The 277,795-nt window shown below is 41.7% G+C and overlaps 1 protein-coding gene across 2 annotated transcripts; it reads right to left on the minus strand.

The window, feature by feature from the left end:
- Positions 1-4,410: 4,410 nt before the first annotated feature.
- LOC126088518 (sentrin-specific protease 1-like) lies at positions 4,411-200,362 on the minus strand. 2 transcript variants are annotated; one of them, XM_049906670.1, is made up of 16 exons: positions 199,751-200,362; positions 199,521-199,645; positions 173,819-173,913; positions 163,002-163,054; positions 162,607-162,699; positions 162,079-162,268; positions 118,341-118,498; positions 79,681-79,772; positions 77,313-77,458; positions 76,344-76,461; positions 74,666-74,891; positions 74,464-74,586; positions 74,223-74,360; positions 55,912-56,049; positions 27,516-27,602; positions 4,411-4,918 (listed from the first exon to the last, which is right to left on the minus strand). In XM_049906670.1, the coding sequence occupies exons 2-16, from the start codon at positions 199,577-199,579 to the stop codon at positions 4,757-4,759; spliced, it is 1,878 nt and encodes a 625-aa protein (XP_049762627.1). In that variant the 5' UTR covers positions 199,580-199,645; positions 199,751-200,362; the 3' UTR covers positions 4,411-4,756. The 2 variants fall into 2 exon arrangements, with proteins under 2 accessions (XP_049762627.1, XP_049762626.1); XM_049906669.1 differs by lacking the exon at positions 199,521-199,645 and having other exon boundaries at positions 199,751-200,359.
- Between the last annotated feature and the right edge of the window lie 77,433 nt (positions 200,363-277,795).

Here is a 277,795-nt window from a genome sequence, read left to right on the forward strand (position 1 = left end):
GTTTTAAGTTCATTTTTGGGAATGTCCACCAGGTCTCTGCAAGTCACATCATCTTTGCTGTAGTTTAAAGTGGTGTGGAGTTCATTTGCAATGGCATATTCTCCACGGCTTTTGGATTTCGGCAGGTTTGTCGCTTGTTGAGAACTTGAGGTTTCAGCCATCAATCGCTTGACTGATTTTAAGGTGCGAGCAATCCCCTTTAAGCCTTTTTCAAAATAGAAAGGTGAAATTTTTTCAAAGTTACTCTCTTACCTCTCAACTATTAAAAACAATTCTGATTGCCAGTACATGTTATGTTATTAGAGGCAAAAGTTTTGGAATAATTCTGGAGTTGGAGAACTGGCTACACAAACCCTCTTGTTCAATTGGGTTTTGGGTTTAGTACCATTCTGCTGGGAGGGGAAAGAGAAAACTTCCGTGGTTCCATGTCAGTCTCATGAGTAGTTGGTGAAATAAAGGTCCACATTCAAAAGGGAAGTGATTGTGGGTGAAGCTATAGTTGCTCATGGTGACCAGGAGTGAGGTTGTATGTGTCAGCCACATGTTTGTGAGATGTGCTTGTGTGAATACGTGTCAGCTTTCTACTTTGATGAAGCACTTAGTCTGAAAGCTGAATATTCTAGCATTCTTTTTCACTACCGTCATTTATGTAAAGACAGACACGTTTTAATTACAATTTCCAAACTTTGGAGATCTGTAACTCTCTTCACAATTGTCATATACCTCGCAAACTGGTAGTTTTCCGTCTCTATCTTGATCACTGAATGCACCAAATTTGAAAGAAATCTGGATGGTTCAGGTTAAGCAGTGTATTTAATTCTCAAAGAACATTGTGCCAGACACTGTCCCCCCTCCCCCAAACGTGTTTCAGCACATCCTTTACTATCTTCAGTAGGTTTTATTTTTATTTTTTTCTGAAACTTATTATATCAACATCTTGTGTAGGTTATATGGATTTCAGCTTAAACCTACTTACAAGTACAAAGGAGCACAAATGAAGCATACAATTTTATGTTAGTTTACATATACAGCTAAAGACATGTTACAGAATTAAAGCATTACATGATGTACATTTATCACATGCTGAAAATTAGGTCTAGTGTGGTGTTACTTACCACTCCAGAGGAGTGATTTGTACGAGGGCGAGTCAAATGAAAACCTTAAATTTGTATTAACAAATCGAAATTTTGTGCCGTAATCCTGTAAGTTGGTAAGCATCCTACGAACAGCGTGCAGAATGGCCTGTAGGTGGCAGCATAGTGCAGATGCACACAAACCGTCGCAGTATCAGTATAAAGATGGCCGCCCCACTTGCGACTTGCACCAGGGAAGAACAGCGTTCAGTTATTCGGTTTTTGCATAGTGAAACCTATTGAAATTCATCGACGAATGAAGGTTCAGTACGGTGATGCATGTTTGTCACAGCAGTAAGTTTATGAATGGAGTAGGGAATTCGTAAATGGTGTGACTTCAGTGAAAGATGCTCCTCGTCCAGGTCAGGTACGAGTTGTGACTCCACATAACATTGCAGCAGTTGAAGCCATAGTGAAGGAAAACTGCCGAGTGACACTGAATGACATTGCAGCATGTTTACATATTAGTCATGGGTAGCACACCACATTGTGCATGATGTGCTCGTTTCACAAAGTGTCTGCAAGATGGGTGCCACGGCAGCTGACTCCTGAAATAAGACAACGTGTTGATGCTTGTGAAGAACTTCTTCGGCGCTTTGAACGAGAAGGTGATGGCTTCCTTGCAAGAATCATTACTGGGGACGAAACCTGGGTTCACTTCCACCAACCGGAAATGAAGAGAGCAAGCAAGGAATGGTGCCATTCCTCATCACCAAAACCAAAGAAGTTTCGAACAGAACCATCGGCAGGGAAGGTTATGCTGACACTCTTTCGGAACGAAAAAGGCGTCATTTTGGAGCATTACATGCCTAGAGGGACCACTGTCACCAGTGAATCATACACAGATCTCCTAAAAAATCATCTATGGCCTGCAATCAAATCAAAGCGATGTGGACTGCTGTCAGCAGGTGTCCTTTTGCAACGTGACAATGCAAGGCCCCACACTGCCTTTACAACAGTTGCAACAACCACAGACCTGCATTTTGAGTGTCTTCCTCATCCACCATACTCATGTTATAGCATGCTGATAACATTCCTCTCATTTGTAACGCCTTGCTTCTTGTCATTCTACTTGCTGTTTTGCAGCACCATTTGTTGCCATCAACAGTTAAAATATCTTGCCTCTATTACAGGGGTAGGACAAAAATATGAAACACCATGAGTAATACACGCTTGAACATAAATGCAGTCACCAGCCAAGCTTGTAGGTGGCACTATCATATTTTGCAAAAGTACCCATGCAACGTCCTCCATACGTTGCAACTGTGAGCCATGGTCAGAACATGCTCTTCGTAATTGCGAGCACATTATGTCAGAGCTAAGTCCATTCGAATGCAGGCAAATTGTTGGTGCTTGTGTGGTGGGAGCTTCCGTAACCAAGGAAGATCATATCGAAGATTTATACTGCATACAGAGAAAGTGGAAACATCTGCTAAATCATAAAGCACACAAAGGTGTGTGTTGAAAGATTGAGATAACTGTGACAGACAGACATTGAAGAGGATTGTGATGAAAAACAAGATGATGGTAGCAGTGAAAGTCACTGCAGAGCTGAATGTAGCATTCGCAAACCCTGTCAGCACCAAACCAAAGCGAAGGGCGGAGCTACATTAACAGGTACTTGTGAGGTGAGCTGCAATTCCAAAATCACTCATCAGTGACGCAAATGCCTGTAACAGGGCAATATGGTGCTCGGGCTATAAAACCTGGGCTTTGCAGCAATACAAGACAATCATCTGGTCACATGGCCCTTATTTCATACTGCTTCCATCTTCTGGCCAAGTTTATGTCCCAAGAGGTGGGGGACAGTGATGACTTGGGCAGCCATATTGTGGTATTCCACAGACCTCTTGGTTACTCTGCAAGGTCGCTTTACTGCCAAGGATTAGTGATGACCATTTTGGCTGATCAGGCCCATCCCATGGTACGATGTTTGTTGCCCAAAGGTAATGCTGAGGTAAAAGATGACAAGGCCCCTATTCACACATCTCCCATCATCCATGACTAGTTTTGAGAGCATGAGTAGAAATCTCAGTATTATTGAGCCTTAGTGGTCTTCTTTGGTGAGAAGGGTGCATGACTGCCATCATCATTACCTAAGCTTGCCACTGTTTTGCAGGAATTAATGGTATAAGATTCCCCTGAAACCCATACAGAACGTGTATTTATTCATTCCGAGATGACTGGAAGTTGTTTTAAATGTCAGCGGGTTTCCTACACCATATTAGTCACGGTGACGTGTTTTGTTTATGGCGTTAGCAACCTCTGTACGTTGGAAATTTTCCAACCCAACACTGTATAATAGTCAAATTCAATGGACACTCGAGACACACAACCCACAAAACAACCAAAGAAAATCTAGCTCCATTAGCAAGTTCATCATAACACGACAGTTTCAAGAATGGGTTGAATGGTTCATATGGTGCAAGAGACTGCCTTCGTGCAGTAATGAACAGGTACAGCTGTCAGTGGTTCAACCCTCAATAACCACTTGTGATTGCCCTGTTGTGAAAGGTATGAATAAGGCACCACAATAATATCATCTGTACCACTATACCATCTTGGTCAGTGTCCATATTGGTGTCACTGTTGGTTGGCATACAAAACATTATATTCTTCCCCACCCATCAAAATTTGTATAGACCCCCCCCCCCCCCACACACACACACACACACACACACATCACATCTATGTTGCTTTCCCCTGTTGACATAATAGGTGATATAACCAAAAAGCAAAGATGAAAGTAAGATGGTTGGTAAATTTATGTAGAAGTCTACATGTAACGTACCAATACAACATTGTGATTACATATTTTTAAAGCAAATCCCATGAATTCTTGATTTACTGCTGCTCCAACCTCTCGTGCAAAAATATGAGAAAAATACAACAGAAAGTAGTACTATATGCACACATTTTGATAATTTTCCATTTCAATTTGTGAACAGAACAACTAAAATGCACCAAATAGCCTTTCTCCATTCAAGTTACTTACAGTATATTTCCTATTAAATGATCAGCTCAACAAACAGTGAGTCATGTACAGTATAGCACATCTGCAGCATTTGCACATTTTTGGAAATGGAAATGTAGGCATATTATTACAGACAGAAATATAAAGAAATTTTATTAATTCATTTCATAAAGTCAGGAATAATTCTCTGGATACATATGGCTCAATTACAATATCACATTCAGTCCGATATCTGGCATGTAAAAAGTTTCGGCAAGCATTGTCATGACAGACTTAATGGTGGAGCTCATCCGAAAATACCAATGAAAAATAAAGCTCTTTATTGTTCCACACATTAATTACAGTTAATGTCCATTAACCATGATGGGATTTTAAGAAATAATACAAAAAGTTCCCATCTATGCACAACAAAGCTCATGAATTTTCTTTATCATTAAGAAAAAGTGAGGAATGGAAAAAAAAAATAAAACATTAGGCTCAGGTTCATAAACTGTCTGTTCTTCAGTTTACTTGTCTGCTTAGCCTGCAAAAAATGAGTCACAATACGCACAAACACAAATAAATTAATTTAATTACCCTATCAGTCAGAAAATTTGTGAAGCTTGTGTGAAATGCACTGTCAATATATCACGCAATAGATCTATTAGTATCACATCATTAATTCCTTGGAAAGTATTTCATACACCATTTTACGTCTGAAGTATGGCATGTCCTTCTGAGAAAACCGGAATGCTGCATTACGGCATATAAATTCAGCATATGTACACGAGAAGACACCACAGTCACTGCCATTCATCTGTTGTGGTATTCTCTGAAAAAGTTGAATGAAGATTGTTGAATATAATTACAAAGCAAGCAATCTCACAAAACATCAGTTATTCCTAAAGGAATAAAAGAGAAAAAAAAGAAACGTAATTTCTACAAATATTACCTTACATTTATTCACTTGTCTTGCATTTTTCAAATTAAGCATTTAAAAGGTAACAAATTACTATGTCATCAGGCATCCATTCGACAGTCAAATCAATCTTTGTTACATTCATTTGTGATGGAACAATAAGCAGGGAATGGAAAAGATCCTAAACGAATTTTCGCCCTGCAGTGGAATGTGCACTGATTTGAAATTTCCTGGCAGATTGAAACTGTCCATGCCAAACCTGGACTTGAACCTGGAAACTTTGTCCTTTGTGAGCAAGTGCTCCACTGAGTGAACTATTGAAGCATGACTCACGAACTGCCCAAATGGCTTTACTTCTGCCAGTGTACCTCTCCTAAATTGCAATCTTTACAGAAGTTCTCCTGTACACTGTGCAGTAGTAGCATTCTTCTAGGAGCATTGATGGGTATCAGTGTGACATGGGAAGAACAACCATAAAGCAGTCGCTGTCACATAAATCATCATGCATCTTCCCACACATAATGGGAGATAGCGGGGTCTACACACTGACAGAAAATAGCCAAGGCTCCATATGCCGGGGTAAAATTAGTTGGAGACTCTACTTTGTGTATTTAAAGATTAAAATCAACAAGTACTTGGCCAACAGATTGCCTCGCTAACAACTTTTTAAACTGCCCTATAATGGGTAGCGGGAATTAAAATCTACCACCAAGAATGTGGTGGTGGAAGTAACTGAAACATTACACCAATCATCTTTGTGTGTGTGTGTGTGTGTGTGTGTGTGTGTGTGTGTGTGTGTGTGTGTGTGTGTGTGTGTGTGTGTGTGCACGCACGCGCATGTCTTCTTCCTTTAGAAGCAAATAATATTACACAGTGTACAATTTGTGAGTGTCTGTATACTTACAGCTGCCACTTCCGGTGAATCACTGGATCGTATCTGTTCCAACCAATGGCTTCCCAGAGTCGGCTTGATTTTTAAAATATGCTTTTTAATAGCTGACAACAGGCAAGTAGTCTCTTGGGAATCAGGTGTCCTGCAAGACTATTCCAACTACTCGGTGCAGTGCAGTGTTAGAGGTTTAAGTTCAGTGAGGTAAAAAACTATTGCAATTCCACTGAATTGTTGCTGTATACGTTTTCTGGTTTTGTATGTGTGTGTGTGTGGGGGGGGGGGGGGGGATGGAACTCGTGGAAATTTATGTCATAATCCAATGTGATACTAATACCACCTTTGTGAGTAATTGTCAAAATGTTCAAATTTTGTTATGTGACAATGGGTGATCCAAAGTGAAAGGCATTAACAGCTCAGTCTCTCCCTTTGGTTTCTTCTAACTTTTCTCTTCCTTATTTCTCTTGTGGCATTTTAGTACCATTATTATATTTGTTTTTATTTATTTATTGTTTTTATTCCTTCAACCACTGACTGTCAGTGGGGTGTGGAGCCATGAAGGTTTGTGGGTTGTGTCTGGGGGTGAAAGTAAGCCTTTCCTAACAGGGATTATTCATGGAGGATACTGTTCTGTTCAGTGAAGGAAGGCCAAGCTCCTTGAGGTAAATGCAGAAAAGATAGTAGTGGATAAAAGCCCTTCTTTGACAGGTACATTTTGGAAGGAATAGGGGCCTAATGGTGCTGTAGGGAGTACATTAGTTGCCGCTTACACCAATTTTTTTGCTCTCCATACACTATGACATCATCACATTTTATGACCTGTTATCAGGCCCTTTCAGGTGATACATCACTTCCTTCTTAATGCTGCTCTGTGCACTGTCATCTTCTCTTCCACACATTATTCTAAGACTTTTTATAAGCCCCTCTGTCTTTCTTATAAATATATGTAAAATTCAATTTATTTTGTTTCTGTTTGCTCTGTCATTCTTCTCAGTTCCTCTTCATTTTTCACCCGATTTATCAAACTAACTTTTCCCTGTCCTTGCCATGGCCATATCTCAAAACACTGCAGCATGCAGGAGGAGACTCCACACAAAACGCTTGATCAGTCTTTTCCTCAAATCTTCATCTACATTGCTGCAGAAAACTCTCCGTTACTTACAAAATGTGTCTTTCACCAATGTTATCTAGGTTTGAATTACTGTGCTGCACTTCCAATCAGTTTCTATCCTGCTTCCTGGGTATTTGAACTCTGCACATTTCCTAATGTTTCTCCATTTGTCATTATCTTTGCCTTTTTTATCCCTCCTAGTGCCATTACTTTTGTATCGACTTCTATTCCACAGCTCTTTATTTTATCTTCAATTATCTCCATTATTTCCTGAAATTCTTTTTGTAACCTACATTTATATGATTACTCTGCCATTCACACTGAAGTGCCTGGGAGAGGATTCTTTCAACTGCATTCAAACTGTTTCTCTGCCATTCCAATCTCTAACAGTGCATGGGAAAAAATGAACACTTAAGTCATTCTGTATGAATGCTGATTTCTCTTATTTTATTACAATGTTCACATCTCTCTATGTAAGTCAGCAACAATAAAATACTTTCATATTCAGAGGAGAAAGATGATGATTGATATTTCATGAGAAGATCTTGCCACAATGAAAAAAAGATTTTGTTTTAATGACTGCCACTTCAACTCACTTCTGCAGTATTCTTTCCCATATTTCAAGATGATACGAAACAAGCTGCCCTTCCTTCGACTTTCTCAATGTCCCTTGTCAAGCCTATCTGATAAGGCTCCCATAACACACACCACTACTCCAACAGAGGACAGACAAGCAGATGGGATGTGCGAGAAAAATAATGAGACTGATTTTTTATCTACCAAAGTTCTTATTTTTTGCAAACAATAATACTTTCCCCTTCAAATGAGGGACCCTCATTACCTATACACCAGAATAGTCTTTGTTCCCAGTCTTGGTAGCGGCGCTAAAAGGCTTCAACTGGTAGGGTCTTTGATATGTTGATTACACACTTTTGAAACTCTCCAGGGTCCCAAAATTATGTCCTTTTTGACATTTTTCAAGTTGGGAAAAGAAAAAAAGGTACAAGGACTTGGATAATGTGACTGGGGGTGGGGAGTGAGGGTGGGGAGTGGAACAGCAGGAATGCCTTTAGAGGTCAAAAATTCCAAGATGGAAGTGGCCACATGACATGTGGTGTTGCCGTCTTGTCTGCAATGTGCGATTTCACTTGATTCGTCCTTTTCTTGAGCCTTTCAAGGACACCTTTGTACTACAATTAGTTCACAGTTCATCCTGAAAGAACAATTGCACAAGATCATGCACATGTTCAATGTTTTCGTCAGTCCAAGGTCTCCACAAGCAAGCTTAATTTTCAACATATTGTCTGCTTTCTAAAGACGATTTGTACCAGCAAAAAATTGTGCTCTTCATACGGAATGTTGTCCACATTCCTGCTTCAACTTTTGAAAGGTCACACTCACAAATTCTCCAAGTTTTGTATTAAACTTGATGGCATAACATTGCTCTAAATTCCACTGTTCCATTTTCATACCACAGAACAACAGCTGATGGTACCCTTAAAAACCATGTGATGGCTGTACAGAACTGAAACTCTGACTTAACATCTGGAAGGCATGAAAACACCTGTCTACACAAATAGAACAACACAATGATGCCAGATCGCATCAGTGTTGTCAGTCTCATTAATTTTCTCACAAACGTCATAGTGTAGGCTACTCTCCTTAATAGACCTGTTGCATCTACTAGTGTTCAGCCAATAAAACAGTGTTTGGTTTGCATTTCACACAGTATTACTTGTGAGACCATTCCATTTTAAGTTGTTCGTAACTGTAATTCCTAGGTATTTAGTTGAATTGACAACCTTTACATTTGTATGATATACCATGTAACTGAAATTTAATGAATTTCTTTTCCTACTTATGTGGATGACCTTCACTTTCATTATTCAGAGACAACTGACATTTTTCTTATCATACAGGTATTTTGTCTAAATTGTTTTGGAATTGGTTTTGATTGTCTCATGATTTTACTATAAGGTAAATGACAACATTACCTGGAAACAATCTAAGAGGGCTGCTCAGACTGTGTGCTACATCATTCATATAGAATAGGAACAGTAGAGGATCTGTAACACAGCACTGAGAAATGCCGGATAACACTTCACTTTCACTCCATAATTTTTCGCCGATTACTACATACTGTGACCTTCCAGACAGGGAATTAAGAATCCAGTTAAATAACTGAAATGATATAATCCATAGGCACACAATTTGATTAGAAGTCACTCATGAGGAATGGTGTCAAAAACCTTCTCGGAATCTAGGAACACTGCATCAATCTAGAAACACTGCATCAATCTAGAAACACTGCATCAATCTAGAAACACTGCATCAATCTAGAAACACTGCATCAATCTAGAAACACTGCATCAATCTAGAAACACTGCATCAATCTAGAAACACTGCATCAATCTAGAAACACTGCATCAATCTAGAAACACTGCATCAATCTAGAAACACTGCATCAATCTAGAAACACTGCATCAATCTAGAAACACTGCATCAATCTAGAAACACTGCATCAATCTAGAAACACTGCATCAATCTAGAAACACTGCATCAATCTAGAAACACTGCATCAATCTAGAAACACTGCATCAATCTAGAAACACTGCATCAATCTAGAAACACTGCATCAATCTAGAAACACTGCATCAATCTAGAAACACTGCATCAATCTAGAAACACTGCATCAATCTAGAAACACTGAATCAACCTAGAAACACTGAATCAATTTGAGATTCCCTGCCAATAGCAGTCATTACTTCATGTGAATGAAGAGCTAGTTGACTCTCACAAGGAGGATATTTTCTGAATTCGTGCTGCATGTCAACATACTGTTCTCTTTAAGGTAATTCATGATGTTCAAACACAGTATATAATCCATAATCCTGCCGCAAATCGATGTCAGTGATATGGGTCTTTAATTCATAGGATCACTCTCACTTCCTTCTTTGAGTACTGGGGTGACCTGTGCAACATCCCAGTCTTTTGGTACGGATTTTTCCTCAAGTGAGTGGTTGTACATGATTGCTAAGTATGGGGTATACTATCTGGGCTAGAAGACTTGCCTTTATTAAGTGATTTAAGCTTATTCACTACACTGTGGATATTTACTTCTCAATTACTCACGTTGGCAGCTGTTCTTGATACAATTTCTGGAATATTTATTTCGTCTTCTTTGGTGAAAGAATTACAGAAAATTAAGTTTAATAACTGCACTTTAGTGATACAGTCATTGGTAATATCACCATTTGTATTGCACACTGAAGGTACTGATTGCGTCCAGCTCTTTGTGTACTTGGCTTATGACCAGAATCTCTCTGGATTTTTTCCTCAGATTTGGAGACAGAGTTTCATTGCAGTAGTTATTAAAAGAACCTCACACTGAAGGCTGTGCTAAGTTTCAGAAGCTTCAGTGAAACATCATCACAAATCTTGGAAATTTTGCATTCTTTTAAATTTGGCATGTTTTGTACACCACGGGGGACCAGTATTATCTCTTATTAAGGGGAGTTGGAACGCTCTATCCCAACAACGTTAAATTTAGTGACTTGGCTTCCCTGTATTTCAGGAACCACTGTAGCCATTGACATGAAACTTTTACCGGACATTAAACTGTATGTTCTGAAACTACTGAACTATAATATTTACATTTCAGCCACTGATTTACGGTAATACACTTTTTTCATTACATGGTTAAAATGTTGTGTACTTTTTTGTACGTATCCTAAATAATTTTAATTGTAAATAATATTATGTTCTTCTTTTAGTTCAGAAGACTGAGGATATGTATGTTATTACTCCCTGAAAATTTGAATACTCTACTCAAAGTGGTTCCTGAGATTTATGAAAAAATGCAATAGAAAATGTAAATTTTCAGGAACGGCTTCTTTTTTAAAGTTTCAAAAGACTGCAACTCACTTAATATAAGCTTAATTTTTTATTTTTAGTCACTCAGAAGCACCCTGCAGTATACTGTATACCATCTTCTTTATCTTTTTCCAAGTTTTTTCTTTTTCCTGGAATCCTTAAGAGCCCAACTGTGCTGCATACTCTGCTTTATCAATGCAAACCTTGTCCATCCATTCAAGTTCTCTGATGCAGTTTGCTCCAGGATTAATTCCCATATGCTGTAGAACTTTCACCCTACCAATGCTGCCATCAATAAAAGCAATAGCAGCATCACTGACCCCCCCCCCTCCCCCCACACACATATTAGTGTCTTCATTTCAACAAAAACATTTTTTGGTAAGCGAGTCCATATAAGATTACTGGACGACTCATTGGGATTTTAAGTCTGACCATGCAGACACTTCTTCAGAAATTCCAGATTTGCCAGGTCTCTGTAAATAGGTTTCATAATATCCATGACTGCTGCCTGCTGGGATGGAATGTTTATGGCTGTATGAACTGTTTGAGTACTGGGCATTGCGGTAATTGCACCATGAATCAGGTCCAGGAGGGCACAGGTGGTGTAGTGGTTTTTTATCAGTTGACAGTCTGTGGAAGCTTAGCAGTTAAGCTTTACCAGGTAGCCACTGCTATGCGTCAGGCGCTCCGTCCGTATTTATATGGGTACCCTTCCTTTTTCACATGCTTTGTCTGGTTTGAATCAATTGCTTATTTTGCTTTGATCTGATAAGTGCTATTATCTTTGTTATAGGTGTTTACATCACTCTAAGCTGAAAATGCATTATTTTACTGTGTCATGCATTGTTTGTCGCACGCTACTGCCGCTTACAATTAAAAGAGAGAGAGAGAGGAATCGTCTCATTAGTGAAACAATAGCAAGAGACTGCTATTTGTTGTTACTTACACTGCTGCTTTCTTTGATAATGATCAACAAGAACCAAATAATAGACTGCATATGATAGAAGATGTTCTGAACGAGATTTTAGCAAAAAATTTTTCTCCATTTGAAAATCTTCACAGCTGCCTCTTTAGTACAATACATTCTGCACAGAAATTAGAGTCATCTTAGATTTAAAAATCTAGTCAGTTGCCATGCTTCATTCATTTCTGACTGTATCACTATTCAGCACAAGAATAATACGAATATAAACATGACATGATATGTATATTGTTCTGCATTTGCTGTTGTCTCACTCTAGTTTCATAGTTTATTACGCAGACAAGATTTAAATGAGATAGCAGCAAACACGAAAGAATACATGGCATGAAGTTTAAATTCGTATTATTCTTATGGTGAAGAGATTACTGCATGTGATTCACGATTCATAAAAGTTCCTATTAGCAACCTTCTCTTGTCACAAGTAGGAAAAAATTCAGAATGTAGAGTTGGCCATATTGACATACATCCCAAACAGTCTTGGCAGTCAGATTTTCGTAATATGTTTTTAGTGATGAGTTCAAATGCAGAGTGTGTTGTTATTGTCTTTAGTCCGTAGATTCGTTTGATGCAGCTCTACACACTTTTCTATCCTGTGCAATGCAGAGTAGCAACACTTATAAAATAAGAATGAAAATAACTTAGAAATTAAATGCTGAAATTAAAAACAAAATTTTATTAGGTTTTAATTTATCTTATACAAAATGTTTAAAATATCTGTCATGATTCTGAATCAATATTACTCAATTCTTTGTTGCTCATTTCTCCATACAGAGTATCGTCCTCCGTACAAGATAGTGCATTGGATATCAAACATTTTTTAAATGCTTGTTGCACAGTCTGATTTGGAACACGCTTCCATGCATCATAAATCCATTGAGACACTTGCGACAAACTTGCGCGTTTTACACATCCTGTTGGTGTCAGTTGCCTCTCCCTTTTCAAAAGCCAGTCTGTGTACATGCATTTAAGCTTGTCCTTAAATGGTTTATTCAAACAGACATCAAGTGGTTGCAGAACTGACGTCATCCCGTCTCGAATTACTGCCAAGTCCGTTTTGCTTTCCTCTAATTTTCATTTTACTGCAGGTGTTGTATGGCCTGCGTAAGCATCTAATACCAACAGACTGTATAAACCAAGCACTGCGCCAGGACGACAATTCCACACACGCCCAATCCATTCCAGCACCATGTCCTCCGAAAACCACCCAGTTTCGTTGGCTCCTACAATTACAGTTTTTAGAAACACTTCCAATTTCGGTAAAGTCTCTCGCTTGAAAACTAAGAATGGGGGTAATTCATGTCCAACTGCTGTGCAAGCAAGCATGACGGACATCTGCTGTTTTTCACCCCCTGATGTAGGAACACTATGTCTTTCTTTCCTTTGGTGTCAACCGTGTAATTTGACGGCATGTCAAAATATATGGGAGTTTGGTCAGCATTTCCTATCTGACCAAGAAGGTATTGCTTTTCTGTGGGCCGCCTAATTATCAAGCGCCGAAATTCCATAAGTTTTTCTTCATAATTTTTCGGCAGCTTCTGTGCAACTGAAGTTCGCCTCCGAAGTGAAAAACCCCAGCGCTTCATAAACAGATCACTCCAGCTGCGACTAGCAGTAAAATTTTCAATTTTTTGCTCTCTAGCAATTTCATGTGTGTTAATTTTTAAAAGTTCGGCGTTCACAGGCATGAATTTCTGACACCGTTCCTTAATAAATTCATTTAAAATCACATCTAGTGCATGATATCGGCCACACTTTGGCCTACTAAATGCTTTCCTGCTAATTGAACATTTAGTCCCATATCGCAAACCTGCAGTACGATTAGAACTTTGTTCCACAAAAGAAATACTCTCCTCTTGAATTTGGCACTATAATGAAAGTACTTCACAAAATTCCATGAAGCAGTACGTGCTGCTACGTGAAATCTTAATGAACCCCAGCGCATCAACTAGTGCAACAATCCTACAGCCTTGTCAACTGTTGGTATTTTTGTGTAAAGAAATTTATTTTTATTGCTACGAATATTTGAAAGGCTGCTACATTCGAAGATGAACAATATGGAATTTTTATTTATTTCGTTGAATAATGTATGAAAATGTTCGGGGCGGAGGAAAAAAGCTCGTCTTCTACATAAAATACTTCCATGTGAGTTTATAAGTGACATATATATCATTTTAACGAAAATTGCAAATTTTATAATGAGATAAAAATCCAAAAAGATGAACAAAATTTTTTTTCCGTTCTAAGTCCCCTTAATATATGTGGCAAATATCTCTCGACTGCCATTGACACTATTTCTTCGCATTCAAGCCACACCTGTTCTATGCTTACATAGTTAATTTGAAAGGACTGGAGACTGTCTCTTAGGGAAGAGCCAACTGAATTTTTATCTGCTTTTTAAAATACATATATTTTGCATTCACTTTTGGTGGATTTGGATGTTGCGGTGGTCAGCCTTGCTACAATGGCCTTATCATCACTAATCCTTGTATCCGTCAAGATGTTCCCTATTTGCTCAAAATTATTTGTTGCTTAGAGGTCAAGTATGTTTTCGAACCATTTACATGTTGAATGGGCTCCTGAACTAACAGTTCAAAATAATTTTTGAAAAAAGCATTTTGTACAATTTCTGACGATGTTGTATACTGGCTATGAACATGTATTTTTGTCAACATATTGACGGTAGATTGAAGTCACCATCAATTATAACTATATGAGCTGAGTACCTATTTTAGATGTTTTCTGTCCAGAAACTGAATCGTCTGAATCCAGTGGGTCGGTAAAAGGAACCAATTATTAATTTATTTCAGTTGTCAAGTATAACCTCTTCCCATACTAACTCGCAGGAACTATCTATTTCAATTTCACTGCAAGATAAACTACTACTAACAACAACTAAGACCTTGTCACCAACTATATTTAATCTAGCCTTTCTGAACAATGTCAGGTCCTTTGTAAAAATTTCAGCTGAATTTTCTTGCACCTTTAGCCAGTTTTTGGTTAACAGTTTGAGCTCCAGTGCTTTCTATTAGCGCTTGGAGCCCTGGTTCTTTCCTGACACAACCATGGACATTTAAACTACAGTACTACCCTCTTCCTGTGTTAATCTGCAACCTGTAAAACTGAAGCCATTTCTGTACTTTCCCAAGACCCTATAAACTAGAAAACTGCCTACTTCATCCATACAGCCTCCACTATCTGTGCAGCTGCCTCCTGTGTATTGCAGATCACTGACCTACTAAGCTTAAGCCAAAACCACCCTACCTTATAGCTTAAATTGAGAAATCTGCAACCTACATGGTCAAAGAACTGTTTGAGACTCTAATTCAAACGCTTCACTTGGCTCTGCACCAAAGGCCCACAGCGGGTCGTGTCGTCAATGATACAGATGGCGAACTCTGCCTTCATCTTGCAACCAAGATTGGCAGTATTTACCACTTCAGCTATACTCTATTCATCATAAGAATAAACCTGATGTAAACAAACACAAACGCGATGACTGGTCAGAAGTCATAGCACTTGTACACTAGTGTTGTTAAGCTCTTGGAAGCAGGTCCTACTTACGTACTAGATATCTTATTACTAAGTTAAGTAAAATGAAACTTTAAGATATTCTAATGTATTAACAGCCACCAACAGTTTTTTAATCATGCTTTATTTCAAAAATTTTGTACAGTCACAGTCTCTGTACTGTTGTGCTCTGACTATTGCACTGTTAATATGCAGTATGAAAATGGCTGGGGCTGCATCCTGCTCCATAGTGAATCATGCATATGGAACACGGCTAAAAAGTGCTGAGAAATAGAATGTTCTTAATGTTTTTCATACATTTACAGAAAAATGAGCTTTGATGTTTTCTGAGGGATTGTATCTGATACAATTGAAATGCAAATACATATTGTTGGGTTGTTTGGGGGAAGAGACCAAACAGTGTGGTCATCGGTCTCATTGGATTAGGGAAGGACAGTGAAGGAAGTTGACCGTGCCCTTTCAAAGGAACTATCCCGGCATTTGCCAGGAGCAATTTATAGGGAAATCACGGAAAACCTAAATCAGAATGGCCAGATGTGGGATTGAACCATCGTCCTCCGGAATGCAAGTCCAGCAAATACATATTGGATGTAAAGTGAACTTAGTAGCGTAGTAAATTTGTGATCTAGTGCAGTTCCTGGATCACTTGGTTGAAGTCTCGCCATAGTCATTCCCCCTGTTCAATTTGAAATACCTACATCTTGTAATCGTAAAATTCATCATCATAGTAGTAGAAGGTAATCTAGTGCAGTTCATGTATCACTGGTTCAGGTCTTGCCTTGGTCATTCTTTTTCTTTTTTGTTCAATTTGAAATACTTACATCTCGTAATTGTAAAATTTATAACCATCTTTCCATGAATGATGCATGTGTTCTTGTTTCTAATTACATACTGCACACAAAATACCTCTTTTCATTTCAAATATAAAGTCTTAATTGCCAGTTTTTATGAATTATTGTTAATAAAGGTTGCTCAAATTAAGAAAACATAACAATTTAATTTTTTATGACAAAAATGAAAAACCAAATACTCATTATTTGGACTAGGTACATTGTTTTATACCACAGATGCAGTCTCGCATGAACCAGAGTGATAAGTGTCGTACAAACATAAAAACCAATCAATTTCAAAGTGCCGAACACTCATACAAATGCTGCATTTGCCTCTGTACTATTACAATATAAACCCAAGAGAGCTGATCTGAAGCCAAGTTAGGGGATTTGTCACAAGAAATAACAAGGCTGTTAAGCTGCCAGATGTACTGGAACTAACGCATGGAGCTTTTTCACACGCCACTGCCTACCGCTGGTGGGATATAGAATGGCAAGTCATAAAACAAGAGGAGGAAACGCAGCACCTGAGTGGCTTCAGGGATTCTGTTGTTGATCAACTTGTTAGCAACATAGCAGATGACAGTTCCCGTACTGAAATTTATTTCTCAGATTTGGATAAAGAAGGAGCTAAGAGATTACCAGACGACTGACTGTGGTTAATACCTTCAGATTTCAACAATACTGTGAAATCCCTACAGTGTGCTTTTGCACGATACGTGGCTTGCTCAGAAAAATAACCCTGTGTTTAAGTTAGGAATTTTCATCACTCTTGTTTGTAAATAAATTACCATGTTAGGTGAGAATGATAGCATTTTATGCTTTCCGTCTGGTCACCTAAGAATTGTGCGATAGTGCTTGAGTTTTGTCGAATATTATTTCATTCTTTTTAAAAATTAAATTCCATTCAAAGCTACATAGTTTCCCTGCTCGTCTCTTTATGTCTGAACTGCAACTGCTCACATCTTAGCAGGTTAGTTGGAACAGCTGGGTGGTCAGTGCTGCCCAAGTTAAATGTGCCGGTAAAGCTTGACATGAGACACAACCTGCAGTTGGCAGCACACAGTATTCAAGGCATCCGGAAGCACTGATTCCACAACAGGAATGACTCCTCCCAGTATGTATCCTGAATGTGTAATGAATTTCTTCTCCTCCTTGACAGCCAAGTCTCTAAGGGGCCACTTTATGCACCTGACATCAGAGCTCCCAACTACCAGTAATTGCACCCTCTGTGAATGCCCTGATCTAGCAGACTGAGAAACTTCCTCTGGAACAAGGGAAGCAACTGCATCTACTTCAGGATCTTTCGTTAGCCACAGATAGCACCTGAAACCTGGTCATCAGACGAACTGGGGAATCCTTCCAGTTTTCCTATCAGACAGACTCACCCTCAGACGTAACTACAAACCTTGGAGAAAAACTCAGTTTACTAGTATGTTTGTTCCCCAATTATGTTGTTATCATCCAACAATCAACTGGGATAATTACAGTTTTTTGAATGGTGGGTGAGGCAATACTGCCCTCTGAGTCAATACTTAATACTTAGAAGGAGAGACAGCATTGGTCGTATTTTTTGTTTTATTAACCGCAAAATCGATTTTCGGTCACTTAGTGACCATCCTCAGTGCTGTAATATAAAATTTAAATTGGTAGGCACTGATGTCAACAAGCTTAGAGCGATCACTTGGTGATTTAAATTGTATATTACAGCACTGAGGATGGTCACTAAGTGACCAAAAATCGATTTTGCGGTTAATAAAACAAAAAAATACAACCAATGCTGTCTCTCCTTCTAACAAGGGAACCTCCCCATCGCACCCCCCTCAGATTTAGTTATAAGTTGGCACAGTGGATAGGCCTTGAAAAACTAAACACAGATCAATCGAGAAAACAGGAAGAAGTTGTGTGGAACTATGAAAAATATAAGCAAAATATACAAACTGAGTAGTCCATGTGCAAGATAGGCAACATGAGGGACTGTGTAGGCTCAGGAGCGCCATAGTCCCGTGGTTAGCGTGAGCAGTTGCGGAACGAGAGGTCCTTGGATCAAGTCTTCCCTCGAGTAAAAATTTTAAATTTTTTATTTTCAGACTATTATCTGTTCGTGATCGTGTGTCAATTATCGAAGTTCAGGCACTCACACATAATCAACTTCGCTCTCCTAAATTCCAGGACATGTTCAGATTTGCTTGGACATATGCAGGATTTGACGGTCTACACACGGAAAAATTTGAAAACGTTAAAACATATGTTTTGACAGAGCACAGGGAAAACTGTGCGACTGTGAAACTGTTGCATTCATTTTTTGCAGTTTATGTGACAAACTCTTACGTTTTCATCACTTTTTGGGAGTGATTATCACATCCACAAGAAAACCTAAATCGGGCAAGGTAGAAGAATCTTTCTACCCATTCACCAAGGTGGGTCGACAACATATTCCTGTCATGTACGCATATGCCGTCACCAGTGTCGTATAGAATATATCAGACGTGTTTTCCTGTGGAGGAATCAGTTGACCTATGACCTTGCGATCAAATGTTTTCGGTTCCCATTGGGGAGGCACGTCCTTTCGTCTACTAATCGCACGGTTTTGCGGTGCGGTCGCAAAACAGACACTAAACGTATTGCAGTGAACAGAGACGTCAATGAACGAACGGACAGATCATAACTTCGCGAAAATAAAGAAAGTAAATTTTTCACTCGAGGGAAAACTTAAACCAAGAACCTCCCCTTCCGCAGCTGCTCGCGCTAACCACGGGACCACGGCGCTCCTGAGCTTACTCTGTCCTCAGATGTTGCCTATCTTGCGATTGGACTACTCAGTTTGTACATTTTGCTTATTTTTTTCATACTTCCGCACAACTTCTTCCTGTTTTCTCGATTGATCTGTGTTCAGTTTTTCAAGGCCTATCCACTGTGCCAACTTATAACTAAATCTGAGGGGGGTGCAATGGGGAGGTTCCCTTGTAAGTATATCCATTATCTGGTCGTGGTGCACAGGACACTCCATGGAGTAGCCAATCAATACTTAATACCTTTTCTGGAAACTGCCTGTAACAAGCAATTCAAAACTCATTCATGATGGAAATGCATTGGCTCTAATATCAACAAACAGACCTTACTTATTTAATAATGCCCACAATGAAACTGACATCCATGACCATGAGATTGTTGCAGCAACAATGATTGCCAAACATGAAGGGAAACTGAAACAAGTAGAAATATTTATTCATCCAGCAAATTAGATAAACATGGGGTTGTATCATACCTCAACAAGGAACTTTAAACATTTAGTTCTGTGCAGGAACATGTAGGCTATCAGTGGCATCTTACAGGGAGAGGGCAGAAATCATGAAAAAAAAAAAAAAAATCAAATTTTTTTATTTGCTTATTTGAAAGTAAATATGACTGAGATTATTGTCCCAAATTTCTTCTTTGAAATTTGAAATACAAATGGTATAAAACAAATTAAAACCCTAAGCAGTGTAACGCACTATGCCCATTTTTCGAGGTACCCAGTGGAGGAAAAATTTTCTTGCTCAATTTTGCCTGTGAACTTGGAAAAATAGCTTTGGAAGGCTGTGGAGCCATTTTGTGTTCTAAGCAGTGTGGTATAGAAGGCTGTGAAGCTCTGTTAATAAGTTTTGTGCTGTTTAGTGGAATTTGAGTGAAGTTGGATTTATTGTGTCATTCTTTGTGCATGGTTGAACATATTGATTGTTTTTTACAATGCCTAGGCCTGGTAAAGTACCTAAAAAGTATAGTAAGTTCCATATTGCGAATATAAAGCAAAAAACTTACGTCAAGTTTAGGGTTCCGCCTGCAGATGCAAACATGAGCTTATCCATCTAAACTAAAACTTGGCAAAACCATTGTGTCAGAAGAAACAAATCATGACAGAAATACAGGTTTCAGAATTGTGGCCCTGGAATTGGTGGCAGAGGCACTTAGAAGATTTCAAAGTTAGGCAAAGGTTACATAGCTAAAGTAATTAGGGTATTCGATGACACCCGCATATCCCTCTCAATGGTTTAGCTGTCATACTGGGGCTTGGATGGACACGGACACACACACACACACACACACACACACACACACACAGAGAGAGAGAGAGGAGGGGAATAATGTGGAAATGCATATCTGGTAATATGCGAGCCACATCATGCGAACTTCCCTGCACAGTCTGTCGTACTGAGCAAAAGCATTGAAAAGTGGAGGGTCAAACCTATTAACAAGGAACATATTTGATTAGCCAGAAATAGTGATAAGATTCAAACTATAAAGGTGGAAGAATGACTACAATTAGTATTGCTGGACAAGCTCATTTTCTATCAAAGAAGCCACCATGGTTTACAGGTTGGAGGAGAAGGATTGAGAGACAGAGAAGAGAGTGAGGAAAGTGGCACAGGTAAGAAGAAATGCTTTAACAGCTCACTGCCCTGTGCTCGCCATGCAACTGATAATGAAAGAAGAGTGTGTGGTTCTACGAACTGAGAGTATCATGTCTCTGATAGTAGGTTTCAGTTAATGTTTTTCATCTGATGGTACGTATTCTAAGTTTGACTGTATGTCTACATCACTTTAACAAATGATTTGTATATTGCTGAAGTCTGTGCATAATTAAATCAAAAGTATCTCAGTTTATTTGTGTGTAAGTTAATTGTTCATATTTTGCTCTGTACAACCCTGCTTCTCTTTTTATTGTATTCTCTAATTTAGGTTTTATTTCAATATGTTATTACTAGTTGCTACCCACTGCTTTGTTCGCATATCAATAGTTTCATTACAGTGTGTGATAGAGAGTAAGCAAGATAGCAATTTTACAATACGTCTGTGTATATAGTGGTGTTGAAACAAACATGTATAAACAGTATGAAGTGCGAGTATGTAGGTACATAATGAACGTGTTTCTATTACTTTGCTGTAGGTAGATTCTGAAAGGCATGCATAACGCACTCAAGAGCCAAAGAAACTGGTACACCTGCCCAATATTGTTTAGGGCCCCAGCGAGCACGCACAAGTGCGCAACACGACGTGGCATGGACTCAACCAATGTCTGACATAGTGCTGGAGGGAAAGGACACCATGAATCCTGCAGGTCTGGCCATAAACCCGTAAGAGTACAATGGGGTGGAGATCTCTTCTGAACAGCATGTTGCAAGGCATTCCAGATACGCTCAATAACGTTCATATTTGAGGAGTATGTTTAAACTCAGAAGAGTGTTCCTGGAGCCACTCTGTACAATTCTGGACGTGCAGGGTGTTGCACTGTCCTGCTGGAATTGGCCAAGTCCATCGGAATGCAAAGTGGATATGAATGGATGCAAGTGATCAGACAAGATGCTTGTGTGTATGTCACCTGTCAGAGTCGTACCTAGATTTATCAGGTATCCCGTATCAGTCCAACTGCAGATGCCCACACCACTACAAAGCCTCCACCAGCTTGAAGAGTCCCCTGCTGACATGCACGGATTCATGAGGTTGTCTCCATACTGGTACACGTCCATCCGCTCAATACAATTAGAAATGAGGCTCATCTGACCAGGCAACATGTTTCCAGTTATCAACAGTCCAATGTCAGAGTCGATGGCCCCAGGTAAGGCATAAAGCTTTGTGCCACACAGTCATCAAGCATACACGAGTTGGCCTTTGGTTCCAAAAGCCCATATCAATGATCTTTTGTTGAATAGTTCACACACTGACACTTGTATGATGGCCCAGCATTGAAATCCGCACGAATCTGTGCTAGGCTTGCACTTCTGTCACATTGAATGATCCTCTTCAGCCTTCGTTGGTCCTGTTCTTGCAGAATCCTTTTCTGGCCACAGCGATGTCTGAGATTTGATGTTTTTCCGGATTCCTGATATCCAAGGCACACTTGTGAAATGGTCATACAGGAAAATCCACACTTCATCACTACCTCAGAGAAGCTATGTCCCATGGCATGTGCGCCAATTGTAACACCACAATCAAACTACCACATTCAAACTCACTTAAATCTTGATAACCTGCCATTGTAGCAGCAATAACTGAGCTAACAACTGCACTAGACACTACTTGTCTTATATAGGTGTTGCCAACGGCAGTGCCTTATTCTGCCCGTATCTCTGTATTTGAATACCCATGCCCATACCAGTTTCTTTGGTGCTTCAGTGTATTTTCTAATTATATTTAAAAATGTCTTGATTCCTTACATTTGTGCAGAAGTAGATTTTTTAGGGATTTCACTGGCTCACCTTGAACCGGATGTGAGATTTTGTCACCAGAGCAACACGTACGAACTGTTTCTTCCTTTTATTGATTCACCCCCCTATGAAGACAAATTTATGAGTAACATGGTTGGTTAATAGATCATAATCGAATGCAGCCTCACCAAAAGCCTCTCACGTTCCGCATCTAAAGGTACAACTTTCTGTTTGTTGTTGTTGTTGTTGTTGTTGTTGTTGTTGTTGTGGTCTTCAGTCCTGAGACTGGTTTGATGCAGCTCTCCATGCTACTCTATCCTGTGCAAGCTTCTTCATCTCCCAGTACCTACTGCAACCTACATCCTTCTGTATCTGTTTAGTGTATTCATCTCTTGGTCTCCCTCTACGATTTTTACCCTCCACGCTGCCCACCAATACTAAATTGGTGATCCCTTGATGCCTCAGAACATGTCCTACCAACCGATCCCTTCTTCTGGTCAAGTTGTGCCACAAACTTCTCTTCTCCCCAATCCTATTCAATACTTCCTCATTAGTTATGTGATCTACCCATCTAATCTTCAGCATTCTTCTATAGCACCACATTTCGAAAGCTTCTATTCTCTTCTTGTCCAAACTATTTATCATCCATGTTTCACTTCCATACATGGCTACACTGCATACAAATACTCTCAGAAACGACTTCCTGACACTTAAATCAATACTCGATGTTAACAAATTTCTCTTCTTCAGAAACGCTTTCCTTGCCATTGCCAGTCTACATTGTATATCCGCTCTACTTCGACCATCATCAGTTATTTTGCTCCCCAAGTAGCAAAACTGCTTGACTACTTTAAGCGTCTCATTTCCTAATCTCATACCCTCAGCATCACCCGACTTAATTCGACTACATTCCATTATCCTTGTTTTGCTTTTGTTGATGTTCATCTTATATCCTCCTTTCAAGACACTATCCATTCCATTCAACTGCTCTTCCAAGTCCTTTGCTGTCTCTGACAGAATTACATTGTCATCGGCGAACCTCAAAGTTTTTATTTCCTCTCCATGGATTTTAATACCTATTCAGAATTTTTCTTTTGTTTCCTTCACTGCTTGCTCAATGTACAGATTGACATCGGGGATAGGCTACAGCCCTGTCTCACTCCCTTCCCAACAGCTGTTTCCCTTTCATGTCCCTCGCCTCTTATAACTGCCATCTGGTTTCTGTACAAATTGTAAATAGCTTTTCGCTCCCTGTATTTTACCCCTGCCACCTTCAGAATTTGAAAGAGAGTATTCCAGTCAACATTGTCAAAAGCTTTCTCTAAGTCTACAAATGCTAGGAATGTAGGTTTGTCTTTCCTTAATCTAGCTTCTAAGATAAGTCATAGGGTCAGTATTGCCTCACGTGTTCCAATATTTCTACGGAATCCAAACTGATCTTCCCCAAGGTCGGCTTCTACTAGTTTTTCCATTCGTCTGTAAAGAATTCGTGTTAGTATTTTGCAGCTGTGACTTATTAAACTGATAGTTCGGTAATTTTCACATCTGTCAACACCTGCTTTCTTTGGGATTGGAATTATTATATTCTTCTTGAAGTCTGAGGGTATTTCGCCTGTCTCACACATCTTGCTTCACCAGATGGTAGAGTTTTGTCAGGACTGGCTCTCCCAAGGCTGTCAGTAGTTCTAATGGAATGTTGTCCACTCCCGGAGCTTTTTTGCGACTCAGGTCTTTCAGTGCTCTGTCAAACTCTTCACACAGTATCATATCTCCCATTTCATCTTCATCTACATCCTCTTCCATTTCCATAACATTGTCCTCAAGAACATCGCCCTTGTATAGACCCTCTATATACTCCTTCCACCTTTCTGCTTTCCCTTCTTTGCTTAGAACTGTTTGTTGTACAGCGTTTAAATGATGCCACTGTTGAGAGTCTTCAAGTGTCTTGGAAGCTGTACAAGGCGCGTGATGCTCAGCATCCAAAATGCGATGGGCTTGTGACTGTTCTAATGTCTCCGTAGCTCTTAAGGCCACCAGACATTCTGCAGCCAGTTCTGGTAGACATGAGATTGCTCCGAGGTTTGTTGGATTTTAGTAAGCTAGTATCGTTTGCATGCCACTCACATATACCATAGCGAAAAATGTTAATAATATTCAAAAATGAATTGAACACATTGAATAGGCTTTGTATTGATTACGTCTAATCATATTATGTGGAACCCGTCAACCAATAAAAGCATTTTCACAACTATGATAGAGTTCAAAAGTAAAAGAGCAAATAATTTTTTCAAAGAGCAAATATTTTCCCTTAATTTGCATAATATTCTTCAAGTCAATAAAATATCTTTTATTAAACAGTTTGTAAAGTAGCCCATTTCTTCATCAGGGCTTCAGCTATCTCACTCCAAATTTCATAAATATCGGTTCAGTGATTTAGTTGTGAAAACGTAACAGACAAGAGTTACTTCCACATTGATAATATTAGTGTAAAAGAATGGACTGGCAGGGCTTAAACACCTTGAAAATTGAAGAAGCATTGTATTCTAGCAGTTAAACATGGCTGTAATCACATATCAGTAAAATGAAATTAAATGTGTGTATAACTTAGGTGGCCAGGAGGCCTGGTTGAGAAGCTCGGGAGCTTAGTCCAAGTCTTTCCACTTCAATGATTTGCATGTCAACGATAAAATGATGATGAAGACAACGTACACGTCCAGACATGAGCAGACAAAAAAAATTACCCAAGTAGGAATAGAACCCAGATACCCACGATCAAAAAACAGCAACACTAACCACATGATCACAAGCTACTCTCACCAATTTCAACGCAACACAGAAGTTATAACAGACATGTGATGCTCAGTGGCTAAAATGTGACTTGTGACTGATGTTAGTATGGAAGTATGGATTAAATACATAGAGGACATAACAAGCATTGTATTCATTACATTGAAACAATGTGTGTAGGATCTGTCAAACAATAAAAGCATTTTCACAAATATGATAAAGTCAAAGAGTAAATAGCTTTTTCAAAGAGTAATTATTGTTCCATATTTTGCATTATGTTCTTGAAGTTGGTAAATACAGTGAGCTACACACTTTCTAAAGTAGCCGGCATTCTTCCTCAGCTTTCAAGCTATCTCCAAACCAAATTTTATCGAAATCAGTTCACAAGTTTAGTCGCGAAAATGTAATACACAGAGTTACTTTTGCACTTTTGATATTAGTATGGATTGGCTTCTTTTGTTTTGACCTAAATAATTACTGCATTGTATCCACAATTAATTCCCTTATTTCTGTTAATTTTAGATCATTTTTGATGTGATGTTACTATGAATATTAACCCCTGCGTAAACATCACAGGGAGAACTTCACTAAGCTCATCACAAGCCTGAGGCTCCACCTTGCAGGATATATATATATATAAAACACACACACACACACACACACACACACACACACACACACAGGACCTATCTAGTTCCAGATGGTAGCACCATGTACAGTGCAGAAGTGGCAAATGTATAGCATTTGTACATCAGAGGTGCAGCTACAAAAGAGAGGTAACATCACATTAGGTATGGCCTAATTTAAAACTGATAGAAGGTATAAAATGCCCAATGACAGGCCCTGACAACATCCTGCGTGGTCAACCATGCTCATAACTCATGCGTCAGTGGCTCAAGTCAAATTATTGGAATTCAATCACTAGCTGGTGTGGGTCCGATCAATGAGAAGATGCAAGAATGGAGACTTTGGTATGGACATACTGTATGGGCTTTGTCCAGTGCAATCATCAGCTTAGCCCATTTTCTCACCATTGAAGACAAGGAACAGCATCGTATAGTTAAATGCAGACTCATATCAAGAGACCTAAATCCACGAGAAGCATTAGATTATAATAAACGACATGCACTGACTCAATAAGAAGACCCCATTCCAACAGAAAGGTGATAATGAAGAAGAAGAAGGAGAAGGAAAAGACACATTATGGTAAGATTTAGTTCACTTTTCCGTTGATTTTCATTTGGATCTGTATTCTCTATTTTAATCTGCTGTCATGCACTGATGCTTTTCTTAAAACTCACAACTATCCCGTAAGGTGGGATTGTGTCTAACATAAGACAGAAAGAAAACAAACAACAGACATGCCCGTAAACATAATTAATCTTATTTAATCCTCGAGTGAGCGTGCTATTTTTCATAACACGAGCAGGTGTGTGCGTGCGTGCGTACACACACACACACACACACACACACACACACACACACACACACACACCACTGTCTTTATGTTAGCAAGGTAAATGTATGTTTGATCTATGTTTCATGAAACAACAATAAAATAAACTTACATTATATGAGCTGAACAACTGTTTAATTAAACAGTAATAAAATAAAGTTTTCATTGTATCACTATGTTGGCACGTACAAGTGTAACCCCACAGTAATGACCCACTTGAAGCATTGAACAGTGCAGCTTCATCACATCCGTGCCAACACTTACTCAATTACTCATTATCTCTTAGGTAACTGCCTTCGTGGGACTGTTAGCTCAGAATATGGATCATTTTCTTGCTTAGTTTGGAAGTTCTTTCTCACCTAGATCACCGTTCAGTTAATATTGCTACTGCTTACTTGGACATGTGACAACACAACTTATTACTGTGTTAACTGAAGCAATAATGAAGGAATAGGTTCAGACTTTTAACTGTAAAGCAACAACGGAATGGTACAAGACAATGTTATTTGTGACTGGCACACTTTATATACAGGTGTGTCTGCTTGAGAGTTAATGAAGAATTCACCAACTATTTGCTGGAGAGCTGGAAAATACTGAAGGATGCACTATTCAAGGATCAATGAGGACATCAAAGACACAGTGTGCAATGTAAGTGAAACACGACACAAAGGCCATACATTCTAGTCCCAGTCTGTCAGGAAATTTCACTATTTTAAATTGGTTCAACAATGACAATAGTATCTTACAGTGTGGTTACAGATTATGTAGGTCTACTCATACTGTTCCATATGAGCTCTGTATTTTACAAAACAGACAATTTTGTCACCAGTAATATACTTTGTATGAAATTATCAAAAATGGTAAAATACCTTCACATTTTCAGTCTTCCAGCCATCATAATTGAACTTTTGCTGCTTTTTATCCATCTTTTCACTGCCCAAGTAGTTCCACAACAACTGCAAAAAATTAACATTCTTTTACTTGGATGAAATTCATTATGTAACAGTACAAATATGTTAATCTGCCATCTTAATTTCCTAGTTTTAAATTTCTAATTTTGTCCTCTGCAGAGAACAGGATCAATATGAACTTGTGTTAACTACACATTTAGGAAAATCTGTTACATGAAATAAAAAATTTACAGTACTTTGGTTTGCATAAGGAGTTAACAATGTAGGAATAAGGAGGTGACAATGAAACACTGCAACTAACCTCCAGAGGTATTTTGAAGATGTATTTTATTATATTATTGTCATGTTAACAAAAATAAACCACACAACACACTAAATGCATCTTAAATTCTAAGGTCAATCACACTCTCCAACTTCATTAGTCCAATCACTGCAGAAGTATCTAAACACCATTCTACGCAAAAGAAATCAATTTATGTGACAACCTATTACATATTCCCATGTATCTCCTATGGCTGTTATCACTTGCATACTACTACAACCTGGTACCATACAAGTAAATGTTTGTTGCCATCAGTTTAACAAAAATACACAATGAGCTGGACATGTTTAAACATTACAGCTATAAGTTATTATATTCATGTAATATATGTAACAGTGGTACTAAACTTTCTCTCCAAATCCAGTGGTGAATTCTTTAGGAAGTGTAACTGAAGTAAAATAACTACCACTTGTCAGCTATTTGGATGCAGTATTTACAGTTTCCATTTTGACAGATTTCAAATCTGTGTGTAAATGTAACACATTTGAACTTTCTGCCAACTAAACACATTAATTTAATGAAGTCTACGTTCAAGCGCACATCATGGGGCAATGCATTTCATCCCACCACTGAAACAAATTTGTTATATGTCTTCAGTACTTCTTGCTTGAACCACAAGATTCATTTTTCCCCACCCTCTTCCACATAAACATGGACAAACACTACCAAGAGAATAAGTCTCAGCTGAAACAGGTGGAGCCATTCATACTAAGTAGAGAACAATGTAGTGCACTGAATCTACATTCCAAATTGTGTGTGTGTGTGTGTGTGTGTGTGTGTGTGTGTGGAGGGGAGGGGGGGGGTGTTGCATCTAACGTTATATCATGTCAACAGAGTGACAGATGATGAACGACAGTCATGATAGTTGAAATCGTATAATAGTTAAATATTTAAGAATAGAAAGTTGTATGTGGGTTATTGTCTTCTATTTTGCATGTGACACTTATATGGACAGACACTGCATGTCTTCAAGGTGGGACAGCGATCGCAGTATTAGCACAAGCTGGGGTACCTGCATGGGGTTTGTGTAACTTTTGAAGGTTTGGAGTAGCTTGGTATGTCACTGAATAAGGAACATGCCATGACAATCTCTGTCAAAAATGTCAGTAGTCAAACGTATGATCTCTGTAACTTCTCAAACTGTACATACGAGCGATGTTTTCTTGTTTTTAGACAATGTAATACTGTAAGTGATTTTGTTGAGGTGCATTATAAGTATTTCTTAACTGAACCAGTACACTGTACTCCTTTTAATGTGTTAATAGTTGGAAAACTTGATCTGCTTATGATATCAGTACAACAGCAGTGGTAGCGAAATCAATCAAGCTGTGCCAACATGGTCCAAGAAGAAAGTTTACAAGGTGGGTTCCATAAGTAATGTGACTAAACTCATAAAAAATCATTTATTGAACATATTCATACAATCATTAAAAGATTTTCAAGATAGCACCCTCCTTTGTCGATTCACTTCTGAAGAGGATGTTTCCAGACCTGGGAGGCCTTTCTGGAATGTGCTTTAGAGCCAATGTTACATGAGCCTGGATGTTTTCAGTCATGTCCCAAGCTTTTCCTTTAAGGTCTCCTACAAGCAAGGAAACAAAAGAAGTCTGGGGAGCCAGATCACACAGTAGGGGGGACGAGGAACAATGGAATGTCGGTCTTGGCACACTGTTGTCATGAAGTTTCTACTTATTATGTTGCTTTGGCAACATGTGACTCTCCTTTTCAGTCTTTTAAACACTTCCATGTACAAAGCTTCATTTATAGTGGTCCCGGTACATATGAATTCATGTGGACAGTGCCACTGACTTCAACGAAATTAGATAGTGCTGATCATGCCCTTTGTGAGGATCGTACATCCTCCTACATCAAAATATTTGTCATTCCTTGTAACATTCAATCAAAAAATTATTGATCTTTTCCATTGCCGAAGATTCATTGGAGCTATCACTGGTTTAGCCAATGCCAGAATTTCAGAGTAATCATTGCCCACTGACAATGCCTTGGGTAGTTTGAGATGGTTGTTGCTTGGCACAAGCATTTAGCATGGCAGTAATTAGTCAGCAGTCTGTGGTCAAGTCCAATTGAAGAGATGGTTGTTGCTTGGCACAAGCATTTAGCATGGTGGTAATTAGTCAGCAGTCTGTAGTCAAGTCCAATTGAATTCAAAGTCCACGCTGGGTGTACTTGCTAATTAGGTTTGCTTTATGGTTTCAGTGCGAAATAATCAATGTCATATGGTGGCATGCAGAATATTGCTCAACTGGGTGTATTCAAAAGTGTTTGTTGTGGGTAATGTTTTTAGTAATAAATCATACAGTTCATGACCTACTAACAATGACTATTTTTAGTGAGCCCATCATTATCCACTTCCTCAAACCAACAGCAATTGAAATAAATATGCAGTTAAATTCCTGGAGTGGAGAGCAGCAGCATCATCATAGTACAGGAGGTTCCACATCCTGGAGGACCTCCTCACTACGGATCAATTGGAATGAAAGTAAATCTAATCTAATCTAATCTAATCTAATCTAATCAGAGCACCAGATGGTCTTGTTATATATGGCGACAGTGACAGGATGTCTCATCCTATTAAAATCTTCGGATCTGGAGACAGACTGCCAGCATCAATGTATGGCGAGTGAATTTGGAATTTTCGGTTCTTCAATCAACACTGGACAGGAAGGAGGATCAAACAATGAAATGTTACTCTGATTATAAACTTGATGTGCAATATACATTTGAATAATGATGACTACTCGAATTGAGAATGGTGATGTCATTAATGAGAGGACAATATTAATCAGGACAGTGTTGGTATGAATTTCATTAATGAATGGAACTAATAGCAGAACTCAAAGTGTAGATGTAGCGGGAAATGAAAATCCAAATTTGAACATGAACTTTGAAGCAAGTGAGGTAGTGATAGGTAACAATCATGTTGATGCTGTAGGAATCAAGGATGTGTTAGTGAAATTTTTACTAAAATTACAGAGAGAACTAGATGATAAGTGGGATTTGAAAGAAATAACTTAATAATAATCAAAAATTGATTGAGGATTTCAACAAAGAACAAGGACATTAACAAAAAACTTGACAATAATTAACAAAATCTGAAGGAAAAAAAACTATCAGCATAGTCCAACACTGAAAATATACGATGGACCAAAAGGTAGTGGACATTCTTAAGGAGATGCAGGTTCAGTTCAATAAATATGCAATGGAATGTATAAAACTGCTCAGTGTGCAACAGTTTGAGTGTGTGTGCAAGATCGTGACACATTGTCGACAGATGAATAAAAAATGTGGCTGAAATACAGATCCAAGTAAACACAACATGAAATTGTGAACAAGCCCTGCTGGATAGTACAGTAACGAGGTTGTTCATGCTAAAAATGGGTGCAAGTAGTATCACATGTGCAATAACAATATTCTGATTTAGAATCAAAAGTGCAGGACTGGGAAGAAACAATGAAGTATGGAAAAATATGCACTTGCAGGTTGGTGCAAAATGTTATCTGAGAAAATTAGAAATGCTAATGCAACGAAAACATAGAGCAGGTCACTGTACAAATATCATTGTTGATAGCGTGCTTGGGCACAGGCAATTTAAGGAATTTTACCTGTACAAACAATTACATCCAATGGATTTCATGAAATAATTTTAACATATTTCACAAGAATTCAGAATGAGCCTGAAAAGACATATTTATGAACAGCACATGAGTGCAGGAGCTAGAGCACTGGGAAACCAAGTGTCCAATCAGTACACAACATTTGCAGACTTCGAAACTGCATTTCTCCACACAAAAGAAACAATGCAGTGCCGAAGAGAAATTATTTTTAATGCGCAATTACAACAGCCATGCAGGATCAATGCATAGCTTTTCTCAAAAACACTGGGAACAAAGTACTTATTTGGATGATCCCCATCAGCAACAATGATTTCATTATAATGATTATAAAGCATTTACTGTGGAAAGTAAGTAAACAGTTAGCCTCACAGACATTCGATGATTTCTATGAGCAGTTTGAGTTGTTGATCGTTTAGAGGAGACTGAAAATGAAGGAATACCTGATGAACTGGAACAAAATACAAGACACAGCAATCAACATTTTCGGCGATGCTACACAATGTAGCAAGATAATTTTTGGTGCCCACCAGGGAATTTGAAAATCTGTAACACGGTAGTAGACTACAGTATAATGATGCACAGAGGTGAAAACTCGTGAATTATATACTCAATGATGATCAGATTTGAAATGACGAGAGGAGGAAACTGATAGTGATAAATGGAACCAGTAGGTTGCTCAAGATGGAACCAGTAGGTGGATCAAGATATAAAATTTTGGGATCATTCAACAAACTGGGATACAGATGACAGACACCCACAAAATTAGTGACTGCTCGTAAGCTAAAATGAATGCAGACGAGACTCACTCTGGAACATGCGAACAGTTTAATAGATCAGATCTGAGAATTCAAATGGTTAGATATGATACTGAAGACATTAAGGCTAAACTAATGAGGGAAAATCTGCACACTATAGATGATGCTTTGAGTAATTGAACTTGGCGCAAATGGCCATACAACTGCAGCAGTTGTGGCTTCTGGATGTGAAGCTACAGAGATCTCCAAGAATTTATATGAACAGCTTTGTGAAATAGAAGGGGCACACATACTTCCAGTAAATACTCAGCATGTTGTCACCACAAATGATCACAGAGCCCATGCTGTTACTGGGCAGGCACTCATTAGATATAAGGTTTTAGATGGGATTGGACTGATGGGGCTAACGGGTCATCAGGTCATCAGTCCCTCCATGATGTACGTGTCAAGCCAGGAAGGGCCCTCAGAGAGGAAGGACATAGAAGACAAATCCTGAGGAACCCAACTGTAAACAAGAACCAATAATACCACAACACAGAAGCAGTCGAGTGAGGAAGCAGAACGAAGATGAAAGTTGGTGAGTTGAAAGCAGCTGGAGGCACCCAGGCCATGTTACGCAGTGGGAGTTGCATCAACTGCAACTGACCATTACGATCAGAAAACTAGCAACACAGACAAATATTTAAGATCTCAGGAAAGAAAATAACAATGGTGACACAATAAACCAACAACAGATGTAAAAGAACAAGAAGAATTAAAAAGTTGGGAATGGTAGGAGTTAGGCTGGATCTCCAAGCAAGGGCAGCCATGGGCTCCGTGGGTCAGAGCAGGTGACAAGAGCACCCCTCCAATCCCTCCAGCAACCAATGAGGCCAATGTGTCCTACCTCACAAAGAGGAGTAAAAACCACCTTCATGGGTAACACACAAAACCAGATCGGCTGCTTTGGTGTCATCTGCTAGCGAAGGAGGCAGCATGTCAACAAGTTTAATGCTTAGCTACTATGGATGTTGACAGGAACACAATTACTATGGAGAGGTCTCTCAGACTGCCTTTTTATTTTTTATGTATCAAACGATTGTTTTGGCGAATATATATTTTCATGACTTCCAGTTGTTTGTTACACTTCTTGGAAACAAACTTTATGGAAATTCGGATTTTTTAAACAATGCAGAATTTAAAATGCTTTGAAAACCAAAATACAGCAAATTTTGTAGTTTGTTTTATTTTATGTATTAGTAAAATAACAGCAAATAGTTACCCCTCACTCACTCACAGATTACAGGGAGATAGTATTACACATTTGCATCATAACAGTATGGAAACAACACATTTCAGTTATGACAAACCAGCTTTGAGTTTACTACCCATTGTTTCAGCCTTAAAGCTATTTTCTCACTCCATGATTCTATCAAGGGAGAAATTTTGCAAATTTTTTATTTTAAAAATCAAGAAGAAAGTAATTACCCTATGTATACCTCTGAGGCCATGAGTCAACTTTTAATTGCTTTCAGCTCACATGCATTTCAAGCAGACGCTCCTACAATTCTCCAACCAAATCAGCGCAGCACACAGTTGACAGGGGTATCTTGTTTTCCACTTCAAACAAGGACAACAAAAGGCTGATGTTTTTCATTTTTCAAAAAATTAGTTCTGTATTTGAGGCTCATATCTCCAAAATATTAAGTTTTTCAGAGACTTTTCGGAATCTGTTGTAGTCCAGGCAGCTGCAAGGCAATGTTGAGTTGTCTTGATCTTATGTCAGCGGCTTCTGTTTTCTCCATCAAAAACTAGGTTGGTTGGTTTGTGGGATTAAAGGGACCAGACTGCTACGGTCATCGGTCCCTCATTTTTCTGTTCTTACCAAAGAAGTACGGTTCTCCACAATCATCACCTGTCACATCTTCTTCACTTTCAGTTTCCTTCTCCGAACTAGGGTTGTGGTCAGCAAACACTGAAAATCAGGTTCATTATCACTGTTATCACAGTCTTAATCTGAGAATTCACTGAAGTGTTCCTGAACACTCACATCTGTCTTGCACAGAAAACACTGCATAGAAGGTCTAGCTTTCCTCACCATGGAAAAACAGTAACGTTCAACGAAAACACGACTTGCAAACACTATGATGTGTCTGAGAGACCTCTCAAGACCCAAAAATATAAAACAAACTGCAACCACAATGCCAGGCTTTTGGCACATGTAGCCTGCCATCCAATAGGAAGGTACACAGAAGAGTCTACTGCACCTCACAGTGGTGTGTGAAGTATCAAAAGACAAAAAATTCATGCATAGTAGTTAAGGGTCAAGGTTTTGCCTAGTAGTATGTGGGTCATATCAGACACACACTGCACTGACAGTGAGTTAGATCCTTATTTTGTAGGATGTGGCCATGGGTCAGCAAGTATGGCCAATGAAAAATTGACAGAATGGTAGATTCCCTGCGAGAAGTGAGAAACGGAAGACTGCCACATGGATTTCATCAACTTTATTGCTCGCAGTTTGTTCGAAGAAACTAAGGCACATGAGTGTGCTCCACACCTCCAACAGTTGATTGTACAGAGTTAAGCAAAATTCCGATTCCTGTAAACCATATTCCAACGGCGACATCCTGGTACCCAACTCGGCCACCTGGTAAGTAAGTTAATTCCCTGGGATTCAAACAAAGATGACCAACCATTCAGTTTCAGGAAGGACACAGAGGAGATCCTGGAAAATCATGACCAGTGGGTGTTGGGGATCACAAGGTTGATAGCCTAGGCTACTTAAGAAGACACTGCTGATTAAGAATGTCCTGTGGATGCAAAAACAAACATGACTGATGGCTTGTGCAATGACCACCAATTCTCCAGTGAATATAGTGCATCTGTTTGGCAGGGTGCATTGTTCACTATGTGTAGGCAAAACTGGTTTGCCCACTGATCACAGAGCTGTCAGTGTATACCACTTTCAAACCCGGAAATTTGTGGAGGACAGCCAGGAACAGGCGGAGAAAAACCATGGGGTCAACACTGTCCTTCGGTCCAAAGGATGGGTTGAGACAGGTCCAAAGATGGGATACGCACCACAGAGGCATAGACGATTGCTCTCTAATAAAAGGCGACAGTAAAAGAAGTTGGAGTTCAGAGCAGAAACATTGTTTGTAAACTGCAGTTATAACTCATGTCCTAGGATAATGTTGCGGGAGGTGGTTGTCCCTAGCAGGAATAAGGACACGGTAGTTCCAATGCTTAGACAAGCAGCGAAGGTATCTTGCATATCTGAGCATCATTTATTGGCACCTGATCTGTAATGGAGAGACCTGAGTCTCCGCCAGTAGACTGTTCACAGAGCTGGTATGAATGGCACCTGTCACAAGTCAGAGCCCACAATGATGTACTAGAGGTAGCATGTGCAATACTGAAGGCGATGCCGAGCTATATGACAGACTTCCACAATCAAGATAGTACAAGATCAGAGCCTCATAAAGCTGCAGAAGTGTAGAGTTATCTGCACACCAGCTGGTGTTAAAACGTCAACCAGGCAACAAATAACAATCCGAGAAAGTGTAAGAGTCCACCACATTGAGTAACTGGCCGTCAGTGATGAGTTCGGATTGTGGATGGACAGTACGAAGGCAACAAGCGTCAGCATACAGGCAGTGTGACACTGTATGTCCCACAGCTACTGCTAGCCATTAGGAAAAGAGGGACACTCAACTGGCAGCCCTGCAGGACCTCATTCTCTTCTCTGTCAAGGGGGAGGCCGGGGAGGAGGGGGGGGGGGGGGGGGGGGGCAGAAGGGGGGTGTACTGATGGAAGTATAAACGTAAACCTGGAAAGTACAGTCTGACAAGAAGTTCCAGACAAAAATCAGGAACAGGATCCCAAGAACCACACATATAGGGTAACGAGGGTGTGATGACTCATTGGTGTCATAAGACTTTTGCAAGTCAACAAAGACAGGTGTTGACACTGGGCAAAAGCTGACCAGTTGGCAAATGTCGGACAGACCAAACTGTCATCAATAGAAAGGCCTTTGCAAAAAAACGCCCTACGATGGAACCAAAATACCCCCAGGCTAAAGGTACCAACAATGCCACCAGCTCAACATACATGGTTTCAGTGCTTGGACAATCAAGCTATCTTGCCATTCAGATGGGAACTCACCCTGGTTTCAGACAGAGAATTATATGGCTTTAGATCAGGAGTGCTCAACCTTTTTAGGCTCAAGCTCTACTATATGCAATTTAGTTCACTTAGAGATCTACTGACTTAGAAATTCATAAAGATTTATGCACAAACCACCACCATAGCCAAAATTAACCATTTTAATTACACCAAATAAATAAAAGGTAATTTTATCTCCATCAGACATTGTAGGCCTACTACTCAATTTTAAAGATATTATACATGTGGAGAAAAAAAAGAAATTAAAATATACACCATCACAAATGCAGAAAAAATTTAGTGAGGTACTTGGCTTTGCATATCACTGACAAGTTCATCATAATCTGGTGAATAATTTATCAGTGTCAAACTTAACACAGCCTGAAAGATGAGGATCAGTCAGTTTATTCCTACACCTAGATTTCACTATGTTCATGTTGAAAACACTGTCTTCCATAAGTAAGCTGATCCCAAAAATGATAATATGCTGTCACTTTTACAACATTAGGGTAGGTTTTTACATTCATTTCCAAAAGTTATGTTTATTGTATTTTGACTAAGTATTTTACCAGGTACACCTGCGTCGGACTGGTGTGTATAGAGGCACTGACCCTTTGCCCAAACCTGCAAAGGAGGGGTACGTGATCCAACGTAATAACATACCATTCCCAGCATTCTTGCTGCTGTCTTTTATTAGGTTGTGGACCCAGACACAGGGCCATTTACAAGCAATGAGGTTCTCCATCGATCGATGTCTCTTTTGTCACTGGAGAGCCTTCCTGTGATATGTAATTGACACAGATCTTTCTGAAGTCCACCGTGGTTCCATCTTCTGACAGAGGATGCAGAGGAACAGGGGACCACTAAATCTGCTGCTGATAAAAAGGCTGCAGTTATGCTCTGGACAACCACATCGATGCATCAATAAGGAGGAATGCTACAGTCACGACCTCAATATGGTGGAGTGCTAAGACTGACAGCCTCAATAGATGGACTGCTGTGTGCAACAGTAGAGGCAAAGGTATCTCAGTCAGCACTGTTGAGAGCCCATCAGGTGGACTGTCCAATATATAGAGAGTAGAGATCAGAAACGGAGAAAGTACAAGCCTCATGTTCGGGTCTCCAGAAAACGAGGCACCACTGTTCCACCAGTGCTAACAGGCTTCCTTTCTTTCATGCTATAGATCTGCATCACATGCCCGAAAACTGTGGCGCACAGCCACTTCATACCTGTTGACTCATCCTCTCTTACTGAAGCCTGCAGGAGTGTAAGTACAGTTCTGACTTAATGTAAGTGCAGAAGATGAGTACCTGATCTTGGTACTGTACAGGGGTGCTGACAAGGCACAATGATCGACCTTTGGATCAAATGTCCTTTAATGAAGCTGTGTTATATGAGAGTGTGAAGAAGAGTAAGACGAAAATTAATTGATCCAAGTATACAATTGCAAATGTGTTCTATTAGAGAAAGAGTGAAAACTGGAATAAGTTTCACACTGAAGTCCACACTTCAGACGAAATACATATAAGTTTCATTCAAAAATTAAATTTAAAAAAAAATGACTGTAATCTTGTTCGCTCGACCTCCACCAAGAGAAAATATCTGCTGCATCAAACAAAAACAGGCTACAGAGCAGTGTCACCGTTACATCCCTGCGACAAGAAAGTGTACTATTTCTTTGGTCATGGCAACTTGTGTTTATATGCTAAGAATGAGTTACGTAGTTTATCATTCATATCTGTAATTTCTTTTAATAATTAATCACCATTTAGAGAATGCAGTTCATCCTGATGTCATGTTTTCTTGTACTATTGTTACAAGACTTTGTAACACTTCGAAAGTGTGTATATGTTAAAGTGATTCTTGGAGGCATTCTCTGAATAGATATGAAAAGTTTACAGCAGTCTTTGAACAAGTTTTATCTATATACATGTATGTACCAACAGAACAATATTCACTTATAACCCATCAGCCATTATATTGGTATAGAAGTTACCACATCCATTTAAGTAGGTCAAACATTTTGTGACTTTACAACTTGCACTTGAGAATGGCTGTCAAGCTGAAATCATGATTGTGTGAAATAAATGAATAGTAATTACAGTTTAATGGCACAAACTTCTTTCAAATCAGTTGTGTATGTAGTGAGAATGCCATGAGTCCATGATTATAGGTCCAAACTCATGTACTCTCTCTCCTTTCGAACGAGCCGTGTCCACTTATACCTGACAACTGACTCAGGCGACAAGTGGGCAGCATTAGAGACTCACGAGTAGAGTCTATGGGAAGACAGAGGTGGCAAGTTTGGAGATGATATCACAGAATTTAGGAGTTCGTTTCCGATTTCTAATGGAGAGAAGAAGACTAAAGCTGCAAAGCAAAAGATCAATGGCTGAATGATATTCATGTTATGTGGAGGTGCCGGTATTCTAAAGACAGGATTGAGCTCTGTGAGCAGAGTTTTGATAACTTTGCCACAGTCAGTGGTCATTGTATCACCACACAAATGGTTGTGGGCACTGAAGTCACCCAAAATGGAAAAGAATGGGAGATGTGTGTGTGGGTGGGAGGGCAGAGAAATCTATGCGGACTAGGCAATCTGAGACACTTCATCATCAAGAGGAAGATAGAGAGAGGAAAATCCAGACATCTTTACAAGAACAGCCACAGCCTCCAAAATCGTATAGAGTGGCACATGTTTGCTGCAGACAAAGTTGAGAATGTAAGTGGGAACTCCAGCCAGTGGCATGTGAGAGTCGGCTTGATTCTTAAAATAGCTGCAATAGCCATGGAGGGTAGGGGTTTGCAAAGCAGGGAACGAAGTTTCTTGGAGGGCAATGCATAAAGCATGGGAAATGCATAAGAGATGTCATAGCTCAGCCAGATGGCGCAAAAAAAATTTCAACAGTTCCATTGGAGAATCACACTATCAGTATCCTGTGAGGCTGAGAAAGGACCAATGAGGCAGGTCATGCCCAAGGGTCAATTGCTGCAACCGGTTGCGAGGATACGGCATCAATACACACTGGTTCTGAATAAGGTCATGTGATGGGATCCAGTACCACAGGTGCCACTGGGAACTACTCCTCAGCTACAGATGCAGAATCTGTTGGTTTCACCAGTGTGTGTGGGGGAGGGGGGGGGGGGGGGGGGGCACCAGAACCTCCTAACGAGGTATCCTTTTTGTCCCTCTTCTGCTTGGACGATTACAGTGTTCATGAAGGCTTGTCAGCCCTAGTTTAAGTTATAGAAGAGAAGCACTAAACAATCTGTGGCTCCTTCAGCCAATGACTGGTATCTAACGGCAGATCAGAAGAGTCCCGGGATGGGAGGTGACCTAAGGGATCTCTTCCTCGTGAGGGACGCTGGAGCAGAGAGTTGCTTCTTCAGGTGGGGGTTGGGGATCGACATCCCCATCGGTTGGGAAGTTGATGCTCTCAAAGGGGGTGTGGGGGAAACAGTAGGATGGCCCACAACCACCAAAGGAGCAGGTGTATTCAACTGGCCCCAGGGCCTGATATAGAAGACACAAAGGGCAAGGGCACTGCTGCTGGAGAGGACGTCATTGACATTGCCACAGCAAACATCACTTTCATATGGACACCGATGCAAATGATCATATTTCTTCTTAGTCTGAGCCGATCGGGGGTCTTGTATTGTTACATTTCCTTTCCTCTTTGAAACGTGGTGCAGTCTGATGAACGGGGGAATGGTGCTCCCAGCAGATGACGCAGACGGGGGGAGGGGCACAAGGAGTGTACTTAAGCAACTGACATGCACAATCCCTACAGATAGGGTAAAATAAGGAAATTTACACAAATGCCATCAATTTGAAGCTCTACTACAGAGGGGGAACAAACGGTTTCACAACACACTGATACATCATCACCTTGACCTTTTCAAGCAATGAGTCACCTTCAAAGTCCAAGATGAAAGCCTGAGTATCACACCTATTGTTCTTTGGTTCCTACTGAACATGGCACACAAAAAGCACACACCATTGGTCTAAATAGGCATGTAACTCATCATTGATCTGTAAAAAGGAGTATTAGTGTTGTTATGTTGTTTCCCCATGAGTGATTGTGTAACAATTAATTTTGTTAAAAATCCAAGTGGATGATGATACCTGTACCACACTGAGGCTGTTATGGGGGTGATAGTTATGGGAATGTCATCCAGCTTGTCACAGTGAGCAGCAACCACAGTCTTAATCAGTACTGAACCACATTTCATTTTCCAACCTGCTGCTGCCTCCCCAAACTGGTCTTCAAGGCGTTCAACAAAGTGTACCAGTTTTGTGGTAAAAAAGGAATCCTGTTCATCATAGAGCAAACTAAGTACTGTGAGGACTATTTCTTCCTGTGTCTCTTAGCACTACTCTCCTCCAGCAGTTTACAGTAGCCAGGAAAGGAACCACTGTGGGGTGATCTCTCTTTCCACACTGTAATAGTTCTTTCCTTCTGAAGAGATTGCTGGGGCCATGTGGCCAGCAGCAGATGAAAGTTTGAGCTGCTTCATCTCCTCACCATCCACCTTGGTGTCACCCACTCCAAACTGTCACTCTCCTATGGGTGCCACCCAGCCATAGCCTGTTGCCTGAAGTTGCCAGGCCTCAGCCACCATGGGCACATACTCCTTGGCATAGTTTCTAGCTCGGGTAAGTGCAATCACCACACTGCAAGGGGCCTACCATGCACATACTTGACCCCTCCACACACACACACACACACACACACACACACACACACACACACACAGGATGGCTACCTTGTTGTTGGTGTTGGGTTTTGGATGTAATACTTTTGCTAGAAAGAAAAGGTGAAAAGATACAAAGGCACAAAAGGTTAATATAGACCACACTGGGTGAGCTTCCCTGCACAATCTGCACTTCTGTAAAATTTGAACGAGGGGTGATAAGCCAAGCCCAACAATGGGGACTATATACTGAAGAGTGAAAATTTCTTAAAAGTGCTAGAAAGAAGAAAAATGAGTGTCCAAAAACATAAAGCAAATCCAAGCATAATCAGCACTAAGCAGACCATCCAATGGAAAGGCAGGGGGAGGGGACAGACTTGTAGCATGGAAAGGAAAGCAGAGCTGCAAGGGCCAGGCTTCATGGCTAAGCACATACTCACGAAAGAGACTTCAGAAAGATACTCCGATATGACTGTGTTGATATAGATTCTTTGACTGTGGCACGTATTTTTGGTAATGATTGGCTGCAAGAAAGAAGCTGTACGATTTATATTGCAAGATGATGTGTAAGTATTTGTGGTGAGACTGGTGAACTGGAAGTTAATTTAGTCTAATTCAGAAAAAAAGAAGTAGGGTCTGTAGGGTTACGAATTAGATTTATCAAGAAGAAGATAAATGACGGAATCAAAGCACTAATACATATGAAGGACAATGTGTCCATAGTAGGAGAGAAAGAAATTCATGAAGTCAAAAATTCAGGAAAAATCGATATGTTGAGTAATTTGCCCACATTGTTTCAGGAAGAACTTATTTTATACATGCCAAAGTATTTTCAAGTAAATCTGGACTGATGAAGGGACTCCAAGGCAAATTATGGTGCAATTGCAAGAACTGTTCAAAATGATATTGCACTGGATGCTGCTAGCTAGAAGAGAAGCTGTAGAGAAGGTGATAAAACAAATGACAGAAAATGATATAATTGAGAGGTCATATATTGAATACTGAAATCTGATAAACCTAGTAATTAAAAAGGATGGGCCAGTCAGATTTGTTTTGGATGCTTGGGTTATCAATCATGTCACTCTGCCTCAGCAGGATCAGTTCAAAAATACAGAAGAAATTTTGCAGAAGTTTGGTGCTGCTTGTTACCTTAGAAGTTTAGATATGGCAAGTAGTCATTAACAGCACCAGCTGGAGGAAGGTAGTCAAAGATTCACCACATTCTTGCACAATGACATTTATTACCGCTTCAATTCTGTTCAATTTAAATGTTTCATCAGCAGCATTTGTTCGAGCTTTGAACGAGATTCTTGAGGATGAACTTTTACACTACATACTTGTGTATGTTGTGTTTTGATAGTGTCTGCATCATGGTCAGAGCATTAGACACAAAAGACAACACACTTAGATTGGTTGGAGTCACATTCTATCTGTAAAAATCTGAATTTGCAAGGAAGGCAATACCTTTCTTGAGACATATCATCTCTCAAGCAGGAATTAAGCCAGATTCAAAGAAACTGGAAGCAGTTCAAAATTTTCAGGTACCAACTTGTAAAAAATAACTTCAACCATTTTTCTGTTTGTGTGGATACTATTGGCATTTGACTTGATACCCATAGAAAATGGTCAGTCATTATCAAGTTCTATTTTGTCAGTATGGGTAAATAAATACGCTATGAGCAAGCGAGAGATATTCACAATTGTTTGGGGCTTCCACGGGTTCCATTTGGATGGCGCACTTTCACATGGAGCGATCATAAGGCATTTCCTTCCTCCAATGTAAATTAACACGCAGTTGTCTTGTTAGGTGGGTCCTCTCCTTTCAAGAATTCCATTTTGAGATACAATTAATGCCGGGTGAAACGAATGTGGTACCTCACGCTTTGTCATGTCTTCAGCAACACTTAAAAATGATGTTTGCCTCAAGACCTCGCATGTAAAGAAGGTCAAGATTAATTTTATGAGGGTAGAGGATGGAGAGGCAAAACTTGCAGATTTCTACATAATATCAAAGCAGAGATGAAGTAGATGAGACGCTAAAAATGATCAAAACAATGCATCAGCATGAGGCTGAGAGTAAAATTCAGAAATATTAATTAATTTATATAGATGTTTTATACCACAGAACAGTCTTACACTCAGGATCCTGGAGGCTTTGCACACCACAACATAATATCCAAGATCTGATTAAATACATCCAGACTAGTTTCCACATTTTCGTCAAAAGAAATGTTTACAACTTCAGAAACAAGTCATCTTTGATCTTTAATAAAATGTCTCAGCAAGTATGAAAGATTATACTTGTGGGAATTTCTTGCTAATCTTGGTAGTGGTGGAATTATTTTCAAAATTTGTTCACTTCTTTCTGCTGAGAAAAAGTAACAACAAAGTATAATTACAAAACTGAAAGATGACTATTTTCTAAATACCAGTGGATCACAAATTATCCTGTTGGATAATGGCCCACAATTTGTTCTGCATTATGGAACTCATTCACTGAAGAGGAAAATATGCAACAGAGGAAAATATGTAACATTGCCACATCTATGTACCAACCAGCACCCAATCCAGCTAAGCGTAAAATGCAAGAAAATAACTCCAAACGTAATGTGGAAAGAAACATGTGAAATGGATTAATAAGTTGTCCAATCTTGAAGCTGTGATGAATAGTTTCTCTCGTGATACTACTGGTCTGCAACCCTCTACAGTTTTACATAGCAAAAAAGATGACAATGTTTTCAACGAGATTATTAATTTTCCATCACAAACTGAATTAACCACCAAAGAGAGATAGAAAATAGTCTTGAAGCAGATGATGAAGATGGCAGTAGTGAGGAAATTAATACACAACTGTTCAGTGAGACCCATTGCTTACAAATGCATAGGTTATGGACTGATACAACCACATTTCATTTCAACCTTCAGTGGCAATGGACAAAATTATAAAATTTCTGCATTATTTGCTGGGTCCATTTAGAATTCGGAAGGTAGTGTACCCAAATTCTGTTGAATTAGCAAAACTTAATGACAAAAAATATTTTGGACTTCATCATGAGGAGAACATAAAGTAGTAATATCATCATCATCATCATCATCATCATCATCATCTGGAAGAGAATGAAAATTAATAGTGCTGTAATATTGTTCTTGCATTACGATGTGATAGACTGGCTGAGTATATTTCCCAACAATTTAGTATAAGGAACTGGTTAAGCATGCTGTCTGTGATTCGTTTAACAAATTATAACTAATAGTGAAGTAATGTATAACCATATTTTGGGTGTGTGTGAAAATTGTTTCTTAGGAATGGCAATATGTGGTAGGCTGCATGATGGTGTACTTAAAGCTAAGTCACGATAATGTTTGAAGCTAACTTACATATGACTGATTATTTTTCGATGCAGTGGTGAAAGTCTTGTTTCAGCGTGATATTGCTGTCTGCTCTCTCTCACTGTTTTCACTAGGTCCTGGCATATGACACTGTCATCATGACGTCATAAATGCAGAAAAGTGATTCATGGAAGCAGTACTATGTCGCAAAATGTAAGACCAACAGCTGGTTAGCTTTCCACCGACCAGCACTCTAGTCCATGATCCCCAATCCGGCATCGCACTATAGCACACTGTACAAATCATCTCCCCATAGCAGGTACGAAGAGAGCTGTGTGTTTACCAACTGAGCCATGATGAACATATCAACAATGCAACTGTTCAATTTTGTTTGACAAATTTACAGTGTCAGTCAGTTGCTTTACAAAGCAGAGTACCCATGACGTCAATGAGCAAGTACAATAAAATAGTGCAATGTAAAATGTGTACACCTGGATATTTCAATTTTTAATGTATTTATGTAATCACACATGCACACTACATGCCACAAAACTAGTTCTGCTCCTTCTATTTTCTTTTTCCATCTCAGACTCTTAAAAGTAACATTTGTTATATTTAACTTGAGATGTTAGTATATTTTATATATTCATTTTATTGATGATGTTATTACTTCAGTTCTTTTAGCATGCAAGAAATAAATATTTGTATGCCGTAAAAAAAAAAAAAAAGAAGAAGCGTTGGTTAAAATTTGTTAATCCTAATGGAGCTGGCCCAATGAGAGATGAATAAAATAGAATAAGATATTCTGATTATCATTTTTCTGTAAAAATCATTTAATTGTGATTAGTTAATAGTTCTTTAGTTAATATATACGTTTCAGTAATTTGCTAACTACCTTTCTTCAAAGTCAGAGTATAAATTTGTTTTTTGTACAGAAATAGTTAGAGATTGTGTGCTATCTACATGCTGATTATGTAATGATGAATGTCATGATAATTACTGCTGTTCTTTGTCAGGGACACCTACTGCAAATGAACACTGTATGAGAAATTATGGAAGTAACATCCTCTATACCTATGCTTTAAAACTATATTTTCATGTGATCAGATTCATTAACTGTAAGTTTTTTAGGTTAGATGGCCTTGGGCAAGTACAGAAAGGGCAACAGCCTCAACGTGTGCAGGGCAAAGTCAGGACATGCGGGGACCAAGCAGCAATCGGTATTGTAATTGTAAACTGTCGAAGCTGCGTTGGAAAAGTACCGGAACTTCAAGTGCTGATAGAAAGCACCGAAGCTGAAATCGTTATAGGTACAGAAAGCTGGCTGAAGCCAGAGATAAATTCTGCCGAAATTTTTACAAAGGTACAGACGGTGTTTAGAAAGGATAGATTGCATGCAACCAGTGGTGGAGTGTTCGTCACTGTTAGTAGTAGTTTATCCTGTAGTGAAGTAGAAGTGGATAGTTCCTGTGGATTATTATGGGTGGAGGTTACACTCAACAACCGAGCTAGGTTAATAATTGGCTCCTTTTACCGACCTCCCGACTCAGCAGCATTAGTGGCAGAACAACTGAGAGAAAATTTGGAATACATTTCACATAAATTTTCTCAGCATGTTATAGTCTTAGGTGGAGATTTCAATTTACCAGATATAGACTGGGACACTCAGATGTTTAGGACGGGTGGTAGGGACAGAGCATCGAGTGACATTATACTGAGTGCACTATCCGAAAATCACCTCGAGCAATTAAACAGAGAACTGACTCGTGGAGATAACATCTTGGACCTACTGATAACAAACAGACCCGAACTTTTCGACTCTGTAAGCGCAGAACAGGGAATCAGTGATCATAAGGCCGTTGCAGCATCCCTGAATATGGAAGTAAATAGGAATATAAAAAAAGGGAGGAAGGTTTATCTGTTTAGCAAGAGTAATAGAAGGCAGATTTCAGACTACCTAACAGATCAAAACGAAAATTTCTGTTCCGACACTGACAATGTTGAGTGTTTATGGAAAAAGTTCAAGGCAATCGTAAAATGCGTTTTAGACAGGTACGTGCCGAGTAAAACTGTGAGGGACGGGAAAAACCCACCGTGGTACAACAACAAAGTTAGGAAACTACTGCGAAAGCAAAGAGAGCTTTACTGCAAGTTTAAACACAGCCAAAACCTCTCAGACAAACACAAGCTAAACGATGTCAAAGTTAGCGTACGGAGGGCTATGCGTGAAGCGTTCAGTGACATCGAAAGTAAAATTCTATGGACCGACTTGACAGAAAATCCTAGGAAGTTCTGGTCTTACGTTAAATCAGTAAGTGGATCGAAACAGCATATCCAGACACTCCGGGATGATGAAGGCATTGAAACAGAGGATGACACGCGTAAAGCTGAAATACTGAACACCTTTTTCCAAAGCTGTTTCACAGAGGAAGACCGCACTGCAGTTCCTTCTCTAAATCCTCGCACAAACGAAAAAATGGCTGACATCGAAATAAGTGTCCAAGGAATAGAAAAGCAACTGGAATCACGCAACAGAGGAAAGTCCACTGGACCTGACAGGATACCAATTCGATTCTACACAGAGTACGCGAAAGAACTTGCCCCCTTCTAACAGCCGTGTACCGCAAGTCTCTAGAGGAACGGAAGGTTCCAAATGATTGGAAAAGAGCACAGGTAGTTCCAGTCTTCAAGGGTCGTCGAGCAGATGCGCAAAACTATAGACCTATATCTCTGACGTCGATCTGTTGTAGAATTTTAGAACATGTTTTTTTGCTCGAGTATCATGTCGTTTTTGGAAACCCAGAATCTACTCTGTAGGAATCAACATGGATTCCGGAAACAGCGATCGTGTGAGACCCAACTCGCTTTATTTGTTCATGAGACCCAGAAAATATTAGATACAGGCTCCCAGGTAGATGCTATTTTTCTTTTTTTTTTTTTTTTTTTTTTTTCTGTGGTTTTAGGGCGCACAACTTCAATGGTCATTAGCGCCCTGACTACTCTAAAAATGCACCGCGAGCCACAAGTTGACAACAACAACTAAAAGGAAAAACACAATAAAAGACAGACTGACAGGCATAGGATTAAAAAACTTCATCAAATGTCCTTAGCGAGGTGTGTCAAATTGATAAAACAAAGAACACGAGCAGCTGCTCGTGGGTCATCCGCTAAAATGTCATCGAAAGTATTAGGCAGGTTAAGATCGAGGCGCAGTTGGTTAAAATCGGGACAGGACATTAAAATGTGTCTAACCGTCAGCAAGTGCCCACATGGGCAGAACGGCGCCGGCGCAGCCGTCAGCAGATGGCGATGGCTGAACCGGCAGTGTCCAATCCTTAACCTTGCTAAAACGACCTCCTCCCGCCGAGAAGGGCGTGAGGAGGACGTCCAAGCCACGGGAAGAGGTTTTAAGGCCCGAAGCTTGTTGTCGGTAAGTGCAGCCCAATCGGCATGCCACAGCGACACAACGCGCCGACAAATGACCCTGCTAAAATCGGACGAAGGGACACAACAAGAAGCTGTCCGAGGCTGGAGGACCGCAGCCTTGGCCGCGGCATCTGCAGCTTCGTTCCCAGGGATACCGACATGGCCAGGAACCCACATAAAGCTAACTGGCGGACTGACGTCCACCAGCCGCTGAAGAGAGCGTTGGATCCGGTGTACGAAAGGGTGAACCGGGTACGGATCACTGAGGCTCTGGATGGCGCTCAGGGAATCTGAGCAGATGACATAAGCAGAATGTCGGTGGCGGCAGATGTAAAGAACAGCCTGGTAGAGGGCAAAGAGCTCAGCTGTGAAGACCGAACAATGATCATGGAGCCGGTATTGGAAACTTTGTGCCCCGACTATAAAGGAACACCCGACCCCGTCATTGGTCTTAGAGCCATCTGTATAAATGAAAGTCATGTTGATGAACTTCGAACGAAGTTCCAAAAAACGGGAGTGGTAGACTGAACTGGGGGTGACCTCTTTTGGGAGCGAGCTGAGGTCAAGGTGAACGCGGACCTGAGCCTGTAGCCAAGGTGGCGTGTGGCTCTCGCCCACTCGAAAGGTTGCAGGGAGTGAAAAATGAAGGTGTTGAAGGAGGCGACGAAAGCGAACTCCAGGGGGTAGCAGGGCAGAGACATACAACCCGTATTGACGGTCGAGAGAGTCGTCAAAAAAGGAAGGATAAGACGGATGGTCGGGCATTGACAGTAGCCGACAGGCATACCGACAAAGCAGTATATCGCGCCGGTAAGTGAGCGGCAATTCGCCAGCGTCAGCATGAAGACTCTCTACGGGACTGGTATAAAATGCTCCGATCGCAAGTCGTAAACCCCGATGTTGTATGGAGTTGAGGCGGCGTAAGATGGATGGCCGTGCAGAGGAGTATACGAAGCTCCCATAATCCAGCTTGGAGCGGACGATCGACCGATATAGACGAAGTAGGACGGTTCGATCCGCTCCCCACGACATACCACTGAGAACACGGAGGACATTTAAAGAACGGGTACAACGGGCGGCCAAATATGACACATGTGGAGACCAGCTAAGTTTCCTGTCAAAGGTAAGGCCTAAAAATTTGGTTGTCTCCACGATTGGGAGAGCAACGGGACCAAGTCGTAAGGACGGTGGGAGAAACTCTTTGTAGCGCCAGAAGTTAATACAGACCGTCTTCTCGGCAGAAAAACGGAAGCCATTGGCGACACTCCAGGAGTAAAGACGGTCAAGAGAACGCTGAAGACAGCGCTCCAGGACACGTGTACGCTGCGCGCTGCAATAGATGGTAAAATCGTCCACAAAAAGGGAGCCTGATACATCAGCTGGGAGGCAATCCATTATTGGATTGATCGCGATGGCGAACAGAGCGACGCTCAAAACTGAGCCCTGTGGCACCCCATTCTCCTGGCGAAAGGTGTCGGACAGGACAGAACCCACACGTACCCTGAACTGTCGATCCATCAAAAAGGAACGAATAAAAAGAGGGAGGCGACCGCGAAGGCCCCATGTATGCATGGTGCGGAGAATGCCCGCCCTCCAACAGGTGTCGTAAGCCTTCTCCAAATCAAAGAACACAGCCGCGGTCGGGCGCTTCCGCAAGAAGTTATTCATAATGAAGGTCGACAAGGTAACCAGATGGTCAACAGCAGAGCGGCGCCTACGAAATCCACATTGTACATTTGTAAGTAGGCGTCGAGACTCAAGCAGCCAAACCAATCGAGAGTTAACCATTCGCTCCATCACTTTACAGACACAGCTGGTAAGTGAGATAGGTCGATAACTGGAAGGCAAGTGCTTGTCCTTCCCCGGCTTAGGAATCGGGACAACAATAGACTCGCGCCAGCATGCGGGAACATGTCCCTCAATCCAGATGCGATTGTATGTACGAAGAAGAAAACCTTTACCCGCAGGAGAAAGGTTCTTCAGCATCTGAATATGAATAGAATCAGGCCCTGGAGCGGAGGACCGTGATCGGCCAAGTGCGGTTTCGAGTTCCCGCATGGTGAATGGGGCATTATAACTTTCACAATTCGAGGAGCAAAAGTCAGGTGGCCTAGCCTCCTCTGCCTGTTTGCGGGGGAGGAAGGCAGGGTGGTAATGAGCGGAGCTCGAAACCTCGGCGAAAAAGCGGCCGAAGGCATTGGAGACAGCCTCAGGGGCCACAAGGACTTCATTCGCGACCTTCAAGCCAGAAACTGGGGAGTGGACCTTAGTGCCAGATAGCCGGCGCAGGCTACCCCAGACAACAGAAGAAGGAGTAAAACTGTTGAAGGTGCTTGTGAAAGCAGCCCAGCTGGCTTTCTTGCTTTCGTTAATAATACGACGACACTGAGCACGTAATCGTTTATAATTAATACAATTCGCCACTGTAGGGTGGCGTTTAAAGGTGCGTAAAGCACGTCGACGAGCACGTAAAGCGTCTCTACATGCTGCGGTCCACCAGGGGACCGGTACGCGACGTGGAGAAGAAGTAGGGTGAGGGATGGAATATTCAGCAGCAGCGAGAATGACTTCCGTGAGGTGTGCGACCTGACGATCGCAGCTTGTGAAGGTTTGATCCTGAAAGGTCGCCCTGGAAGAAAAGAGCCCCCAGTCTGCCTTGGAGATGGTCCAACTAGAGGAGCACGGAGAGGGAGTATGCTGCAGGAGATGGATAACACACGGGAAGTGGTCGCTCGAATAGGTATCAGCAAGTGCATACCACTCAAACCGGCGTGCAAGTTGGGGAGTACATATAGAGAGGTCTAAATGGGAATAGGTATGAGAGGTGTCCGAAAGAAAAGTAGGGGCGCCAGTATTAAGGCAGACAAGATTGAGCTGGTTGAAAAGGTCTGCTAACAAGGAGCCCCTCGGGCAGGAGGCTGGAGAACCCCAAAGGGGATGGTGGGCATTGAAGTCTCCAGTTAACAAAAACGGTGCAGGTAGCTGAGCAATAAGGTGCATCATGTCTGCCCTGGTAACGGCAGATGACGAGGGAGTGTAAACGGTACAAAAGGAAAACGTAAAAGTGGGGAGAGTAATGCGGATGGCGACTGCCTGCAGGCCGGTGTGCAATGTGATGGGATCGTAGTAAATATCATCCCGGACCAGCAACATAACCCCTCCATGAGCTGGGATTCCTACCATAGGGGGTAGGTCAAAACGCACAGAGGTGTAGTGTGCCAAGGCAATGTGATCGCATGGGCGCAGCTTCGTTTCCTGGAGGGCTACGACGAGCGGACGATGCAAGCGGAGCAGCAACTTCAAGTCCTCTCGGTTGGAGCGAATGCTGCGAATATTCCAGTGAATAAGTGCCATCGTAAGAAAAGGAAGATGAGAGAAGGGGTCACCTCGAAGGCCGCTTAGGGCCTGGCTTCGAGCGAGCACTGCCGCCGCTATCAGTAGGCGGACAGTCATCGTCCATGGGGTCTATAGGGTCATCGGCCATCTCGGGAGGATGGCCGGGAGGGGGAGCTTCCTCCGCCGGTGAACGGCCAGATGTACGGCTACCGGCGGTGCGGCCAGGCGAAACGGATGACGGCCTGGGGCGGCAACCGCTGGGTGGCGCAGGAGAAGAGATGCGCCGTGGCGGAGAAGGAGAACTGTGCTTCCTATGCGCCTTTTTGGAAGGACGTTTGGTGGAAGTATCGGTCGAAGGCTGGGAGGTCGAGGGACGGAGGAAGTCTGCACGGGATGGTTCCTTCTTGAAGGACCGTGCATCTGACTTCGGTGTCTTCGACTTAGCAGAAGCTGAGGAAGTGGCTGGTGTCTATGGTGTGATGGGAGGAAGAGGAGACGTCGACCGCGCGATCTTAGCACTGGCCGAACGGACGACCGTGGTGCTGAAGGTCAGATCGCATGTCTGGGTTGCGACCTCCCGGGTAGTCCGAGGAGAGGCGAGGACAGTACTATATTTCCCCGCTGGGAGCAGCGTGGGCTTCCTACTAGCCAATAGCTTGCGAGCAGCCGAGGTGGACACTTTCTCTTTGACACGAATTTCTTGGATGCAACGTTCGTCCTTATAGACAGGACAGTCGCGGGAGGATGCGGCATGGTCACCCTGACAGTTCACACAATGAGGAGACGGAGGTGGACAGTCACCCTCATGGGCATCCCTGCCACAAGTGACACATTTAGCCGCATTGGAACAAGACTGTCGAGTGTGATTGAAACGCTGACACTGGTAGCAGCGCGTAGGTGTCGGGACATAGGGGCGAACAGAAATAACCTCGTAGCCCGCCTTGATGCGCGATGGCAGCTTAACACTATCGAAGGTCAAGAAGAGTGTCCGGGTCGGTACAAGGTCGTTGTTGACCTTTTTCATGACCCGATGGACAGCCGTCACGCCCTGCTCAGCGAGGAAAGATTGAAGCTCCTCGTCAGTCAATCCGTCGAGGGAGCTAGTATACACTACACCACGAGACGAATTCAAAGTTCGGTGGGCCTCCACCCGGACAGGGAACGTGTACAGGAGGGTGGCCCGAAGCAGTTTTTGTGCCTGAAAGGCATTCTCAGTTTCTAGTAATAAGGTGCCGTTACGCAACCTGGTACACGATTTGACAGATCCGGCTATGGCATCAACGCCCTTCTGAATAACAAAAGGGTTGACAGAGGAAAAATCCTTTCCGTCCTCAGTGCGAGAAACTACGAGGAACTGTGGGGCAGGCGGTAGTACTTTTGTCACTGTTGGCTGGTCACGTTTCCGTTTTTGGGTCGAAGTCGAAAGCGATGGAGTAGAATCCATTGCGGAGGAATCCCCCATGATTGCCAGCGTCTCCGATGGCGCGCTCCTTCCTTGTGGGGACCCTCTCAGAGGGCACTCCCGCCTTAGGTGAATGTTTACACCTCAGGTCACACCTCCCGAGAAACAGACGGAGGGACCAATCGGCATGGTCAGAAGGTATCAGCTCAGGCAATCACCCCTCCCCGGGCCTGGCCTTTACCAGGGGGTACGCGCGTGCCTTACATGTCTACCCAGGGCGGGGACTTACGCGTTACCCCGTCACCGGCTACGCGTGCGAACGCGTGGGTCGGCCTTCAGACACGCACAGGGAGGAAGGAAGAAGAGGAAAAAGAAGAGAGAGGGAGAAAGAGGACAGACTGTCTCAAACGCCGAGGCGGAGACCAGAGAAGGCAAGGAGAAGAAGGCAATGAGGAAGCAAGGAGAAGAAGGCAATGAGAAGGCAAGGAGAAAAAGGCAATGAGAAGGCAAGGAGAAAAAGGCAATGAGAAGGCAAGGAGAAAAAGGCAATGAGAAGGCAAGGAGAAAAAGGCAATGAGAAGGCAAGGAGAAAAAGGCAATGAGAAGGCAAGGAGAAAAAGGCAATGAGAAGGCAAGGAGAAAAAGGCAATGAGAAGGCAAGGAGAAAAAGGCAATGAGAAGGCAAGGAGAAGTCAAGGGAAAGAGTAAGGAAGACAGTGAGGTGGAGAAGAGCAAAGAAAGGGACCAACAAAAGGAAGGAAGAAACGAGAAGTTTAAAACCAAAAAGACCACGATTATAGGTCGTGAAACCGTCCGTCTCCGGACGCAGGCGCTAACTACCCCCGTGAGGGGGATGGACTCCTTTTAGTCGCCTCTTACGACAGGCAGGAATACCTCGGGCCTATTCTAATCCCCGGACCCGCAGGGGGGGCTATTTTTCTTGACTTCCAGAAGTCGTTCGATACAGTTCCGCACTGTCGCCTGATAAACAAAGTAAGAGCCTACGGAATATCAGACCAGCTGTGTGGCTGGATTGAAGAGTTTTTAGCAAACAGAACACAGCATGTTGTTATTAATGGAGAGACGTCTACAGATGTTAAAGTAACCTCTGGCGTGCCACAGGGGAGTGTTATGGGACCATTGCTTTTCACAATATATATAAATGACCTAGTAGATAGTGTCGGAAGTTCCATGCGGCTTTTCGCGGATGATGCTGTAATATACAGAGAAGTTGCAGCATTAGAAAATTGTAGCGAAATGCAGGAGGATCTGCAGCGGATAGGCACTTGGTGCAGGGAGTGGCAACTGAGCCTTAACATAGACAAATGTAATGTATTGCGAATACATAGAAAGAAGGATCCTTTATTGTATGATTATATGATAGCCGAACAAACACTGGTAGCAGTTACTTCTGTAAAATATCTGGGAGTATGCGTGCGGTACCAGGTTGAGATTCATTGGGAGAGTCCTTAGAAAATGTAGTCCATCAACAAAGGAGGTGGCTTACAAAACACTCGTTCGACCTATACTTGAGTATTGCGCATCAGTGTGGGATCCGTGCCAGATCGGGTTGACGGAGGAGATATAGAAGATCCAAAGAAGAGAGGCGCGTTTCGTCACAGGGTTATTTGGTAACCGTGATAGCGTTACGGAGATGTTTAACAAACTCAAGTGGCAGACTCTGCAAGAGAGGCGCTCTGCATCGCGGTGTAGCTTGCTCGCCAGGTTTCGAGGGGGTGCGTTTCTGGATGAGGTATCGAATATATTGCTTCCCCCTACTTATACCTCCCGAGGAGATCACGAATGTAAAATTAGAGAGATTAGAGCGCGCACGGAGGCTTCCAGACAGTCGTTCTTCCCGCGAACAATACGCGACTGGAACAGGAAAGGGAGGTAATGACAATGGCACGTAAAGTGCCCTCTGCCACACGCCGTTGGGTGGCTTGCAGAGTATAAATGTAGATGTAGTTGAAGTCATTGTCAATTTACCATTATCTATTCTGTGTTTACTAGGCATTGGGGTACTTCTTGACTGATTAATTTCACATTCAAAGTTTATGTTGTCATAAACTTCCAGGCAAAATTTATTTTTTGAAATCTGGAGATACATGAGGATCCTATATCCTCCCATGTCAGTGTTCTGGGTAGTGTGCAACAGTTGTTGCTTGATGCGAGCATTTAGCATAGCACCCGTTGATAGTGTTGAGTTGAGTTGAGATGAAGTACGTACCGGTCTTGGTCAGACGTACTTGCTAGTTCGCTTTGATATGATTATTTGGGCCACATTTAGTTTGCTTTGAGGTTTCAGTGTCTCAATCAATGTCGTATAGTGGCATGTCGAATATTGTTAAACTGAGTGTTTTTAAAGTGTGCCAAATGGGCAATGTTTTCAGCAATAAGTCACTTAGTTCATAATCTGTTAACAATAACTGTTCTTAATCAAGCCCATTATTATCCACTTCCTCAAAGCATCACCAATTAAAATAAATGTATCATTAACGTCTCGGGGTGCAGAGAGGCAGCATTTTCGTAATGTAGCACACCAGAGAGTCATATTATAACTCCATCAAGCACGACTTCCTGGGACAGGACAGTGCTAGGGTGTGTCACTCTGAATGCTGCCTTTTTGTCTCCAGTTTGTATTCATCCACCTTGGCGTTCATTGGTGACTTCCTCTAGGCCCTTCTTGAATAAGTTGTGCCATCGAAGAACTAGTGAAGGAACTACTCACAACAGCCTGCTGAATGAACTCGAACATTTCAATAGCAGACTTCCCAAGTTTAACACAAAATTTGATGACATGGAATGATCAATCATGCCACATTCTGTTACCTCTCCACGTTACATAATCTCAAAATGGGGTTCACGGGAATGCACATCCTGATTATCAGGCAGCTTGAAGGTGACCGAGACTGGGTACAATTTGAAGCTAACACCCACCTCCACCTAACTCAGCAGGTTACAACGTCTTGCAATTCATTTTTGCATCAGGAAAAAATTCATCACATTGCTTATGGAACCCACCTTGTATTTAAAAGGTCCAGCAGTTCAGAACTCCAACATAACAACAAATCTGAATATGAGCATATACATATATTTAAAGCTAAAATAGCAGTGTTTTTCTGAGGAAGAGAGTCAATCCCTTGCTCCTTCACTCCAACAAATTCTGTTAGAGAGAGAATGGAGAATGATTTGTAGTCTTGTGCACAATTTTAATCTTTTCTTACATGTTTAATGAATTGTCAAGATTCTTGCATTTCGTAAAAATAAAAACCAAGAAAGTAAGAAACAAATGGAGTGACTTACCTGCAAACAAACATCATTGTTGCCACCCATACTATCATAATAACATATCATCTTTTTCTTGAAGTTTATTGCAGCCATGCACCAATGCACACCAAGATGAACAGGAATTATAATTACGTCATTGGCAAACACATCCACCTGGAAATATGTGTGCTTGTAAATGGCTTTGTTTACAAAGAGAACACTGCAATTTATTTCAAACAAAGAAAAAAAATTAAAGTAAGCACCGAAAGTATTATTACGAAATGAGACTCTTACCCTATTAGTATATAGTTTAATTGAGCTCTTAATATTAAAACTTTAAGCTTTATAAAATGTTTAGCAATTTTATATATAAAACAACTTCTAAATACGTTCTAAATTTTCTGGAGTACCTTTCAAGGAACTACCCTTGTCATGTTAAAGATGGGGGAGGGACAGGGACTGAAAAAGGACATGTGTATTTAAAACTCTTTCCTTGCAAACATACCATGACTTATCTCCTAAGTTCTGCATATCTACTGGTGCAAAAATTGTAACCTATATACACACAGATTGCAAATACCCTTACAGTGGTTCAAATGATTAATGCCTACACATGAGACTCAAAGACAAATGTTGCTTCTTTCTCATTACGAATATTTCTGCAATATGTGGATCTGGATGCTGCATATTGAAATGGAGTCATTTAATGTATTCTTCAGCATTTGTCAGGTTTTTTCTTTGGTGATTTGCAAATCTTTTAATTTAGCACCAGAAGTCATTTTTCTGGCAGTGAGAAAAAGCAATGTTGTAAAAATAATCTCTCTTCGTAGCTTACTGAAGAATCAGTTTTTACAGAAATAAATGTCTACACCGTAACTTAACATTGCCTTCACCATCATCTTCACACACCATCATTTAACACAATGAATTTCTTCATTTTAAAACTTAAAAGGAGCTTCATACTTACCTTCATAATGTTATTGTAAATAACAGTTTCAATCAGTTACAAACACACACACACACACACACACACACACACACACACACACACACACACAAAATTTTCTACTCATATGGATTGTAGGTAGCCCAGATTTCCATTGACAGTGCAATGACACTTTACTGAGGGGGAAATAGTGAAGGGATCTTTGAACTTGGATAATTATTACACAACATGGAACTCTCTCCATTATTAATGAAATTACCTCTTTCAAATTAATACATTTAATAGTGTAAGTAATGTAGAAGTAAATAAACATCAGGTCTAATATTTGCATGAGATACTTTAATTCTCTAATAGTTGAGGACACTGACAATACTTCTCAGAATATACATATCATACTACTGCAACTGACACAATCCAGCCTTGATATCTTTAACTCAAACTCATAACAGCAATATATTTAGTCCATGTGAGAAATGCAAAATATGAGATGTTTGACCTATGTAAAAGCTTAACTTTTCTTTCCACATACCCAAGTTTTGGTATTTAGCACTATGAAGCTTTAAAGATTTCTGCCATTTCAACTGCCAAGAAAAAAAAGTCAATAATTAAGCTGCAAAACTAAATGTGGAGCACAGTACTCATAGTAACTCACAAATTTATTGCTGTTTTTTTAAAGAAAATTTGTAGTAAAATAGGTGATACAGAAATTTTCCAACAATCTCAGAGAAACGACAGACATCACAAGAGGATCTTTCTGCGCACACACACACACACACACACACACACACACACACACAAACAAAATCCTTTCATTTATTTGGTGAAAATTTCTAAGAAATGTAACATTAGCAGAACATTTAAGCCACAATTTTTGTTTCTCAGGGCATCTCCTTGGGGATATGTATCCCTGATGGAGGTGGACTTTACGAGAGAGATGCCAGAGTTTGGCAGTGGCAATTTACTCAGATAGACAGCTGGTTGGAAGTCATACTTACACAAAAGGCTAAACACACAACAGCTAATATATGAAATGGCCACCTTCACAGGTAGGCTTGCCTCCGATAGGATAAGATATGGCTGCAACCAGGGTAGGGATAGCACAGTCTGTGATCAAAAAGTAACGGCAATTTTTGTTTTTCCTAAATTATCTTGATTTATTCATCAACATCAACTTTGTCCCCTTCAAAGTAATTCTCCTCAGACATAATACACTTGTGCCAGTGCTTTTTCCGATTTGGAAGCACTTCTGGATCTCACTTTTTTTTACAGTGTTCAGTTCATTCGGCAATTCTGTTTTCATCTCATCAATGGTGGCAAAGCGACGTCATTTCATGGTTCTATTCAGCCTTGGCAATAGAAAGACACAGGGGGCATGTCCAGAAAATACAGTGGCTGTGGCAACATAATGATTTTCTTTTTTGTCAAAAAATCACGAACAAGTAATGAGGTGCGAGTGGGAGGAGTATCGTGATACAATTTCCACAAGTGGTTCTCCCACAATTCTGGTTGTTTTCTTTGAATTGCTTCTCAAAAACTGCACATAACTTCCAAGTAGTATTCCTTACTGACCGTACAACGAAAAGGCAGGAACTCATGATGCAACTGTAACTGAAGAAAACAGTGAGAAGAACTTTCACATGATTGAACTTGTGAATTTATTTATGTCTTGAATCTTCAGGCAGTTTCCATTGGGACGACTGGGCCTTGGTTTCGACATCATACATGCATACCCATGTTTTGTCACCTTTTACAACCTTCTTTAGAAGCTCTGGATCGTTATCGACTTTGTTCAGCAATTCCTGAATGGTGTCTATGAGATATTGTTTTTGGTCAAATTTCAAATATTTCAGAACAAATTTTGCTGCTACATTTTTCATAATTAAAAAAAAATTTAAATAGGTTGGAATGAGCCAAAGGATATGCTGACATCACCACCAACCTCTCTGATGGTGATTGTCCTGAACCATTTTCTTTCCTTCTTCCACTTAGTCATCAGTAACTGATGTGCTAGGGTGTCCAGGGTGGTTATCACCAGTACAACATTATCAACTAAAACAGTAATAGGTCTAATAATGACTAAGAAAATAGAAATGCAGATAAGCTGCTACAAACAGCATAGTGAATGCTTTATTGTAGCTAAGGTAGGCTTGAAGCCAACATCCCACAGTGGTACACATTTGTGTGTTAAATAGTTATGCAGGCAATTAAGAGTTAGAAAGAATATGTGGTAATATGAAGGATACTCCACACATAGTTAAAGGGATAAAAATTTAATTGTGATGCATGATGAACTCGGTAGTAGGAAAAGAAAGACAAGGAAACATATTAGGAAAACATGGACTGCAGGTAACAGATGAAAGAGGACTCATAAAATTTTGCACAGGGGATAATCTGATCATCTCTCTCACTTGGTTCAAGAATGAAGAAAGAAGCTTGTATACATACCACTGAAACGTTTCACATTGATTACATAATGGTGATTTTGGAACCACAATTTAAACTGTAAGACATTTCCTGGGGCAGATGTAGACTCTTAACATAATTTACTGGTTATGAACTGCAGATTAGAACTGAAGAAATTTAGAAACAGTAGAAAATTAAGGAGACAGGATTTGGATAAGTTGAAACAAGGTTGCTGTGAGTTTCAGTGGGAGCATTAGGCAACACTGGAATGAAACAAGAGGGAGCGGAAGGTAAAAGAAGATGGATCAGTAGCTTGTGTATAGTTTGTACAAAGTGTAGATTATTGGAATGCATTTCTGGAGACAAATTACTGTTCATGAAGGTTTTGTTAGTATTATTGTGTCCTTTTTCTGATTAGTTATATTGGAAACTTGGAAATGTTTCTTGGTAATTTAGTGCTGCTAAGACTTGTTTTTAAAACTTTTGTGACAACAGCCAGGATACTGTTTCCTAGTATGAATTGGTATCGCCTGGAGTACAGAGGATGGCGGATTCTTGCAACCTCGATGTAAGTGGAATGTTCAGTGTGATTATGATGTTCATCTAAGTTTATATTTTGGTACATTTAGTGGGAATCATTGCTGACTGAAGAAAGATTTATTCGATATTTGGGAAAAGTTGTATTTAGTTTCTGAGTATTGTTTGTTTTGATATTGTAGTACACTGGGGGTTTGTATTTTTTTGTTTCATGCTGTATCTGAGATATAATTGTTCATATTTACGAATGCCGTACAATAATCTGTATAGCATTGAAGAGATTTTAGTAACTGAATGAGTTTTGTGCAGTTCCAGCCCAGAATAATCCAAACTGTCATAGGGACATGTGAAATATAGTTGCCGTACAATAATCTGTATAGCATTGAAGAGATTTTAGTAACTGAATGAGTTTTGTGCAGTTCCAGCCCAGAATAATCCAAACTGTCATAGGGACATGTGAAATATAGTTGTTCGTAGGAGGGAGTGAAAGAGGGAGGAGTGGAACATTCTTGTATCACACACTTCTTTTCAGGAGGCAGATCTACATTGGGCATATTCGGCAGACTATTTGGTGGTAGTTGTTATCGCAAATCTGTACAAGCAAATTTGTTCTTAGGGTGCAGAACATTTGGAGAGGGTAGTGGTACATTAATAAAGAATAAACCTTGTGACATTTCAAGGTCAATTTTTTGGCTTCCAGCAACACTGACATGGGCTAATTCTGAAATTGGTACATACACCTGCCAGATAAATCTTTGGACATACTACCTGCTCAGAACCTGACCTTCCTAAAAAATACTTTGAATCCCAACCTACTCAGTTCACTGGACAAGTTTATAGCAGCGCAAATTGGGTGTATAAGTGCAGAGCAAATGTTTCATCATGTATAGCATATCACAGTACATACCAGCACAAAATCATTGTGATAGACCCCTCAACTTCAAGTACTATCTTGCTTCTGGTTCTTATTTGTGCAGTCTACAGCTTTCTATGGCAGAAAAGCTTCCACCTTCCTGAACTCCTTTATCAACCAAATGAGCCACTACTAGAGAGAATACAGTCATTAAGTACAGCAGCCATCAGACACTGAACTGGACTGGTTGGATGAGAAGCGAAGATAAATCCAAAAAATTATGTAATGTTTCAGTGATTTAAAGATTCACCAGTTGTGATACAGCAGACCAAATCTTCTGAAGGGAGGAGGCTGTTGCACCAGCACTTTTCCCTAGAAGACCTCAAAACCTATAACAAGGCAGGCCACATACTGCCTTCAAAATTCTGCTGGCAGGACCACGTTATTGCTGAGGTGACAAGCTACCTGCCTGTCACAATGAAGCACTAGGTTACCTCACGCCAGTACCTAGGCCTCTCTACGGGAGAGATGCCTTGTCAGAAAAGGACCAGGACTAGCCAGTATAAATAACAGCTGCTGCTGCCATACATTATCTGTCATCAACTGCTGCCTACAACAAGAACATTCCCGCACACAATGTGATCGACCAGCCTCACCTACAAATGTCTGCTGCCACTGCTAGTTGGTGGTCTAAAATAGATCAATCCTAGAACTGATGCTGCCGCGTTTCAAACCAGTGCCACACACGCTGGGCCTTCCTTCAGGCTGACATCAACTTGCACTTGGCTTCTTCGAAAACACTCTGGTTCACAGCCCATGTCTTGGTGCCTTTCACACTTTACCTACTGCAGACCACCAACATCTTCATCGAGCGTTCGGGTTCAGGGCACCACACATCTTGCGTCTATCCGGCTGACTGGCACTATGGCCCATGTTCACCAGGGCCTCTCACTGCCGGACGGCATATCTCATGCAGAGCCAGCTGTGTTGTAGCAACAAACTACAACACATGGCAACTGCACTGCTGAGTGTAGCTGCTACTGCCACCACATGCTGCCTCATGGTTTCTGGGGTAGTCACTTCTGCACGGGATCGACACCACCCACAGCAGTTTCATGAATTCTGCTGAATAAAATATGTTGTCATTACCACTGTTCTTATCTATGAGAGCTGAGGAAATGCTTCTTCATATCTACTGCCCAGCCAACTGTTCTGAAAGAACATCCCCATGGTTTACGGAAAAAGAAGGTAGGCCATTCCCAGCTCCCGAACAAAAAAATTCCCAGATGTCCTTGTACGCCTTGACATTACTTTGAGGACTCTCGTGGCTGTGCATTCCACAGTACACGGAAGTTGTGGTGCGCATTTCGGGTGAACAATGAGCATGGGTCACTGTAATTAGACTGCAGTAAAATGCATTAATATTGCTCAAATTACAACGAACATTATTTATTATGATTCTCCCAAAGATGAGCACGTGCAATGTGAATGAATAGTTCAATGAAAATGCATGCACAAATTGAATATGAAAACTGCATGTTTGTGTTCAGTTCATATTCAGTCCAAAGATCATGAACGAGATTTCATAAATGAACTTTTAGGGCTACATCCAAGAAAGAAGATACAACCCACTGCAATCCCCATCGTAAACATTCCAAACTGCAATGGTGAAGAAATTACAGAAAGCAGAGATGCAAGTGAAAAGATAAGAAGTCAATGCATAAATAACCATCATAATAGTTGTAACTCAGAAATCACCTTAAAATAAATTAATTCATAAAACTTAAAAGTTTTTTCATGCTGTATCTGCACTGGATTACTATATGAAAGGGAATGACCCATTATATTCTGTATGAAATAAATTATGTTGCTCAGGCTTATTAGTTTTTGCTCCCATGTACTGTAGCATCATTTCTCATGGAATTATCCAGAATGTTTTTTCCGTATTCTCAAGATGTTTTAACTATTTCAGTGTAAGACTATAGTACAACTTGTGACTGTAACAATAACAGCGTAAGTTACAGTGGCTGCATAACTTAGCTGATAAGATTGGTACCTGACATGATAAAGGTTGCGATTTCGAAACCTATCTACTACTTGATATTTTATGTTTAAATTTTGCTGAAGTAAGTTATTGCGGCAAATTAAGTCACTGAAACCACTTTTTGTATTATTTATTTGGTTAATAACGAGAAATTAATGTAGTTGTATGGTACTCTGTAAATAATTCCAGTAATAATAAAAGCAAATTCATCCCTTAGAGAAGTCGTGCACTACACTGTGAAACAAGAAGTTTGCAAAAACATGCTTTAATGATTTTGGAACAATTTTGCTCATGGGCTCAGTGAAATAGTGAGTAAGCATTCAGATATTAAGGAACTAATGACTGAAACTGAACTTTTAATAGGAATAAATACACAGAAGCAGCACCAGATACATGTGATATAGTCTTATGGAGTACAAGAAATGCTCTTTGCCGTGTTCTTTCATTAAAGCAGACAAAAAGGTCATCTGACACAAAATAAAAAAGTCAAATTACACAGCAATAAGAGCAATGTTCTGCTAAAATGTTTTACACTGCCACAAATACAATGTCTGCAACAAAAGCAAATGGGTAAAGTGGAACTCAGAGGACACTGCCAACGCATCAACTTCAAGAGTTCCATCGCATACCATTGAGTTCCATCGCATACCATTCTCTGCACAAGCGAAAAATACCTTTGCTGCGTAGGGCAATACTTCAAAATTTAAATACAAACCACGCACTCTCGAAGATATCCTGTGTTTACTGAAGTTAAATAAAATACTCTTAATATCTAAGAGAGACTAGCTGTTTTGAAATTTTGTGAAATGAATGTAGATGTTCGCGTATGTTGCAATTTGTCAGAGGACATATTAGTTGGTTCACATTCCAGCATTCAAGTTTGCATGATCACTAAGTTGTGCAAACAGGAGAAACAACCAGTTTAGTATGACTTCAACATAATTATGATTAGCATTTTGCTACAGAGTATCATTACAGCAGTTCAGAAACTGGTAATAAATGATGTAGCTGTCACATGTAATACAGTTGGGAAAAATGTAAAAGTTTGGAAAGAATTGTGCATCAATACAGATAAAACATTTCATAAATCCAGGAGACAAAACCAGAAATGCACGGGTTTTGTTTAATGTACCCCTTCTCAAAGTTACTGAGGAAAAATTTCATTATGCTACCTAAAGGGTCCAAAATAACTAAGGCAGCTATATCAGAACTATTTAAACATACAAAAGTGACTCAACAATAACACACCACATTAGCGAAGTTCACTTACACTCAAGGACATTGAAACCAATTTTATTGAACAAATTAATTATGTCTTTGACGTCTTGAACTCTATATTTCCAAAAGATGAATGTTCATGTGAATTTTGAATGAATCTCACAATTCAGGACAATACTCTAAAGAAATTCCTAGACATCTGTTAAAATCTCCATTTTATCTTTTTGAAAGCTTGAAAAGGATGAAGGTCAGCTATTTCCAGATCAGATCGAGATTGCCTGGAATTTTTTTCTGGGGTATGCCATTTGAAGTAAGGAACGCCACATGTCTCCTTATAGTGATGGGTAATGCAAGTGATGTTTCTTTCTCTGAAAACAAGCCAGTTACTGAAGAATCAAATGCAGAATCTTCTCAGTGAGATACTGATTCAAATTCTGCACCCCTAAGCTACATTACCATTATGCTCTGTGTTTGTTGCTGAATTGCCAGTTTGAAAGATCCCAGAAAAGAATCACCAATTTGAAAGATCCCAGAAATTGTGAATGTTGAAGTAAATGTATTAACAGATGTGATAACAGTGTGCGATGACTCAGTAATCTCTGATGTTCTTACAGATGCGGTGAAATACATCGCAGAGTATATTGCATTTAAGTGCCAAAAGATTGGTAAATCATAAAGTTTTCCAGCAGCAAAAATTGAAGCCGTTGAAGAAAAATTTGCCACTTGTCATGGAAATGCATTATGCAAAAAAAATGTGGAGTCTGTGTGCTCTATTTTGAAAGAAAAGTTTTCTGGTTTATTACACAGCTATTGTTCTTTATGTAAGAACAAGAAAATTTATAAGGATTAGGCATATGGATCAAGAAGCAAAGTTGGAAGCCATGAAGAAATGTGCCACAAGGAGGAAGTGGCTATGGATTGTTTTTTTTTTTTTTTTTTGTATGGTAAACAGGAACAGAAATCTGGAACAGGCTGCATTAAAATCTTCTTCTTTATTAAATGAGTGAGTTATTTTTCACCTTAATTATCGACTATTTTGTCCTAACGTGTAATACATCTGTCATGCCATTTGATTTAATTTCTCCAACTGTGTACTGAACCAAATTAAAAGCAAAATGAACAAATAACATGTCACTGCGTCCGTGATGTAGTGCATTTGCAGTACAATCCCACTGCTGTGCTATGTTATGTAGCCTCACCCCAACGTCACACGGCTCCAGCCAACAGCAAGCATTTTAGCCAGAATGACACCCCACCCCCTCCTCCTCCTCCTCCAGAATTCCCAATATTTTATGATGTCAAAATGCTTGGATCATCCTGGCACCATAACAACATTCATACCAATGAATGATACTCTCAAATGAAAACCAGAAAACAAGTTCTCATAGAGGAGAGCACAAATATTGTGCAGATTTGTTACTTTATTTGCATGTGGAAAACTGTGCTGAGGGACAACATATTTTCCCCGTGAAATGGAGTCCCTGTGCAGACACAAATGTAGAAGCTCCTAGTATCACTCACACTTTGGACAAGTGCAAGGTGCTCGGAGAATATACAACTTTGACAATAGTTACATTGTTTACTCAAGCAAATGAAATGTCAATCTATCATTCTTTGGATATATTTGTAAGGAGCAGTTTCATGTTGGATGTTCTGATTTAACAGAATTTGATGTTACCCAGTGGAAGTTGTATATGTTGATGGACAATATAAGGTGTACATAAAGTCCGGGAACACTTTCAATTATTTACTGCACATGAACTAATCATTGTACAGATGCCATACATACTGCATTCTGAAGACAAACTCTGAAAGTTTTTTTTACAAACCGTGAGTGACCCAGCAGATGTCAATACGGTAACTGAATTCTTGCCATACCCGTCCCAGCACGGCATCGTCAATTGTGGCAGTAGTTTCCTGTACTCTCTCCCAGAGCTCTGCTACATCACGTGGTAGAGGCAGTACATACACCAGATCTTTAATGTGTCCCCTCAGAAAAAAAGTCACATGGGGGTGAGATCTAGTGATATGGGAGGCCATTTCATGGAACAGCTGTCCCCTTCTGTAGCACGGCTGACCCATCAATGCAGCAGCTTCCGGCTTAGGTACCCATGAACTTCATGATGAAAATCAGGTTGAGCCCCATCCTGCTGAAAGAAGAACGGAGAGTCCGATTGCAGCCACTGCTGCTACATGCCCAAGAAGGAATATCCAGTGACAGTGCTCTCAGCAAAGAAGAATGGCCTGTACAGTTTTTGACATGACAAGGCACATAAAACATTTACCTTTGGGGAATCACGCTCAAATTCAGCGTATTCATGTGGATGCTTTGTACCCAAGATTTGACAATTATGCCTATTCACTTTCCCATTAGTGCGAAAAGTGGTTTCGTCGTTAAAATCCCCATCCTCATACAATTTTTGCAACTGTGAACAAAACTCAAAATGCTTGTCTTTGTCATCGTCACTGAGCTTCTGCACTAGCTCAAATTTGGTTTCATAGGCAGCTTCTGTTACAGGACTTTCCACACTGTCACTGGAGCCATTTAGAGTTCGCAGGATGCACGACGCACCGATTTCTTTGGACTCCTTATGAATGTCTCTTGTACGCGCTCCAAATTCACTTCACTCACACTGGACGTCCGCTTCTCTTTCCTGGGACAAGCAACCCGTCATAACAAATTTGTTGTACCAGTGGTAAATGGCCTTCCTTGTTGGTAGCTTCTTACCGTACTTGGTTCTAAACATCCATTGAACAGCTGTAGCAAACTTTTTTTGGTCAAAATCCAATACTCAGAAAGCCCACTCCGCACCAGAGCTCGCCATGTTTGCGACTAGCACTGGCTATCGCCACATTACCAAACTACGCTGTGGCAGTATACATGAAGAAAAAAAAAAAAAAAACTTTCAGGGTTTCTCTTCAAAATGACATCTGTATATCTGTACAATGTTTGGTTCTTGTGCAATAAATAACTGAAAAGTGTTCCTGGACTTTATGTACACCATGTATGTGGATTCTGTATACGAAAGGTGTTCAGATACAACAACAATAGAAATTCCTGAATGGAATAACTCACTCTCTCTCTCTCTCTCTCTCTCTCTCTCTCTCTCTCTCTCTTTCTCTATCTGTTGTGTATGTGTGCACACACACACAAAAACCACACAGACACGCAAATGCACATGCCTAGCCACAGGCATATATGTCTGTGTGGTTGTCTGTGTGAATAGTTTGTACTACCATTAGAGAGCAAAAACTCTAAACCTATTACAAATGGCTTTCTGCTACTTGTTTCTATGCACTACAAATCAGCCAGCTAAAGATGTTCATACATTATTCAAGAAAAATAGCTGCAGCGATATTACATTTTCTTAGAGCAATAATCAAGCAAGGGGAAGACAAAGTCTTTCATTTTCACATCCAAGGCCACAGTTGAGTAACTAAAGAGTAAAGGAGAACTATATTAAATCTTCATCGAATAAATCACATCCAACCAAAACAAGAGACTACTGGGAAGGTAGCAGGGATACAATACAGAGGGCAAAAGGCTATTTACAACTTATGCAGAAACTAGACGACAGTTATACGAGTTGACGGCACGAAAGGGAAACAATAGTCGAGAAGAGAGAGAGAGAGAGAGAGAGAGAGAGAGAGAGAGAGAGAGAGAGAAGTATGTAGCCTATCGCCGTTGTTATTAAATCTGCACACTGAGCAGGCAGTACAGGAAACCGAAGAAAAATTTGAAGTAGGAAATAAAGTTCACGGAGAAGAAATAAAAACTTTGAGGTTTGTCGATGACATTGTATTTCTGTTACAGACAGCAAAGCACTTGGAAGAGCAGCTGAATGGAATGGACAGTTTCTTGACAGTATGATATAAGATGAATATCAACAAAAGCAGAACAAGGATAATGGGATGTTCCAGAATTAAATCAGGGGATTCTGATGGAATCAGATTATCAAATGACACACAAAGTAGTAGATGAGTTTATGTAGAGTGGAAATAGTAAGAAAAGTATTTCTCAAAAGGATGAATTTGTTAACATCAAATAGAAATTTACATGTTAGAACATACCTTCTGAAGGTATTTCTATAAACCATAGCCTTGTATACGAGTGAAACATGGATAATAAGTTCACACAAGAAGAGGTTAGAAGCTCTTAAAATGTGGTGCTACAGAAGAATGTTGAAAATTAGATGAGTGATTGAATAACAGCTATATCTAACTAGGGAATAAAGAAATGTATAGCATAATTTCACTAAAGCAAGAGATAAGTCGATAGGACACATCCTAAGGCATCAAGGAATTATCAGTTTGCTAATGAAAGAAAATGGAAGGACGAGTGCAGGAGGGGAGAGGGGTAAAAACTGTCGTGGGAGACCAGGGCTTGAAAACAGAAAGCAGGCTAAAATGCATGTAGGTTGCAGTAGCTATGCAGAGATGAAAATTCTTGCAAAGTAGAGCATAGCATGAAGAGCTCCAGTAAACCAGTCTTTGGACCGAAGAACACAATCACAACAAAGGTCTAAGCGCGTGGCAGGGAATTGCTCATCATTGCAGGTAGCCAGAATGGGAGAATTTTTAGAGTGGAAGAGATGGCAGCTATAAAATTGGAAGTACTCTTGATGGTTAGTGGGCTCAACAAGGACAAATGTTTTTATGGAGCTGGATGTCAAAGCCCAGGAAGGTGGCATGGTGGCCGAGGATGATGAGGTGAAGCAGCTGTGAGAGAAGACACCGAGGCTGTGGAGAAATGAGGATGAGAGGGTCTTGGCCCTGGCTATAAGTCATGAAGATATCACTATGAAAGTGTCCTCGTTTCTCCATAGCCTCAGCACCTTCTTCACTGTCAAGAGAGACCTTATTGCACCACCAGATTCCTGCTTACGATTATCCAAATAATTTTCAGGTGGAAGTGAGACAACATGCTGAACACACTGCTTCCGATTATAGGCCACCTCAGGGAATCTTTCACGCTTTACAGGAAGACACTCAGTTTGGTTGAAATAAGTTGACCAGTTTTGTTTTCTGGTTGTTTATAGTGGAAACAATCTTTAATACAGCAGTCGTCCATGATCTTAAACAAACAAGAACCTTGATGAGTAATATGGAAGGAGTGGTCGCAGGGCAAAACGCTCTTCCTCCTCCTTGCAGCACCGGTGGCCAACATCCGTTTTCTGCATGTCTGTGAAAGCGAAACTGACAAATGGTCATAGGACTTGCAATTTCTTCTGGTGTTGTGAGACTCATTCTCAAACCCCGTGATGGGCCAGGATTACTCTCTTCACTCATTTCAATATAAGAAAAGAAAACAGAAGAGGAACACACAATGCAAAGTAAAGCAAAGTGCAGCTACTGCACAAATGCTTGCTGAGATTGGCAGCAACGTAAACGAGGCACTTCAGACCAGACCTCTACTGGTACACAGCCATAGTTTGACACTTCTACCACCTAAAACTGCCAGATTAAAGTGTCTGCATTGTACTAACTTTAACTTGCTGACAAACACACATATTTCTTTGTTGTAAGTAGCTAGGACTCACAGCCGAGTCCTGCATTGCCATACAAGGTCTCTCTCTTACAGAGGCCATTCAACTAACCACAGTTAACATGGTACCACAGCAAAACTTACGAGAGCACTGATATGTTGTTGCATTTGGGCACAGGTTTGTTCTTATGCACATGTTATATGGTAGATCAAAAAAAAAAGTACACACACTTAGATGAAAATAAGCTTATGTAGTGTTAAAAGTATTACAATGACTCAAAGTGAAACAATTACAAGTGTTCAAACAGCAAACCACCTACCTCCACACACTTCTGAGCATTATAGCACAAATTCAAGGTCACATATTCCAGAGTAGTTGGAGGAATTGCTTGACAAACTGTATGAATTTCATGGCACAGTTCTGCTAGTCTGCATGGGTTCCTGCTGTACATTATGTTCTTGAAGGTGCCTCAAAAGTAAAAATTGTGGCATCAATTTGGGAGAACGTGGGGTACTTTATGGGACTCCTCCAACCAGTCTAACACATGATGCATTATTATACAGATAGGTATACAATATCATTATGGAAGTGGCATGGAAGAAAAAAAGGTTCATCACAAAAAAAGCACAAATGGATGTTAAAATTAATAGGCCCAGTCTTCCAGGTAACTCCTGCCAGTAATTGTACCTTCGAGAAAGAAAGGTCCAATCAATTTCCTTGAGGATAACCTGCATTAGACATTAAGTCTTGGAGCAATGGCTGCTCACGTGACAAACATGTGGATGTCACAAGTACATACGATTATGCCTGTCTACTGTACCATTTAATTTAGACTGTACCTCATCAGCCCACACCACTTTGGAAACAAAATTAGCATCATATTCAATTTGTGCAAGAAACCATCCACTACACCGATTTCTGCTGTCTTTGTTGTCCTCACTCAACACATAACAACTGTGGAATTTTAACTTTCCACTTTACTCTGCGCAAAATACAACTTAACATTTTCTCTACTCATGCGTGTTTCATGTGCAAACTACTGTGCTGATTTTTGTGGTGAGCATGTGAATGCACCCAACACCTGAGCTGAAGGCTCTCCACCTGTTGCTTTGTGTGGCTAGCCTGATATTCCTTTACGCATATCCGTAATTTTTCTTGCAGTTTCAAAGTCATCGTAAGACTGAGCAACGCTTACACATGTTGGTGGTTCAGTTCCATATTCTGCCTCCAATGTCATTGCATTTCACTGATGTTCTCATAACTTCTAATACCAATTGAGAATGTTTTTTCACTACTTGAATGTCATTTGTGTTTGCACCATGACTTCACTTCGTACACTGACATTGGCGCATCACAGCACTACCGCCATCTTTGCTCAACCACTGTACTACACATTCAACCCACATCCACAGTGATTTCAATGTATACAGTTTGTATAGGCAGCTTTAAAGTGTGTACACCTTTATTTAGATCTACTCTATACTTCAAAACTGGGCTTCGTCAGATGTTGTGCAATACTACTAATCATGAATCGGTAACTTTTTGAGATTTATACACACATCAAAAAAAGTTTTGCATCACCCTGGTTCCCAGAACTCCTGAAGATGGATGATGTTGACTGTGGATATTGTATCACAGACACAGTCCCTTTGACTGTCCAGAAATGTCACTAAACCAGCTCAAAGATGCCAACAAACAGCCATGCATGAGCAGAGCCTGTTAGACAGAGGGATCTGACAGCCGATCAGTTCCAGTCATTCCACCAGGAAGGAGGTACATGGCTCGTGTTGTCTGTAGTTCAACCATGCCTAGACGGTCAATACTGCAGTTCGATTGTGTCTGCATTGTTAGTCTGTGTCAGGAAGGGCTCTCAACAAGGGAAGTGTCCAGGCATCAAAGCGATGTTGTTCGAACATGGAGGAGATACAGAGAGACAGGAACTATTAATGACATGCCTCGCTCAGGCCGCCCACGGGCTACTACTGCTACGGATTATGCTCAGAAGATCCCTGACAGCAATGCCACCATGTTGAATAATGTTTTTCGTGCAGTCACAGGACGTCATGTTATGACTCAAACTGTGCACAATAGGCTGCATGATGCGCAGCTTCACTCCCGATGTCCATGGCGAGATCCATCTTTGCAGCCATGACACCATCCAGTGCGGTGCAGATAGGCCCAACAACATGCCGAACGGACTGCTCAGGACTGGCATCACGTTCTCTTCAGCGTTGATTGTAGCATATGTCTTCAACCAGATGATCAACGGAGATGTACTTGAAGGCAACCCGGTCAGGCTGAAAGCCTTAGACACACTGTCCAGTGAGTACAGCAAGGTGGAGGTTCCATGATGTTTTGGGGTGGCATTATGTGGGGCCAATGTACGTCGCTGATGGTCGTGGAAGACGCCGTTAACAGCTGTACGAAATATGAATGCCATCCTCCGACCTATAGTGCAACCATATCAGCAGCATGTTAGTGAGGCACTCATGTTCATGGATGACAATTCGTGCCCCCCATCGTGCACATCTTGTGAATGACTTCCTTCAAGATAATGACACTGGTCAACTAGAGTGGCCAGCATGTTCTCCAGACATGAACCCTATCAAACATGCCTGGGATAAATTGAAAAGAGCTGTTTACGGATGACGTGACCCACCAACCACTCTGAGGGATCTACGCCGAATCGCTGTTGAGGAGTAAGACAATCTGGGCTAACAGTGCCTTGATGAACTTGTGGATAGTATGCCACGACAAACACAGGCATGCATCAATGCAAGAGGATGTGCTACTGGATATTAGAGGTACTGGTGTGTACAGCAATCTGGACCACCTCCTCTGAAAGTCTCGCTGTATGGTGGTACAACATGCAATGTGTGGTTTTCTTGAGCACTAAAAAGGGCAAAAATTATGTTTACGTTGATCTCTATTCCAGTTTTTTGTACTGGTTCTAAAACTCTCGGAACCGAGGTGATGCAAAACTTTTTTTGAGGTGTGTATGGAAAAAAAAAGTTATTTCACACAATATTCAATAAAATAGTTTGTCTAGATAAAATACACTCTGAAACAATGTTTATTAAGTAAATTTCCATTTTGAGGAAAATTTCCCCACCTGTATTCACATTTAGCACAAATACGAGTTTTTCAAGCCACTAATAATTATGTACAAGGGGGTCTCAAAAGAAAGTTTATATCTGAAAAGCTCCCTGTGCATGTACAACAAATCAGAGCAGAGTGGGGGTACATTTATTGCTTGCTTGGCATTTAGGAATTCAGTCAATAGGGAGCACTTCTCAGGAGAGGAACGCGCATTCTACATGCAAGAATTTTACAAAACTGGTCATTCAGCAATTGTAGCATGCAGGAAATTTTGCAGTGATCATGGGTTGCATAATGTAAATAATGCTCAAAGTCTTCCCCAGGAATGGACCAAAAAGTTTGAGAAGACCAGTTCAACACTGACCTAGGTCATCAAGAATGGGTGAATCAGAAGAGCATAAATTTGTCTGTTCACATTACCTCTCCATTTGTAAGCATGCAAGGTCTTTAAATGTGAATACACCATCACTGCAAATAATTCTGCAAAAGGACCTTAAACTGCACTCTTACAAAATAAAGCTGGTGCAAGACTTAAAGTCTCAGGATGCCAGACATAGGCTGCAGTTTGTTAATGATGTGAATGAATGTGCTTCATTTATCACCATCTTGTTTTCTGACGAGTCTCATTTTCACCTGAACAGTAACATCAATAAGCAAAACTGCTGCTACTGTATTGCAACAAATTCTAAACAGAAGCACAACAAACCCCTTCATTTGCCAAAAGCTACTGTATGGACTGCGAGGTCTATTCAAGGGATAATAGGCCCATATTTTTTCGAGGGAGAGAGTGATCTTGCCGTTACAATGAATTTGGAATATTATGTGACAATGTTAATGACTTTTTGGAGCCTGAATTGGAAAACTTCCTGTTTATTACCAAAGAACACTGGTTCACTGAGAGAGACAAGCCACAGCACACATGTCTAACACTTGTATACTGCAAGTTTATGAAATTTCCCCAGGCAGGAGGAGGAGGAGATTAGTGTTTAAGGTCCCGACGAGAACGAGGTCATGAGAGACAGAGTGCAAGCTCGGGTGAGGGAAGGATGGGTAAGGAAATCGGTCGTGCCCTTGCAAAGGAACCATCCCGGCCAGAAGTGATTTAGGGAAATCACAGAAAACCTAAATCAGGATGGCCGGAGACGGGATTGAACCGTCGTCCTCACAAATGCAAGTCCAGTGTGCTAACCACTGCGCCACCTCGCTCGGTCTTTCCCCAGGCAAATTGACCTCCAAAGGGTGACACAACTGGCACCCATGCAGTCCAGATTGGAGCCCCATGGATTTTTTATATGGGATATGTGAAATCTAGAGTGTATGTCAATCATCCAACTTCTCTTGACAAGTGAAAGAAAGGATCCTTAGCAAAGCGGCAGCCATCCAATGCCTACATGCTGAGCCAAATAGCAAAATTTTGTTCGTCGTTTAAATGAGTGCTGTGCTCATGCTAGATTGAATTTAAATGACATAATTTTTAATAAGTAAATTCTTAAACTGTATATTTCAATAATAAATGAAGATCGCGTCGACAGACTTCAACGTCCACTTATTTTGAAATGTCAAATATAATTTTTTTTTAGGTACCCTGTACAAAGAAGTGCAAGTAAGCTTTTCATCATTTCTCATATTTTTGTGTATAATAGCTGTATCTCTTCCTTCAATTTTTTCAAGTTTACTTTAAACCAAATCAGATTGCTATAAAATGAAATTATATTAAAAATAGTTGGAAAATTTTAAATGTAGTACAGTATAACAGTTTACCTTTCTTGTCCATCTTTTCACAGCAGAATAGCCACTTGACTGCAACCTTGGATAAAAGAATGTGTTGAAAGCATATACTGGTTGATATTTATTCTTCTTTCCTCTTTCAATAAGCAAGTTCATATAAAAATTGATAACCTAGAACAGCAAAAAGGTTGTATTTCTACTCACAATTTCATTTCTACAATCTTCTAAATAAGTTTCTGCCTTCAAAAACTAGGTGTAGGTTACTGATTCTTACCTCATCATTAAGCCAATTTGTACCTGCAAGAGTACAAATATCATGCCTCGTTATTTTCAGACTGAAAGCTTCCACAAGAACTTCAGACTGTGGTTCAGGTCTTAGAGCGGAGGCTACTCTTCTCTGTGTGAAAAAGGTAATGAGTCAATACAAAATTATAGCCATCTTTAACATTGTACATAAGACTGCTTCTAAAAAATACCTCAATTTCCGGAGTCAGTTTAGGAAGGGCTGCTTCTTCTTCCTCTTCTTCAACAATGACCTCATCTTCTAAAATTGCTTCAGTTATTTTCATGTGATTACGAATTCGTTCTTCAAGAATATCAGCATATAACTGTTTATTTCTCTTTCGATATAATTCAGCTTTGATTCTCTCCTCCTCCGCCCTTCTTTCACGTTCTTTAGCAACATAGTCAAACAGCTCACTCCTGGAATGTAGAGTAATATTGTAACAAAAGTGTTGTATTCCAAGCAACAGTGTGAGTATTAAAGAGGCTATAATGATTTCTGTCTGAACTATACTAAGCAATGCCTCTTTAAATGTGTGCGTTTCCATTTTATATGAAAAATGCTCTTTCCTGTAATACACTGCATTACCTAACACGGAATCCTGTCCTGCAGCAAGGTAAGCAGGCAGGATGATAGGTCCTGAGCTAGAAAAACCACACAGTGTGCTGTGTGGATGGTCCCACTGAAGTACTTGTGTTTAAAGCAGCTTATTGTTCTCCCTACAATATCCTGCTTACCTCTCTACACATGCAGCATCCAGCACAAATGCACCATTATTTTAGGTAACACACTTATGGCTGATGTTCCATAAATGTTAACCAGTCTAGCTGAATTTCACAGATATATTTTTAAAAGCACATTTGTCGTGAGCTCCACCAAAAGCTCCAGTTACCTCTACAACTTCATGTAAAATGCATGGCACTACTGCCTTTGACTAATTTATATTATTACAAGTATGACAAACTTCTGAAACACACAAAATACTTACATAGCATCCTGTGTAATTTTTGTGACTAATTTAACCCTTTCACAGTCCTGGGCATACCTGTATGCCTGGCAAGCAGAATGCCCAGATGTCTATGGGCATCCATATACACCCCGCAGGTGGAATACCCAGACAGCTAAAGGCATTCATTTATGCCAGGCAGATAGGAAGGCAATGCCAGGCAGGTAGGAAGGCCTGAAGGGGAAGGCATTCATCTAACAGAAAGGGAGGGGGGGGGGGGGGGGGCACTAGTTTTAAATGTTGTTATCGGAAATTGCAACCACTGTGACCATACAGACTGATACTGATTTTATAAAGAGTATTATTGAACAGTGGTTTACGCCCATTGAAAGGTGTAATTAGTCTACATGGGCCATAGCCTGCAGCGGGCTTCAGTTGAGTCAGCCACCCATCATGCATGCCCACAATATGCTCACCCCTGTCAGGTGGCTGGGCAGGAAGGACACTCGGTCCTCGTAGCCCCGAAAGGGTTATGTCTCTTTCATATCATCTTATTGTGTCAAGGTCAAGGCAGAGAATGTGTGTGCATGGAGAAGGGGAGGGGAGGTGGGAGGGGGGAGGGGGAGGAGAGGGAGGGACAGGGGTGGGAGGGAAAGAGTGGGGGAGAGGGGGAGGGGAAGGAGAGGGAGGGACGGGGGAGGGAGGGACAGGGGAGAGAGGGGTAGGGAGGATGGGGAGAGAGGGGAGGGAGGGGAGAGGGGAGGGGAGAGGGGAGGGGAGAGGGGAGGGGAGAGGGGAGGGGAGAGGGGAGGGGGAGAGGGGGAGGAGAGGGGGAGAGGAGAGGGGGAGGAGAGGGGGAGAGGGAGAGAGAGAGAGAGAGAGAGAGAGAGAGAGAGAGAGAGAGAGAGAGAGAGAGAGAACTTACTCTGCAGATATCCAGTTGGTGCAGAATAGTTGACTTTTAAAGGGATTAAAAACCTTTCCATAGCTCTCCTTCTTCGACTGAGAAGTTTTCTCCTCTATGATTTCAAGGTCTTCGTTACCTGCAATGATGACATAACATAATTATTCTGGACACAAACTATAAAGCATAACACCTTCCTAGTTATCAGAGGAGTATCCACTAATTATAAACAAAAATATTAAACAAAATTTCCTGGCAGATTAAAACTGTGTGCCGGACCAAGAGTCAAACTCGGGACCGTTGCCTACCATCTGAGCTACCCAAGCACAACTCACGCCCCATCCTCACAGCTTTACTTCTGCCAGTACCTCGTCTCCTACCTTCCAAACTTCACAGAAGCTCTCCTCTGAACCTTGCAGAACTAGCACTCCTGGAAGAAAGGATATTGCAGAGACATGGCTTAGCCACAACCTGGGGGGATGTTTCCAGAATGAGGTTTGCAGGAGAGTTTCTGTGAAGTCTGGAAGGTGGGAGACAAGGTACTGGCAGAAATAAAGCTGTGAGGACCGAGTTTGAGTCTCAGTCCAGCACACTGTTTTAATCTGCCAGGAAGTTTCATATCAGCGTACACTCTGCTGCAGATTAAAAATCTCATTCTAAAAATATTAAATATAAACTATTACACAAATCAAATTTATCAAAATTATTATAGAGCCTGCAGAACTCTCAGAAAGGAGACACTCATTCAAGATTAGTAACACATTTAATAACTAAGCTGTAGCCCTTAAGACCACAAATATTTTAAGCGATTTCACTTAGTACTCTGATGACAATACGTGGGAAATTTTAATAAGCCTGCCCAACATACAGGTTATTGGAACTTATCATTCATTCAAATTTCCAAATCTAAAAATTTAGCTCAGGTGAAAAAAAGATGTACTTAAATTCACATGTATATACTGAATACCTACATACAATGTGCACAATTACCTAGCTTCTTAGCATCTGTGTCTCTGTCTTTGCTAGTCTTTTCACCTTCAGTACCATCTTCCGTAAGATCGATAATATCTACTACAGATTTACTTTTGGATAACCCTTCATTTGTCATTTTATCACTAGCTGTTTTTCTTGGTGAACTGAAACATCACATATAAAAAAGCTGTTAAATAAACTCAATAAAGCATTAGTCATTCACTTTTCATATTTGTTTACTTATTTCTATTACAAAAAACAGTTAGCCACAACTTCAAAAGAAGAATTTTCGATCTATTTGTGTTGATTCATCACTTGTGCAGAACTTCTATGAACTAAAACAGAGCGTAAATAAAAAGTGACAAAATTTTATTAATCTTATAGCTAGCATTGTTTGGACAGGTTATTTAATGAAGGAAAACGGAAAGAACAAATAAACTGTTAGTATATGTGTCACAATTCGAGAACCAGTGTGAAAGAAGGTATTCTTCAAGCACATGAAAGGTAGTACCACTCCCACTTGCTTAAGTGATATTTTCCCTACACTTTTTCACATATTCAGAAAAACATCTATGCATCAATTATATGCAAAATTTATAACACTCATCTTTACATAGATTGATGGGCAGGCAAGTGACAAACAGATTACGATGTAGTACTAGAAAACTTGTGAATTAGCTTATAAGTTTTTTTTGTATCGGTAGAATGATTACAAAAGAAAAAAAAATATGTGTAGAATGATTACAAAAGAAAAAATACTAACACATATACCTGCCTCTGTGACCAAGGTCACTAATGCACACTTGTGCCTTGGCGCTTGACCCTGGAGTAAGGCGGTTCGTAACCTTGTGGTCAAAAAAATTTTCACTGCCAGTATTTTGCCAGCACGGGGAGGAGAGGTGGTCAGTTCTTGATCATCAGACTCTGTGTCAATGTCCCGTTTTAAATACCAAACCTCTCCGCAATGCCTCATGAAGATAAGGCATGTAAGACTGTTGATGGCAATCCGTCTGTCAAATGGGGATGTTAAGCTTGGCAGCCCTCTTGGTGATATTCGCGTGGAATAAGGCTACATGCGGGCACTGGGTTTGACTCTCTCTCTTCTCTCATCGTCATCATCATCCAACGCACCCAACCACACACACACACACACACACACACACACACACACACACACACACACACACACACACACACACACAGAGAGAGAGAGAGAGAGAGAACACATACATGTAGTATCACAAAAATTTTTAATGGAGCATGTTGCAAATAATCAAACAAATGAATACATGTAACAGCCAAAAACTTTTTCTTCTTTGTACTACAGTACTGACTCTTTGCATGCCTTATCTTGATGTTCTAACATCTGTTATTGTGGCATTTTACCAGTTTCAGTGCTTCCTTCACATTCCTTTAGTGTATCCACATCTCTTTTGAAATTGCTGTTTGGTTTAGCTTATGCTTTTGTTTCCTGTCTTTTCCACTCCCAAAACATCTTCAACATCTGACCTCTATAGCTTCCCTCTGTCGGACTGTTAAAGAGTCCTTTGCTATTTCCTGGCTTTCCTAAACTCTGTCTCCCTGTGTTTTGTATCCCCCCCCCCACCAGCCATATGGTCTTCTGTACCTAGGATGGCATTTTTCCATGTCATGATGATGATCTTGCATTTCTTAGTGTACTCCCAGATCCTCCTGGACTATCAGCTGTAGCTCATTCCCATCAAACTTTTCCTTATTTCCTCTGTTAATTCAATGACTTCTTGTACAGTTCCTGATTTATCCTTTTATTCCAAATGTCATGTCCCTTTCTATGGTGCAATATTTTAAAACATACTATTATTTGGTCTTTTCCCCAGGTTCATGTTGATTTAGGAAGGATGAAAGCTTTTGAAGCTATGTGAACAGAAAGATTTTGATTCTAGTTTGATTTGCTTTCAGACAGAACTATCCAAGTAGATAAACAAAACAGAACTCACACCAGATTTACTTTACCCTGCAAATCTTTAAATACTTATATCATTCTACGATATTGAATAGCACCATTCACCTCAATTTCCTGAGGACAGATGTTGATTTACAATAGAAAAACTCAGTTGTGTAACACACCACAGTCAGTCTGAGCTATCAGTGACTGCTAATTGGCAGAGAGATCATCATAACAGTACTGGATATCTCGGTAACAATTCTGTGACTGGGACGCAAGCCGAATGCTTTAAACCACGACTGACTTGCTTATTAAGAAACATTTCCTTTCACGTCTAAGGAGAACAATAGGCCACTAACAACAACAACAACAACAAATCAACAAGAAACCACAAGGGTAGTTTTATAAACATAGCTTATAAATGAAGTTTTAACTGATTCACAGAACAGATTCTATACATACCTTTCTGCACAGCTGCCAAAGAAGTATGGGGATGAAGAACATTGTTGTTTCAAAAGTTGAGAGTACTGCATTTTTTCATCAAGACGTATACTCTGAAAAATTAAGCCATAAGGTGTTATGCAATGAAGCAAAAGCTTGGAGGAAAAAAAAGGAGAACAGCAACAATACTGCAATGACCCTGAAAATGGGATGTCCCATAACCACATTTGAAGTCTTAATTCTATGACTGGAAGGTACAAACAACCTACAGATTGATAACGAGACAATAAATATATTATAAATGACATCAGGTTTACACAAACCATTATTTTAAATTAGCCACATAATAATGAATATAGCATCAATGACGACCAGTTGCATAAGTACCACTTTAACATGTTTTTTGAAAATATAATTGATTTTGTTGTTACCTTATATATCCATAATTTTCCCAATAAAACTTTGTCATTGTATAGGGACCAATTTTATAATCATCACTCACTGGATGTCAATTTTGACCCGACTTCTGAAACTTAACTCTGTTCATCAGTCTATTGTTTGGGTAACAGTAAACTTGGATACACTGAGTGAGGTTCATTCTTGATCTAAATTGGCATAAAATATGGTTCACAACAATGCTAAAATACAATCGACATGTTTATCACATTTTGACCACAGATGTTACTCACACATCATAGATGATGATGATGATGATGATGATGATGATGATGACGTCCCATACTCTGAGGAGCGTAGGGGACGATGCAGGAGACCTGCACCGGCGACTAGGCAAGGTCCTAGCAAAGGTGGTAGTTTGAGACTGCCTTCCTCTGAGCGTAATGTGGATGAATGATGATGATGAAGACGACACAACACCCAGTCATCTTGAGGAAGGGAAAATCCCTGACCCGCCAGGAATCGAACCCGGGACCTTGTGCGTGGGAAGCGAGAACGATACCGCAAGACCACGAACTAGATACACTGTATTTATTAACAAAGATATTGTGCTTTACGGATGGAGAAAAGTAAGCACAAAAAGGCACACTCCGAAAACTTCTTCACAACTGAAAAAGATTTATACCACTGGAAACTGTACTGAGTCAGTATTAAGACAGCAAACAAAGAGCTGCTATGCTCAAGAAATAAAAGCTATGGAACTTTAGAATCTTTGTATTTCACCTTTATGTACTTACATGGGCTGTGTAAAGTGGAGCAAAAATACTGTCAAACTTATCAAGCTTCTAATGGATAAAACTGAAAGTGATAATTTCATCAAGCCTACTTCTACAGAAAGTGGACAGAAGCTAGTTGCAGCCCTCAAGCTACAGTTTATTCCTCTTTCCAATCCATACAATAATGATGACAAAATTTCATCCTGAAGTTGCATCTATTGGTTTGCAAAAACTTCAATAAACTCATGTTAATTTTTGGAAAAGAATTTTTGGCATGAAAGGTTGTTTATTATAATATTCACTGTGTTCTTGTTCATTTCTACTTCTACTGGTACAGATTTAAGTAACACTAAAGGTTGCAGTTCTTCTGCAAGTCTGTACATAAAGAGGTGATTCTAACTTCAAATAAAAATCTCGTCATCCTCATTGAGGACAACGAAAAAGAGAATCTTTACGTTCAACTGATAGGACCGATAGTGTAACTGAACTGTGACAGTGATAAACTGTGTGTTTTGAATTAAACACAAGCTCTAATTACAGAGGGATGCGAAGGGGGAGAGGGAGGGGGGGGTGACAGAGGGAGTGGTGGGGGGGGGGAGGAGGGGGAGCGGGGGCGACAGAGAGAGGGAGCGGGGGCGGGGGCGACAGAGAGATGGAGCGGGGGCGAGAGAGATGGAGCGGGGGCGAGAGAGATGGAGCGGGGGCGAGAGAGATGGAGCGGGGGCGAGAGAGATGGAGCGGGGGCGAGAGAGATGGAGCGGGGGCGAGAGAGATGGAGCCGGGGCGAGAGAGATGGAGCCGGGGCGAGAGAGATGGAGCCGGGGCGAGAGAGATGGAGCCGGGGCGAGAGAGATGGAGCGGGGGGGGAGAGAGGGATTGGGGGGAGGGGGGATTGAGGAGAGGCAGAGGGGGGTGGGGAGAAGAGAGTGGAGTGACTGGGGGCAGGAAGAGGGAGGGAGGGAGCGGGGACAGAGGGAAAGAGGAGGGGTGCCATGAACACCATACCAAAATTCCACACCTGTGGCGTGTGAGTGTCAGTTTGTAGTGGGAGCATTTAAAGTTCACCATTTTAAGTTTTTCTTGAATACGTCTACAACCATTACTTCTAGCAAAAATGTTTCTCATTTCAAAACGAAACTAAATTAAATTTTCTACAAACATTGCCTTATTCATTTTTTCTCTGGGACTAATAATTTCCATATTACTGGGGATGGAAAAATCACAGATTTTAAAAATAATGTTTTAATGGTTTAATAACAATGATTACTGTTAAAGTTAGTGGTGTGTCGTACATTGACAATTTAATTACATGTACATTATTAAGCTTAAGGCTGTTGGAGGCCAACAAGGGCATTCCAAGATAGGAAATCAAAGACACAATGCAGCTTTAACAATGCAATTTTGAACATGTTTTCTGAAAATAGTCTTTAGCAGTGGGTTTAGCAGCCTACATGCAATGGAAATACCTTAGACCTTGTCCCTACAAAGAGACTGGACCTTACCAGGTAGGAGATTGGGTTTAGTGATCATGTCACAACAGCGACTGTGGTTATGAAAGTTAATAAATCAGTAGAGAGGACTAAGTGAGTGTTTCTGTTCAAAAGACCTGACAAACAGTTGGTAGTATCTTACTTAAACAATGAATTGACACATCAATTACTTCCATTACGATTGTCATAGAGAAATTAGGGGCAAAGTTTAAACAGATTATAAATCATGGTCTGGAGAGCTATGTGCCTAGCAAGTGGATTAAGGATACAAAAGAATGACCATGGTTTGACTACAAAATTTGGTAAATGCTGAGGAAGCAAAGGTCTGTTGGACTCTCAGTTCAAAAAAGAATGCACAAATGATGACTTACGAAGGTTAGCAGAGACTTGCATCTGTGTGAAAAGACAAATGTGTGAAGCAAACAACAATTACCATGGTCATAGTGTAGTAAAAGATATGGCTGAGAAACTGAAAAAATTGTGGTTCCATGTAAAATCATTAAGTGGGTCTAAGGCTGACAGAGGGAGCTGAGGGGGGTGTCACAGAGGGAGCTGAGGGGGGTGTCACAGAGGGAGCTGAGGGGGGTGTCACAGAGGGAGCTGAGGGGGGTGTCACAGAGGGAGCTGAGGGGGGTGTCACAGAGGGAGCTGAGGGGGGTGTCACAGAGGGAGCTGAGGGGGGTGTCACAGAGGGAGCTGAGGGGGGTGTCACAGAGGGAGCGCGGGGGGTGTCACAGAGGGAGCGCGGGGGGTGTCACAGAGGGAGCGCGGGGGGTGTCACAGAGGGAGCGCGGGGGGTGTCACAGAGGGAGCGCGGGGGGTGTCACAGAGGGAGCGCGGGGGTGGCAGAGGGAGCGCGGGGGTGGCAGAGGGAGAGCGGGGGTGGCAGAGGGAGCGCGGGGGTGGCAGAGGGAGAGCGGGGGTGGCAGAGGGAGAGCGGGGGTGGCAGAGGGAGAGCGGGGGCGGCAGAGGGAGCAGGGGTGGCAGTTGAAGATAGCAAGACAAAAGACAAAGTTTAAATTTCGTGTTTAAGAAATCGTTCACACAGTACAATTGTACAAACATACCATTGTTTGAGCATCAAACAGACTCTCATACAAATGACACTGTAACAAGCATCCCTGCCATAGAGAAACAACTGAAAGAATTGAAAACAAATAAATTGCCAGGTCTGCATGGCACCACAAGTTGGTTTTACAAAGAGTACTCTATGGCACTGGCTCCTTATGTAGCTGGAATTTATCACAAAGTCCCAAGTGACTGGTGACTCCTGTATATAAGGACGGTAAAAGAACAGACCCAAAAAATTATAGACCAATATCCTTTACATCAGTTTGTTGCAGAATTCTTGAACAATCTTCAAGTTTGAATACAATAAATTTCCTTGAGGCCAAGAAGCTTATGTCAATGAATCAACGTGATTTTAGAAAGAGTTGCTCATACAAAACTCAGCTTGTCCTTTTCTCACATGATATACTGAATGAAGGGCAACAGGCAGATTCCATATTTCTGGATTTCCAAAAAACATTTGAGAGAGTGCCCCACTGTAGACTTGTAATGTCCCCACAGAAAATACCCTCTACTACGCACCAATTAATCACCTTCAATCAAACCATCCACATTCATTCACTTTGGAAAAGTATCTGATTTGATTTTCTCGTAATATATGGGGTGACAGCTCGACGACGCCAAAGTATTTTCTAGTGCGTTTATTCTGTTAATGAAGGTACGAGAATATGGAAGAGGTGCCCATAGATGTGTGTGGCTCAAAGACTTCTGAAGTAATAGAATCCAATGCCTTGTCCTTGATGGCAAATGTTCATCAGAGACAAGGGCATTATCAGGACTGCCTTTCTAGTTGGTGTGATGGATGGTGGCTGGCTCTAAATCTAGAAAAATGTAAGTTAATGCAGATGATTAGGAAAAACAAACCCATAATGTTTAGATACTGCATTAGTAGTGAACTGCTTGACACAGTCACATCATTTAAATATCTGGATATAACATTGCAAACATATATGAAAGGGAATGAGCATGTGAGGATTGTGGTAGGGAAGGCAAATGGTCTATTTTGGTTTAATGACAGAATTTTGGGAAAGTGTGGTTCATTTGTAAAGGGGACAGCATATACGATGCTGGTGCGAACTATTCTTGAGTACTGTTCGAGTGTTTGGGATCTGCACCAGATCATTTTAAAGGAAGATGTTGTAACATTTAAAAGGCGGGTTTCTAGGTCGTTATCAGCAGTTTTGAATAATGTGCAAGTATTGCGAAGATGCTTTGGGAGCTCAAATGAGAATTCCTGCAAGGAAGCCAACATTCTTTTCATGGAACAATACTGAGAAAATTTAAAGCAGCAGAATTTGAAGCCGATTGCAGAATGATTCTACTCGCGCCAAAAGACATTTCATATTGAAGACCACAAAGATACATTACAAGAAATTAGGACTCATACGGAGGCAGGTAGACAGTCATCTTTCCCTCGCTCTATTTGTGAGTGGAACATCAAAGGAAATGACTAGTAGTGGTACAGGGTACTCTCTGCCACACCTTGTACAGTGTCTTGTAGAGTTTGCATGTAGATATAGCTGCAGAACAAGCAAAAATGGTAGCTTTTAGGTGAACCAGAGGTAAACAGTAACAGTAGAGACCTGTGAAATGCAGATGCTCTAGCCAGCTGTCCCAGTGGAGAAGTTTCACATCAGAGAATTAACTGGTATCTCCACCCACCACCTGGACACTGCTTTAAAGTACCACAGTAGAAGATAGTAACAAAAAGGCACGTCTTAGCAGAGGCAGCAAGCATGATATTTGCCCCTGAGAACTGCGACATCAGTGGGGTACACAGGTTAGAGCACTACAACGGTAGTCCCCACTCATGCAGGGCCCCTTGGTGGGGCCAAGTGCCAAACACTATTGTTGCTAGCCATACGATGTAGGGCAGTGATGTTTAGGATTCAGCTGAATGCTGTTGCTACGAAACTGGGAGTTTGTTAAAATCCAGAAACATCCCTATTTACAGAGTAGCAGAACAGGAGGAATCTGAAAAAGGTTGGCCAGAGATGCCCTGCAGTTGCAGAATGAATTGTGAGATTGGCGAAGCCTGGAAAGTGCTAATAGACTGGAGGGTTGACTATAGGAAGGAAAAACAGTGTGCCAGCACAATCCTTTAAAAATTCATGTTTTTGTATTCAGACAGAGTTATCACTCAGATCGTTGTGGCGCCAATTCTATGTCAGTAATTGCCAGCTTCTGGTAAGCTCTGAAAAGCCTGTTTTTCTCACTCAAAGTGTTATTGTTCTTCAGAATGCTGCTAGTGATTCTTATTTCTCTTAGCTCTCACATCATGGACTCTGACGCTAACTTATGTTGTGCAGCCAGTTGCATCCTTTGCTTTTTCTAATGTTCAGAATTAGCCGTCAGTGTGGCAGCTGAGCTGATTGCAAACAAATAGTGTTAATCATAGAGTCTCCTGCTGCAAGCATCCTATTGAGTCTCAAAATCTGTGCCTCTCATAGATGCCTTATGACTGTTTGGCACTGAGCCACTTAATCAACCTATCTTCGCTGTAAGTTTGTCTTTCTGCATTTGCTCCTAACAACTCGGAAATTGCAGACTGTCCTGTAACCCTGTCTTCCCTCTAGCCTGTGTTAGGACACAACAATGGGTTAAGAACATTTTATATTTAATGTGTGTATCACTTAGAAGTGCGGTACAGCTGTATTGAGTGAAAAATTGTGTCCTGGGGGTGAAACAGGGTGGAGGGGCGGTTAGATGCGTGAGGAATGGTAGGTCATCAGAAGCCATCATGCATTTCCATCGATTATAGGCCTACAAGCTGAAGATGGAGTAGTGATTCCCTGCTCCATCTACCCCACTACATCACAAGCAGCAGCAACAGGGTGTCTGACAAAGTTATACTGATCCTCTGCAGCACGCCTTATGAATCACTGGCAATGCAGTGCGCAGACATGCCCAGGTCGTGTTCAGTTTCCATCAAGTCTTTTACACTGCATGGAATACAGATACGAGTTCCTAACAATACTAATGCAAGAAATGCATATAGACACACTATGTAAATGTCTGCTTACTGTTCTACACTGGCAGAAGGGAAATTTATTCTTGTTATTCCATACAGCATCTGTAGTGTTCTTTCAGGTAAAGTAACCTCCCCCCACTACAAACGGTGCTCACTTTCATTTTGCAGAGAGACTGTACCTCCTCAGCATTTCCTGTGCAGTCCTCTTATATGAGTAAACACAATAAGTTCACCGAGCTCACATTTATATAGTTGGGCTGTTTTCAGATTATTACACGAGTACTTATTTGTAATTGGTAAGTGAGGTATGTAAAATTTGTTCCTATTAACAAAATATGTAAGTATGAAATTGTTAGTGACCTTAATAGTGTTAGTGGGAAAGCGACTGGATAGGTAAACGTGGCCCCTTGCTGCTGTCTATCGTCGACAGCATATTGTACAGTGGTGTACCTATTTAGTAGTCAGTTGGTGGTAAATTTATCACCAGATAGTTCCTGCACTTCTCTCACCATTAATTCTGTTACTACTAGACTGCAAAAACCTCTTCCATTAAGAAATTGCTGGCATTTTTAGAGTGGACTGCACTGAGTGCAGACACTATTCACAGCCAGTTCCCATTAGATCACTGAAGTTGAGCACCATCAGGTGTGGCCGGTACTTGCATGGGTTCCCGTCTGTGCCCGGCACATGCTATTGACAGTTTTTCCTATGCCTTTACAGCAGAATGGACAGGAGGAACACCTGAAGTCTCTGATCACCAGTCTTTGGGACAATGTCCTGGATTCAATTCACCTTCTGCTCTGAGTGTCATGAAGTGAGGGCATGCAACACTGTTGATGTTGATCCATGTCAGATGGAGATATATAGCTCGGCTGTAATGTCTGAAATTCCATAACTCCTAAGTGAGGGAGATAATTTATGCCTGTGGGCCTCATGAGATGTTGGGAGAGCTGACGCTGAGGTGATGCATTTGACACTCCTCGTGCTGTGAAAAGTATTCCAGACAATGGTAGTGGAAAATACATACTGCTAAGAAGTTGGGACAGGCTCTTCAATGTTGTAAATAGCTGACAGCTTCAGCTGTTGAAGTTTTTTTTTTTTTTCCCATAACAGCTTGCGAAACAACTGCACATACGTAATCATTTAGCCCATTACTTGCCAAGATTTACTTATTTTATTTTTTTACATTAACATTACACCCTGAGTGATAGATGAACGGTGCTTTAAAAAACTTCAGTACATTAGTATAAAAACTACAGGCCATCCCATTTTTGCGACATACACAAAATTAGTTACCAAAATGCACAATATTATTGTCAATGTAGAAAACTATAAGAAACATCGTGAACAAAATAAAAACACTGCTTGATGTATTGTTGAGAGTGTATTCAGTATGAAATGAAACAGAACACTTGTTATATTCACCAACATTGCACCTATCATACATTTTTGCCGTTTTCTTCTTGAGTTATCCACATCCCTCCTGTGTATTATTTGGCACAATTAAGTAGTTGCCTGGATCTAATTTTCTACATCTACATCTACATGGATACTCTGCAAATCACATTTAAGTGCCTGGCAGAGGGTTCATCGAACCACCTTCACAATTCTCTATTATTCCAATCTCGTATAGCGCGTGGAAAGAATGAACACCTATATCTTTTCGTACAAGCTCGGATTTCCCTTATTTTATCTGCTCCCTATGTAAGTCGGTGTCAACAAAATATTATCATATTCGGAGGAGAAAGTTGGTGATTTGAATTTCGTGAGAAGATTCCATCACAATGAAAAATGCCTCTCTTTTAACGATGTCCATCCCAAATCCTATATCATTTCTGTGACACTCTCTCCCATATTTCGCAATAATATAAAACGGGCTGCCTTTCTTTGAACTTTTTCGATGTACTCCGTCAGTCCTAACTGGTAAGGATCCCACACCGCGCAGCAGTATTCTAAAGGAGGATGGACAAGTGTAGTGTCGGTAGTCTCCTTAGTACGTCTGTTACATTTTCTAAGTATCCTGCCAATAAAATGCAGTCTTTGGTTAGCCTTCCCCCACAACATTTTCTGTGTGTTCCTTTCAATTTAAGTTGTTCGTAATTGTAATACCTAGGTATTTAGTTGAATTTACAGCTTTTAGATTAGACTGATTAATCGAAGTTTAACGAGATCCTTTTAGCACTCGTGGATGACCTCACACTTTTTGTTATTTAAGGTCAACTGCCACTTTTTGCACCATTCTGAAATTTCTTCTAAATCGTTTTGCAGTTTGTTTTGATCTTCTGATGACTTTATTAGTCGATAAACGACAACGTCATCTGCAAACAACCGAAGACAGCTGCTCAGATTGTCTCCCAAATTGTTTATATAGATAAGGAACAGCAAAGGGCCTATAACACTCCCTTGGGGAACGCCAGAAATAACTTCTGTTTTACTCGATGACTTTCCATCAATTACTACGAACTGTGACCTCTCTGACAGGAAATCACAGATCCAGTCACATAACTGAGACGATATTCCATAAGCACGCAATTTCACTACAAGCCGCTTGTGTGGTACAGTGTCAAAAGCCTTCTGGAAATCCAGAAATACGGAATCGATCTGAAATCCCTCATCAATAGCACTCAACAGTTCATGTGAATAAAGAGCTAGTTGTGTTTCACAAGAACGATGTTCTCTAAACCCATGTTGACTGTGTGCCAATAGACCGTTTTCTTCAAGGTAATTCTCTATGTTCGAACACAATATATGTTCTAAAATCCTGCTGCATATCGACGTTACGATATGGGCCTGTAATTTAGTGGATTACTCCTACTACCTTTCTTGGATATTGGTGTGGCCTTTGCAACTTTCCAGTCTTTGGGTACGGATCTTTCGTAGAGCGAACAGTTGTATATTATTGTTAAGTATGGAGCTAATGCATCAGCATACTCCGAAAGGAACCTAATTGGTATACAGTCTGGACCAGAAGACTTGCTTTTATTAAGTGATTTAAGTTGCTTCACTACTCCGAGGATATTTACTTCTACGTTACTCATGTTGGCAGCTGTTCTCGATTCGAATTCTGGGATATTTACTTCGTCTTCTTTTGTGAAGGCGTTTCGGAAGGCTGAGTTTAGTAACTCTGCTTCGGCAGCACTGTCTTCGATAGTATCTGCATTACTATCGTGCAGAGAAGGCATTGATTGTTTCTTGCTGCTAACATACTTCACATACAACCAGAATCTCTTTGGATTTTCTGCCAGGTTTCGACACAAAGTTTCGTTGTGGAAACTGTTATAGGCATCTCGCATTATTGTCCGCACTAAATTTCGAGCTTCTGTAAAAGATTGCCAATCTTGGGGATTTTGCATCTGTTCTGTTCTGTTCTGTTGCTGCTGTTGTTTCTGCAACAGTGTTCTAACCCGTTTTGTGTACCAAGGAGGCTCAATTGCTTCCAATATTATTTCTCTGAATTTAATTCACATCTGGTCTACACTTATATTATTAATTTGGAATGAGTGGAGATTGTCCCTCAGGAAGGCGTCAAGTGAATTTTTGTCTGCTTTTTTGAATAGGTCTATTTTTTGAGGATTTGGGGATTACAATATTCAATCTTGCTACGACAGCCCTGTGTTCACTAATCCCTGAATTAGTTTTGATGCTCATTATTAACTCAGGATTATTTGTTGCTAAGAGGTCGAGTGTGTTTTCACAACCGTTTACTTTTCGCGTGGACTCATGAACTAACTGCTCGAAATAATTTTCAGAGAATGTGTTCAGCACAAATTCGGATGATATTTTATGTGTACCTCCGGAATTAAACATGTATTTTCGCCAACATACTGAGGGTAAATTAAAGTCACCACCAACTATTATCGTATGAGTCGGGTACGTGTTTGAAATCAAACTCAAGTTTTCTTTGAACCTTTCAGCAACTGTATCATTTGAATTGGGAGGTTGGTAAAAGGATCCAATTATTATTTTATTCTGGTTGCCAACAACGACCTCTGCCCATACTAACTCACAGGAAGTATCTACTTCAATTTCTCGACAAGTTAAACTACTTCTGACAGCAACAAACACGCCACCGCCAACAGTGTTTAGCCTACCCTTTCAGACCACCGTTAGGTTCTTCAACATCTGTGCCCATCTGTCCTCCCATCAGTTTGCTTCCTTGTGGTCTCTGCATTTTGGTGTTGATCCTGCTTTCTTTGAATGATACATTACTACTCTCCTTCAGACATTCGAAAATTAGTGCTTCTCAATAGGGTTAACAATTCGATAAGCACGCCATGTATTTACCATGCATATATTAATCACCTGAGTGAATAATGGCCCTGCAACTTCTTTGATCTTGTCCTCAGCCTATAAAGTGATATCTGCTTGACCAGCAGATCAATGCCATCCATATGGGATTGCGTTCCACCCATATGGGATTGCGTTCTTGAACTAGATGTGGCACTGTAACAGACATTTCCTGCTCCTTTGCCTGTGAGTTAGTTTTAGCACAGCTCAAAGGACTATTAGTACTGTAACTTGTGGCTACACATACTGTTTTGTCATCCCTCCATTCTACTGCCAGAACTTAATCCCCTTTGATGAACATATAGTCTTAGAATCCTTGTTCATTTTCTTTTGTCATCTTCTTTTTCATCATTAACCAAGAGGCATGCATTACTTCGCATCTCTGTTCCAGTAGATTTCATTTTCCTCTTCCCTAAATGCAATGAGGGTGTGAACACTGGTGAAAAGTTGTAAGAAAATGCTTGATTCAGATACTCTGATTCTGGAATCGTGCAGATTAGCTCATTTACTATCCTGGCATGTAACAGCTCCATTTGCTGTCTGCCTTGCCATAGTATGGAGAAAAATTTCACAGAAAGCCATGGGAACTCTCTAAGACACCAAATTTCCCATCAGAAACATCTTAGCTGAATGTTTGCCATAATTATGTATCATCATTTAATCGCTTGAGAGTTGTTATTGAAATATGCCAAGTTTACCAAATTCCTTCTTCAGTATTTCAAAGCACAACCTTAGTTTGTACATCTTGTCACTTCTGTCTATTTTGGTGCTACTAGTCAGGTGAACGAATTTCTTTGTTTCCCAAAACATATTTCTTTGCATGGACGTGAAGAGTGAAGGAACAACAACATCTGGAGCCTGTTCTCGGTACAACTTTCTTAGGTAAGCTTACAATACCAACTCAGTAGTAGTAGATGTTAATGAGAAAGGATTTTAGTTGTTCTTCGGCGAGAAGAAAATTTATATTGTTCTTTTGGCAAGTATAGAATTTGCTTTGTTCTATAATAGCACTCAACAGTTCCTCAGAAAAATTTCCTTTCACACCAGGGCACTGTCTTTGATAAGACATTCTACAACAGAATCTTCATTGCTATTACATGATTCATTAGTTTTATATATGATGGTGTAATATCACTTACAACTGTGTTTATTGCAGATAATGCACCACTTTCCACTCCATGTCCTAATGGTTTTCTTTGCACAGCTTCTGGAGGTAAATCAGTAACATTAGCTTCAGCCCTGCTGGTTGCAACTTCTTAAGCGCCTGCTACATCTTGTACAAAACAGCCATTGCTCAATGCATTTTCTTCGATGTCTCTTTCTGTTATTTCATCTGCACTGGGTGAAATAATCACCAATTCTAAGTCATCAGCTTCATCTTCACCCACTTCATAGTTCTACAGTTCTGCTAGAATATCTTCACTGTTAAGGCTATTTGACACATTTTTATCCTATTGGACCCGTAAAATGTGGAAGGGAATATTTTACTCTACTACCTAACCCTGGAGAAAATCTCACATAATGTCAAGAAAGATCTCAACAACGTAAATAGTAATTTTTGTGTGTATAAGATATGTATACTGTAACACAGCACATCAACAAGGGGTGATAATGTAACATGCCACTGTCCCATTATTGGGACCCACAAAATAAACTGATATTGCACTTGCTTCAGTATATCTGAAATATACTGCCTTACATGGACATCCACATGTTCATAACAAACACACGAGAGAACTAAATCACAATTCATTGTAGTATGGAAGCTGCCAGCAGGCATACAGTGCAGCCAAGTGTGAAGACAGAAAATGGACAAATTAAGTCCTTTCCCAAAATACACCAATTAAAAAGAAATTCTTTAGAATTATCAGGCCATATTGCAATCAGTCAAAATTTTAGGTACAACCATCAAAACTATAAGTTTCACTGCTTATATAGAAATAATATTTGCACCCCAAAAAAGGAATAATGGTAGATACTGGGTTGGTAAATGAAAATAAACCCACCATGTAAACATTATCTCCATAAGTAATTTTGTCTACTCACATAAGAGAACTGGGCAGGAAAGTATAGTCGGTCTGTAACCCATAAAAGCAAGCAGCACTCATGGCGAGGAAGGTAGCCTACCCAGAAGAACACTACACCTACCGTACAGCACGGCTAAGAGTCCATTTTCCCTCTGGCAATGCTGAACAGTGAGCAGAGATTTATCTGATTCTGTCCATATATGATCCTTGCATTAGTATTATTAGTAACTCATATTTGTATTCCCCCCCCATGAACCATGGACCTTGCCGTTGGTGGGGAGGCTTGCGTGCCTCAGCGATACAGATGGCCGTACCGTAGGTACAACCACAACGGAGGGTATCTGTTGAGAAGCCAGACAAACGTGTGGTTCCTGAAGAGGGGCAGCAGCTTTTTCAGTAGTTGCAAGGGCAACAGTCTGGATGACTGACTGATCTGGCCTTGTAACAATAACCAAAACGGCATTGCTGTGCTGGTACTGCGAACGGCTGAAAGCAAGGGGAAAATACGGTCGTAATTTTTCCCGAGGGCATGCAGCTTTACTGTATGATTAAATGATGATGGCGTCCTCTTGGATAAAATATTCCGGAGGTAAAATAGTCCCCCATTCGGATCTCCGGGCGGGGACTACTCAAGAGGATGTCGTTATCAGAAGAAAGAAAACTGCCATCCTACGGATCGGAGCGTGGAATGTCAGATCCCTTAATCGGGCAGGTAGGTTAAAAAATTTAGAAAGGGAAATGGATAGGTTAAAGTTAGATATAGTGGGAATTAGTGAAGTTCGGTGGCAGGAGGAACAAGACTTCTGGTCAGGTGACTACAGGGTTATAAACACAAAGTCAAATAGGGGTAATGCAGGAGTAGGTTTAATAATCAATAGGAAAATAGAAATGCGGGTAAGCTACTACAAACAGCATAGTGAACGCATTATCGTGGCCAAGATAGACACGAAGCCCACGCCTACTACAGTAGTACAAGTTTATATGCCAACTACCTCTGCAGATGACGAAGAAATTGAAGAAATGTATGATGATATAAAAGAAATTATTCAGATAGTGAAGGGAGACGAAAATTTAATAGTCATGGGTGACTGGAATTCGAGTGTAGGAAAAGAGAGAGAAGGAAACGTAGTAGGTGAATATGGATTGGGGCTAAGAAATGAAAGAGGAAGCCGCCTGGTAGAATTTTGCACACAGCACAACTTAATTATAGCTAACACTTGGTTTAAGAATCATGATAGAAGGTTGTATACATGGAAGCACCCTGGAGGTACTAAAAGGTATCAGATAGATTATATAATGGTAAGACAGAGATTTAGGAACCAGGTTTTAAATTGTAAGACATTTCCAGGGGCAGATGTGGACTCTGACCACAATCTATTGGTTATGACCTGTAGATTAAAACTGAAGAAACTGCAAAAAGGTGGGAATTTAAGGAGATGGGACCTGGATAAAGTGAAAGAACCAGAGGCTGTACAGAGTTTCAGGGAGAGCATAAGGGAACAATTGACAGGAATGGGGGAAAGGGGAACAATTGACAGGAATGGGGGAAAGAAATACAGTAGAAGAAGAATGGGTAGCTTTGAGGGATGAAGTAGTGAAGGCAGCAGAGGATCAAGTAGGTAAAAAGATCAGGGCTAGTAGAAATCCTTGGGTAACAGAAGAAATATTGAATTTACTTGATGAAAGGAGAAAATATAAAAATGCAGTTAATGAAGCAGGCAAAAAGGAATACAAACGTCTCAAAAATGAGATCGACTGGAAGTGCAAAATGGCTAAGCAGGGATGGCTAGAGGACAAATGTAAGGATGTAGAGGCTTATCTCACTAGGGGTAAGATAGATACTGCCTACAGGAAAATTAAAGAGACCTTTGGAGATAAGAGAATCACTTGCATGAACATCAAGAGCTCAGATGGAAACCCAGTTCTAAGCAAAGAAGGGAAAGCAGAAAGGTGGAAAGAGTATATAGAGGGTCTATACAAGGGCGATGTACTTGAGGACAATGTTATGGAAATGGAAGAGGATGTAGCTGATGATGAAATGGGAGATACGATACTGCGTGAAGAGTTTGACAGAGCACTGAAAGACCTGAGTCGAAACAAGGCCCCCGGAGTAGACAACATTCCATTGGAACTACTGACAGCCTTGGGAGAACCAGTCCTGACAAAACTCTACCATCTGGTGAGCAAGATGTATGAAACAGGCGAAATACCCTCAGACTTCAAGAAGAATATAATAATTCCAATCCCAAAGAAAGCAGGTGTTGACAGATGTGAAAATTACCGAACAATCAGTTTAATAAGCCACAGCTGCAAAATACTAACATGAATTCTTTACAGACGAATGGAAAAACTACTATAAGCCGACCTCGGGGAAGATCAGTTTGGATTCCGTAGAAATACTGGAACACGTGAGGCAATACTGACCTTACGACTTATCTTAGAAGAAAGATTAAGGAAAGGCAAACCTACGTTTCTAGCATTTGTAGACTTAGAGAAAGCTTTTGACAATGTTGACTGGAATACTCTCTTTCAAATTCTAAAGGTGGCAGGGGTAAAATACAGGGAGCGAAAGGCTATTTACAATTTGTACAGAAACCAGATGGCAGTTATAAGAGTCAAGGGACATGAAAGGGAAGCAGTGGTTGGGAATGGAGTGAGACAGGGTTGTAGCCTCTCCCCGATGTTATTCAATCTGTATATTGAGCAAGCAGTAAAGGAAACAAAAGAAAAATTCGGTGTAGGTATTAAAATCCATGGAGAAGAAATAAAAACTTTGAGGTTCGCCGATGACATTGTAATTCTGTCAGAGACAGCAAAGGACTTGGAAGAGCAGTTGAACGGAATGGATGGTGTCTTGAAGGGAGGATATAAGATGAACATCAACAAAAGCAAAACGAGGATAATGGAATGTAGTCGAATTAAGTCGGGTGATGTTGAGGGTATTAGATTAGGAAATGAGACACTAAAAGTAGTAAAGGAGTTTTGCTATTTGGGGAGCAAAATAACTGATGATGTTCCAAGTAGAGAGGATATAAAATGTAGACTGGCAATGGCAAGGAAAGCGTTTCTGAAGAAGAGAAATTTGTTAACATCGAGTATAGATTTAAGTGTCAGGAAGTCATTTCTGAAAGTATTTGTATGGAGTGTAGCCATGTATGGAAGTGAAACATGGACGATAAATAGTTTGGACAAGAAGCTTTCGAAATGTGGTGCTACAGAAGAATGCTGAAGATTAGATGGGTAGATCACATAACTAATGAGGAAGTATTGAATAGGATTGGGGAGAAGAGAAGTTTGTGGCACAACTTGACCAGAAGAAGGGATCGGTTGGTAGGACATGTTCTGAGGCATCAAGGGATCACCAATTTAGTATTGGTGGGCAGCGTGGAGGGTAAAAATCGTAGGGGGAGACCAAGAGATGAATACACTAAGCAGATTCAGAAGGATGTAGGTTGCAGTAGGTACTGGGAGATGAAGAAGCTTGCACAGGATAGAGTAGCATGGAGAGCTGCATCAAACCAGTCTCAGGACTGAAGACCACAACAACAACAACAACATTTGTATTCCACTAGTGTTCATGCACTTTTTGGGTAATAAACACGCCCTGGCATGGCTGCCCACTCTGTTGCCACTGATTCGTAAGGCAAAACGCAGAAGGTCAGTATAACTTCGTTAAAACACCATGTAGATCTTCTTGTGATGTGGTGGGCTAGATGGAGTGGTGAATCCCCTGCTCCCTCTTCAGTCTGTAGACCTGGGATGAAGGAAACTATATGGCCACATTCTGGCAACCTACCTATCTCATGCTTCTACCCCTAACCCACTCTCCTCCTCTTCTTCTTTTCCCATTGTGTTGTGCTCCAACTGAAAGAATTTTGGCCCTCACTGACCAACACCTTGTACCAATTACCCGAAATCTAACCTCCCATGCAAAAAATACCAACCACGTCCTTCACCCACTCTCCTTTACCTCCTGGATCCTTACTCATCACTGTTGATGCCACTTCTGTACACACCAACCTTAGCCTTCCTACTACTGAACACTATCTCACCCAACATCCAAACCCACCACCCAATTCCTCATACACCTTACTAATTTTACCTAATACACATCTACTACTCCTTTGAAGGAACGGCATACAAACACATCTATGGCACAGCATGGGCACCCACATGGCACCCTCCTATGCCAGTCTGTTTGTGGTGTCACCACCAGACACCACACTTGCTAGGTGGTAGGCTTTAAATCGGCCGCAGTCCGTTAGTATACGTCGGACCCGCGTGTCGCCACTATCAGTGACTGCAGACTGAGCGCCGCCACACGGCAGGTCTAGAGACACTTCCTAGCACTCGCCCAGTTGTACAGCCGACTTTGCTAGCGATGGTCCACTGACAAATTACGCTCTCATTTGCCGAGACGATAGTTAGCATAGCCTTCAGCTACGTCATTTGCTACGACCTAGCAAGGCGCCATTACCAGTTACTATTGATGCTGTAAAACATGTACCGTCAAGAGCGATGTTCACCAATTATGGATTAAAGTTAAGTATTCCAAGAGCTACGACCTTTTTTGCTGAAGTCTAACTTCCTTAACCGTTCCAGACCTCATGCCAGCCTGCGTGAGCTTAAACGCGTGCCTTTCTGCTTCCTGTCATAGTGGATTGGCTGTCTAGCCAATCCACATCAGTTGGCGACGAGCCCAATTCGCGTTCGTAACTATACTGCTCTGATTTACTTGTGTAATGGCTTCGCCACAATCTCCAGATGTACTGTCCGAATTTTATCGCTTACAGAACCAGCCGACGCAGGCCTTACTGGGTGCCCTTGGACAGCTCGTCCAGGGTCAACGTGCAATGCAAAACGATGCGGCAGCCGCCGCTCCACCGCTACCGCAGCCACAACACGCAGTTGCACCAACTTTTCGTCCTTTTGATGCTGGACGGAGTGGTCACGCCAATTTGGATTCCATCTCGCCGCCTACAGAATTCAAGGTAATGAGCGGCAGCCTTATCTCCTTTCGTCTGTCGGCGTCCAAACGTACTGTGTGATAGTCAAATTGTTTCCCCGACGCGACGTAGCAACTCTGTCCTACGAAGAAATTTTGTCTGCATTAGATGCATATTTCAAAGAATCAGTCAATGTAGTTGCCAAACGTTATACCTTCTTTCGTACGAAACATACGACAGGTCAGACTAATCGGGAGTGGGTTGCAACCTTGCAAGGCCTTACTAGGGATTGTGCTTTTGAGTGTCAATGTGGACTCCCTTATTCAGATACAATGGTACGCGATGCAATTGCACAGAACATTTCTGATGTTCGTATAAGGGAACAGATTTTGAAACTAGTCAATCCCTCCCTTCAACAAGCGATGGACATATTGGATCGGCAGGACACACTTGACTTTGCTCAGGAATCATTTGAAACTTCGCCACCGGTGTGTCAGGTTAACCGGCCCGCTGTGCGAGCTGCACGGAACTGTAAACAGTCCTCGCGCCCGGCACGCCAAAGCCGCCTGGCTCTCAGCCACGTGTCCTGCGCCGGCATGCAAATGCAATGAAATCATGCCCGCGGTGTGCTACTAGACATTCGCATGAGAATTGCCCGTCACGCCACGCTATTTGCTTTTTCTGTAACAAAAAAGGCCATGTTCAAAGTGTTTGCCAGAAAAAGCTCCGAACGGAAGCTCAAAACCATTCCAGGCCCTTTGCTTCGCGCCGGAATCGGAATCGAACCAAGGCTACTCAGGCTCACGACGCTTCGCCCATGGAAATTCATATAGTTCATGCCACTCCGCCCAGTGTTACTCTCTCTCACAGTGACTGTGTTCGTCCCACAAAAAGTGTGCGTCGACATCGCAGGAATTCCCGTCAAGTCGCAAGTGATTCTGTACCAGTGTCAGTTCACGTTGCACGAGACAGTCGCTCTTGTCGTCAGCAGGACAATAAACTTTTTGTGGACTTGGACATTAACGGCAAAGTGATACCGTTCCAGCTCGATACCGGAGCTGCAGTTTCACTGATCAATCAAGACTCGTACAAACAGCTGGGCACACCTCCGTTGCATGCCGCAAATGTTAAGTTAAGTAGTTATTCACGACAAGCGATCCCTGTGTTAGGACAGTGCAGCCTTCTTGCAACATACAAGGGACAAACAAATCTTGTGTCATTTTACGTCCTTCGTTCTTCTTCTGCAGTGAACTTGATTGGTTTCGATTTATTTCAGTTGTTTAACTTGTCTATAGTAAATCAGGTCCTATCAGTGATTTGCCATATCTGGGACATGTACTCAATGCCCAAGGCATACATCCCAGTCCCGAGCGCTTCCGTGCCATATAAGACTTGCCAGTGTTTCTCGTCTATGTGACGAATTTGCAGACATTTTTGCACCGGGCCTCGGTTGCGCTAAGAACTATAACGCACATTTGGAACTGAAAGTAAACGCGCAACCGAAATTTTTCAGAGCGCGCAATGTTCACCACGCATTGCGTGATGAGGTCGCAAGAACATTACACGATTTGGAATCCCAAGGTGTAATTGAATGTGTGCAGGCTTCTCTCTGGGCATCACCCTTAGTAATTTTGCAAAAACCTTCCGGAAAATTGAGACTTTGTGTGGACTTCAAGGCAACAGTGAATCCACAACTAGTGACTGCAACTTTTCCTTTACCCCGCCCGGAAGATCTTTTTGACAAACTGTGCCCGGGTAAATATTTTTCGAAGTTGGACCTAGCAGATGCGTACTTGCAAATAGCGGTGGACGAAGAATCCCAGTGTCTTTTGGTGGTTAACACGCATCTTGGTTTGTATCGATTCAAACGACCTCGATTCGGGTGTGCATCCGCCCCTGCATTGTTTCAGCAATATCTACAAACTGTTTGTGCGTCAGTCCCTACTGCAGCAAACTATCTGGACGATATTGTGATCTCCGGAAAGACGGAAGAACATTTAGCCAATCTCAGAACATTATTTCAGGTCTTGCGACAAAATGGTCTTCGCTTGCGGAAGGACAAATGTGTGTTTTTTGCTCGTGATTTACCATATTTGGGACATGTACTCAATGCCCAAGGCATACATCCCAGTCCCGAGCACTTCCGTGCCATACAAGACTTGCCTTCGCCACAGAATTTGAAGCAGCTACAGGGTGTGCTGGGAAAAATTAATTATTATCATCGCTATGTGCGCCGTGCCTCTTCCATTTCAGCTCCGCTTCATCGCTTACGCCTTTCGCCAGTTGAAATCGGCGTTGCTTTCCAATACTTGCCTTATGCCATTCGATCCCCGGAAGCCTCTTTTGTTGATGGTGGATGCATTGGATTTCGGGATCGGTGCTATGCTTGCGCACAAAGATGGTTCGCACGATCGCCCTATTGCCTTTGCGTCCAAATTGCTCTCGTCTGCGCAACGAAATTATTCACAGATCGAGAAAGAAGCAGTGGCTCTCATATTTGGTGTTACAAAGTTTCATGATTTCTTGTATGGTCGTCACTTTACCATCATCACAGACCACAAACCTTTGACATCGCTATTTCATCCGACCAAGCCTGTACCTCCACGTACAGCGCAGAAATTCATTCGCTGGTCTATTTTCCTCTCGCAGTACCGCTACGATATCTTGTATCGGTCCGCTGCTAAGCACGGAAACGCCGATGCGTTGTCCCGTTTGCCTGTTGCTGAGGATAGAGCATTCGATTCCTCCGAACTTGCTTGCATGTTCATTGATTCGGAAACCGATGACGTGGTCGAATCGTTTCCGATTGATTTTCGTCGTGTAGCTACAGCCACAGCTGCCGACCCCGTCCTTGCTACCGTTCTGCGTTTCGTTGCTAATCAATGGCCCTTGTCAAAGTCACGGATCGGGGATCCGTTGGTTCGCCGATTTTTTGCTCACAAAGAGAGACTTTTTGTACGACGTGCTGTTTTGCTGTTGCGTTCTGATAATGATCAATCCAGGGTCGTGGTCCCACGTTCGTTACAGTCCTCTGTCTTACGGCTTCTCCACCAAGGACATTGGGGTATAGTGAGAACGAAACAACTTGCTCGTCAGCACTGTACTTGGTTCAGAATCGATGCAGCGATTACGAATATGTGCTCTTCTTGCATGGTGTGTGCCGAACAACACTCAGCACCACCGCGGACATTCTTTGCATGACCTAAAGCCACTTCCCCTTGGCAATGCTTACACATCGATTTTGCCGGTCCATTCTGGAATGCTCGATGGTTGGTTGTGGTAGATTCTTTCAGTAATTTTACTTTTGTTGTCCGGATGTCTTCCACGATGTCATCTGCCACCATCCAAGCGTTATCCGCTATCTTTTGCATTGAAGGTCTTCCACAGACTATTGTTTCCGACAATGGCCCACAATTCATGTCCGCAGAATTTCAGTCATTCTGCAAGGCCAATGGTATTCAACATCTGACGTCCGCGCCGTTTTCGCCACAGTCAAACGGTGCCGCTGAGCGTTTGGTCAGGACTTTCAAGTTGAAGTTGAAACAGTCGCATTCTCGGGAGGACGTATTATTGCTCTTTTTGTCCTCGTATCACTCGCAGCCCCGCGATGGTCGCTCGCCGGCTGAGTTGCTTCACGGTCGCCCTCATCAAACCTTGATGTCTTTGCTACATCCGCCGCATCAGGTTCCTGTGCAGCGGCAGCCACCTGCTTTTGCTCCAGGCGACGTTGTCTATTACTGCAACTATCGAGGTTCACGGCGTTGGCTCGAAGGGTGCATTCTTCGCTGCCTCGGCCGCGCGATGTATCTGGTTTTGGGGGCCTCTGGTGAGGTGCGTCGGCATCTCCATCAGCTGCGCCTCTGTCGTCGCACGGGATCTGCCGCTCCCCGCCTGCTTTCAGCAACGGTGCCGTCCGGTCAGCGCCCTGGGGACCCATCTACTGGCTCGCCTCAGCTCCAGGTGTTACCGATGCTGCCTTCCATTTTGCTCCATGGCGACACGCCGCCACCGCCGCCGCCGCCGCCTGTTCTCCTGCCGGAGACGCCCGCAGTGGATGCGTCGCTGCAACCGCCGGGCGCCTAGCTGGGTCACACGCCGCCGATCGCTTCCCGTGACCAGTTGTCCTCCGCCATGGAAATCTTGCCTGCTCCGAACCATATGTCGTCTTCGCCCGTCGGGTTCCCCGGCCCGATGGAGGTCGACCCTTCGGCCCCTCCTGTCTCTCTAAGGGCGCATATTCCGCTTGTTGGCGTGCACCCTGAAGCAGGTTTTCAGGCGTTTCCTAACTCCCCTCGGGCCGAATGGCAGGGTGCGGGTGGCACAGCCTCGCCTGTTGTTAGGCTCCCCACCTCGTCGCATACGCCAACATGGGGTCCTCTCCACGGCGGGCGGAAGCCTTATACCACAACCGTCCGCCGATTTGCAACGGCAAACATGATTTTCTAGCCCCTGATGTGTTGACTGCCCTGAACAACATGCATGATGCAGTAATATCGGCCTGCTTTATCAACCTGTTTTACGAGAGGTACACATGCCAATGGGCATGGCTAGGGGATGGTAGAGATGGATAGAAGAGGGGATACATTGATACACTATATGATCAGAAGTATCCAAACACCCCCAAAACATACGTTTTTCATATTAGGAACATTGTGCTGCCACCTACTGCAAAGTACCCTATATCAGCGACCTCAGTAGTCATTAGAAATTGAGAGAGAGCAGAAAGGGATGCTCCACGGAACTCACAGACTTCGAACATGGTCAGGTGATTGGGTGTCTGTTTCATACATCTGTACGCGGGATCTCCTCACCCCTAAACATCCCTAGGTCCACTGCTCCCGATGTGATAGTGAAGTGGAAACACGAAGGGACACGTACAGCTCAAAAGCGTACAGGCAGACCTCGTCTGTTGACTGACAGAGACCACCGACAGCTGAAGAGGGTTATAATGTGTAATAAGCAGACATTGATCCAGACCCTCACACAAGAATTCTAAACGGTATCAGGATCCACTGCAAGTACTATGACAGTTAAGTGGAAAAATGCTGTGTGGAGTGATCAATCACGGTACACAATGTGGCGATCCAATGACAGGGTGTGGGTATGGCGAATGCCCAGTGAATGTCATCTGTCAGCATGTGTAGTGCCCACAGTAAAATTAGGGGGTAGTGGTGTTATGGTGCGGTCGTGTTTTCCATGGAGTGAACTTGTACCACTTGTTGTTTTGCGTGGTACTATCACAGCCCAGACCTACATTAATGTTTTAAGCACCTTCTTGCTTCCCACTGTTGAAGAGCAATTTAGGGAGGGGATTGCATCTTTCAACACAATCAAGCACCTGTTCATAATTCACGGCCTGTGGCGGAGTGGTTACACGACAATAACAACCCTGTAATGGACTGGCCTGTACAGAGTCCTGACCTGAACCCTACAGAACACCTTTGGGATGTTTTGGAACACCAAATCCATGCCGAGGCCTCATCGACCGACATCCTCAGTGCAGCACTCCATGAAGAATGGGTATCCATTCCCCAAGAAACCTTCTAGCACCCGACTGAATGTATGCCAGCAGGAGTAGAATCTGTCATCCAAGGCCAACCGTGGGCCTACACCACATTGAATTCCAGCATTATCGATGAAGAGCGCCACAACTTTTAAGTCATTTTCAGGCAGGTGTCTGGATACTTTTGATCACATAGTGTAGAAAGGGGACAGGAGCAAGGGGGGGGGGGGGGGGGGGGTAGTAGGGTGTACACTGAGGGGGCACTGCCACGCCACGAGAGGCGATACGGGGGGTGGCGGCAGGAGGAGTAGGTAGACAAAGAGAGGGGAAAGAAAAGAAGATGGAGAGAGAGAAGGGAAGGAGATGTGCACATTCAGGGAAGAGGAAATGGACCAAGGGGAGCTGGAGGAGGAGACGGGGGAATATATGCATCAAACATATACATGGGTGACGCAGTGGGGAGAAGGCTAGTTCTATTCTAAGATAAATCTCAAACCTCTGCTATGCTAAGAAATTGCCACATTTTTCTCTCATCCACCTACAGCAACTGCACATACCATTTTCAGTCAATAGCTGATTTCAATGTAATCATCTTGCTAATCATATCGAGAACTTAGTTCTATTTATACAGGCCTTCAATTCTCTTTCAGAGCTTACTCTTTGTTCTACTTCATGAAACATTCCTGCTTCTGTACACAAAATTTTGAGCTTTTTAGTTTTCTTCCTACATATTTGAAAGCATCCACTTCTTTATTAATTTTTCCATTTTAATGTACCGCATTTTACTAAGACACCATGGACTATAAGATTCACCTTAAGTTTTAAGCAATTTCTATAAAAAATAACATTTTTACAATTTTTACTACACTACTGGCCATTAAAATTGCTACACCAAGAAGAAATGCAGATGATAAATGGGTATTCATTGGACAAGTATATTATACTAGAACTGACATGTGATTACATTTTCACGCAATTTGGGTGCATAGATCCTGAGAAATCAGTACCCAGAACAACCATCTCTGGCCGTAATAACGGCCTTGATATGCCTGGGCATTGAGTCAAACAGAGCTTGGATGGCGTGTACAGGTACAGCTGCCCATGCAGCTTCAACACGATACCACAGAGATCATCAAGAGTAGTGACTGGCATATTGAGACGAGCCAGTTGCTCGGCCACCATTGACCAGACGTTTTCAATTGGTGAGAGATCTAGAGAATGTGTTGGCCAGGGCAGCAGTCTAACATTTTCTGTATCCAGGAAGGCCCGTACAGGACCTGCAACATGGGGTCGAGCATTATCCTGCTGAAATGTAGGGTTTCACAGGGATCGAATGAAGGTAGAGCCACGGGTCGTAACACATCTGAAATGTGACGTCCACTGTTCAAAGTGTGTCAATGCGAACACGAGGTGACCGAAACGTGTAACCAATGGCACCCCATACCATCACGCAGGGTGATACGCCAGTATGGCGATGACGAATACACGCTTCCAATATGCGTTCACCGTGATGTCACCAAACACGGATGCGAACATCATGATGCTGTAAACAGAACCTGGATTCATCCGAAAAAATGATGTTTTGCCATTCGTGCACCCAGGTTCGTCGTTAAGTACATCATCACAGGCGCTCCTGTCTGTCATGCAGTGTCAAGTGTAACCGCAGCCATGGTCTCCGAGCTGATAGTCCATGCTATTGATGCAGATGGTTGTTGTCTTGCAAACGTCCCCATCTGTTGACTCAGGGATCGAGACGTGGCTGCACGATCCGTTACAGCCATGTGGATAAGATGCCTGTCATCTCGACAGCTAGAGATACAAAGCCGTTGGGATCCAGCACGGCGTTCCGTATTACCCTCCTGAACCCACCGATTCCACATTCTGCTAACAGTCATTGGATCTCTACCAACGTGAGCAGTAATGTCGCAATACAATAAACAGCAATCGCGATAGGCTACAATCCGACCTTTATCAAAGTCGAAAACATGATGGTACGCATTTCTCCGCCTTACACGAGGCATCACAACAACGTTTCACCAGACAACACCGGTCAACTGCTGTTTGTGTATGAGAAATCGGTTGGAAACTTTCCTCATGTCAGCATGTTGTAGGTGTCGCCATTGGCGCCAACCTTGTGTGAATGCTCTGAAAAGCTGATCATTTGCATATGACAGCATCTTCTTCCTGTCAGTTAAATTTCGTGTCTGTAGCACGTCATCTTCGTGGTGTAGCAATTTTAATGGCCAGTAGTGTATTAAGTCATAAAACCAGACAAAAAACCAGTCTTAGTTCATAAAACTGAACTGACCTTCAAAATCTCTGAAAATCATCATCATCTAGCTTTTGCCATTTTGAAACTTCCTGGCAGATTAAAACTGTGTGCCCGACCGAGACTCGAACTCGGGACCTTTGCCTTTCGCGGGCAAGTGCTCTACCAACTGAGCCATTTTGCTTTCAATCCTGTATTTGCACATTTAGTCTTCCTATCTTTTTTATTCCAGTTCTTCTTTACTAGCCCCCCAATCGCCAATGGTTTTTTTCTGTTGGTGGAGGGCTGAAATGCTGAAATGCAATTCAGCTGCTCTGTTTCCATGTTGTTCTGCATATGCTATTACTTTCAATTTATAGCCCATGTCATATGAATACCTGTAATTTTTTTGATTCAAAACTAGCTACCAACAAAAATATTGTACTATTACTGATAATACAAATCGCTTTCAATTCAAGTTCACTGGCACCATAGACTGCAATGATGCACAGACTGCAATGATTCATCACAGGCTAGATAGCGTTCTGGGTTTGTGATGGTGGGGGGGGAGGGGGGGAGGCAGTGTTAGCAAGCTTGAGAATCCCCGCAACCCACATTCGTCACATTGGTGCACTGCTCTTACCAGTTGAATCCAATGTTGCCAAATAGAGAGAGGTTTCCCGTGACACTGAATATATGGCCATTTTTAATGGAAATTTTAAATCAAACACTTGACTTTTTTTTCCTTAATTTCAAGTATAAAATGCACCTGAATTTTGGTGGCAATTTTTCAAAGACAAAAGTCTGTTGTATAGTCCATAAAATATGGTACATCATACATTTTTTCTGCTCATTTTTGTTACCTTACTTTCTTGTTAAGCTTATTTCGATGCTTTTTTCTTCACTTCCTCTCTGTCAGCTACTTCATTGTCTGCCCCAGGTAGCTGAGTGGTCAGCGCGACAGAATGTCAATCCTACGGGCCCGGGTTTGAGGGTTCGATTCTCGGCTGGGTCGGTGATTTTCTCTGCTCAGGGACTGGGTGTTGTGTTGTTCTAATCATCGTCATTTGATCCCCATCGACGCACAAGTCACCGAAATGGCGTCAAATCAAAAGACTTGAACCTGGTGAACTGTCTGCCTGACAGGAGGCCCTAGTCACACGACATTTATTTAGCTATTTCGTTGTTCTTAAAATTACTGCTCTATTTCTTTCCAAATCACCCCATTATCTGGATATGCTATGATTTATATCATCTGCTGCTGACCCTTGGCTCACTTTCCTCATTATATTGTCCATAAATATACTGGAGAGCACTGGCTAAACTACACTTCCTTGTCGAACCCCTCTACCTTTTCTAAACCACTCTCATTATTTGCCACCGATTATAGCACAATTCGGGCATTTGTTACAAATCTTTCTGACTGTAAGTTGCATTCCTTTTGACATATCCAGTCTATTCAGACCTTGCCATCTCTCTTCCCTTCTAATAATGTTATAAGCCTTTCTTATGCCACTACAATGTCTTTCACAAACTCCCATTTCTTTTCTATTACCTTCCTCGTTGTAAATATGGTATCTATAGTTGATCTCTAGGTCAAAATCATTGCTGCTTTTCTCTTAGATGTGGTCCGATCTTGTTCCTGATTTATTGTAAAATTATCTTTTCATAACTCTCCATGTACATGGTACATAATGTTATTACTTTGTAGTTCTCACCAAGAGCCTTGTTACCCTTCTTAAAAACACATGCTATAACTGCCTCTGTACAATCATCAGAAATTTCTTCATATGTCTATAATCCCCTTCATTGTTCAATACCGCCAGCTACTGAATCCTGATGGGCACTGTGGTTTTGATCATTTCCACTGTGTTGTCATCTACTCCAGGAGCTTCGCCATTTTAATTTCTCAAACAGCTTTCTCTACATCCAACATCTAAAGATCTACTCTTTCTATTTCCTCTGTAATGATGGTATTTATTTTGTCTCCCTTTATTGGGTTGTGTGTACTTGTTTCATCCTGTTCTTTGTACAGATTTTGCAAGCATCCTTTCCACATTTTCAAACCTTCTTACACCCTGATAATTAAAATTACTGCACAGCCACCTGCAATAACAAACCCATGTAAAAATGCTGTAACCTGACAACAAAAAGTCGAGGTGAGAACAATTCTTTTGTTACCAATTGGGATGTATCGTATGAAAGACCACTGAGATACCATTACATTTTGAACATCTACTACTGTTGCCCTGTAAAACCTTGCTATATACAATATATCATCCAGTAAGTGAGGCATGTGCAAATTTAACTTTCCTTTCATAAAACCCACACTCACTCACACACTCCCTCCCTCAGCTTCCATAAAAACAGCATATACTCCAGGTCTGGCCCAACAGCATTGTGCAGGTGCTAGTACTCCACCTGTGCTACAGCCTAGAATTCTAAACATAACAGTGAAAGGTGCTCAGGGATGAGGAGGAAAAGGAAAACTGCAGCTACTTGTTACAGCAGGACAGTCACCTAGTCACACACCAAGCAATTTGCAAGAAATACCAGTTATGTTATATTACATGTAAGTAATGAACCATGAACAATGGACCTTGCCGTTGGTGGGGAGGCTTGCGTGCCTCAGCGATACAGATAGCCATACCGTAGGTGCAACCACAACGGAGGGGTATCTGTTGAGAGGCCAGACAAATGTGTGGTTCCTGAAGAGGGGCAGCAACCTTTTCAGTAGTTGCAGGGGCAACAGTCTGGATGATTGACTGATCTGGCCTTGTAACACTAACCAAAACGGCCTTGCTGTGCTGGTACTGCGAATGGCTGAAAGCAAGGGGAAATACGGCTGTAATTTTTCCCGAAGGCATGCAGCTTTACTGTATGGTTAAATGATGATGGCGTCCTCTTGGGTAAAATATTCCGGAGGTAAAATAGTCCCCCGTTCGGATCTCCGGGCGGGGACTACTCAGGAGGACATCGTTATCAGGAGAAAGAAAACTGGTGTTCTACGAATCGGAGCGTGGAATGTCAGATCCCTTAATCGGGCAGGTAGGTTAGAAAATTTAAAAAGAGAAATGGATAGGTTAAAGTTAGATATAATTGGAATTAGTAAAGTTCGGTGGCAGGAGGAACAAAACTTATGGTCAGGTGACTACAGGGTTATAAACACAAAGTCAAATAGGGGTAATGCAGGAGTAGGTTTAATAATGAATAGGAAAATAGGAATGCTGGTAAGCTACTACAAACAGCATAGTGAACGCATTATTGTGGCCAAGATAGACACGAAGCCCACACCTACTACAGTAGTACAAGTTTATATGCCTACTACCTCTGCAGATGACGAAGAAATTGAAGAAATGTATGATGAAATAAAAGAAATTATTCAGATAGTGAAGGGAGACAAAAATTTAATAGTCATGGGTGACTGGAATTCGTTAGTAGGAAAAGGGAGAGAAGGAAACGTAGTAGGTGAATATGGATTGGGGCTAAGAAATGAAAGAGGAAGCCGCCTGGTAGAATTTTGCACAGAGCACAACTTAATCATAGATAACACTTGGTTCAAGAATCATAAAAGAAGGCTGTATACATGGAAGAAGCCAGGAGATACTGACAGGTTTCAGATAGACTATATAATGGTAAGTCAGAGATTTAGGAACCAGGTTTTAAATTGTAAGACATTTGCAGGGGCAGATGTGGACTCTGACCACAATCTATTGGTTATGACCTGTAGATTAAAACTGAAGAAACTGCAAAAAGGTGGGAATTTAAGGAGATGGGACCTGGATAAACTGACTAAACCAGAGGTTGTACAGAGTTTCAGGGAGACCGTAAGGGAAAAATTCACAGGAATGGGGGAAAGAAATACAGTAGAAGAAGAATGGGTAGCTTTGAGGGATGAAGTAGTGAAGGCAGCAGAGGATAAAGTAGGTAAAAAGACGAGGGCTAATAGAAATCCTTGGGTAACAGAAGAAATATTGAACTTAATTGATGAGAGGAGGAAATATAAAAATGCAGTAAATGAAGCAGGCAAAAAGGAATACAAACGTCTGAAAAATGAGATTGACAGGAAGTGCAAAATGGCTAACCAGGGATGGCTAGAGGACAAATGTAAAGATGTAGAGGCTTGTCTCACCAGGGAAAGATAGATACTGCCTACAGGAAAATTAAAGAGACCTTTGGAGAAAAGAGAACCACTTGTATGAATATCAAGAGCTCAGATGGAAACCCAGTTCTAAGCAAAGAAGAGAAAGCAGAAAGATGGAAGGAGTATATAGAGGGTCTATACAAGGGCGATGTACTTGAGGGCAATATTGTGGAAATGGAAGAGGATGTAGATGAAGATGAAATGGGAGACATGATATTGCGTGAAGAGTTTGACAGAGCACTGAAAGACCTGAATCGAAACAAGGCCCCAGCAGTAGACAACATTCCATTGGAACTACTGACGGCCTCGGGAGACCAGTCCTGACAAAACTCTACCATCTGGTGAGCAAGATGTATGCGACAGGCGAAATACCCTCAGACTTCAAGAAGAATATAATAATTCCAATCCCAAAGAAAGCAGGTGTTGACAGATGTGAAAATTACCGAACTATCAGTTTAATAAGTCAGGGCTGCAAAATACTAACGCGAATTCTTTACAGACGTATGGAAAAGCTAGTAGAAGCTGACCTCGAGGAAGATCAGTTTGGATTCCGTAGAAATATTGGAACACGTGAGGCAATATTGACTCTACGACTTATCCTAGAAGCTAGATTAAGGAAAGGCAAACCTAGCATTTGTAGACTTAGAGAAAGCTTTTGACAATGTTGACTGGAATACTCTCTTTCAAATTCTGAAGGTGGCAGGGGTAAAATACAGGGAGCGAAAGGCTATTTACAATTTGTACAGAAACCAGATGGCAGTTATAAGAGTCAAGGGACATGAAAGGGAAGCAGTGGTTGGGAAGGGAGTGAGACAGGGTTGTAGCCTCTCGCCGATGTTATTCAATCTGTATATTGAGCAAGCAGTGAAGGAAACAAAAGAAAAATTCGGTGTAGGTATTAAAATACATGGAGAAGAAATAAAAACCTTGAGGTTCGCCGATGACATTATAATTCTGTCAGAGACAGCAAAGGACTTGGAAGAAGAGTTGAACAGAATGGATAGTGTCTTGAAAGGAGGATATCAGATGAACATCAACAAAAGCAAAACGAGGATCATGGAATGTAGTCTAATTAAGTCAGGTGATGCTGAGGGAATTAGATTAGGAAATGAGACACTTAAAGTAGTAAGGTTGGTAGGACATGTTCTGAGGCATCAAGGGATTTCCAATTTAGTACTGGAGGGCAGCGTGGAGGGTAAAAATCGTAGAGGGAGACCAAGAGATGAATACACTAAGCAGATTCAGAAGGACGTAGGTTGCAGTAGGTACTGGGAGATGATGAAGCTTGCACAGGATATATTAGCATGGAGAGCTGCATCAAACCAGTCTCAGGACTGAAGACCACAACAACAACAACAAAGTAGTAAAGGAGTTTTGCTATTTGGGGACCACAATAACTGATGATGGTCGAAGTAGAGAGGATATTAAATGTAGACTGGCAATGGCAAGGAAAGCGTTTCTGAAGAAGAGAAATTTGTTAACATCGAGTATAGATTTAAGTGTCAGGAAGTCGTTTCTGAAAGTATTTGTATGGAGTGTAGCCGTCTATGGAAGTGAAACATGGACGATAACTAGTTTGGACAAGAAGAGAATAGAAGCTTTCGAAATGTGGTGCTACAGAAGAATGCTGAAGATTAGATGGGTAGATCACATAACTAATGAGGAGGTATTGAATAGGATTGGGGAGAAGAGTTTGTGGCACAACTTGACCAGAATAAGGGATCGGTTGGTAGGACATGTTCTGAGGCATCAAGGGATCACCAATTTAGTATTGGTGGGCAGCGTGGAGGGTAAAAATCGTAGAGGGAGACCAAGAGATGAATACACTAAGCAGATTCAGAAGGATATAGGTTGCAGTAGTTACTGGGAGATGAAGAAGCTTGCACAGGATAGAGTAGCATGGAGAGCTGCATCAAACCAGTCTCAGGACTGAGGACCACAACAACAACAACAACAACAACAACACGTATGTTCTGCTTTAGGAACACTATGGTGCCTTTAAGAGAAAGTAGTGAAGCAACATCACTGAATGTCAAATGGGAACTGCTTTGCGGAAAAAAAAACCACAGGAACGACTTTACAACAACAGCCACAGCCCAGAAATGTGTGATAGGATTCACATCGGGTGATGTGGGTGGCCAAATCATTCGGCTGAATTGTCCAGAATGTTCTTGAAACAAGTCAGCTACAAAATAGCTTATACAGTGCTAGGCATGGAGAGTACATTAAGAAATGTCTAGCACATGTAGTGGAGGTTTTGTGTCCAGTAGAACTGTTGAAGTTCAAGCAAGTTGCACATTCTCGTCACAGAGTGGAACACTTGTTAAGGGAGAAACTGGAGCCCGTTAGGGCCTTGTTAACAACTGCAGCCCTCTGCCTGACACACCAGGAGGTGCTATGAGCCAAGTCAGTTAAAGTAAACACTATAATGGAAATTGTTGCCCACACAGTGAAATATTCAGTAACACAGATGGAAACATCATACATTTAGGAATTCTTACTTCATGTCAAAGCTGAATATTCCAATTTTCTACACCTCTCTAAAATTAGGTGGTTAAGTTGTGGACAAGTCCTGAAGAGGTTTCTTAATTTGCAGGAAGAGATCACAAAATACCTAGAGACAAGTGGAAAAGAGGGCAAGTGTCTCTTTGATTCCAGTTGGATTGCTTAGCTCGCTTTTATAGCTGACATCACAATTACTCCAATTCACTAAGCCTCTAATGCAAGGGGAGAATCATTCAGTAACAGTTGTAGTGAAGAAGACAGATACTTTAAAAAGATTAACCCTCTGGAAAAATTAGCTTAAAGTTCATGACTGAGAGAATTTCCCTGAATTCGGGGCAGGCAGAAGGGGGCCACACATGATTGACTGTGTATCAGTAACTGAAACATTTGATCATGAGTTCTCAAAGGGATTCCAGGACTTTGCATTACTGAAGACTGATTTTGTCTGACAATGTGCCTTATTACTTCCAACTTGAGCTGATAAGACCTACAGTGTAGTACCTGACTCAAGGACCTGTTTGCCCTATCCAGGAATAAGCAAGACTTTTATAAAATGTTATCCCAAGAGCAATACCCCTAACTGGACAGATGAGCTGCTAAAGTTATTCAATGTCTGGCTCCACATGAGTACGCAAATTTTATTTTTCCTATTATGATATCAACAACGTCCCACCAACATTTGAGTTTGACAGATTTTAATCTGCATAACTCCATGCATTTGGCTGCGTCACAAAACTACAAGTATATTACATACTGTACAATCAAAAGTGTATCAATTTCAAAACCTGAGAACTTAGATGTTAAATGCCCATAAGTAAATCTTAAAACATTATCTAATGTTCTTATTTAATCACATAATAAAGGTATTGCTTTGGTAGAAGGCTAGAAAGTAAAAAAAAAAACACTAGTGATTATATTCTTTTTATAAAAGTACACTTCAATATTTGACACTTATAAGTAGCCCCACTGTGTAGTTAACACACATCCCAGTGTTTCCCATACACGCAGTCTTTAGCATATAGCTTTCTCACTCACACATCATCTCGGGGTAGCATATTGGTGGGGAAGCTGGAGTGTTGGATGGACTTGGCCACACTCCCAGAGCATAAGCATGTGATGAAAATGCCAGTCTGGGCCAGGTCTGATGCACACAACTGATGTCATCTATCTGGCTCCATATTTACAAGTTTTCTGGCCATATATAAACTGCATACAACTCAAGTTGTAATTCGAAATTTATTGCAGTACATTTTGATCTTTCCAATCTATCAAACTGAATATCATTCACAGCATAATTCAAAGGATATTTCCACTAACCCCCCCCCCCCCTTTCCCCAAAGATCGGATTAGGGGAATGGAAACTCCAGATAATTTTATGTTGAGCATGGTTGTGCTATTCAGATTTATAGAAATATCTCTCAAGATTTTGAATGTAGTGATTTCCTGTTGCCTTCTGCACCCAAATGTAGATCATCAAACCTGTCCCTCCCTCCCCAATTACAGACAAATTCTTTCCCAGAATGACAATAGAGCCTCCTTACCTATCTATACCCACATATACACTCTCAGAAAGACTACTGTAACTTGATACAGGGGATGCACTTACACAAGGGAATGTTCGGTTCCTGCATTCATTCGTCACCTACATACATATATACATACACAGTTGTTGCTGCACCCCTCTCTCCTCCTCCTCCTCCACGAACAAAAACGAACTAAATGTCAGTATTTCAACAGCACTGGAATGAGAAACAAAATGGCTTCCTGATAACATCTGTCTGTAGATACTGGTGCCGGCCGATGTGGCTGAGCGGTTATGGGCGCTTCAGTCTCGAACTGCGCGACCGCTACGGTCGCAGGTTCGAATCCTGCCTCGGGCATGGATGTGTGTGCTGTCCTTAGGTTAGTTAGGTTTAAGTAGTTCTAAGTTCTAGGGGACTGATGACCTCAGATGTTAAGTCCCATAGTGCTCAGAGCCATTTGTAGATACTGGTATATCATATTTAACCAATTATAAGATAAGGTTTTTTTACCAAATTCGTCATTCAAAAAATATAGGGTCATATTATATGCGGAGATTAAACTATTGATGCCAAGATCAATCTCGCTTTTTTAGTAGAGTATCTAGGGGTAGTCTTACATTTATACTGATCATCTTACAATTAGAGATTAAACTGCTGAGCATAGATGCAGGCATATTTATTTTGAAGAATTCGGAAGGGCAGGGCTTGGCAAATGATACCTGCATTGCAAATGGCTCGAGATTTCCCAATACACCGAAGTGCTTTGTACACTATCATACAACCACTTGACATTGACTTGTGAGGCATCAGTGCAAGAGATGTGAGGAACTGTGAACTAGCCACTACAATAGTCTATTGCTCTGATTCAAATTTGACAATTTTGCGAAACACAGGAGGAAACAGCATTAAATTCTATCATCTTACTAACTTTTGTTGTATTTGAGCAGGTTAACAATAAATGTTTCATACATGTACGGTTACCATGCGTAAATATTAATGCAGATTTTTCAAGTAAAGGTAATGTTGAAAACCGAAATGTTGTCCTCCAAAAAACATTAGTTGATTCAAAGCCCAGACCAATACTTTTATTTGATTATGAGAGCCTGCTACATTTACAGTGGTTCAAAATGGTGTCCCCCGTGCCAATGCAGGCATGACCTTGACACACACAGTTCTGTCATACCCATTCTAATATTCCCAGTGTTGTTTCAAAGGATGTTGTAGATTGCAGAGGATCTCCTGGCAAGAATTCTTGCTGTCTTGACAGGGGTCTTGAGCATAAGACTTTTTACACTGAGCCACAAGAAGAAATAAAGTTGGTGAGATTATGTGAACATGCTCACCATGAAATCAGGTTCTACCTTCCTATCCACTTCTCAGGGAATGTCTGATCCAGGTGTTCATGAACCCTCAGTCCAAAGAGGTGGGGCTCCAGCATGCTGGAACCACACCCGTAGATGAATAACAAGTGGAATATGTTCCACCTGGGTGGTACATCTCTGATAAACACTGTGTGCAATGGTGCATTTAAGTGGGGAAGGAGAAGAAACAGGCCTAATATGTAATCACTGTCTATGCCTGCCCACACATTGACTGATAATAAGTGTTGATAGCTTGTCACAACTGTAGCGTGGTGATTCTCAATGGCCCAAACATGGTTACTGCGACTATTTAGCATTCTCTCCTGCTGAAACAGGCTTCACCTGAGAAAAGTATGTACGCAGGAAACTGAGGATTGATTGTACGGCACTGCAAAAACCATTGGCTGAACACGTCATGAGATCCAAAGTCAGCAGGAATCAAAGCATGCCCTTTCTGTGAACAGTACGGGTCTAGCTACATTTGCTGTAGTACTTGCCACACAGCACTCAGTGATACATTCATTTCATGTGCAACTGATCACATTCTCATTGCAGGCACCTCATCCACTGGAGCAAGCACTGTACTCTCTATGTCAGGAGTCCGCATAGTTCACCATACTCCTCGGTCATTGTACTGCAGTACCAATTGCCTGATTTCACTTAATCGTTGGAACAATCTCAGAAATACTGTACGAGCGGATGTCTTCTATGCAGATATTAGTTCCTATACAACCTTTAGACTTCTTAGACTTCTCTGATGCTTCCATTTGCTTGCCCATTCTTAAAAATCATGTCTGCAAGTTTCATCACCAGTACAACTCCATTTGGTTAGAACTGATCAATGTCAGCACTTGAACTTGTAAACAAAGACTGCAGTCTACTGCATTACAAACATCGTACACGAGAAGTGCTCATGTCAGTATGCAGTACACCATCTGCAATGGATTAGCTGAATTATTATGCCAACCTCTATACCTACCAAGTGCTCGTTGGAATTGCCTCTGTTACAATGTTACAATCTTAGCAACAACAGTGCCCGTACATATATTCAACTGTCAGGGGTGGTACCAGAACAATTTTTGCTTATAACTTTGGACTCTGTAGTTTCCTGACCAGGGCTCCTTACCTCAAACTGAATTATTTACCCTTTTTCATCATCCCTGTAAGTTTATAACATCATCACTCAATCACCCTGCATAGTGTGCATAGCAATTACTTCCCTCACTTTGTAGCTTCACATTCAAAATGGTGTGCAACAATATCTCTCAAATAAAAACACACATGACTGAGTAGATTACTTGACATTAAAAACCTTATTTAATAACTAATGTTAAAGAGTATCAAATATCTTTTACAACAGGGGTTAAAACCATTGAACTAAATTAAGTTTTGCAACTATGCAAGGATAAATAAATGCATCACAGTTGCAAAGCAATTAACAAAAACTGGTGCAAAAAAGTATCCATCAAATCATAGAATACCCAAGTGCTCATATGTACTACTAAATCTACTGGGCATTCAGAAATACCCATTATGAACATGTATGACTTGTACAGGGGAGTGAGTACATAATATCGTGAATAGGGACCTGTGTACAGAAACATACTGTTTCCATTCTACATCGGGTTCAGTTCAGATGTTTAACTCATCCACTTCTGCCTGAGGAACTGAATTATGCATGACACAGTATAATTATTAGGTAACAATTTGAAAGGAAATACAACGAAACATCCACTTGTTTGTACTAACACTTAAACATTCCGTGTTTACATTATCCCAAAACAAAAAAGGAGCCACCACACTGTTCATACAGAACAGTACTGATGTATTACAACAGATGTGGTGTTCACCAACATCATTACACACAGTGTACCTACGAAGCATGTTCTCGTACACATACTCCACCCTACCTGGCGTCTCTTCAATATATAGTGCAGCAGCCAGTACTTGTGCCAGTATATCTTCCTCTGTCTCTACATTTTGTACACGACGTCACAAGAAGTAGCCCAAAGGAGTTAAATCTGGTGACTGCAGCAACCATGTGACTGGATCACATCAAACTATCCACCTTTCACCATATCATCTGTTGACATGTCTCTGAACCGCACATGTGAAGTGAGGTAGTGCACCACCTAGCTGAAACCACATTTCTTGATGGACATTCAGAGGCACAGCTTCCAATAATGGGCCCAATACATCTTGTACAAAGATCAGGTATGCAGGACCAGTTAAATGGAGTGGAAGGAGGTATGGCCCCACCACATGACCATCCAGAATACCAGTCCACACGTTAATACCAAACTGGTCTCAAATCACTGAAGATGCATGGCATGAGAGTTTTAGTCTGGCCGGACATAGCTGTTTCACGAATTCAAAACACCCTACTGAACTTACACTCATTTTTGAACAGACCTTTATGTGGAAACAGTGGTGTGTCAAAGTTGTGGAAATTTGGCTGGACCCATAGTGTGTAACCTTTACAAGTGGTATGGATGTAACTGTTGCTCACACAGAACATCCCAGATGATACTGTGACTAACACCCGTTGCACGCGCAATTGTTTGAGTACTCGTTGATACATTCTCTTCAATGTGTGATGCAGTACATCATCTTCAAATCTGAGCATGTGGCGTTGTGCTGGAGCATGGCAGTCCTGCCTCCTCACAGTGAAGGCAACTGTTCCCAAAAAAAAAAAAAAAAAAAAAAAAAAAAAAAAACTTTCATAATTTGTGCATAATTTGAGCAAAACGTTTGTATGTTTATCATGCAGACGACTAGCAGCTCTTCCATTACCTCGAGCTTTGCCAAATACAAGGGGCATGCCTGTGTATTCTGAAAACATGTTTACTGTATCAGAGATGCATAGGCACTGAATAGGTCTCGCAGCAATGCAGACATTAAGTGACATGAGGTGGTCGTCTGGCATAGCACGTCATCTTGTCTATCCTATTGCATACCAGGACAATCAACTCTTGAGACTTTTCTTCTTCCCTCAGTAAACTTGGACGCATTACACATCTCAACTGAAACTGTTACAGAATGGAAACTGCATTTTTCTGGGCATGGATTCCCGTTCAAAGTATTATGTACTTCTCCCCTCAACAGGTCCTAGAAGTTTGTAATATAAATTTCTGAAAACCATGTACAACCAAGTACTTCAGAGATCCGGTATAGTGTCAAAACACACACACACACACACACACACACACACACACACACACACACACACACGCGCGCGCGCGCGCGCGCACACACACGCACACACACAAACTTTGCCACACAATGTAAGAAGCATATTAAAGCATCAAAATTTGCCCATATATTTTAACTACCGTGATGTTCTGATTCTATCAGTGGCCAAAAAAATTACAATGCATGATGTTTTGATCCTAGAGGCTACTTATTTACTTAAATTTCCTTCAGTCACCAATTTTACCTCATCAAGTGCAGATCTCTTTTTCGGTTTGCTGTTATGCGATTCCTTCATCTTCACAGGATGTTGTCTAAACTGGATGCTAGCTTCTCTTCTCACAGATGGAAAAAATCTTTTATTAATTATAGATAGTCCCTCTCTTGGAGTTGAAAAATGCAAGGCTATAACAAGAAAATAAATAATAATTTTAAATTATAACAGTAAAAAAAGCGCTGTGTTACACATTCTTATCTACATGAGATGCAATAACTACCTCAAAATTATTGCATACTAGAAGATATTATGCATACTAGAAGATATTACTGTAGTGTGTGTATTATCAGCAGGTAGCTCTGTTTTGATCCACTCCTCACATTTACCTCCACCAACTGCATGCAGCAAATGAGATTTAGTGTCTTTCCGGGCATCCTGCTGGGAGTAATAGGGGTGGCAATAACTGCTCTCTTTCTGAGTGCACATGGCCATGCTGAAGTGGTGATAAAGTTTCATTCATTGTTATCTGCAGCAACACTTTATAAGACTTGTCAACATAAAAGCTGTCCATCCCCCCTCTGCCTGATTCTCCCCCCCCCCCTACTCCCTCCCTGTGGGAGACATTGAAGTTACAGGACCCACAGAGTCTAAACGGCATTATCAGTTTAGTCAAGCCACAACATATAGTGATAGTGAGCTCGATTGCTAGCTAAAAAGAAACAAACACAGCATAAAAGTAAAATGAACAATTACAAAAAGCCTCATTTTTAATGGACTAATCTTAAAGAGTTTCTAGGTAAGCTGGTGTCTACTGTCAAAAACAAACTCCTTCACCATGTTGCTATGATGAGTAAAGATCAGAATGTGTTCCACAGCCCACGCTGTATATGCTAAGCCTTCGTAAATCTTAGATGACAAACTCACAATACAGAATAAAGTGTGAGTGTCACATTCATATCGGGGGGAGGGGGGGGCATGGACACTTTTAGAAAATGATGCCTATGTTAGTCCATAATAAAATACATTTAAGTAGTCTAGTATGCGGGGTGTTCGAAAAGTCCGTGAGATGGCACCACCAGTGCGTATCGAGGTCATGTTTGGTTAGTAGCACCTTTGGAAAGAATGCACACCAAGTTTCGGCCATATTGGTCTATTTTTTTGTGTTTGGCATTTGTATGAATCAAGGAAGTCAAGTGATTGTCAAACAATGGTCAAAAAAGAATTTCGTGTGCTGATTCAACATTACTTTATGAAGGCAAAACGCCTCAGGAGACTAAAGAGAAGCTTGATAAACATTAAGGTGACTCTGCACCTTCGATTAGAAGTTTATAAGCAATTTCAAAATTTTCAGAGTGGCCATATGAGTACAAGTGATGCTGAACGATGTAGACACCCTGTGGCGGTTATGACTCCAGAAATCATTGAGAAAATCCACAATATGGTGATGGATGACAGAAGAGTTAAGGTACGTGAGACTGGAGTGCTGTGGGCATTTCAAATGAATGAGTACATAATATTTTGCGTACACATTTGTACATGAGAATGCTATCCACAAGATTTGTTCCGCAATTGCTCACGCTTGAGCAAAAACGGAATTGTAGGAAGTGTTGCAAGAATGATTTGCAGTTGTTCAGGAAGAATCTGCAGGATTTTAAACGTCGTTTCGTCACTGTGGATGAAACATGCATACATTACTATACACCTGAGACCATACAAAAATCTAAACAATGGGTTATCGAGGGAGAATCTGCACCAAAAAAGGCAAAGACTATTCCTTTGGCCAGAAAGGTTGTGGCGACTGTCTTTTGGGATTCGCAAGGGATAATCCTCATCAACTATCTGGAAAAGGGTAAAACTATTACAGGTGCATATTATTCATCGTTACTGGACTGTATGACAACTGAGCTGCAAGAAAAATGCCGGCAATTGGACCACAAAAATGTTCTTTTCCAACACGACAATACACCAGCACACACCTCAGCACTTGTGGCCACAAAATTAATGGAAATAGAATTCCAACTTGTTTCACATCCCCCCTATTCTCTAGGCTTGGCTCCCTCAGACTACTATTTGTTCCCCAATTTGAAGAAATGGCTGGCGGGACAAAGATTTTATTCAAACGAGGAGGTTATTGCAGCAACTAATAGCTATTTTGCAGACTTGGACAACTCCTATTATTCAGAAGGGATCAACAAATTAGAAAGCAATGGACTAAGTGCATAAGTCTAAAAGGAGACTTTGTCGAAAAACAAAACAGGTTCACCCCAAACATGTAAGTAGTTTTTATTTTTGCACAGACTTTTCAAATGCCCCTCGTACCACTTCCATGTTAGATGAAAGTGAAGTGCCGAGTACTGCAAAAATTGGACTTAAATATTCAATCTTTAGGCTGGCTAATTTGGTGAAGCATCAACTTCTTACAGGTAAACTCTACGTGCTTTTGTGCAATTTTCATAATTGACAATTGATCAGTTTATAAAAAGGAGTTAAGCTGATGATAATGGAAATTCCTGGATGGAACAATATGTAAAATACGGAAAAGGCAACCACTCACCTATAGCAGATCAATGCATGGAGCACAGAAGCATATACTAAGCTAAAAAGTAAATGCGTTTCTGCGCTCAACCCATCATTTGGCTAATAAGAATGAGTAAATTTTACATTTATTAAAATATTGAAAATAATTATTTGAAACAAGTCCTCCATGTCCATGAAGCATTATATAGAATAATTAAAAACTCACTCTTGTCTGCCCTACCATCTAGTGAGGAAATGTTGTACCATCATATAGATACTACAGACTAATTTACGATACAGTAGCCTACAGTTCCGAGTAATTATTTCACGGTTGCATTTGTTTTCTGCATGTGAATGATCTTATCCATAGTTTTCAATACCGAGGTACACAACTACAACTTTCTCAATGTGTTGTGTCAAGTGCAAGGTACTGTACATCAACAGCAAAGCTTCAAAGCTTAAATAACTTGTTATACCAAGAGTGCACAAGAAATAAAGATATTACTGACAACAATTAGCCTCTCAAACTCAACAGTGTCGGTGGACTGTAAAACAGCTGTAGAGCTCTTGGATCTGAACATGGGATAGTTGACTTAAAACAAGAGTTACATAAGATCAAATGCGGTACAGTTGAGTTATGAGTAGTTTAGTGAAAAAATCACACTGAATTAAAGTACAGTAAAATGTTACTCAGAAAAATAGAGCAGGGAGGAAAATCAAATGTATCATATACTGTAAAGATACAAATTAAAAAGGATATTATAAATATTCGCAGCTTCTCAGATGGCATAGTAACTTAAGTTTAAAAAATAAAGAACAGACATTTCAAGGAAAACCTTCAAGTCTATGCACCACTGTCCTTGTGTTCTGATAAAGTAAAAGAGGTCTTAAAAAAAACTCCTCCCGAACAGGCCATGAGGGCTCAACGGTACCACCAGCCACCGTGTCATCCTCAGCCCATAGGCTTCACTGGATGGGAATATGGAGGGGCACGTGGTCTGGACACTGTTCTCAAGGCTGTATGTCAGTTTCTGAGACCAGGGTGCACTGAGGCTTTGTGAGGCAAACTGAGGAGCTACTTGATTGAGAAACAGAGGTTCCAGTCTTGGAAGAGAGGCCTACAAAGAGTTATAAAAGTTGATCAATGAAAACAAATTCCACTATGAGATGATAATGGGGAATTTTAAAGCGAAAGTAGGGAAAAAATTGATGAGCACTGTTTAAAGGTAATTTCACATCTGATACCAGAAATGACCAAGGTAATGCATTTGTAGCAATTGCTGAAAACATGCTTGCTTTGACACATTCTTCCACAAGAAAACAAATACAAAATGGAATAGGCAAAGACCAAATGGAACTAAAAATTGATTATATTTTATCAAACCATGAGGAAACTGTACAAGAATTTCAAGTTATTAAATTCGTAAGTCACAGAGAATATGCACATACTAAGCTAGAGAGCAACACTTATCAGCATGATAAATGAAGACTGTGAATTTACTTAAGAATAAATGTAGCTACCAGACTTGATCAAGCAACAAGCTCTCCACCTCAGATAATGAAAACCGTACAGACATACGTGAAAGGGACAAGCATACACGAAAGAGGCAATTATTTAACAAAGGTACTAGTGAAACTTCCTGGCAGATTAAAACTTTGTACCGGGCTGAGACTCGGGCCGGTAGAGCACTTGCCTGCGAAAGGCAAACGTCCCGAGTTTGAGTCTCTGTCTGGCACACAGTTTTGATCTGCCAGGAAGTTTCATATCAGTGCACACTCCGCTGCAGAGCAAAAATCTCATTCTGGAAAGGTACTAGAGGAAACAGAATAAGATGATACTGATACAAAGAGAGCAAACAAAAAGGGAAAAAAAATATCAAATGGAACAATAGTAGCTACAAAGAAAAGAAGGGAGTTTCAACCTATCAATAAAAGGAAAATATAGAATATACTGAATTAAAACTGGCACAAAATGTCACAGTATGGTGAGGAGATAAATGAAGAATTGGCATGAGAAACAGTTCAAAACTATGATAGTATGGGGAGGGGAGGTAACACACTTTTTCATCAGTTAAGAAGGCACCTGATGTTGTAGCTATAACAGAGATAGAATTGTATAAGTATTCAATGTCTTCTTTACTGGAGTCTCTTTGGAACACAAGCACTTCCATTGTCTTCTGTCTTTATACACCATTCCTCCATCTCCACCTTGATCCTGTCTTCACCTTTATTTTGCAAGCAGTTCTTCACCCCTTTCAGCTACTTGGTTGTAACTCTTTCTTTTGGTCTTTTCCCCTTCCCTTTTATTTCACGTATCTCTCTTGGTATTCTCTTGTCTTCCATTCATTTAACACATCCATACTATCAAAGCCAGGGGTATCGAACCCTCAGCCCAAAGCAAGTACTGATGCAGGCCAAGGAGATTGCTACTCACCATAAAGATGACCAGTTGATTTGCACACAGGAACAACGAAAAGACTGTTACAAATTATAACTTTCGGCCAAAACTTTCATCAGCAAAGAAAACACACACTTTCACACTAACACGCACACATCCCACACGGGTGACCTCTACCACTGGCAGCTCCAACCGGATTCTGGTTTTTCACCATTAAACAGCTAAATTCACAATTATGAAACTACAGAAGCCAGAACAATTTTCGTAAAGAAGAACCGTACACAGAAAGCACAATCATTGGAAACCATGCTATCTGAACCTTTAATAATCTACAATGCACTGCCTAGAGAATAAAGGAAATGAGAATATTAGATTTATTTTAAGTAAGGAAAAGATAACCACTCACCTATAGTAGATCAATGCGTGGAGCACAGAAATAGCATTCACCCTAGCTTTCAAGCACTACCTCTTTTTCAGCATATTGTGTGTGTGTGTGTGTGTGTGTGTGTGTGTGTGTGTGTACCCACATTTGTTGAGCAAGAAATTCTGGAAGCTCAAGAGAAAGAATCAGTTATTCTGGATCTGAGTGGGAACAGTTGGAAGAAGATTTATAGCTAGGTAAGCTGTAGTCTGTTATGACTTTTGTCACTTACATTGTTGCTACAAATACTGCTGCCATAGTTACATTTTAGTTCTGCTTTACTCGTGTTCCATCTTGTCTTCTTTTTTACATATGAATCTTATAACATAGCAGTATTCAACATGCGTTTCCCAGATTTGTTCAGGGAAGACTTAAAGAATCTACCAGCAAAGAAAGCAGGAACGAAACAAGTTGACATTGCCAATTGCAACATGCTTCTCTGCATGCCAGAACACTTCAGAACTTTCCACATAAAAGCCAATTACCTGTAAAATTGCTTAAGTGTTGGAAGGATAATTACATTTTCTGTCATTGTAACTGTAAAATTTGCAACCTGTCACAGATTTAAAAACAATAAATAAACTTGAATCTTTGACTTTTTTAGTGTGCCCCTTTAAGAGGTATCAAAGGCAATTGTGTGAGTAACACTTATAAATGCTTGGTTTTCTGGATCCAAAGTTTTTCTAAGTGGCTGTACTTCAGAGTGTTAAAGACATTACAATGAGTATATAAACTTTTATTACTGTGGTGTGTGTTGGCTTCACGTCTATTGGCTCGGCAGAGGAAGAAGCAACTAGAAGAATGTATGATGAGATAAAAGAAATTACTCAAAATAGTTACAGGTGAAGAAAATTTAACTGTGATGGAGAGACTGGAATTTGACAGTACAACAAAGATCGGAAAGAAAAATAGGAGAACGAGGACTGAGAGGGAGGAATGAAAGGAGAAGAGACCTGCTAGAATTTTGTACAGAGCGCAATTTAATAATTGCTAATACTTCGAAGAAAGTTGTATATGTGATATGATGATGTGATGAATATTGTGTGTTTGAAGGGAATACACTCCTCATCATGAGAGTAACACGTAAGAACATAAAAAGTGAAAAAAATGGGGACTTGGCTCGAGCTATATAAGCAAGCCGAAGAGTTTAAAAGGTCATGACAGTAGTCGTAACACAAAAGTTAAAAGAAAATAGCAATAACTCCAGCAGCATCTCGCACAAGAGGGTCTAAAAGCACAACAAGGCGGTCGCTTGGTGAGTACCTGATGCACGGGGAGGCTCTTGCCCCCACAAATACTCCTAGCACTGGAACTGGAAAAGTATTATAGGTTAGTGTAAAATCCACTCTCCCTCAGGAAATGCAACACTTTGGTAGTGGCTGTCACATCAGATACATGCCACACCTACGTGGACCCTTTAATCACTCACAATTGGTTTTGGGTTTTAGTAGCCTGCCTTTCCAATTTCCAGAGCCTCAATATATTGGGTCGAAGTTGTAATCTTAGGTCTGTGCCTGATATACCGACATCAAATTGATCTCCTGTAGTTGCATGTTTAGCTAAATGGTCAGTGGGATCATTTCCTACATCGCCTATGTGGCTTAGTGTCCAATGAAGGTCACTTTCTTTCCAGAGCTGTAGACATCAGCCAGTATGTCCTGGATATTGGCAACAAAGAGATTTTTTGGATAGCAAAGGTTTATGCCTTTTAGGCAACTCATGGAATCGCTACAGATCAGAAAGTTCATCGTGGCCTGGGACTTGCCATCCACAAAGCCTGAGAGATGGCAACCAACTCTGAGTGTATAAACTGCAGGCACTTAGCAGGGAGTGCTCCTCGAATTCCCTTGCATAGGCAAAGTCCCCCCATGAACCATGGACCTTGCCGTTGGTGGGGAGGCTTGCATGCCTCAGCGATACAGATAGCCGTACCGTAGGTGCAACCACAACGGAGGGGTATCTGTTGAGAGGCCAGACAAACGTGTGGTTCCTGAAGAGGGGCAGCAGCCTTTTCAGTAGCTGTAAGGGCAACACTCTGGATGATTGACTGATCTGGCCTTGTAACAGTAACCAAAACGGCCTTGCTGTGCTAGTACTGCGAACGACTGAAAGCAAGGGCAAACTAGGGCCATAATTTTTCCTGAGGGCATGCAGCTTTACTGTATGATTAAATGATTATGGCGTCCTCTTGGGTAAAATATTCCAGAGATAAAATAGTCCCCCATTCGGATCTCCGGGCAGGGACTACTCAGGAGGATGTCGTTATCAGGAGAAAGAAAACTGGCGTTCTACGGATCGGAGCGTGGAATGTCAGATCCCTTAATCGGGCAGGTAGGTTAGAAAATTTAGAAAGGGAAAGGGATAGGTTAAAGTTAGATATAGTGGGAATTAGTGAAGTTCGGTGGCAGGAGGAACAAGACTTTTGGTCAGGTGACTACAGGGTTATAAATACAAAATCAAATAGGGGTAATGCAGGAGTAGGTTTAATAATGAATAGGAAAATAGGAATGCGGGTAAGCTACTACAAACACCGTAGTGAACGCATAATTGTGGCCAAGATAGATATGAAGCCCACACCTACTACAGTAGTACAAGTTTATATGCCAACTAACTCTGCCGATGACGAGGAAATTGAAGAAATGTATGATGAAATAAAAGAAATTATTCAGATAGTGAAGGGTGACAAAAATTTAATAGTCATGGGTGACTGGAATTCGGTAGTAGGAAAAGGGAGAGAAGGAAACGTAGTAGGTGAATATGGATTGGGGCTAAGAAATGAAAGAGGAAGCCGCCTGGTAGAATTTTGCACAGAGCACAACTTAATCATAGATAGCACTTGGTTCAAGAATCATAAAAGAAGGCTGTATACATGGAAGAAGCCTGGAGATACTGACAGGTTTCAGATAGATTATATAATGGTAAAACAGAGATTTAGGAACCAGGTTTTAAATTGTAAGACATTTCCAGGGGCAGATGTGGACTCTGACCACAATCTATTGGTTATGACCTGTAGATTAAAACTGAAGAAACTGCAAAAAGGTGGGAATTTAAGGAGATGGGACCTGGATAAAGTGAAAGAACCAGAGGTTGTACAGAGTTTCAGGGAGAGCATAAGGGAACAATTGACAGGAATGGGGGAAAGGGGAACAATTGACAGGAATGGGGGAAAGAAATACAGTAGAAGAAGAATGGGTAGCTTTGAGGGATGAAGTAGTGAAGGCAGCAGAGGGTCAAGTAGGTAAAAAGACTAGGGTTAGTAGAAATCCTTGGGTAACAGAAGAAATATTGAATTTAATTGATGAAAAGAGAAAATATAAAAATGCAGTAAATGAAGCAGGCTAAAAGGAATACAAACGTCTCAAAAATGAGATCGACAGAAAGTGAAAAATGGCTAACCAGGGCTGGCTAGAGGACAAATGTAAGGATGTAGAGGCTTACCTCACTAGGGGTAAGATAGATACTGCCTACAGGAAAATTAAAGAGACCTTTGGAGACAAGAGAACCACTTGTATGAACATCAAGAGCTCAGATGGAAACCCAGTTCTAAGCAAAGAAGGGAAAGCAGAAAGATGGAAGGAGTATATAGAGGGTCTATACAAGGGCGATGTACTTGAGGACAATATTATGGAAATGGAAGAGGATGTAGATGAAGATGAAATGGGAGATACGATACTGCGTGAAGAGTTTGACAGAGCACTGAAAAACCTGAGTCGAAACAAGGCCCCCGGAGTAGACAACATTCCATTGGAACTACTGACGGCCTTGGGAGAGCCAGACCTGACAAAACTCTACCATCTGGTGAGTAAGATGTATGAGACAGGCGAAATACCCTCAGACTTCAAGAAGAATATAATAATTCCAATCCCAAAGAAAGCAGGTGTTGACAGATGTGAAAATTACCGAACTATCAGTTTAATAAGTCACAGCTGCAAAATACTAACGCGAATTCTTTACAGACGAATGGAAAAACTACTATAAGCCGACCTCGGGGAAGATCAGTTTGGATTCCGTAGAAATGTTGGAACACGTGAGGCAATACTGACCCTACGACTTATCTTCGAAGCTAGATTAAGGAAGGGCAAACCTACGTTTCTAGCATTTGTAGTTTGACAATGTTGACTGGAATTCTCTCGTTCAAATTCTGAAGGTGGCAGGGGTAAAATACAGGGAGCAAAAGGCTATTTACAATTTGTACAGAAACCAGATGGCAGTTATAAGAGTCAAGGGACATGAAAGGGAAGCAGTGGTTGGGAAGGGAGTGAGACAGGGTTGTAGTCTCTCCCCGATGTTATTCAATCTGTATATATTGAGCAAGCAGTGAAGGAAACAAAAGAAAAATTCAGTGTAGGTATTAAAATCCATGGAGAAGAAATAAAAACTTTGAGGTTCGCCGATGACATTGTAATTCTGTCAGAGACAGCAAAGGACTTGGAAGAGCAGTTGAACGGAATGGACAGTGTCTTGAAAGGAAGATATAAGATGAACATCAACAAAAGCAAAACGAGGATAATGGAATGTAGTCGAATTAAGTCAAGTGATGCTGAGGGAATTAGATTAGGAAATGAGACACTTAAAGTAGTAAAGGAGTTTTGCTATTTGGGGAGCAAAATAACTGATGATGGTTGAAGTAGAGAGGATATAAAATGTAGACTGGCAATGGCAAGGAAAGTGTTTCTGAAGAAGAGAAATTTGTTAACATTGAGTATAGATTTAAGTGTCAGGAAGTCATTTCTGAAAGTATTTGTATGGAGTGTAGCCATGTATGGAAGTGAAACATGGACGATAAATAGTTTGGACAAGAAGAGAATAGAAGCTTTCGAAATGTGGTGCTACAGAAGAATGCTGAAGATTAGATGGGTAGTTCACTTAACTAATGAGGAAGTATTGAATAGGATTGGGGAGAAGAGAAGTTTGTGGCACAACTTGACCAGAAGAAGGGATCGATTGGTAGGACATGTTCTGAGGCATCAAGGGATCACCAATTTAGTATTGGAGGGCAGCGTGGAGGGTAAAAATCGTAGAGGGAGACCAAGAGATGAATACACTAAGCAGATTGAGAAGGATGTAGGCTGCAGTAGGTACTGGGAGATGAAGAAGCTTGCACAGGATAGAGTAGCATGGAGAGCTGCATCAAACCAGTCTCAGGACTGAAGACCACAACAACAACGGGCAAAAGTGTAACCAAACCTGTAGTTAACTTTCAATCCATCTGTGTAGATGCATACGGAATTAGAATAATCATGGAGGACTGACAGAAAGAGGTATCGGAGAAGGGTACGGTCATTATTCTTCTTGGGGCAACAATAACAGGGTACAGCTTATGGGGAGTGTCAAGAGGGAGCTCTACGAACACAGACTAATGGAGGCTGTTGGAGGCCCTTCAGTAGAATATCCAGTCCAATCCCAGCTGGTCTTCCCAGTTTTGGGTGATGCACAAACAGTTTGAATTGCTGGCTGTGGACAGAGTTGAGTGACATGGGTGGGCAGGAATCTGACAGATTGTGACTGTGTAACTTGACAGAAGCTGTTGTCATCTAAACCGCAACAATGGGACACCGGCTTCCGCCAAGAGGCTGTCAACAGGGCTCACACGAAAGGTCCCCATTGCCAATCACACGCCTGTGAGGTGAACGAGGTCCAGCAGGCTCAGTACAAACAGTGTCGACCTATAGGCAACATGTCCATAGTTCAAGCGCGGTAAAATCAGCACTTTGTAAACTCTTAGAACAGTGCGGTCCGCACCCTATGAGGAGTGACTAAGAAAATGGAGAGTATTCAGCTTCTTCAGACAAGTTGCCTTGAGCTGGCATACGTGAGGCAGCCAAGTTAGCAGGTGGTCAAATAAAATACCTAAGAATTTGAAAGTTTCAACAATTTCCAGTAACTAGTCACCAAGATAAATTTCTGGGTTCTGGTGCACAGTCTTGAGTCAACAAAAATGCTTAACTCATGATTTTGCAGGAGAAAACTGATAGCTGTAATTCAGGGTCCAGTCATTGACTCTACAGACAGCCCCCTGATGTTGGCACTCAGCGGTGTGTAGTGACGCAGAGGCATAGTACAGCAAAGGTCATACACATACAGTGATGCAGAGACTGTGGGGCCCACAGGATTTACGATACCATTGATGGCAGTAACAAATAGCGTTAGGTTGAGAACCAATCCCTGAGGGACTCCTGTTTCCTGCACACATTCGTTGCTGAGAGTCTAACCTACCCACGCCCGACAAAAACCGGAGAGATAGGAAATTCAGGATAAAAATGAGTAAAGTGCCCTGGAAACCCCACTTATGCGGTGTAGATAGGACATGATGTCACCAGGTGGTATCTTATGTCTTCTGTAGGTCAAAGAACACAGCAATCAGATGTTGGTGATGCACAAAAGCATTGGGCACTGTGGATTCCAAACAAACCAGGTGATTTTTAGTAGACTGGAAAGCCTGAAAGCCACACTGGAATTGTGATGTATGCCCTCCAGCTTCATGGCAACAACAAAAAAGACTGCTGACCTTTCATTTGAATAGCTTAGATAGCCCAATCGTCAGAGAAATTGGCCGTTAGTTTTAAAATATGTGGGTCCTTTCCCGTTTTCAGGGCAGGGACAACAATACCTTCCTGCCATTGAGAGCAGAATACTCTCTCCTGCCAAATGTGATTAAAAAGCCAGAGAACATATTCCATACTGTCACCACGAAGATGTCCGAGCACTCAGTTGTGGATTTTGTCGGGTCCAGGGGCAATATTGCGACACACTGCCAAAACGCTGCAAAGCTCCATTTCACTAAAAGGGACTAGAGCCAGGTGCACGGAAAGATAGAGGACAGTGCCCAATAAGGTGTTTCTGGGTCACGAAATGAGAATGGTAATTACTGCAAGTAGACACTTCAGCCATGGGATCAGTGCAGATATTACCACTGACAAGAACGCCAGAAACCCCCCGGATGGGCACAAATGCGGTGGAGTTTAGTTAGGGGCGATGGTGTCTGGTATTGCAAAATTGAGACATACTGCTTGCAACACTCCTGCTTCCTTTTCTTTATTAAAAACCACACTTGAACACTTTTAAATTATCCATGGCGCTTATGCCACTGTGGATATACCTTCAGACTACAATGGCACCAGCTGTTGTCAGGATAAGCGGGAGGAATACGGTATTGTTGCTGCTGCTGCTGCTGCTGCTGCTGCACAAATAATAATATCAATAGTATCCTGCATCAATTTGTCGATATCCATCACATGACTGGCTGCAAATGTGGCTACAGAAGAGAAAGCCTGCCAATCAGCTTCCTGAAGTGACCAATGTGGAGCATGTTCTAGACATCTGTGAGTGGAGATGGAGAGAACAATAGGAACACGGTCACTGCCACAAAGCTTGCCATGGGGAAGCCACTGAATCAGGGGTAAGATACTAGGGCTCCAAACTGCGAGATCAATAGCTGAAAACATTCTGTGGGCCACATGAAATGGGTTGCAGCTCCAGTGATGAGTAGGCAGACGTCCAATTCTGAAAGGAGGTGTTCTAGTACTCAGCCTCTGTGAGACTGTGTCGCTGCCTCACAGAGGATTATGGTCATTAAAGCACCCCATAAGACTAAGTGGGCAGGGAACTGTGCCACTAACTCTAGTAGCTCATGGTAATGAAAAGGTCTGTCTGGGGGGTAGATGAAGATTACATATTGTCATCCAAACTGACAAGTAGACACTAATGGCCATGGCTTCTAGTGCAGTGATAGGAGGTACGTGCTCACTGAAAATATCAGAGCATATGAGGGTACAGATCACACTGGACACTCTCTCGACATTAATGTGATTGGTACAATAGGGTTGGTAGTTTTTCGAAGCAGAGAGGCACGTTATCAAAGACCGTGTTTCCTGAAGCGTTATGTCGACCTCTCAGGTGAAATGTTGTCATCGAAGGCTAGGATAAAAGCTCCAATGTCCACTTTATTATCCTTGGGTACCTTCTGGATGTGGCGAACAAAATGAACTCCATGCTGCGCCAGATTAGTAAGCAACTCTTCATCATTTTAAGTGTTAGGTCCTGATGGAAGATAACACCTTGAATTCCACTGTGCTGGTTATGAGGAGAAATTGTGACTGGTATATCCACTAACCTGACATAGGCCTGAAGTGCCCTTGATTATTGCCACAACTTCCCCAAACCGATCTTTAGTACTTTCAACAAAAAATATTGGCTTAGTTGAAGCATAAAAGAGACTGTCAGTGTGGAAACACATTAAGAACTCCGCAAACTATCCACTTCCATATCTCCTTGCCTGGATCTCATCTCGAGACATGGACAATGACGAAAATGCCGTAGCATTGTAAATTTCTGCACTAAAATCACTGTTACTGACTGATGAGACAGTCGTGTTGGCATGGCCACCATTTAAGTTTTATCCACTTCGTTGTGGGTTATCCAAACCAATGCCACTCAACCTGCCAAGGCAAAGGCCATTTGGCACAGTAGCCACTGCCCAGAGTCCCAGTACCCTGAAGTGGACAGGTTGACACGGGTAGGTCACAGCTGGGGCATCGGCAGTGTGATCCCTATTTTATCAGGGGCTACCACCGAGGGATACATGACAACCCCACCACAACATACTGGCTACCACACTGGATTTCGGGTGCAGAGGTAGATCCACTTGATTGGTAAGTGCAAAAGATATCAATGCACAATGGACAGGTAATGCACCACAGAAAGGCCTCCTTCCCCAAAAAGGGAACCAGAAATTAAAAAGCCAAAAAATGTGAGGGAAGAAGTGTTAAAAAGTGAAAAGACCAAAAACCTTCGAAAGTCTGAATACCAGTCACAAGACCAAAGTAAAAGATTAGATCTGATTAAAAAGACTCTTACGATAGGCAAGAAAGAGCTGTGGGCCTGTTCTAGCCCCCAACACCGCACAAGGCAGTTGTACATGTGGAAATGACGTGGAGACAACATAAGGTTGCAAATAGATCTCAGCACAGTAAGAGAGATTTCAAAAGATTTTAAACAGCAAATCATTTTTAGGGAATGTGATCATAACTTATTGTGAACTGCAGATTAAAACTGAAGAAACTGCATAAAGGCAGGAAAGTAAGGATATGGGGCATTGATAAATTGAAAGAACTAAAAGTTATTGACAGTTTCTATGGTATTGTCCAGAGCTGGTGGTGTTACACCAAAGTCAGCAAAGTGAATCGATACCATAGACATTGGTGAGGGCTCGCTACAATCCGCAACAACCAATGGGAGGCAGTCCAGAACAGATGCCCTCTGTTCAGTATAGCATTGCCCTCACACTGAGGTCAATATAGTGTCAAGCATGTAAAATCTCACCCCAGTTCAATACCTCAGCTGAAGCAGTCAACATCATAGCTACAATCCGCAACAACCAATGGGAGGCAGTCCAGAACAGATGCCCTCTGTTCAGTATAGCATTGCCCTCACACTGAGGTCAATATAGTGTCAAGCATGTAAAATCTCACCCCAGTTCAATACCTCAGCTGAAGCAGTCAACATCATAGTGAGGGACCAATAAGTTCTTAAAGTTTCTGATGAACATTTACATTAGTAATGGTTAACATTGTATCTCAAGAGAACAGTTTCTTAATTAGCACATTAAGTGATGCTTCATTAGTCAATGACAGTAGTAAATTATCCGGTACTCCCATGGCAAAGAAGTGTGCCAAAGTTAAGTAAATCTTTTATTCATTAACCCAACAAAGTGAATTAATATTTCACGAGATACAGCTCCTATGTGCAGCACCCAGTCACGGCTGGATGAAAGTAGTTTCATCTGTTTGCAACAAATGGCTATGACAATCGACATTTAACTGGCTTATATTTCATGCCAGCTGCTTGCCTGTTGCACACGTCTTTTTTTCTAAATTTTGTTGCTCTGCTTCTGGTCAGTTGTATTAGTGTGTGTCCTACAGCAAATCACCTTGTCTGAGCTGCCACAGGAAATTCTCACTGTCAGACAACTGGCATCTTTGCTACAAAAACAAGCAGCACCGCCACAGGTAGCTGTTCCGAAATTTTGTCCACACCACAGCCAAGACGAAGAATGGTCAACTTCAGGGCACTATTAGAGGTGTACCGTCAATGGGGTGATTTTGGAGACCGGGGCAAATTCGGACAGTGTGGCTTATTTGCTCTTTGCTACTGCATAGAAACAAAGAGTTACTTATTTTAACACCCGTGCGCCAGTTATTTTAAGCGCAAGATTTCATTTGTCCCTTTCCACAACTTTTATTTAGCATCAATTGTTTCCCTTGGTGAATAATTGATGAACAGTCTCAGGGTTAAAAATCCATGCATTATCGTAAAGTGGAAACTTACTATTGTTGTGCTGAGCGGGAAGTTATTGTAACCGTAATATTCAACGCACTCAGTAGCTAACAGCATTGAGACAATTTCTGTACAAGTTTGTCGAGTTTCTCGTGCAAGGTTATAAAATAATGACGGTTTTTGTAAAACTGTGTACTGTGTGGGGTGATTTCTGATAATGCCAAGAAAGTATAAGAATAGGAGAGGTGCTACAGTATGGTGTAATTATGACCCGGAACTTTTAGATAAAGCTGTTCATGATATTCAGAGTGGTAAATTATCGTACAGAAAAGCATGTGATTTGTATGGGATACCTAAATCAACCTTACAAAATAAAGCGCAGTAAGCACATCCGAAAAAAATGGGAGGATAGCCAGTGCTAAATGAAGAAGAAGAAGAAATGTTGAAGTAAGATATCTTGAGGGCTGCACATTGGAGATTTCCCTTCACTAAACTGGATATTAGATATTTTGTTAAAGGCTACCTTGACAAATCTAGCCAAAAAGAGAAGAAATTTCGTAATATCTTGCCAGGAGAAGAATGGGTGCATTTATTCCTCAAATGACAGTCAGAAGATCTTTCCATTTGCTTAAGTGAAAATATTAAATGAGCTTGTGCAGAAGTGAACAAAGAGACTGTTTATTTAAATTCTTGAAAAATAAAAACTTATCTGTAATATATAAAATTCATTATATCATTCCATATCACTTGTTCGTAACAAAGGGCTCCCTTAAAATGTGTAAAACGTCACCAAAATCAAATAAAAAGCATGTAAAATTTTAAAAAAAGGCAGTAACTGTCCGAATTCACCCTATATATACTGTAACTTTGGACAGAGATTTAAAAAAAAACACGTGTCCGAAATCACCCCAATCCATGGGGTGACTTTGGACACTTTATTTAACTGCCTCAGATAAATATACCTACACAAACACTTTCTGGTTCTGGGATATTTTATTCGTTACACATATACCCTACCACTTCCATAACAATCAATTTAATCTAACGATATATACAAAAGTTACAATCAAAATAACGACAAAACCGTCCGAAATCACCCCGTTTGACGGTACTTCACTGCTTACCAAGTAACAGGTATGGAGCGCATGCTTATTTTTTGTCCACCATTGCTCCCGAAGTGCACTAACTCTGCGTTAAACCGTGCACCAAAACTGCTCTTGAGAACATCACATATATGACATGCCAGTTTAGATTTCTTCATCTGAAGCAGCAGCCAGCTCAGACAATAAATCAGTGGATAGCGGAACTCCGAGGTGTCACTAGACACTGGAAGTTTAAAATGTTTGTGTGGAATTAAATAGCGAAGTAATGTTGCATGATGCTATTACCCAGAATGTAACAAATGACACATTCACACTGAAATTCTAAAAATGCCTGGCCCTGATTTAAAAAGAATACTGTCTACTGAGGACTCACAAATAATTGTGGATTCAACAGAGATTCATTTTGAGACACTTTCTATTTCAATTGTTTACAGTGTACAAGACACTCAGACTCGCGTATGGAATAGTGTTCAAGTAGTCCAGAAAAGAGCTTAGGCAAACAGTAAGAAAAGCAGAAGTAAAAACGTTCAGTCTTGTAGCAAACAGCATGTGTTACATAACTCTGGGAGAAAATTGTGTTCTCAGTGCTTTTCCCAGACATGATCGGAAATGCTGTCCCTGCCATAATGCTAGCTGCTTTCAATGTGGATGTGAAGGTCACATCCAAATTGTATGTTTACTTAGCATGCAGGACAAACCAAATACTTCTGCATCGCGGAAAGCTTTCACTGCAACATGTTGGCAGGCAAAGTAACTTTCTGTTATATATGTGGTGTCCGTTCTTTCGGATACTTCCGAAAGAGCAGACGGCACACATATAATTAAGACAATGACGGCCAATGATCCCTTCAGTTCAGATGTGCAACAAGTTCAAACTCTTATGGGGGTTGCTGATATGCCACAAGTAATGAGGAGAGTGAGGTGGGACACTACATCAGTATTGTATGATACAAGTTGAGAATATTTGTCTGATGGGAGGCGTGCTGTGGTAGTCTGTGTGGTTGTGGTGATAACTGTGTCTGAATGGCATAGTGGTCAGCACATCTGCCTAGTAAGCAGAAGACCCACACTTGAATCCTGGTCCAGTACAAAGTTTCAACTTGCCCCTTGACATAATCAATGCCACTAGCAGCTAATGTCCAATTCCTTTGTATCTACTAAATTTCTGTTCATTTAAAAGTGGAACATAAGACAGTTAAGATGCAGTTGGATGCTGGTACTTCTGTTTGACTGATAAATACACACACTTATGGCAAACTCAGTAGCCCACCACTACAGCAACCTACTTCTATTTTATCTTCCGACAATGGATAAGAAATTCCAGTCCTTGGCCTATAGAGTTTGCCAGCAAATTTCCAGGGAGTGACAAAATGCGTTTATTTTCATGTGATCTATTGTAAAAACAGTGCAAGCATATTTGGATTACATTTATTTGATTTGTTCAACTTCTGCATACAGAACAATGCGTCACAAATAAGAGTTTCAGTGCCTCAGACTAACATTTCTGACTTGTGTAGTAAGTACAAGGAACTATAAGAACCAGGTATAGGAAGAGCAAAAGATTCGAAGTGCATCACTGTGAAAGACAACGCAGAGCCACAATTTTTTCATGCACAACCTGTCTCCCATGCAATATGTGAGCATCTTACTCAGGAATTGCAAAGATGGCAAGATAATGGGGTTATCAAACCTGTTTCGGCAAGACAATGGGCGCCACCCTTTTTCACTTTGAGGAAGACTTCCAGTGGTTTACATTTTGAGGCGGTGCTAAACCGTCGTATCGTAGTGGTTTTTTTTTTTCCTCTTAAATATCCAGAGGAATTTACGGACAGACTGGGACAGGGCAGGTACTTTTCAACCTCCTCAGGTGACACCGCCTTAATGTACCACTGCCCATGCAGGTGAGGAGGTTTGCGTGCTCTGGATCTGGAGGGCTATGCCAGCAGTAGCGTAGCTACCAGCAGGGTCACTCATGCCAGACAGGTCAAAGGGGAGGAGCTAGACGAAGTGTGTCCCACAATGACATGTCAATCCTGTTTCGAATACTATCCTGTTCTAAGCCTATCCCTTTTCTTTGCCATTTTCAGGTCCCTACAACATAGGGCAGGGAGGGCTCTACAGGTGGGGTGAAACCAGTCTCCCTAAGGGAGTAAACCCGATACAAATCCAGGTCCCCAGGCTGGGGATTGATCAAGGAGCTAACAATCCCATATCAGAAAAAACTCATTGTTCAGCAACCAATTCACAGAGAGAACCAGACTGTCTCAAACTTACGACAACCAAGGCACTTCAAACGGAAACGATTTTGGTATATCTGAACACAGAATGTAAGAAGTATCTTTCACACGGGAGCCATTAGGAAGGTCGAGGAGGAATTATTGAGGCACCGAATTGATGTCGTAGAATTGCAAGAGAAAAGATGGAAACAAACAGAGGTGGTTGATCTTCAGCATTATACATTGATCAATAGCAGGAAAGGAGAAAATAGATTAGGAGCAGGTTTTATGGTATAGAAGTCCATCAGTCACGCGATGGTGGAATATGAAACAACAAACCCCAGATTATGTCGATTGAGGCTGAAGGGAAAATTCGCCAACTTGTCGCTGATTAGTGTGCATGCCCCAACAGAAGATGCAGCTGAAGAAGAGAAAGAAGAATTTTACAAAAAATTGGTTGGTTGGTTGGTTGGTTTAAAGGCAGGAGAAGGGACCAAACTATGAGGTCATTGGTCCCTTGTTCCTAATAAAACAGTGCCACAAGTGTGAGAATAAAATGGACGAAACATATAACACAAAACGGAAAGAAAGGAGAAGCCACAAGAACGAAGGGAAGGCAACGAACACTAAAAGGAACAAAAGAGGACAAGAAAACAACAGAGAAACACTAGAAACAGAAGAGAGTAAAACATGAATGCAGATTACAGTGGCTGGTCAACCACTAGAATAAAAAGGGAAAGCCAGCCACTCAGGACACAGAGGGACAAAAGGACATGCGCTAAAACATACATAGAAGTATAAAAGCCACTCTCACGGATAAAATGTAAAAGTAAAGCTGCTGTGGAGGAATTGTTGCCCAACACCAAAGGCAGGGTACTAGGAAAAATAAAGTCTGCTGCAGGGCGGCTGAAAGTGGGCAGTCCAGCAAGAGGTAGACGACTGTCATTTGGGAGCCACAGTGACAATGAGGTGGGTCCTCGCGACGAAGTAGGTAACAATGCATTAGCCACGTATGGCCAATGCAGAACCGGCAGAGGACAACTGATTCCTTGAGAGAGGCCTGCATGGAAGACTTCCACACATTCATAGTCTCCTTAATGACACGCAGTTTGTTGTCCGTGCTGTTATGCCATTCCGTCTCCCAAAGCCGGAAAACCCTGCGGTGTAAGACAGAACACAGGTCAGTTTTGGAAATGCCCATCTATAGAAGCGGTTTCCGTGTCGCCTGTTTGGCCAGTTGGCAAGTTCGGTGCCAGGGATTCCAACGTGTCCTGGGGTCCACACAAACACCACGGAACGGCGGGACTGTTCCAGGGCATAGATGGACTCCTGAATGGATGCTACCAGAGGGTGGCGAGGGTAGCACTGTTCTACAGATTGTAGGCTGCTCTATGAGACAATACACAGGTGAAATAACTCGCCAGGGCATGAGCAGATGTACTCAAAGAGCGCGAGATATAGCCGCCAGCTCTGCGGTGAAAACACTACAGCCAACTGGCAAGGAGTGCTGCTCAATATGTCCTCCATGAACATATGCAAAGCTTACGTGACCATTAGCCATTGAGCCATCGGTGTAAACCACAATGTCAAGAATCGAGAGGAAGTGACAGCGGTGGGGTTAACGGAGTCCTTAGGGCCATGCAAAAGGTCCAGATGAAGCTGCGGCTGAGATGTACACCATGGAGGCGTACGTGAACGGACTGCAAGTACAGGTGGAAAAAAGGGAAGGACTCTAGTTCGGAGAGAAGGGACTGCATGCAAACCACAATCATTAGCCCTGATCTGGGCCACTGATGCAGGGGATGGACTGTTGCGGGCGGGAAAAGGAGACGGTAATTTGGATGCTCAGGGGAACTATGAACTTGTGCTGCGTAACTGATGAGCAGATGTGCATGTCTGATCTGCAGTGGAGGAACACCAGCCTCCACCAATACGCTGGTCACCGCACTAGTCCTAAAAGCTCCTGTCACTAATCAAACCCCACAGGGTCAAGTAAACGCAATGCTGAAGGCACTGCCGAACCATAAACCGCACTCCCACAGTCAATTCGGGATTGGACAAGGGCTCTGTAGAGCTGCAGCAGCGTGCAGCGATCTGCACCCCAATTGGTGTTGCTCAGGCAATGGAAGGCATTGAAGTGCTGCCAGCACTTCTACTCAAGCTGAAGAAGATGTGGGAGCCAAGTCAATCAAGCGTCGAAAACCAGTCCTAAGAATTGATATGTCTCCACTACAGTGAGTGGATTGTCATTAAGGTAAAGTGCGGGTTCTGGATGAACGGTACAACGCCGACAGAAGTGCATGACACATGACTTTGCGGCTGAAAACTGGAAGCCATGAGCTAGAGCCCATGACTGTGCCTTGTGGATGGCTGCCTGGAGGCGCCGCTCAGCAACAACAGTACTGGAGCAGCAGTACGAAATGCACAAGTTATCTGCATACAGAGAAGGTGAGATGGAGGGCCCGACAGCTGCTGCTAGACCGTTAATGGCCACTAAAAATAGAGAGACACTCAATACAGAACCCTGCGGGACTCCATTCTCCTGGATATGGATGGAATTATGGGAGTCACCAAACTGGACACGGAAAAGTACGGAGCGACAAGAAGTTTTGGATAAAAATCGGGAGTGGTCCCCAGAGACCCCACTCATACAATGATGCAAGGATATGATGTTGCCAAGTCGTGTCGTATGCTTTACGTAAGTCAAAAAAGACGGCAATCAGGTGTTGTCGTCTCAAAAAGGTTGTTCGGATGGCAGACTCGATGGACACAAGATTATCAGTGGTAGAGCGACACTGATGGAAGCCACCCTGACATGGAGCCAGCAAGCCACAAGACTCCAGGACCCAACCCAACCGCCGACATGCCATATGTTCCAGCAGCTTACAAAGAATGTTGGTGAGGCTGATGGGCCAATAGCTAACAACATCAAGAGGGTTTTTACCAGGTTTGAGCACCGGAATGATGGTGCTCTCCCACCATTGCGATGGAAAGACGCCATCGCACCAGTGCCAGCTGAAGATGAAGAGAAGATGTCGCTTGTAGTCATATGAGAGATGTTTAATCAGCTGACTGTGGATGCGATTGGGCCCAGGAGCTGTGTCGCGGCAAGGTGTAAGGGCACTGAGGAGCTCCCACTCTGTAAATTGGGCGTTATAGGATTCACTGCGGCATCTAGTGAATGAGAGGACGTTCCCATCCAGCCGTCGTTTGAGTGTGTGAAAGGCTAGGGGGTAATTCTCTGACGCACAGGCTCGAGCCAAGTGCTCAGCAATCGCATTTGCGTCGGTACATAACTCGCCATTTATCGTAACACCAGGGATAGCTGTTGGGAACTGGTCCCGAAAAGACGTTTGATCTTTGCCCAGACTTGGGAAGGTGACGTGGGGCACCCAATGGTGGAGGGTATCTCTCCCAACACTACTCATTGATAAGGTAGTGAACACAGGCATGGAGCTGTTTAAAGACTATGAGGTGCTTCAGGGAAGGGTGCCACCTATGCCACTGTAGACCTCGCCGATGGTCCTCAATCGCTTCAGCGACTTCAGGCAACCACCAAGGGCCTGCCTTACGCCTCGGGCACTGTAAAGAGCAAGGGATTGCGTTTTCTGCCACAGAAACAATTTTGCTAGTCACCTGCTCAACCATCACATCAATGTTACCGTGTGGGGGAGATTCAGAGGTGACAGCAGAGGTGAAAGTTCCTCAGTCCGTCTTTTTCAAAATCCATCTAGGCAGGCATCCGTGTGCCTGACACTGGGGCTGTGACAGGAAGATGGGCTGCAAATTGATAAATCAATGGCCGAGTAACTACCATGAGCCACACTGAAATGTGTGGCGGCCCCAGTATTTAAGAGGCAGAGGTCGAATGGTGACAGTGAAGTTTCGACATCTCTGCCTCGACCAGTAAGCGTGGTGCCACCTCACAAGGGGTTACGGGCATTAAAATCGCCCAGAGGTAGGAAAGGTTTAGGGAGTTGATCAATCAGTGCAGCTAATACATTCAGGGGTACTGCACCATCAGGAGGAAGATATACGTTGCAGACAGTTATTTCCTGTGTCGTCCTTAATCTGACAGCCACAGCTTCAAGAGCGGTTTGAAGGGGCATACATTCACTACAGACCGAGTTTAGGACGTAAACGCACACTCCACCTGACACTCAATCATAGTCACTACGGTTCCTGTAATATCCCTCATAGCCCTGGAGGGCAGGGGTCCACATTGCTGGGAACCAGGTTTCCTGGAGGGCAATGCAGATAGCAGGTGTAAACCTTAACAGCTGCTGTAGCTCAGCCAGGTGGTGGAAAAAACTGCTGCAATTCCATTGGAGGATGATATTGTGAGACTGGGAAGGCATGGAACATTCAATGAGGCAGTTTACGCCTCAGTCACCTGCTGCCACCAATTTATTGCCTGAGCAGTCTATATCCATTGTGTATGAGTGTCTGGCAAGATCCAAGTCCTCAGCGGACGCCAAAATCTCCAACCCATCCTCAGCTGCAGAGCTTGTAGGTAGCGGTGGTGTGGATGATAATTCAATTACCTTGGTCTTAGTGGTTTTCTTTTTGGATTTCTATTGCTGCTCTTTGGGTTTCCCTGGCTGGAAGGACTTCACTGGCTCAGTCTCTGGGACTGAGGATGAGCATGAAGCCCAATGACCAGCTGCTTTTGGGGTCTTCAGCCACTAGCTGGTGTCGTCTTTCCCACTAGAAGAAACTTGGGAAGGGAGTGACCCAAGGGACCCCTTCCTAGCGAGAGAAGCCGAAGAAGACTTACACTTCTCCGGCTTAGAAGTGGGGACGGATGTCCCCGATGGTTTGGGGGGGGGGGGGGGGGGTGTTGCTCCTGAAGTAGTTTGTGCAGGAGCAACAGGGAGGGAAATGCCCCCCACCATCAAGGGAGCAGGTGTAGTCTTCCGGCTCTGAGAGGTGACCTGGGTTGGCGGAGCTGATGGTGACACAACTGTTGTAGCGGCTGCATAAGATGATGTCACATGCACAGGATGCAAGCGTTCATATTTTCTCTTAGCCTCAGTGTAGGTCAGTCGGTCCAGGGTCTTGTACTCCATGATTTTCCTTCTTTCTGGAGAATCCTGCAGTCAGGCGAGCAAGGCGAATGGTGCTCTCCGCATCTGACACAGATGGGAGGCAGAGCACATGGAGTATTGGGATGTGTTGGGTGTCTGCAATCTCAACACGTGACGCTGGAAGTACAGCAGGAAGACATATGGCCGAACTTCCAGCATTTAAAGCACCGCATTGGAGGAGGGATATAGGGCTTTACATCACAGTGGTAGACCATCACCTTGACCTTCTCGGGCAATGTATCACCCTCAAAGGCCAAGATGAAGGCACCAGTGGCAATCTGATTATCCTTCGGACCCCGGTGGACACCGGACGAAGTGTACACCTCGCCGCTCTAAATTGGCGCGCAGCTCATCGTCGGACTGCAAAAGGGGGTCTCTGTGAAATATGATACCCTGGACCATACTTAAGCTCTTATGGGGCGTGAAGGTTACAGAAACATCCCCCAGCTTGTCACAAACGAGTAACTCCCGTGACTGGACAGAGGATGCTGTTTTGATCAAGACTGACCCAGATCTCATTTTGGACAAACCCTCCACCTCCCTGAACTTGTCCTCTAAATGCTCAACAAAAAAATGAGGCTTCATCATCATGAAAGATTCCCCATCAGCTCTCGAACATACAGGTACCGGGACAAATAAGATCCGCTGCCATCCTTACCCTAACGTTCCTCCCATGGTGTGGGCAGGGAGGGGATTGATTTGGGGTTGTACTTCTGTGCATTGAATTGAGCTCGTGATTGCTTAGAGACTGCTGGTGTTTCACCACCAGCAAGAGATGATGGACTACGCTTGATCGGGTGTCATCTGCCCTGATGCCACCCACTCCGACCAGGGGCCCTCCCCACGGGCGCCACCCAGCCGCAGCAAAGACCGCAGCAAAGGCCACCTGGCAGGATGGCCATTGCCGGGAGTCCTGATGCCCCCAGGGGAATGGGCATCTACACCTTGGCATACGTGGGGAGTTAACGGCGCAGGCATCAGCAGATTGATCCCTGTGTGGTCAGGGGCCTACAACCAACAGGTTACATGGCAGCCCCACCACAACAGACTGGCTACCGTGCTGGGTATCAGGTACAAAGAAGTCCATGGTCATCGTCGGCACAGAAATTGACACTGCATAGTGCATGGTGGATGGTGGAAAATGCGCCCAGGAAGGTGTCCTTGCCCAAGAGATGGAAAATGGGCAGGACTGCAATGCGACGACGAGAAAGTGGGATAAAGATCTCAATGCACGATGGACACGATGCACCTCGTTAAGGTGCCCTTCCCCAATTGGCTCACACTTCGGGAAAATTTTGAAGAATGGAGGTCAAACCCTACAGGGGACCATCACATAAAGGCCAAAATGTGTGAAACTTCTTTTAGTTGCCTCTTACGACAGGCAGGAATACCTCGGGCCTATTCTAACCCCTGGAGCCGCTGGGGGGGGGGGGGGGGGGGCTACAAATTGGAGCAAGTGTATGATAAGCTGCCGAAGTATGATGTCAAAATTATCCTGGGGGATTGTAATGCTACAGTAGAAAAACAGAAAGAGAACCAACCAGTGGCAGGTCTTCATAGTAAACGTCTGGAATCTAATAACAATAGTTAGAAACTGATTGAATTTGCTTTTAGCAAAGGATTAGTGATTCAAAGTACGACCTGATGGGTTGACAAGAAATCAAATAGCTCATGTACTGACAGATGTACAGCAAGCCTCAGATATTTTGGATGTGATTAGCCGCCGAGGAGCAGATATTGACTCTGACCATCTTTTGCTAAGAATCAAAACCTTAGAAAGGATTGCAGTTAAAGCTAGAAGAGCTGGAGTGGAGAGAAGTAAGGACTACAATGTGGATATGCTCAAAGATAAGAAGAAAAAGGAGGAGTATAGGAATAAAGTACAAGAAAAATTGCGAAAGATCAGCGTGATGGACGGGAAAAGATATCAACGTACTATAGGAGGAAACTAAGATAGCATAGTTTTAAATACGACAGCTCAAGAAGTACTTGGAGAAAAGAGAAAACAGAAAATAAACAGATAGTTCGATGAGATGTCAAAGGTGCTAGATGACAGAAATCACGCTCGACAAAGAATGTTACAGAGACCTACATGAAATAATGTGGCTATGTTTAAATAGAAGAGAAGGGTAGCTAAGAATTTATGCAGATTAAAAAGAGAGCAGAGGAAAGGGCAAGGAGGGATGAAATACAGAAGAACTTTGAAAATAAGCAGGGGAGGAAATTCTTGTATGGGGTGGGGCAAATAAAGAAAGGATATCAGCCAAGGAAGGACATGCGGAAAAACAAGACAGGTAGTTTGATAGTTGGAAAGGAAAGAATAATAGAAACTTGGGCCCAACATTTTGAAGCGTTACTGTCCAACAGACACATTGTAAGTGAAGAGAGAAATGGAGGGGCTAGAAAAGGAACTGAAAAAGAACAAGAGGTGGAGGGAGATACGATGCAGTGGACACAGAACCACCATCGATAGAAGAGTTAGGAAAAATTATAAAGCAACTTGGGAATAACAAAACTCCTGGATACGACCTGATAACAGCGGAAATGATAAAACAAGGAGGTGAAATATTAATACAGAAGATACATAAAATAATTACCATGGCCTGGGAAACAGAGGAAATGCCAGATGATTGGACGTTAGCAACCATCTGCCCTATACATAAGAAAGGATCATGCATGCAGTGTAAGATCTATCAAGGAATATCTCTTCTTAGTATCATCTACAAAATCCTTTCTACAGCTATAACAAGGAGAGTAAGTAGAAGATCAGAAAAGATTCTAGGAGAGTACCAAGCAGGTTTTAGATCTGGAAGGTCTAAAGTTGACCATATCTTTACAGTAAGTATGATGCTGGAGAAGACTTATGAATATAATGCACGATTAGAAAATCTCTTTACAGACTTTAAACAGGCCTATAACAGAGTTAAAAGATCAGCATTGTGGGAAACAATGCATACATTCAAATTTCCTAAGAAGTCAATAAAATTAACTAAGCTGACCCTGGAAAATAGCAAAATCCAGGTTAAAGTTAAGGGATGTCTGTCGAGATCGTTCCCAACAGAAGAAGGCCTAAGACAGGGAGACCCATTATCCCCAGTACTATTCAACCTGGTTGACTGGTTACTTTAAAAGAGGGGGGAAAGGGACCAAACTGCTTGGTCATCAGTCCCTTGTTCCGAATAAAACAATGCCACAAGGGGGAGAATAAAACAAACAATATATACAACACATTGGGACAAAGAACATGCGCTAAAACTTAGATCAAATGATAAAACCTACCCTCACGAATAAAATGTAAAACTAAAGCTGCAGCTGAGGCACTGTCGCCCAACACTGAAGGTAGGGTGCTGGGAAAGTTAAAAGTCCGCTGCACAGTGGCTAAAAGTGGGCAGTCCAGCACGATATGGATGACCGTCATTTGTGAACCACAGCGACATTGAGGTGGGTTCTTGCGACAGAGGAGGTAACCATGCGTTAGCCACATATGGCCAATGCGGAGCCAGCATAGGACAACTGATTCCCTGCAAGAGGTCCGCATGGAAGACTTCCACACATTAATAGTCTCCTTGTTGTGCGTACTGTTATGCAATTCTGTCTCCCAAAGGCGAAAAACACTGCAGCGTAAGACAGAATGCAGGTCAGGTTCAGAGAAGCCGATCTCCATGAGCAGTTTCCATGTAGCCTGTTTAGCTGGCCTAATGGAAAGTTTGTTGCCTGGGATTCCGACATGACCTGGGGTCCAGACAAACACCACTGAGCGACTGAACCATTCCAAGACATAGATGGACTCCTGGACGGTCGCTGCCAAAGGATGACGACGGTAGCACTGGTCGATAGCTGGTACACTACTCAAGGAGTCAACACACACAAGAAACAACTCTCTAGGGCATGAACAGATGTGCTCGAGAGCAAGAAGTGTAGCCACCAGCTCTGTAGTGAGAACACTGCAGCCATCAGGCAAGGAATATTGCTCAATATGTCCTCCAAGGACATACATAAAGCTCACGTAACCAGCCATCAAGCCGTCAGCATAAACCACTTCATGGCCTTATTACATGACAAGAATCAACAGGAAGTGGCAGCAAAGAGCCAGGGGTTAACTGAGTCCTTGGGGTCATGTGATAGGTCCAGGTGAAGCTGTGGCCTAGGTATACACCATGGAGGTTTACATGCATGGACCTCAAGTATAGGTGGTAAAGGCAAGGACTCCAGTTCGTAAAGCAGGGATCTGACGTAAACTGCAATTGTAAACCCTGTCCTTGGCCGCTGATGCGGGAGATGAACTGCCGTAGGTGGTAAAAGAAGACAGTAATGCGGATGTCCAGAACTACAAATGTGTGCAACGTAGCTGGCGAGCAGTTGTGCACACCCAACATTCAATGGAGGCACCCCAGCCTCCACCAGGACACTGGTCACCGGATTCGTCCTAAAAGCTCCCGTTGCTAGTCAAACACCGCAGTGATGCACCGGGTCGAGTAAACACTACACTGAGGGTACTGCCGAACCACAAACCCCACTCCCATAGTCAAGGTGGAATTGAACCAGGGCTCTGTAGAGCTGTAGCAGTGTAGAGCGATCTGTACCCCAGTTGTGTTGCTCAGGCAGCAGAGAGCATTGAGGTGCTGCCAGTATTTCCACTTAAGCTGATGAAGGTGAGGAAGCCAAGTCAATCAGGCATCGAAAACCAGTCATAAGAATCGATACGTTTCCACTGCAGTGAGTGGACATCATTAAGGTAAAGTTCTGGTTCCGGATGAATGGTAGGATGCCGACAGAAGTGCATAACGCAGGACTTTGAGGCCGAAAACTGGAAACCATGGGCTAGAGCCCATGACTGCACCTTGAGGATGGCACTTGTTGGGGTCCGGTAACCAAAAACACATCTGATCTTCATCCAGACTTGGAAGGTGTTGTATGGCACCCAGTGGTCAAGACATACCTCTCCCAACACTCCTGTTTCCGCCTTTTGATAAGTTGGCAAACACAGGCACGAAGCCATTTAAAGGCTATTAGGTGCTCTACGGAAGGGTGCCACTTATGTCACTGTAGAGCTCACCCACGCTCTTTATATTTAACCTGGTATTACAGAATGCAGTAAAATCAATAACAACAAACCCAGGAGGCAGTATTTATAATAGTCTTCTGCAAATTTTAGCTTATGCAGATGATGTAATAATAAGTGCTAGAAGTACGGAGGCACTCACATCAGCCTTCAAAGAGTTTGAAACCACTGCCAAGAACCTTGGTTTAGAAGTCAGTGAGACAAAACCTAAGTATATGGTAACAGAGAGAGTTAGAAGAAACACAGATGATCTACAGTTAGAAGGGTACAACCTTGAAAGAGTAAATAGCTTTATTTATCTTGGCTCAGCAATAACATCAGAAAACAAAGTGGAGGCAGATGTAACAAACCACATTAAGGCTGCCGACAGATCATATAGAGCACTATATACCATGCTCAAAAGTAAGAACCTTATAGGAAACTAAAGCTGACATTTCACAAAACAGTGACCAAACCAGTTCTTGTGTATGGCAGTGAGGCACGGGCACTGACGGAGGCTTTGGAGAAGAAGCTAAATATATGGGAAAGGAAAATGCCGAGGAAGATTTTTGGTCCTGTAAAAGAAGGCGAGATATGGAGAATCAGGACTAATGATGAAATGAGGGCTCTGTACAAAGAACCTGATTTGGTAACCTCAATCAAAATGGGAAGGCTAAGATGGTTAGAACATATACAGCGGATGACAGAAGAAAGGCTCCCGAAGAAATGATGATGATGGGACATCCTGGTGGTAGAAGAAGGAGAGGACGACCACATGTGAGACGGCTGGAAGATGTGGAAGCTGACCTGAGTGCACTGGCAGTGAAGAGGTGGTGCAGGTATGCTGAAAACTGATGCAATTGGAAATCTGTGATTGAGGCGACTGAGGTCCTCAGAGAACCATAGTGCCACGGAGTAGGTAAGTTACTTTTCACAGATATATTTGCAAGAGGTGTATGTAAAGTTACTGCGGGAAGAATGGTCCAAGCAACACTTTGTGATAAACACACACTTAGGTTTTTTCCAGTCTCAGAGACTACCGTTTGGGAGTGCTTCAGCTCCTGTAATTTTTCAACACTTCCCGGAATAGTTAATAGTGAAGGTTCCAAAAGTGCAACAAGGAAAAGTGCTCCTTTTTCCAGGACAACTGAACCATTTAGATCATGTAACATGTGCAAAGAGTATACACGTAACTACATCACACTTGGCGGTGATGGCACCTTGTAACGTTAAGGAACTCCAATCTGTTATGTGGAAGTTCACCATTACATAAAATTTGTTCCTAATTCTGTGTAAATTGCTGCTTTGCTTAAGCAGCTGTACTGGGAAAATGATCCTTTTGTGCCGTCAAGAAATGCCAGAATGCATTTCAACAACTGGAAGACGCATTGTTAAGTCTCAGACGTTTGATTCACTTTGTCCCAGAAAAACCTGTCGTGCTAGTTGTGAATGCCTCTTCTTATGAGAATGGGGCTGTGTTCTCCCATAAGACTGCTATTGCCTCAAGAACTCTTAAAGCACAGTGTAACTACAGTCAGCTTGAAAACGAAATGCTCGCCATTATCTATGGTGTTAGGAAATTCCGCCAATATTTGTATGGTCGGATGTTCAATTTGCTGACAGAATATCAACCTTCAATGGACTTGTTAAATCCTGTCACATCTGTCCCAACTCAAACAGCACCAAAACTGCAACATTGGGCTCTGATACTGCCGAGTTGTTGTGTGGGCCCATTACTCAACATTCAAATGTCGATATGTTGTCTCTGTTACCGGTCAGTAGCAACATAGTATTTGATTCATGTGACTAATCAGGTTTTCTAATGGATTCGCGTGATAATGAATGTTTTCAAAATTATCATCTTGCCTTTCAGCACGTTGCTGCAGCAACTGCTGCTGACAAAACTCTTCAGATTATTTTGCAATACATGCACCATGAGTGACTACGCGGTTTCAACAATTTCCCCACCCAGTGGCATGACACTGTTTTTTGCTTTGTCATGCACTTCCCTTGCAATCAGGTTTTCTGCTACTGGGTGTAGTTGCATACAGAGAATGATGATGTGTGTGTTGTGACTCTTCAGTTCCTACAGTGGGAAGTTCGATATTTATTGCACTGTGGTCATTGGGGCATACTTCATACAAAACAACTCGCCTAGCGCCATTGTACGTGGCAGTGCATGGATGCTCAGATTGAGCAAATTACTGATCATTGCTAAGTATGTGCAGAAAATAAGTAAGCTCCGCCACAACATTTTTGAGTGGCCATGTCCATCCGGACCATGGCAGCACATTCATATTGGCTTTGCTGTTCCATTCTAGAACCCAAGATGGTTGTTAGTGATCGATGCTTACAGTAAGTGTCCTACTGTCCCCATGACACCCACCACTACTGCAAGTATGGTACTGGTGTTGTCTTATCTTTTCTCTTGAAGGTCTTCCAAAGGTCGCTGTCTCTGGCAAGCAACGACAATTCACGTTAACCGATTTCCAACAGTTTTGTGCCACCAATGGGATATGCCATGCGACCACTGCACACACAAAGCAATCAGGCATTGAAAGTTTTTCAGTCCTCCTACCACTCCTTGCCATGTGACAGGAAGTCGCTGGCAGAATTGTTACATGGTCACAGGCATGTTGCATCTCCTATGGCTGCCATATAAACAATTCATTCTGCTAGGTCGGATAAAGTTTCAATCACAGAATGAAGTCCTTCACGAAGTCTTTGGCAAGCAACAGCATTGGGGAAAATGGGCTCATCACCAAAGCAATCGGACGTTTGCCATATGTCATCCACAGTTCTCCTAGGCTACTATGGTGCCACCAAAACCAAATGCACTGTGTATACGAGTTTGTCAGTGACTATGCCACAGAATGTTTGCCCACAGACCCAGCATTTCATTGGAGCCCACACTGCAGTCACAGCCATCTCTCCACCAGCTGCTGCCAGCTCCGTCAACTATGGTGCATAAGGATATGGATGTCCCATCACTTGCACCAGCTCCTGTCCAGCTACCCAAACCTACGTCCACGAACATACCAGCCCCAGAAGGTCATCACACTACTTCCCTCTCAGTACAGCAGCACCATCATGCTGAGGTCTATATAGTGCCAAGTATGCAAAAGTTCACCCCAGTTTGTGACATCAGCTAAAGCAGTCAGCATCACAGTGTAGGACCAACAAAATGTTAAAGCCTCTGACGAAACTGTACTTTTGCGAAGGTTAAACATCACACCTCAAAAGAATAGTTTGTCAACTAGTGCACTGAGTGATGCTTTGCTAGTCAATGACAGTTGTAAATTATCCACTACTACTGTCGCAAACAAGTGTGTCACAGTTAAGTAAATCTTTTATTCACTAATGTAATAAAGTGGACTAATATTTCATGACTTACAGTTCTTCTATACTACACCACCAAGTAATCAAAGCACCTACAGCCATGGCTAGACATAAGTAGTTCTGTCCAGTCACAACAGTTTCAAAGAGGGCACTGATAATGTTTGACAAGAACAGGGGTAAGGAACACAACAGACAGCATATAGGGAACTTTTAGAGACCAAATTACAAAGGCAGCAGAGAAGCAAATGATCAAATAGGTAAAATGACAATGTCCAGAACAAATTTTTGAATGGTGTATGAGATACTGAATTCAACTGAAGAATGGAGAAAATGTAGAAATGCATAATACAAGGGCTTAAAAATGAGACAGAAAGGAAGCGCAAACCAGCAAAGTATAAATGGCTGTATAAGCATGCATGACTAGAGGAAAGACAGATGCAGCATATATGAAAACTAATGAGACTTTCTGAGAAAAGAGAAGCACATGCATGAATATTAATGGCACCGATGGCAAGCCCATACTAAGCAAAGAAGATAGAAGGGGTACAGATGGTCTATATAAGGGAAGACAGTATTATAGGAAGAGCAGAGCCAACTATGACAAAACTATACCACCTCTTAATGCATGATACTTCAGACAGGTGAAATTCCGTCAGACTTGAAGATCATTGGCAGCAAAATAACTTATGATAGCTAAGTCAGAAAGGATATAAAACACGGAATGGCAATAGCAAGGGAAGTATTCCTGAAAGAGGAATTTGTTAAGACTGACTAGAAATTTAAGTGTCATTAAGTCTTTTCTGAAAGTATTTCTATAAAGTGTGGCCTTGTATATGAGTGAATTATGGACAAGAATAAACATAGACAAGAAGAAAATAGAAGTTTTTCAGTGTAGTGCTACAGAATAATTTTGAAAATTAGATGCGTGCATGTAACTGAGGTGATACTGAAAAGGACGAAAAACGAAATTTATGACACAATTTGACTGAAAGAATGGATCAGTTGATAGGACACATATGGAATTGTTAATTTGGTAATGGAAGTGGGGGGAAGGGGGGAGATAAAATTGCAGAAGGAGACCTAGGCTTGAAACTATTATACACATTCAAATGGATGTATGTTGCAGTAGTTGTGCAGAGATGTAAATGCTTGCACAGGATACTCTAGAATGGAGAGCTGCATCAGACCTGTTTCCAGACTGTAGAGCACACCAATAACAAAACAAACACTTACTCGTTTACATATGCTATTATCTCCAGTATGTGTTCCCTATTTTATACTCATTTAGAAAGTGGGTCATCTATACTGTATTGTATGAAATGACAAAGATGAGCTACACAGTGTCACCTTCTGTACCTAAATGAAGATTCCTTGGCAGTTACTTTTAATCTTTGCTTTTATTTTTGTTCTCAATATTTAACTTTTTTTTCATCACTTGTTCCACTATAGCGACCTTTTCTAAGTGCTCCAGAGATCCATTGATTTTATTTTTGTTCTTTTCGCTGCTGAAATACTGACAAATTATTTTCTTAAAAATTATTTTAATGAGAGCTTTTTGTAGTGGATTTGTAGTGTTTTCGAACAGTATTTTTATTGTGTGTTATTCTTTGATCCATTTTAAACCTTTATCACAGAAGAATATTGATCATACATCTGCATCAATATTATTAATACGCCCAGATATATTATTTTACAAATGCACTTGATCTATTTACTTCAAAAATAAAACGATGGAAAATCCAGGCTGGAATAAAGACAATATTATCAAAAGGATAGATTGCTATTCACCATATAGCAGAGATAATGAGTCGCAGACAGGCACAACTGAAGAGACTGCTAAACAAGCAAGCTTATGGCCAAAAGTTCTTTTTCTGAAGTAGCCACCCCACATACACACAAAATTTCACAGACTGCCCTCGGCAGCCAGAGACGGTGCTCTCTCTCTCTCTCTCTCTCTCTCTCTCTCTCTCTCTCTCTCTCTCTCTCTCTCTCTCTTTGTGTCTTTCTTTTTAATTATGATTTCAGGACACAAAACTGCTACAGTCATAAGTGCCCAACCCATGGCTTAGTGAAGGAGAAAAACAAAAATTTAAATCGGCAGCAATGGGAGCAAAACTCAAGAAGGGGGAAAACTAAAAACAGAAGGAAATTTTAGAAAATTGCTATTGAAGGGGGATTGTTTTCCCTGAAAAGAGTGTCAAATGACCGATGTCGTCTCACTAACACTGATAAACTCAAGGACACAATCAGCTGAGCGCATGTCATTTGCTAAAAGGGAAGATATATCAGGCGACAGCTGTAAATTGGCACGTAGTGGATTAAAATAGGGGCACTGAAGTAACAGTGTCAATGGCTAAAAAGACAGTGCCCAATCCAGATTCTAGTTGAAATTACCTCCTCCAGATGACGGGGCCAGGAGGAAGAGGTCTGAGCACAGGGAAGAGGTTTAATGTCCCGTAATTGATTATCACGGAACTCTGTAAATTGGCAAAGGGAACCATGAGAACAGCGGGCCACAGAAGAGAGACTGCAGCCTTTGCCGCTATATCAGCTGCCTCATTTCCGCAGATACCAACATGCCCTGGAATCCAGAGGAATGCCACATAGATGTCTCTCCATGTGAAGCATGTGGAGGCAGTCCTGAATCCGGTGGACCAGAGGGTGGACGAGATAAAGAGCTCGGAGGTTGAGAAGAGAGCTGAGCAAAACCGAGCATATAATATACTGTATCCGCTTATGGCGACGGATGTATTGGACAGCCTGGAGAACAGTGTAAAGCTCCGCAGTAAAAACCAAACACTGGTCAGGATTCTGAAACTAATATGGGTGTCGCCAACAATATAGGCACTCCCAACACCAAAGGTGGTCTTTGAGCCATCAGTTAAATAAATGTGGCATCCTCCATCTGTGCGCATAGAGCAGCAACTGCCCGATGACTAACTATAGGGGGAGGGGGTTACTATCCTTGGTCCTTGGGAAGCTGACAAAGGCGACGGAGAAGGCAGGTCCAGGGGCGAAGCCAAGGTGGCACCACACCCTCATTTGTCAAGAAAGTTTTAGGAAATTGGAAGGAAAGGGAATGTAGTAGTTGACAGAAACAGACTCCCGGTGGTAGTGGAGAGTAAGGCTGGCAGGCATTCCCTAAATCCAAGGAGGTGTCAAAAAAAAAAAAAAGGGGAGGGTGGTCGGATGAACAGGCATGGAAACATACGACTAGCGCAACGCCTCAGAAGGACAGCTCACTTATTGGACAGCAGAGGTTCAGCAGTCTCAGCGTAAAGGCACTCCACGGAGCTGGTATAAATATTCCAGATGCTAAACACAATCCACAGTGGTGGACAGTGTCTACCCACCGAATAGATGGCCATGCAGAGGAGTAAACAATGCTTCCATACTCCAAATTTGACTGCACTAAGGCACAATATAGGTGGAGGAAGACCACTCTGTCTGTTCCCCAGGAGGTACCACTCAGATCACAGAGGCTGTTGAGGGATTGCAGACAGCGAGCTGAAAGACATGAAATGTGCAAAGACCAGCACAGTTTTCTGTCAAACTTAAGTCCCAAGAATTTGGCGACATCTGCGAACGTTAGGTCAACAGGGCCTAGATGTAGGGAAGGCGGATAAAACTCCAACAGTAGAACAGTTCGCATGGAGCCCTGGGGCACGACGTTTTCTTGAGAGAATGTACGGGATAGAGCAGTGTTCACCTCCACCCTAAATGTCATAAATTCACGGATGAAAAGGGGTAGCCGAAACTCAAAATTCCCCAAGAGAACAGTGTGCAGAGGATGCCTGTCCTCCAACAGGTACTGTATGCCCTCTCCAGATCAAAAAATATTGCTACAGTTTGGCGTTTCCTGAGAAAATTGTTCGTGATAAAAGTGAAGACAGCAACAAGATGGTCAACTGCAGAATGATGCTTTTGGAAACTGCATTGGGCGAAAAGATTTCGAGATTCCAGCCACCAGCCTAAACAGCAATTTACCATATGCTCCAAAACCTCACATACACTACATGTGAGAGAGATTGAGTGATACCATGAGGGGAGATATTTGTCCTTTCCAGGTTTGAATAGGATTGACAATAGCTTCCCACCATCTTCTGGGAAAGGTACTGTCGGTCCAAATTCGATTATAAAGGCGAAGGAGGTAACACAGACTACGGTATGATAAATGCAGCAACATTTGGATGTGGATGGCATCTGTCTTTGGGCAGAAGAGCAAGAGGAAGAGAGAGTGTGTTGGAGTTCCAGGACAGAAAAAATTGTATTACAGCTTTCGTGATTTTGAGAGGAAAAAGCAAGAGGTGGCACTTCTGCTGCTCATTTATTTAGGAGAAAGGCTGGCGGGTAATTTGAAGAGCTTGTAATCTCGCAAAGTGTTGACTCTACTAGTCGGAAATTGCACCTTGGTCTACTAGGTCTCTGGTCACATATTGCATCACCGCACACCTCATTCCACCAAGGAACTGGGGGGCGACGGGGCAAAGGGGAGGTACAAGGTATTAAAAGTTGCGCAGCAGTAAGAATAGCGTCCGTAACATGAGTGACCTGGTCGTTGATGCTACGAAACTGACGGTCATCAAATGTTGCTGGGGAGGAGTAAAGTGTCCAATTGGCTTGGGAAAACTTCCAGAATCTTAGGTGCACGGATGGCAGTTGTAGCTGTAATCGAAGGACACATGGGAAGTCGTCACTCGAGTGTGTATCAGCAAGAGCGAATCATTCACAGTGCCGAGCTAGCCGAACTGTACCAATCTAAAGGTCCAAATGAGAGTAGGTTTACATGGAAGCACACAAAAATGTAGGTTCCCCAGTGTTGAAGCAAACAAGATCCACTTGGTGGAAGAGGTTAATAAATAGTGAGCCTACCAGACAAGGAAGTGGTGATCACCAAAGCAGGTGATGGGCATTTAAGTACCCAACCAGCAAATAGGGGGATGGGAGCTGACCTAGGAGATGGAGGAGATCGGCCCTTGCCATTAGTGTGGACGATGGAATGTATATGGTACAAAGAGAGAAGGTGTATCCAGAAAAGAAAAGACGTGCAGTGATAGCTTGGAAGGAACTGTGTAAGGGGAATGGGTGATATCATGGAGAAAAATCATAAGTGCCCCATGGGTCGGAATCCCATCAGCAGAGAGGAGATCAAACCGGACTGAGAGGAAATGAGGGAAGACAAAGCGATCATGGGGACATAACTTTGTTTTCTGAAGACAGAAGACATCCGGGGAGTGGGATCGTAAGAGGATTGACAATTCATCCCGATTAGAGCGAATTCTGGAGATATTCCAATGGCTAACTGGCATAGGGTGGACAGAAAAGGGAAAAATCTCACCACGGTTGCTGTCAACTCAACAACCGCTGAGAGCCGGCGGCCGATGGCGTGAAACGGCATTCAGCCAGAGGCAGAAGATCCTGATCCATAGGTTGTTCGGGGGCGGCCGATGGCGTGAAACGGCATTCAGCCAGAGGCAGAAGATCCTGATCCATAGGTTGTTCGGGGGCAGCTCCTGGTTGTTTGGCCGCCAGCGGTGCATCTCGGCGACACGGAAGATGGCTGAGGGCGGCTACCGCTGGGTGACGCTGTAGAAGAGACACACTGTGGTGAAGAAGGAGAGAAACTTTGTTTCTTATGAGCGTTATTGGAAGCAGGGTGTTGAGATGTGGGAGGAGTCAATGGTTGTGAGGTCTGGGTACATAAAAAGTCTTCATGAGTAGGCTCTTTTTTGGAAGTCCGGGCGTCCAATTTTGAGGCCGATGATTTAGCAGGAGCCAATGAAGGTTGAGCCTTAACGTGAGCCGGCGACAGTGGGGAGGTTGAACAGGCAATCTTTGGGCTGGCCGATCTGACGACCATGGCACTAAAGGTGAGATCCCAAGTCTGTGTGGCTACCTCCTTAGTAGATTGAGGAGAGGCAAGGACAGTGTCATATCTACCTATTGAGAGCAAAGTGGGCTTTGTACTGGCGAATAATTTACACCTTTTCCTCCACTCGGATTTCCTGAATAATTCATTCATCTTTAAAAATAGGGCAATCTCTAGAGGAAGCAGTGTGATTGCCCATACAGTTGATGCAACGAGGGGACAGATGTGGACCACCACCCTCATGGACATCCCTGCCACAGGGGAACACTTTTGGCCATACTGGAACAGGACTGGCTAGTATGATTAAACTGCTGACACCAATAGCAACACGTAGGGTTGGGGATGTAAGGGTGAACTGAAATTATCTCATATTCCACTTTAATGTTCTATGGAAGTTGAACTCTATCAAACACCAAGAAGAAAGTGCGGGTCAGTACCACTTCCTTTTGAACCCTTTTCATGACACTATGTATAGCCATTATGCCCTGATCAGACAGGTAATTTTGAATGTCCTCATTGGATAATGCGGCAAATAATCTTGATAAACCACCCCGTGCGATGAATTTAAAGTAGGGTTCGCTTCCACGCAGACGAGGAAAGGAAGGTGTGTGGCAGTGTAGTTCAAAGTAATTTATGTGCCTGGAGGGCAATGTCTGTTTCTAACAACAAGTTGCCATTTCGCAACCAGGAACAAGACTTTACAGGACTTGCAATTCCATCGACACCTTTCTGAATAATGAAAGGGTTAACTGTGGAGAAGTCTTGACCTTCGTCAGACCGAGAAACAGCTAGGAACTTTGGCACTGATGGAAGAATTATCCATGGCTGAGATTCAACTAGCTTCCTCTTGTGGGCAGAAGTTGTAGAAGTAGGAGGAAACCATTGCGAAAGTATCCCCCGTGATTACCGGCCTCTCTGATGGCGCACTCCCTTCTAGTGGGGGGCCCACTGTGAGGGCACTCCCGCCTTAGGCGACTGTCCACACCTGAGGTCATATGTCCTGAGAAACGGACAGAGGGACCAATCGGCATGTTCGGAAGGTACCAGTTCGAGTAATCACCCTTCCCTGGGCCTGGCCTTAACCGGGAGGTACATATGTGCCCTACTTGTCTACCCGGGGCAGGGAATTAAGCATTACCCCGTCACCAACTACGCGTGGATTGGCCTTCAGACAAGGACAGCGAGGAAAGAAAGAGAAAGGGAGGAACAAAGAAAAGGAAAGAAGAGAAGAATTCTCATATGCCATAGTGGAGAAGAAGGTACAGAGAAAAATCAAGGAAAAGGGAAGCCCAAAATAAGGACAGAGACTTCCCATTATAGAGATAAAAGGAGAGAAACCACATCTTACATTCACAAGCATCTGTCTCTGGACGTAGACACAAAACATACTCCCAAAGGGATGGAAAAGGGGAAGGGAAGGTGCAGAGGGGGGGGGGGGGGGGGGGGGGGGGGAGGAGGAGCGGGGGGGGGGGGGAGGGAGGAGCATTGGGGACAAGCAGGGATGTGGAAAGGGAAGTTATGAAGCCCGAAAAGTAAGAAGAGCTGTACTAGCTCGAGGTCCCATGCTCATCACGCACGTATCCACGAAAGAGTTGTGGACCCCCTGGGAGGGATGGTCTTTTAATTTTTTTTTTTTTTTTTTGACAAGAGTGTGTGAAGTTGGATTGCAACATTCTCACTTCTTTTACACGCATAGACTTACTTGGTATGCTTGGTTGGTTGGTTGGTGGGCCATTGGTCCCTTTTTCCATGAACAAGAAAACCCATGAGGAATAAAAACCAGCAACGGAGGTAACAAGGGATGACACAGAACAGGAAAGACATGCAAAGACCAGAAAACAAGGAATTAAAAGCATGTAGAGATGTACAGTGGTTGGCCAACCATGGAAACAAAAAAGGAAAAGCCAACCAGTATGGGACACACTAAAAACCCAAATCTAAAACTGTAGGCCAAAGGCCAGATGCAACACAGAAAGGGACAAACCCTCAGATTGAGCGATAAAAGCCGCCTGCTTGAATAAAACTCACAACTAAGCCTGCCATTGCAGTGTCATCCGTTAAAAGAGCAGGGAGAGTATCAGCAAGTGCAAGAGTATGGATGGACTCTTGGATAGCCATCACCAGACGAGAGCCCCAGTGAGAAGAGACCAGACACGAACAGCACTCTGACAACCTGACCGGGGCCGCCGTTCCGGAAGATGGACGACCCAGTTGGGGGACAGGAGACGGTAATTGGGATGCCCAGGCAAGCTACAAATGTATGCAGCATAAGCGGCCAGAAGTCGTTGGTGCAGGATCCACAACGAAGGGACACCAGCCTCCACAAGTAGGCTGTTAACAGGGCCCGTGCGGAAAGCTCCAGTGGCAAGTCGGATCCCGCACTGAAGGATGGGGTCAAGCAACCGCAATGCTGAGGGTGATGCTGAATCATAAGCGAGGCTCCCATAATCGAGATGGGACTGAATCAATGCGTAATACAGTCAGAGAAGGGTCGACCGATGGGCACCCCAGCTGGTGTGACTCAAGCAACGAAAAAAGGTTAATATGGCGCCAGCACGTTGGTTTAAGCTGCTGAATATGAGGGAGCCAAGTCAACCGGACATCAAAAAGCAAGCCCAAAAACTGATACATCTTCACCGTACTTGGTGTGCACAGCTGATCTTCTTCTCTGGATAGCCGGCTACGTCAGTCTCCAAAAACTTCTTCTCCAAATAATGGTGCTAGTTAAAGGAATATATATGACTCTCTCTCTCTCTCTCTCTCTCTCTATCTCTCTATTCGTGAAATAAGTAGGTACTTGAAGAATACTTTTAGTTCACTGTCGGTATATTTCAACTTCCATAAAGAACAAAATTATCATTTCTCACATAAACATTAGACTTCTTGTAAGTCACCCATGTCATCTCACATTAGACACAAATTAAGATATATTTACCATATAGTTAATTCAACCACCACGGAAATCATGAACAAGTCTTGCCTCTAGCACATCTGTGTTAAAAGTTACTAAAAATCTTTTTTTCAACTCAACTGTTTTTTTCGTCACTACAATAGTCAAAGTTATAAAACAGCACTGAATAACACAGAAATTCCTTGGGGCTGCCGTGTTCTTTCATTACAACTTCCTTGTACTTGTCGGTGCTGTTCGACCGCCGTGTCTACAGTCTCCTCACTATTCACTTCAGACCTGAACACACAGACAGGTGACACGCAGTAGATAGCCACTCTCACACATATATTTAAAATATCGTGTATTCAAGACGTTAGAAGGCCGAGTGGTTCTAGAATTTACGCGGAAATTCTCGAAACACTACAGTCTGTGCGTACTTCAGAGGAAAGCATTTTGGCCCTAGCTTGCTTGTTTAGCAATCTCTTTGTTGTGCCTGTTTGTGGCTCAACATCTCCACATATGGTGAGCAACAATCTGGCATCTTCATAATACTATAATTAATTCAAAAATAATTAATCTAAGGTGGATAAAGATGATGAACAGCACTAATAAAGTGCCGACACTGCGAGATCAACAGACAGGACAATTTGAAACTTTCTTTTATAGAACTGAGATGCCACTAGCCATTGCAAATTCCATATCCTGGCATGAACAATGGAAATATTAGGAGACAAACATTGGGCTTATATAAAGCTATCAACTGTGTTAACCAATGTACTAAGTGGCTGATACAGGATTCTCCCCCAAAAATATGGCTGAAAATCTGTGAGTTAATCATGTATATCATATACGTGTGTGTGTGTGTGTGTGTGTGTGTGTGTGTGAGACGACCCCCCCCCCCAACACACACACACACACACACACACACACACACACACACACACACTATATACAGATGCAAGCAACTGCTTGGTAAAACTTCCTGACAGATTAAAACTATGTGCCTGACTGAGACTCGAACTCGGGACCTTTGCCTTTCGCGGGCAAGTGCTCTGGCAAGGTACTGGCGGATTTAAAGCTGTGAGGACGGGGCGTGAGTCGTGCTTGGGTAGAGCACTTGCCCGCGAAAGGTAAAGGTCCCGAGTTCAAGTCTCGGTCTGGCAAACAGTTTTAATCTGCCAGTAAGTTTCATATCAGCGCACACTACGCTGTAGAGTGAAAATTTCATTCTAGGAACTGCTTTGTCCTACTATGACATTCTCTTTCTTTATTTGCTGGCACCATATGATGCATTATGTGATCAAAAGTGTCTGAACACACACACACACACACACACACACACACACACACACACACACACACACACACAAACTTTTTTCATGTTAGGTGCATTGTGCTGCCACCTACTGCCAGGTACTCCATATCAGTGACCTCAGTAGCCATTAGACATCGCGAGAGAGCAGAATGTTTCTGATGTGATAATGACGTGGAAACATGAAGGGACACGTACAGCACAAAAATGTACAGGGTGACCTTGTCTGTTGACTGACAGAGACCACCGACAGCTGAAGAGGGTTGTAATGTGTAATAGGCAGACATCTATCCAGACCATCGCACAAAAATCCACTGCACGTACTATGACAGTAAGGGGGAAGATGAGAAAACTTGGATTTCATTGTCGAGCGGCTGCTCATAAGCTGGTAAATGCCAAACGATGCCCCGCTTGGTGTAAGGAGCATAAACACTGAATGACTGAACAGTGGAAAAACGTTGTGTGGAGTGATGAATCATGGTACACAATGTGGTGATCCGATGGGAGGGTGTGGGTATGGCGAATGCCTGGTGAAAGTCATCTGCCATCGAGTGTAGTGCCAACAGTAAAATTCAGAAGCAGTGGTGTCCATGGTGTGGTCATGTTTTTCACAGAGGAATCTCACTATCACAGCCCAGACCTACACTGGCGTTTTAAGCACCTTCTTGCTTCCCACTCTTTAAAAGCAATTCGGAGATGATTATTGCCTCTTTCAGCACAATCGAGCATCTGTTCATAATGCACAGCCTGTGGCGGAGTGGTTACACGGCAATAAATCCCTGTAATGGACTGGTCCGCACAGAGTCCTGACCTGAATCCTACAGAACACCTTTGGGATGTTTTGGAATGCTGACTTTGTGCCAGGCCTCACCAACCGACATCAATACCTCTCCCCAGTGCAGCACTTCATGAAGAATGGGCTGCCATTCCCCAAGAAACCTTCCATTACCTGATTGAACATATGCCTGCAAGACTGGAAGCTGTCATCAAGGCTAAGGGTGGGCCAAAACCATATTGAATTCCAGCATTACCGATGGAGGATGCCACGAACTTTTAAGTCATTTTCAGAAAGGGATCTGGATATTTTCAATCACATAGTGTATAAACTACCATGAAAGGGAGGGGGAGCAGGGAGATCAGTGGGTGGTGGTGGTGGTTGTTGGGATGTTTAAGGGGGACTAAACAGCTAAGGTCATGAGTTAGAATATATCAGTAGTGAACTATTTATTTGCATGTTTGTCAGCAGTATTTCTAGGATAAAGTTACTGAAATATGCAAAATAAAAATTAAGTCTACTTACGGCAATCATTCTTTGATTTCACTGTTTTCAAGACTTCAATATCATCATCTTTCTTTACATCTGCTGAAGAATTATTGGCATCAGACGATATACCCTGTACAGGTTTTTGTTTCAATTTTAGCCTAGAAATGGCTTTAGGGATTGGAGAAGCTGGAACCCAATCATTCTCCTCATCTGATACAACAATGCACTAGAAAGAAGCAGTGAAATTCGTAACAAGTTTTCTACTCGCATATCTTAAAGAAGCAATCAGTCATAGCTAATAACAATCACTTGTCTACCCGCTACATCCAATTCTCGAACAACATACCACACAAACATTAAGACTTCATATACTCACTGCGACTTATGTCTTGTAAAATACTAATGTTCTGTTAACAACAATCACAGACACACAAATCTACATACACAACATAAATGCCACACATCTGAGATTAAAAAAAGGTGGGAAAGTAGTACATATGGGGAGACGACAGATTTTTAACACAAAAATCTGAAATGAGATAAAGAAAAATATGTTGTACAGACCTCATCATCATCATCTTGAGAGGAAATGTTTTCTTTGCTTGCTTTTCTTGCTGACATTTCAGCACCTCTACCCCGTATAAGGGACAGTTCATTCTACATAACATGCACAGAAAATTGAGAAAATCAGCACAGGGCATGTAGAATTGTTACTTATGAAGTAAAATAAAATAATTTCCTTTTCTTTCTCTTAGTTAAAATCATTACAATTTCTGCATGATAAGTAGGATGTTTGTCTTTAAATTGTCATTCAGTGAACAAAACAAAAAGCAATAATGAAATGTGAAAATATCAGATACAATGAAATCAAGTGCATAGCTACAATGAAAACTTTAGAGACTTTGGAAAAACAATGAATGAAGAAATTGTTGCAAGTCTCTGAGCAAAAATTTGATTACCTGCAGAGTCCTGCTAGCTCTCTTCATTCTTACTTCAGCCGGAACCAGGAAATCTAGGCAGAAGACGTAAAACATTACGACTTCTCCAAATGTTGCAAAATTTTTTCCATCATAAATAATAATAGTACTGACACCATACTACCCCACAGTGCTAAAGGGGTACTGATAAATCTTTAGCTTTGTAAAGACAGAGCTGAATGGAAATTATGCCACACTTGTAACTTCCCATCAACTAAAATACATTATCTAACAGTCTGTAAAAGAATGAACACCAACACAGGAATGACGTCACTAATTTTTAACACATACAAGTTGAAACACAGATTTAAATCAAAGCACGAGTCACAAAAAAATAGACACATGTCCTTTTGAAATAAACACTCTTATCATGTCTCTTTTGGAGTGAGTGTATTATGTATCTTGTCACACATAAACAAACAACGGAAATTCCAGCATTGCATAACAACAATATTATGAAACGGGTAGAGTGATTCAGCACACAGAGGAGATGTCTAGTGACCGAGTGTCTCTCTCTCTCTCTCTCTCTCTCTCTCTCTCTCTCTCTCTCTCACACACACACACACACACACACACACACACACACACACACACACACACACACACACACACAAAACCACTGTCTCCAGCTACTGTGGCCACACTGCAGAATGTGACTGTACCCAATCTTGCATGGATGGTGGGGGTGGGGGGGGGGGGGAGGTAAGGAGGCGGCATATGGTGTGAAGGGGGGGGGGGGGGGGGTGCAGAATATCAGGGGATGGCAAAGAGCTGATTGTGGGATCATGGGGAGACATGCTGCAGACAGGGTAGAACTGCTAGGTGCAGTCGGGAAGTTTGACACTAAGGGCAGAAGGGGGGCAGGGGGAGCTAGGAAAAGGAGAGAAGTACAGAAGAGGAAAGAGACTGTATGTGTTGGCAGAATAAGAGGCTCTGTTATGCTAAAATGTGACCAAAGGAGTGGACAGGTAGGTGAAGGATAGGGACTAGCAAAGATTGAGAGCAGGGGGGTTACAGGAATATATTGCAGGGAGAGTTCCCAACTGTACAGTTCAGAAAAGCTCGTGTTGCTACATAGGATTCAGATGGCACATGCTGTGAAGCGATCATTGAAGTGACACACATCATGTTGGGCAGCACGCTCAGCAACCCAGTGGTCCAGCAGAAGAGGCCACAGTTTGGCAATGGCCATTCATGTGGATAGACAGCTTGATAGTTGTCATGCCCAATTAGAAAGCAGAACAATAGTTGTAGCTTAGATTGTCCATCACATGGCTCCTTTCACAGATAACCCTACCTCTGATAGGGTAGGAGATGTCTGTAATAGGACAGGAGTAGGTGGTAGTGGGAGGGCTCGCATCTAGGTTTATTTCAGGGATACGAGCTATGAGGCAAGAGGTTGGGAAGAGACTCGAATAGGGCCTTGGCAGCGCTACCTGTGAAAGCAGCCTTGTGCTCTACAAACTAAGCTGCAACAACTGTGCTCCTTTCTAAGTGGGCATCACAACTAACAACCTGTCTGTTCACACGAATGGTCATCGTTGAACTATGGCCAAGAGATCTTGACCACCCATTCCTGCCCTCCCCTCCTCTCTCACCTCTCCCCTGCCCTCTGTCTAACATCCCGACTGCACATAGCTGCCCTACCCTCTCTCCACCTCATCCCTATGCACTCACCAGCACTTCAGTGCAGCTCAAAGGCACAGACATAAATTTTCATAAGCATAGGTTCTGGTTGCAACTCAAGGATTAAGTCATCTAAGAGTCAAAGTAGAAGACACTGCACAAAAGAAAAGAAGAAGTGTCTTACACAGAGCATTTTTATCATCCACCTTCATGGTATAAGCAATTACAAAACAGGTGATCTGTGTTTGGTCTGTACATTTTACTACAGTACAATGTCAACCATTCAAGTCCCCTTAGTATTTACTGGCTTCCCATTAGCTACTTTCTATTTAAATTCTTGTATCGTAGAAGGGACAAACATTTGTCCCACAGACAAATATTGATATCTGCTGCTTAGTTATTTACTATCTGCCATCTGAGCAGGCTATATATTTCCTCTTTTTCAAGTCGAGCCATAGCGGCCGCAGAGTGTGGTCGTGAGAGTGTGTGTGTGTGTGTGTGTGTGTGTGTGTGTGTGTGTGTGTGTGTGTGTGTGTGTGTGTGTGTGTGTGAGAGAGAGAGAGAGAGAGAGAGATTTTTTTTATATTTCTAAAGACAACTTTTCAGCAGAAAGCTTGAATGTTTGGCACTCTTTTCATTGTCCCTGTCTGTGACTCTGTGCTTTCTCTATGTGGTGGGTAGTAATCTATCCTTTTCATAACAATGTTGTTAAAATTATGAAGATCTTGACTGCATAATGAAATCAAAGGATACAGATGAAAAATACACTGAGACACTGTTGGTGTATAGTATTTACTCGAATCTAAGCCGCACTTTTTTTCCAGTTTTTGTAATCCAAAAAGCCGCCTGCGGCTTAGTATCGAGTGCAAAACAAGTAGAAGTTCTGAAAAATGTTGGTAGGTGCCGCCACAACTAACTTCTGCCGTCGAATATATGTAGCGCTACACAGGCATGCTTTGTAGGCACAAAGATAAGTACTGGCGCCAAAACCTCCGCGTCAGTAAATAAATTTAAAAAAAAAAGGTGGAAGACGAGCCTTTTTCTCCGCCCCGAGTTTCGACCACTGCATTTTCATACATTATCCAACGAAGTAAATACAAATTCTGTATTGTTCATCTTCGAATGTAGCAGAATTTCAATGTACTACGAAAATCCGACATGCAAGACTGTTTGGGATGTTTGTCAATATGGCCAACTCTACTTTCTGAATTTTTTCCTACCTGTGAGAAGAGATGGTTGCTAATAGGAACCTGATGAAATGTGAATCACATGCAGTATTCTCTTCACCATAAGAATAATACGAATATCAACATTTTGTCATGTATTCTTTCGTGTTTGCTGCTATCTCATTTAAATCCTGCCTGCCCAATAAACTATGAAACTAGAGTGAGACAACAGCAAACGCGGAAGAATATACGTATCGTGTCATGTTTATATTCGTATTATTCTTATGAATAATAGTGATACAGTCAGAAATGAAGCACGGCAACTGACTAGATTTTTAATTCTAAAATGACTAATTTCTGTGCAGAATTTGATGTACTAAAGAAGCGGCCGCAAAGATTTTCAATCGGAGAAACATTTTCGCCTAACTCTCGTTCAGAACATGTTCTATCATACGCAGTCTATTATTTGGTTCTTGTTGATCATTATCAAAGAAAGCAGCAGTGTACGTAACAACAAATAGCAGTCTCTTGCCATTGTTTCACTAATGAGACGATTACTCTCTTTTTTTTTTAATTGTAAGCGGCGGTAGCGCGCACAAAAGCAAGCCATGCCGCGAGCGGCGACAGGCCGTAAACACGCAGTATCAGAATGTGACAAACAATGCGTGACACAGTACAGTAATGCATTTTCAGCTTAGAGTGACGCAAACACCTATAACAAACAAAACAGCACTTACCAGATCAAAGCAAAGTAAGCAATCGATTCAAACCAGACGAAGCATGTGAAAAAGGAAGGGTACCCGTATAAATACGGACGGAGCGCCTGACGCACAGCAATGGCTACCTGGTAAAGCTTAACTGCTAAGCTTACGACTCGAACCAAACTACTGTAGCTGTATCGTCATTCATTCGACCTAAATTGTGTCTCATATTACAATGGACCAACTTTGTTTCGATTTGGAGGTGCGGCCTAAAACTTTACTCTCCCCTTGAATTTCGAGTCTCAAATTTCCGGTGCGGCTTAGATTCGGGAATTTTTTTTTTTTCCTTTATTTCGAGTCTCATTTTTCAGGTGCGGCTTAGATTCGAGTAAATATGGTAGTATAGTCTAGTATGTCAAATACTGATCAGCAAACAGTATCTAAATGGTAATTAATAGGGGGCTGTTAAGGCTGCAAAAGATCCAGTAGCCATTGGCATATCACAAAAACTTACACAAGTCAACAACAATGCATCTGATTATGGAAGATAAGTTGAAAGTGGATCTGACTATAGCAGAAATTGCAAATGTGATGGGACTGCTAGTCTAGCAGCCAGCAAGAAATGAATTTTCTTAATCACAGAGAAAATTTGAAATGCATTCAAATATTCAGTTAGTCCTTCATCGTGTTCTGTAGATCCCATCAAGGAGGAGAGCTTTCACGAATGTGGATTAGTCAAGGTATACATTAACAAAAGTCAAGCAGTTCACAAAAACTATCTCAATAACACGTTAACAATACATTACCACACTATTGCTTGATGCTATTTATGCTTATGCCAGCTTAATTTAATCAAGTACATTAGAAAAAAAATTGCTACTTTGAATAAAACTGCTTCCTCCTCACTTATACTACATAGCTGTTGTTTAGCTGCTATTGGTGGTTTAATATTTACTGATTAGAGCGGTACTTTTCAAAGTTAATGTTTACCTACAGTGCTAAATTCTGTGTCCTATTTATAGTACCTTACTACTTGTCATGCAGCTTTACAACGAACACAGCTACTTGTCATGCCATTAACAGATACTTTCAATCCTTAAACTAGATATTTAGTAAATTTCTACATTGTGGCTTATGAATTAAGGGGGGTAGGACGTCAAACGGGCCGACTTGGAGCAGGAGAGGCATCACGGGACATTTTAATTTCCAGTGTCTATACTTTTACAAATAAATTTATAAAACTTTGTCAGCATCACCAGGAAGGATTCTGGATTCACACTCATTGGGGTGGAAGTTCGAAGACATAACAAAATAATTATTTTTTTTACGTGTGAAATTTCATCATTTTTTCACTTACTAATGGCTGCATTTGTTGCTATAGGTACACTTTTCTTCATAAGCTAGACAGATTCTTCGATGAATTTTGCACAGCATACATACCATACTTACAGGTGTATGAAACTCTAGAATTTATTTAATTTATGAAAAAACGAATGAGCTGTTGTATTTTAAACTTCATGTTTAGAAAAAACACAAATTTTGTAGTTAATTACCTCAATTTTTACCACAGTTTTTAACAGATTTGGAAAATTCTAGAGTTTCATACACCTTTAAGTATGGTTTGTATGCTGTGCAAAATTCATTGAACCATCTCTCTTACTTATGAAGAAAAGTGTACCTATAGCAACAAATGCTACCATTAGATGAGGATGAAATTTCACACGTAAAAAAAAATACTTAGTTATGTTTTCGAACTTCCACAGCTATGAGTGTGAATTCTGAATCCTTCCTGGTCATGCTGACAAAGTTTTATGAATTTATTTGTAAAAGTATAGACAGTGGAAATTAAAATGTCCTGTGGTGCCTCTCCTGCTCCAAGTCGGCCCGTTTGACGTCCTACCCCCCGTAATGTAGATTGCCCTGCTACAGGTAGTAATTTCTCCCCAAATTCATCATCTGAAAAATATAGTCATCTTACACTCACAGGTTACGCTTATGTTGCCAACATGCACAGAACTGACAATTTCAGAAGGGTGGTAGGGGCAGTAGTGGCACCAGCCTGGCCAAGCAGTATGATGACTATGGGAAGTGGAGTGGCTAGTGTGCAGAAAATTTTGTCGTGCTGCCAACCATGGGATTACACTCCATATACTTTGCATTTTATAAACATCTAAGTAGTATACATTTCTACAGGTGACTAACTAATTTAAACAAATATGTTTGCACAGATCACTCAAATTAAGGCACAAAAAATGATGTTCAGCAACAGTGCTAAAGTTGCTACTGATCTTAAAAAAAAAGTGAACGTCATTTTGTATTCAAGGTCGACATACAGTCAGGTAAATATGATATTCATGTTTATTTTACTTTCTTTTGAACTGTTTGCGATTCCAAATTTCTCACTTTATTCTACATGGAAGTTTTTCAAACATCTATACATCCAAGCGCAAAAATCCACTATAAAGAGGCAATGTTTATATGAAAATTAATTTTGTGTCTTCTAATGTGACTTTGTACATCACAGTTCAGTTCAAACTGATTTTTATTATCAGCAACAAAAACCAGTGAAGAGTAATGTATTGACAAGTGAGAGAGAATTTCAAAACCCCTCAAAAGGTTTCTGCAAGATGTATGGTTATCTACTTTACACAATATTCTTGCTGCTTACTTCTGCGAATAAACACTTATTCACTTTAGATGCACTGCCCCAAAAAATAATTTCATATGACAGCAAGGAGTGAAGATATGCAAAATACCGTATTTACTCGAATCTAAGCCGCACTTTTTTTTCCAGTTTTTGTAATCCAAAAAACCGCTTGCGGCTTAGAATCGAGTGCAAAGCATGCGGGAATTCTGAAAAATGTTGGTAGGTGCCGCCACAACGAACTTCTGCCGTCGAATATATGTAGCGCTACACAGGCATGCTTTGTAGGCACAAAGATAAGTACTGGCGCCAAACCTCTGCGTCAGTAAATAAATTTAAAAAAAAAGGTGGAAGACGAGCTTTTTTTCTCCGCCCCGAGTTTCGACCACTGCATTTTCATACATTATCCAACGAAGTAAATACAAATTCAGTATTGTTCATCTTCGAATGTAGCAGAATTTCAATGTACTAAGAAAATCCGACTGGCAAGACTGGGATGTTTGTCAATATGGCCAACTCTACGTTCTGAATTTTTTTCCTACCTGTGACAAGAGATGGTTGCCAATAGGGACTTTCATGAATTGTGAATCACATGCAGTATTCTCTTCACCATAAGAATAATACAAATATAAACATTTTGCCATGTTTTCTTTCGTGTTTGCTGGTATCTCATTTAAATCCTGCCTGCCTAATAAACTACGAAACTAGAGTGAGACAACAGCAAACGCGGAAGAATATACGTATCGTGTCATGTTTATATTCGTATTATTCTTATGAATAATAGTGATACAGTCAGAAATGAAGCACGGCAACCGACTTGATTGTCAAATCTAATTCTAATTTCTGTGCAGAATTTGATGTACTAAAGAAGCGGCCGCAAAGATTTTCAAACGGAGAAAAATTTTCGCCTACTCTCGTTCAGAACATGTTCTATCATACGCAGTCTATTATTTGGTTCTTGTTGATCATTATCAAAGAAAGCAGCAGTGTAAGTAACAACAAATAGCAGTCTCTTGCCATTGTTTTGCTAATGAGACGATTCCTCTCTTTTTTTTATTGTTAGCGGCAGTAGCGCGCACAAAAGCAAGCCATGCCGCGAGCGGCGACAGTCTGTAAATACGCACTATCAGAATGCGACAAACAATGCATGACACAGTACAGTAATGCATTTTCAGCTTAGAGTGACGTAAACACCTATAACAAAGAAAACGGCACTTATCAGATCGAAGCAAAATAAGCAATAGATTCAAACCAGATGAAGCACGTGAAAAAGGAAGGGTACCCTTATAAATACGGACGGAGCATCTGACGCATAGCAATGGCTACCTGGTAAAGCTTAACTGCTAAGCTCCAACCAAACTACTGTAGCTGTATCGTCATTCATTCGACCTAAATTGTGTCTCATATTACAATGGACCAACTTTGATTCGATTTGGAGGTGCGGCCTAAAACTTTTCTCTCCCCTTGAATTTCGAGTCTCAAATTTCAGGTGCGGCTTAGATTCGGGAATTTTTTTTTCCTTTATTTCGAGTCATTTTTCAGGTGCGGCTTAGATTCGAGTAAATACGGTAAGCCTTGTCTCATTAATATCTAGTTTTAGTAAGAATTTGTCATTATTGTTTGTTTTAAATTGCATAGCATGAGTCTTTGTGAGATTTAAGATAAACTGCTAGCTGTGAACCACTTACAGAAGTCTTCGGATATCATCTGGGCTGTATCTTTGATGACTGAGATAGAATCCTTGATAAGTGCACCTGAGTCAGCAGTTAACATTATAGTTTTCAAATTACCCTTTAAAGTCACTGGAATATCTTTTATGTAAGTTAAGAATAAGAGTTGGCCCAGAACCCATGCATCAAAACATCAACACAAAGACTATTTAAAGTTGACAGATTTTTTAACATAAGGGAACTAAAAATGACAATACAAAGAGCATGACAGAACTGAAAAGGTAGTTTGGTCCTCTGTAAGAACAGAGTAGCCACCACTGTGCTAACTCAAACAGCCCAAGGAACAGACTTTTGATGGCACAGTGCAGAGAAAGCCACAACTTGTGTGCTTGTCCCATGAAAGCATTTAACAATTTGGTGACTTGAAATTTGATGCAAATGGGACCAAATGGGTATGTTCATGAAACTGTTGACACTACAAATCATTCATATGAACAACTGATAAACACTGCATGATATCACAGCAACAGTACTGACAATGGCACAGCAATCCTCCATGCACCAAGCTTGATGCCTCATAAGTTCAGGTTTTATTACAAGTGAACACACAAAACTATTTTTAACTACTACTGACAAAGTCAAGCAGAAGATGATGCTTTCCTGCAATTTAGCAGTTCAACTGCTTTTGACCTTACACTACACTGGGGAATTCGCTCACAAAGATTTATCAGGGCAGGGTGGTGGTGGTGGTGGTGGTGGTGGTGGTGCTGCTGCTGCTGCTGCTGCTGCTGGTGGTGGTGGTGGTGGTGGTGGTGGTTGTTGTTGTGGGAGGGGCTTGTGTGAATGTTGCTCACATGCTTAAGCAATGTTGTTTTACGAAACTTGTTCTTTTGTGCAGCAGAATGACATTGGAATAGAGGACTGTCTTGCAAATCTGGATTAGGAACTAGGATTACAGCAATAAAATCAAAAAAACTTAATGCTTGGGAGGAACTACACAAAAATAAAAACTTATTTCATCAAAAGACAACATGGACATTCAAGACTTGTTAGCACTGGATGAATCCAACACTCCTGCTGATATCTTAAGTATCTGTATTTTATTTACACTAACACTGTAAAAAGGAACAGTTTGTCATCGTAATCTATATCATAACTATTTCATTTAAGAACACAACTCTTGCAACCGAGATTCATCTGTGTGGTTAAATTTCATGACCATCAAGTCAACTGCATACACATCTAGCATTTCAGCATATCAATCATTTCACTCAACCACTGTGGTTAGGAGCAGCTTAGAGGCTTCAAACCACACAAAATTAACACATTTTTTGACAGTATGATACTGGGAACTATTTTCTGGGACTTGAATGGGAAGATAATTGGTGGCTTAAACTTAATGATCACCAAATTTGGTGCCAATGTCCTAGTCTAAATTCCAGTGAAGTTATGCAACACTGTTGATGGTGTTCTCTCCATCGTGAAAGAAAGTTAAAATTGACTTATGCTTTATGTTATTCAAGAGGAGTGGGCTATGTGCTGTCTATGGGTTTCACTCCACTCTTTCCCTTTTCTGATCATCAGACAATACAAAAATGAAAACACAGTAAGCACATTCCAATTACAGTCATCTGCACTCAACAGATACCCTTGAGAAAAAGCAATCACACTACAAACCCTTTCTGATTTAGTGGCTAAACCTATCCCTCAGGATGTCACAGCCAATAGTGCCATCAGACTCTCACTCTCTCACTGCAAACTTAACAGCACTTTGGAATGGGATGACTACAATCTACATCTCTTAACTGCCAGAACAATGACACATGAGGCACCAAGTTCCAGGAGGAAGTAGTACAGGGCTATTACAAATGATTGAAGCGATTTCATAAATTCACTGTAGCTCCATTCATTGACATATGGTCACGACACACTACAGATACGTAGAAAAACTCATAAAGTTTTGTTCGGCTGAAGCCGCACTTCAGGTTTCTGCCGCCAGAGCGCTCGAGAGCGCAGTGAGACAAAATGGCGACAGGAGCCGAGAAAGCGTATGTCGTGCTTGAAATGCACTCATGTCAGTCAGTCATAACAGTGCAACGACACTTCAGGACGAAGTTCAACAAAGATCCACCAACTGCTAACTCCATTCGGCGATGGTATGCGCAGTTTAAAGCTTCTGGATGCTTCTGTAAGGGGAAATCAACGGGTCGGCCTGCAGTGAGCGAAGAAATGGTTGAAAGCGTGCGGGCAAGTTTCACGCGTAGCCCGCGGAAAATTGGCTCATGCCACAACTGGAGACTGACAGCGCCGACTTCATCTTTCAACAGGATGGTGCTCCACCGCACTTCCATCATGATGTTCGGCATTTCTTAAACAGGAGATTGGAAAACCGATGGATCGGTCGTGGTGGAGATCATGATCAGCAATTCATGTCATGGCCTCCACACTCTCCCGACTTAACCCCATGCGATTTCTTTTTGTGGGGATATGTGAAAGATTCAGTGTTTAAACCTCCTCTACCAAGAAACGTGCCAGAACTGCGAGCTCGCATCAACGATGCTTTCGAACTCATTGATGGGGACATGCTGCGCCGAGTGTGGGAGGAACTTGATTATCGGCTTGATGTCTGCCGAATCACTAAAGGAGCACATATCGAACATTTGTGAATGCCTAAAAAAACTTTTTGAGTTTTTGTATGTGTGTGCAAAGCATTGTGAAAATATCTCAAATAATAAAGTTATTGTACAGCTGTGAAATCGCTTCAATCATTTGTAATAACCCTGTAGATACTATATTAAATATTATCACACTAATTTAGATGCACACGGAACCTACCAAATTCTGTTTGACAAAGAAGCAACAGAGCCTAAAATCAGATATCACTCACTTGTATCTGGTGTATTTCAGTCCTTGGAGACGGTTTGCTTAAACTCTGGGTTCAATGTCTTATTATTGGTACACAATAATACTAGTTGTAATATGAAATTCTTACCTAGTGAAGTGAGAGGAGTGTGATGAAATCTTGGGCTACCAATCTTCCGAAATTTTGGTGAAATCACATCTTCATCAGTATCACATTCTAACTGCCTACAAATAACACCAGATAAAATTAACATCAATGTAACAAAAAAGGAGAAAATCAAGACAATTCTTTTAAAAAATAGTCACATATAGGCTGTCCATAATTAAAGCTTCAGTTGAAAAATGCTGTAGAAAGAACCACCACTCAGAATGATGTCAAGAGTTGAACAGCATATTACTGATCTGGGGAAAAGTCATGAAACAAAAAAAATTTTTTTTAATTAAAAAAATAAAATAAAGTGCATTCTATAGGCCAAATTTTCATTTAAGTGTCAGAATAGGCACACCAATAAGCACACAGCTGTTCCTTAGTTTAGATGCACAACATGACTGTCTACATGAAAGATCATGCACTGCTGGTAAAACTCTTTTACAAAAATGACTGTGCGCCAGTAGCCCTACCTCTGTAGGTTGTCAAAAAAGTCACTACTGGTCCAATGATTACAAAATTTGAAAAGAAAGGTTCTTCTGAAGCACAATGTGGCAGAGGGAGAAAAGCAGTTGACACGATACCTGTCGAAGATATGGTCACAGCACTGCAGGAGGATTTGAGCAGTGGTGTCAAACATGCAATCCATGTGAAACTGCCCGAATGACAGACATGCCTACGAGAACAGTGTATCAAGTCCTACAAACATGCTGCATTGATATACATACAAAAACCACCCATCTTATCCATACAAAATCACCTATCTTCTGGAGTTGCTTCCTGCCCACCAGCCAGAGAGACAAACTTTCACTCTGGAATTTCTTGCTCACATGGAAGTGGACAATGAATAGCCATGAAACACACTGTGGACAGAAAAAGCCCATTTCCACTCCATGGACATGTCAGTACACAGAACTGCAGAATATGAACATCAGAAAACCCAAATGCATGTCAACCAGTATTTGATTCTACAAAAGTGACTGTGGGGTGCAGGTTGGCAGTACCATTTTTATATTTTTGAGGAGGTGGGTCTTGTTACTTGTACAATCAATGGCAAATGCCATGGGTTTTTTGCACATCAATGTCATTCCAACCCTTCAACAGTGTAGATGCGTGAGCAGGATCATTTTTATGTAATATGGTACACCTCCGCACAATACACAGCCAGTGAAATGGCTACTACAGAGGCATTTCAGAAATGGTAGAATTATCAGTCATCATTTCTGTAGAGCCTTAAAACCTGGCCATACAGATCATCTTATCTTAATCCATGTAACTTCTGATTGTGGGGTTATCTTTAAGATGTTATGTTCAGTCCTCCAGTTACATAGCTGAATTGAAGGCAAGCGTTGCGCAATGCATTCTGAATGTGACCCCTGAGACATTCTGATCTGTTGTGTAACGTGCCGTTTCCTGATTTCAACTTGTGGCGGAACGCTGTGGGCAGCATACAAAGGGGTACCTGGAGTATCACTGCTGTGGGCGAAGTTTGTGCACGATGCATCTCTGCCACTAGGCGTGACTAGGCATGTATAGCGCTACTCATTGACAGTTCATGTCACCTGTGTTGCCAACCTGGCTTGTTCTGTTCATCTGCAATGATTGTTTTTGCTAGTTCTGTTTGGTTCTTGTTTCGTTTTTTATTATGGCAAGTTTAAGTTAACAAGCTGTAAAATTTTCTTTTCTACTTGGTAAAAAAAGCTGCTGAAATTGTTTTAACGTTGAAAACAGCTTACCAAGATGACTCTGAAAACAGCTTACCAAGATGACTATGTGAACAACTCAAGTGTATGAGTGGTTTGCTCCATTTAAAAATGGCGATGTGTCGACTGATGACAAACCTCATTCTGGACATCCATAAACTACCAAATCGACGAAAATATTGAAAAGAATTCGAGAGCTGGTGCTCACAGATCATTTTAAGAAGTTTTAAGAAGATTGTGCCACAGCATTCATCGAAAAAAGCCCAATTTGTGGCAAACAGAAGACTGGTTCTTCAACCACATCAATGCACCTGCACACACAGTCATCTCTGTTTAGAGATGATTTTGGCTAAAAATGGCACGGTTCCGCTGCCCCATGCACCTTACTCACCTGACCTGGCTCTATGTGAGTTTTCTTATTTCCATGCATGAACACATTGAAGAAGTTGAGAAAAATTGAAGGAGGAGCAGTCAGCCATTTCTAAAGATGACTACAAAAAATGTTTTGAACAGTCGAAGCACAGGTGAGACAATGGTGTCAGTTATAATGGAGAGTATTTTGAAGGGGATAAGGTTGTTTTGTGAGCAATTTGAAAACACTTGGCTTTTAAAAAACAATTCTTTTTTAAGAAACTAATGTCTTTTTGCTTTTTATGCAGTTTTTTGTCCAAGGACAATTAAAAAATGATGTAATTTTGCTTTCTTCTCATCTGAAGTGGTACGGCCTTGCCTCTGTAGATGAGCTTACCTAACAAAACCATAACTGTTGACTGCTGAACTTGTGCAATCATGCATACTGGATGTATGGATGGTCTCATGTACAACTCAAAACACAGCCATCATATCGTTATCCATCTGTCATTTGTAGCCAGTCCAGTTTATGTTAAACACATTTACAGTGCTATCTATTGGTAAAATTTTGATTTGTTTTTTCCCTGATGTTTCCCCCTTCGCCAATACTACGCCACTCCAATTTGACGGCATTCTGCACAGTGGTTCTCTTTCTATAGCGTTTTGAAACTGGAACTTTAATTATGGACACTCAAAGTGATATGCACCAACACATTGCGCTTCAAACACAGTGTACAGGGACGGCTCTTTATTTTTTCCCCTGCTTATGCCAAACCTTTGAGCAGGAAATACAGCAAAACCCCAGTTAACAGAACTCAGGTCCACCAAAACCGAGGTAATCCTAGACACCTCCGAGAATCACAAATCTAAAAAAATAACACTATAATGCATGAAAATAATTCGAGGGCAAGAGCTGGGCTATGGCTAGCAGGGAGAGCTGAGTGCCCAATCTTGAATTGCTCTCCCAGCCAGTGACTCACCAGTCTTAATATCCTACACAGCCAACAATAATGGCATTCACATGGGTGTTTATTTCTGTTGCATGTATATTTTTGTGTTATTGTGACTAAGCAGAGGCATGATGATTTTATTTTTACTGATATTTAGCTGCTGTCAGAGAAGCTGAAAATGCAATCCTACAATGCAGGCTTCATCCAGACCAAATTTACTGCTTTGCTGCGATGTACACAGATGCAAAATAAATTATGTAACATAAAAATAACTTTACTAGAAAAGAAGAAGTAGAATTGAAATCAGGCAAGTTGTGTGCCTCTGTACTGAACAAAGCTCCATAATACACTCTGGTGCAAGTCCGCAATCTTAAGCAGTGGTGTGTTAAAGAGTCAGGAACCGACTATTGCCTGGATATGTATGAGCAGTTTGGCTTCCAGAACTTGTTTCAGATTGTAACTGCTTTCTGATTTTTTATAGCCTCTGATTATGTCTCCAGCATTGGAAGACAAAATGTCAGGCAGAAAAATACACCTTGGAACATGGCCTAATGGCCGTAAAACAAATATCACCACAAATGGAAAACAGAAGTCTTTCAGAACTGGTGACGCATAAATTAGATTTTTAGAGCAAGCAGCAAAAAATCCTCATAGAATCCCATTGAAAACTTGGTACACTGAAAAAGTAAGTGAAGATCTTAATCTTTAGTTCACCTAGCAACGAGAAAAAGGGATGCCTTTGACTGATCTGATACTGCAAGAAAAATCCGAAATGTTAACTGATGTGTTAGGTGAGGAAGAAAAAGATTTTTTCAAGCTTTGGGTTGTGAGACTAATTTAAAAATAGATACAGCGACTGGCAGCTGAACACACTTGGAAAAGTTATCAGCAGACCCAGACACAGTAGATGTTTTCAGATGATTCTTCTTCTAAATGTTCTATTAAGGACCAAATTTACAATGCCAATGAAACTTGTGTTAACTTCAAGATGCTGCCCAGAAAAATCCCTAGCTTCCTAAAAGAAGTCTGCCCAGTCTGGAAAACAAATGGTCAACTGTTTTATTTTGCACCAAATGCTTCTGTCACAAGTGTCTATCAGAAAGTAGAAAAACCTCCAGCCATGAAGGATGTTGCCCGAAATACACTACCAGTTTTTACAGAGCCGAAAAAAGTTCCTGGTTGTCAGGTGTACTCTTTGCCGAATAGTTTAGCAATCAGTTTGCAGCAAAAGCTGAAAAGCATTAAACTGAAAAAAGTCTGCCCAAGAAAGTAATCTTATTAATTAACATTGCACCTAAACACCCTTGCGGGTCAAAAAATGTTGATATCGCTGTGCATTTTGTTACCCCAAATGTTACTAGTGTAATTCAGCCACTGTATCATGGCATAATAGCAACATTCTTGGGCATGCCTGGGATCAGCAGAAACTCTTCAGAAGTGTTTGAAGAGAACTTATGAGTTTGAAAGAGATGACTCAATAATGTAGCAAATTTGACAAATGGTAAAAACTATTTCCAGATGCAAAGACATGGATAAGTGTGAGGTAAATGAATGTGTTGTTGTACGCAATTCACAGATAAATCACGGACCAAGAAACTGTAAAAACAGTGATGCAGTCAACTGCTGAAGCAATAGAAGGCTCTATAAGTAGGTGACATGGATGACAGAGTAACTGCTGACAACAGACAACAGTTTTTTTTTAAATGAAGCATTTGTTATATATCAAAAATCTATTTTATAGTATATCACAGAAATTACACTGCATGCGCTGTTATTTTAGGTGTCTTAAGATTTGTTTAACAACACAATCAGTTAGCACCGCCTGATCTCCTTCTGATGAAAAGCCTGCAGGACACCGCTGGTATAAAATATCTTCGAGGGGGGGGGGGGGGGCAGTAAGTGTACAGAAATTACTCATGTTTTTGAATGAGTAATTCATATGCTACAAACTGTTAAGTACAGTACACCGTATATTGATGTACTGTAATCCTAAAAATCCAATTTTAGCTTTAATAAACAACAAAGTGTAGCCTGCAGAGAGATGTCTACATTCATTTGACCTTCATAACTTTTCAAAAATATCTACTGTAATTGCAATGCAAAATACTCTACTGTACATTAGATGTTGGTAACTTAACTGAAAAAAGTATTGTTCTAATGACCCCCCCCCCCCCCCCCCCCATCTGTAGCTCAGTTAATCTGAGTTATACTGCACAAATATTTCATGTCAAGTTCTTTAGCATGTCATTCACTTGCAGTACATTCACAAAACAGTCATGTATGAATTTCTTGATTCATTTCTTTGATACTCATTTTTCTATCATGTGGATTGATCTGTCATAATTTTTCAAATAAAAGTGTCACGTCTAGCTCTCACAACTTTTTATTTGTTTTAAGCAACTATATTAAAGACAGCACGAATTTTTTTATTCAACACATCACAATATCTCTGCATTCACTCAGTTGTCACTATATTTTCCAGACATTTCACAAAACTTGTTGGTTATCCAAATACTTTTAGTATCAGAAATACAGAAATGTAACAATACATTTAAAAATAGCTAACTATTTATTCCAGACATTTTTAAACATTTAGTAAATACAGTTGCTTGTTTGGAAACTGATAGATTCCAAACTTTCTGTAGAAGTTAAAAACACTTCTCTTCTGGTCAGAATGTGATACGTGCCACTTCATATTTTCAGGGATGTCTGCTCCCTGGCGTAAGGAGATTTTTCAACTATTGTTTGCTATAATTACACGGGCAGCCTTAGTGTGATTGTTACAATGCATCTATGAAATACATTTACTTGTGAAAACTTTACTGTCTGCTCTCTTAGTTTTCAGTTTTATGTAACAGCTTAACACTAGAAACCACCAAAAGGATATCTTTGTCCGGTACCAAAATTTTAACCCCTCTACCTCTTCTAATTGTTTTAGCAGGTGGATGAGGGCCCATGACTTAACATTCTTAACCTAGTTCGTTTTGAAATAAAATTCAATGCTAACAATTGCATAGCTTTTAAGAAAAAATAAAAAATACCTGAAACTGCCACTCTCACATTTTTATCGCACCGAATAAACTATGTGGTGTCGATTGCTTAACATTGTTGATAGCCTTTATTTTGTCTGCTGCTGAAATGCAGATATGAAACTAAGAGGGATATCTTTGACAGGTGCAGTGGCTTTCAGGAATGGCAGTGCCTCCACATTATGGCTCCTTAGGGAAGAGGAGCAGTGAGGGGAAGAGAGCATCGGCTGCTTGCAGGAGTGTTGTCACCGCTACTCACATTTTGTGCTTAACACAAAATTGGAGGTGAGACTCGTGGGAAATATTTTCCGCTTAACTGACACTGCTGCCGGATCGGAAATCACCAAATTTGTTGACATATTCATGCTTGAGAATTTTACTTACAATTTATGTATTATTTATTTATTGCAAATAATAAAAAATGAATGGACAACTTATGATACCATGAATCGAAAGTCAAAAACTTATCTTTGAAATCTGTTTGCACACTGCATTTATTAAACACGGCACAGTAATGTTTACAAACTGCAATTAACTGTGCCTGAAAGAATTGTCAAAATGGTGTTCATTAAAGATCACTGTCATTTGTGTTTGATCTAAGATTATCCTCATCATAGCATGAAGGTGTTGTATTGATGACAAATTAATCGAGGGCTATTTCCATTATTCCATCCTGTGTCTAATGATCTTGCTCCAGCTGCTGCACTTCCCAGCAGTAACCTTTCCAGTCCTGTGCAGTAAATGAATGGAAAGCAGCATTAACAAATTTCTGTAGTCTTTCCTTTGACATCTCACCAATGACTCTGTTCTCCCTGAAATTGGTTTCCTTTCTTTTTGCCCATGCCAATTCTATCAGATTTAGATCACAGTAGTAGGGCAGTAAATGGGCTATTTTGTGGTCTCTGCTCTCAGTGATTTTATCCATGACATACACTTTCACAGTTGGTTTATTTTCCTTTTTAGAGAATAGGTCAGTCTTCCTCATTGAGTCACTGCACCTTATTTGCCTGTCTCGCACCCACTCTTATCATCATAATCCTAAAATCACATTTATTAAGCATTCCATCAAACTTATGGTGCATTATCAGTACAATCACAGAATTAGGTGGAATATAGGAACCACCAATTCTGCCAATCCTTCCCCCCCCCCCCTCGTCAACATCCAATAGTTTGATCAACATCAAGACATTCAAAAGATAGTGAAAACAGTTTCTTGCATGAAACTTCCTGACAAACTTAAAACTGTGTGCTAGACCTGGATCCCAGGTTTGAGTCCCTGTCCGGCACATGGTTTTAATTTGTCACGAAGTTTCAATTCAGCACACACTCCACTGTCAGGTGAAAATTTCATTCTAGTTTCTTGCATCTTGCTGCAGGTACCTGCTGAATTTGTCATTTTGTGGGAAGTTTTCTCAAGCTTCCTCAAAATGTGTATGTTCAGTTCTGATGCGAAAATGTCAAGTGTTGAAAATGAGAATGGTACAAAGATGGATGAGCTGAAAGAAACGTACCACTGGAACCCGTATACACTTGTAATTGGCACCACCAGTCAAGGAAGTGTGAAATGAGTTTACCAGTCAACTGGTTTCACCAGAAGGGAAAGCAGAATTTAAGTACAGAGGTCTTTAAATTTTAGTTGATTCTTTAATGTTATAGAAAACATAAATGCATTACATTTATGATACAAGTAGTAAACACTGCTTGCAAAAACCGAAGAGTAATCAAAAGACAGTCCCTTGGTGAGATACCGCACATAACATCCTCCAAGATTTTAGTGTAAGTTAAAAGCTCCAACTTTAGTTAAATGAATAGTGTTTCTTGGCAACATCAACATTAATATGTACTACTACAACAATTTTTCTATTTTTTTTTTTATTTTTCTGTTTTGTTGTGATTTTTGTTCGTTAATAATAATGCAACAACTGTGAAAAATAACTGCACTTCTGCAACAAGTACATGCAGAAATTTCCTGAAATAAACTTGCCCCAGTGAAATGAACAAGTAAACCTGAGCAAGATTTTGTTCTAATGTAAACACCTCAGCAAGTGCTGACAGAATTTACTCGCTAGTGAACACAAGCCTTTCGTAATAGTTCGCATCTAGGGGGTGCTTGGCATTGGCAGTGCTCAGAGACAAATGAATATCTTTTAAGTGGTGCCGATTTTCTCCGCTTCTGGCAGCACTACTACACTCGTTAAGTTATCATTCCAAACAGTAAATAGGCACTGTGAAGTATTGCAGCATGGCCATCATGGTCGCCCATATGAGCAAATGTAAACCTATATCCACACTGGATAAGCTGCACTTCACAGCATCGCACCATACCATGAACAAACGTGTGGCGCAGAGCTGTGCAGAACTGTAGAAAGGAGCAGTGTTCAAAGGTGCACTGTAATGTACCAGAATGTGTGTTTGTGGGGAGGGGGACAGTCACAATGGAAAACAAAAAACACGGTTCAATGTCCCAACAGAGCTATGCACAAATGAACAATTTCCTCAATGTACCAATACTTTGTGGAACTTGTTCGTTGTTGTGTAGAGCAGTGTGGTTTGACGTCCACACCCGATGTCCCACACTGCATCAAACCTCTTTTCTTGGTTTTTTGGCAGCACAGCCAGTCTGGACACGGCTTCGGCTTTCATAAATAATACTGAAGAAGTTCAATCCAAAGGAGAACTGATTCTGACAATGCAAAACAAAGTACAACAGACTCTGCTGAGTAAGAGAGCAGAGACGAAGATTCTGATGAAACTACTACTCACACACACACACACACACACACACACACACACACAGCACTGGGGAAATTTAGAAATAAAACTTTTCTGAGCAACACATTTTAGTTTTCCTATTTTTCATTGCAACTGTGTTAATTCCACAAAAAACTTCCAATTATCTCTAAGTGCCACCCCATCCACAGTGCAACCAAGTCATCACGGTACTAGAAAAGGTAGCAGAGGCAGTTCTACCACAATGGTTTGTGGTAATGCTGCCACAGATGCAAGGACAGCATTTTGCAAGATAACAATAATGATGTGACTACAGCTAAACACGATGAACATTCTTGTCTAAACGATGCAGAACTGAGCCATGTACATGATAACAGGCAATGTACCTCTAGTAAAAAATGCTAAGTAACTTGACTTTCAGTACTGAGGTTGAAGCTGCTGATGGGAAAATGTGAGTAGTGCCTACTAGTATTAGAGTTCCTGCAAAGCATGAACAGGAAAATGTTCTTTGGGAGAATTTTTATCCTTCTCTATATGCAAATACATGTACCATCAGCGATTTTCCCTCGAGTGCTTGATGCTTCTTTATTGACAAATCTATTTTCGAACACATTCAAATATTCACTGAAATGGAGGTGTGGAGAGTGTTGTGAGGCGAAGAATGATCATTATCGTAAGAAGAGCTTGATAGATCTCTTGCTATTTTGTGACACTGAATCCAAAGGAACAGAAGTGGACCTTCTATCATCAGAGAAGTGGGGAATACAATTTGATAAGTCTGATGTCAAGTAATCGCTTTAGGAGTGGATTACATTGCTACAGTTAAAATGACCATACTACCAGGTCATCAGTCCATTTCAACCTATATGCGTCAAACTAGTGAGAGTCCTCGACAGGAGAAGGGCACAGAAGAAAACCCTGATTAACCCAACTGTAACTGAGAATCAATAAAACCAAGAGAGAGAAGCGAACAGAAGTGAGAGAGGGGTAAGAGGGTATGGCGGGTGAGTCGCTCCACCCAGAAAGAAACTGGAGGCAACCAGGACATGTTATGCAATGGGGGAGACAACCTCTGCATCCCATTGGTGTTTCCTTGCGCTGTATTATTACAAAACTAGCAACAAAGACAAATTGATAATATCCCAGGAAAGAGAACAACAATGAGACCACAAACCAATGATAGATGTAAAAAAAAATAAGAAGATTTAAAAAGGCGGGAAGGGCAGAAACCAGGCTGGGCCACTACGCAAGGGCAGCACTGGCCCGCCATACATTGGAGCAGGTGAGGTGGCACCCCTCCAGCTCTTCAGGTGGCCCATGAGGACAACATATCCTACCTCAAAGAGATGAGTAGAAGCTTCCCTCACAGGTAGAACATAAATCCAGATCAGCCACTCTGGCATCAGCCGCTAGCACCAGAGGCAGCATGTCAGCAATTTTAAGGTTTTGCTGTGATGTGGCAAAATTAGGGCAGTCCAGTAGGATGTGGGTTAGTGGTTGGTTGGTTGGTTGGCTGATTTGGAGTGAAAGGAACTAACAGGATGCAAAAGGCAAATCTTGTAAAGCCTAAGTGTAACTAACACAATAAAAAACAGAGATAAAAGCCAGGTAAAAGAAAAGCACAGACAAGTCATTAAAAGATCAGTCAAGACAAGGGGTTAAAACCAAGAAATGAAAGAGAACTAAGACAGTAAAAAGGCGGAAAGGGTGGAGGCCAGGCTGGGCCACCCAGCAAGGGCCACCAAGGGACCCCACCCCTGGGAGAGGAGGTGGAGGGGGTAGGGGCAGAGAGAGGTGCCCCACCAATCCCTCAGGTGGTCTGTTGTTGTTGTGGTCTTCAGTCCAGAGATTGGTTTGATGCAGCTCTCCATGCTACTCTATCCTGTGCAAGATTCTTCATCTCTCAGTACCTACTGCAACCTACATCCTTCTGAATCTGTTTAGTGTATTCATCTCTTGGTCTCCCTCTATGATTTTTACCCCCCACGCAGCCCTCCAATACTAAATTGGTGATCCCTTGATGCCTCAGAATATGCCCTACCAACCGATCCCTTCTAGTCAAGTTGTGCCACAAATTTCTCTTCTCTCCAATTCTATTAAATACCTCCTCATTAGTTATGTGATCTATCCACCTAATCTCCAGCATCCTTCTGTACCACCACATTACGAAAGCTTCTATTCTCTTATTGTCTAAACTATTTATTGTTCACGTTTCACTTCCATAGATGGCTACACTTCACACAAATACTTCCAGAAACGACTTCCTGACACTTAAATCTATACTCGATGTTTACAAATTTCTCTCCTTCAGAAATGCTTTCCTTGCCATTGCCAGTCTACATTTTACATCCTCTCTACTTCAACCAACATCAGTTATTTTGCTCCCCAAACAGCAAAACACATTTACTACTTTAAGCGTCTCATTTCCTAATCTAATTCCCTCAGCATCACCCGACTTAATTTGACTACATTCCATTATCCTCGTTTTGCTTTTGTTGATGTTCATCTTATATCCTCCTTTCAAGACACTGTCCATTCCGTTCAACTGCTCTTCCAAGTCCTTTGCTGTCTCTGACAGAATTACAATGTCATCAGCGAACCTCAAAGTTTTTATTTCTTCTCCATGGATTTTAATACCTACTCCGAATTTTTCTTTTGTTTCCTTTACTGCTTGCTCAACATACAGATTGAATAACATCGAGAGGCTACAACCCTGCCTCACTCCCTTTCATGTCTCTCTACTCTTATAACTGCCATCTGGTTCTGTACAAATTGTAAATAGCCTTTCGCTCCCTGTATTTTACCCCTGTGACCTTCAGAATCTGAAAGAGAGTATTCCAGTCAACATTCTCAACAGCTTTCTCTACGTCTACAAATGCTAGAAACGTAGGTTTGCCTTTCCTTAATCTAGCTTCTAAGATATGTAACAGGTCAGTATTGCCTCACGTGTTCCAACATTTCTGCGGAATATAAACTGATCTTCCCCAAGGTCGGCTTCGACCAGTTTTTCCATTCGTCTGTAAAGAATTCGTGTTAGTATTTTGCAGCTGTGGCTTATTAAACTGATAGTTCGGTAATTTTCACATCTGTCAACACCTGCTTTCTTTGGGATTGGAATTATTATACTCTTCTTGAAGTCTGAGGGTATTTCACCTGTCTCGTATATCTTGCTCACCAGGTGGTAGAGTTTTGTCAGGACTGGCTCTCCCAAGGCTGTCAGTAGTTCTAATGGAATGTTGTCTACTCCCGGGGCCTTGTTTCGACTAAGGTCTTTCAGTGCTCTGTCAAACTCTTCATGTATTATCATATCTCCTATTTCATCTTCATCTACATTCTCTTCCATTTCTATAATATTGTCCTCAAGTACATCGCCCTTGTATAGACCCTCTATATACTCCTTCCATCTTTCTGCTTTCCCTTCTTTGCTTAGAACTGGGTTTCCATCTGAGCTCTTGATATTCATGCAAGTGGTTCTCTTTTCTCCAAAGGTCTCTTTAATTTTCCTGTAGGCAGAATCTATCTTACCCCTAGTGGTATGTGCCTCTACATCCTTACATTTGTCCTCTAGCCATCCCTGCTTAGCCATTTTGCACTTCCTGTCCATCTCATTTTTGAGACATTTGTATTCCTTTTAGCCTGCTTCATTTACTGCATTTTTATATTTTCTCCTTTTATCAATTAAATTCAATATCTCTTCTGTTACCCAAGGATTTCTATCAGTCCTCGTCTTTTTACCTACTTGATCCTCAGCTACCTTCACTATTTCGTCTCTCAATGCTATCCATTCTTCTTCTACTGTATTTCTTTCCCCCATTCTTGTCAATCGTTCCCTAATGCTCTCCCTGAAGCTCTCTACAATCTCTGGTTCTTTCAGTTTATCCAGGTCCCATCTCCTACATTTCCCACTTTTTTGCAGTTTCTTCAGTTTTAATCTACAGTTCATAACCAATAGATTGTGGTCAGAGTCCACATCTGCCCCTGGAAATGTCTTACAATTTAAAACCTGGTTCCTAAATCTCTGTCTTACCATTATATAATCTATCTGATACCTTTTAGTATCTCCAGGGTTCTTCCATGTATACAACCTTCTATCATGATTCTTAAACCAAGTGTTAGCTATAATTAAGTTGTGCTCTGTGCAAAATTCTACCAGGCGGCTTCCTCTTTCATTTCTTAGCCCCAATCCATATTCACCTACTACGTTTCCTTCTCTCCCTTTTCCTACACTCGAATTCCAGTCACCCATGACTATTAAATTTTCATCTCCCTTCACTATCTCAATAATTTCTTTTATCTCATCATACATTTCATCAATCGCTTCGTCATCTGTGGAGCTAGCTTGCATATAAACTTGTACCACTGTGTTAGGCGTGGGCTTCGTATTTATCTTGGCCACAATAATGTGTTCACTATGTTGTTTGTAGTAGCTTACCCACGTTCCTTTTTTCCCTATTCATTATTAAATCTACCACCACATTACCCCTATTTGATTTTGTATTTATAACCGTGTATTCACCTGACCAGAAGTCTTGTTCCTCCTGCCACCAAACTTCACTAATTCCAACTATATCTAACTTTAACCTATCCATTTCCCTTTTTAAATTTTCTAATCTACCAGCCCGATTAAGGAATCTGACATTCCACGCTCCAATCCGTAGAATGCCAGTTTTCTTTCTCCTAATAACAACGTCTTCCTGAGTAGTCCCCACCCGGAGATCCGAATGGGGAACTATTTTACCTCCGGAATATTTTACCCAAGAGGACGCCATCATCATTTAACCATACGGTAAAACTGCATGCCCTCGGGAAAAATTACGACTGTAGTTTCCCCTTGCTTTCAGCGTTCACAGTACCAGCACAGCAAGGCTGTTTTGGCTAGTGTTACATGGCCAGATCAGTCAATCATCCAGACTGTTGCCCCTGCAACTACTGGAAAGGCTGCTGCCCCTCTTCAGGAACCACACATTTGTCTGGCCTCTCACCAGATACCCCTCCGTTGTGGTTGCACCTATGGTACGGCTATCTGTATCGCTGAGGCATGCAAGCCTCCCCACCAACGTTAAGGTCTATGGTTCATGGGGGTGGTCTATGAAGTCAAAAAGCTCTACCTTACCGGATGAATAGAAACCACTTTTATATGCAAAACATAACACCAGGTCAGTTGAATTGGCGTTCCCCGTTAACACCAGAGGTAGCGTGTCAGGAAGATTAAGATGCTGCCTCAAAGTAGCCAAATTAGGGCACTATATGAGTAAGTGGACTACCGCCAGGAGAGTTCCGCATTGGCAGTGAGGGGGATCCTCACCTCTCAGAATGTGACCACGGGTTGGCCAAGTGTGACCAATGCGGAGTCCACAGAGGACGGTGGATTCTCCGCAAGAAGCGCACAGGAAAGGGAGCAACGCCGAGTGAGGGACAGGAAGATTGGGAGGTGGTCACTACAACACAGGTCATTATGGACCCTCCACCCGATAGATGGTAGAAGAGCAGGACTGCAAAAGGAGAGATCAATGGCCAAATAAGTTGTGTGTGCCACACTGAAGTATGTGGGGGCACCAGAGTTCAAGAGCTGTGCCAGTAAAGTTTCAATGTCTTGACCACAGCCAGTGATCATTTTTCCAACCCACAAAGGGCTATGGGTTTTGAAGTCGCCCAAGGCTAGGAAAGGTGAGGGGAGTTGAGAGAGTAATGCAGACAATATTTCCTGGGACATGACATCATCGGGAGGAAAAATAAACATTAGAAATAGTAAAATCGTGATGTGCCCGTACCCAACCAGCCACAGCCTCCGATGGTGTATCAAGAGGCACAAGGGACTGTATGTTGACTCCAGTACATATGTACAAAGTGCACCCAATACTCTCTCATCGTCAGTACGAATCTTAAAATAACCTTGTTAGCCACGGAGGGTAGGGGTTGAAGTTGCTGGAAACTATGTTTCCTGGATGGTAATACAGAATACAGGGTATGTGCTTAAAAACTGCTGTAGCTTAGTCAGGTGGTCGAAAAATCCTTTACAATTCCACTGGAGCATCAGACTCTCTGAATACTATGTGAGTATGAAGTGACCAGGGGGGTACGGGGAGCCAGGTTATGACGCATTGTCATGTATTGCCACCACTTTAGATGTCAGGGGATTCAATGAAGTGTGTTCTGTGACAAATTGCCTGGGAAGATCTGGTGTCTCAGTGGCTACCTGAGTTTCCATCACCTTAGTGGACTTCTTTTTGTCCTGCTTGTTCTTCTTCTCCTGAGAAGACAAGGGGTGAGATTTAAACCGTTTCAAGGACAGAGGAAAAACAAGAAGTCTGAGGGCCAGTGGCGTGTGGTTCCTTCAGCCACTGGCAGGCATCTGGCTGTGGACCAACAGGAACCATGGAAGGAAGAGTTCCAAGGGACCTCTTCCTAGCTACAGAAGCTGGAAGAGGACGAGATGTCTCTCGTTGGATGGGATGGGGAGTAGTGTCCCCGGCAGGTGGAGGGCGTGGTGGAAGCACCAAAAGGGGGCCCAACCACCTGGGGGCACGTATCAGCAGGCGGCTTTGACAGCACACTTTAAGAGGCACAACAGAGCAAGGTACAATCGGCAGAAAAGGCAACGACATTGCAGCTACAGTGTAAGATTGTGTCATTTGTCCGGGATTAAGACACTCATTCTTTTTTCTGGACTCTTGATATGTGAACTTGTCCAGGGTCCTACACCTGAATTTTCTTCTCACGTTTAAAAACGGAGCAATCTGGTGAACAAGGTGAGTGAGGCTCGCAGCAGTTTACACAGACAGGGGCTGGTGCGCAAGGAACAATCACATGCAATGGACGTCCACAATCTCTGCACGCAGTGGTAGCAGTTCAACAGGAAGACATATGTCTGAACTTCATATGCCTGAAGCATCTCATAGGAGGAGGAACACAGGGTTTTACATCACACCAGTTTACCTCACCTTAACCTTCTCAGGCAACACATCACTCTCAAAAGCCAAGACGGAGACTCCGGTAGCAACTCCATTTTCCCTTGGTCCCCTACGGACAGGACAGACGAATTGCACATCCTGTCACCTCAACTTGGCCTGCATCTCATTGTCAGATTGCAGAAGATCACGGTGAAAGATGATGCTCTGGACCATACTGAGACTCTTGTAGGGTGTGACAGTCACCGGGATGTTACCCAACTTTTCACAAAAGAGCAGCACCTGTGGCTGGGCAGGGGATGAAGTTTTCATCAGGAGGGAACCAGTCTTCATCTTAGCTTCACCGTATTTGTCCTCAATGTTTTCCACAAAAAATACAGGCTTTGTGGCAAAAAAGGTGTCCTGTCAGTCCTAGTATGGACCAGGAATTGGGGGAAGGATTTTGCTCCTCGTAATCTAGTCCTGCATTCCTCCCATGGTGTAACAAGGAAAGGGAACATGTTGAGATTGTACCTTGTTGCACTGTACGAGGCCTTTCCATATCAAGAGTCTAGCAAGGGAAGGGAACGTGTTGGGATTGTACTTTGTTGCATTGTACGAGGCCTTTCCATAAGAAGAGTCTGCTTGTACCACATGACCACCAGCAGGAGAAATTTTAATCACTTCATGTGCGAACTATCTGTCAGGGCATCACTCACTCCAAACAGGGGCTCTCCCCATGGATGCCACCCAGCAACAGATATGGCTAACTGGCCAGTAATTTGTTGCCAGGAATCCCCGTGCCCCACGCATGACAGGCACATACTCCATGGCACACATGGGGAGTGTGCAGTGCAGGCAACAACTGCAGTGCAATCCCTGCATACTCATGAGGCCACCATCGTGCAGGTTATTGATGACCCACCCACAATGGGATGATTACCATGCTGGATTTCAGGTACACTACAACAACCGGACGGAAGGTTGAAATGTTGAAAGGTCACAGAGGCTGAGCATATACCACAGTGGGCCACATTCCGTGCACAACAAGCACTTCTGTAAAACTTGGAAAAAGATGGCGCAGGTCAAACCCAACAATGGGGACCATAAAATCATTAATGGAAAGTGAAGACAGCGCCAGGAGTGGAACTAGAAATCAAGGCCAAAATTGTGAACCTAGTCCATGCAGGGTCTTCACCAAAAGGACCATCTGACAAAGTCAGAGGAAGTAAGAGGTAGTGTAAGTGTAGGTTTTCAGGATGTGGGCCACCATCAAACAGCCACTACACTGACTGTGGGTTGGACCTCCCCATCACAGAATATGGTCATGTGGCAGCCAAGTGTGGCCAACGTGAAGTAGACAGAATATTACATCCCTGTGAGAGGCACGAAGGGAAAACTACAACATGGTCATTGTCCCCTTTATAGCTCACAGTTTGTTCTCAGAACCCAGTGCACACCAATCCGTGCCCCTAATATCCACAATTGACAGCGAAGAATCAACCGAAGGTCCAGTTACAATGTCAGCATCCTTGTAACCAATTTGGCCAGGTTTCAGCATATTTGTTCCTTGGGATCCCAACATGACCTAGGGTCCAGACTAAGATCATCAACTGTACAGTCTGCTGGAGACCAGACAGAAAATTCCAGATAGTCACAACCACTGGACCTGACGGGATACACAGAGTATCAGAAAAAGAACTTGCCACCCTTCTAGCAGCCGTGTACCACAAGTCTCTACAGGAACGGAAGGTTCCAAATGATTGGAAAAGAGCACAGGTAGTCCCAGTTTTCAAGAAGGGTCATCGAGCAGATGCGCAAAACTATAGGCCTATATCTCTGACATCAATCTGTTGTAGAATTTTAGAACATGTTTTTTGCTTGCGTATCTTGTCATTTCTGGAAACCCAGAATCTACTCTCTAGGAATCAACATGGATTCCGGAAACAGCGATCGTGTGAGACCCAACTCGCTTTATTTGTTCATGAGACCCAGAAAACATCAGATACAGGCTCCCAGGTAGATGCCGTTTTCCTTGACTTCCGGAAGGCATTAAAAACAGTTCCGCACCGTCACCTGGTAAACAAGGTAAGAGCCTACAGAATATCAGACCAGCTGTGTGGCTGGATTGAAGAGCTTTTAGCAAACAGAACACAGCATGTTGTTCTCAATGGAGAGACATCTACAGACGTTAAAGTAACCTCTGGCATACCACAGGGGAGTGTTATGGGACCATTGCTTTTCACAATATATATAAATGAGCTAGTAGATAGTGTCAGAAGTTCCATGTGGCTTCGCCAGAATGAGCAGGCAGCAGGAGACACCCAAAACACCAGCTACCCTGTGTTCGCCTTGAAAGTGTAAAATGTTATTTCTGGGAATAAATACCACTTTGACGGAGAAAGCGCCAAAGAAACTGGTACAGGCATGCATATTCAAATGCTGAGACATGTAAACAGGCAGAATATGGCCCCGAAGTGATCAAAGCCTATAGAAGACAAAAAGTGTCTGGCACAGTTGTTAGATCAGTTACTGGCAGTTTATCAAGATTTACGTGAGTCCGAATTTGGTATTATAGTCGGCACACGAGCGATGGGACACAGCATCTCCGAGGTAGCGTTGAAATGGGGATGATGCTGTAGTATACAGAGAAGTTGCAACATTAGAAAATTGCAGTGAAATGAAGGAAGATCTGCAGCGGATAGGCACTTGGTGCAGGGAGTAGCAACTGACCCTTAACACAGACAAATGTAATGTACTACGAATACATAGAAAGAAGGATCCTTTATTGTACGATTATATGATAGCGGAACAAACACTGGTAGCAGTTACTTCTGTAAAATATCTGGGAGTGTGCTTGCGGAACAATTTGAAGTGGAATGATCATATAAAATTAATTGTTGGTAAGGCGGATGCCAGGTTGAGATTCATTGGGAGAGTCCTTAGAAAATGTAGTCCATCAACAAAGGAGGTGGCTTACAAAACACTCGTTCAACCTATTCTTGAGTATTGCTCATCAATGTGGGATCCGTACCAGTTCTGGTTGACAGAGAGAGAGAATGTTCAAAGAAGAGCGGCGCGTTTCGTCACAGGGTTATTTAGTAAGCATGATAGCGTTATGGAGATGTTTAGCAAACTCAAGTGGCAGACTCTTCAAGAGAGGCGCTCTGCATCGTGGTGTAGCTTGCTGTCCAGGTTTCGAGAGGGTGCGTTTCTGGATGAGGTATCGAATATATTGCTTCCCCCAACTTATACCTCTCGAGGAGATCGCGAATGTAAAATAAGAGAGATTCGAGTGTGCATGGAGGCTTTCCAGCAGTTGTTCTTCCCACGAACCATACACGAGTGGAACAGGAGAGGGAGGTAACGACAGTGGCACGCAAAGTGCCCTCCGTCACACACCACTGGATGGCTTGCGGAGTATAAATGTAGATGTAGAACCAATAGGTATTTAGCACAGCACTGGTTGATAGCCTGAAGACTATTCAGGGACACATGGCTGATTAAGAATGCTCGTCAGTGCAAGACTGATCATTAAGACCACCAATTCTGCAGTGGATACACTGCATCTGTTTGGTGGGGAGTGTAGTTCACTGCAACTTGCACGCGTGGAGGCAAAACTGGTTCATCCATGGACCATAGTACCATCAATGTGCAGAACTTCCGAAACCAGAAATACATCGAAGATGGCCAGCAGCAGGCATCAAAACTCTGTGGGGCCAACAGAGTCTTTCAGTCAAAAGGAAAGGTTGAGACAAATCCAACAATATGGTACAACCACGGAGCATGTACAAACACCCCTGACAGGAGGCAATATTGGGTCAAGTCAGAGTTCTGAGCATAGACACTGTGCGAACTGCGCACGGCTCCAGTCCTGGGCCTCTGTTATGGGGGAGTGGATCCTCCTACCACAAAAAAGGTTGGTTGGTTGTTGGAGTTAAAAGAGTCCACACTGCGAGATCATCAGTCCCTTCATTCTATATGTATCGAATCAGGAAAAATCCGCTGAGAAAGAATTTTATCATAAGACCATTTCACAAGTGTACCATGAGTATCAGGAAATCTCCAGCTTCACTGTGGAAAGAAAAATATCCTGCACGAGTGGGACTAATGAAGACTGAAGAGAATCGTTCAACATGACAGAAGAGCAACTCTTCCACAAATTGCTGCAGATTTCAATGCTGGGCCATCAACAAGTGCCACCGTGTGAACCATTCAATGAAACATCATCGATATGGGCTTTCGGAGCCAAAGACCCACTTGTGTACCCTTGACGACTGCACAACACAAAGCTTTATGCCTCGCCTGGGCCCGTCAACACTGACATTGGACTGGTGATGATTAGAAACATGTTGCCTGGTCGGACAAGTCTCATTTCAAATTGTAGCGAGCTGACGGACGTGTATGGGTATGGGGACAACCTCATGAATCCATGGACCCTGTATGTCCGCAGGGGACTGTTCAAGATGGTGGAGGCTCTGCGGAGCATGGGCCGTTGGAGTGATATGGGACCTCTGATGCATCTAGACATGACTGACAGGTGACATGTACGTAAGCATCCTGTCTGATCACCTGCATCCATTCATGTCCATTGTGCATTCCGAAGGACTTGGGCAATTCCAGAAGGACAATGCGACATCCCACACGTCAACAATTGCTACAGAATGGCTCCAGGAACACTGTTCTGAGTTTGAACACTTCCGCTGCCCACCAAACTCCCCAGACATGAACATTATTGAGCATATCTGGGAAGCCTTACAACATGCTGTTCAGAAGAGATCTCCACCCCCTCGCACTCTTACAGATTTATGGGCAGCCCTGCAGGATTTATGCTGCCAATTCCCTCCAGCACTACTTCAGACATTAGTCAAATCCGTGCCACGTAGTACTGCAGCACTTCTGCACGCTCCCAGGGGCTCTAAACGATATTAAGCAGGTGTACCACTTTCTTTGGCTCTTCAGTGTATTTACAACTGACTGTGAGCTGTCTACCAATATTACAGGTGAAGAATCTGGAAGATCATGCCTAATATGGACAGCCAGAAGAAAGGAGCACTCCACTAAGATGTGATCTATTACGTACAAGGCTATGCAACCATAATGTGCAGGAAGTCTGTTGCATAAAATAAAACTAAGGTTAATCTGTTATTATCAATGTGGACACAAAGTCGTATTCCTCCTGGGATGAACAGAAGCTAGGGCACCACACAGCAGTAGTCTCCTTTACAGTGTGGTGTTTACTTGAGGGGCAATAGACCACCAGACAATGCTAAGTGAATGTTCAGCAAATAATTGCTTCTCTAGCCAAAAGTAAGCTAGTTCATTCCTTGGGATATCTATGTGACTTGGGACCCAGAGAGAGACAATTGAGCAGACAGTACACCAAAGATCAGACAAAAAGTCAGGAGCATCAAAGAGCGACAAGAGTAACACAAGTCAATAGCCTCGAGGCTGCTCATTGATTCACCACAAATTAACATGTAATTGAGAGATATCTGTTTCATAAAATGTAGGACTCTGTTCAGGGCTATCAACTCCACCACAGAAACACTGTACATTAATGGCAACGAAAGTTGTTCCTGGCCACAAGAAATATAAAGGCATATCCTGGCCTGTCCATGATTTTAGAGCCACCAATGTAAATGATAATAGTAACCTGCTACTCCTGAAGAACTGAAAGAAGCTGATACCAAAAGGTCATGTGGGCAACAAACTTCAGGTCCTTGAAATAAATCAGTGCTGATTTGTGGCCTGGAGTGCAGGAAAATAAACACAAGAAGCACATTCTGATGATCCCACCTGAGGGCAAGTGGTAATTGGTCATGCCCCTCATACACAAAAAGAACAGTAAGCTTGATTATCAGGAAACTGTTGAATCGAGACTGCTAAAGTGAGCTAGACTTTGTTGGAATTGATGTCAGATTGGTACCAAACTTTGTGTGTAGACAGAGTATCAACCAAAACACCAATCTAGTTTCTGCTGTGTGCTGTTGTCGAAAGAACATTTGTAAATGGTAACTGAAAGTAACACCAGAACTACGGAGTGTAAGGAAAGCCTATCTGTAAGTTATGAATGGGAAGATATCCAGTAGATGAGCTGTTAGGGCGTCAGATTGTCATTCTAAAGGTTCACAGATCGAAATCGCTGATGTCAACTTTTTTAACAGTTTACATGTGAAACTGTAGTATGGGAGAACATTTTTGTGGCACGTAAAACGACATTTCGGAGTTTGTAGCAATTTCCTTTTCACAGTCTGCTTTCACTCCATTAGTTGAAAGTAGCAAACCTATAGTGTACATTTGTATAGATAACACCACACCTATCTACACAAATGTACTCTATGGGTTTGCTGCTTTCAACCAACGGCAAAAGCAGATGGCCAAAAGAACATTGCTACAAACTCTAAAATGTCGTTCTATACGTCAGAAAATTTTTCTCTGATATCACAATTTTACACATAAAATGTTACAAAAAAAAAAAAAAAAAAAAAAAAAAAAAAAAAAAAAAAAAAAAAAAGGGATCGCAATCAGTGGGTTTTGAACTCGGGAACTTCAATACAACTATTTAACACACTACCAGTTCGCCTACCAGCGCTCTTCATAGTCACCACTCACAATGTTTGGTACCAATCTGAGTGTCTTGACATCTGGGGGTTTGGGTGTGAGAAGAAGCTTCTGACAGAACAACCCACAATATATGCGGAACAGAAGCATGAGAGGCCACATGCGGTAGTCCCCTCTCTGCATGTTCAGTGCAGCAGAGGGTTGTGGACAGAGCTGTGTGATGTTATGGCTCACTGCAGCACAGACGAAGTTCATGTAGACTCTATCGACTCAGGCGACATCATGTAGCTGCAGGCAAAGAGCACGGTCAACCTCCGTGCACTCATGGGCGGGTTGACCACCTACATCACTGATCCACCTACTGTGAAGAAAATGACGATGCCAAAACAGCGCGAGAAGCTATCCCACGCTCTCCTCAGGGGACTGCCTTGGATATGCACCAAGAGACGGTTGAAGAGGAGCTGTTACGTGCCAGATTCTGGGGCACAACTGTAAAGCTGCACAACTGGCAGAATAAGAAGACCATCATAGTGCAAACTGCAGCAGATGGTGGCGACTTCTTCGGGCTAAGGAAGCTCTTCGGCTTTCCTGTGACTGCCCAACCTCTCCCCCTTATCATGGATGATGAGCCCCAGTGCTTTAGGTGCCAAGCTGCGGGGCATGTGGACAAATACTACCACAACTTACTGCAGGGCGTCAAGTGCACTGGCATGCACAACACTCACACCTGCAACAGAAATGAGACGAGGCACCAACTTGTACTCACTGCGGTGGGCCACACGTGGAGAACTGGCATAGCTGTCTGGCCTTCGCTGGTGAGGGCTGTGTTGAAGACAAGCTGCAAATGAAGAAGAAGTGACATCGGTGTCATAAGCGCCACCATATGACAATGGAACTGAGAGGCGAGAAGGCAGCTACCACTGCCCACAGGCGGTCGGAATACTGCGCTAGTGAGACTGGTGTGGGGGACCAGCCATTGGTGCTGACACAGCAGGTGCCACAAGGTCATGCTGACGGCCGCAGCATAGAAAGCGACAGTGGCCTTCAAAGTCACCACAAAAGTGTAGAGAGCAGCTCTAAAGGCTGCCTTGTCTACGGAGGAGGAGGAGGCCTTCCACCAGCTGCAGCAATTAAATGTGCAGCTCACACACAACCTCTGTGCATGCACCACAGAAGAAGAGATGGCACCTGCCGCTACTCCCTCACGAAGCAGCCGGTGGAGTAACGCAGAGCAGCAGACACACCGAAGAAGAACCCTGCCATTATGCGACTGTACAGATCCGGGCACTTGGCTACATAGCATGTCTACGAGATAACAATGAATGACCTGGGCCTTCCCCCACATCCAGTCACCACTGAAGCAGCGCAGCAGGGGGCTCACACAGCTCTCGCAGCAAAACACTGTGCTGCAGTACAGAATCGGACTGACCACTTTATAATGAGCAGGTGGCTATGACACAGTATCTGCTTGCATGATACCCACAAACTACAAACGAAACCTACCCTTGCATGATCTGATATGGGCAGCAAGAAATCCACTACTGCTCTTACTAAGCAGTCCGGACAATCGCAGAGGTTTTTCCCCTTGGCACTTGCCTTTGCATTTTATCCCCCTCTACCCTTGAAGCTGCTATCCTTTGTTCATTTTTCGTTCACCATCTACCTACTCAATGCAACTGTGTTAGTGGATAATCCTATCCAGAAAGATGGATAAAATCACAGCCCCACATCCAATGAAGTCCTCTATTAGTAACTAACAAATACAGGGTGATAGTAGATCTGTTGAGATGGTCAGCAAGTTGGTGTGCATGTGGAGGGGCTCCACCGTACCTTCTTAATGTGTTTAATTAGATAGCAAGCCTTAGTGCAAAGCATCTTAAAACTGAGGAGGGTTGTCTCAGAAGGATGTCGCTCAAGATGTTGCAGTACCCTCCTACGATCCTAAGTGACTGTTCCATGTTTATCAACCATGGCACTGGCTAGTGGCGGAGGGGCACCTGTAGAGAGGGGAACAACAATTCCAGCAGCATTGGCAATTGGGTCAGACACATCTCCCAGAACCTCATCAATGCACTGACGGGCAAAGGTGGCTGCAGATTTGCAGTTGGCTCTTCGAAGAACCTAACCTAGTAAGTACACTGTACAAATGTACACCTAGAGGTTTTTGTTAAATTGTTGATATACAACATGAAAAGCAGCATTAACCATATCATATGCAATCTCCAAGATGCACATCCAACAATATTCACATATGAAGTAGACTAATGAATCAAAAATTTTATGTCCCACTACAAATCATATGCGAATTTTCAATATTTATGAATCAAATACAGAGAAAATTAACATATTGGACCCTACTTCTGTTTTTCGTATATTATGTATGATAAATGTACATTATACGCACCAAGATCGTTCAATAATACATTTTTCCAGAATTAGCCCTGCAGTTTTAGTTACTATAACCAAAAGTTGATTAAATATGGAGTGAATATACACATCAGGCTATGCTACAGATAACCGGTTACCACAACCTTTATTTTGCACTCACATTCATTGGCTTTACCAGCTCACAAATCACCTAACCTACCTTAGACTGCAAGCTATATTACAGATCACTGTCGCCATAGCCAAGAGTTCAGAGAGGGTCTACTACCATTACCTTGTCAAAATATGACGGGGCATCAATGTTTTACACTACAAGGAAGCCGTCGTGGAACTAAATTGCATCCCAATATGGGTAAGTTTCAGTAGCATTCTTTGAATGCGAGTACAAAAAACTGAACAATGAACACAAAAGTTTATCGACCCTCTACTCAGCTACTGACGGGGAAGCCTCTGCCTAAGTATTCCTAATACTAATACACAAAAGATATTGTTATCACATGAAAGTATCTGTCACAAAACAGTGTTGAGACGGTGCGCACAAACTGGTAGATTTCACATAAATTTTGCAAACTGTCAATATTCATCAGTTATACTAAAACCCACACATAATTTTTTCTCCAATTAAGAATATTATGCATGTATTTTTTTACAGTGATACTTACAACAGTTCAAAGTAAATGAGAGAGGACAACTTCTCTACACATCATTAGACCTTCATTGTGGTTTTGAATAGTGGTAGACCACCAATTACTATTAAAAAGGGCAACAGTTTGTATTTGTGTTGTTTGTTAACTAAAGGCCACAGATATAAAAGTTCAACTGAAACAATACAGAACAACGTTCAACACTGTCACTTACATTGGAGTCATACACAATAGAACAATTTCAACCATATTTTTGTTGGTGGAATACCAAAGGAATTATGGTGAAGACAGCAATGCAACAAATAACAGTACTTTATTCTCAAGGCAATCAGCACCATCGACAATGGATAAAATATGGATAACACTCCTTACGGAACCATTAAAATACATCGAAAAAGTAATGTCTCCCAATCCTCAAACTAGTAGCCTATGGGTTCATACCTAAGAGGTGTTTTCCAAAACTTCAACGCTTCTGTTAATGAAACCTTCCGAGACATCATATATGTGAACAAAAATAGGTAAATGAGATCAAAATATCTCCGCGTTGTTGCCTTCCCCGTACTGGTCTGCAAACAAATGCGACATTACACTAAAATCGTGACGAGATACGACTGACGTCCACCATATAAATATACCTGTTAAAGTGAAAATGATGCAAAGTTATAACTCACCTTTTCGTCGCTCTGTTTACTAGCTCCTCTCCTCTATCAAAGAAATAGAGAAATGCCCTTCTAAAAGCATCGAACATTATGACGCCGTCTTGAACTTGGTCAGGTTCTCACAGTTTAAGAAGAACATGCCCAAAATGAAACAGGTATATTCCAGGTTTCACAATACCAATTAACAGGCGTTTACACAAAACTCAAATATTAAAGATACAAGGTTCATTATAAACATAACAACATCTCGCCATTTTCATACTTTCAAACATGCTTCATCTCGGAGCACAGATGTACATTTGTGCGCCACCTAAGGGGATTGCCTTTATTATCTCTGCGTATTTATCATTTTAAAAAAGCAGCAATATGTTTAAATAAAATTAATTATCGCAGCAAAACATGGCGCCTGGATTCTATATAATAGCTTTTCAAACTCTGCTTTGTTAAATTCTGTCTCTATGCAATTTCCAACCAGAGGACGCTAACTTCATCGGAGGACGCTAAGGCCTTGAACACACTAGTATAGTATACAAATTCTTTCGTGTATCTAGCCAGTGTTTACAGACGATAGAGCGATTCTGTATGTAGAGAGTTGAGAGACATTTATTGTCTATAGATACGCTTTTCCAACAAAATCACTGAACCTTTGGCTCCCGTTTGAAATGAATGACATAAGACAATTATCAGACACTGTTGCGTGACATTTCGCACTGTGGACGTGTTTGTCGACGTACCCTCCAGCTGCTCTCTTTGCACCGATGGAAACGCTGCTGAGGTTTTACGTTGTTATTATTTTACTTATTGTTAAACATCACTTATGAAGATGTGGCCAACGGAGGAATGAAGTGTTGCGACTGACAGTAGATTTTCATACGGCATCATGCCTGTGGGAAGTCAATAATTCCGAATATTAATATCGCAACAAGAAGATACTGATTATCGAAAAGCTGGACAAGAAATATAAAGTATCAGTGAGTGATGCTGAAAAAAATCCAGACTCTGAAAACAGCTTTTCATTGGAACATAATAAAATTAATCAGACGAAGGAGAGTCGGGCATCGTCTGTAAACAACGCTGGGTTCCCAAACGAACACCTGTTATTTCTCCTGCAAGGTTCAGAATTTATAAAAAAATCTGCAAAAAAGTGGAAGATAAAAATAATAAGACGGTAACTATGTTTGTTGAAAATAATGATGAAACTATGACACTAGGTTAATGGCAAGATAAGTCACTTTTAGTATTCAACGATTTCATTCTTGAAAATCAAGATGTAGTTGGAGAATATTTTAACAGAGGAAGAACAAAATGAATAGATTATTGTTATTTAGCTCAGACATATTCAAAAATACCAAAAGTTAGTAAGGAATAATCTAAATTTTTAAAATATTTTTAGACAAGCAGATACAAATTTAAATCACATTGATCATGTGATTGTTGGTGATTATTTAAAATTTGATGGTTTTAAATACATGTGTAATAAAATTTGGAATGATCAGGTTGAATTTTGTACAACGAATATGACTAGGAAAACTAATGAAAGGAAATAAATATATCATATAAAAGATTTCCTGTTTAAATGAGCACTTTAAAAGGCAATATTGCATATCTATTAGAAAAATATGCTGAGCGTATTTTACATGAACATAAAAAAGAATTTAAAGAATCTCTTGACTATGTAATAGAATACGAAAAAAAATGGGCAGCATTATAATAGTTGTCCTTGGGCTAGTGAAGAAGCTAAATGTGGGCCATATACATGTGGTGGTGATTTTTTTGATAAGAGTAAAATCAGAAAGCATTAGCTTACTAATTTTTATAAATCCATATATAAAAATAAATTTCATTAATGTTTTTTATCCTTAGTATATGTTTTCGAAATTTGACACAGAGGTTGATATAAAGCTAATCCAAATAGAAAAGAAATTAAAGTATTGTAAGAAGGATTCAAGTCTGGAAAAAAACAACCAAGAACAGAATATGAAAAATATTAAAAAGTAGATCAACCTGTTATTAATGCAATTGAAAAAGTTAAAGAAGGAATCGAAAGTTTAGGTGATACTGTACTGGAGCTACTGAAGGAAATAGAAAGATTGGAAAACAAATGGTTGCATACCATCACAGACATTTATAAGGATTTGAGATGTACCAGGATATGTAAGTCCAAAGTACAAATGGTCTGATTAGCATTCTGCTTTGCATGACTATACAATAAATGAACCAGAATTACAAGAAGAAATATGAATACAAGAAGAAGCATGAATAAGAGAGTAAAGATAGGAAAAAGATAGCTCAAGCTGAATGTGAAAGTAGAAAACAAATATAAGTGAAAGAACGTTAAAGTATATTAACCATGGTGAAGATAAAGTTTTTGGATTGAAAACTGTTGGTATGTTTAAATATGTTGGTAATTTACATGTAAACTTGGTGGCAGATACCTGTTGGTGGTATAGAATATGCAGATACAGATGGATTAATGAATCTGTTACCTAAAACAAAGATAACTATAGATGTTGTGGGTGAAAAATTTGATGCTGTCGATTTATCAAATTATACAGATATATTATTCAGTTTAGGAATATTATATTCTGATAATAATCCAAATAAAATAAGATCAAGTAAATGTAGAAAACACATAACTTTGATGAAAGCAATTGGTGGAGATTATTTTCCAAAATTAAGGAAACCACTTGCAAGTTCAGATGTTTCAGATGCAAAAACGGTGAAGATTTAAGAAAAAATTTATAGAAAAATAAGTTAATATACACTCCTGGAAATTGAAATAAGAACACCGTGAATTCATTGTCCCAGGAAGGGGAAACTATATTGACACATTCCTGGGGTCAGATACATCACATGATCACACTGACAGAACCACAGGCACATAGACACAGGCAACAGTGCATGCACAATGTCGGCACTAGTACAGTGTATATCCACCTTTCGCAGCAATGCAGGCTGCTATTCTCACATGGAGACGATCGTAGAGATGCTGGATGTAGTCCTGTGGAATGGCTTGCCATGCCATTTGCACCTGGCGCCTCAGTTGGACCAGCGTTCGTGCTGGACGTGCAGACCGCGTGAGACGACGCTTCATCCAGTCCCAAACATGCTCAATGGGGGACAGATCTGGAGATCTTGCTGGCCAGGGTAGTTGACTTACACCTTCTAGAGCACGTTGGGTGGCACAGGATACATGCGGACGTGCATTGTCCTGTTGGAACAGCAAGTTCCCTTGCCGGTCTAGGAATGGCAGAACGATGGGTTCGATGACGGTTTGGATGTACCGTGCACTATTCAGTGTCCCCTCGACGATCACCAGTGGTGTACGGCCAGTGTAGGAGATCGCTCCCCACACTATGATGCCGGGTGTTGGCCCTGTGTGCCTCAGTCGTATGCAGTCCTGATTGTGGCGCTCACCTGCACGGCGCCAAACACGCATACGGCCATCATTGGCACCAAGGCAGAAGCGACTCTCATCGCTGAAGACGACACGTCTCCATTCGTCCCTCCATTCACGCCTGTCGCGACACCACTGGAGGCGGGCTGCACGATGTTGGGGCGTGAGCGGAAGACGGCCTAACGGTGTGCGGGACCGTAGCCCAGCTTCATGGAGACGGTTGCAAATGGTCCTCGCCGATACCCCAGGAGCAACAGTGTCCCTAATTTGCTGGGAAGTGGCGGTGCGGTCCCCTACGGCACTGCGTAGGATCCTACGGTCTTGGCGTGCATCCGTGCGTCGCTGCGGTCCGGTCCCAGGTCGACGGGCACGTGCACCTTCCGCCGACCACTGGCAACAACATCGATATACTGTGGAGACCTCACGCCCCACGTGTTGAGCAATTCGGCGGTACGTCCACCCGGCCTCCCGCATGCCCACTATACGCCCTCGCTCAAAGTCCGTCAACTGCACATACGGTTCACGTCCACGCTGTCGCGGCATGCTACCAGTGTTAAAGACTGCGATGGAGCTCCGTATGCCACGGCAAACTGGCTGACACTGATGGCGGCGGTGCACAAATGCTGCGCAGCTAGCGCCATTCGACGGCCAACACCGCGGTTCCTGGTGTGTCCGCTGTGCCGTGCGTGTGATCATTGCTTGTACAGCCCTCTCGCAGTGTCCGGAGCAAGTATGGTGGGTCTGACACACCGGTGTCAATGTGTTCTTTTTTCCATTTCCAGGAGTGTATTTGAATGAATGATGTTAGAGATTTAATCGATAGATTAGTAGTTATTCATGGAGAAGATTTAGCTGGAAACAAAAATTAATGTAATGAAAAAGTGGGAATAACACAAATGTTAAGAAATAACTTTAGTGATTATATTATCAGCAATCCAAAACGAATTCCATATTTGATTAGATTTTTGAATAACCTACCATACACATTCTGGCAAAGCGAAAATTATGAAAAAGGATGAGTTGACACATTAATTAATAAATTAACTTTTGAAATTCATCTACCTGGTTATACATTTTGGACCCAAGCACAAAATTAGATGAAAGATTAGCTACAGGAGATCAAAGAATAAATTCACTAGATGAAGCTTGCAAAAAACTGGATACTGAATATAGAGATAAAAAGATTTAGAGAAAAGACAGGAAGAATATAAACGACTTAATTTAGCTGCAAAAAGAGAATCTATACTTCACACGTATCAATTGGAGAAAAATTAGCTGCAACAGAAGTTAGAGGAATAATGTATGGCAAAAGTAAATGAGTATGGGCTCATATCTAGATGATAATGGTTGGACTATAAAAATATTAATCCTTGTGAAAATTTTGTCTATATAAATGAATAACTTCAGCACTGATAATACTTTCTTACCTAGTGCTAAAAATAAACCAAAATCTATTAAAATTAAACTCAGTAATGAACAATTGAATAGTATTGATAATTTTTAAGTAATGTACAAAGAAGAGAAAGTGACAAAGAAACTGAGGTAATTTGCTCATCACCGTAGGTACAACTGTTGTGAAAAAAATTGTCAAATACCTGACAAAAAAGAAAGAAGGTTCAGGACTAACAAAACGTGAAGGAGGATTTCTGCTTTTATTATTGGTAACATTACGATATCTGGCAATTACTGGTTCTCTAACCAGTGGAGCAGCTGGTATTGCAAATGCAGTAAGGGACAAGAAAGAAGGTGATAACATTTGGAAAAAAAGCAGACATAATTCAGCAATGGAGAAGAAATCCGGAGCTGAAATAAAAAATTTCTAAAAAATAATGAATATGTATCCTAATGCACTAAGTAATTTTGATATAGAAAAATGTACTAAACAATTAAAAATCAAATACCTTTGTGATATTTTTATGCTTGATGAATTACCTAATAATCCTAGAGAATGTGAATCTGGAGTAGTTAATTTAGATACATCTGATCATGCTTACTCACATCGATCTGTTATCATAAGAATAAAGATAAAAAATATGTGTTTGATTCATGTGGAAGAAATATTCCTGAAAGAGTGATTTATGCTATACTATAATAGATAACGAATACTAAATTTTAATCAAGTAATTTGTGACCATTTGGGTATATTTGTTTTAAAACTAATTTCAAATTATTATATGTTTAATGAAGTTTTGATTATAGTCAATGAAAATTTTTGAAAATAAGATATATCATTGTAAGGGAACAAATTATTGGCCTCTGACAATCTTCATAAATAAATCCTGTTCTAGGTTTCAATTTTTGAACCCAGTAAATGTCCCTTTATTTTCCACAGTTTTCCAGTCTCCAGGATTCTCGAGGATGAAATTCCATAATGAATAAAACATAAAATATGATTAGTAATCAATACATTTTTGTTCAAATAAGGGAACCCAAGTATCCTTAAACCAAGTGCTTGAATTAATTTAGTAATCATTCATTTATTCATTTAATATTTTCAGAAAGAGTGAAGCCCCTCTGTAATACCATACTTGAGAAAACATAAAATTCCTTTTTTCTCTTCAAATATCTCCTTACTGGAAATTGACGGTTCTACATTTTTCCTATAAAAACAAATCTTATAAAGGGAGAACTTAAATGTAAGGGTATTAAAAGCTAGTGCAAAACAAATATAAATAAGAGATTATTCTAAACTTAGAAAGCATCACTTATTGTTCTCATTAACAACATCATCAATAACAAAAACAATATTGACAACAGCAATATTAAATTAAGGGTAACAATAAAAGCGAGGTGAATGAACTAAAAGCTAAAGAACAACAACTTATTCAAATGATTCTGTTATGTGTAAAAAATTAAATTTTGAGTAGTTATATGTCTTGTATTTAAAAAACTGAAACATACAAAACTAAATTTGATGATTATATTAAAATCTGAATTTTATTAGATATATTTATCAAGGAAAGAAAGATTATCTGAAGATCTTATAAGAGAACTTCAGGTTAAAGTAAATTGGGATAGTATATCATACAAATATATTACTTCTGGAAATTTTGTATGAGAATTTCAGGACACATTAAATTGTTCATGTGTCTCATATGATTGAATAGTATCTGAGGATTTTATAAGAGAATTCCAAGTGAAAATCGATTGGGTTAGTGTATTATGTAATCAAAAATTTTCTGAAGATTTTATCAAAGAATTTCATCACACAATAGATTGGAGTCAAATATCAGGCAGACAAACACTGATTGAAAATTTTATGAGAGAATTTCAAAATAGAATGAATTGGGAGAATATGTCGCAGCATTTGTCTGAAGTTTTTATGAGGGAAATTCAGGAAAAAGTAAATTGTGATAATATATCAAGTAACCAAGTATTGTCTGAAGATTTTATAACCAAATTTAAAGATAAAATTAACTGTGAAAAAGTTGTGAGATATCAAAATTTATCCAAATCGTTCATACAAGAGTAATAGAACCTCATGAAATAATGGATCAGTCTGAAGGTAACGAATCTTCTGTATGTTTAATTGATCAAAAAATCAGATTTTAAAAACAAAAGTGTTCATCAAATTTCATAAAGAATATATTAATAAATGCCAAGCAAATCATTCTTCCTGTCTATTTTGTAGAAATATACACATCTGCTCATGCTAGACTACTGAAATGTGTGATAATTTGGCTTCAAATAAAAATTGAAATTAATCACTGGAAAGAAGACAGTTAAAATTAGCTGAGGTAGACGCCTGTTATTTATGTTGGATGCATCGTGCTCGAATTTCAGCCTCATGGGGAGATAATCAATGCAAACGATGTTGTGAGACCCTGAAAAATCTCAAAAGGACCATTCAAAATAGAAGGAGGGGTATGCTGACAAGAGGAGTGTTCTTGTTGCTGACAATACTCGTCCTCATGCAGTCTTATCCACCTAGGCGTTCTTGATCTCATTTGGTTGGGATGTTTTGAACTATCCCCGAATTACCCTGAATTGGTGTATCAGATTATCATCTTTTTACCTCCCTGAAAGTAAACATGAATGGAATCAAATTTTCAACTGATGAGCAGGTGGAGTAAGAGGTTTTGAAGTAGGGGAAGGAGCCAGCAGGAGAGTTCTTCAAGGAGGGCATAAAGAAGTTTGTACCCCACGCATTCAACGTGATGGCGATTATAAGGATAAATAGTCACCCCACGTATCAAAAATATCCTGTTTTTTTTCCAAACACACTTTTTCTAAGAAAATATAAAAATATAGTACACACCCTTTCTGAACATGCGTTTTAATTATGTTCTCACAGGATATGGATATATACACTATGGTTGAGAGAGGTATTGATGAGGTTACAGGCTGCACATCTGATGCTGCGTATGGGTAAGTGTAATTTTGCACTGGAGGAAGCAGATTACTCAGGACGCATGATTAACAAGGATAGTGTGATAAAAGATCCAAGGCTGTGCAGACACCATGAGACTTCCAGAAAACTTAAATAGAATAGTTGATAATGCTTTAGTAATAGTACAAGAAAGAAAAGAGAAATAGATGCTTTATTACCTCATATTATTCTTCAAAAAATTTTTTTAATTATTTGATGAAAACTTTTCAATAATTGTTATGTCACTAGAGTGCAGCAAAAAAGTTTAAAAAGACAACTATATAGAAAATCGAAAATAGACATTGAAATTGTGAAGAAATGTTAGGACTTAATTATAATTCTAATTCAGTAAATTAATATCAAAGAATGAAAGAAACTTTAAGAACTGTTTGCTGGCACAATTACACTCCTGGAAATTGAAATAAGAACACCGTGAATTCATTGTCCCAGGAAGGGGAAACTTTATTGACACATTCCTGGGGTCAGATACATCACATGATCACACTGACAGAACCACAGGCACATAGACACAGGCAACAGAGCATGCACAATGTCGGCACTAGTACAGTGTATATCCACCTTTCGCAGCAATGCAGGCTGCTATTCTCACATGGAGACGATCGTAGAGATGCTGGATGTAGTCCTGTGGAACGGCTTGCCATGCCATTTCCACCTGGCGCCTCAGTTGGACCAGCGTTCGTGCTGGACGTGCAGACCGCGTGAGACGACGCTTCATCCAGTCCCAAACATGCTCAATGGGGGACAGATCCGGAGATCTTGCTGGCCAGGGTAGTTGACTTACACCTTCTAGAGCACGTTGGGTGGCACGGGATACATGCAGACGTGCATTGTCCTGTTGGAACAGCAAGTTCCCTTGCCGGTCTAGGAATGGTAGAACGATGGGTTCGATGACGGTTTGGATGTACCGTGCACTATTCAGTGTCCCCTCGACGATCACCAGTGGTGTACGGCCAGTGTAGGAGATCGCTCCCCACACCATGATGCCGGGTGTTGGCCCTGTGTGCCTCAGTCGTATGCAGTCCTGATTGTGGCGCTCACCTGCACGGCGCCAAACACGCATACGGCCATCATTGGCACCAAGGCAGAAGCGACTCTCATCGCTGAAGACGACACGTCTCCATTCGTCCCTCCATTCACGCCTGTCGCGACACCACTGGAGGTGGGCTGCACGATGTTGGGGCGTGAGCGGAAGACGGCCTAACGGTGTGCGGGACCGTAGCCCAGCTTCATGGAGACGGTTGCGAATGGTCCTCGCCGATACCCCAGGAGCAACAGTGTCCCTAATTTGCTGGGAAGTGGCGGTGCGGTCCCCTACGGCACTGCGTAGGATCCTACGGTCTTGGCGTGCATCCGTGCGTCGCTGCGGTCCGGTCCCAGGTCGACGGGCACGTGCATCTTCCGCCGACCACTGGCGACAACATCGATATACTGTGGAGACCTCACGCCCCACGTGTTGAGCAATTCGGCGGTACGTCCACCCGGCCTCCCGCATGCCCACTATACGCCCTCGCTCAAAGTCCGTCAACTGCACATACGGTTCACGTCCACGCTGTCGCGGCATGCTACCAGTGTTAAAGACTGCGATGGAGCTCCGTATGCCACGGCAAACTGGCTGACACTGATGGCGGCGGTGCACAAATGCTGCGCAGCTAGCGCCATTCGACGGCCAACACCGCGGTTCCTGGTGTGTCCGCTGTGCCGTGCGTGTGATCATTGCTTGTACAGCCCTCTCGCAGTGTCCGGAGCAAGTATGGTGGGTCTGACACACCGGTGTCAATGTGTTCTTTTTTCCATTTCCAGGAGTGTATGTATGATCTGCTCTTCATTGCGCTACTTTATTAAACCAACAACTGAACTGTCTAATGACAAGTGACACTCTTCATGTCTGAGTCTGACATTGGAGCAGCTTTACTCCTCATTCATGCACAATAAAAATATACAACAATTATTAAACTTAAAAATGAATAACAAATTGTTCCTTACACTGCTTCACAACATGACCAAAACAATGGCAAGTAAAAAGATTTATAGATACAAATTCAGAGCATGGCACAGAACATCCAGGAGTAATGGGACTACGTTTGTATCATACCACTCTGTATTGTTGCCATATTTATTCAAGATGGTGGATCCAGGATGGCGGCCATAGATGTGGCAACGTCGCACTGATGTCATGGTGGGAAATCCAAATTTTGGAGGTATAATAGTTCAATTGTGCAATTTCCACTAACTTAACTCCACCCCCATCCTCCCCTCTCAGCTCCTCCCCCATCTTGAAATAGGTGGGAAAAGGCTCACAGGTCCCACAGTAGACCAGAGCAAGCATTTGGGTGTAGATCTGGCAAGCATTATACATGGAGCGATGTTGAGATGCGGATCCACAATATACGATGTCCAGAATAGGATTTGAAGGTGGATCTGCCATGCGTTATATCCGAAGTGACATTGGGATGCGGATCCACAACATGTCACATCTGGGATGGGGCTTGAAGGTGGATGAACAACACGTTACGTCCGGAGATAAGTTCTATGTTCGAAGTTGGATCCACCATCTGGAACAGCACATCATGGGAGCCTTCTGTGATACGTGCACAGATACAGACATACAGAAAACAGAGCAAACGTGATGCAACTGTGTGAAATATGTATCTGGAGGTGACTGGATGCATTCGAGTACAGTGCTACAGTATGCTGCCCGACCAGGAAAATAGTGCATTTCCGCTAGGTGTTGGCAGTTGTACTATATTTACAAGCAATTTTAGAACATGTAACGAGAAATGATGGCATGATCGCATGGGTAGAAGTGACATAAAATCAATAAAATTACGGAAAATACGTATAAATTGAGGAAAGATACACCAAAATCCGAGGAAATTGAGGATGTACTTACACGTCTTCTGGTTGGCGCAAAACAGTTCTTGCACATGGGAACGAGTGTACGGCAGCAAGAGGAATACGGGAAAACGTTGAGATGGACGCACCGGGAACCGAGGAAACAGTCTTTTATTTTTCGTTGAGGCAACATTCTACTGTTATGTCTACTGAGGTAATAGTGATACACACGAGTTGGCTACTACCTTTGATGTTTTCCTGGCAAAATGAGAACCATTTGCTCTAAACTTACTTGCATATGTGTTAAAGGATGACAGAGTGGGAGTGATTCGTTGAGATGGAGCTGTAACGAGTTAGCCTGTAATGGTGGACTGATGATGCGTTCTAGAGAGAGAGGGACATGTTGCTGCAGGTCATTTGAACATTTTTTTTACGTTGTTCTGTCATGATGCATCAGTTGTGGACATAACCTGAATTCGACTCACATACAAATGCCTGTGACTTAGAGCACTGTCTATTTGCGATCGTTAACAGCAAACCTCTCGGTCATCAGAGGACTTCCATCCTCTTTTGACACATTCCTGTAGTCGAACGAAGATTCATGCGACGTACTCTATTCCATTGGCGCGTCTTGGGTATAAAATCGAGTCAGTTTCTTAACTACGGCGATTCTAAGTTAGCGACGGGTGTTTGTGAGGTACTGGAATCCCGCTGTATACTTCTGCTTAACAAATATCCTGTTTACGGAGTTAGTGGCACCATGATGTGTAATTTCATATGTTAAACACCGCTGCTATGCGTTTGTGTCTTTCTTTGTATGAGACATTCTCCATTGTTAACGATCATTTTATACAAGACTAATGCCAGCATAGTATAATTTCTGAACCGTGATTGGATGTGAACAGTGGGCTGAAACTGAAATGATTTAACATTATAGTGTGTTTTAAGTGCAGAACATTGCAGCCTTAGGAGCGCATGTGTTTATGTTCTCTCTTACCATTGCCTTTCTGGTAAAGACTCCTGACACTAGAACAATACTTTAGAATTGATAGCGCAGTTGAGTTACGTAAAATGCTGCAAACTCCTTCCATCTGGAGCTCCACCATGCATAAGAGCCATTCGTGTCTTGTTGTTAACCGTCTGTTATATCATCACAACAGTTTCATATCTGCTATACACCGGAAAGGGGTGCTAATCACCTCGACATTCGTGCATCTGGAGAGATCTTGTGTTCTTGGATGGGTGCGGGACATCAATTACAGCCTCGGTTGGCACTTTTCCTACAAGACACGTGGAATATAGTGGTCTACTTCTGGTCAGCTCCAGATGAAATCGGTGCCAGAGCTGCAGGGAGCGTTGGTCAGAGACAATGCGAGGAGATCTTTCGGTCTGTAACTTTCTTCTAAGAATGCGAGAATGCCCTGTGACTCCCATCCACATAGAGAAAGACTGTAAATTACGCACTATGATCGTAGTGCTGGGGATATGTAGGTCGCTGTCTAGTATACTTTGGTGTATATGTTCGAGAATTAACAGCGAATGAACGTACTGCACAGTCATCTATTTAGATTCGCTATGGTGCTCGCAAAGTAGTGGAGAGGCTGTTTAGCAATGATACAGAAATTGGTAAGCATGCTGTCGCTTCATTGGTCGGTGTTGAAATTTCGATAAAATTGTTAAAATTGATCACACTGTCAACTATGATGTTTATTATTACAGTACATCGACGGTGTCTTTCCCATCCCAACTATCCACTGGTACACTGTTGATTACTACATAATGATTGACTGACATAGTTTGTTTGAGATGGAGAAAGAGACTTGGTGGAGGGGGCAACACCTTACAGGGATGGGTAACACCGAAATAGCGATCGTGTGTATGGCAGCAATATGAGGAATCAATCAAACAGAATATAGCGCCATCAGCTATCACGTCACTGTGAATGAAGAGTTTAAATTTAGAGGGCATCAATCACCTTTGGACAGCAGTTTGGAAACGCTCCACAATCCTCAAAACTCTTCCAGTTTCCTAATGGTGTGACTGTCTTTAATTTCAATCACCCAGTGTGTGGGCGTGTTGTGGGATCAGCAGCACCAACATGATTTACACCGTGCGATGTCTAGTTTTCTGGGACATCCAGTAGACCAAAACTTGATAATATCAGTTTAGAACCTGACGAAGATGTCAAAGTCGTGGCGGAAAAAAAAGCAAAATGTATGGCAGTGTATAAAGCGTGTTACAGCAGAAAAAGCAGTGTATCAAACAACAAATCAGGGACCATCTCCTGCAATTGATAATCTGTGGGAGATGGACCTCGTACAGTACAGGCGAAGAAACTTTACACTGATCTGTGCAAGCGACGTCGATCACTGGCTGCCTGCTCCAATGGGTCAATACTTGTATATTTAATAGGATCACGGGATATTCTCAATGCCAGCAAGCAGATGGTATTTGTTTTCGATATATCAATAGTAAAAATCTATCGGATGAAGTTAGCAGAGCTTTTATAGTTTGTAATTTTTCTCTGTTGGATCGTAGAGAATAACGATGATAGAATGTTTGGGTGGTAGGTGAATGGACCCTGAGGAGCACAGATCTGCTTTGGACTGCACTACTTGTATGATATTCAGTCTTTCTAATTCTCCCTATAATAAACTCCATCATAACTGTTTATACTGTCTTTTATAGTACGTCGTGTTGCAGGAGCAGGCTTCGTTTGGTGTTGACCTTACACATTATAAACGGGTGGCGGAGCTACGGCAACATGTTCCCATTTCCACCGAGTGGCAAAACACAGTCCTCAGATCACTCTGTTTCTACACGGGTTGCAGGATGTGGTAGATACAGCTCTCTCCATCTTCTGGCTAAAATTGATCTCGCTATCAAATGTGGTGTGTGTTACAGCACCTCGTTCCAAATCAACAGTTTCTTTCCCATCCCAACCGTCCACTGGATGCGCTGATGATTACCGCATAATGATTGACTGACACCACTCGGTTGGGATGGAGGGAGCCTTGGCAGAACACTGGATATCTGCTACTTGTCGCTGTGGAACACGGGATTAAATGTAGAGGTCATTATCTCCATACAGTTGTTTGGTAGCGTTCCTCATTCCTACAGACTGATCATATTTCCATATGCGGGGATGCCTTCCACATATTTTTATTTTTTTCACCAATAAGGTGACAGTACCTCTCAGAACAGTAATCATGTACATGACTGCAGAATGAAGGAACAATTCTTTTCGAAATGGAACACCGAGATATCTGCTACCCTGTCGATGGGGAAGATGAGATTAACTGTACAGATCATCACCTTTGAATAGTTGTTGATCCAAATGGCTCTGAGCACTATGGGACTTAACTTCTGAGGTCATCAGTCCCCTAGAACTTAGAACTACTTAAACCTAACTAACCTAAGGACATCACACACATCCATGCCCGAGGCAGGATTCGAACATGCGACCGTAGTGGCCGCGCGGTTCCAGACTGTAGCGCCTATAACCGCTCGGCCATCCCGGACGGCGAATAGCTGTTGAAAGCGCTCTACAGTACCGCAAACGCTTCAAGTTTCCATATGTTGCGATGTCTTCCACATTTTTGTCAATGAGAAACTTCGCCTCTGTGTTTTATTTCTACCAGCCTGTGTAGTGGTAGTTGTGTAGTTTATGCTATGCAATGATCAGCTTTCTGTGAGTGCAGTACCAGTATGTAGTTTGGAGATGTGTCACAATGCAGTAGCAAAATCTTCATCTTTCCTCCATGCCCTGTATGATGTGGAGTCTTCCTAATTTTCCCAACAAGAAACATCACCCTAATTGTTCGTACTATCTCTTCTACTACCTGGTGTTGCAGGGGAAAGCTTCATTTGGCGCTGGCCTTGCACACTGTATATGGTTGGTGGAGCTATGACAATATGTTCCCATTTTCACCAATTGGTCAAAAGGCGCTCCTGTCACATTAACTCAGCTTGTCCTGTTTCCCCACAGGATGCAGAAGGTCTTAGATACAGCGCTCTCCAACTTCCGTACAGGTCAGACTTAAACTGGGACGATCACAAGGACTAAGCTGCACGGAGAGCAGGGCAGAGGCTTAGGAGAAGTTACACGACGCAGAGGGACTGTCTAACAAACAGCGCTGGAGTTCTTGGTGTATGGGATCCTTAGCAGATAGGTTCGAAAAAGGTGACTCATTTCGAGATACGAGAGTGGCTCGAATATGATGCACCACTGGTTGTAATCATTAAAAGACGTCTCTACAGGATCCAAAGCAAATATGTGGTTGAATGGATATACTTGATTCCAAATTGCGGACAGCATTTCTGCCTGAAAGGGTAACACTATCAGTGACCCGTGTGTGCCTGCAGACCCAAGTCTGTTTTCTATGCATGATGATGGTAACATAGGCGTTATGATCATGTTTCTAATAGCACGCTCCTTATCAGAAATGTATGTTATGGGCTGTAGAATCCCTCTGTGGTGAGCTTCAGATGTCATTTCTCAATAGTGTTCCTCGAAGAGAACATTGGGCTTCCTCCGTGGTTTCCCAGCTGTCCCACTTGGCGAGTGTAATCCAACTGCTGAAAAAAAATACTCACCATGCAAAGTGACTCTCATGATCAGTTTAATTAATTAGCCTATCAAATTGATATCAATGCATGCATCCTGGCGGGTGGAAGAGATGGCCAGGGCGCCACAGAATGATTCTTGATAAACGTTTTTTTTTTTTCGTTGCAGCGATGTCTTTTAACAAAATTTCTGTGTCTCACCTACACAGGGCGAGACAGGCTTTCACGATTTGTTTCGTAAACGCTAGTATGATATAGCATCACATTGGTAAAAGGGGACCAGTCATAGTGTACAAAACAGCTACATTCTCTTGAATTATAGCTTGTTATCGAATGTAAAGGATTGTGTTGTTTTCGGCATGTGTGTTAATGCCATGAAAGAGTGTATTCTCTAATTTTATTTCACGTGCATGACAGTTTATTTACAGACACTGAACGCAGGAGATGCTCTCAGGTCGTATAATTTGTTCAACAAGCGGAAGAAATTGCTTAATATAGATTTTTTTTCTTTGGAGTTTAAATCAACGCTTTTTTAAACTTTGATGGCGGTTTCGAAATAACAAAGACATTCTGTGGTGATCAGTAGTTTTCGCAGTAAAATAGTAGAAGTTTGTTTTCCTGCACTCGGTGGCGGTACAATTCGCTGGATGTTGCAAAATAATGAGACGCGGATTGTATCCCACAGTTGAATGTAAAACATATACCGATTTTGCTCATAAAACTAAAAGTAAATGGACTGCGCCAATTTTCGTGGAAAGAGGACATTTATCATCGTCACAATTGTTTTCCTTTTTTTAATAGATGCTTGATTATTGATGCGTTGACATCAAATACAATTGTTCTCCATCGCAGAAAGGCGGGCTGCTAAGGGTGAGGAGAGGGGTGGGGGGAGCGTCATGTCGGCTATGGGTGGTCGGCGGACATAGCCGCTCTCTGTCCAGTGGGCGGCGTGTGAGGACTCTGTCGCTATATTTTAGATGAACGTGTTGCACTTGAGGTTGCCGTCCTTTTATCTCCTATTGTTTAGTTGACTGTATACGCTATTGTGTTGGCATAGGAGCGTCGCCATAAGGCAGCGGCCAGATAGTGGAAAGCCGAATGTGGACAGCGGAGGCAGAGGCGTGGCAGCAAAGGGCTGGCAGCGAGGGTGCAGAAAAACTACGAGACGCTCAGCGGAGCAGCCGGCCTCGATTTTCGGCAGATTGTGGACGCCTATCGACGAGAACGCAGGTTCAACTACTTTGTAGTCTTTTAGGACGACGATTTTCCCCAGTACATGTGTTGCATTATGATCTATTCACTACGAGTGCTGGTTTTTTCTCGACAATTTCAAAGTGTAATTAGAACTGTGATGCATTTTTTTCAATCAGTCGTGGTAGCATTGGCTTCGATTAGCCGGGCTGCAGGCTGATTTTTAAGCAGGTGTCTGTAGCGAACATTGATGTCAAACAGTAGTGACAGATGCTGTATGCTTAAAGGTAATTCACTTTTTAAATTCCTCCCTGTTCAACACAAGCATCTCACCAGTTGAACGTATTTCCCACCAAAAAGAATAAAGATAGTACCTTACAACATTGCCTTTTTCCCGCCAGCTTGTAGGTGAAGGGTAAAGTTTCAGTGTGTCTATCACTAGTTTCGAGTAGTCTCGCGAAATTTTTTCCCAGTAGGATAACACCAGCTGTATGGCATCGTCAATTTTTGAGTTGTATTGCGATTTTATGCCATCCTCGTGAAGCGCTAAGCATATGGTTGTGTAATTAGGCCCGATATTTATGATTAATTATGTAATTAGGGTCGATCTTTGCGTCAGTTTCCCGACCAAAATAAGTAAAGTACACTGACCTAACCTTTCGTTTTCGCATCTGGACAGTTTCCATGTGTTTGGGGGTGCACTTGGGCCTTCCATCCAGTAGAATCATGGTTCGAGTCCCAGAAATGACACTGCCACTTTTAATTTCCCATCAGTTCCAAGTGCACCTGGTGGATTAATTGTGTTAGGGGGTACACGTGGACTTTCCATCCAGGAGCACCATGGTTTGAGTCCCAGAAAGGTCACCGCCAATTTTAATTTCCCGCCAATTCCCAAGTGGGGGGTGAGGTGGGATGTCAGCACTGCTCTGGGACAAAGAAATTCCCACCAAAATTCGAAGTCCAAAATTAGAAATTTCCTCCAATAGGGTAAGTTGGGGAGAGGGAGGGGGGGGAGGGGGAGGGGGAGGAGGGGGCTGGGGCCCACATGCAAGCTGAGAACAACATGTGACATTATCTGGAGATGGGGGTGGCGTGGTCAGGGGCAGGGGTGGTCGGGGACGGGGTTGGGTGGGGATGGGAGGTGATTATTTGATCAATTTAATTAAATTGCATATCAAATTGATATCAAAAGTGAAGTCGTGCCCCCATTTTGCTACTACTGAAGTTTAAAAAATTAGATGATGTTAAGCAATTGCAATACTTTTTTTGTATTGTATTGTATTGTATGTAAACCGGTGGCCTAGAAACGATGGAGAGGCTCCGTCCCCACCGCAGCCGCAGTGTTCCACAACCCCACGACGGCCACTGCAGTCCACTTCACCCCTCTGCCGCCCCACACCGAACCCAGGGTTATTGTGCGGTTTGGCCCCCGGTGGACCCTCCCCCCCCCCCCCCCCAGGGAACGTTTCACACCAGATGAGTGTAACCCCTATGTTTGTGTGGTAGAGTAATGGTGGTGTACACATACGTGGAGATTTTGTTTGCGCAGCAATCACCGACATTATGTAGCTGAAGCGGAATAAGGGGAACCAGCCTGCATTCGCCGTGGCAGATGGAAAACCGCCTAAAAACCATCCACAGACTAGCCGGCTCACCGGACCTCAACACAAGTGCGCTGGGAGGATTCGTGCCAGGGATCAGGTGCTTCTTCCCACTCCGGAAAGCCGTGCGTTAGACCGCACGGCCAACCGGGCGGGCCAATACTTTTTTTACTCCAATAGCGAAAGGAACCCCGTAATTACATTATCACAGATCGCGCTGAACATACCTGAAAAACTTTCTTGCACATGCTCCATGCACCAGAGTCGCCCCTGCAATGTGCCAGGCTCGCAGCACTAGCCACAGGCAACAACAGGGGCTGTGCTAACCACATCCTGTCACACTGGAAATACCCATAGCTTTTCTTCTCATCCCTGGCGCACTTTCATTGTTTGTGACATACGGATACCCCCTTGTCATTGAACACGAACTGCTTCAGAAGTTATTAAATCTGATGTTTAAGCAATGTGTGGAATATTGGCACATACATATCTTGAAGATGTCACAGGAATTAAATGTGACGTTGCACAAAGACAGAGAAAGAGAGAGACAGACAGACAGACAGACAGAGAGCTTGGCAGATAATGCAACAAAATATAAACTGTTTGTGATGTAATTACACTTTTGCTTCTGAGGCATACCACCACTACACTTGAACCCACATTCTAAAAAGATTGTGGCAGATTCTGGCACTCTTGTGTAACCTCCCAATCTGCATCCAGCCTTCCTCCCTGAGACAATTCGCGCACCTTTGTGTGAAATAGATCCTGAAACTGCTATCAGCTACAACATCCGATTTTACAGACCAAAGAACAAACTGGATAAGTATGGCATCAAACTGTTCTTTGTGTGTGACTCTGACTCTGGTTATCTTCTAAATATGAGTTTAAAAACAGCTGTACTGAAGCAATATGAAATGACATTTAGACACCAGGAATGTGGTAGTGTTGTCTTCAAAACACAAGGGCAATGTAAACAAAATCAAGCTCGATGTAGTCCTTGATTATAATATAAACAAGACAGGTGTTGATCGAAGTGATCAACTTGTTGCTCACTATTCCTTCAAAAAGAAAAGTATGAAACGTTGGAAGAAGCTTTTCTTCCATCTTTTCATTTGGGAATAGTAAACAGTTATATTATGTATAAAATATCACACACAACCAGATTCTCTACATAAATTTATGTATGTTATTGGAGAAACACTGGTCATGATGGCAGGGGAGGAACAAGTGGGAGTGAACCCTTCGACTGTAGGTGACAGACTAACTGGGGGACATTGTGGAAGAGAAATCCCTCCAACTAACAACAAAGCGAGGCCGTGCAGATCGTGTAAAGTGTGTGGTCACAAAGCCAAAAAAGGAACTAGAAAGTGGAAAAGGAAAGAAACAACATACCATTGTCCAATGTATGACGTTGCACTGGGCATGCCAGAATGGTTTGAACTATTTCACATGAAAGCCAATTACATATAGAAATTATTTATAAAAATAATAATGTAATACCTTTCAGTTTTTTTATGAAACATAAACAAGTGCAATATCCTTTGTACCTACAATAGATCCAACTATAAAAAAATTTTATTTTCCTTTTTTCAGCTACAAACTTCGATAACAGCGTAAATTTAAGTGAAGTTGGTAACTATAATACGTTACTTCATTTTAAAATTTAAAGTACAGTGGTAAAATAGAAAAAAACTGCAATGATTTATCTGTGATTGTCCCTGAATTATGATTTTTTTAAAAACGACAAAAAACTCCAGTCTGGTGTGCTAGAATGACCTTAACATGTTAATGCAGAACTGTGTTTCCTTAGGAGTGTAGGTGTCTATGTTCTACGATCATCTCTTTCTTACCAATGTCTTCTTGATACTGACCCCAGACACTAGAGCAATACTTTAGATTTGATAGCGCAGTGAATTTACATAAAATGCTTCAAAATCCGTGCATCTGGAGCTCTATCACACATAAAACCACACGTTTTCTTCTTAGCCGTCAGTTAGATCATCTACTATATACTGATAAGGGGTACTGACCGCCTCACCATGCATGCATCTGAAGGGATCTTATGCACATGGAAGGGTGCCATGAAAAGTATTCACAGCAGTTATGGAGTCGGCTCACCCTGTTCCTTCATGAGACATAGAATGTAGCGCTTATAGTAACCACCTGCCTCTGTTCAGCTGCAAATTAGTGACAGTGTTGCAGGGAGGGTTGGTAAAAGACCGTGCGAGGAGGTCCTTTAATCTCTAACTTCATCCCAAGAATGCAAGAATGCTCTGTGACTCCGTCCACATAGGGAAAGATGGGCAGTCTTAATCCCAAATTACATACTGTGATTAAAGTGCTTGAAATATGTAGATAATCTAACTGCATCGTTATAGGACGCTGTCTGGTATACTTTGGTATATATATGTCTGAGAATTAACAATGAATGGATGTAATGCACAGTTATCTATCTACATACGCAATCTAGTATATGGTACTCGCAAAGTAGTGGAGGGGTGGTTAAGTGACAATACAGAAACTGGGAAGCCTGCTGCTATGTCATTGGTCGGCATTGAAATTACGGAAAAACTGTTAAAATTGATTGCACTATCAACTGTGATACTTATTACAGTACATAACCCCATATCGGTAGTGTCTTTTCCATCGCATCCATCCACTGGTACGCTGTTGGTTACCACATAATGATTGACTGGCACCACTTGTTTGAGATGGAGAAAGAATCGTGGTGGGAGCAACACATTCCGGAGATGGCCTGCACCGAAACACCAAGACATCTGCTTCCCCATCACTGTAAAAGATGAGTTTAAATGTAGAGGTCGTCAATCACCTTTGGACAGCTGTTTGAAATTGCTCCACAATCTCGCAAAACTTTTCCAGTTTCCATATGTTGTGATGTCTTCCGCATCTTTGTCAATAAGTACCATCGCCTCTTTCTTTTATTTCAATAATCCTGTGCATTGTGGGAGGAGCGGCATAATTTACACTGCATGATGTCCAGTCTTCTGTGAGAGCTAATGGGTTGAAGCATGTTAATGTAAGTTTAGAGCCTGACAGAGACCTTGAAGTCATGGTGGACGAAACAAAATGAATGGTGGTGTACAAAACTGTAGTCAAACACTGCTTGGATGTGATACAGCAGAAAAAGCAGTGTATCAAACAACAAAGCAGGGACCCTCTCTGACGACTGATAGTCTGTGGGATATGGTTCCACACAGTACAGCCGATTAATCTTCACACTGGACTATGCAAGCGACTTCGATCACTGGCCACCTGCTCCAGTAGGTCAATATCTGTGCCATAAATAGGACTGCCATATATGCTCAATGCCAGCACACAGACAGTATTTGTTTCCCTATGTATATTGGAAGAGAGAGATGCAGTAAAATCTTATGGATTTCTTTGTCAGATGACATTAGTGGAGTTTTTATAGTTCATAGTTTTTCTTTGTTGGATGGTACAAAATAATGTTGATACAGAGAATGTATGGGTGACAGAAGTGAATGCACCCTGAGGGACGCAGATCTCCGTCAGGTTACAGTACCTGGATGTGGTCTGGAGATGCACCACAATAAAGTAGAAAAACCCTCGTCCTTCTTTCAGTTACTGTAACTGCACGTACTGTCTTGTCTACCATCTCGTGTTGCAGGAGAAAGCTTCGTTTGGCACTGGCCTTACACATCGTACTCAGTTGGTGGAGTACAACATGTTCCCATTTCCACCGAGTGGTCTAAACACAATCCTGTCCCAAACACAGTTCTGTCACATTAACTCAGCTCACCATGTTTCTCCAAGGGTTGCGGAAGGTGGTAGATATAGCGCTCTCCAACTTCTGCTCAGTTCCAACTTAAACTGGAACGATCACATGAACAAAACTGCAGAGAGAGTGTGGCAGAGACTCAGAAACAGTTACAAGATGCGAAGGGACTGTCTAAAAGCATGTTGGAGTTTTACTATATGGGGTCCTTAGGAGATAGGTTGGAAAAAAGTGACTCGTTTCAAGATATGAGAATGCCACGAATATATCATTCGGCTGTAATGATTAAAAGACATCCCCCATAGGATCCAAGGCAGGTATATGGTTGAATGGAAAGACTTGATTTCAAACTGCATACATCTTTTCTACCAGAAAGCGTAATACTATTGATCTGAAAAGCCGGTGTATTTGTCATAGGATTTATACATTTCTTACAACCTCACTGTAGCATTGTAATTTTTTTAAGTAATTCGTTACTGTATGTGATCATTCTCAATCAACCACCATCCTCCCTCGTCCATAACACAGTGGATATGTTGCCAGAATCTCTGACATGGCATCGACATAGAACACATTAAAATATATTTGTTATCATGAGAAATGTCTATCGGCGACATGAGGGAGTCGCAAATATCGGCTTAATTCTATGTTCCTTAGCTGAATCACTTTCTAAATTCTATGAGAACGGTGATTTTATTACAAGCTTACACCGCTGGCGAAATGCACCCGCACTTTCAGTCTGTTAATACACACCCCAGCGATCACCATCTATATTCAATGTTGCGTTATTTGTATGGAAGACCACTTGATTCGGAGGCAATACCATATCTCGATTTATAAAGATTTTATAGGCTTTAATACGGATGTTAGCGATACTTGTGTGCGCCTGTAGAAGCAGGGTTATAGTAACATAGTCGTTGCGATCGTGTTTCTGATTGCTGGTCGCTTTTAAAATGATTACGTCTCTCTTCCTAAGACACACTGGTATCACTAGCAGGAAAAAACAAATGAGACATGTCCATTGATTTTCGCTCGATATTGTTTGGTGTCACCAGCATTCAATTATTGGCGATGTATTATACTTAGTAGGGGATGTGTGATAGATTCGCTGTCTCAATAGGTATATGAAGTATGTGCTGGGATGTAAAGTTATTGTGGTCAGTGTTCCAACATGTGCAAAGAAAATGACTGTCCAGTCATAAGTGGAAGTATGGATTTGACATGGAGAACTGCAATTACAAGCCATATATTGCCATATATTGCTGTAATGGGGATGAAGGATTTTACACTGAAAATTATGTCCAGTCATTAAGAGGATATAGATATTTATATTTCCAGAGCTACAGTCGTCAGAAGGGGGTATTTCCGATACTTCGCTCATTGCCGAATGTCGCCATGTTGGCACTACGATCGTAATATTTACCTGTAATTACGCTGATATATATGTGGCTGGTTTCTTAGGAAGATCCTGCTCGGCGTGCAGAGCGCATGGTGGAAGTAGCTGGTGGACAGAAGAACTTGACGTTTCCAGCTTAAGGCACGACCCGTCGTTGAGCCACCTGAACTGGACAGGCTGGGGTACAACGTGCAGCTGACAGTGTGTCGCCCTCTAGGCAGATGAATAGCGTACTAATACACACTGCGTGTTGGGCAGCCTTCATGATCGCATGTGTTGCGATTCTCTGTGGAAATTTGAGAAGATTCAATATGGGTGAGTGTTTGCACTGGACAATTATTCCCTCCCCTGTAAATTGACTGGGTGTCTGCCTGTGCTGCCATCATAAACATTTCCTGTCTTTACTTGGTTCAGAGAAGATCGGTTGTGGCGTATGTTATGTGCACCTAGATGGTGAAAAACAGTTGGAAGGGACATTTTCTAGTTCGCTAGACCTGGGAAACACATATGACTGTAAGTATTAGTTGTCTTTGTAAAGCACAAGGATGATTTGAAATCTGTTCTATCATTGACATTGGTATTCGTTAAAAAAACGAGTGGAACTACCAGTTTCCTCTATTTTTCACTTTTCACGTCCAGATCATAGCAGACGAGATAAGTTTCTAGTTAGCCAGCGGTTTGCAGCATGTCCCACATAATGACCTCGCTAAAGTTTTGGTTTTCTAGAGGTATGATTTCCGCTCTTTATCTTCAGAATTATACTATGCGAGCGATGGGTAGTATACTGCTATGTGCTTGATATCGAGAACTATTGCGTAAATGGTGTGGTATTCTGGCAAACCACGTGATAATACATATGTTCCTGTAATCCCAGAGTTTGGAGATGATCGCTACTCGTTGCAGAAACCACGGCAACAAGCAGTCCACATCGGAAACAGTACCGTCAGTGGACGCCTTTGTGCTGGAGGAAAAAGCCCAGACTTTGTACACCAATTTGGAGAGTGGCCACTGTCTGTGGAGGGCGCACTGATCAGACCAGTGTGTGTGGAGGAACAGTTGACTTGTAACTATTGGCTGTGATGGATGACTGACCGACCTCACAGGAAATATCTAGTGCTGCGACTACTTAAGATGCATATGCTTATGTTTCTTGGAACATCTCTGTATTTTCGGTATACGAATGAGTGTCTGGTGGTCGATAGCTATATGCAGGTTGCAGAAGTGATGATTTTGTATGGTGCAGATTACGTATTGTGTTCACTACAACGCCCGGGTTCCCGGGTTCGATTCCCGGCGGGGTCAGGGATTTTCTCTGCCTCATAATGACTGGGTGTTGTATGATGTCCTTAGGTTAGTTAGGTTTAAGTAGTTCTAAGTTCTAGGGGACTGATGACCATAGCTGTTAAGTCCCATAGTGCTCAGAGGCATTTGAATTTTGTTTACTACAGCGATATGGTATGGTGGTACAATCGTTTGTGATGATATAGAAGCAGATCCGTTTCTCGCCGAAAAATTCAAGCTTTCCTCGATATCAGGAGAGCAATTTAACTGAGGAAAAGTCTTTGGCGGTAGTTTCTGTATTTCATAATCTGCAGACACTTTTGCAGGGTTTCATTGTCAGTGCAATATGACTGTTGTATATTTTTCGATCTGTTCAAAATAGTTTGCCGCTGAAAGTCTCGTAATCTCGTAATCTGCAGAAAGAGGTTGATTGTGCTCCCACACTGGCAGCAGCATTTTGGTGGGTACATTCTGTGAGAACCAAACAGGATGCTCCATTCACAGGAGGTTCCATGACGTCAGAGAGTCACACGACATCTTTTGCTCACGGCGTAGGAGCCTCTACACACTGGTTTGAACAAGACAGGGGCATGGTATCTACGGAATGTTCTGTGGCGTCTGACAGCCACCTGATGTCTTCGTTGTTGGAATGTTCAGACAAGTCCAAGAAGACCATCCTCCTCTGGTTCAGTCAGTTGGGATGCTATCCTCCATCTACCATTGTGGCTTTAGAGCACCCCAGACCAGGTCGTTGTTGTCCGCCCTAAAACACTAATCTTGTAGGACATCGAAAATTCACCGAAAACTCCAGTTATTTTTCTCGTCTATAGGACAGTGTTTCAAAATCTGTTTGCGTTTTTTCACGATCTGTTGAGGGATTGGAAATACGTCATTAACTTTTGGGTATGTAATTCTCCTGATTTTCTTATCTGTGCTTAGACACTAGTGTGTCTCGAAAGGTGAGAAAATAAAAAAAATAAGAATCTTTTTCCCTGACTACAATAGAAAATATAAACTAAGCCCGCTCATCGTTTTAGAAAAGTGATGAACACCACAACAGCTGTAGGACACAGAATTTTTTTCGCTCTCTGGTAGTACCTTCAAGCGAGCAGCTAAAACTCGAAAAGTGTTTAGTGTCCTGTTTAGAGTTAGAGAGATATTTATTTAGAATTCCAAATTTCGCTGCTTTGGTTTGTAAAATTGGATGTTGCAGCTGATATGGGTATCGGTATCCCACAAAATCGTGCGAATTGTCTCAGGGAGGAAGGCTGGATAGCGACTGGGAGGTTTCACAAGAGTGCCAGAATCTGCTGCGATCTTTTTAGAGTCAGCATTTAAGTGGCAGTATTCGCCAGAATAAAAGAGTAATTACTTTGCAAAATTGAAGAAAACTACCGGGCTGCGATCTTTTTTAAAATGTGTTCAGAGACAAATTCAGTTGGATTTAATAAGTCCTGAAGCAGCTCGTGGTCAAAGACAAGGGAGGGATGTGATATCTCCCATTAAAGTGTGCAAAGTGTCTCAGGGAGGAAGGCTGGATGAGAACTGATAGGCTTCACAAGCGTGCCAGAACCTGCAGCGATCTGTTTAGAGTCAGTGTTCGAGTGTGGTGGTGGTATTCCGCAAAAGAAAAGGTGTAATTACGTCGCATATTGTTTAAATATTCTTGCGTCATCTGCAAAGCTCTCTCTCTCTCTTTGTTCAGTGGTGTATTAAGTTTCTGTGACATCTTCAAGATATGTATGTGACAATATTCCGCACATTGCTTGTATATCAGATTTAATAAGTCTTGAAGCAGTTCGTGTTCAATGACAAGAGTTATCCATGTGTCACAAACAAAGTGCACGAGAGATGAGGAGGAAAGTCATGGATATTTCCAGTATGACTGGATGTGGTTAGTACAGCCTCTGAGGTTGCCTGTGGCTGATGCTGTGAGTGCGGCACATTGCTCCTTTCAGAGAGCATGACTCTGGAGCACAGAGCATGCGCAAGAAAATTTTTCAGATATGTTTAGTACGATCTGTGACATTGTAATTACGTGATTCCTTTCGCTAATGAAATAAAAAAAATACCACAATTGCTTAATATCATCTAAATTGTTTAAACACCACTGTCAATTTCAACGTGTACTGCAATTTCAGAAATAAATAATCAATGTGCTTAAACCAATTGTTTAAAGAATGTCCTGTGCATGTTATATTAGCCTAACATCGTGAGGCCCTCCCAGGTCAGTAGCTATGCACAGACTAAGCGAATTTCCCGCCATTTTTTTCGTTAGGCTGCCATCTTGGATTACTTCATGGGAGGGGAGGAGGGAAAGTTCAGTTTGGTGATGGTGTTGTGAACTAGTTCAGTTGGACTTCAGAACTCAAGCTGAACACACTGGATGGAGTTACAGTATAGTGCTTCATCAATGGCAACTAAAATTTTTTTTAAATAAACAATATACTAAACTACATACAAAATAAAGACTTACATCCATCCTATCCAGCAGCCCAGCATAGACTGAGTCCTTTTCCCCCCACATTCCAGAGGAGGAGGGATGGATAGATTGTGGGGAAGGTGGGAAGGGGGTAGGGGGAGGAAGTAGGAGGTTGGAGTTAGGTTAGTGGAGGTAGCCCAATTGACCTATTCTGCCACTAAAATTTGAATTTCCCGAAATGACATCCGTGCAATGTTGCCACATCTATGGCCGTCATCTTGGATCCTTCATCTTGAATAAATTTGGCAACAATGCAGAGTGGGATGATATGAACTTTGTCCCACTACTTCCAGACTGATTACACCGCAAACTTTTAACAGTTTCCCAACACTGATCCTTGCTGTTGGCCTGAAACTCAGACACATCAGCCAGTCGTCTGGCCTTAGTAAAATAACCCTGAAATTATGGTGAGAACCTCTCTCAGGTCCAACGTCCGTCACACACATCAAGAGTGTGCTATTGGCCTGAAACTCATACACATCAGCCAGTTCCTCTGATCTAAGTAAAATAACCGTGAAATTACGGTGACAATCTCTCCCAGGTCCCATGTCTGTCATGCACATCAAGAGTAACCAACCGTTTCCCCATGCACCTCACAATATTGACACTGCAGGTTGTGGTCCAGATGTCATGCTGTGTAGAAGATGAGTAATCTGCTGAGCACTGAAGATGAAGCCACTATTCCTGATGCCAGTTTATAGCCAACCACAGGGTTGGCAACGTTGTCAGGATGTCAAATGACGAATGGGTCAGGCTGGATGGTACACGATGAAGGCCCAGAGAGAAACAGCTGCCAAAATGAGTAATTTATTTCTATTTGTCCATTGGTCCACCCCATGGAAAGAAGGCCAGTGGTCACTCAGGTGGTTGCTAGCGACCAGCCAGCTGGCTGCTACTCATGTCCGCAACATGATTTGGTGACTCCTTGATTTGGAGCTTGGCATGCACCACTATTATGTGAGCCACAGCATTGGCATCAGCAGCACATGAAGAGAGACAGGAATCTCACAGAGGTGGTGAATGACTGCATATGGGTGGCAAAAGTGTGCAGCGAGGAGGCATGCCCATCACATTGTTGTAAAGTGGCTGTTGTGCCTGTTGCTTCCCCATCTCTCAGGGAACTCACCTTGCCGATACAAGCGCATTTTTATATCAATCTGATTGACTAATTAATGAAATCGATCAATTACTTAAATCCACCCTCTGGGAAACCCCTTCTCCTCCCTTCCCCCTCCTGGAAATTGGTGGGAAAAAGACTCAGTTGATCGGTCATTTGAAGGGAAGTCGCTTGCAGTGTATGGAACATTGTTTAAAAAATATAGACAATATGTGCAACATTGTTTATTTAAACAATTTATGGGATTCAAGGCAGTGTATGGAAAATAGTTTATTTATTTATTTAAAGAATTTGTCAGGAAATCGATTGCAGTATGGAACATTTAAAACAATTATGGTTCATTTATTTTGATCGCACTTGGAAACGCTGAGTAGGCTTAGTTTATATTTGATGCTAGGGTCAGGAATGTTAAGGCTCTTATTATGTATTTTCCTCGCTTTTAGAAGAACATTGGTGTCTTGCACAGACGGAAAAATCAGAACAATTACATATATAAAAGCTCATAACATATTTCGAAACCTATCATCACTTCCTGCAGCGGATAGATTACTAGAATTTCAGCGGCAAACATTTTCTACAGATCGAGAAACATACATACATACTGCACTGATAGTTAAATCCTACAGATCATGAATGGAACGATGTGTGATATAATAGCTGCCATTTGAAGCTTCCCATGAGTGTGTCTATCGTCGGGGCACCGCAGCGAACGTCAAAACCGCAAAATGTTCTAATTACAGATCACGTTACGAAATACCACCGACCACAGACCACACATCAGCTTCCTTTGATCTCGCAGCCCCCAAACATCAAGTGCCTCCATTCTGTTGATCGGGAAATTCCAGGCTCGCTTCCTGCCTCTGTCTTTCTCAAGAGGCCACTCCATGATTGCAGACAGAGGTTTGCATCTCTCCTCAGAATCCTCTATTCCTGTTGCCTAATGCTGGAGACAAAGAGAAAGCTGATACAATTTCGATATCAAAAATAGAGTGAAATAATCCATTTGCACTACCCTTTCAAATTAACTGATTATCAATTTACAGCAGTCAAATAGATCGCCTAAAAATCTCACCTCTGTCTTACAATGAACCTTCTTCGTAATGAAACATATTTTCAGCATTTGAGTATCAAACACATGCATTATGCAAATCTAGTAATGAAATTTCCACCACAAATAGATCATAGTGCTAAATATATCCGAGGTCTTGTACACACCAACATGTGAGAGTACAAACGCCCTCTTCCATCATAACATGTCACTAAACACATCAGGTGAAAAAAACCAATCCCACCCATCACACACACTAGTGACCGCAAGGTGTATGCTGTTTGTTGTCTACAGCATAGCCCACATCCATACCAGCTGGGAGAGAGACCCACACCCGAACACATGCATGCACGCAATATAACTATTCGAAACAATAAATTGATCAATCGGCATTTGACGTCACGGTTGAGTTTTTAAGAGTACTGTAGAATTCCTAAATTGCTTCTCTCCGCTACATTCAGAGGAGGGATGGTGAGGAAGGTTCTAGTGCGTGATAGGATAGATACAATAGCAAATACCACTGCAAGACAGAAGTCACCTGAATATAAATTTGAGCACTACATTCAGAAGGAGGAAGGCGTACTGCATGATAGGATAGAGGCAACAGCAAATACAACAGCAAGACATAGTCCACTGCAATACCTTGAGAAGCACTAAACACGACACACTTAAACCACAATCCAGTCTGTAGCACTAGTTGTCATGACTAGATGTCGGAGAAAGCTGGAAACACTCACATACCCGTCACGCTCCTGTCCCGAGGTCCACAAGTAGGGCTCCCACCACCATGTACACCGCCAGTGCCGTGTAAAGAGGTCGGTGAAAATTACAGCTGCGACTGCAGCCACAGTAGTGGACGTGCATGTATGCCACAGTGCACCACCCCCAGCTATGGAAGCGTCCTAGGATGACTGGAGTGGTAGAAATTCGGATGTTATCAATACATCCAGCACAAACATCCATCACTTTGTATCTTCTCTCACGCAACACACACACATACGCCAGCACACTGGTCACTTCGCCAGCCCACACTGCCGTAGCAAGATCAGACAGGCAGGAGCATTCTTTGTACGCTTCAAAAGGTGAGCTAGTCCGTTACTTCCAGAAGCAGACTCCTCCTGACCGCCCCTGCAGGCAGCCGCAGTGCACTGTGGAACAAGCACCTGCAGCTTGGACATATACAGTAGCTCTAAACAATTCCACCCCGACATACACCATCCAGTTTAAAAAAAACACACTTTACCCAATCCGAGGCAGAGGTCTTATTGACCATAGAACTCTTATTTCTCAAGTGAAATGTAGATTCTTATTTCCGAAGATAGAAGAAATCGTACATACACTTTTATTACGTCGCTGAAGTATTGTTACTTGTTGTGAAAATCCTCTACAGGAATATAGAGTAAGCTATATTCCCCGTAAGTATTCTTTCATCAGGTAGAAAGATATCTTTTCTTATCTGTCACATCATGCATCACAGGACTAGAAAATAAAACTCATTCTTGGCTCATGACTGAGTGATAAGATCTACCACTGTCACAGGACGCCTTCTCACTTTCGAACTCTCTCTTAACGTAACCAGATATCTCGCCACATACTATGTTTCTTAAGGTAACAGCACAGAGAAGTGGTAAATATAAGTTTTATACTACGATCACCTTATAAGTTCAGTAACACATCTAATTTTATTACGACGGTTGTCTCTCCCTGTATAAGAGGACGACTGAAATATCTTTAAAATATATTGCCACAACGAAAAAAAACGCCAAGTGAAGAATCATATCCATGATGCCCTATCCATCGCCTGCAACCGCCAGGCGGCAAGTCACTGATATCAAATTGATACGCTAATTAATTAAATTGATCATGAGAATCACTTTGCATGACGAGTAAATTTTCTTTTTCTGTAGTCGGATTACACTCAGCAGGTAGTTAAAAATGGGAATCCCTGGAGGGACGACGATGTTCTTTTCGAGGAACATTATTGAGAACCGACATTTGAAGCTGATCTCAGAAGGATTCCACCGCCAGCAACATACATTACACATAAGGACGACGCTATTAAAAACACAATCACAACAACTATGTTATCGTCATCCTGCATAAAAACTGGTGTTGGTTCTACAGGCACATACAACAGTCGCTGACTGCTTTCTGGGTGAAATGCTGTATACCGATGTGGAGTCATGTTTTTCCATTCAACTAAATACAGGGCTATTACAAATGATTGAAGCGATTTCATAAATTCACTGTAGCTCCATTGATTGACATATGGTCACGACACACTACAGATACGTAGAAAAACTCATAAAGTTTTGTTCGGCTGAAGCCGCACTTCAGGTTTCTGCCGTCAGAGCGCTCGAGAGCACAGTGAGACGAAATGGCGACAGGAGCCGAGAAAGCGTATGTCGTGCTTGAAATGCACTCACATCAGTCAGTCATAACAGTGCAACGACACTTCAGGACGAAGTTCAACAAAGATCCACCAACTGCTAACTCCATTCGGCGATGGTATGCGCAGTTTAAGGCTTCTGGATGCCTCTGTAAGGGGGAATCAACGGGTCGGCCTGCAGTGAGCGAAAAACGGTTGAACGCGTGCGGGCTAGTTTCACGCGTAGCCCGCGGAAAATTGTCTCATGCCAGAACTGGAGACCGACAGCGCCGACTTCATCTTTCAACAGGATGGTGCTCCATCGCACTTCCATCATGATGTTCGGCATTTCTTAAACAGGAGATTGGAAAACCGATGGATCGGCCGTGGTGGAGATCATGATCAGCAATTCATGTCATGGCCTCCACGCTCTCCCGACTTAACCCCATGCGATTTCTTTCTGTGGGGTTATGTGAAAGATTCAGTGTTTAAACCTCCTCTACCAAGAAACGTGCCAGAACTGCGAGCTCGCATCAACGATGCTTTCGAACTCATTGATGGGGACATGCTGCGCCGAGTGTGGGAGGAACTTGATTATCAGCTTGATGTCTGCCGAATCACTAAAGGGGCACATATCGAACATTTGTGAATGCCTAAAAAAACTTTTTGAGTTTTTGTATGTGTATGCAAAGCATTGTGAAAATATCTCAAATAATAAAGTTATTGTAGAGCTGTGAAATCGCTTCAATCATTTGTAATAACCCTGTACATGTATTGGATCCTATGGAGATGTCTTTTAATGATTACAGTCACTAGTGAATCATATTCGTGGCACTCTCATATCTCGAAACGAGTCACCTATTCCAAAGCTATCTGCTATAGCAATACTCCAATATGGTTTTAGACAGTCCCTCTGCATCCAGTAACTGCTCCTCAGTCTCGCCCCGCCACCTCTGCAGCTTTGCGCATGTGATCGTTCCAATTTAAGTCGGAACTGACCAGAAGTCAGAGAGCGCTATATCTGCCACCTTCTGCAACCCGTGTAGAATTAGGATTATCTGAGTTAATGCGACAGGACCATGTTTGGACCAATCGATGAAAATTGAAACATGTTCTCGTAGCTCCGCCAACAGTGTACGATGCGTAAGGTCAGAGCCAAAACAAAGCTTTCCACTGCAATACGAGTTAGTACAAAAAAAAGTACGAACAGTTATGGTGGTGCGTCTTATCGGAAAATTAGGAAGACTCGATAGAAAGAAGGACGAAGATTTTGCTACATCATTGCGATGCAGTTCCAAACTACATACAGTCCAAAGGACATCTGCATCCCTCAGGGAGCATTCATATCTGCCACACAAACATTCTATCATTGTTATTTTGTACCATCCAACAAAGTATAAAAACAACTACAAACTATAAAGGCTCCGCTAACTTCATCCGACAGAGAACTCGGTAAGATTTGTACCCCAATACCATCTGCCTGCTGGCATCGAGCATGTATGGTGATCCTATTAAATATACTGCTACTGATCCACTGGAGCAGGGAGCAGGTTTCCAGTCATCGAAATCGCTTGCACAGACCACTGTACAGTTTCATCGCCTATACTGTAGCATGACCATATCCCACAGACCATCAGTAAAAAAGACCATATCCCATAGACTATCAGTGGAAAGAGAGGATCCCTGTTTTATTGTTTGATACATTGAGTTTTTCTGCTCTAACACGCTTTGTATACTGCTGTACATTTTTTTTTATTTCCACAATGGCTTCCAGGTCTGTGTCAGTTTGTAAACTGACACTAACATGTTTCGATCCATGGACTCTCACAGAGAACTGGACACCACCCGGTGTAAATCATGTTGCTGCTGCTCCCACAACACTCATGTTGGATGATTGAAATACTGCCCATCCGGTTAGCCATGCGGCCTAATGCACTGCTTTCCAGGCAGGAAGGCGTGCCAGCCCCCGGCACGAATCCACTCACTGGGTTAGTATCAAGGTCTGGTGTACAGGCCAGTCTGTGGATGGCTTAAAGACGGTTTTCCATCTGCCTCGGCGAATGCAGGCTGGTTCCTCTTATTTCACCTCAGTTACACTATGTCAGCGATTACTGCGCAAACACTTTCTCCACGTATGCTTACACCATAATTACTCTATCACACAAACATTGGGGTTACACTCATCTCGTGTGAGACATTCCCGGGGTGTCCACTAGGGGCCGAACTGCACAATCATCTAGGGTTCGGTGTGGGGCGGCGGTGGGGTGAGTTGACTGCTGTAGCCTGTTGTGGGGCTGTGAACCACTGCGGGCTACAGCTGGGACGAAGCCTCTCTGTCGTTTCTAGGTCCCCAGTCACAACATAAGGAAACTGAGTTTTGCGGAATTGTGGAGCATTTCCAGACTGCTGTCTGAAGGTGACTGAAGACCTCCACATTTAAACTCATCTTTTACAGTGACAGGATAGCTGATGGCTCAGCATTCTGTTTCAATGATTCCTCATATTACAGTTATGTATGAGATCACTGTTTCAGTGGTAGCCATCCGCAGAAGGTGGTGCCCTCCACCAAGACTCTTTCTCCACCTCAAACAAGTGATGTCAATCGGTCATTATATGGTTATCAATAGTGTACCAGTGGATGGATGGGGTGGAAAAGACACCACTGATGTACTGTAACAAGTATCACAGTTGATAGTGCGACCAATTTCAGCAATTTTACCAGGTTTTCACAACGCTGAGCACTGACCCAGCAGCATGCTTCCTAATTTTTGTATCATCACTGATCTGCCCCTCCTCTACTTTGCGAGTACCATTACGATTGTAGGTAGATGACTGCGCAGTACGCCCATTCATTCTCGATTCTCGAACGTATACACCAAAGTATGCCAGACAGCGATCTACATATTTCTAGCACTTTGATCATAGTGCGTAATTTACGATTACGACTGCCCATCTTTCCCTATGCAGATGAAAGTCACAGAGAATTCTCGTATTCTTCGGATAAAGTTAGAGACTGAAAGATCTCCGCAGATTGTCTTCGACCAACGCTCCCTGCAACACTGCCACCAATTTAATCTGCAGCTGACCAGAAACAGACCGCTACATTCCACGTTTTGTGAAGGAACAGAGCAAACCGAGTTCATAACTGTTGTCCTGCACCCATTCAAGAGCACAAGATTTCTCCAGATGAGTGTCGGTGTACAATGGATATGAAAGTACTTTGATGATATAATAGACGATGAAGAAAAAGAAGTGAGTGACTTTTATGCATGATGGAGCTCCAGATGGGCTGCGCTGAGTGGCTGTGCGGTTTGAGGTACCATGTCACGGATTGCGCGGCCCCTTCCCCCTGGAGGTTCGAGTCCTCCCTCGGGCATGGGTGTGTGTGTTATTCTTAGCATAAGTTAGTTTAAGTAGTGTGTAAGTCTAGGGACCGATGACCTCAGCAGTTTGGTCCCTTAGGAATTCACACACATTTGAACATTTAGCTCCAGATGGACAGGGTTTGAAGCATTTTACGTCAAGCAACTGCGCTTTCAATTCTAAAGTGTAGTTCTAGTGTCTGAGGTCAGTACAAAAAAGTTATTGGTAAGAGAGAACATAAGCACCTGCACTCCTAAGGCTACTCGGTTCAGCACTTGAAACAGGCTCAAATGTTGAAGCTGTGCCGTTTCCGACCTATTAAAGTTCGCGTCATATACAAAGACGGCCCAGTTTTCTGTCTTTCTGCGCATCCCCCTACATTATCCGCTGGCAGCCAATCATATTCATTCTCTTTCCGAGAGGCTAGCAACGAGCTAGGGTACGTTTATGCTGTCTTCTCGCAGCACCTCGCTACTCGCCGCCAGCCCTGTCGCGTGTACGCTGCAGGCACCTCGCTGCTCGCCGTCTGTATTCATCCTTCAGCCATTACATTACAGGAAAGTGCACAACTGCAGTGGCGTCAAGCGTAAAACATGTTCTCCACATCGTCTGACGACACTGACAGTTATTCGTTCGCTACATAAATGTGGTTGTTGGAAAGGAGAAGGAAGAAGAAGTACGGAGTGCACCCTTTGAATGCTGAACGTCCTCATTACGGATACTTTCACAAGTATTACCAACAGCTCAAAAACTATCCAGATCGCTTTTTCAGACATTTACGAATGTCGCAAGAAACTTTCCAGTACATTCTAAGTCTCATCGAACCAGGAATAGCTAAACAGATGAAGATTCGACCCAACATTGTTAATGCAATTTCTGTGGAGGAGCGCCTGGTACGCACTCTGAGGTAATATTCGTCAGATTTTATTTATGTCTGGTTTATGTACTACATCTGTCATCTGCTTAGGGTTGTCCTAATACTAAAATTTATAACTTAGATGTAACTATAACTTTAAAAAATATTACACCTAATTACTAATGACAGATCCTATACAATATTTTTCTGTTGCCTGATTTTGAATTACAGGGATACGAGAGACTAACACGATAGCCACAAATAAAAACAATAATAAATACATTTCTGATAGTTTTATTTTATTTTAACTATTTCTAACTACTTTTCAAAAGTGCTTCATAATGTGACAAGCTTTATTTAGTCCCCTTTTTAAGCTCGGTTGTAATGCGGGTCCATGACATTCACAAAACTTACTTCCGCTTCACCTGGGTGATCGTAGTCTGTACCACAAGTTATCTTCTCACCTGGCCTCGATGTTTGTACACCATTTACTGTGCAATGTTGGTTACTAAAGTGCTGTTTCCGGTGCAAATCCGATAGATCCATTCTCAGTGCTAATATTTGAATAGATGGATGAATATGTATATACCGTTGCGAAGCTTCATCGTATCCTCTGTAACTTTGATCTGAAGATCCGTATACTCTTTCCATAACTAGTTGCTGCACATCTATTCTGAACGAAATTTTGTCGAAAGGAGTCATGCGTCTCACGTGAGGAAGAAGAGACATGAAGAAAGCTACATCTTGATCGTTTTTTTCTGATAACAGCGGCTCTTTTTCTTTGCGCATACGCAACTTCTCTTTTCAATTTCTATCAACTGATTTGCAATTGGGTCTACAGGTCGTGGTCTCTTCCTATAGGCCCTACGTTCAGCAGGTGTAGAGTTTGGTGGTGTCTCAGCGCGATTAGAAGACACCGGTGAAAGTGGTGATGCTAAAGATGTTGTTGGTTTGCTATGAGCTTCATCAAAATGAGAACTATACTCGCTGTTGTGTTCAGTCGTATCTTTGGTTTCCACGGGATCCAAATTCCCACTTTTTTTTTAATTCTCATTTTGTTCGCTTTTGTTCGTTGCATCTGCTCGGGGCGGACGTCGTAAGACTTCCGTTTAAGTTCGTTGTTGATCCATTGACTCGGTTTTTTTTATTACAGAGGACAGCTAACTCTCTGACCGAACACGCTGAGCTACCGTGCCGTCCACTAGTCGCTCTACGTTCAAAATTACCTCGTATGAACATCATAGCTTCGAAATGGGCCACTGTACTGGAGCCGTGTGAGCAGCACCGCCTGAGGCGTGTCTAGGAAGCGTGTCCAGCCTTTCATTGAACTGCAGTCGGAGACTTTTCCATTTTTTCTTAACACCGCAGACTGCTAAATTAAGAGGAAAACATCTTTGCAGAAACATTAAAGAATAACCGATTCCATTAAGTACATTATGTAGTTACATAAATACACAGTGGAAAGTAACACACCTTTTTTTAAAAAAATTTCAGGTTCTTGGCAAGAGGGAACTCGTATGCTAGCCTAGCAGGAGAGTTTAGAGTAGGAATAACTACTGTTTCTCAAATTGTAAAACAGGTTTTATCAGTGTTATGGCAGACACTACACCCATTGCATATGAAGCCACCAACGGAAGAAGAATTCAGAGAAATAGCTGAAATGTTTTACAAGAAGTGGGGGTTTCCAAATTGTCTAGGTTCTATTGATGGGAAGCATATACGAATTTTAAGCCCTAAATGGTCTGGTTCTATGTTTTACAATTATAAAAAATACTTTTCAATAGTTCTGCAGGCTGCGTGTGATGCAGTCTGTAAATTTACTTTTATTGAAGTTGGAGCATTTGGAAAACAAAGTGACGGAGGCACTTTCAGGATGTCTGTTTTGTACGATAAAATGATGAAGCGTACCCCCTTCTCAGACACCTGATGAAACCTTTTGCCAGGAGAAATCTTGATTGCTCGAACGAAAAGTTCAACAGAGTTCTTTCGCGAACTAGAAAAACTGTTGAATGTGCCTTTGGAATTGCGGCTGCAAAGTGGCGATTACTAAACAAACCAATCGAAACGTAGGGGCGGTAGGATTCTGTGGGTTTGATTCACCATCGCCGTACCATGTCGGCGAGCAGCGAGGTGGCAGCATAAACGCGCCCTTACAGCTAGAGGGCGAGAATCTTGATCGTACTTGCTGCACTGTTGCCGTACTTCGCGACAGCCGAATTAGTCATTCAACTGTAATTTTTTCTTTTCTTTTCTTGCAGCAGTATCATTATGAACGTGTACTCTAAATGTGTAAGTGCGATTAAAAAAGAAGTCAGGTGATGGCAATAAATGTGAAGTGCTCCACAAGCAGGCGAGAGGGATTGTTTGCCGCATTTATAACTTTTTCAAACGTGAATTTGAAAGCAGGTCTCCTAGTATTGACATTTGAAGACACAAGAACGGACTACAGAAGCCTGTAGTGACGGCAAGAGAACTACTAAGAGAATTGTAAACGAAAGTGTCAGAGCTGTAGGAACCGTAGAAAAAGTTGGTTTCGTGTCGCCTGGAAAGCATCGAAATCCCAAGGCACCTGTAACACAAATAAATGATTTTAAAAAGGACGTTTTAAAGTTCTCCATGTGGATGTTTAATGCCCAACATCAAGAAAACTTGGACAGTTACACAGAAGAAAACTGGCTTCAAAGGCAAGCACTTCATCATTGTAAGGAATTTTAAAAGACATTGGTGCCAGGTATGTTAAGGAGAGAGTTTTTAATTCAAAGAAGTGACGTAGGTGCAATACTAACTACAACACACATTAAGATTCACGTTATATGAGAAGGAGGTAGTTCAACATGTATTATATTGACGAAACGTTGATCAGTTGCTGGAAAATGAGTAATGGTACTGTCGGTTTTAAAGTTTTCATTACTCGAATAATTATTCTGCATGCTGGCTCTTCTGATGGTTTTGTTCCTGGGAGTAAACTCATACTTAGGTGAAAAAAAATTAACTTATGCAAGTCAAGCGACAGAACGTACAAACTTGTGGCCACACAGTTTTGCGTTTACCCACGAGTCACTGTCAGTATAGCCCCATGGATTTAATTTGCGCAAAGGGTAAAGGCTATGTGGGAGAATAAAAAAACAAAATACTCAAGGTAACAGACATTGAATCGCTTGTGCATGAGGCAATACACAACGCCCCCCCCCCCCCCCTTTAGCATGGGCACAGTCTGTATGGCATGCTGAAAAGCTTCAGAAAGAAAAATTGGACAGGGAAGAGATTATGGATATAAGCCTTGAACCTATCATCGTAAATATATGATCAGGTGGTTCGGAAACAGACTCAAGTAGCAGTGACGATGGCAGTACAATGTAGACTTTGGAACAAGGTAAACTAATAACATTTCTTACTTTTGAAAACTCGTGGTTTAAAAAAATATGTTTGTCAACATATCAGTTGCATACATAGTAATGAATACGTCCTAGCCATTATTGGTTAGGACTTTGTATCTTATGAATTATGCAGACTTTAATGTTCAACACATTGCCCAAGGAGAAGTTACGCTTCCCCCACCCTGTTGTAGGCTCCAATAACACACGAGAATGCGGTCGGGTAAGTTCATCAAAAGTCCGATATTTCCACATGTAAATCCCTGTCATTTTCAAGACACGAACTGGAGAATGGCTTAAAATGACAGTAACAGTTACTTGTCGAAATATCGGTGGGTTTCAGTGATATCGGTCAGCATGCCCTGGAGTTATTCGCAGATGATGGTTAATTGTTTGCTTGTTCAATGTATTAGAAATGCGGTCTCTCATGCTCATGTCGAACGAGTTAATTTACACTTGTAATGCCCACTGACTGCGGAAAAATATAACTTACTGACCTTTTTTACGACAGTCTTTTACATTAGTCTTTTCTAGTAGTAATTATTTTTTACGCAGAGTGATTACACTTAACTACAGTCAAACACATCCAAACACACACCTTATACACATATTTAAGAAGTCTATTGAGTAGAAACAGTTGTCAAGGAAATGTAATGATTTCGGTTTGTGGTTAAAGTTAATTTTGTTGTGTATTAAATTTTTACTTATCGCAATAAATGACAATTATTGCAGGCAATTTCAATTATCTTGTCATTAGACAATTACCATTTTGAGAAAAATAGTACTTCACGTCTTCTGGAAGCTGTCAGCTGTGCTCGCCTCCCAACGTCATGCAGACTAAATCTGAGGAGCAGTGGACTCAACGTCATCAAGAGCTGAATTAATATTGCTATCATGACGATTCATCGAAATGGTTTTTAGATTTTTTTTATTCCCCTAATATATTAGGACGTATAATACGAAGTACAATAGGCAAATGAACCTGATTGTTGTCTACACCAATAAAATCGGCAACGTGGACTTCGTTTGCCAGCTCTCTGCTGCCACGCATGCGCTGTTCTCATTCCTCCACGCTCCACCTCCACGCTTGGTAGCGTCATCCTACGTGAAGCGGGCTTTAGTGGTGTGGAATGCAACGCTGTTGCTATCCCAGTGTAAGAAATATATCCCCAGCGCATGACATACATTCTCTTTGCAGGTTTCTCTACGGTAAACTATGGTGACAAGATGTAAAATGAAAAACTACTTCCTTAAAACATCGATTCTTTGTGATACATGCACAGTATAGCCTTCCAGAGGTTTATAGCGCCCACTGTTCACATCTGATCACCGTTCAGAAATTATACTCTGCTGGCATCACTCTTGCCGCCTCTTACAAAGAAAGAGACAAACGCATAGCAGCGGTGTTTGACATATGAAATTACAAGTCATCCTGTTACTAACTCCTGTCAAGCAGATGTATGCACAGAGATTCCAGAACCTCACAACTACCTGTCGCTAACTTAGAATCACCGTAGTTAAAAAACTAAAGACTCGATTTCATGCCCAGGATGCGGCAGGGGAATGGAGTACGTCACATAAATATTCGTTTGTCAAGAGGAATGTATCGAAACAGGATGAACATGTCTCATCACACCCGAAATGGAAGTCATCTGATGACTGACTGGTTTGCTGTTAACGATCGCAAGTAGACTGTGCTCTAAGTCACACACAGAACACGCAGTTGTACACGAGTCGACCATAGGTTATGTCACACAACTGTTGCATTCCGACAGAACAGCGGGAAAAAATGGTGAAATGACCTGTAGCAACATGTCCCTCTCTCTCTGGAATGCATCATCAGCCTACCGTTAAATCCTACCTCGTCACAACTCCATCTCAACCGATCATTCCATCCACTCTCTGTCGTCCTTTAACGCAGATGCAAGTAAGTTTAGAGGCAGATGGTTCTCTTTTTTTCCAGGAAAGCATCAAAGACAGCAGTCGACTCGCGTGTTCACTATTACCGCAACAGAAACACAGTAGAGTGTTGGCTCCACGAAAAAAATGGCTGTTTCATTGGTTCCCGGTGCTTCCATGTCAACGTTTTCTCGTATTCCTCTTGCTGTCACATACTCGTTGCGACGATCAAGAATTGTTCTGCACCACCCAGAAAACATCCAAGCACGTACTACCTCAATTTCCCCACATTTCGATGTATTTTCCCTCAATTTATACGTATTTTCCTTACCAATACCTTCTTAGTACTGACCCCATGCACTAGAAAAATACCTGAGGATTGACAGGGCAGTTGATTTACGTAAAATGCTTCAAACTCCATCCATGTAAAGCTCCATCACGTATAAAAACCATTCGTTTCTTGTTCTCAACCGTCTACTGTATCATAAAAGTAATTTCATGTCTACTGTACACCGATAAGGCGTGCTAACCTCGATATGAGAGCATCTGGAGAAATCTTGTGCTCTTGGATGGGTGCAGGACAGCAGTTACGGACTCGGTTCATTCTGTTCCTTCACGAAGTGTGGAATGTAGCGGTCTACTTCTGATCAGCTGCAAATTAAATTGGTGACAATGTTGCAGGCAGTGCTCGTCAAAGACAATGCGAGAAGATCCAGTCTCTAACTTTATCCTAAGAATTCGAGAATGCTCTGTGACTTCCATCCACATAGGGAAAGGTGGGCAGTCTTAATCGTAAATTATTCGCTATGATCGAAGTGCTAGAAATGCGTAGATCGCTATCAGGTATATTTTGGTGTCTACGCTGTATGTACGAGAATTAACAATGAATGGATGCACTGCACAATCATCTATCTACATTCGCAATGGTACTCGCAATGTAGAAGAGGAGCAGTTTAGTGACGAATCGGAAACTGGAATGCATGCTGCCGGATCACTGGTTGGCGTTATGAAAAACTGATAAAATTGCTAAAATTGATCACACTATCAACTATGATGCTTATTACGTTACACAGATGGTGTCTTTTCCATCCCATCCATTCACTGGTATGCTGATGATTACCACATAATGCCTGACTGACATCACTTGTTTTAGGTGGAGAAAGAGTCTTGGGGGAGGGGCAACACCTTCTGGGGATGGTTAGCACCGAATCAGTGATCTCATACAGGACTGCAGTTTGAGGAATCAATTGAAACCGTACACTGAGCCAGCAGCTATCTTGTCACTGTGAAAGATGAGTTTAAATGTAGAAGTCTACAATCACCTTCGGACAGCAGTTTGGAAACACTCCATAATGCTGAAAAACTCTTCCAGTTTCCTTATGTTTTGACTGTCTTTTATTTCAATCATCCAACATGATTTATTCAAAAATTGTTCATGTCAGTTTAGAACCTGACACAGACCTCGAAGTCGTAGCAGGAAAAAGCATGGTCGTATCACATTAACTTAGTGTACCCTGTTTCTACACAGGTTGCAGAAGGTGGTAGCTATAGCGCTCTTTGACTTCTGCTCAGCTCTGACTTATGGACATAGCTGCGCATGGACATAGCTGCATGGAGGCCGCGACAGAGACTGAGGAATTCTTACAACATGCATAACGACTGTCTAAAACCACACTGGAGTATTGCTGTAGCAGATAGGTTCGGAAAAGGTGACTCGTTTCGAGATGTGAGGGTGGCATGAATATTATTCGCCAGTGGCTGTAGTCATTAAAAGACTAGGATCCAACGCAAGAATGTGGTTGAATGGAGAGACTTGATTCCAAATCACAGATAGGATTTCTACCAGAAAGCAATCAGTGGCTCTTGTATGTGTCTGTAGAACCAAGACCGCTTTTTATGCAGAGTGACAGTAACATAAGTAGCGGAACAAGGGAGGGTGTGGCCCACTCTCCATTGTTAACAGATGTATCTAAGATTGCGACCTACAGCCTTGGCAACAGCGCATTACATAATCCAAGGTGACGGTCGTGACGTCATTCAAGATGGCAGATTTTGGTGGGAAGGTAGGTCAATTGGGCTACCTCCACTAACCTAACCCCCTCCCCTCCTCTCCCCCAGAAAATGGTGGTAAGTTCAAATTCCATCAGGAAAATGCAACACACTTCATTGAACCTAAGAAAATGGCGGGGAAATGGGTCACTTGGTCTACCTTGAAAGACGTATACATTGCCAGCGATGGGCGAGGCATGACAGAATCTCTGACCAGAGAGTAGTTTATCGTTAGTTGTTGCTAGTCTGCGCTTGACCGCGCGAGTAGTCTGTAGTAGTTGTCAGTCGACAGTAGTAGTCAGTCCGTGCTAGTCTGCGTGAGTCGGGAGTCGGCATGCGTCGGCTGTGTGCTCTGCTCGCGACTCTGGTCAGGACTCTGGAGGATGAGTATTGTTGTAGAAGGTAAAGAAGCAGCGTTGCGCATATTTAATAATGTATGTTAATTGTAATTTAATTTGTTCAAAGAAATGCCCCAATAATAATTTTTATAATATAAAGCAACTCTTTTAAAGAAAAGCATTCATTTCAATTTAAAGAATATTTCAAATGCATGATCATTCCTTCCAATAAAAAAAAAAAATACGCCAGCATTGCACGGAGCTGTGTCGAAAAAGACTAATTTAAGAGCAGATATAATTGCGGTTTTTATTGAGGTAAGAATTTTTGGTTTTTTATTCAGAATACAGGGACGAAGGGCAGCGCTGCTGTCCTCATAAACTTTATCAGGTTACTAAACTTTTTTACTAATTTTGGTGTTTAGGAATTTTTCTGTTTCGAACTTGACATTAAATGAGAAAAGAATTTTGTGGGAATATTAAGTGTGAATGCATTCTTTGCACAGTGACTATAAATGGGAGCCAATTTTGTTCAGAGTTTACATTAAAATCAATTTTGTTCAGAGGTTACAATATTTAAAATTCATTTAATTATAAATTATTATATTTTGTGGGAAGGTTACTCTTGGCTCACATTTTCATTTAATTTTCAATCTCTGCGGGGAGGTTACACTTGGCGACATCCGGCCAGGATCGTATTTCTTTGGGAATCTTCTGAGAAGTAGTCATATATCTGCTCTTATTTACTTAAACGTAGTTTGCATCTGGCGCAACGCATTTACTAATTTGTCGCTCTTTCTTTCACAGATCATCGGCAATTTGTTGCTCTTTGTTGTATTTGTGTTTGTTGCTTTTTGCATTGTCCTTGTTTCATTTGTGAATAATTTTGATTTGTGTAAAAATGCCGCAAAATACTGTTAACAGTACATCGCGATGTACAATGAGTGAAATAGCCAACTCGAATAATTTGACCGATAGCATTTGCGACACTCAGTGTAATGATGATAATCCCCTAATAGTAGACAATCAGTGCGTGCTGACCACTAGTAATGATTTTAATGCTAATGATGAGCAGACAAATTCAATTGTGTCCTCTGTTAATTTAACGACAATTGATAACGCGGGACGTTCTGTTACAATGAACGCTGCCCAGCTTGACACACCCGGTTTGCAAAATTTACGTAGTGAACAGATAATTACATATTTCTAACGAAAATGAACAGTGTACTCAAAATACGGTAGATTTATTAGATTCCGAGGTAGTGCACATCCGATTGGCAAACATTTTCAAGAATCACAAAATGACCGAATGGTTACACAAAACGTGACAATTGCAGGTACACCATCAAACAGCACAGAGAATAGAGTAGGTAATGTTACTTTGGATCAAATTATGGCAGTATTGCTACAACGGAATGAAATGCTAGATAACCATCACAAACAACTTAATGAATATTTCAAACAACTTAATGAATCGTGCAAACAACTCAATGAAAAATATGACAGGTCGATCAAACAACTTGATGAAAGTTTCAGACTGTCGAATGAAAAACACGACAACCTTAATGAACAGAACAAACAACTTAATGAACAGATTACAGCTTTACCGTGCAACGTCATGATACTAAAGAACAGTTACGTGACGAAATTAAGGCTTGTGCCACTAACAGTAATGAAGAAATTAGATCTGTTGCACAAGAATTAAGCAATACGGATGCAGCAACAACAGAATCACTTAGAGATGAAAGTAGTGCGGCCGCTGAACAATGTTCTGAAAATGCGACAGAGGTACATGACGAGTTTAATTTAAAGTCACCAGAACTTTCACACACTCTGGATACGGAAGTCGATAAGAAATGTGAACAGCAGAACAACCAAATTGACGAACGTATAAGTAACAGAAATGAAAAATGTTTCACTCAATAACATGGCACAGAATACGCCTCAGTCCGAACATTTCTCACACTCGTACAGCCAGTATAACTTAAGTAATTTACAGAGATCACGCGACTTAGAATCCGAACAGACACAGACAAATAGATTCTTATGCAATCGTGAACCTGTTCACACATTCAGAGACGATAACGATTACGAGCAATTTTTATCCGTAAGAAAATCTAAGGTATTTGAAAATAACAGAGCACAGGTACACGCTTTGAACTGGATACGTCGATTTATTTTTGTACTTTCACCGCCATTACCTGTAATGCAGAAACTACCTTTGGACTGGATACTACAATTTTCTTTCGAATTTTCACCGGCATTGCCTGTAACGCAAAAGCTAAAATTTATTTGCAGCGCGTAATAGACCTCAGGGGATTCATTACTCTTCGATGAATAAGTGCCGTAGCGTGCACAGGAACCCGAGCCGTAGTAGTGCTGTTTCATCTTTAGTTTTCTGCACTGCTGCCTTCTACTATCCTTTATATCTATCAAAACAGCTCTTTAACTATCGCTCTATCTAAGATTAAGAATGAGTAAAGAAAACCCGATAAGACAAGTTTTACCGAAAGTGACAATTTTTCATTAGACGCTCCAGAAATGACAACCACGAGAACTTTAATGCCTGACAAAAATTTAATCATCAGTATGTGTGAAATTATCAGCAACAGCAACCACATTTTTGTAACAATAGACGTTTTTCACCGCAATAGCAACAAAACCAACCGGTTAGCATACCTAACCAACAATGTAATGTACAAGGTCAACCGAGCTTTAATGTTTCGCCGCGTGCACGTATAGCATCAGCTCCAACAAATAGTAACGCACAGCAACAAGGAAACCAGTACGTACAGAAAACACACTATTTCAATTCCTATCGCAATGCGCCGTATAGAAATGACTATCATGACAGACGTAAAAATAATGAGCACAATTTTCAGCGTACATTTAATAACAGTCGATCTCATCAGCAGCAAGAACATCAGCAACAACATATTATCATGAATGAACCAGACAGTAGGTATCATCCAGAGTGTAATACGTCAGGACGAAATAACAGAACAGTAAAAATAGTTGAAATGCCACAGCATCCTCCTGAAAATAATAACACGTCAGACAGAATTTGACTAGATACAGTACAGGTTGCATCTTCCAGCAACGTAAGCAATACTTTTGACACACAGAATCTTGTTCACAAGAATGTTATTTGAAACATGCTTTGTTGAATGCACCACTTTTATCGCACCCAGATCTTACTAGAAATTTTTCCATTGCCACCGACAGTTCTAACACCGCTTTAGGCGTACATATTTTTCAGGAAATTGAAGAAGATGGTTGTACAGTAATTAAAAATATCGCTTTTGCAAGTCGCATTCTGTCACCTGCTGAACGAAATTATTCTGTTACAGAACTGGAAACATTATGTGTTGTTTGGGCATTTACGAGATTTCGGCATTTTCTTTATGGAAGACACACTACCGTTTACACAGACCACAGAGCGATACAGTTTTTACTTTCGGCTAAATTTACACACGACAGATTAAGTAGATGGAAACTTTATTTGCAGGAATTTAATTTCACAATTGTTCACATTCCCGGCACACAAAATATTGTAGCAGACGCACTATCCCGTTCTCTCAGCAACAATCAGCAAGACATCGCAACCAACTTCTGCAAAGCAAATTTCAGCGTCATGTACATTCAGCAAGTTGCATTTGAAAATTTCATTTCGTCGTCATTACGAGACATAGCACAGGAGCAGAGTAAAGACAACGTATGGAAAGAGATTAAACACCTTTGGCAAGATAGGAATAATGTTACCATTAGAAACCATTACACTGTACGCAATGACATTCTGTTTCGCCGCTCTCATCCTGACAGCAACAATTGGTTATTATGCATTCCTGATGAACTTGTTAACAAATTAATCTGGTATACTCATTAAAGTTATGCGCATTACGGAGCCAGAAAATGTTTTCTTATACTGAGACAGAACTGTTATTTTACCAACATGGAGAAACGTATTCGATGAGTTTTAGCGTCATGCAAAATCTGCCAGAAAGCTAAATCAGACACGACTTCACATGTTCCTCCATTACTTCCCATTGCACCTGTTAAATTGAGACATATGGCCGCTGTAGACATTTTTGGTCCGATTCCCAGAACTAATGGAGGTTTTTGCTACATCTTTGTCGCTGTTGAACTCACTTCAAAATTTGTTACCTTCACTCCGTTACGCAAAGCTACCGCTAAAATTGTTTCGAAAGCATTTGTAAAACATTTTCTATTTCACGTAGGGCATGTGTTGAAAGTAATTTCCGACAATGGACCACAATTTCGATCTGCTATATGGACGCGTATGTTACGAGCGAGAAACATTTCTCTGATCTATATATCCAGGTACCATGCTACTTCGAACCCTTGTGAACGATTAATGAAAGAAATTGGTAAACTGTGTAGAATATACTGCCATAAAAAACATATTGATTGGGACACACATATACTCTCATTCCAAGAAGTAATTAATTCCATCCCAAGTGAATCTACTATGCTATATCCGTCTGTTATACTGAAAAATGATGAACCACCTAACAAAATTAAAGAAATAGTAACCTTTCCTACATCTCGTCGACTACGACACCATGAAATAATTGACATTGCGCTGAACAACATCAAACGTGCCGCAGAGCGCAGGAGAAGACAGCAAAAACAGGTTTGTACACGTCGTGACTTTCACATTGGACAGAAGATATTAGTACGTACACACTATTTATCCAACAGAGGAAAGAGTAGATGCAGTAAATTTGAGCATCTATACGAAGGTCCATATCGGATTCGCAGCATTCCTCACCCCAATGTAGTACACATCCAAACTTTGAGAACCAGAAAAAGCAAGGGCAATCACCATGTCTCCAATATTAAACCCTTTATTGAATGAACATACTTTATGATTTATCACACAGTAATGCCATTTCCTAATTATTTTTTATGACCACTTATGCAATTATATTCACATGAACACTTACTGATGATTATCGTATTTTTTCTTGGCAAGTGCCCGGCAAGGTAAGGTTAGCAGGTCGCTCTTCTTGTCGTTACACATCAGACCGTGCACATTTTTCCAGATGAACTTACGTATCTTATGAATAATTATGCAATTTTATCTAGTGACATATTAATTTTATTAAATTCTCTCTCCATTAAAGTCTTCAATTCTCGCCTCTATTAACTACACAACATACAAGCTGAACACAAAGAAGGTCACATTTCTTGTCATCATTTTTTATGTATGTATGATTGTTTTCCTGTTTTGTTTGTATGCACTAAGAAATATTTAAGATATAACAAACACCAGTTGACTTTAACATTTTTGCCCTATGATATCTCAACATCGTGACTACTTTACTTTTTTTGCTGCTACATTGTGATACACTGTGTACATTTTTGCCTCTGAACACTGTCTATGTTTTTGACATATTACGTTTTCTGTCATGCTATGCTGTATGCACAATTATGTTACTATAAACCAGTTTTTATTTAGTGGGTATGTGATTTAAATGCAAGACATTAATCTTTGTTCATCATTTTCAGAAAGCAATAACGTGTAAAATATATATATATATATATATATATATATATATATATATATAAATTAAACAGATATGGGAATTTCACCTTCGGAATGAACGAAAGAAGATGCAATACCTCGTGAGGAAGAGTAAATGGATCAGAATTAACAAGCATTAACAAGAATATACTATACACATCGTAGAATAGCAGTCTTAACTAATTTTTTCTTTCAGAATATGAGGCGATTGATGCAGGCTGTCAGACAGAACTACACATCTTAGTTTTAGTGATGAAATATGCTAGAAATAAGGAATAGTTGTATAATGAATAATGAACTGACTTTTTTGCAGATGATAATGAATGGTGATGAATAATGATGAAGAATATGCTACTACGGATAATGAAGTTTTTCTTTACAGGTGATGAAAATAATGGAGTTATGATAATATGGATAATGAAGTTTTTCTTTACAGGTGATGATAATAATGGAGTTATGATAATATGCATAATGAAGTTTTTTCTTTACAGATGAGGATAATGTTGAAGTTTATGTATTTATGCTATGTAGTTATTTAAGTATTTGTTGCAGTTCGTTTTGACAGTATGTCTTATATCGCGTAGTATGATGACTGAAGGTTTTAGAAAGGACAGCTAGAGAACACATATATTTTTTATACACATTTCACTACCTGTTAATTCGAAGTTCACTACTTTTCAGCATAATACACGTTCTTCTTTCAGTTTAATAATCCATTTTTTGTATATTTTGCAGGAGAAATTATTCATGAACTTAATGTGCTATAAGCAGTTGTTCATTAAACCTATGTCATTTATGAATGTGATCACATATACTCCACTTGTTTCATAACCTTGCTACAGCTGACTCATGATGAATGACGTTACACATCTTCATTTGCAGCAATAACTCAAAAGCAAATATTGTTATTAATTATCGATCCCAGCGCAATGCATTGCTAGCACAAAAAAATGCTTTGTAACTCGCCAATGAATGCCATTGATTACTGTAATAAGATGATCTATGATGCCAATGATTACTATAATTGGATTAATTATGTATAAATCCTATGCCAATAATTAACTCATTTTGAATGATGACCTCTGAATAATACAAAAAAAAATGTTTTGTAACTGGCCAATGAATGCCATTGATTACTGTAATAAGATGACCTGTGATGCCAATGATTACTATAATTAGATTAATTATGTATAAATGCTATGCCAATAATTAACTCATTTTGAATGATGACTTGTGATGGTTTGTAGCTGGGCAATGAGTGCCAATGTTCTCTGTAAACAAACGATTTATGAACTTTATTCTGTAGTACTATGCCATTTATTAGCTCCCCAATGAATGCCACTGATTACTGTAATAAGATGACCTATGATGCCAATGATTACTATAATTAAGTGAATTATGTTAATACTATGCCATTTATTAGCTCCTGTTTTGAATGATGACTTCTGATGGTTTGTAGCTGGGCAATGAGTGCCAATGTTCTCTGTAAACAAACGATTTATGAACATTATTCTGTAATACTACTTACATGGTACAGAAATGTTCAATAACTGGGCGATGAGTGCCACTAATTACTCAAATCAGTTGTTAGACTAGTGTAATTCTCAATGAAGACAACTATGTGACTTAATGTCCTTCACCTTCTGACCTAATTACCAGAAATTACTGCAATATCCGTTTGTCCTGTCTATCCTCATGATCATGGAGCACTATATTTGGTTTTTGCACTAATTCTACGTTGGTGTACTTTACAAGAACGTGGTGTTGACACGACATGCTGTCCACCACCTTGAGCATTGGAGATGTTATAATAGTCCCACTGTTTGGTGTACCTAGTGTACTACCAAAATGATAGCATGGAATATTATTACGACATTTCAGTGTCTTGGCTACACTGATTAATACTTAAAGGAAAAGAACTTCAGATTGTCTCACTTGGTGTTGTGCTTCTATAGAAAGATATGGACTTTCAGTGCAGCTGCGTGCAACCTAAAGTGCTACAACCATGACGCAATCCTTCCCATTCCTTTCCTAGTTCTTGTAAAATGGTAAACACTTATACCATGCGTTTAAATTCTTGTAAAGTGATAAAGACATATACAGTGTGTGTGCACTTCATTTCATTTGTTAACAAGATTAGTTGTCCTAAATATGCTAAAGACTTCTACAGTGCGTGTGCACTTTATTTCACTCCATGATGTGCTATGTAAAAATGTTAAAGACTTAGACAGTACGTGTGCACTTTATTTTACTCCATGATATGTAAAAATGCTAAAGACTTATACAGTGTGTATGCACTTTTGTCAATTGTCAATATGATTTGTACTTATTATGTTTATTTGTTGTAAAAATGCTAAAGAGTTTTACAGTGCATGTGCACTTTATGCCATTTGTACTCATTACGTATACATTTTGTAATTCCCAGATATGTTCTGTACTACAGTGTGTGTGCACTTTCGTCATTTTGTTAACATGATTTGTATTCATTGTATATACATTTTTGTGGTTTGCTGATATGTTATGAACTACAGTGTGTGTGCACTTTTGTCATTTGTCAATATGATTTGTACTCATTATGTTTATTTGTTGTAAAAATGCTAAAGAGTGTTACAGTGAGTGTGCACTTTTGCCATTTGCTAATATGTTTTGTACTCATTGTGTATATATTTTGTCATTGCCTGATATGTTCTGTACTCAGTGCATGTGCACTATATTTTACTTCATGTTCTGCACCTATATATCTGTATATATTCTGTGATTGTAAAGCTAGATAATTAAGAAAAATTTGTTGCTCATGGCAAGTCCAATTGACTCACCAACGCTGCCAAATTTTTGCCCCCCCAGTGGAGGGTTAAGAAAGACGTATACATTGCCAGCGATGGGCGAGGCATGACAGAATCTCTGACCAGAGAGTAGTTTATCGTTAGTTGTTGCTAGTCTGCGCTTGACCGTGGGAGTAGTCTGTAGTAGTTGTCAGTCGACAGTAGTAGTCAGTCCGTGCTAGTCTGCGTGAGTCGGGAGTCGGCATGCGTCGGCTGTGTGCTCTGCTCGCGACTCTGGTCAGGACTCTGGAGGATGAGTATTGTTGTAGAAGGTAAAGAAGCAGCGTTGCGCATATTTAATAATGTATGTTAATTGTAATTTAATTTGTTCAAAGAAATGCCCCAATAATAATTTTTATAATATAAAGCAACTCTTTTAAAGAAAAGCATTCATTTCAATTTAAAGAATATTTCAAATGCATGATCATTCCTTCCAATAAAAAAAAAAAAATACGCCAGCATTGCACGGAGCTGTGTCGAAAAAGACTAATTTAAGAGCAGATATAATTGCGGTTTTTATTGAGGTAAGAATTTTTGGTTTTTTATTCAGAATACAGGGACGAAGGGCAGCGCTGCTGTCCTCATAAACTTTATCAGGTTACTAAACTTTTTTACTAATTTTGGTGTTTAGGAATTTTTCTGTTTCGAACTTGACATTAAATGAGAAAAGAATTTTGTGGGAATATTAAGTGTGAATGCATTCTTTGCACAGTGACTATAAATGGGAGCCAATTTTGTTCAGAGTTTACATTAAAATCAATTTTGTTCAGAGGTTACAATATTTAAAATTCATTTAATTATAAATTATTATATTTTGTGGGAAGGTTACTCTTGGCTCACTTTTTCATTTAATTTTCAATCTCTGCGTGGAGGTTACAACCTCAACTAACCTAAGTCATCCGACCGCCACCTCTTCCTAGGAATTAGTGGAAAAAGGACCCAGCCTGTGCTGGGCTGCTTGAGAGAGAAAGGAGTGTACTTTATTTATTTTGGGACAATTTATTTGGGGGTGGATGTTGAGAGATAGTATATTTATCACAGTGATACAGAACACACCCTCTGACATGCTTGGTGTCACGCCACATAGCCTACAGACCTGTAAACTACTCGTAAATCACCTGAAAAAATTTCAGTACACAGAATACAGACCTCCAGACAACTCATAAATAATGCAATACATATATGTCCAGAGAGCCAAACAACTTGTAAATTGTCAAAATAATTATCCATCTAAATACTCTGCAAACATGCTTGCTAATCGCTAACTGTTGAAATCATGCACCAGTCTTTATTTAAACAATTTGAGTCACTATCAAGATTGTATACATGGAAGAAGCCTGGTGATACTGACAGGTTTCAGATAGATTATATAATGGTAAGACAGATATTTAGGAACCAGGTTTTAAATTGTGAAACATTTCCAGGGGCAGATGTGGACTCTGACCATAATATATTGATTTTGAACTGTAGACAAAAGCTAAAGAAACTTCAAAAAGGTGGGAATTTAAGGATATGGGACCTGGATAAAATGACAGAACGAGAGGTTGTAGAGAGTTTCAGGAAGAGCATTAGGGAACAATTGACAACAATGGGGGAAAGAAATAGAGTAGAAGAAGAATGGGTAGCTTTGAGAGATGAAATAGTGAAGGCACCAGAGGGTCAAGTAGGTAAAAAGACGAGGCCTAATAGAAATCCTTGGGTAACAAAAGATATACTGCATTTAATTGATGAAAGGAGGAAATATTAAAATTCAGTAAATGAAGCAGGCAAAAAGGAATACAAACGTCTCAAAAATGAGATCGACAGGAAGTGCAAAATGGCTAAACAGGGATGGCTAGAGGACAAATGTAAGGATGTAGAGGTGTATATCTCTAGGATAGATACTACCTACAGGAACATTAAAGAGACCTTTGGAGAAAAGAGAGCCACTTGTATGAATATCAAGAGCTCAGATGGAAACCTAGTTCTAAGCAAAGAAGGAAAAGCAGAAAGGTGGAAGGAGTATGCAGAGGGTCTATATAAGGGCGATGTTCTTGAGGACAATATTATGGAAATGGAAGAGGATGTAGATGAGGATGAAATGGGAGATATGATACTGCGTGAAGAGTTTGACAGAGCACTGAAAGATCTAAGTCGAAACAAGGCCCTAGGAGTAGACAACATCCCATTAGAACTACTGACAGCCTTGGCAGAGCGAGCCCTGCAAAACTCTACCATCTGGTGAGCAAGATGTATGAAACAGGCGAAATACCCTCAGACTTCAAGAAGAATTTAATAATTCCAATCCCAAAGAAAGCAGGTGTTGACAGATGTGAAAATTACCAAACTATCAGTTTAATAAGTCACAGCTGCAAAATACTAACGCGAATTCTTTACAGACGAATGGAAAAACTGGTAGAAGCCGACCTCGGGGAAGATCAGTTTGGATTCCATAGAAATGTTGGAACACGTGAGGCAATACTGACCCTACGACTTATCTTAGAAAATAGATTAAGGAAAGGCAAACCTACGTTTTTAGCATTTGTAGACTTAGAGAAAGCTTTTGACAATGTTGACTGGAATACTCTCTTTCAAATTCTGGAGGTGGCAGGGGTAAAATACAGGGAGCGAAAGGCTATTTACAATTTGCACAGAAACCAGATGGCAGTTATAAGAGTCGAGGGACATGAAAGGCAAGCAGTGGTTGGGAAGGGAGTGAGACAGGGTTGTAGCCTATCCCCGATGTTATTCAATCTGTATATTGAGCAAGCAGTAAAGGAAACAAAAGAAAAATTTGGAGTAGGAATTAAAATCCATGGAGAAGAAATTAAAAATTTGAGGTTCGCCAATGACATTGTAATTCTGTCAGAGACAGCACAGGAACTGGAAAAGCAGCTGAACGGAATGCACAGTGTCTTGAAAGAAGGATATAAGATGAACATCAACAAAGAAAACCTTCATTTAAATTTCCATTTTTCCACATCTCTCATTCTTCCAACACTGAACCAAGGTACTCGGCCAATAGCTCACAACGGTCACTGATTTTGATCACGCTTTGCAAGGACGTTCCATATTGAAAACAAAGAGATACGTGTTTCGGTTTTTAGCTACACACTCCCTAGCTTTTCAAAAATTGAACTCAAAGTTGGGTGATGGAAAATCGTATTTTCAATGTTGTACATTGAAAGATCGTCCAAACGCAAAAAAATTTTGTTAATAAAATGTGGAGTTCAAGTTAATAGTGTACAAGTTATTAACATCTTTTTTGTTTTCTTATTGTAAATCTACATCTAAATCTACATGATTGCTGTTTACAATGAAGTGCCTGGCTGAGGGTTCAATGAACCACCTTCAAGCTGTCTGTCTACAGTTCCACTCTCGAACGATGCGCGGAAAAAACGAGCACTTAAATTTTTCTGTGCGAGCCCCGATTTCTCTTATTTTATCGTGATGACCATTTCTCCCTATGTAGGTGGGTGCCAATAGAATGTTTTCACAATCCGAGGAGAAAACTGGTGATTGAAATTTCACGAGAAGATCCCGTCGCAACGAAAAACGCCTTTGTTTTGATGATTGCCACTCCAGTTCACGCATCATGTCTGTGGCACTATCTCCCCTATTTTGCGATAGTACAAAACAGCCCTTCTTAAAAAATTTTCGATATCATCCGTCAGTCCAACCTTCTAAGTGTTCTGCCAATGAATCACAGTCTTTGGTTGGCTTTACCCACATCATTATCAATGTGATCGCTCCAATTTAGGTTATTTGTAATTGTAATCACTAAGTATTTAGTTGAATTTACAGCCTTAAGATTTGTGTGACTTATTTCGTAATCGAAATTTAGCGGATTTCTTTTAGTACTCATGTCAATAACTTCGCACTTTTCTTTATTCAGAGTCAATTGCCAATTTTCGCACAATACATATATCTTATCTAAAACTTTTTGCAAGTCGTTTTGATCATCTGATGACTTTACAAGACGGTAAATGACAGCATCATCTGCAAACAATCTAAGACGGCTACTCAGATTGTCTCCTATGTTGTTAATATAGATCAGGAACAATAGAGGGCCTATAACACTTCCTTGGGGAACGCCGGATATTACTTCTGTTTTACTCGATGACTTTCCGACTATTACTACGAGCTGTGACCTTTCTGACAGGAAATCACGAATCCAGTCGCACAACTGAGGTGATATCCCATAGGCATGCAGTTTGGTTAGAAGACGCTTGTAAGAAACGGTGCCGAATGCCTTCTGGAAATATAAAAATATAGAATCAATTTGACATCCCCTATTGATAGCACTCATTACTTCATGAGTGTAAAGATCTAGTTGTGTTTCACAAGAACGATGTTTTCTGAATCTGTGCTGACTATGTGCCAATAAATCGTTTTCTTCGAGATAATTCATAATATTCGAACACAGTATACGTTCCAAGCCCCTACCGCAAATAATTGCTAAATATGTAGCTATTGTATCAGCATACTCTGAAAGGAACCTGAGAGGTATATAATCTGGACTGGACGCCTTGCCTTCATTAAGTTATTTAAGCTGCTTTGCTACACCGAGCATATCTACTTCTATGTTTCTCATCTTGGCAGTTCTTCTTGATTGGAATTCAGGAATATTTACTTTGTCTTCTTTGGTGAAGGAGTTTCGGAAAACCGTGTATAGTAGCTCTGCTTTGGTGGCGCTGTCATCAGTGACTTCTAGGTACCCGTCATTGTTTGTGCCTGCAAAGCTAGGTCGGTGGTCGAGCTGTCGAGGCGTTAGAATACCAAACGACTGGTCTCTGTTCAATTCTTGGTCGCCATTTTTTTCGGAATATCTAACAATACACTGAAGAGCTAAAGAAACTTGTACATCTGCCTAATATCGTGTAGCGTCCCCGCAAGCACGCAGCTGTGACGCAACACGACGTGGCATGGACTCAACTAAGGTCTGAAGTAGTGCTGTATGGAACTGATACCATGAATCCTGGAGGGCTGTCCATAAATCTATAAGACTACAAGGGGGTGGAGATCTCTTCTGAACAGCATGTTGCAAGGCACCCCAGATATGTTCAAGCGGAAGTGTTCAAACTTAGGAGAGTGTTCCTGGAGCAACTCTGTAGCAATTATGGACGTGTGGGGTGTCGCACTGTCCTGCTGGAATTCCCCAAGGCTGTCGGAATGCACAATGAACATGAATGGATGCAGGTGATCGTATGTGTCATCTGTCAGGGTCTATCTAGATATATCAGGGGTCCAATATCACTCCAACTGCACATGCCCCACACCATTACAGAGCCTCCACCAGCTTGAACAGACTCCTGCTGACATGCATGTATTCGTGAGGTTGTCTCTATACCCGTACGCGTCCATCCGCTCGATACAATTAGGAACGAGGCTCATCCGACCGGGCAACAAGTTTCTAGTCATCAACAGTCCAATGTCGGTGCCGACGGGCCCAGGCAAGGCATAAAGCTTTGTGTCGAGCAATCATCAAGGGCACAAGAGTGGACTTTCAGCTTCGAATGTCCATGTCGATGATGTTTCGTTGAATAGTTCACACGCTGACACTTGTTGATGGCCCAGCATTGAAATCTGCGAGAATCTGCGGAAGGGTTGCACTTCTATCACGATGACCGATTCTCTTCGGTCGTCGATGGTCCCGTTCTTGCAGGATCTTTTTCCGGCCGCAGCAATGCCGGAGATTTGATATTTTACTGGATTCCTGATACTCACGATACACTCGTGAAATGGTCGTACGGGAAAATCCCAACTTCATCGCTATCTCTGAGATGCTGTGTCCCATGGCTCGTACGCCGACTATAACACCACGTTCAAACTCACTTACATCTTGATAAACCGCCATTGTACAAAGCTGGATCAAAGAGCATACGAGCACTTGCTGGACCTGCGGGAACGAAAGCCATCCGTCGAGAAATTACTGTTCTTAGACGAAAAAAAAGGGTAGTAAAATAAAGGTAATGTAAGTTCCGCACGATAAAGTGACTTGCGAAAGTATGCTCAATGCCGATATAAGCGATGTCTGAATTACTGACAGCGGGGCATCTAGGCAGTGACTCAGTGAAACCTGCGAATGTCAAAACATTGAAATCTCTCTTGACATAACAATAAATGCGAAGCGTAAGTAATCGGTTCAATAAAAGTAAGAATTTCGTAAACAAACGTTGGGGGGGGGGGGGGCGAATTGATGATGTGCTATACAATTCAAAAATAAGGAAGAATTTGTTTTTGTATCCCCATCCTTTTAACTGGAGGTCTTGTGGACTATGGTCGTTGACTATTGTAAGAAAAAGAAACGTCTACAGCCGTCCTTATGATCTTATTTATCGTGTAGCTACCAGTTTCTGCGCTTCAATGCGCCGTCTTCAGGCCGTAGTTGATGCTGAAGGGGCTATCACGAGTCATATATACACTGTATCAGTGGCCAACATAAATTTTTTACGCAGACTCTCCGTCAAAACCTGGCATTACAGCCACATAAACATCTAGTTGCTTGCGACTTTGATCAAAACAGGTCTTTCCAAGGAAATAAGTATGTCTGATGCGGCGTCATTATTTTGTGGAGCGTGTCAATATGTGAAGTCTCACCATTTGCCTTTTAACAAGCAAACTGAGGTGAGAAATTCGGAAATCAGAGATTTTATACACAGTGGTGATGCGGACCAGTACAGGTCGAATCACTCAGTGGTGCAAAATATTTTGTAACGTTCATGGACGACGCAACAGGTTTTTGCCACGACTGTTTCTTGAGAAATAAATTCCATGTTTTTGATTGTTTCAAGGAATTCGAGATGATGATGTCCCACAGATATTAAAAACTATGAATATCCTGAGTATTGATCAATGGACGGAGTACTTAAACAAGAACATGAAGCGTTATCCCATCGAATTTGGGATGGCTAGTCGAGACAATGGCTCAGTATAAGACTCAATAAAAGAAAAGACAGGATGAGAAAACAATACCATTGTTGAGTCTGTGAGGTCCATGCTCATTGAGGCGAATATTCCGAAAATTCTGTGGGTGGAGGCAGTTGATACCGTGTTTGCACACTGAATTGGAATTCAGTCGAGAAGGGAAGAAACGTGGCACCATACGATTTATGGTCCTGTAGAAAATCCCGATCTCACACACGATAACTTTTGGAGCAGAAGTGTTCATCCATGTTCCTAAATTATTGGGCAAGAAGTTGTATCCGAAGACCAAGAAAATTATCATAGTGGGATATCATGGAGAACCTTGCAGTAACAGACTTTTTGAATCAGAAAACAAGAAAATCATCGAATCCCATGTCGTGAATTTCAGTGAGAGAATGCTGGCCACAGATAAACCCATTTCGAAGCACGAGTGTGTCGATTTACGTTATTTGTTCCCTATTTTGGACTCTAGCAGCGTAGAATCTGAAGATGAAGATGGAGAACATGATGTCGAGCTAGCAGCTGAAGATGACAGAAAAGTACAAGGAGAGGCAGATCGATATCCTGAACAACCATACTGAGATTAGTAGCAGTCTTACATATTATGAGATAGAGGCTAGATTCGACTCACAGCCACATATAATACGAAATGTGTAGAACTTATTGAACCGAACACTTCTGAAGAGGCAATGTCAGGTACAGACAAAGAGAAATGGAAACGAGCTCTTGAAGACGAACTCGAAACAGAACAAACGAATGAAACTTGGGTCATTGTGTCAAAAGAGACCCAAACAACGATCGGTTCAATATAGGTTTTCAAAATCAAATCATCTAAAACCGAAAATGGCTCTCAACACAAAGCTCAAATTGTCATTCGAGGCTATACTAAGTGCTTTGGACTGGATGCAATGAAACTTTCTCACCAGTAGTGGTATACTTCGACCACATTTATGGTCGAAGGTGGTATACGACTTACTAAGCACTTTGCTTACGATTTCGGCCGAATAACATTTTGAAATGGTGCAATTTGATGTAAAAATCGCGTTTTTATATTGACAACTGAACGAGGAAATTTATGTGTTGGTGCTGCAAGGTGTGATGGTGGATGAGAACAAATACCAACGCAAGTTTAAAAAGTCAATGCACAGTTTAAATCAGGCTTTCCCTTGTTGGAACCAAACGGTTTGTAAATTCTTGAAGAAGTTCAATTTCAAAAGGTGTAACGCAGATGAATGTATTTTCACTGGGAAAGTTGGAAATGATGTGACAATCTTGGCCTTGTATGTATACATAGGGCTGTTGATTGGAAAATGCAAAGAAATTTCAAGGTCAATGTAGAAGAAATGGCGAAAACGTTTGTTTTGCAGAAAGGAAACTAAACAAAACAGAGAAGAAAAAATGTTGTTTGGCATCCTGAAACAGTTTTACTTGGAAAACTCCAATCCTGTGTCTGTTCTGGCGGATCCAATGTTAAATTGTACTCAGTGTATGAAGATGTGTCAGTTGTAGCGACGTTTCCATTCAAGGAACCAGTTACTTCTATTTCTACATGGATACTCCGCAAACTACACATAAGTGCCTGGCAGGGGTTTTGTCGAACCAGCTTCACAATAACTATCTATTATTCCAATCTCAAACAGCAAGCGGAAAAAATGAACACCTATCTCTTTCCGTACGAGCTCTGATTTCCCTTATTTTATTATGATGGTCGTTTCTCCCAATGAAGGTTGGGGTCAACAAAATGTTTTCGCATTCGGTGGAGAAAGTTAGCGACTGAAATTTCCGGACACGATTCTGCCGCAACGAAAAATTCCTTTGTTTTAATTACGTCCACTCCAAATGCAGTATCACATCAATAATACTCTCTCCCATATTTCGCAATACTATAGAATTTGCTGCTCTTCTTTGAACTTTCTCGATGTACTCTGTTGATCCTATCTAGTAAGGATCACTGACCGCGTACCAGTACTGAAGATGAGGACGAACAAGCGCCAGCATATCAGTACCTAGTCAGTATATCTTATTTTTAACATCTAGCCATCATGGTCAGATAAACTATTGATTGTTGGTTTTACGTTTAAATCACAGAGAGTGCTTAGGTGTAAAGACAATTTGTCAATGGCTGTTGCACTTTACCCTTCGTTTCTCGTAGGCAATTTTACAATAGCAGTAACCCAAAGTTGTACAATAGCTCTAAGTGTTCTCGACAAGCACCAAAGAAACGAGAAACCTGAGCCCTCTGAAACATGAATTGTTGGAACGTCCAGGTGTTTCATCAAATGTGTTTCCCTCTGATATTCCACCTACACCTACACCAAAACCCATACATTACTGAAGTTTTCTCTCATCTCTGATTTTTCCATGTATCCACCAATCCTATTTCCCAACATAGCAGCTGAGAAGAACATGATTGGAGAAAAAGGAGTGGAAAAGTTTAATGGGTAACAAATCACCAGATGAGTCATCTTCTTACAAAATCGCTCTGAGCACTATGGTGCTTAACATCTGAGGTCATCAGTCCCCTAGAACTTAGAACTACTTAATCCTAACTAACCTAAGGACATCACAAACATCCATGCCCGAGGCAGGATTCAAACCTGCGACTATAGCGGTCAGGCGGTTCCAGACTGAAGTGCCTAGAACCGCTCAGCCACAACGGCCGGCCATCTTCTTACACTTCATGGATTAACTCAAATATTTAGTGTGTCAAAATCTTTATTAGTTGAATATTGACAGTTTTTTGCGATAGCCAGTTATGCTCGCAATGATCCCAGCACAGTATATTTTGATAGGAACTTGATAATGATGGGCACTATAAATCTCAACCTACTATCTTTTTTTTCTAGTCTTGTCTTATGAATGACTAGATTTTTTTGCTTTCCTGATTTAATGCAGGCTGCATAAGTGATAGAAGGAATCATCATTATCATTAGCAAAATATCTGCACACTGAGATGATATCCAACGCAGCAGTTCCATGGGATTGAAGATTACTAAAATATAATTGCTAAAATCAGTCAAAGTTTCTCATGTAACATAAAAAGGAAAAAGAATTATTGAACAAGGCACAGTCACTTGTTAGAAGATATGTTGCAGCTATTATACAATATGGGCGAAAGTGGCCAACAAGGGCTAACATAAATATGTTGAGTGTTTAGAAAAGGCAAGAAATAATTTTTGACGATAGAATGGGAAGGAAATAGTATTGATGGACCATTTACCACTATAAAAGTGTTGTTACACAGTGGTGCTAACAGTGGAAAAGAGACTCGCTGGGCTACGTGAAAAGACCACTCAACAGGGGAATTAAACTTACTGGTTAGTGACAATTGTGTATCATCATTATGTTATACAACGAAAACTGGAGGAAATTTACAGTTTAGCTTCTCATCATAGTAACTCAGAACAAATTTACAAGGACATTGTCAAGATGATGGTGAAGCTGATGATAATTCATTGTAAAGATCATTAAACTTCTGATGCATCACAGACATTTTTGGAAAGATATCCATACCTTGCAGAAAGTAATGTACATTTTGAACAATGGTACATAACCAGTTCTGCATATCAATCTTTATCCATATAAACAACAATATGCATACTACCAAATGATAGCCTGATGGACAATTTTATAAAGAAAGTTTTCTTTTCAATGAACTGGTCTTCGAAATACAATACTCTGATACTCATTACTGAACATCCCCAACTGTGAAATAATCAGCAGTAATTACTTTCTCACCACTGTGTCGAGTGGCAATGGTCTCCATTTTCTCTTTGCTTTACTCTTGACACTTTCAATTGTTGCTGTAGGGCTCTCCATGCACGTTTCACATAGCACTGTCATGCAAGCTGGTCAAAAAGACACATTCGTTTCCATGTGAACACCACTGTCAGTTCTTCTAATGTGTGACGTATAGTTGGCTCACTTTAATTTCTCCTGACTATTAGGCCACCAGATCTGGCTTTAGCAGTGATGACAGCTAGCAAATGCTTGAACGGTTATGTCGGGCCATTGTAAGCAAGGCACGAAATACTTTGACGTTATGTACGGAAAGAGTGGAGATGAGATGAATCTGTTTGGGTATAGCGACTCAGATTATGTGGAATATGTACAAGTAGAAACAAGGCGATCGTCTTCAGGTTTTGTTTTTCTGTTATCAAATCAAGGAGTATCAATGCACAGATAACGTGATTCTCTCAGGGTCAAAGAATAATGATCTTGAGCATCACAGAAGTGGAATATGTGTCGGTCAGGATGGCTGTGAAAGACATGATACTGCTGACAATTTTGCTGTGCTTTGGAGTAAATCTGTTTTTGCAACATTTAGTAACAAGGGTACAAAAGTCTAAAATAATGAAAGAATACATAACGAGAATAAATACAGGAAATAATTATAAAAATCAAAGAATAAGCAAACATCAGTGATAATGTCACTTTGCATGAACACATGGCATTTTGAGCATACTTGATATATGATGCACAATCACTACATCACCCTCCCCCCCCCCTTCCCCAGATTCTAATGATATATTCGATTGAAGTGGGCATGACGTCCACTTTGCGTGACAACAGGTTTTGCTGCTGCTGAGGCATCAGAAATGGTGTACGATGTCCGCTACAGCTTGTCCGTGATGGGTTGTGGAGTGATGGGCGATTATGTCTCGTCTGTGGTTGGTGTGTCAGGCAGTTTGCTCGTACCACCATAGGCAGTGTTGAATATGGGTTTAAAATGGCAGCCAGAAATTGTTGTTGGTTTACCCATGATATCAGCCTTAAACAGTTTGCCATATTTGATGAGAAGAGGATAAGGTCCATTGTATTGTACTGGCAACTTCTGCCACCGAATGTATCAGGATGACCAAATGTAGCAAGAAGAGGTAGAAGGCATCATATTAAGACTCATCCAAGCTTTCCAAGTGATTTATTCTTTCCAACTACAGCGGCGTGTTCCCCTCGGTCTGTATCAACAGGTCCTTCAATGCTGAGGACACCACTTCGTGGTCTGTGAAACGGTTTGGCACGGAGAGGCTGCCTCAGCGACCCGTGCGTGCACTGTGTGTCAGCCATGTATGCCAGCAGAGAGTGTCGTCCTCAGGATGCCGGCAGTCGACTCAGCAGTCTGTGTCCCTGCCGACTCAGTGCCACTTGGCGTCAGCCGCAGGTGGCCAGCTATGTGCTTCTCGCCAGCACAGCTGAGATCGCGGGGACAACAAATGCTCACAATCCGGAGTTCGAATCTGTGACCCTAGCCTTGGGATGCCTCCAGCGTGTGTTGGAAGCAGGACGACTGCCCGCAGTAGCGAGCCGTTGAGTGGCCCGCTGCTGGCTGGCTACAGACCCCACGTCGGCCTCAGAGGGTCGAACCAGCGACCTGCTGTGGACTGGAATGCTGTCGCCCCATCTACTGCTGTGTGTAAGTGCTGGTGCAACACGCCCCGCCATCTAGGAGAGCTGCCACACATGAATGAATCTCGTTAGAAACCCGCACCTATTTACACACGGCTGTGCACCTGTTTTGCCATGCGCGCCACTTCACGTCACGTACTAATAACACGCTAGGTTGGCCAGTGGGCCCCTCCTGCCTGTGATATGCGACATGCAAAACTGTTACTTACACACTTTCAGCAATTTGACGGCCCTGTAGCCTCTATTCTACTTTGCAACTGTTGGTATGCATAACTCACTGCAATCTGGCCCGCACCTGGCTGTAACTTGTGCTCAGAAAATTGCAAAAAGCTAATTTTCCCTATCCTAAATGGTGGTGCCGCTGCATTATTCCCCTCTTCGGAATGACCCGGTCCCCGGGTCGACCCGTGACTAGCTCTCAACTTGTTTGGGTTGGCATCTACGGCATATTTCCTTAGTATTAGAAAACTTAAATGTGGTCTAGTGCCCCTTAAACTTACGACATGAAACAAAACGTCAAAATTCCTTGCTGGACGACCACTGTTCGATCAACCCCTTACCCACTCGTCTCACGCCCTCGGTATCCAATCCACTGGGACATGGACTATCCTTCCCTCTTGGAATCAGCTCGCCACCTGATCATAAAGAAAACAACACATAACAAAGTTAAGGCTGCGATGACACTTGCCACAGAGGTGCTCAAAATGATCGTTATTTGCTATTGTCTTTCCCTATACTGAGCGACATGTTGCACAAGATGTTTGTCTGATATGTGCCCCTCTTGCTCAAAAATGAACTGGTTTACGGATCTCAACAGACCTGGCTCCAGAGTTTAATTTAACAAGGTCAGATTCCGCCTTGGCAAAAACTCTGAAGTAGCTCATGGCCAGTATAGCAGTGGCTGCATAACATTCAATTGTGTGACTCCTGAAATTGGCGCTGGCAGGTGTAAGGTTGGTCCTATTATGTTACACTCAGTTCCATTGATTAAAATTCCGCTCTCCTCGAGCGCTATACGTTTCCCTTGTGTAAATACTGCCTACTCAAAACAACTTGCTATTTCTACCAAATTCTCATAGGTGGAGAAGATCCAATGCATCCTGACCCGTTGCAAGCTCAATTTTGGCTCCACGATGTCCCTTGGACAGTCTATTCCTTTCCCCCTGGCTAAAAATAACTGCACCGTCCATGTGTCAATGATTGGTACTTACCATCCTGGGTGGACATACCATTACCTTCCCTCTATGGCAGCTACGTAATTCCTCCTTTGCCATCTCGGTGTACTGGTCTCAAGTTGTCGAGATCAGCAATACCTTCTCAGTTTCTACTTCTACCAACTTGCTCAACGCTCCTCTTTTCAGTGACCTGAGGACAGTGATCACCATCATCCTTCCTCCCTCTTCAAAAGAACTGCTGACCGCAGCAGGCTATATTCGAAAATACATACAACATATGAAAATACAATGCCTAATTACTCTATGCAAACCCAATGATACATGACATGAAAACAAAAAAACTACAAATACTCTACTACTTTCTGGATCGCAAAGCATACGGTACTTCATGCTGTATTCTATCTTCCTGGATTTCTCTGTGCTGAGCACCTCTCTTCACTCACTCTTTCTTCCTCTTTCCTTCCGGTGACACGCCTGCTATCACATCTGGGCAACCCTTAAATGGCTGTAACTGCCCAATGTGTACTATCTGTGTTCTAATTGGCAGCTGAAGCTTAACATTAATGGGAGATGTGGTTTCAACAACTTGGTATGGCCCTTGATACCTCGTGAGGAACTTCTTCGTTTTCCCCTTTTGCGTGAAGGGGCTGGATAGCATTACCCATTGCCCCACTCTATACTGCAGTAAACTTCCTTTTCACTTTACTGCATCTTCCTGCCTTTCCAAAGCCTTTGTATTCACCTTTTGTACCCATTTCCAAACATCCTCAATTGTCCTTGTGAATTGACGTACAGATTCACCAGTCCTTCCTTTCTGTAGCCTCACCAAATCAAACGGTGATGGTATTTTTCGCCCGTACACTATCTCATATGGAGACAAATCGGTATTTGTATGGACTTTTGCATTATATGTGCATACAATATGCTTCAAATACTCGCCCCACTGATGGTGATGAGAATCCACATAAAAACTCAGCATTTTCCCGATTGTTCTGTGTACCTGTTCTGTCCTTCCGTTGACCTGTGGATGCAATGAGCTCGTCCTCAACTTCTTTATGTTCAACAATTTACACAGTTCCTTCATTAAATTCGACATGAAGTTGATCCCTTGGTCAGTAATTATTGTCTCTGGTACACCAAACTTCAAACTCCAGTTGTACACTAATGCTTGCGTGAACCATTGCTGCCTGTTGATTTGGCATAGGCACCATCTCCACATACCTTGAAAAATGGTCTGTTATTGTCAGAACTAATCTGTTCCCTGATGGTGTTCGCCTGAAAGGTCCTAAGACATCGATCCCCAACAAAGAAAATGGACATGTCGCTTCCGGCAATCATTGTAGCTGTATCTGTTTCCGACTCCAATCTGCTCTCTGCGTGCATGGTATGCAATTCTTGACATACTGATCCACATCAGCTTTCCTAACTCTCCACCAATACCTCTCCGCCACTCTCCTATTCGTCGCTCTACACCCTCCATGACCAGATAACACGTGATCATGTGCTTCCTTTAAAACTTCATCCCTCACCTTCGCTGACACTACTTACCTTAGCCCTAACTTCGTTTCTCTGCACAGAAGACTGTCATACATATTAAATTGTGGCTATGTCCGATACAATTTACAATCGTTGTCCGCATTCTGTAATTTTTACCATACTGCTAGGTCATAACCTATGACTTCTACTTTTGCCACTTTCATACTTAGTGATCCACATTACCGTGCTTCTTCCCAGGCTTGTGCACCACCTCGTAGTCGAATTCACTAACCTTCACAGCCCATCTAGTGAGTCTAGTGGACGGATCCTTCAACCCCAACAACCACTTCAATGCAGCATGATCTGTCACTATCCGAAATCTTCTCCCATATAAATAACATTAAAAATGTGTCATTCCATAGATTATGCTAAACATCTCTCTCTCAGTTGTTGAGTAATTCCTCTCTGCTGCATTCAACTGCCTGGACGCATGGGCTACAGGATGTTCTTTCCCGCTGGCCTGAGTGGCCGTGCGGTTCTAGGCGCTAGAGTCTGGAACCGCTCGACCGCTACGGTCGCAAGTTCGAATCCCGCCTCGGGCATGGATGTCTGTGATGTCCTTAGGTTAGTTAGGTTTAAATAGTTCTAAGTTCTAGGGGACTGTTGACCTCAGAAGTTAAGTCCCATGGTGCTCAGAGCCATTTGTACCATTTTGTTCTTTCCCATCAATTTCCTGACTAAGAACACACCCTAATGCTTGATTCGATGCATCGCATGCTAGTATAAACTCCTTTTCAAAATCTGGAAACACAAAAACTGGACTTGATGTTAACACTTCTTTTAGTTTGTCAAACGCTTTCTGACACGCTTCTGTCCACTCAAATTTCACAACCTTCCGTAACAATCGCGTTAACGGCTGTGCTAAATCTGCAAAACCCTTCAAGAACTATCGATAGAAATTGCAAATTCCGATGAATGACTGCGCTTGCTTAACTGTTTTCGGTTCCTGAAAATCCCTTACAGCCTGTATCAACATCGGATCTGTTCGCACTCCGACCTTACTCGTAATATGACCCAAATATATTACTTCTTCTAATGCAAAATGACACTTCTCCAGGTTCAACCTCAAAACGAGCTGCTCTTAACCTCATAAAGACTTCCCTTAACCGCAGTCTACGTTGCTCCATACTACTTGAAAACACTATAATGTCATCCAAATAGACCTGACACCCCGTGGTTTCAAACCCCTCAAGACACTGTCTAGCAACCTCTGAAACATTACCAGAGCGTTTTTCAAGCCGAATGGCATTCTAATGTACCAACAATGGCCTCCAGGAGTAGAGAAAGCAGTTTTTGGATGACCATCTGGAGCCACCTCTAACTGATGATAACCACTTGTCAAATCCATCGTAGAAAAGTATTGGCACTGTCCTAAGTGATCCAAAGTCTCTGATATCTTTGGAATGGGGTATGCGTCAATTACTGTCTTATTATTGAGGTATCGGTAGTCACAACAGAACTTGTATTTCTTAGTTCCATCCATAGATGTTTTTAGGTACAACGACAATGCCCACTTCCCAGCAACTATTACTGTGCTCTATAATAATGATTATCAATGAAATCCTCCACAATCGGCTGCAAATACCTCGGTATTCTGTATGGTTTACAGTAAACAGGTGCTTCATTCCCTGTTGGTATCCTATGTTGAACTAATGGAGTTTCTGGTATCGGTCCTAGTGGAAAAAACAAATCCTTAAATTCTCACAATAATCCTTCCATATGCTCTCTATCTTTGCCTTTAAAATGTTTAATTTTGTCACAAAATGCAGTTCTATCGGCAGTTAGTGACTGATCGCTTCGCCTACCTCTCGAGCACCAGTCTTCGTCATCTGGCACATCCAAATTTGCTACTAAAACTCCTTTCCTCAAATTCGCGTCTACAGTGCTAAAATTATCCACGTTCACGGGAACTACTCTCCCGCCGTTCCCCTCCTGTACGCGTACAACACTATGTTTCACAAAACAACCCAATGGACCCAAAACTTCATTTCCTCCAATGGTTCAATAACACATACTGTACCCACAGGTACATTTTACTCCACACGTACCCAAAGCGACTCCCCGGTGCCACTAGACACAAACTCATGCAAATTAAGCCTTAATGCTAATGTACGTGGTTCAGTTGGTTTGTTCATTGCTCCTCGCGACAGCTCTGTATCGACAACAGTTTCCCCTAGCTGAAATAACATTCCACCAAGTTCCACAATTCGTTGTCCAAGGTCAATTTTGATATGATGTTGATGCAAGAAATCTACTCCTAGGATCACGTCGTAGCCCTCGCTTACCCATGGTACTACCTACATGCATGCATTAAATCGGAATTTCTCTATTCCAAAGTCAACAATCACATACCCCAAAGGCGTGACCTCCTTACCCTCCACTCCTCCACTCCACGCAACCTATAACGTGGTGGGTCTAGCTTTCTCCGTCCCATTATATTCCTAGTAGCCGCTGACACTTGCACCCCTGTGTCAACAAAATCTTATGGATCCTACCACTGAACATTCCACCTCTGCATAAGTATTCGTAGCATTGAAATTAAACAGGAGCTCCATTATATGGGTCTTGGGCCTCCTCTGCCGTTTAACGCTTGTCCACCTCTCCTATCTCCACTTCTCCATCCTCCCCGCTGCCGATTTCCACCCCTTCCTTTATTCCTCGGTGGCTGGGTACATTGCCTCTGCACATGTCCCATACGACCACACTTAAAACATTTCACACCCGCTGTAAACCTGTTTGTCTCTTGCGTACCCCTGTTGCCACGTCTATTTCCTCAGATTGAATTGCCAGATGAATGTAGGGTGACCAGATGCAATTGTTTAAAAAGGAGGACAAACAGCTTCAAAAAGGAGGACAAAGGAAGAAAAAAAGAGGACACATAAAACGGGTCAACTGCAGATGAGGATACCACCCGTCAGCTTTGGACAAGTCACGTGACTGCCGAGAATTACCGGTAAAACTAGTATTTAATTGTTACTGATGGTCAGGTGGTGTTTAACTGAGCAATATAAAAAAAATTAAAAACATTGATTGTGGTGACAGTTTGGCGTCAATTGTTTTTTATTTCAACAACACGGAATTGCTTATAAAGCGAAAAACGTAAGACCACCACAACCAACTGCCGAATACAAATACATTGAATGACTATGAAACAATGAAATAAAACGATGACAGTTAATCTGTCGGGTTATTTCTTACCTTTATTGGCCACTGAGACGTACGTTCCAGCTCCACATATCTTACATTCCGCTTCAAATTCATTTCTCCCTTTCTTGAAAGCCGGATATTTGCAGGAAAGGACATGAGAAAATGTACACTTTCGTTTAGGCATAGCCAAATATTTTACGTAACTCGCTCGGTTAAAAATTACATTCACAAACCACACGTGCACTACAGGAAGCCAAGCCAATACAAAGCGAAGATACGAAACGAAAATTTTAAATAATGGATATTTGCATTCGCTTATAGGTCGATCAACGATAATATCGACGATCCTGGTGCCACTTACTAACACTGCCTTCATGCGTGTTTATCACGAAGGCTCTGCGAATAGTTAAAGTATTTAAGAAAAGAGCAATAGAGCGGGACGAATTGTAAATTTAACTTTGCGAAGAAGCCGGACACTGTAAAACTCCGCCCGGACCCCGGACAAAGGGCTAAAAAGGAGGAAATGTCCGGATTAATCCGGACGTCTGGTCACCCTTGATGAATGGCTGAATACAAATCTTTCCGAGTCCCTTCACGCACTTTCCGTGACATATGAGCCGATAACCCTCTCACAAATACATCAAGTGCCCTTTGCTCGCCCTCCTGCAACAGAACACCATTCACTTCATCGCTCTGACCCCACTTGCGAGTATACTCATTAATTTCCCTTATCCTGTCCGCAAAATTCTCCATCATCTCCCACTGTCTCTTTGACACTGCACTTAACCTCTCTCTAAAGTACCGAGCGCTATCCTGTCTTTTGTACCTTTTTAAAGGGCCATCCTTTAACTGCTTAAACTGTCCTGCCTTCCTTAAGGCCTCAGAACATCTTACATACGTTTTGATTCACCCGTTAATCTAATCTTGGCTATATGTAACAACTGCTCATCAGACTAACCATTCACCACCGCTGAAGTCTCCAAGTCCTCCACAAACGAACGCACATACTCAGATGCCTTGCCAGAAAACGGAATAATCAAACTCACAGCAGCTGGATCAATCTCCTGCACCATAGGCAACAATGACTGATCAGATGCGGTTTCCGGTGCACCTCTAGACGTTAATTCATTTCTCAACTGCATATTGTCTGCTGTCAATTGGGCTACTTTTTCCAACAAAATCCATACCGCTTCTGGTTCCGAGACACCTTGCATCCCTGAATCTGCCATTCTGTTGCTTTCGTTCCCAGTTAGTCCCAAGCAAAACATTTAAGTACAAGAATAACCCGACTCCCTACACCTCAGTATCATCATACTCAAACCAATACAAAAGTAATTAAATGCCATGAAAAAAATCTTACTGCCTCAAATACACCAACACTTACTCTGACAACAAAAAATACTATGCCCATGCAAAACATCTACAATGGCCTGCCATGAGCCATACTCAAAACACAAAAATAAAGAAAACGTCCAACACTCAAAAGAAAACTGGTCTTAACTCACCACATCTTGTGAATGTATTGGGGGCGGTGGTCTCGAACGTAGTACTAGACAGACAATGTCGGCTACTCTGATAACCAAATGTACTGTAAACTTCTGCCTCTGAAAATATCAAGATGACCAAGAGGGAAGCGGTAGAAGGCACCATATCACTCATCCGAGCTTTCCAAGTGATTTATTGTTTCCAACTACAGCATCGTGTTCCCCTAGGTCTGCGTCACTGGGTCCTGCAATGCTGAGGACATCATTTCACTGTCGGCAAAACAGCTTGGCACGGAATGGCTGCCTCAGCGACCTGTTCACGCACTGTGTGTCAGCCTTGTATGCCAGTGGAGAGCAGCGTCGTCACAGATGCTGGCAGTTGACTCAGCTGTCTGCGTCTCTGCCGACTCAGCGCAGCTCGGTGTGAGCTGCAGGCAGCCCACTATGTGCTTCTTACTAGTGCGGCTGAGATCGAGGCGACAAGAAGCGCCCGCAGGCAAGAGTCCTAATCTACGACCACCGAGCGAGGTGGCGCAGTGGTTAGACACTGGACTCGCATTCGGGAGGACGACGGTTCAATCCCGCATCCGACCATCCTGATTTAGGTTTTCCGTGATTTCCCTAAATCGCTCCAGGCAAATGTCGGGATGGTTCCTTTCAAAGGGCACGCCGCCTTCCTTCCCTAATTCGATGAGACCGATGACCTCGCTGTCTGGTCTCCTTCCCCGAAACAACCAACCAACCAACCAACCTAATCTACGACCCTCGCCTCAGGACGCCTCCGGCATGTGTTGGGAGCCAGGACGACTGCCTACAATAGCGAGCCGTGGAGTGGCCCACCGCTCGCTGGCTATGGACGCCACGTCGGCCTCAGTGGTCGAACCAGCGACCCGCCCTGGACTGGAACGCTGGCGCCCCATCTGATGCTGCGTGTAGCTGGTGGTGTGACATGGCCCGCCATTCAGGAGAGCTCCCACACTTGAATAAATCTCGTCAGAAACCCGCACCTAGTTATACACACGACTCTGTTTTGATATACCCGTCGCTTCGCGTCTCGTACTCATAACATGCTAGGTTGGTCAGTGGGCCCCCCCTGCCTGTGATTTGCGACATGCAAAACTGCTACTTATACACTTTCAGCAATTTGACGGTCCTGTGACCTCTATTCTACTTTGCAACTGTTGGTGCGCGTAACTCACTGCAGTCTGGCCCGCACCTGGCTGTAACTTGTGCTCAGAATGTTGCACAAAACTAACTTTCCCTCTCCTAAATGGTAGAGCCGCTACAGTTTGGTGGTTGAATAGGCTTGTGGACAGAATTATGGTGAACAAGAAATTGCTCGAATTTGCACAGGTCGGTGAACGTGAAAGAGCAGTAAGTCTGTTGATCTCTCAATGCAACATGTCGGAACTGATGTATCTGTGTGCATAATTATTGACAAAGTCTGATGCCAGCATGTTGCTGAGGAAGTCACCAGGCAGGCAGATTGGTTTGACATAGACGAGATTTGATGCTGCAGATTTCAGATCATGCTCGGTGGACCTATGGAGGACCAGATGGACGACTTACAGCGTTTCTGTCAAACGTTGCTATTCATGGGATCGAAAGGTTACTTTTAACTGTCAGTGCAGACGCACTGTTAAACCATTCGCTGCCATGTGATAAGCCATAGTTCAAATGTGCTTCATGCTGGAAATGGCAGCGAATGCCTTAAACAGATAGGGCAAATGTGCCAAGGGGTGCATTGACACAGCAAGTGATCTTATTCCACTGTGCATGCACAGGTGCACAAATTTCTTGCAGTCTTTGTCGATATTTGGCCACAAAAAAGTTCGTTTGACAAAATTTTTCATATCTCGAACCTCCGCATGAGAAAAATAGTGATGGATTGCAATTGGCTGTTGCCGGAAGAAGAATGGTCTTGGCTTCTGTGTGGAGACATCACAATACAATAACACGCTTGGCAGTGGTACTTGAACATGACAAAGCTCTAGGTTAGATGGCGGTGTCAGCAAATCTTGGAGCTCCCTGTCGGATTGCTGAGCCAGAGCGAGTGCTTCATAATCAACTGCACCTGTAATCGCTTCTATGTGAGAGAGGACATCTGCTACCACGTTTAGTTCTCCCTCATGTTGTACTATATCAGTCGAAAATTACATTATATATGGTAAGTGTAGCAGCTGATGCAGTGGCGATGCTGTGTCTGGTTTGTGATAGAGAGCATACATCAGTGGCTTGTGGTCAGTGATGAGCATGAAGTGTTGTCTTCCAGACATATGCCAGAACTTCTTGACTGAAGAATATGCCACATACAACTTGTGATCATACATTAGCCAGCTCTGTTGCGATGGAGGTAGCTTCCAGCTGAAGAATGCTAAGGTCTGCCAATGCTAGTCTGTTTGTTTCTGAAGTGCAGCATCTATTGTGGTGACAAGCACATCAACCATTAAGGCATGTGGCCCGTGCGGGACAGGGTGTGCCGACAGCACATCTTCAGCAATACCAATCTTCACATTGTTAAAAGGTGTCTGAGCTTTGCCTGTCTATGGCAGTCATGTCTCGTGAGCTTCATAAAAGTTCATTCAGTGGAACAGTCGAGAGTGGTTGGTTGAGCATGAAATGGCCATAGAAATTAGTGACGCTTAGGAATCGTCCAACTCACAGAGAGTCACAAGCTGTGGGAAATTTTGCACCGCTTCTACCTTCTCCTGTGGCAGCTGCATTCCATTTGGCCTTGTTTGTGTAACCCAGGAAGCAGACTTCTGATGCTCCAAGGAAAATCTTTGACGGATTTATGAGTAGGCCGTGTGAACAAAAATGGTAAAGATATAGCGTAAATGTTCCAGGTGCCCAGTTTCGGGACTGGACATCACCAAGACATCGTCAATGTAAATGTATCAGAAGTCAAGGTCTCATGCAACTTCAGCCATGAAACGCGGAATGTCTGAGCAGCATTGCACAGCACAAAAGGAGTTCTCATAAATTCAGTGGCCAAACAGAATACACACAGTTGTTTTGCCTACATCTTCTGGAGCAAAGGGTGCTTGGTAAAACGCACATAACAAATGTAAGTTGGAAAAACATACTTGCCATTCATGTCAGATACAAAGTCTTCAGTGTGTGGGACCAGATAGCAATCACGAAATGTTCGATCATTGTGTTGCCAATATTTGCCGCCATCCATTGGTCTTCTTGGGGACTACATATAGCACTGAAGCACAGCTACTGCTTGATAGGCGGCAGATTCCTTGCGCTAGTGTAAAGGAAAATTCTTGTTTTGCTACTTGTAACTTTCCTGGCGTCAGGTCACGAAGTCAAATGTGAATTTGCGGTCCTGTTGTAATCAGTATGTAATGTACTCTCGAATGTTGTACTAGCGCTTGTATAAGCAACTGGCGAGTTATCTCCGGGAACTGCTTGAGAAGTTCAATGTATGGAGAATCACCTGCGGTCATTTTCACAACAGTATTGTGCACACAGTACACCCATCCATGGCTGGCAAAATTGCAGGCGGTGTCAAGCTGATGACGACAATGAAGGTCCAGCAGCAAGCTGTAAAATGATAGAACATCTGCAGCAACGCTAGGGTGCATCACATCTGCCACAATAAACTGCCATTCAGACTTGCGACATAGGCCTAAGTTTAGCAACAGTGTCATGCAAACAGGTATTCGGATGGTAGAACCATTGCGGCAAAGAGACGACATTCATCACTACTGTGGTGAGGCAGACAGGAAGACGGATATGCTGATACGTCGGCTCCTGTGGCCATTAAGAACTCCATTTTCATACAAAACTTCATGACAAACAGTTGATAGCTGCCATTCAGAAAGCCAATCGCTGTCATTACCTACCTCTAGATGAGTTTCTCATCTCACACACAGGATTGAATTTTCGCGTTTCAGAGTCAAACCAACTGCGGTACCAGCAAAGCTTTGTGGCCAAGATCGATAGGCTGCATTTTCTCGGTGGGTAGTGGAGTCATGGCTGGCGACTGGAATGCTTTGTTCGCAGAGCAGCGACTTGCACTGTAGGTTCAGCGATTTGCACCTGTAATTATGTGATTGTATCATCCAGGTGTCAGCCAGTAGCTGCAACATCTGTGGATGGGCACATTTCTGCGATGCGATCTGCAGTTTGTGTTAGCACATCGAGATCGCTGGTGTGCACTGTGAATATCTTTTGCACATCTGACACATGTCGGCCAGATGTTCTGTGGGATATCCTCATTGACAGTGCTACTTGCTAATGTCCATAGCTGGCACAGTTACTGTGAGGGAGTGTGGTCACCTAACTCCTCAGTATGCAGCAACATCTCTATACGCTTTACTTTGGAATGTGACAGGCAAATGATCAGGACATTCATGAGGGTCAAATAAGGGTGGGTGCTTGGTGGAAAAGCCAAAATGTCTTACACTTCCATAGCCACATCTTCGTTTAACACATTGACAATGTAACTGTATATGGTTTCATCAGCGGTGACATTAGCTAGCATGCTCGAGCTGTGCGAACCACAGGACTGGGTTTTGGTGCCAGAATGGTGGAAGGTTGACCATAAGCCTGTTAATCAGTGAGCTTGGGGGCACATCAATAGATGGTGGCGCATCCGACATTGCAAAACTATGATTCAGTACAAGGACAGTGCGTGGCATGAGCTGTTGATTTGTGCCTGACATTTGGGATGAAACTGCGATTCAGACAGCAGATGGCGCACTGTGTGGTTGGTGCGAGTGGTTCATGTTTGACGTTGGAAACTGAACCATATAAAACGTCGATGAACTCCAGGGATCACGTTGGCTACCGCCAGATATTACGTCGATTGGCATCTGGGATCATCAGGATTATGCCAAGGGTCACCAAAAATATTGAAATTTAGAATAAATCTGCTTTACTGCAACATTTAATAAAACAGCATGCAAAAGCGCAAAACAGCCTAAAATATAAAGTGAGTATCAATAAGGGAACAATTATAAAGCCCAAGAATAAACAAACAGCAGCATATACAATATGCATCCTCAGCATATCTGATATACGATGCACAATCACTATGCTGCTAAGTGATTTTGGAAATCAATCCAATCAAGCAACAAAACTCTATATGGATAATCAGAGGGTAATCTCGAATTTCATAAGAGATCAAGACACACTGATATCCAATATCATTTCATGAAAGCATGAGGAAGAAGCGAACATTATCGAATATTTTCTTAATGAAAAACAGGATGTGGATATTTTCACCAAACCCTTGAGCAAAGGTAGGTTTGTGATGTTGCACGGAACTATGAACATTATCAAAAATAGATTGTAAGATGCTCAAACAGTGGGAGTGTTGAAACTGAAGGTTTTTTTTTTTAGTTCCAAAAATCTCCCCACCTAACATGTTGCTGGCGTTACAGTCACCTTTATTTTAATATTCCTTGGGTATGGCCCCCTTTTTTTATTCATTGCCTGTCCGTCATTTAACACACTTTTCCTTGTATTAAGACATAATAAAAGTTGTTCCTTTATATTTGTGTGTCTGAATTTGAATTCGATAATCCTTAATATGTTTGGGGTTTATTCTACTTAGTTTTCTCATAGCTGTGTTTGTTTCCAAATACTGTCTTTCACCAGAGGCACAATTTTATGAGCAGCATCATCAAAATCATCTCACTTTTTAAAATTATTCTAAGATTACAGACACAGATACAGGAGTCATCTAGTGGAAACGAAATACCGTTAGTACCTTTTTGAAAAGACGATCTTAGGAAAAATATCTTTAGTGAAAGAGGATGGATACCAGGACATAGCATCTTCTAAGATCCGTGAGATTTGACAAAGATGGATGAGATGACAAGTTTCACTGAGTAAATCTTCCTGTTGACTCTGTAGTAAGTTTCAAAATCAAGAGTGTTTAATATAACCAAGTGACATCACACTTTTGAAGCCCTTTAAAATTAGGTAACAAACAATACTGTACAAGTAGGAATTATACTTAGAGCTCTATTGATTGATGTGAAAAAAAGGATTCCCCTACTTATTATTTATTTATGCCTCCTTAGACAATTCCGCGTAACAGCATCAGACATGTCAGACGCATTACAGAAATAGCATATACATATACGAAACATACAAAGAAAGATAGGATTAGATAAGGATAGAGAAGGAAGTCGGCCATGATCGTATCACTGTAACCACTCCAAACCGGTATTCACCATAGCAGTTTGGGAAAACCATGGAAAACCCAACTCAAGATGTCCAGATAGGGTACGAACCTCGCTCCTCCCGAATATGAGTTCGGGGCATTAACATTTGGTTAGCCACCTCACCGGTACGTGATGGGATGGGAAACGACATATGTATAGTCTACAAGGAGATAAGTTAACAAATATAATCAGTGATACAACTAGAATGTGAAACTTTGATATACCGTAATACACTTCTGAAAAAAAAAAAAATGAAAACACTTGGACACATTATATAACGTGCTGAAAAGTATGGAACACGAACTCCTGCCAATACAAACAACTTAAGGTTCCTTCACATAGGTAGGCCTACTATTATATTGAAGTCTCTGCGTGTATTTTATATGATTCGTCTTTAGTTTTTCATTGTGATAGAATGAATTATTTTGGTGATTTCCCGTTATAATTTGTAGACGAAATGTTGTCGTAAAGAGGTCTATGAACAGCAATCGCATTTACAGCAAATTCAATGGCAAAAATATTTTCGATTTATAACATTGTTAACTG

The sequence above is a fragment of the Schistocerca cancellata genome, chromosome 6 (genome assembly GCF_023864275.1).
Source record: "Schistocerca cancellata isolate TAMUIC-IGC-003103 chromosome 6, iqSchCanc2.1, whole genome shotgun sequence".
In the NCBI taxonomy this organism is placed as follows: domain Eukaryota; kingdom Metazoa; phylum Arthropoda; class Insecta; order Orthoptera; family Acrididae; genus Schistocerca; species Schistocerca cancellata.

Coding starts and splice junctions, on each gene's coding strand:
- LOC126088518 (XM_049906669.1), bottom strand. CDS start 199,827: ATGTTCGATGCTTTTAGAAGGGCATTTCTCTATTTCTTTGATAGAGGA. Junction 173,914..199,750: donor GTAAACAGAGCGACGAAAAG/GTGAGTTATAAC, acceptor TGTTATTTGTAG/GCAGTTAGAATGTGATACTG. Junction 27,603..55,911: donor ACAATGATGTTTGTTTGCAG/GTAAGTCACTCC, acceptor AATTTTTTGCAG/TTGTTGTGGAACTACTTGGG.